The sequence below is a fragment of the Mobula birostris genome, chromosome 6, assembly GCF_030028105.1.
Source record: "Mobula birostris isolate sMobBir1 chromosome 6, sMobBir1.hap1, whole genome shotgun sequence".
Taxonomy (NCBI): domain Eukaryota; kingdom Metazoa; phylum Chordata; class Chondrichthyes; order Myliobatiformes; family Myliobatidae; genus Mobula; species Mobula birostris.
The window spans coordinates 169,080,573-169,310,743 of record NC_092375.1 but is presented as its reverse complement, the minus strand read 5'-3'; the positions used below and the strand labels follow the sequence as shown (position 1 = coordinate 169,310,743).

The 230,171-nt window shown below is 40.2% G+C and overlaps 3 protein-coding genes across 3 annotated transcripts; 1 reads left to right on the top strand and 2 right to left on the bottom strand.

The window, feature by feature from the left end:
* Positions 1-31,401: 31,401 nt before the first annotated feature.
* cdca7a (cell division cycle associated 7a) lies at positions 31,402-53,441 on the top strand. The gene is made up of 10 exons (XM_072261871.1): positions 31,402-31,507; positions 41,775-41,897; positions 41,997-42,122; positions 42,615-42,878; positions 45,139-45,216; positions 45,762-45,947; positions 48,758-48,898; positions 51,534-51,683; positions 52,098-52,234; positions 52,316-53,441. Exons 1-10 carry the CDS (start codon positions 31,487-31,489, stop codon positions 52,344-52,346), a joined length of 1,257 nt encoding a protein of 418 aa, XP_072117972.1. The 5' UTR covers positions 31,402-31,486; the 3' UTR covers positions 52,347-53,441.
* Positions 52,029-99,290, bottom strand: LOC140199572 (dynein axonemal heavy chain 11-like). Its single transcript, XM_072261870.1, is given in 18 exon segments — positions 52,029-54,028; positions 54,103-54,243; positions 56,010-56,122; positions 67,139-67,254; positions 69,664-69,846; positions 70,353-70,595; positions 71,571-71,610; positions 71,612-71,688; positions 74,933-75,124; positions 76,736-76,963; positions 80,988-81,115; positions 89,501-89,649; positions 94,909-95,102; positions 97,902-98,024; positions 98,252-98,315; positions 98,317-98,420; positions 98,499-98,639; positions 99,243-99,290. Coding segments are annotated over 17 exon segments (2,391 nt in total). The 5' UTR covers positions 98,547-98,639; positions 99,243-99,290; the 3' UTR covers positions 52,029-53,780.
* A 3,819-nt stretch (positions 99,291-103,109) lies between these two features.
* Positions 103,110-132,937, bottom strand: LOC140198762 (dynein axonemal heavy chain 17-like). Its single transcript, XM_072259773.1, has 7 exons — positions 132,860-132,937; positions 129,695-129,829; positions 129,208-129,381; positions 118,386-118,621; positions 106,461-106,583; positions 106,163-106,232; positions 103,110-103,292 (listed from the first exon to the last, which is right to left on the bottom strand). The coding sequence occupies exons 1-7, from the start codon at positions 132,908-132,910 to the stop codon at positions 103,110-103,112; spliced, it is 972 nt and encodes a 323-aa protein (XP_072115874.1). The 5' UTR covers positions 132,911-132,937.
* Positions 132,938-230,171: the final 97,234 nt, after the last annotated feature.

Below are 230,171 nucleotides of genomic sequence, written 5' to 3'. Positions count from 1 at the left end.
TCCCAATCCTCCGGCTTCCCACTCGTCTTTGCTATGTTATACTTCTTCTTTTTTATTTTTATACTGCCCATTACTTCCCTTGTCAGCCACGGCCTCCCCTTACTCCCCTTAGGATCTTTCTTCCTCTTTGGAATGAACTGATCCTGCACCTTCCGCATTATTCCCAGAAACACTTGCCATTGCTGTTCCACTGTCACCCCTGCTAGGGTATTGTTCCATTGAACTTTGGCCAGCTCCTCCCTCATAGCACCATATTTCCCTTTGTTCAACTGTAATACTGACACTTCCGAGTTTCCCTTCTCCCTCTCAAATTGTAGATTAAAACTTATAATATTATGGTCACTACCTCCTAATGGCTCCTTTACCTCGAGATCCCTGATCAAATCAGTTCATTGCACAACACTAAATCTAGAATTGCATTCTCTCTGGTAGGCTCTAGTACAAGATGTTCTAAGAATCCATCTCGGAGGTACTCTACAAACTCCCTTTCTTGGGGTCCAGTACCAACATGATTCCTCCAGTCTATCTGCATGTTGAAATCCCCCATAACAACTGTAGCATTACCTTTGCGACATGCCAATTTTAACTCTTGATTCAACTTACACCCTACATCCAGACTACTGTTTGGGGGCCTGTAGATAACTCCCATTAGGGTCTTTCTATCCTTAGAATTTCTCAGTTCTATCCATACTGACTCTACGTCTCCTGATTCTATGTCCCCCCTCGCAAGGGACTGAATATCATTCCTCACCAGCAGAGCCACCCCACCCCCTCTGCCCAACAGTCTGTCCTTTTGATAGGACGTATGCCTTGAATATTCATTTCCCAGGCCCTGTCCACTTGAAGCCATGCCTCTGTTATTCCCACAACATCATAATTACCAATTTCCAACTGTGCCTCAAGCTCATCCACTTTATTTCTTATACTCCGTGCATCCATATACAATACTTTTAATTCATTACTCCCCTCACCTCCCATATCAATTCCTATTTCACCTGGTCATACTGTACGATCCCTTCTTGAGCTTTCTGCTCTGTTGATTCTGCTGTCTTTCTTAACTTTTCTTATTCTCACTTTCCCTTTATCTCCATCCTTATGTTTCCAGTTCATCCCCCCCCCCCCACTACTTAGTTTAAACACACCCGTGATATTGCTTTGGAACCGCTAGCTATTGCCATTCGTGACTCCCCTAATATATTTGGCATTACCCGTGGAAATGAAACTCATAAATTATCACTACTGTATATGTAGATGATCTACTGAATTATATTTCTAACCCAGGAAAATCTATTCCGGCAGCATTAACTTTGCTTGCTCAGTTTAGTAGTTTTTCTGGTTATAAATTGAAACTAGGTAAGAGTGAAATTTTTCCATTAAATATGCAGGTTCCCACTTATAGAAATTCTCCATTTAGAGTGACTACTGACTATCTTACTTATCTAGGAGTTAAAATTACTAAGAGACATAAGGATCTATTCAATTTTAACCTTTTACCATTAATTAATCAGGTTAAACAACTGATTACTATGTGGTCCCCATTGTCTCTATCATTGATTGGCCGAATCAATGCTATTAAAATGATTATTTTACCTAAATTTTTATATTTATTTCAAACGATACCAATGTTTATTCCTAAATCCTTTTTTTGATACTATTGATTCTAAAATTTCCTCTTATATATGGCAAAATAAAAATCCCAGATTAAGTAAAAAATACTTTAGGAATCTAAGAAGGAGGGTGGTTTGGCATTGCCTTGTTGTAGTGTGGATGAAATTACCGGAGAGACAGAGTCACTGGTAGATACAAAGCAGCTTCTTTATTCGACACAAGGTACAGCAGGCATCTTACGGACAGAGATGCTTTCCGCAGAAAGGTCTGCTAGCTAAAATGTGGGCTCGATATTTATATGCTAAACACAAGGGCAATCGCTACTGTAAAAGTTACAGACAATGCTTCCTTTTGAAGTTACATACAAACATCACACCTTCAGATTTCATCCTTTCCTTCTGATGCCAACATGTCTGTGTTGGTATCCACAGCCTTTAGTTCAATCCACAATACATTTATTTGGCATTTTACGTGCTAACGTAGAAGACAATTAATATTTATAATGTATAGATAAGACTGTCTTCAAAACTACAGCATCAGGCACCAGAAGCATCTGGTATTTACACCTTTTAGGAAGCCCATTGTGGTGGACTCAATCCACAGTCCTTTGTTAAACAGTTAAAATAGAAGTCTGGTGGCCAAAGTCATTTAAGTGTTAACAAATCATCTACCCAAAAGGAAATCCACTCTAACAACCTAACCTAAGATTTTATTATTAGGCAATTAATATTCGATATTTAATATTTTGGACGCAAGATTGGAATATAACTCCAAGCCCATATTGGGTAAACCTTGAAGGCCACTCTGTACAAGCGTTTTCCTTAGCTTCCATTTTAGGAACTTCACTTCCTTTTGTACTATCTAAATTGAATAAACAAACGTTTAACCCTACAGTTAAACATACATTGCGAATATGGTTTCAATTTCATAAATTTTTTAGCCTGAATGAATTTATGTTATCAAGTCCTATTATATCTAATTTCTTTTTTCAACCCTTGGTAATGGACCAAGCCTTTTTGATATGGAAAACGAAAGGTATAATATCCATCAAAGTTACTGGTGAACGCAGCAGGCCAGGCAGCATCTCTAGGAAGAGGTACAGTTGATGTTTCGGGCCGAGACCCTTCATCAGGACAGCCCGAAACATCTACTGTACATCTTCCTAGAGATGCTGCCTGGCCTGCTGCATTCACCAGCAACTTTGATGTGTGTTGCTTGAATTTCCAGCATCTGCAGAATTCCTCGTGTTTGCAAAAGGTATAATATGTTTTTGTGATTTATTTCTGGATAACTGTTTTATGTCTTTTGAGCAGTTACCTAAGAAATTTGATTTGCCTAGATCCCATTTTTTTAGATACTTACAAATAAGAATTTTTTAAAATACTACGTTGCCTACCTTTCTGACTCACCTACCTTTCCTACTGGCATTATTGATAAAATTTTAGGTTTAAATCCTTTTCAGAAGGGATTAATAGCAATTATTTATGATATAATTATGAAATTAGAGCTGGGTATATCTGATAAAATTAAAAACGAATGGGAAAGGGAACTTCAACTTTGTCTACCTATAGAGAAATGGGATAAAATTTTCAATTAGTTAGTACTTCTTCTATATGTGCTAAACATACATTAATACAATTTAAAGTAGTACACAGAGCCCATATATCCAAAGATAAACTAGCTCGTTTTTATTCCCATATAAACCCTACTTGTGATAGATGTCATTCTGAGGTGGCTTCTTTAACTCATATGTTTTGGTCCTGTCCTCTTTTGGAAAAATATTGGTAAGATATTTTTGATATTATTTCAACAGTTCTGTGTTTTGATTTAAAACCCCATCCTATTACGGCAATTTTTGGATTGCCAATGGTAGAAAATAGATCTTTGTCTTCTTCAGCCTGTCAGATGATAGCATTTGTTACTTTAATGGCTAGAAGATCTATTTTGTTGAATCGGAAGGAAATCAATCCTCCTACTACATTCCAATGGTTTTCTCAAACTATATTAAGTTTAAATTTAGAAAAAATTAGAAGTGATATTTTTGACCCTTCGGTTAAATTTGAAGGAACTTGGAAACCTTTTATGCAACGTTTTCATATGATGTAATCTGACCTTTCCGAATCTTTTTTTTAACTTAAATTATATGAATAGAGGAGCGGAGTTGACGACATTACTGAACGTGTCTGATTCAAGATATTGGTCTAGCCCTGAGGAAATATATATTTTTTTCTCTTTATTTGTTTATGACTAATTTCATTTTGAGTTTGGAAGCCTATTATACCTATGTTACTTAAAATCCTTTTTGTATATGCTGATTATTATTCCAATCTCTTTGTACCAACTTTGTTATTGAGTTTATAATTTTGAAAATTAATAAAAAGATTTAAAAAGGAAAAGAAAGGAACTCAGCAGGTCAGGCAACATCTATGGAAAAAAGTAGAGTCGACGTTTCGGGCCGAGACGTTTTGTTTCGTTTCCATCCTGCCGAAGGGCCTCGGCTCTACTTTTTTCCATGGATGCTGCATGGTCTGCTGAATTCCTCCAGCATTTTGTGTGTGTTGCTAAAAATAAATGAATGTTACTGAAAGTGCCTCATAACCAAAAGCTATTAAAGTAATTAAAACAGGCCAAATTAATTGAAATATTTTAAAAGTTGCAGAAATATCTTTAAAAGTTACAAAATATTTTAATTTTAATTTTTAATGTTTAGAAGAAAAAAAAATCCCAAAATTGTAAATTACTTTTGGTTGTCATTTTTTCTCTTCATTCATTTGAATGAACTCGCTCTGTTGTTTCAGCAGACTTAACAGCATAACTGCTGGCCAATTGCTGAAATTTGTGTTCTGCAGAATCTGTGAGGAGTCCAAAATCCAGAGTTTAAGAAAACGCCATCCGACTGTGACCAGCGAAAACTTCACTTCCACCTTTGCATAGGAATTCCATTCTTGGTGGTAGTTATGCGAAGAGTTCCAACAATTAGTCATGCAAGTGCCAGTAATACCCAGCAAGTTACAACAGGTTACACTGCCAGCGTGCAATTCTGCTCTCTCAGCTAGACCTCCAGTCAGTAAACTGAACCAACACAAATAAAGTCTTTTTTTCAGTATATCTGTGAGTCTGTTTTACAAATGGAAAATCAAACACAAAGTGGAAAATAAGGATACTACTCTTAGGGAAAAAAATCAAGGCTTTGAGGAAGACTTTTAATATTGAATACATCATATTAAACTTTCTTGTAAAATTATCTTTGAGTGGCCCAGTGTTTATGTTGAATTGGGTTACTTTTAGTGGTAGTAATGATTGCCAAGCTAATGTTGTTGATGCTGTGGTGGTTCTCAGAACAATCCCACACCTCCCAGCTCATCGGCTCTCCACCTACCCATAAACTCCATCCAGATCCTTCTGTCATCCACCTGCACCCACCACCAACACGCAGGAGTTACGGAAGCCTTGGGTCACCACGCTACCAGGTTCACAATTATTAACCGACAACCATCAGGCCCCTGAACCAGCATGGATAACTTCAATCACCGCTATTCGGAACTGATTCTACGACTCATTGCAGACTCACTTTCAAAGACTCCTTACAACTCATGTTCTCATTTTTACACAATTTGTATTCTTTTGCACATTATTTGTTTGTTAATCTTTGTCTGTTTATGTATACTTTTCATAAATGTCAAAATCAGAATCAGATTTATTATCACCGGCATGTGACGTGAGATTTGTTAACTTAGCAGCAGCAGTTCAATGCAATACATAATCTAGCCGAGAGAGAGAGAGAAAAAAGTAATAAATAAAATAAAACATAATAAATAAACAAATAAATCAGTTATGTATATTGAATGATTATTGAAAAATGTGCAAAAACAGAAAAACTATATTTAAAAAAGTAAGGTAGTGTCCAAAGCTTCAAAGTCCATTTAGGAATCGGAGGACAGAGGGGAAGAAGCTGTTCCTGAATCACTGAGTGTGTGCCTTCAGGCTTCTGTATCTCCTACCTGATGCTAACAGTGAGAAAAGGGCATGCCCTGGGTGCTGGAGGTCCTTAATAATGGATGCTGCCTTTCTGAGACATCGCTTCCTAAAGATGTCCTGGATACTTTGTAGGCTAGTACCCAAGATGGAGCTGACTAGATTTACAACCTTCTGCAGCTTCTTTGGGTCCTGTGCAGTAGCCCCTCCATACCAGACAGTGATGCAGCCTGTCAGAATGCTCTCCACGATGCAACTATAGAGGTTTTTGTTGACATGCCAAATTTCTTCAAGCTCCTAATAAAGTATAGCCATTATATTTTTCCCATAAATGCCAGCAAGAAAATAAATCTCAAGGTGGTATATGGTAACATTCTACCTCCTGTACCTAATAAAGTGCCCGTGAGTGTATGTACGTGGTATTCTGCTGCTGTAGCCTATACAAGATTCAGCATGTTGTAACACATGGTTATCTGAGTTACTGTTACCTTCCTGCCACATGATTGGCTGTTTCAATATTTGTATTAATGAGCAGGTGTATCTATAAAGTGGCCACTGAGTGTTTACATACTTTGATAATACATTCACTTTGAACTTTGAAGGGGTAAATTGCAATAACCATTTTACCTATCATCTTTGGGTTGTGAGAGGAAAGCAGAGCACCCCAGCAATGCTCCACATAATAAGGGGAAGAACGTGCAAACTCCACATAGCCAGAACTGCTGGAATTGTGTGGCATCAACACCACCTGCTGCACTATTGTGCCAATGAGGTCCAACTGAACTTTGAACCAAAATTAATAGTTATGAAACAAACTGGTCCTAAATCAAACTAATTTGCAATTACTTCACATGAAGATTTCAAAATATACTGGATACTAAAAAGAAATATTGATAATACTAAATGCAAGAGATTCTGCAGACTGATACACACAAAATGCTGGTGGTACTCGGCAGGTCAGGCAGCATCTATGGAAACGAATAACATTACGGTCTGAGACCTTCATCGGAACTCATGAAGGAGAGGGGAACCTCAACTCAGACCATGAGAGGCCTGTGTTGGGCACTTTCATGCCTTACAAGGCGCAGATTGGAAGTCTGTGTGGGGCGCCACTCCTCGCACAGACACTACAGCAATGTGTGGTTAAGTGCCTTGCTCAAGGACACAAACACGCTGCCACAACTGGGGCTCGAGCTAGCGACCTTCAGATCGCTAGACGAACGCCTTAACCACTTGGCCACGTGCCCAACACAAAAGACTCATGAAGGGTCTCATGAAATTCCATAAGTGCTGCCTGACCTGTTGAGTTTCTCCAACATTTTGTGTGTCAATAAAATATTTATTTATGATATTAAAACTTCTTCCTTAATAACATATGTTCCAGTCTTTATTTGACCATGTTTAATGAGTTAATTATGGTTTTCATGAGGTGAAAGTTTTTGATTGGCTTTAAAGCCTGTTTAATTAAATCACATCTGCTGGACACTAGGGATTCCTGTCAAGGTGTCTCTTAACATCAGAAGGTGTTGGAAAGGGAAACCTTCAGGTTACTCTTCTTAAGGGACCCACCGTACTCCCAGCTGAATGAAGTTACCAATAAGACCAATACCTGCAAATCCTGGGAAACTGCAGACAAAGCACTTGAGGTGTGGATAATCTCCAAAGATGCAGTGGTATGATTCTGAACAATGAGGTTTCGTCTGCAAATCATTTGAACACAGGTTGGATCACGGACTTCATAATGTTTTTGGAAATTTGGAGAAGCAGCTGGGAGTGACAGGCAATATGTGATGTGAGTACCTTTTATTTTGAACTTTATGTAAAGAAATGATAATCACTTGCAAAATTATTTACTTGGTTCAGTGTAAAAGAAGCCATCATGGTACAAAATCATTTTGCTTACATGCTTTGTAAATAGTTACAGGTGATTAAATTCATGTGATAAATTTGAGCATGGTTATAAATATATAAAGCAAAATTCTTGGGACAGAAAGGGGGGAAAGTGAAAGGAAATTTTAAGAGGCAGTACTGCTGAGGGATGATATTGTTGGAAAGAGAGAACATCCTTGGGGGGTGGAATACAACATTGTGTTCAAATTGACAAAAAGAAAATGATCACACTACTGAAGTTACTCTTTTCTCTTCCAAATAACAAAAGGGAAACAATTCTTCAGTTTAATAAAGGGTATGTGCATGAGGGATGATTTGGAGACAGTGTTAGATTAGAGATCATTCTGAGAGTTAAAGGAATAAGTAGTGTTGCATTAACACAGATCAGTCTCCAGGGCCTGATGGGATGTACCCCAGGTTACTGAGAGAGGCAAGAGAAAAGATTGTGGGCTCTTGACCAATATCTTTGTGTCCTCTCTAAGGACCTGGAGGACTGGTGAGTAGCTAATATTCCATTATTCAAAAGGGAACCAGGGATAATCCTGGAAACCATAGAATATTCAGTCCCATGTCAGTGGTATGGAAGTTACTAGAGAGAATTCTTTGGGATAGATTTATGAGCATTTGGAAGAGGATGGCCGAATTGGGGAGAGCCACCGTGGCTTTGAGGCTTTAAGTGGGGCAAGTCTTGTCTTACTTACTTGATTGAGTTTTTTGACAAGGTGATAAGGGTGATTGATGAAAGTAGAACTGTGGATGTTGTCTACATGGGTTTTAGCAAGGCATTTGACAAGGACACTCAAAGGAGACTCACCTAGAAGATGAAGGTGCATGGGATCTATGGTGAAGAAATGAATCTCAGGTTGTGTACTTTGATAATAAATTTACTTTGAATTGGCCATTGAAGATAGCGGTTGAAGGGGCTCATTCTAGATGCGGGTCTGTGATTAGCGGTGTTCTGCAGGGATCTGTACTGGGACCTCTGCTGTTTGTGATGTACTGTATATGTGACCTGGATGAAAATGTAGATGGGTATATTGGCAATTTTGCAAATGATATGAAGACTGGTGGAGTTGTGGATAATGTAGAAGACTGGCAAAGAATACAGAAGGATATACAAAGTTGCAGAAGTGGGTGGAGGAATGGGTTGGAGTTTCTTTTGCTCCTTCCCGCGCCTTGTGGCACCCCGGGTGGCAACCTTGTTGTTTCTTTCGTATTTTTGTCCATTTTATTTTACGAGGCTAAGTTGCTAGCTTAACCCAGCACGGAAGGACAGCATGCAGGGAGCCAGCCAGATTCAAACCGGAGACTACTTGCCCCAAAGCCCAGTACAGATGCCACTACACTACTGGCCGGCTAAGATGGAGTTTAACGCAGCCAAATGTGAAGTGTTGCACTTTGGTAGGTCAAATGTAAAGAGACAGTACACTGTAAAGGGCAAGGCTTACCAGTGTTGATGAGCAGAGGGATCTTGGGGTCTAAGTTCATTACTGCCTGTGAGTGGCTACACAGATTGATAGGGTGATTAAGAGGGCTATAGCATGCTTGCCTTTGTTAGTCGAGGCATTGAGTTCAAAAATGAGGAAGTTATGCAGCTTGGCAACATAAACAAAATGCTGGAGAAACTCAGCAGGCCAGGCAGCATTTATGGGAAAAAAAAGTACAGTCGACATTTTGGGCCAAAACCCTTCAGCAGGACACTTTTTTGTGGTTGGACAAACTTGGGTTGTTTTCTCTGGAGCAGTGGACACTGAGGGGAGATTGGATGGATGTTCATAAGATAATGAGAGACATAGATAGAGTAGACCATAGGACCATAGAAACTACAGCACAGAAACAGGCCCTTTGGCCCTTCTTGGCTGTGCTGAACCATTTTCTGCCTAGTCCCACTGACCTGCACATGGACCATATCCCTCCATACACCTCCCATCCATGTATCTGTCCAATTTATTCTTAAATGTTAAAAAAGAACCCGCATTTACCACCTCGTCTGGCAGCTCATTCCATACTCCCACCACTCTCTGTGTGAAGAAGCCCTCCCTAATGTTCCCTTTAAACTTTTCCCCCCTCACCCTTAACCCATGTCCTCTGGTTTTTTTCTCCCCTTGCCTCAGTGGAAAAAGCCTGCTTGCCTACACTCTATCTATACCCATCATAATTTTATATACCTCTATCAAATCTCCCCTCATTCTTCTACGCTCCAGGGAATAAAGTCCCAACCTATTCAACCTTTCTCTGTAACTGAGTTTCTCAAGTCCCGGCAACATCCTTGTAAACCTTCTCTGCACTCTTTCAACCTTATTTATATCCTTCCTGTAATTTGGTGACCAAAACTGAACACAATACTCCAGGTTCGGTCTCACCAATGCCTTATACAACCTCATACAACCTCATCATAACATTCCAGCTCTTATACTCAATACTTCGATTTATAAAGGCCAATGTACCAAAAGCTCTCTTTACGACCCTGTCTACCTGTGACAACACTTTTAGGGAATTTTGTATCTGTATTCCCAGATCCCTCTGTTCCACTGCACTCCTCAGTGCCTTATCATTAACCCTGTATGTTCTACCTTGGTTTGTCCTTCCAATGTGCAATACCTCACACTTGTCAGTATTAAACTCTATCTGCCATTTTTCAGCCCAGTTTTCCAGCTGGTCCAAGTCCCTCTGCAGGCTCTGAAAACCTTCCTCACTGTCTACTACACCTCCAATCTTTGTATCATCAGCAAACTTGCTGATCCAATTTACCACATTATCATCCAGATCATTGATATAGATGACAAATAACAATGGACCCAGCACTGATTCCTGTGGCACACCACTAGTCACAGGCCTCCACTCAGAGAAGCAATTCTCTACCACCACTCTCTGGCTTCTTCCTTCGAGCCAATGTCTAATCCAATTTACCACCTCTCCATGTATACCTAGCGACTGAATTTTCCTAACTAACCTCCCATGCGGGACCTTGTCAAAGGCCTTACTGAAGCCCATGTAGACAATATCCACTGCTTTCCCTTCATCCACTTTCCTGGTAACCTCCTCGAAAAACTCCAACAGATTGGTCAAACATGACCTACCACGCACAAAGCCATGTTGACTCTCCCTAATAAGCCCCTGTCTATCCAAATGCTTGTAGATTCTGTCTCTTAGTACTCCCTCCAATAACTTACCTACTACTGACGTTAAACTCACCGGCCTATAATTTCCCGGATTACTTTTCGATCCTTTTTTAAACAACAGAACAACATGAGCCACTCTCCAATCCTCCGGCACTTCACCCGTAGACAGCGACATTTTAAATATTTCTGCCAGGGCCCCCGCAATTTCAACACTAGTCTCCTTCAAGGTCCGAGGGAACACTCTGTCAGGTCCCGGGGATTTATCCACTTTAATTTTCCTCAAGACAGCAAGCACCTCCTCCTTTTCAATCTGTACAGTTTCCATGGTCTCACTACTTGATTCCCTCAATTCCATAGATTTAATGCCAGCTTCCTTAGTAAATACAAACGCAAAAAACCTATTTAAGATCTCCCCCATTTCCTTTGGTTCCGCACAAAGCCGACCACTCTGATCTTCAAGAGGACCAATTTTATCCCTTACAATCCTTTTGCTCTTAATATACTTGTAAAAGCTCTTTGGATTATCCTTCACTTTGACTGCCAAGGCAACTTCATGTCTTCTTTTAGCCCTCCTGATTTCTTTCTTAAGTATTTTCTTGCACTTCTTATACTCCTCAAGCACCTGATTTACCCCCTGTTTCCTATACATTTCATACAACTCCCTCTTCTTCTTTATCAGAGTTGCAATATCCCTTGAGAACCAACAGAGAGTATCCTTTTCCTGGGGTTGAAATATCTGATACCAAAGGACGTGCATTTAATGTTAGAGGTGGTCATTTCAAAGAAGATGTGAGGGGCATGATTTTTCAACACAGGAAGCCTGGATGTATTTCCTGGCAGGGTGGTAGAGGCAGGTACACTAGAAACTTTTAAGAGACATTTAGATAGAAATATGAATGGAGGATATTGACATTGTGCAGGCAGAAGAGGTTCGTTTAGTTAGCCATTTGATTACTAATTTAATAGGTTTGGCACAAAATTGTGGGCCGAAGGGCCTGTTCCTGTATTGTACTGTTCTATGTTCTATAAAATTATGGATAGCATTATTATGGATTAACTAAAATGACAACCAGTCTTCAGGAAATAAAACCCGCACAAAATTTAACTTCCAACAGATGCTTTGTGGCTAGTGAATCCAATCATTGGGTGTGGAACATTCTGTCCCTTTGGAACGACATAAGAGATGATAATAGATTAATGTTATTGCTTTTATCACATTGTTAAAGGTGATGCACAGTTCAGGACAGATCTGTTTTGTTGGGTAGCCTCCTTAGTTAAAGATTCATAGAGCTGTCCTTCAACACTGTAACAAAATGGTGTATCTTGGATGTCTGGAGTCTTTTCCCCATCAGGGTTTTGGAACAGACACCAGTATTGAATATTCAAAGCAACTGCTTGTTGGGATGTGTTACTGTTGTAAGTAAAGTCATTCAGCAAATTTACCTGACTATATTCAAAATGTTAAAGTAGGTGATTATAGCAATTAAAACTGTAGTTAATTGTTTATTGTTATCTTTGTGTGAAGAAGTATAAACTATCATGTCAGGAGAATGAGAATCTCTTGGCTTCTCCTGGATACACTCTCCTGGAGGTTTGCTGTGAGAATAAACATTTTTATAGTGCCCAGTTACAGCCTCCGTGTGCAAACAAGAGAAAATCTGCAGATGCTGGAAATCCACGCAACACACACAAAATGCTGGAGGAACTCAGCAGGCCAGGCAGCATCTGTGGAAAAGAGTAAACAGTCTATGTTTCGGGCCGAGACCCTTCTTCGTGAGACCTCCTTCCCGCTGAAGGGTCTCGGCCCAAAACATCGAATGTTTACTTCTTTCCATAGATGCTGCCTGGCCTGCTGAGTTCCTCCAGCATTTTGTGTGTGTTGTTCTGAAGGATTGTGTTACTTCTGGTCCCAGCCCACGCTTTGTTGCCGTTCACTACTGCAAGGTAATACAATTCCCAAACTCTCACCACACAGTGACTCACCAGAATTCTTGCTTGTGCAGGACACCACTGTGGAGATATTACTTTCTTGAAAAAAGCTGTACCTAATGTATTTACCATTCACTGTGTAATTCATAGACAACATGTTTTCACAAAAAACCTAAGTGATCAGCTGCACAAGTCATTAAATGCTGTTATCACAATGGTAAATAAAATCAAGTCCCAAGCTCTCAATCCTTGACTATCTCGAGAGCTTTGTTTGAACACTTGCTGTTGCACACAGAAGTCAAATGACTCTCAAAAGGAAACTGCCTGAGATGCTTTTATGTGCTTTTTGAAACTGTGATAAAATTCTTTGAAGACTGGAATGCTTCATTCAGTAATCAACTCAAGAATATTATACTTTATACTTTATTGTCGCCAAACAATTGATACTGGAACGTACACTCATCACAGCGATATTTGACTCTGCGCTTCCCACTCCCTGGATTACAAATATTAAATATTAAAAATAGTAAAAATTAGTAAATATTAAAAATTTAAATTATAAATCATAAATAGAAAATAGCAAAATGGAAAGTAAGGTAGTGCAAAAAAAACCGAGAGGCAGGTCCGGATATTTGGAGGGTACGGCCCAGATCCGGGTCAGGATCTGTTCAGCATTCTTATCACAGTTGGAAAGAAGCTGTTCCCAAATCTGGCCGTACGAGTCTTTAAGCTCCCGGAGGAAAGAGGGACGAAAAATGTGTTGGTCGGGTGGGTGGTGTCCTTGATTATTAGGCATGACATTACTTATTTGCCAGAATTATTCACAAAGTTTAATGAAATCAATCTTCAATTGCAAGGAAATTATGTGAATCTTATCAAAGTCAAGTCAATCATCTCCACATTTCTGTCCAGGTTAACCTTGTTTAAGTGCAACATTGGTTGTCGTGACCTTTTCCAATTTCCGAGCCTCTCTAAATTGAAAGTAAGAATGCCAGATGATGATCTTCAAGTATACTGTGCCCACCTGGGTGAGCTACATAAAGAAACGTCAAAGAGATTTCAGGATCTTCTCTCGATCGAAATTCCAGATTGGGTTATAAACCCATTCCGGATCAGGTAGGATGGAGGAAGAACTGATCCCGTTACAAAATGACTTTGAGTTGAAGCTGAAGTTTAAAAAATCATAGCAAGACTTTTGGTTGCAGAAAGAAATCTCTGATCGCTATCCTGCATTGTGGAAAGGGTCAAAACGTTTTTAATTGCCTTTCCAACATCATATTTATGGAGTGCAGTTTCAGTGGAGTCGCCCAACTTCTTTCAAGGCAATGAAACAGAGTGCAAATTACTGAACATGGGGATCAGAGACTCCTGAGTAACATTCAGCCTGATGTTGAAAAGCTGATATCACTGCACCGAGCCCATCCATTTCCTTGAAAGGTGAAAAAGCAATGAACTAATGAATAGTTGTACTACTAATGTACACTCTAAAATTGTTGGAGAAAATTGTTTTTACTATAATTAAAGAAACAATTTTATTTGTAGCTTTAAAAGATTTAATTAATTTTCACAACTATTTGTCATTGCTTTGAATTTGCAGTTCCTATATTTCGCTGTGCATTGTAAATCAAAATTCTTTATAGTTTTTATGTAATGACCAGAAAGGGAGAGGAGGATGCTGGGTATGCGGTCTGGGAGCCAAGGGGGCAGGAGTCCTAAAACATTTGGGACCTCTGGCCAAGATAGAGTGGATGTGAAGAGGAGGTTTCCTATAATGTGGGAGTCTAGAAAGAGAGGGCACAGGCTCAGAGTAGAAGGAAGCCGCTTTAGAACAGAGATGAGGAATTCCTTTAGCCAGTGGGTGGCAAAGATGTGGAATTCATTGCCATAGACGGCTGTGGAGGCCAAATCATTGGGTATTTTTAAAGTGGAGGTTGACTGGTTCTTGATTAGTCTTCAAACGGTTTGGAATGAAGGCAGGAGAATGGAGTTCAGAGGAAAAATAAATCAGCCATAATAGAATGGTGGAGTAGACTCGATTGGCCAAATGGCCTTATTCTGTTCCTCAGCCTTCTGGTCTCATGGTTGAAGTTCAATCACGGGTGGACGGGGTTGGCATGCTGGCCTTAATAAGTCAGGGCATCGAGTACAAAGGGTGGGAGGTGGTAAAGGACACAGTAGGGCCACACATTGAATATTATGTTCAGTTTTGGTCACTCTGCTATATGAAAGATATTATTAAACTGGAAAGCGTGCAGAAAAGATTTACAATGAAGCTGTCAGAACTTGAAGATCTAAGCTATATGGAGAGCTCGGACAGACTAGAACTTCATTCCTTAGAGCATAGGAGACTGAAAGGTGATCTTACAGAGGTGTGTTAAATCTTGAGGAGTATAGATAGGGTGAATGTCCTGTCATATTCCCATAGTTGGGGCACAAGTTTAAGGTGAACGATTTGAGAGGAACATGAGGGGCAACTTTTTTTTAAAACATGAAGGCTGATAACTGTGTGGAATTAACTGCCAGAGGAAGTGGTTAAGACAGGTGCAAAAATAACTTTTAAGGCAGTTGGAGAGATACATGAATTGGAAAGGTTTAGGAGGTCATGGACCAAGTGCATGCAAGTGGGACGAGCTTTAATAGGGCATCATGGTTGGCATGAGCTGAGGGCCTGTTCCGTGCTGTATGACTCCAATTCTACAATGAGGGCTTTTCACGTTAAACTTAGGTTACAGAAGTTATGATTGCTCCTCTTGGAGCAACAGAGGTTGAAGGGGTATAGCAAGTTCACAAAAGGTAGAAAAAAGAAAGGAAAATTGTCAGGTTGAACTGTCACCGACCTGAAACATTATCTGGTTTTTTTTTGCCTCAGATTTTTTGTCTCTGAGTATCACTGAGTATCTCCAACATTCTCTGATCTTATCTGAAAGAGACCTTGCCTATTCCGGAGGCCTGAAGTAATTTACAAATAGGCAGGATGTTCTCTGGCTACCGTGGCTAGTAATTAGCAGCAAACAAGATGGTGAAGGAATTCAGTGTGTCAGGCAGCATCTGTGGAGAGAAATGGACAGTTGCTGTTTCAGGTCAAGACCCTTCGTGTACAGTTTCTTCTTTGTAGCTCCAATTTACAGCCTCAGTAGGCCCCTGTGTCCCCTGTAATTAACTCAGTTATCAGCAGAAAAGCAGATAAAATGGTCACTTCTCTCTCATATTTGTTGGGGATTTACAAACTGACCCTTACATTCATCTGCATAACAATTTTGAACATACTTCAAACATAACTTCATTAATGGTGAAGTCCCTTAGAGGGAGCTAAATATATGAATGTCTTGTATTTACTCATTCTGTCTGCTTTCTCATGCAAAGCCAGAGCAAATAAGAATATTTTCAATGTTAACTGCTTTTTGTAAAATACATGTGCTCATTTCAAACTTTTGATCCTGTCTCCAGCTCTAATTCTACATAACTGGCAAAGACCCTCTGCATGCACATTTCTCAATGAGTATGCCTATGTGTTTGTCTCTCAGTATGCCTGTGCTTTTCTTATATAAAAGGAAACTGGTGAGCTGCAGGTGACAGAAATGTGCTCTTTTCAGCCTACTGGCTGTAGGAAGACAGGAAATGGCAAGATCCTCACATTACCCTGACTGGCTGAGATTGGTGAGATGGTGGTAGGGGGTGGCAGTGGTATGGAGAGTCGGTGGAGGCAGTTGGGTTGGGAAGAGAGGTTGGCTGGGTAGAGTGGAAGATGGTCCTGAAAGTTTGTGTGGTAGTTGTTACATTTTTGAGGAAATTTGCTCTACACCCTGGATAAATAGTGTGTAATGCAACTTGTAGTCCAATCAGCACATGATCATAACTGACGTGACTAACACTGGTGTTTCCTTGATGTTGCCAGTACAGTTTAAAAGAGATTCCTGTAACTTTATAGATTTATAAAGGAGCAATATTCTTTTATTAATGCACCCAATTTGAATTGTTCTTTGTTTTATCCCTCATGGAAAAGGACACTGCCAACTATTGAAAACTCAGCCATTTTGTTATCCAGTGTCCAGCAAGAGTTGCTGGAATCTGATTCGGTGTAGTAGCACAACATCTCACATCACCTTCTCTCATCCTTCCCTTTTCCCACTCTCATACTTTCCTTCAGTACCCTCATTTATGTAAATTAGCTCAGATAATTGACAGAACACATCAAAAAAGGAAAAGGTTCTTTTTCCTTATAGGACTGGACTTGAAAACAAAATACTTATTGCAACAATGTGAAACATTTGCCTTTTGAGCCTGCTGTGCCATTCAATAAAACTGTGGGTGAGCCGGTCGTGGCTTCGGTCTGATTTTCCTGTGCACTCCCATGCTCTTTGAGTCTCCTGTAGCTTAATGTACCTCAAGTTTTTCCCTGAAATACATTTAATGGCTCTACCCCTACATCCAACTCCAGTCAGGTGGACGTATTTGCCTGATTGAGGTCTGCTGGTGAGGAAGCCAGGGTCCGTTTGCAGAGAGAGGTGCAAAGGCCCAGGTCTTGGAGCTTGGTAACAATATTGGATAAAATGATCGTGCTGTCAGTGTACAGCAGCCTGGTATGTGTGTAACTATTGTCCAGGTGGTCCAAGGGAGAATAGATAACCAATGAAGACACATGTTGTTGACCTGTTGTAGCTAAAGGGGATCCAAGTCACTTCTGAGGCAGGAGTTGACTCCTCCTTAGCATCTTATATACTTCAATAAGGTCAGCTTTCTTTCTTCTAAGCCCCTATCAAGCCACATAAACACAAGTTCTCTGTTTTACATATGTCATGGACTGTGTAAACACAAACTTGAAGATTACATGTAAAAGTTCTATTACTCCTGACCTCCTTTTCATACCCAAGACTAACGACTGTTTACATTCCATCACTGCCTGAGAAGTATGAGATGAGGTATCTCATCATTTCTGAACCCCTAAACCATGATGTTGTTTCTCTCAAATCCTTCAATAACACTGTATTTTGGTACATTTAGCAATAATTTACCAATACAAAAACACTATTTATGTCAGTCACCTGAGCCACATAAATTCCATTGCTCTAAAACAATTCTAAATAATCTTCACTCTCCCTTCCCTTTTGTGCTTGTTTGTCCCAATTGGCTCTCTTTCTTTATGTGCACAAGCTGAATTCCTGCTGTTTATTTGTAAATCTTTAGACTCCTCCCAACCGGTGTTTCAGTGCCCTTTATTCTACCTCCGTTTTTTCTAATTCCCTGTTATTATCCCACCTTACCGCAGAGTCTCAATCTATCCGACACAAAATGCTGGAGGAACTCAGCAGGCCAGGCAGCATCTATGGAAAAGAGTTAAACAGTTAATGTTTCAGGCTGCGACTCTTCATCGGGACTGGACAGGAAGAGGAGAAGTCAAGAGTAAGAAGGTTGGGGGAGGGAAGGAAGAAATACAAGGTTGCAGGAAATAGTGCGGTCTCATCCTGGCAGTAGAGGAGGCCATGGACTGATAGGTCAGAATGGGAATGTGAAGTAGAATTAAAATGGGTGGCCACTGGGGGATCCCGTGCTTTCTGGCGGACAGAGTGTAGGTGCTTGGCGAAGCAGACTCCCAATCTACATCGGGTCTCACCGATATACAGGAGGCCACATTGGGAGCACCGGATACAGTGGATGACCCCAACAAACTCACAGGTGAAGTGTCACCTCACCTGAAAGGTCTGTTTGGGACTGTTTTCCAGCTTCTGCAGATTTCTACATGTCTGCTCTGTCTCTTCTATTCCTCTTTTTGTTCATACATGATTTTGAATTTCCCAAGTAGTGAAGAATCTTTAAACTGAAAGAGTCCTGGGCTGTATGTTAAAGAAATCCAGGAATATCCTATTGTATACGGACACTATACACCATTTCAAAATTGAATCATGAAATCTAAAAAAAATGTTAAAAAGCTGAAGTAGAGCTATGTCTCAGATGTGCAGCTTGGGTCTTTGCATTTGTGTTTTCTAACACCACTGAAATCAAATGCGAACATAGCAGCATAAAAATAGAGATGCTGCAGAATGCAATTTTACTGCCTTCTCACGCTGTCATTTGTCAATGGGAGCACGTGCAGTAACATATTTTAATTAGCATTTTTGAATGCACACCTGCTGATGTTAATTTCAAGCTTCTTGTAATGAGAAGACTGGTGATTTGTCATGTAAAGTCCAGAAATGACACAAATTACTTACTGAAGCATTGTCAGGTAATCTCCTGAAAGGTACAACATGTCCTTCTGGAAAACTGACTTGACGAGGCTATATTATTTACAACTGAAATTGTTGGTGATGCAACATATTTTAAAGAATAATATTGCAATGAAAGACTGTTCCAAAAATATACGTTGAGAGACGGAACTACTTTGGCACAGCTGCACTGGATCTTCATTATGCAACCTTGTGCAATGGTGATTTGGCACTTAAATATATTTTTCAGCCACATTAGCATCAGAAAATAACAAACATTAACTGTCAAAATAAGCATTTCCCTAGGCTATTTACTAAAGCCTGCTTTGAAACCGGAAAAGGCCTAAAACAGATCATGCATTGTTGCCTTGAGAGGTCGTATCACACAGGAGTTCCTCCGGGAAGAAAAGCATCACCTTTCAAACCTTTAACACTCAGGAAACTCTCCAAAATGTTATTGTGTAAGTAGATAATGTGACATGCAACTTACGTTAACTCCTTTGTCACTATGAAAACTGTCTGTACCATAGTACAAAAAAAAACAAAAAGGAAGCCTGGAATAAAAAAGTTCATGACACAATCAACCACTCAACTATGATCCAACCCAAAATAATTTAATCTCATGTGGGGACATCTTCCCTGATTCCTCTCTTAAGAGTTTACAGATTCAAGGCCATAGAATACAAGATTTTACGTTGAAAATACATTGAAATTATAAAATGTGTGTACAGGTCTTTAAGTTAATTTACTAGATTGAAACTAAAAGCAACAGAAATGCTAGAATGGTTGAGCAGTTTTTTTTGTGTGTTAAAAGAGCACAAGTGTGCACCTATGCTCATCAGCTTTCAGTTTATGCAATTATTTGATTATTTGGTGATCATTTATTTACTGAGATACAGCATGGAATAGGCCCTTCCGCCCCTTCGAGCGTCACTACCCTGCAATCCCCTAATTAAATCCTAGCCTAATCACTGGACAATTTACAATGACCGATTAACCCACCAACCGGTACTGTCTTTGGACTGTGGGAGGAAACAGGGAGCATCTGGAGGAAACTCACGCAGTCATGGGGAGAACGTACATGGCAAACCTATCCTGCCAAAACAGTGACTGCTTTAAATAGTGAATGAATTTTGTTATATTGATGAATTGGCTTACAATCACATTCTATTATTTCAACATGAAAAATAATTTCACAGCTTGTTCATTTCTTTTCCTTTGCTGGAATAATGTTTTATGATTAGCAGTACAGTGTGTATATATATATATCGATCTGCTTGCTTTTACTAAGCAAAGGCTGGCATTTTTAAGCACATTTTTTGCAAACTAACTCTTAATATTTTGGCAGCACACATCAAAGTTGCTGGTGAACGCAGCAGGTCAGGCAGCATCTCTAGGAAGAGGTACAGTCGACGTTTCAGGCCGGGACCCTTGGTCAGATGCTGCCTGACCTGCTGCGTTCACCAGCAACTTTGATGTGTGTTGGGTGAATTTCCAGCATCTGCAGAATTCCTCGTGTTTGCGTCTTAATATTTTGTCTTTTTTTAAAATCATCTCCCAAACTCCTACTCTTACTCTCTTTCCACTCATACATTCTAGTGTACCTGTTGCTTGCTCTTGTGTTCAATAGACAATAGGTGCAGGAGTAGGCCATTCAGCCCTTCGAGCCAGCACTGCCATTCACTGTGATCATGGCTGATCATCCACTGTCAGTATCCAGTTCCTGCCTTATCCCCATAACCTTTGATTCCGCTATCTTTAAGAGATCTATCCATCTCTTTTTTGAAAGCATCCAGAGACTTGGCCTCCACTGCCTTCTGGGGCAGAGCATTCCATATATCCACCACTCTCTGGGTGAAAAAGTTTTTCCTCAACTCCGTTCTAAATGGCCTACCCCTAATTCTTAAACTGTGGCTTCTGGTTCTGGACTCACCCATCAGCAGGAACATGTTTCCTGCCTGCAGCGTGTCCAATCCCTTAATAATCTTATATGTTTCAATAAGATCCCCTCTCAGCCTTCTAAATTCCAGAGTATACAAGCCCAGTCGCTCCAATCTTTCGACATATGACAGTCCCTCCATCCCAGGAATTAACCTTGTGAACCTACGCTGCACTCCCTCAATGGCAAGAATGTCCTTCCTCAAATTTGGAGACCAAAACTGCACACAGTACTCCAGGTGTGGTCTCACCAGGGCCCTGTACAGCTGCAGAAGGACCACTTTGCTCTTATACTCAATTCCCCTTGTTATGAAGGCCAGCATGCCATTAGCTTTTTTCACTGCCTGCTGTCCTTGCATACTTGCTTTCAGTGACTGATTATTCAGTGACTTCATTAGTGTGGCTGACCATAAATATATTCCCCTATGCCGCATTGGGTGGTGAGATGGAGATATGTCTCTACCAAAGGAGATATAAGGCACTCCTTCCCTCTGCTAGCCTGCAAAAGTCACTTTTGAGCAATGCTTAGCACCCCCAGTCAGGGTCTTGTGAAGCCATGGGAGCAGGTGGTGGATGGTTGTATGAGCAGTTGGTGAATATCACAAGTCCTGGTTACGTGACCACTGATACCAGGCCAAATCTGAAGAGTATTGGTGACAGCTGGTATCACCCATCTTGTAAAGGCACTGCCCAGAAGTAGGCAATGGCAAACCACTTCTGTAGAAAATATTTGCCAAGAACGATCATGGTCGAAGACCATGTCATACGACACAGTAGGTGAGATACAGTACCTTCATTTGGTGATATTTTCAAGGCAAGGGTTCTAAAAATGCACACGTTACAACAGTAGTTATATAACAAACCTTGAATGGAATTTAATTTGACCAATTAAATTCATGGAGTAAGTGCAAGGCCTTTCGAGCAGTAATCCCAGAATGTCTCCTGATTAGAGCAATAGCAAAGGATTTTGGATTCAGATCAAGTAAAAATAGTAATTAAGCATGTTACGTCAGCAATATAGAGGGAGATAATGAACTTGTCTTTGACATGTTTAGAACTACGCTAAATCTTTTAATTCAAGTTTCTAAATTAGGCACATTGGAAGTGCTAAAAGCAGTTCAAAGGTTGACAGGGAAAATGACGATATATTAATCAGGAAAGCCTGAAAATACTGTGTGAAGCTGAGAGGCAACCTGATTATTTTAGGTTAAGGACAGTTTAACAGATCATAAACTGGAAAAAAATACTTTTGTTGTCTAAAACTAGAAATTATTAACATAATATAACCATACATAAATCTAATATTGAATTCAGGAGGAAGTTCTTTATACAAATCCTGAAAAGAATGTGGATAAGTAATTGAAACAGAAGTATTTAAGTGCATTTAATGAAGCTTTAATAGATTTAAGATACGAGTAACGATTGACTAGAAATAAAATGGAATGAAGAGGACTCTACTTCCAACTGAGGCCACACAGAAACTGTAACTGGGAACTATAAAAGATTTTTTATTCTCACAGCAAACCAGCAGGGGAGACAGGAGAGGAATCTCACTCTCCCAACACAATGTTTTATACTTCTTAAAAGTTGTTCACCAGCAACCGTTATGTGTGTTGCTTGAAATGCCAGCATCTGCAGATTTCCTCGTGTTTGTGTTTTATGCTTCTTCAACAAAGATAACAATAAATGATTAACCACAGTTTCAATTGCCATAATCACCTACTTAACCCTAACATTTAACACATAATCAGGAAAATTTACAGAATTACTTATTTACAATGGTAGCAAATCCCAACTAGCAGAATCCTTTCCCTATCATTGTGGGAGATTTCAACCAGACCAGCTTGAAGAAGTCCTAAACAACTACCACCAATTTATCACCTGTGGAACAAGAGGAGCCAACATACTTGACCATTGTTATACCACCATCAAGGATGCTTACTGTGCCTTCCCACGGCCACGCTTTGGAAATTCAAAACACAAAATACTCTGCAGATGCTGGGGTCAAAGCAACACTCACAACACGCTGGAGGAACTCAGCAGGTCGGGCAGCATCCGTGGAAACGATGAGTCGACGTTTTGGGCTGGAACCCTTTGTCAGGACTGAAGAGGGAAGGGGCAGAGGCCCTATAAAGAAGGTGGGGGGAGGGTGGGAAGGAGAAGGCTGGTAGGTTCCAGGTGAAAAACCAGTAAGGGGAAAGATAAAGGGGTGGGGGAGGGGAAGCAGGGAGGTGATAGGCAGGAAAGGTGAAGAAGGAATAGGGGAAAACACAATAGGTAGTAGAAGGAGGTGGAACCATGAGGGAGGTGATAGGCAGCTGGGGGAGGGGGCAGAGTGACATAGGGATAGGGGAAGGGAGGGGGAGGGAATTACCGGAAGTTGGAGAATTCTATGTTCATACCCTTCCTTCCACCTTCTTTATAGGGCCTCTGCCCCTTCCCTCTTCAGTCCTGACGAAGGGTTCCAGCCCGAAACGTTGACTGATCCTTTGGAAATTCAAATTACCTAGCTGTATTTCAATGTCCCCTCTAATTTGTAATGGCCAGTGTACACAAAAATCTTGCACTGTGCAGTTTTTTTGCCCAGTGACAGCAACGTGTAGGCACTGAATATTTTTATTCAATAAAGATACTATAAATAAGGCAGTTCTAAAATCTGCAGACAAATCATTGCTACCTGCACGTTGTCAACACCGTCTGCAGCAGAAACTGGAAAAGGAAAAGTGATTGTGTATGATCGTGAAATATACTTAACATGCCAATGAGGTAGAAGGTGACAACCTTTTGTGCGCAGTTTAAATTCCTTTGTATGCTGGTAGCAAAAGGTGTGTGTGTGCACGCGTCTTAGAGGGATCGTTGCTGTACTTCTACTCCCAGCATTTAGGCAGAGATTGAAGACTGCAACACCAGTGGTGAGGACGAAGAAGATATGGACGAAGGAGGCTGAGGAGCACTTACAGGACTCCTTTGAGTCAGTGGACTAGACAATATTCAGGGATTCAGCTTTGACTCTGAAAGCATACCCCACAGTTGTCATTGACTTCTTCAACACCTGTGAGTGCCTTTGAGATCATACTGGATGGATAAAACCCAAACCAAAAGTCAAGAGTGAGCCAGGAGCTTGGTGGTCTGCTGAGGACTATTTCTGTGGCATCCAAGACCTGTGATCCAGAACTATACAAGACATCCAGCTAAGACCAATAGAAAGCTACTCTAAGGGCGAAACAACAATTCTTATTGAGGTTAGAGACGGAATCGGATGCACATCAGCTCTGGCAGGGTGTGCAGGCCATTACTTCCTTCAAAGCAAAGCCTAACATCACAAATGCCTGTGATGCTTCACTCCCAGATTAGTTCAAAGCCTCTTATGCATGCTTTGAAAGGGAATCCCTGCAGCATGTGGTGACCTTTTGACCTCTGTGTCAGAGGCCAACGTCAGAACATCTCTCAAGAGAGTGAGTCTTCGCAAGGCATCAGGCCCTGATGGTGTGCATGGTCGGGCTCTGAAAACCATGGTGGAAAAGTTCAAGGGACACCTTCAGCCTCTCACTGTTGCAGTCAGAAGGCAACAATCATATAAGTGCCCAAGAAGAGCTGTCTCAATGACTACAACCCAGTGACACTCAAATCTACTGTGATGAAATGCTTTGAGAGGTTGGTCATGGCTAAAATCAACTCCTGCCTAGGCAAGGACTTGGACCTGCTGCAATTGCCACAATAGGTCTATAGCGGATCAATCTGTCTGGTTCTCCAGTTGGCTTTAGATCATCTGGACTACAATAATACCCACGTCAGCCTGCTATTTTTTTTATTACAGTTCAGTGTTTAAACAATTATACCCTCGGTTCTAATTAACAAGCTCCAAAACCCGAACCTCTGTACCTCCCTCTGCAACTGGATCCTTGACTTCCTCACTGGGAGATCACAGTCTGTGTGGATTGGAAATAACATCTCCTCCTCACTGACAATAAACACTGGCACACCTCAGGGATACGTGCTTAGCCCACTTTTCTGCTCTCTCTACACCCATGATTGTGTGGCTAGGCACAGCTCAAACACCATCTAAAGATCTGTTGATGACACAACTATTGTTGGCAGAATTTGAGATGGTGATGAGGTGGCTTACAGGAGCATTCTGACTGGCTGCATCACCACCTGGTTTGGAGAGGCCACTGCAAAGGATCGGAAAAGGCTGCAGCAAGTTGTAAAGGTGGTCTGCTCTATCATGGGCACTAGCCTCCCCAGCATCAAGGATGTTCCCAAAAGGCAATGCCGCAAAAAGGCAGCATCCGTCATTTAGGACTCCTATCACTTTGAACATGCCATCTTCTCATTGCTGCCATCGAGGAGGAGATACAAACACGAGGAATTCTGCAGATGCTGGAAATTCAAGCAACACACATCAAAGTTGATGGTGAACGAAGTAGCGGAACAAGTGCTACACATGCCCTTACACTTCCTCCCTTACCACCATTCAGGGCCCCAGACAGTCCTTCCAGGTGAGGCGACACTTCACCTGTGAGTCGACTGGGGTGATATACTGCGTCCAGTGCTCCCGATGTGGCTCTCTATATATTGGCGAGACCTGACGCAGACTGGGAGATCGTTTCGCTGAACACCTACTCTCTGTCCGCCAGAGAAAGCAGGATCTCCCAGTAGCCACACACTTTAGTTCCATGTCCCATTCCCATTCTGACATGTCTATCCACGGCCTCCTCTACTGTAAAGATGAAACCACTTTCAGGTTGGAGGAACAACACCTTATATTCCGTCTGAGTAGCCTCCAACCTGATGGCATGAACATTGACTTCTCAAACTTCCGCTAATGCCCCACCTCCCCCTCGTACCGCATCCGTTATTTATTTACATATACACACATTCTTTCTCTCTCTCTCCTTTTTCTCCCTCTGTCCCTCTGACTATACCCCTTGCCCATCCTCTGGGTTCCCCCCCACCCTTTTCCTTCTCCCTGGGCCTCCTGTCCCATGATCCTCTGGTATCCCCTTTTGCCAATCAACTGTCCAGCTCTTGGCTCCATCCCTCCCCCTCCTGTCTTCTCCTATCATTTCGGATCTCCCCCTCCCTCTCCCACTTTCAAATCTCTTACTATCTCTTCTTTCAGTTAGTCCTGACGAAGGGTCTCAGCCGGAAACGTCGACTGTACCTCTTCCTAGAGATGCTGCCTGGCCTGCTGCGTTCACCAGCAACTTTGATGTGTGTTGCTTGAGGAGGAGATACAGGAGCCTAAAGACACACACTCAACATTTCAGGAACAGTTTCTTCCCTCCGCTATCAGATTTCAGAATGGACAATGAATCTGTAAACTCTACCTCACTATTTTCCCCTCTCTTTCTGCACTATTAATTTAATTTTCCTTTCATATTACTACTTATTGTGATTTTGTTATTAATTTTGTTATTCTTACTGTTTTTATTATTTTGCATTGCAATGTACTACTACTACAAAACAGCTTTCATGACATATCCCAGTGATGCTCTGAATGCTCAACACAAGAAATTTTGCAGATGTCAGAAATCCAAAGCAACACACACAGAATACTGGAGGAACTCAGCGGGACCAGCAGAATCTGTGAAACTGAACAAGCAGTCAAAGTTTCAGGCTGAGACCCTTCTTCAGGACTGGAAAGGAGGGGGAAGAGGTTTAGCTAGAAGTGATAGGTGAAGCCCAGGTGGGTGGGAAAGGTCAAGGGCTGGAGATTAAGGAATCTGATAAGAGAGGAGTGAACCATGTGAAAAAGGGAAGGAGGAGGGGCACCAGGAGGAGGTGATAGGCAGATGAGAAGAGGTAAGAGTCCAAACTGGAGAATAGAAGAAGGGAGAGAAGAAATTGATATTCACACCATGAGGCTGTAGGCTACCCAGACGGGCTATAAGGTGTTGCTCCTCCACCCTGAGGGTGGCCTGCTGATGGCACAAAAGAAGGCCGTCGACCAACATATTGGAACAGGAATGTGAATTGGAATTAAAATGTTGGGCCATCCTGGGAAATTCCAAATTTGGCTGATGGAACATAGTTTGAGTGTCAGCAATTTGTACTCGGAGGCTTTTCCAGAAGCCTCAGAGTACAAACTGCAGACATCCAAAATATATCCCTTTTGTTACAGTGTTGAAGGGTGGCTCCTTGAATATACAACTAACCAGAAGGCTGAGTGATAACTGTCTTGTCCTAACTGTGCATTAATTTGCAAGAATGCGCCTTTAACAAAGTGCTAAAAGCAGGAAAATTCATCTGTTGTCACCCCCTATGTAGTTTCAATGGGACAGAATCAGAATATTCCACACCCATTAATTGGTTTGACTAACCACAAAGTATCAGTTGCAAGTTAAATTGTGTGCAGTTTTTATTTCCTGAAGACTGGTTCTTATTTCATAACCCCATAATGATCTCTAACAAAGATGTAATCGGGGTTGTTTCAGATATGTATATAGTCTTCTAAACCTTTTTGGCAAGGTAGTATGAATGGAGGTATATCTCAAATTGCTGTTAAAATACTGTGTTGCTTAAAATTTCATAAGTTTGCAAAGTTCCATACTAAAACCCTAGTTACAACAATAGGCATTCTATATCAAGTTTAGAAGACACTTTGATTGATTTGAAAAAGGCAGGTTGACAAGAAGTAGTCAAGCAGAGTAAATTTATTGAATGTTAGTTACTAAGGAATTAATTGTTGCTTTTGATGTACAATAAATTTACGAAGAAACAGAGAGTGGAAGAAGAACAGAGGAGAGGGGACATCAAAGAAGTAGAAAGAATACCAAATCTTGATTTTGTAGAAAACTTAACCAAATTATTATTGATCTTCAGCAAAGTCTAGATTATGTTTGGCAATTTAAACAACATCAGTACTCTACTACGTTGTCCGTTGCTGCTATAATTGTGATAGATAGATAGATAGATAGATATACTTTATTAATCCCGAGGGAAATTTATTAACTTTACGGTAGCAGTACAATGAAATACATGATAAAATAAATATAGAAAAAAAACTGTGTTGCATTAAGAATATACATGTCTATTAAATAGTTAAGTTAAAATAAGTAGCAAAAAAAAACAGAAATAAAAAAAAGTAGTGAGGTAGTGTTTATGTGTTCAACGCCCATTTAGGAATTGTATAGTAGAGGGGGAGAAGCTGTTCATGAATCACTGAGTGTCTGCCTTCAGGCTCCCGACTCTCCTTCCTGACAGTAACAGAGGTGAAGAGGGCATGTCCTGGGTGGCGGGGATCCTTAATGATGGATGCTGCTTTCCTAAGGCTCCGCTCCTTGAAGATATCTTGGATAGTACAGAGGTTAGTACCCATGATAGAGTTGACTAATTTTACAAGTTTCTGCAACTTATTTTGATCTTGTGCAGTAGCCCCAGCACCACATACCAGACGATGATGCAGTCAGTACATTTGTAGAGGTTTTCCAGTGTTTTAGCTGACAAAACCAAATCTCCTCAAACTCCTAATGAAATATAGCCACTATCTTGCCTTCTTTATAGCTGCATCAATATATTGCCCAGGTTAGGTCCTCGGAGATATTGACACCCAGGAATTTGAAATTGCTCACTCTCTCCAATTCTGATCCCCCTTTGTGGATTGGTTTGTGTTCCCTGGTCTTAAACTTCCTGAAGTTCAGGATCACATTGAGTACAAAGTTGTTGCTGCGACACCACTCAACTAGCTGGTAAATATCACTCCTGGACGCCCTTTTGTCACCATCTTAAGCTCTCCCAACAATGGTTGTATCATCAGCAAATTTATAGATGCTGTTTGAGCTATGCTTAGCCACATAGTCATGGGTGTAGAGAGACTAGAGCAGTTGGCTATGCACACAGCCCTGTGGAGTGCCAGTGTTAATTGTCAGCAAGGTGGAGATGTTATTGTCAATCCGTACAGATTGTGGTCTTCTGGTTAGGAATTTGAGGAGCCAGTTGCAGAGGGAGGTACAGAGGCCTAGCTTCAATCAGGACTGTAAGAATGATGATGTTACATGCTAAGCTATATTCAATAAATAGCATTGTGACATAAGTATTGCATAAAGTGATGAACAATCGTGTATAATCAGATATGCACATATATTGAGAGAGAATGGCATCAGAGTTGGTTTTATGTTGTGTGTTTTAGGGATATTTATTGTTGCACACTGGGTTGCAGTGATGAACACTGTTATGTTAGATTTTTGAATGCAGATTGCTAGTTACATTTAATATTGGGACTATTATTTCATCTGGTGCCAGTGCCTACTAGAAATTGCAACACATAGAATGCTGGAGGAGCTCAGTACGTCAGGCAGCATCTTTAAAAAAACTTACTTCATAATAAAAAAAATTTACAAGAGTAAACCGTTCAATGCCTTTTCATCGTTCGCATTCATAGTCAATGTCTTCTGTACTGTTCTATTGCATTCCTACATATCAATACCACTACTGCCACTCGTGGTGCTCTGAGGTAGTAGACTGCTACAAGAATAATTGAATGGCTTCCTCCTCCAGCCCAGTTCCTCCTCCTCCAGTAGGAGAAGAGCCCTGCACTGTTGTCATTCCCCACTGAGCTCTTGCACTGGATGCACCAAAATTCAGCACATACCCCCGCAACCCTTCTTCAGCCCTAAAAGGGCAGAAGTTAGGATGAAAGGGTAGGGGTGAGGGGGAGAAGACAAGCTAGTAAGTGATTAGTGAATCCAGGTGAGGGGTTGGTAGGTCGGGAAGTGCGGGGGGGGGGAAGGAATGATGAAGCTGGGATGGGGTTAGTTAGGACAGACAAGAGGTTGAAGTAGAAGGAATCTGACAGGAGAGCACAGTAGACCATGGAAAAGAAGGGAAGAAGGTGAGGAATCTGAAGATGGAAGTTGTGAGTGATCGTGAGGGCAGGGAAGGGGAACAAGGAGGAGCAAAAGGGACCAAAGGATAAGGGAAAACAGGGGAGTTGGGAACAGAGATCACTAGGTACTGGAAGCTGGAGAAATTGATGTTGGTGCCATCAATTTGGAGACCATCCAGACAGAAAATGAAGTGTTGCCGAAGGGTCTCGGCCCAAAATATTGACTATACTTTTTTTTTTCCCTAGATGCTGCCTGGCCTGCTGAGTTCCTCCAGCATTTTGAGTGTGTTGCTTGGATTTCCAGCATCTGCAGATTCTCGTTTGTTGCCCCTCCAACCTGGCTGTTGCCTGAACATGGCACTAGAGGAGGCCATGCCAGTGTGGGAATGGGAATTGGAGTTAAGATGGTTGCCAACAGGAGATCCTGGCTGTTATGGTGGACGGAGCAAAGATGCTCAGTGAAACAATTCCTCCCACCTGTGTCAGGTCTCACCAGTGTAGAGGAAACTGGGCTGGAAGCACCAGATGCAGTAAACAACCCAGAAACTACTTTGAGGCTAGACATTTATTCTGGCTTCTGCCCTCTTTCTTTTCAGTCCTGATGAAGTAGACTTTTTTTATTGACAGTGTAATAAGGAACTTGAGTATTTGGAAATGTCAAAGGTGTTCACAAGCATTCCCAAGCACTGGATTTCAGTGGGGTGGGGCAAGAGCAAAGTACTCACGACTATCAGAAACCTAAGGGTTACACATGTAGTCTGCATTCAGACGGAGTTATATTTATGGGGGAAAATTCTGCCAAGGACCACACTGGGAACATGGGAAATGTTTGGTCACTTACCTTTAGTTATGCAGATATTTTAACATTTTATGTTTTAACGAAAAATATCTAATACATAGGCTACACTAAAATGACCTGGTTATAAGTACATGAGGGGGAAAGGCTAGTTTAATATTTTTAATTTACAACCAGATCTCTATTTGATTGTTTTTCCATTTATTAAGTCATTTGTTATACGAATTGTGATTTTCCCAGGTAAAATGATCATGTGTTCAGATCCTGTACCACCACGGCTTATCTTTCCCCGTTCTCATCTCTGCTTGTTTCGAAGTCTCTGAGCTCTTCCACACTTCGCTAAATCTTATCTGGGAAGTTTTGTAGTGAGTAAAAGGTTTAGATCCTTTCCAACCGCAGGCAAAACCACAGATTGGCATTTCACGTGTGATTCAATGAAAGGCAATCATTCTTTTTACATTGACACAGAATTTACTTCAAAGCCCCTGAATATTAGGACTGCTGGAAGCCGGGGTCAAATCTCAAAGTGCGTTTTCTTTTTGAAGACGCTTCATCATTGTTTTCTGGCATAAAGTATGGCCCTTAAATCCCTGGAATTCACTCCGCAAAATCTCAGCCTATTTCTTCCTTTCACGCTACATAAGACCAAAGTTTATGTTTATGTTAACTGTCTGAACCAAGCTCTTCGATGACTGGGAATGGAAATTCTTTGCGTGAAACACTTTAAGATGTTTTACTGCAGCAGTATATAAATATAAGCTGTCATTAGATTCATTTGTGGTGCAGAAAGAAAAAGGACTCAATGGCGGTGAGTTATTATTTGCGTGTATAAAAATGTGGAGAAGTAATTTCAATCAACGCCAAATATGATAAGGGTGGTGGAATTCGTTTATTAATACTTGTGAAGAGAAAAGAGCGTGGTCTTTTAATGCAAAATAACCATTTGTTAAATAAGAAGTAAATTCGAAAGGCTTTGTCAGTTTTGAGCAAGTTTTCCCAGCACCGTTGCTGCCGGACGTCTCATTTGGCTCATTGTACGAGCTGCTGCGGGAAGGAGTCGGTAGCGCGCGAAACTGGCACGGGCTCCGCCTCCAGACTGGGGGATTTGCAGCCGGCGTGCCTCTCGTTCGCATCGCCGTGAGTCTGCGGCAAACAAGTTAGCATTGTTTTAAACAACTTTCTGGAAATTACGCATAAAATGAAGAAACTGCGGGGCAAGGTAAGCGCACAAGTTACATTTCTACGTATCGGTACTGGGTTCGGTGAAGAGAACTTTCTCTACGCTCCATAGCGGAATCATTCATTCTGTCGTACTAATGCTCGCTTTAAGAACATAAAAATGTCGCCCTTAAAATCATGTGCCTGTTGGTTTTTGATGGAAAAGGTTTTCAAAAGGCCAGGGTTAGAATTATTTTACTGTGAAATTTTAATATTTTATAAATGTCAAAATGAACGCTAAATGCTGAGCTTTAGGTCCTGTTAGTCGCACCTTCCTGTCAGTTTTTAAATTGTAAGTCGTGTATTTTAGATGTCCCATTTTGAGGTGAAATCTCTGCATTGAACTTCGGTTTTGGGATTTAAACCGGGCGCCCGGTCATGTGACAGGACTTGACGCGGGAAAAGATTCAGATGATTGACGGTGTCGCGGGGGCGCGCTGCGCGCCGCGCGGCGGAGTGGGTTGATGCTGTGGCCTGCTTTGTTTCACCGTTTTATGTCGTCAAGGACAACTTTTGTAGTCTACTTGACGTGAGCTCGTTAAGTAGTTAACGGTGCACTTCGACTGAATTGTGGATGGCTTTAGTTAACCATACCCTCCTAATTGCCCACGAAATCTGAGCCCGTCTAATACCAAGCTGACCCGGAGAGAATGAATTGATCTGGCGATCCAATAATTACATAGTGTACGTGGTCTGCTGGTGGTAGGGGTGATGGTCATACCGCTTTAGATTGCTGAATTCAAGGCAATTTTGGAAACTGGATACAGTGATTTGTCTTTCACTAAAGCTATGACATTCCACCTAGCTGAAAACAGTATCCGACGATAGAAAGTGAAGATGAAATTTTGCGCTTCAACTTGATTTTTTAGCCATCTTTTTGCCAGTGTTTTTTAAAATTTGAACCTTATTTTTCGAGAACTTGGGCCTCCTCGAATATGAGGATTATAGTTTTTGAATAGGAGCTCAAGGTTCTTTACAATTTACTTTGGACGTATTTTCTTTCGTACAAGCTTAATGCGTCCGCCTTTTGCACCGATGCATACTTAAACTGCTTTAAAATCAGGAATCAATATTTTAAAAATGGTCATCCTCCTCTATTCTCCTCTATAACTTGATTGCGTTCTTTAGTTATCACTACTTTCCCGTATTAAAAATGGAAATTTGATTAGCCCAAAATAAATTGGTAAGAGATGGCCTATTTCCATGTTTTACTTTCTTCCCCTTTCTTTCCACCGTCCGTCCTTCTAATAAGCCATTGCAGATTTGTCTGGGAAGCTGCTTGAGTGCAACTATGCACAAAACAATAACACCCATAATGCGAACAATTTCATTTCTTGCTCATGTTCCACAGGCTTCTCGTTCATATTCCACAGGCTTCACATTACACCTCCCCTTTTGCCTCACCAGTTGCACTGTGAAGGGTCTGATTGACAGTTGCCACCTCATTTCGAAGTTCAAAGTAAATTGATTATCAAAGTGCATATACGAAACCATATACAACCCTGAGATTCATTTTCCTCTGGACATGCTCAGCAAATCTGTAGAACAATAACAATGAAAGATCAACCAGAGTGCACAACACAGCAAACTGCAAATGCAAACATAAATAACTGGAGCACATAAAGTGCCCTTTAAAGTGAGATCATTGGTTGTGGGAACATCTCAATGGTGGGACAAGTGAAGTTGATGGTTGAAGGATAGTAACTCTTACTGAACCTGGTGGTGGGACTATTTCTAATGATATTGGTACTTTTTGACAAAAGAGCCTTTTACCCTCAAATCTCTTCCTCCTCCCGATCCCTACTCTGAATTTTCATTTAAGTCTGTGGTGCCAGTCTATGACTATCTACCTTCTGGAAATGGATTCATCCTTTCATGATCATCATGAAACTCTCCTAAAATTCAAACAAGTACTTTGCTCCTTGAAACACAGCCCTGCCTAACATTTTAGCTAAGATCCAGTAAAATCTTTGCAGCACTAGATCTTTTGGATGTTTCCAAGAGTATTGTCTTCGTCAGTTCTAGTCATTTACCATTGTAGGGTCACATCGTTTATCCAGTGTATTTATTTGTGTAGCTGAGGGTTCAATGTGATAATTTTAACATGTTCTCTCAACATGACTGCCATTTTCTTGGGTATGTGCACGTGGACACCCAGGTCCCTGTTCTGGTACACATTTTAAAATATACAGTGTGGAAGCCTCTTCTCTTCTTCTCTCCCCCCCCCCCCCCCCCATTTACTCCGACCTCTTTCTTTCCAGTCATGCTGAAGAGTCTCGGCTGGAAACATTAACTGTTTACTCTTTTCTCTAGGTGCTGTCTGGCCTGCTGAATTTCTCCAGCATTTTGTGTGGGTTGCTTTAGGGTGGAGTTGTGTTGGATCTGGCCTGTTGCCCAGAATTTCAGAGTGCAGTTTACTGCATGCTCCTTGCTTGGCCTTCCTTGCCCTTAAATCCAGTGTGGGTTTGCCACGTGCAAGTGCTTGGAAGGCTGTTGGCAAGGTTTGCAGGAAGCTTTAACTTGGAGCCATTTTAGTTTTGAAAAGGTTCTGACCTTCAGAGACAATTCAAATTATGTAAAATCTCAGTAGAAATATATTATTTAACGAAACGTTTTGTTTAACTTGCGTTGCTTTACGTTTTTGCCTCTGAATTCCAGGCCTAGAATCACCATTGAAGTAGAAGTAGGTTGGTCTAGCTTCTAGAATTGAACCCATCTGGCACGGGATCTGGATTGGTGGAACTACTGGTCTCATTCAGAAGTGAACCGGAAATAAGATTTCACTGCTCTTGTTGATAAGGCAGACCAAATTATCTCCATGAAAGTTAATCCTTAACGTTCCACAATAGTCAAGTTAAAATGATCCTGACAGTTTTGCTTTTATGAAACTTAATGCCAGGGGTACAGTGATGAATTCGTCATGAGCATTGCCTTGGGCATTTCTAGTTATTATGCGGTAGAGGAGGACAAGAGATACTACAGGTGCTGGAAGTCTTGAGCAACACACAAAATGCTTGAGGAACTCAGTAGGTCAAGCAGCACCTATGAAGAGAAATAAACAGCCGACTGCAGACATGATGAAGTTTCAGAAGTTTGTCTTTGCATTGCTATAATTCTGCTATCTTGCACATAGGTAAAATACTTTATTATTGTGTTATCAGTTGAGGTACATTGGAAAAACCTTGTCATGGCATCCATACAGATCATTTCACCACATTAGTACATCCAGGTGGTACAAGGAAAAGCAAGATAATGTAGAATATAGCATTACTGTTAAAAAGAGCGCTCCATAGGTATAGAATAAGGTGCAGGACCATGAAGAAGTAGATTGTGAGATAACCCATTTTAATTGTTCCACCACAGAAGCTATGCCTCAACTAACCAGTCCTTTTTCTTCTGGAGTTTTTTCCCTAAACTTGTTTGCCCTCTATATGCTTCTTATAAAGTTTACTTCCTAAGAGATCATCCAGTATTCTTATGTGGAATAGCATCATTTGTCTTTTGTTTCATAACATTCATTGTCTGTTGTCTTTGGACGTTTTTAGAGGAAGTTTTATGGCTTCAAGTTCTACCCAAAGTAGCAGCTGAGAGAGATTTATAACAGGTTGGGTTGAGTTGATCTCTGATCTCTGCAACCCATTTGCAAACGTTTCGCCTCCGTACGAGGAGACATCATCAGAGACGATGCCAAGATTGGAGAACAGCGCAACCCAAACATCGACCACCCGAGCTACACATTTTCCAAGTTATTTTCAGATTATTACCTAATCATTGCAGTTTGACCTCTTTGCACTAAAATGGTCTTTTTAATGTTTCTATTAAAAAATAATGTTTAAATTATGTTTTACTTGTGAATGTGCTCTTATTGATAATATGTGCCTGCACAGTTGCTGGCTGCTGCAGATAAGCTTTACATTATACCTGTGTATGTACTTGTGCACATGACAAAATTTTTGACTTTTTACTTTAAAATTTTGACTTAATTTTTTCTATTTGAAAGGTGAAGTTGACGTGAGATATTTCTTCTGTTGAGGTGTTGCAATTTTACTTAATTTGTGTTCTGTTGCTTGTTTTACTTTGACGTGCTCAGTTGATAAGAGTTGTTGAAACATTTAAGTTTTGTTACTGGTGAGAGCTGTGTTTAGGTTCAGATGATTTGAATGTTGTGTAAATGTGATTTTAAAAAAAGGTCTGGGAAAAGCTGATTACAGCTGAAGTTATGCTTGGGGTTTAAAAACGTCAATAGGTGTAGTGTACAGTGCTAGAGAAGAGATGTGCAAACATTTGAATATTCAGAAAATTTCTACAGCAGGAAATGTATCAAACTTAATAGTTAAACTAAATACTCTACAAGTTGGAGAAGAATTTTTTAAAAGATTGTAATAAAATACTTGTATATAGTAAGATTCCATGATAAGGCTGACAATGTCTAAACGTAAAGTGGTGTAAGTGGATATCTGGAGCTGGGCATGTTTGAGGCAGGGTTCAGAAGTGATAAAGGCTCTGAATGGCCTTCTGTCAATTTAATATCAGTTGGCCTTGAAAGTAATTAGCATTGAGCCAAAAGAAAAGTGTTGCCCACAGTTTGAAAAGGGCTTTCATGAGCTTCTTTATTGGCACACCTCTGTCTAAGAAATCAAAGATGTACTTTTAGAAAATAATCTGTAATTGCAGTTTTTAATATTGATCTTTTTAGTGTCAGAGTCACAAAATATGTCTAGGACTGCATTTGTGCACTTTTTACCATGCTTTTCAGAGATACTAGAGCAGTGGGAGAAAATCAGTGACGTAAGATTTGGATTTCTTGCAAAGGGGAAAAAATTAAAGTCTCATTAGCAGAAGCAACGAAAACCCTGGATTATTGTTTAAAGCTCTTGCTGACGAGTCCAAGCTTGTTGCTGCTACTCAACTGGCTTGTATATTGCACTCCTGTATGCCCTATTGCCATGCCACCATCTGAAATTCTGCCAACAATGGTTGTATCATCAGCAAATTTATAGATGGTATTGAGCTGTGTCTAGCCACACAGTTACGGGTGTAGAGAGAGTAGAGCAGTGGGCTAAGCACACACCCCTGAGATGCACCAGTGTTGATTGTCAGTGAAGTGGAGATGTTGTTTCCAATTGTGCCCATCACAACCTATATAGTTGGGAATTAAATACTTGCACTGCCAGAATTGTCCATACTGTATGTACAAAAAGGAGAAGATAAAATTTTATGTTGTCACAATTGCAACAGTGTATATTTGTTCAAATTCAAAAGGACAGAATGGACAATTGCAGATGTGAATGGTTTTTTGGATTTTTTTAAGTAGATGTGATTGATCTCATTAGCCAAGTGATAAATGTTGAATTACACATTTGTTCTTCCCACTCCAGCATGTGTGCGAAGTGGCTTTTATTCTGTCAGTGCAAAATGTTAGCAAATGAATTGAGATAGATCAGTTCCAGTTAAAACCTACAGATATAAAGTGTAAAGTTTTCTCTTAATATGTATATTTGGTTGTAAACCAATTCTTTTAAATGTTTCAGCTCATCATACTTTCAATATTAGGAACTTACTGAAGTTGTGGCAGCTAGTGGCTGTCACTTATTTACTATCTTAAACGTAGTTTCATTTTATGGTCTGATGGAAAATGTCTTTAATTGGTGTATAGTGAAAGTGTGTTTGTAAGCCAACCACACAGTTAATTTCAAATGTACAGAACACGTGATCCGCCTTGAGCTCCCTTTCAAACCCCACTTTTGATAACTTTCCACCTCTTTCATCTTCTGACTTTCGAGACAGAGGGCTGCTTTAACATGCTTCTGAAATGTTCTGTTCAATTCTAGCAGATTTGTTCTAATGTTAATATGAAAACAGAAACAAAGTGTTGAGTAGCTGGCTGCTGTTTAAATTCCTATACTGACTTTTCTATCTGTGGTCTACACAAGGGCTTGTGCCAGTCCAAGGACCTCATCTTCTATCAGGGCGCAAGTTAGTGGAGGATCATGGTGCTGAATTTAAAGATCAGCCAAGACTTTTATTGAATGAAGGAGAAGGCTTGAGGGCTGATTACTACCTCCACCAGGTGGTCTTGATTTAATTCAGTGCTGACAAATGCTTTGAAATTTCTTTCTGAGACTGGGATGATTAAAGAAGTCCCCGCCCCACCTCCACCCCTGAGTAATACTACTTTCTGAATTGACAAAGCCTACTATTAAAATAAAAGCAATACACACAAAATGCTGGAGGAGCTCAGCAGATCAGGCAGCATCTATGAAAATTAACAAACAGTCAACGTTTCAGGAAGAGCGAGACCCTTCTTCGGGACTAAAATAAAATGAGTTTTAGTTAATGAAAGTCATTGTTTTGTAATCTTATTAGACAACCTTCTTAACTGGGTGTTTATTGCATTATATTTCAGTGCAGAAAGTAAATATACTAAAATGTTTTCAAAACTTGAATTCCACGTAATAGTTTCTAGTAAAATCCTGTTAGTGCTTAAAAAGGATTAACAGTGTTGGGAATAAGAGACCATCATTTCTCAGGTGTCAACATCTTAAATGCTAATATCCTTTAGTGAAATTAGACCCCTGTACCTTTTGTTGCTTGTCCCTCATCAGGCTATCTATGTTTCATTTTCAAATGTCAGACAAGAGCAAATGATCTAAAAATGGATAATGCTGGGAACACTCAGCAGGTCAGGTAACATTCGTGGAAAAAGCAAGAACTGACATTTCACCTCGAAGACCATTTGTCAGAAAAAAATCCCGATTGTGCTTGAATTCTACTGAAAGTCCATGAGTGAAATGTTAGAACTACTTCTCTTTTTATACAAACACTGCCCGAGTATTTGCAGCATTTTGTGTTTTTATTTTAGATTTCCAGTAAGAGCAAACAAGGACAATAAATATGGGCTAAATTATGGGTTTTTGGGCCGTGATGAGGAGAAGTTGGATCTTGGAGGTGCTTAACAATACGACAGGTGGCAGAGGTGGTTTAGAAGGCACACCATACACTTACTTGCCTCTGCTCCTATCTTAAGTATATGTGTAAGGAGCTCCTGCTGAAGCTGCATAAGACACAAGTTCACAGCTGGAATAATTTCAATCAAGAGAGAATTTTACTTTAGAGTTGCTTTTATTGTGGTAAAGAAGCTTAACCATTGGGTTGTACAAAATTATTGTAGCCCTGGACAGTGGAGGAGGTTAGTGGCCATGTTAATATATAATTGTGCCTCATGTGGGAATTGTTAATAAAATGGGGTGGGATGGGATTCATCTCCTTTCACAGAGCATTTGGGGTTGGTGAGAGTTGGATGTTTGTTTTCAGCCCCACCTTACCCCATGAATGAGGTCTGATGTCCAGATTGCCCATCCAGAGGTAAGCCAGGTGTGGGTCTCTGGTTTCAGTGTGGGAGGGAGTCTGCACCTTAGTCTGCAGTGCACAAGTGCAACCGAAAGTGCAACTAACGCAGATTTTGGGGTGGGTGGTGTGTTTTCTCAAAATGCACCTTTTGAAAGGCAGTTGCAAATTTTTGGCTGGAAGGGTGTGCTTGCATGTCTGGGATTAATTCAATCAATAGCAAGGGGATACAGACAGCAGGAGAGTGGATGAGGAATGTTAAGAAGAGTTCTGGGGATCTGAAACACACTGCTTTGGGGGGGGGGGGCGTGTGCGGTGGAGAGGAGACCTCCAAAATGTCACTTGTATTCAGTAACCCACCAGGCTGAGGATGAGTGCTGGGATTTGGGAATGGCCGAAACAGCTGTTTGTTTTTGCACAGCATGGAAGAATGAATTAAATGGTCTTTTCCTATGCTCCAGATTTTAATTTTGTATTTTAATTTATTTTTTGAAAAGTTGTTGGAATACTTATTTTTAAACTGGGTACTGCTAAGTTCAGTGTGGGGAACTGCCTGGAGGAATTAATGATCTTGACATTATTAGGAATTGAACTGTCAGAGTCGATTACCCAGGGCGCTTAAACCATTTCCCCTCATTTTAACTGCACGTTAATTCAGTTTCCTCACATTATCAGGTTTATTAATATCTCATCAGTGCTTGCTGTTAAAAAGAAATAATCAACAGAAGAACAGGAGATTGATGGTCAGTTTTTAATACTGTCAGTAAAAGTCAAGTCTATTTCATAGGGACTTACAGTTTGCACTATTGTTTTTGTTCTAATGCACCATAAATGTTGGTAACAAAAGGTACACTTTCACACTCCGTGTGGGTGTCCTGAAATTACCCAATTCATTTCAGTAGATGAGTTGTGTTAACACAGATTGTATTCCCTTGTGGTCAGCTCCATTCCTTTCAATGCCAAGTGTCTGAAATTCTATCAGACTGTTTGAAAAGCAATGAAATGTAAATTCAGGAAATACTCAGCATGTCGTGCAGATCTGTGAAGAGAAAAGCATAATTAACTTTTTGGTCACTGACCTTTTATCGGAAATGAGAAATATAGTCTGTAACTTGAAGCATGTTTGATTTCTGTTTGAAACCTTGACATTATATATGACTGCACAAGTTAAGTTTTGGGTAATTTCTTCTTAATGAGATTAAGATGACTGATTTCCATCTTTGCAACATGATTCTGCCCTGCTTCTGCGCCTCCATTGCTGAAACTTGCCCATCTGCTTGTTAATCAAGACTTCAAACACACCACCGTTGACAGGACATTTCTTGGCCCCCTTCCCTCCCTGCTTTATTCGCCCATCACCGTTTGTGCTCAATTGATTTACGCTGCCTCCTGGTTAAGAATCTGATTTTTTGTTTTCAGCTCCTTTGCAGTCTTGCCCTTCTGTAATCTCTTCTGGCATACAGCCACCTGTGGCTAATTGTGACCTCATCAGTTTTCCCCAAATTAAAATATCCAATCAATGGAATTGGCTCACATAGCCTTGAAGTTCTGGAATCCCGTCCAAAAGCCTTCTGCCACTTCGTCTTTAAAACACACCTTATACTGATTCGTCTACGTTGATCTTCGTGTGACTCTGTATCAACTTGTTTAACATTTTTGTGAAGCACCTTTGAGAATGTCCTTTATCATGTAGACTACTGTGGTTAGAGGCTTTTGGATTTATTATTCTGCAAGAAAATGTGCAGAGTGAACACTTCCTAGTTAGTGTTTGGATTTTGCGATTTTTAACATGCATCAGGCTACAAGTAACCCAGGAACGCCTTGCACCATTTTCATGGTGTTACCTTTTAATAAAAACCTAAGTTGTATCTTAAAATCTGAGCTTGAGGCTTGGTGTTGGAAAGGAAAGGTTTCCTGTGTGGTAAAAGGAAGAGTGGTTCCATGCTCTTGTGTTTTTCTGATGTCTTTTGCTGATGAAAACCCTGTAATGATCTAAGAGGCCTAGCAGTATTACCATTTCAAATGTGAAAGCCCAGTGGGGCACCAGGCATGTTTTTTTTGTGTTGCTTGTAGAGATCCTTGAAAAGACTTGCAGGCTGTCATGTCTGTCGGAAGCAGTGAAACCACCTTTGGGTCAGGGTATAAATACAGGCTGTCCGTGACCTGTTTTCTTTAGTTTGTTCAATTCTCACCATGGTGCAGCTGTCAGTTACACTGATATAAAGTGAAAGTTGGGTGATTTGCAGCCTTGACATTTAAGATTTTATTTAATTGCATATCTTGGATATTGTGCCTGAAACTGGTAACTTTATTCTGTAAAATTTCACATCTTTCCAGTATTACAATGAAAATAGTTTAAAATATATATATATATACATATATATATATATATATATATATATATCTTTCGAAAAATCTCTCTGCAATCCACTGGGTGCTGTATGTAACAATGAGTTTTAATAAACAATGTTATTTCTGTGTGAAATTTGCAATCAGGGAGAAATACACTTTGAAGTTGTATTGATTTGCATGCAGGTCATGTTACTATTATAGATTAGCTGCTTCTCTTACCACCCCCCCCCCCCCACCAGTTGTCAGTGTTCCAGCTGGTATAGCAGATTTCTGTATGGAACAATAAAACTTTTATCTGTCTACTTTGGTTTCTCAAACTAACCAAAACATGCTGTTTGAATATTGAATAAGCACAACTGATGATAAATATCTACAAATCTCAAAGCCAGCCTGCAAAGCTCAAATAAATTGGCTCAGCATTCCATTTACATAGCACAAAGCAGATTCAGAGTAGAACTGTGTGTTATGCTAAGTGAATTCCTTGCAATTCGTATCATTAAAACCTGACACTAAATGAAATTATTTAAAAGGTATTCAAGATTGTATTTTTTTTCTCTCTTCTCTTGCAGCAGATAGACCTTTCTGGAAAGGAGGAATTTAAAGACTTCAGAAATGTAGCATTGGTTCCCATGGAAACATCATCATCAGATGATAGCTGTGATAGTTTTGCTTCAGACAATTTTACGAACAGAGTAAGTGTAATTTAAGATTGTGAATGCAAAAGAAGTCGACTACAATTACCTGTAATATGATAGTTGCTATATTATAACAAGTTTTCTATTTCTTCTCAGAAAGCTAAATTCAGAACAGAGATCCTGACAGATGAACTGGCTCGGATTTTTAATGAGGACTCTGACGATAATGAATCATTTGATGGCTTTTCTGAAAGCGACCTCAAAGATGTAATGGAAGCCATGGTATTACTGAGCATTGAAACTTTTTAGATAAACTATGAACTTTATGTTTAATCTATATGAAGTATGGAACTGGCTTGCATTAATGCTTGTTTCCAGTTTATTAATAGTTTGTCTGAAAGTTATTATTTAGACTCTTGAATCAGTGATTTTGCCGAAATTGGATTTCTTTGCTGCTTTTGGAACCAGTCTGTCACAATGTGTGTTGTAAACAGTGACGTGTGTGATTTTTTTTTTACAATTTCTGTTTGCATTTTGTTGGGATTGGGATAAATTAAGAGAAGAGGGATTATATAATGTCTTGCTTTTGAGCACTATAGATTCCTTTTCACGGGTTTTCTTTGTTCAAGGTTTTTCAAATATTCAAAGAAAACTGCTGAATTGAAATTTGTCCCATTATATTTTGGCTTTCAGTTTTTGGATGCGTTCCTAGTTAAAAATATGAATACTGCATTTTGTTAAGGAAATCTGATAAATCTATTATTTGTTTTGTAGAGTGTTCAATCTGAATCTGAGGAGGAAATAAGTGATGAAGATATTGAAGAGAATTCTAGAATGCAGCACAAACGTTCTTTTCCATTACGCGTGGCTTTTAGGTTTCCATCTCGAAAAAACAAAAATGGGTCAGTGCCAGATTCTACTGTTGACTTGAGTAATCAATCAGCCTCTGAATCCGAATCTGACTCTGACCTCAACGAACCCAGAGGATCAAGCTTTCTAGAAAAGAGAGCTCTAAACATTAAAGAAAACAAAGCCATGGTAAATACTGCACACTTTTCTGTAATTTATTTGTTCACTGACTCGAATAGATTGCACAGCACTAAAATCTCCCTGAGGCTTCTGGTTTGCTGGGCCAGAACAAGAATAGTTGAGGCTTTGCTACATTGCTGTAGATCTGTAATTGCATATTGCCTAAAGAGAGAAGGTGGAACTGAAAGGGATATTGACCACAATCCGGCAGTTCAGCAGGCATAGTTGCTTACCTCACCCACTGTAGATCATTTTACTGATAGAAATTTCAGCACAGAGAAGGATAATCCTGCAACAACAGTGTGTCATCTTGTCTGAATGCTGTTTGTATTGTAGATTAAATTGCTGGGACTGACCCTTAAAAGATGGGGGGGGGGGGAATAGATGATGGTAATTGCCTTTAACTCTGACATATATGAATATTGTGAATGAGTTGGGGATTTTAGCAATTTGGAAATAATGTTACATGAAAATCGAATTTCCCCTTCTGACTATTTGCCTGGGGCAGAAGTTTGACCTGGTTATTTAAATTTGATGTGAGGTGTGCTCAGGTTGAGGTATGAAATACTAAATGGCAAGGAAGGTAGAGAGAGTCCATCTTGTAAACCAGATTTGATCTGTAGGCAAACAGGTAACCCATGTTCTGGTACATTTGTAGTAAACAGCCGGAAGTGATGGTTTTCTATAAATACAAGGCTGTGTCATCTGCAGATGACAAAAAAGATGAGTTGAACCCATTCTGTGAGGGTGAATTTTATTTTCTACCTCGGGTTATTGGGGAGGTTGTGAATTCTGTAAGGGTGAATTTCTGTAATGCTGGGGTTACCTGTGTGGTATTGCAGAATTGAATGATTTGTTCCATCGAGTTTTCTTTCTGCACTGGAGCGCAAAGCATGGTTTCTGAATTTGAGATTATTCAAGACTTGAATATTATGAACTGTGAAGGAGTGAGTGATTGCAGTGATATATAGCCGAGCTAGTGGAATGGGCAAAAGTGTGTTAGATAAAGTTTAATGTGAAATTAAGTTTTAATGAGGGTGGATGTGGAATAATATTCTAACAGGGGCGAGGGATCGGGGGAGCATACATGTGCAAATCTCTGAAAATGGTGGGGCGGATTTAAACTGGTTAAGACACAGACTATCCTGGCCTTTACCATTAGAGGCATAAAATCTAAAAGTAAAGAGGTCACACTGAGTCTTTATATTGGTTTGGCCTCGCCCAGGGTATTCTGTTCAGTTCTAGTTACCATATTGAAGGAAGGATGTGAAGGCATTAGCATCCAGAAAAGACTTAAAAGACAACTACAAGGGTGGAATACAGAGGTAGTATGGTTTTTGGAGACAAGACTGAAGAGGGATGCTTTGCTGGAAGTATATAGAAACAACGAGCAGTCTGGACAGAGTGAACAATAGAGGCTATTCCTGTTGGAATAGTCAAGGATTAGATGTTGGGTGTAAAACAGTGGTCCCCAACCTCCGGGCCGCGAAGCATGCAGGGGCACAGCGGTAGCCGGAACGCACCGGCACCTAATTAATTAGATTGTTTATTTCAGCTTTTTTCTTAAAGATGTGTTGGGTGCATTCCGGCTACTGCTGCATGCTTTGCGGCCCTGTATCGGTCCACGGCCCGGAGGTTGGGGACCACTGGTGTAAAAGAAAGGGGAAATGAATCAAGAATGATGTGAAAAAACTTTTATATAGTACATGTTTGGAATCTGGAAAGTGTAGACCTCGGATTTAGTGGCCTTTGAGGGAATTGGTTGAATATTTTGTGGGGAAAATTAACTAAGAAGGTAGTGGGTGGTGAAACTGGAGTTGCTCTGATAACAAAACAGCACAAAGGTGATAGCTTCATGTACGTTTATGTTTGTTATAATTCTAAAATATTTGTAAGGTATACCGGAATAAGCATACCAAAGGAAGACCGGATCAGGAGCAAATATTTGGAAAAAGCTAAAATTCAGCAAGGTGTTTGTGAGAAATTGCTGCCCATGGTATAATGAGGATGTGGAAAATGCTACCACATGGAGTGGTTGAAGTGAATAGCACTGATACATTTTTAGAGAAAATTAGTAAGTACATGAAAGCATAATTGATAAATGGTTGGGTGCCTTTGTGGAATATAAAAATCAAAGTGGTCTAGTTAGCCTGAACGATGTGTATCTGTGCTGTAAATTCTGTCAATTTAAAAGGCTATTGCAGAATCTTCTAGCGGTAGTAAATGTCTTAATGTAAATTTTTATTTATATTTTTTGTATTTACTATAGCTGGCTAAGCTGATAGCAGAGTTGGAAACTGTGCCGGGGCTCATTCCACGGAGAGTTTCTATTCAAAGGACGCCATCGGTAAGTGGTGATAGGATATGCTTGCTATTTGCTCAAAAACTCTTCAACAGTGACATGGAAGTTCTTGCAAGCATTAGACACTTAATCATTTTCTGAACTGTGATATCTTAACAATGAGCATATTGAACTGAAATTGTTAGGATTACACTTAAGATTAATAGACTTACTTTACTAAAGTAGCCACATTTTATTTACTTAAATAGAAACTTTACTATATGAATATGTGATTTTAATATTGTGAGTGTGTGGTGCGTCTCATAGTCTAGCTTTACAAATTGTCTTAATTGTTTCTAGATCATCACCTACAGCAAAGCAGACGTCCTTAAATCTGCAAAATATATTTTTAAAGATTTTTATTAAAATAAGGGTAGGATGTATTAAAGGTTAAAATTTGGTTTTCTTTGAAATCATTTGACAATGTTTTTAAATTACAGAAAATATAGGGTTTACTAAAACTTTCTGTATTTTTAAGTACATTATCTCAATAATGTTTATAACATGGATATAGAGGTAGAAAATTAACTGTGGTTTGTTGTTTTCTTTAGAAACTAAAACGTCCACCAAGGAATTCTTTCATAGAAAATGTTTCTAGACAGAATCCCGAGCGCAGTGCGCGACCTCACACTCGGTCAAGATCCTTGGTTGATGGTCCTCCTTCTCCATCATTTGAGCAAGAAGATAATGTCAGCTTTATGAGGAAAAGGAAGTTTCTAGATAATGACTTCTCTGAGGTAGAGCCATTAAGTCATTTGTGCTGCTATTAACAACACCTTTCATGGTGCACTGACTTTGCCAGCTTAATCTGCATTTCTGGTGGTCACTTGTAAAGTCTAATAACCTTTGCAGTTAAAGACTTCATGTTCATAAAAATTATAAGAGATCTATTCCAGTGGTGTCTGCAGTGACTGCAATTAAACACTTGGGAATAAATGCCTCATTAAGAAATATTGAAATATTGAAAGTCAATATATTTTGTTTTGAAGCTTTCTGCAGCACTTGATGTTGCAGGTTGGCAGGCAGTTTGAAAACTAGCATGTTGAAACAATTGGCCTTGAGTATTAGTTTATCCAAAAGAGGCATGATATGGTAGCTTTCACAATTTAAACAACAGCTTTGCAAGGAAATATTTCAGTTCATCCTTAAATTTCACATTTGTCAAATCCTGGCAAGGATAATTAAATTAATATATTGCCTTTTCACAGACTGCTCGTGTAAGCAATTTCTGTGCCCTGTTCAACTGTGTGCTGACCTTGCAGCCCCTAGCCGCTCCATCAGAAAGACCACCTGCTTCTAACTCTGTCATGCGGTTTGTCCCTCAGCCCATCTGCTGCTAAATTTGGCATCTGTGGCTTTGTTGTCTACATGCTTTATTATTCCCATGCCAGCTTCACATCTTCCAGAAGCTTCAGCACATCCAAAGCTGCAGCATCCTTTTTCTGCAAGCTGGTCCTTGCAGTATCCTTTTTGACATCATGGAGCTACAATGACATTTAGTATAATAAATATAGGCCCAAGAGATCAAAAAGAGGACATTTCATCTCTGCTGAGTTCTGTTAGCTTCCATTGTTCAGCCTTGTAGACCCAATACTGTAGGAATTCCTGATATACCTCTTTCTATCCAGTGCACTCCTTTTAAAATCTTACTGACCATCTTTAGACAATTTCCCATTTTCCTGCTTTGGCCCACGTACTGTGTTTTATTCTTGTTATGTTTTGGTGGAAAAGTTTGTCCACATCACAGGTGCCACATATACTCAGTTGACTCTTTACTCGTAAATGCACAGATTAGGTGCGGGTGTAGGCCGCTTGGCTTCTCAAGCCTGCTCCACCATTTGTTACGGTCATGACTGATGTGATTGAAATTTGAATTCTGCATTTCTGCACACCACTGAGGTAGTCTGTCACTTATCAAGAATCTTATCAATACCTACCTTAAGTCACTTAGACTCTGCTCCCATGACCCTTTGAGGAAGAGAATTGCAAAGGCTCATTGGCTTATGAGAAGAAAACATTTATCTCCCTCTCATTGTTTCCCCTTATTTTAACTGAACCTTTAGTATTAGTTCTCCACAAAAAAAATACACCTCCACATACATCACGTCAAGACCATCAGTGTTTTGTGTATTTTGATTAAGTCTCCTTTTACGTTTCTGAAATTTTCTAAAGATAGAAACCTGGCGTAACCATCTCCTCATAAGACACACGATCTGTTCCAGGTATTACTCCATTAAACTTGCTTCCAGTGCATTTTTATCTTCCCTCATAAGGAGACCAGTGAAGTACACAGTAACTGAATGTGGTCCCACTAATACCTTCCATATCAAAAACATAATTTACTACTTTTGCATTAATTTCTCTTAACTGTAAACAATAATATTCTGATACCCAGATTCCTCGTCATGTCAAGTTTTTCAATGTATATACTAAAATGGACAACTTCACCTTTTTCCCCACAATATACCCCTTTTGCCAGAACTTTGGCTATTTATCTAATTTACCTATACTCCTTTATACATCCTTAAGCCCTCTTCACAGTTAGCTTTCCTTATCTTTAAGTCATCAGTAACATTAACAATCATCCAAGTCATTTACAAATTGTATCAAGTTGAAACTGGCTTGATAAATCTTGTCAACTGGAGAGAAGCCACTAATGCTGCTCCTAATTGTTAGCCTGCTCACTTCTGTCCACACCAGTATGATGCCAACAGCGTCAAGTGCAATGCATCAAATATGGTTTTTATCAAATGTATCTGGCACTTAAATTCTAGCAGTGCTGTTTTTTTTTAAAGCTTTCTGGTTTTGTGAGAATATGTTTTGCCTTACATCCATTAATGCTCCCAAGTAAGACAAATCAAAGGGCAACTACCAAGGAACATTTCCTTGGGATTATGGCAAACATGGAATGTTCTTTTGTTAACTGAGAACAAGGGTGCACCATTTGTTTTCCCTGCGATCAGGTGAGTTTCTGCTTGGTGCTTCACTATTCTTCCAGTTGTCTAAGTTAATTGGCTACTGTATATTACCCCTTAAATGTAGGTAAATGGCAAAGAACCAAAGGGGCGTTGATGGTATATGAGGGAGAATAATTGGCTGGAAATTAGGAGATTGGGAATGGGGTTGCTCTGCTGAGAACTACCTTGAACCTGACAGGCTGAATAATCTTTCTGCATCACATTTTTTAATAATGTAATCCTCCCAATGTATAGCTTCTGTTTTTTTTTCCTGATCGATAGAGCAGATTTTTGTGGCCGCTGCATTTCTGAATTGGGCTGACAGGATACTGCAAGTCCGTCCCTCATTTATTGTTGCCTTGTGTGTTTATTGAATGCTGAGGTGTATAACCTTAAGCTGCCTACGGCTGAATGCCAACCACATCAGTGTATTTGCATATCTGGAATGCTGTGTGCAGACAAAAGTAAACTTCTGTTCATTTAATTAAATGTTGAGATATCAGATTAGGAACGTGAATAATTTGTCATGTAGTTTGGAGAAGTTTGTGTACTGATGCTGACTTTACCCTTGCTGCTCTGTCGACCCTCAGGTGGATGTACCCCTGCGCAGGCGAAGCCGCTCCAGTGTACTTGCCATCCCACATGTGGTGCGGCCAGTTGAAGACATCACTCAGGAAGAGTTGGAAAACATTTCCCTTTCAGCAAAGGAGAAAGTTTATAATCGAGCTATAGTAGGTTTTTCTGTTCCAGCTTCTAGAAATGGGGAGAAAAATTGGTTTGCACTGTATGCTAGAATTGGATTGGTTTTTGTGACATTTGAGGTGGAGAAAGATTTATTTCCCTCATGGATACGCAATAAGTGCTCGTTACTGGATGTCATGTGCCATTGTCAGAAGTCTGACTATTTGAGTGGAGCAAGGTTAGGTTCAATCTGAGATGTGTAGCTTGGGGAAAAAGTCAGTAAGAATCTTAACACTGACTCTTGCTCAAGTGACTAACTTTAATTACAGTTTGTCAACCAACTAAAATAACTTTGAAAAGGGATTGTGAACTTTTTTTCTAATCATAGCAAGAACATTGAAAATGATGTATTAATGCTTGTCAACAAATAAGTAAAAAGCAAGTGGTAAGTTGTGTAACTGATCTAGTTAATCCAGGTATTTTCTCCAAAAGGGATGCTTGCTTTTTAAATACATTGACACCATTTAAGTGCAAGGTTGTACTGAAGAACATGCAGTGGAGATTGATCAGGATGTTGCCTGCACTGGAGGACTTCAATTATGGGGAGTCATTGCATTAGCTGTGCTCCTCCCCCTGAAGTGTAAGGGGCTGAATGGTGATCTGAGTTAGGTATATGAAACTGTAAGAGGCACAGATACTCTCCCCCGCCCCCCCCCCCCCCCCCCCCGGCAAGAGGGCATAGGTTCAGATCAGAAGATTTGAGAGAGGGTTTTGTTTTACATAAAGTAACACACACAAAATGCTGGAGGAACGCAGGAGGTCAGGAAATGAGTATAAACAGCTGATGTTTTGGGCTGAGACCTTCCTCAGGACTGAGAAGGATGGGGTAGATGCCAAGGTGGGTGAGGAAGGTCAGGGGCTGGAGGAAGAAGAATCTGGTAGGAGAGGAGATTGGACCATAGGTGAAAGGAAAGGAGGAGGGGATCCAGGGGGACGTGATGGGCAGGTGAGAAGAGGTAAAAAGGTCAGAGCTGGGAAGGGGGGGTGGGGGCTGAATTTTTTTTTAACCAGAAGGATAAATCGATATTCATGTGATTAGGTTGGAGGGTACTGAGGCAGAATATAATGTGTTGCTCCTCCACCGTGAGGGTAGCCCCCTCCTGGCACAAGAGGAGCCCATGGACTGACATGTCAGAACTGGAATGGAAATCAGAATTAATTGTTTTATGCAGTGTTTGGTATCTGATGCTTTGATAGCTGATGGTGGATCAGATATGTTTAAGGGTATTTAGGCATGCACTTGGATAGGCAAGCTGCAGGGGGATGCAAGCATAATGGGGTAAATGGCAGTGGGTCAGCATGGGCATAGTGGGCCAAAAGGCCAGGTTCTTCGGTACTGCTCACGCTACAACCTTTCTGAGTGTTAGGACTGAAGCTTTGGTGGATCGTGTGTTTATGGGAAGTAACCAATTGATGAGAAATCTGATAAATTACATCATTTTATCCATATGGAATCGTACAGTCTTTGTCTAAGCATAGCAATGGCACCTGTTTAATAAACTTAGACATTCTCACTATCATCCTTTCAGTTCCACTCTGGGATGCTCTGTGTTTGCTCACCAACCATTGTAGGTTGCTAAATAGAAGCTGTTTTGGTGGTACAGATCTGCAAAGTGCTTTTTCAATATTTTCAGTGTAGGTTTTAAGGTGTGGGCAGTGTGACCACAGGTAATTGCTACAGTGTCTTGTGGTTTTAGATCCAAGTAGGATTTGTGGGTAACATCAAGGTAAAACTAGAATTTCTAACCCAGTGCCCTTTATTCTGTGCATTTATAACCATGTGTCCTTATTTGAAATAACAGGATTATTCAGTCTAACGTGTTTTCACTTACTACAATGACATAATTTGCATTGAATACATTATTAATTTTAAAGCATGAATGCATTTGCGTGTTAAAAGTTGCAGACTCTTAATTCACGCAGGATGCTGACCATGCAAAAACCCAGTCTCTACTGTTTTTAAATATGGAAAAAATGCTTTTGTCCCCCTCCCAAAGGCATGCACACATTTTTGTCATCTTAGTACAGCTTTTTAGAAAGCAATTTCACTTACTTGGGGAAAAAATGCTGTGGGAAAAAAAAATGGTAAGCATTAACATATGACCAAGCAGTACTGAAATAAGCTGCAGATAAAAAGTGCAGAGGAGAGAGAAGCTGGGAGGTTTCCCTCAGTATGTACATCATTCTTATTTCTCCAAGCATTGTCTCACTAATGTAAAATTATTAGAATCAGATATTAATAAGTTAACAAATAAACACAACAAAGAACTATTTAAACAAATAAAATCCATCTAAGTGAAGTAAAATACTTCCAACAATTGATCTTTTTGCACTATTAGTGCGTGGGTTTCACAGCCTGAGCTGGCCTTCGGTTGTATTCTGCTACATAGCCTTTGCTTGGCAATAGCTCATTGTCAGTATTGGCTGGTAACTAGGTAGAGGATATTTCCCATCAGTAATTTATCTGTGATTTCAACCCAAAATTTGTGATATCTTTTAAGCAATTCTTCAGTGTGAATGTACTGAAGGTAATGTCTTATGATCACTTTACCATAATATGTGTGCTTTTGTTTATAATCTTGGTGTTTTTCATTGTGAACAGAAACATCTTTTTTTGCCCCGCAGGGTACAACTTGCCATCAATGCCGTCAGAAAACAATTGATACGAAAACATGCTGTCGCAACCCAGAATGTGTAGGTGTCCGTGGACAGTTCTGTGGACCATGTCTTCGTAATCGATACGGCGAGCTCGTTAAGAATGCTTTATTAGATCCGGTGAGTGATAACGTTGATTTTTCACTACAGCAAAATGAAACTAACAATTTACAAAAACACAATTTCTTATTATTAAACCAGTTACTTTTAAAGCTCTCACATACTTAAAGCCATCCTGTTCTTTTCAAGTTTATAACTGCTTGATTGACAAGCTAGTCTGCCTTGTTATTTTAACGTGTTAGCAAGAAAAGACTTAGTTAATTTGTGGAGTTTAGTTACCTTTGCTTGGATATATTGAACCCCTTGTTAAAGAAGAGATTTCTTGAAAATAATCAGCATTCTTGTTACTAATTAGATAAATTATTTTATTGCCATGTCATTCTAAAATAACTTAAGCACTGGGCTGCAGAATCAAGAACACCTAGTAGGAGAAGCTGTTGTGTGCTTATGTTTTGTGCTTTGCTCCCCCTCCAGAACTGGCATTGTCCTCCTTGCAGAGGAATCTGTAATTGCAGCTTCTGCCGGCAGCGTCAAGGTCGCTGTGCTACAGGTGTTCTTGTTTACCTGGCCAAGTATCATGGATATGATAACGTTCATGCTTATTTGAAAAGGTAAGTTTAATTGATAGCTTTTGTTCATTTCACACAATCTTGATGTACAGCATTTTAATTCATGAAAACTTCTTTTTTCAGCCTGCAAAAGGAACTTCAAGTGGAAGACTGAAGATGTATCGATGCACAGTACAACATGTGGAATGGTTTACATTTAAGTTTCACAATATACCATTTTAATTTTTGCTAAATGATATGAGCAATGATTACACAAAACTATAGTAAAATACTTGCATCGTTTTCTTTGCTATCCTAATCACTTAGATTTCGGAGGAGAGGGTATTAACAATTTTGCATATGATTTTAAAGGTTTGTTGGCAGCTTAGTCTGTAATGCCATTGATGTTTCATAGATAGTAACGTCAAAATTATTTGCACAATGACCTGCTGCGTGTTGCAGCAAGTAAATCCCTCATTCTGCGCATTAATAGAGTTAGTCTGTTTTTAAACATCCAGTTGCTCAATTTCTAAGTTTCAGATAATTTGTATTTCCATCTTAGACTAATTGCTTCATATTCTTAACCTGCAGCTGGCTAAAATAACAGATGACTTTCATCTTTTTTTAAAATCATTTTTGAAATAAAGCCATAAGTAGTTCATTTAAAATGTTATCAATTATTAGTCTAGCAATTAACAATATTCACATACTTAGCTTTGTAGCTTCTATTAAATCGTGTGTTTTGGGGGTTGGGAAGGAAAGAGAAGGGGAAGGGGACCACCACTTCCCTACACAGGCCAGAAGTGGCAAGTGAAAAAACATTTTTTTTTTTTTTGCAATTCTGTTTTTTTTTTGCAATTCTGCCTTCTGCCTCCCCCATTATGCTTGCATTGTGCGTGAAGGATTAACATCACAAAATGCACTCTTGTTGAAGCCATACAAAATTTGAGATAATTTGCATCTAAAAGGTACTTGAATGTCTGGGAAGGAGGGAGAAATACTGGTCTTTTGCATTTTAATGCTATGTTTTCCTACTTGCACCATGGTATTACATGGTCGCCTAATGTTGGCTATTTGCACTCGGAGAGATGAATTTAAGCAGGAAGCATACATCGGATCTTAAACACACGTTACCAGGTTTTTTTTTAATTATTTGCTAGTGTACAAGCATGGTGACATTGTAAAAATATTTTTATTAAAACGTACCTTGACCATCTCAGATACTGCAACATGTTATAGTTGATTGCCAAAATAAAGTTTTTTTACTTGTATGCCATAACAGGTAGAAAAAGAGGTGGTTGAATTATTTCTTCATACTTTGAACAGGTTACAAGAACAGATTGTTTTAATCTGCAAAGAAATTTGCCTCTAAGTAGATTCATTAATGACTGATCAAAAGAGAGGGTGTTATATGGGTTGATATTAAGAGTCCTGAAAACTTTAACTGTATTTTTGGTCAGTACTACTGCACGGTTTGCTAATGAATGCAGGAAGATTTGGGGTGACTTATCCCATTCCAAGTCCTCTCAATAATTGTCATTCTCAAATTTGTGCCACACAGGCTGATACTGCAAGCCTGAAACCAAGGCACCACTGCACTACAGTACATCTACACCCTTAACAGTAAAGCAACGCCAGCAAGAATCCATTTTCCAGGCTTCTCTTTGGTCTTCAAATTGAAAGTCCAGACATAGGTGTGTCCCCTCAATTTAGTCTTATAAACAGGACATTCATAAATATTTCTCATTTCCTGTTTATCAATGGGAATCGCCTTAACAAATATAACAGGCATCATCGGTGTAAGTTCTTTCAACCGTGCTTCTGCTATATGACCGCTCTGTGTGTCCCATCGTGCTCCTACGATGTGACAGGATAGGATTAAAGCAAGCAACTCATACTAAAAATTTAAACTTCAGTGATACTGAGTTTACCTTCCATATAAAATCCAGAAATATATGCTCCTTCTCTGGCAGGCTGTGTAAAGTCTTCCTTTAATTCTTTGGTGACATCTACTGTTAGATGCATCTTATCGAGGGGCCATGCATTTTTTCTGGCCATACTTTGCATTACAGCTGAAAAAATGGGAATATTATTTTAACTGGTGTACTGGTGGCATTCAGCTAGGTGCAAGACAAAAATAATCAATTACCCCATAATTCACATCTGCAGAGAATTGTCGAGTTTCATTTCGAATTATTCAACTGCATGTAGACACTAGAACAGAAAGAGTGGAGTTGGTCATTCAAGCCATTTTAATGCCACCAAGGGATTTGGAGTAAAACTCTAATCCACCAGGCTTAGCACTTAGATGAACTCCAACATAATTACGATACAAACACAGTAGCTGCAAGTTTGTGCCCTCTGGTCCTAGACACCCCTACTGTAAGATATATCCACCCTATTTAGGCTTTTCAATAGTTGAGTAAACTCCAGTGAGTACAGGCCCAGAGCCCAGAGCACTCCTCATATATTAACCTTTTCATTCCCATGAACCTCCCGTGGACCTAATCCAATGCCAGCACATCCCTCCTTAGAAAAGGGACTCCAAAACTGTTCATAACACAATCTGACTAATGCCTCATAGAGCCTCAGCATTCCATTGTTGCTTTTATATTCTATTCCTCTCAAAATGAATGCTAACATTGATTGTATTTGCCTTCATTACCACCAACTCAACCTTTAGGGAATCCTGCCCAAGAGAATCCTGTCCCTTTGCACCTTTCAATTTTCTCCATGTTTAGAAAATAGTGTATGTGCATTTATTCCTTCTATCAAAGCACATGTCCTTAGACTTGCCAACACTGTATTTCATCTGCCATTCCTTTGCCCATTCTCCTAACTCATTCCAGTCCTTCTGCAGACTTGCTGCTTCCTCAACACTACTGGTCCCGCCACCTTTCTTCATTATGTCTGCAAACCTTCCCACAAAACCATTAACATGAAAAGAAGCAGTCCCAACAGACCCCCTGTGAAACACCACTGGCCAATAGAAAAAGCCCCCTTTATTCCCACTCTTTGCCTCCTGTCAGCCAGTCTATCCGTGCCAGTATTTTTGCTGTACTATCAATGGCTCTTAAGCAGCCTTGGGTAGCACCTTCTGAAAATCCAAATATACAACATCTACTGACTCCTTTGTCTATCCTGCCTTTTATTTCCTCAAAAAATCCTCTCAGATTTGTCAGGCAAGATTTTCCCTTAAGGAAACCATGCTGACTTTGGCCTGTTAAATCACATCCTTAAGAATAAACTCCCCCCAACCACTGAAGTCAGGCTAACTGCCACATTTTGCCTTTTGCCTCCACCCCTTCTTGAAGAGTGTATTAAAGTTTGCAGTTTAGTTTGTATACCAGAGCTGTTAAACTTTACCAAAAATTGATAGAATTTTTTTCACATCTGGGCTTAATTAAATCATGGATATTGTTTACATCAATTACTTAAGTAATGAAGTTTACTCTGACTATATTTTAAAGGTATGCAGCTAAGTACATCAGCACCATATGGCATGCAAATTAGAATCTAGGATTGGTTTGAGCTGCTTGAATGACCACCCATCAGGAAGAGAAGATTTAATAGAAAAATAAAGGAAAGTAATTTTTTAAAAATACGTTAATCAAAGCAGCCATTAAGTCTCAAAGTTTTTCAAAGTAATTATACCACACAGCAGTAAATTAGCAAGATGGAATTTTTAAGAAGATCTTAAAGGATTACACTAACCTTTTAGGATTTTTGTTTGATACATTGGTCATCTGTTATCCATGACTAAACAAACTGCAAAGTTATAATATGCATAGAGTTAAGATTTCTTGTATGATAGATTGTATTTCCAAATAGAAAATACCTGTAAGGAAAGACTGTGGGTTGAAAAAACCTGAGATCCAGATTACACTAGGAAGAGACAGATCCTGTGTCCAAATGTCAAGTTCATGGCAGCGCATTAGAAGATCACTGTACCTGCAGAGAATACAAAAGTTCAATAATAGTTTGGGTACCTTTAGCTGTATATTGCATACATGGGGGATATATTAAGTAATAGATTGTGGCAGACCCTGATGGATGACAGTCTTAGAAAGTTTAAGATACTTTAATACCAGAGCCTCTCAAAACAGAATGATGAAATGCAAACTATAATGGCTTGGATTTAATTGTCTTGTTTTTGCAAAGAGACCTTCAACACAAAACCTGGACCCTTTTGCCCACTGAGTTCACACGAGTTAAACAGCCATTTGCATTAATCCTTTATTCTAGCCAGATTCTTAATTTCCACCCTGTGATTTTACTACTCACTTATACAGTAGAGGCAAGTTATTAGCCAATAAACCTACCAAACTATACATGACTGGAATGTGGAAGGAGACAGAATCACTCAAGCCCACAGTCACAGCAAACATGCACCAGATCAGGACTAAATTTATGCAAATTTAGTTTCACTTCCTTTTTATCAATTTAGTTTTGCCTTGCAGGGTCACTGAAAATACATGCAAATTATTTGTGCACAACTTTGTTTCCTAAACGAAGTGCACTTAAGTAATAAAAGCTTAATTTATTCATAATGTATTGCTCCTAAATATATATCCTCACCTGTATCCCAACAACCTATGTAACTGTCTTTCTAGAAGGGAAGCCTGATATATGTAAGATAGCTCAAACCAGTGAAAGTGCAAAGTTACCAGCAGAAACCATTTTACTCATTAAATCTTGCATTGTTGTGGCAAATTATTAGCAAAAGGCTTGATAGTCATTTCCTTGTACCTTCATGATTTAATTCTGAGAGCAAACTAATTAAACAAACCCCAAGCGGTATCCTCATGTTAACTTAAAACTTCAAGTAAGCAATAAGTTGCTATTTCCAATTGTAAATTTTATATTTTTTGAGAAGTACAATATCTGCTCTTTCAAACAATTCAATTATGTTTCGGCTGAACAGGACAGATGCTTCAGCTTATGAAGTCTGCGCAAATTACGATGCCAATCTAATCACATCTTGCACAAGATCCATCTCGCTCTATTCCCTGCCTCTTCATTGTTCAGCTAAATGCTTCTTAAATGTCACTATCATATCTGCATCTACCATTGTCCCTCAGTGGAAAACTGAAGCTTGCCTCAAATCACCTTTAAGCTTTGCCTTTCTCTCTGGATCCCCACACCCTTTAGTATTTGATACTTTTAATCTGGGACAAAGGTTATAATCATCTATGCTCCCTTTTTACATACTTCCTGGAGGTCACTCCTCACCTTCTTACACTGCAGTGAAAACAATCTAAGTTTGTCCAACCTGTCCTTATAGCAAATACTGTTAAATCCAGGCGACATTAAATCCTTCCTTTAATGTGGTGACCAGAACGGAACACAACACTTCAAATGTTTGACTGACCATTTCTACAGATGCTGCCCGATCTGCTGAGTTCCTCCAGCGTGTTGCTTTGACCCCAGCATCTGCAGAGTATTTTGTGTTTACCCTCCAAGTATAATCTAACCTGAGATTTATACAATTGTAACATGACTTGCCAAATGTTTATGAAGGCAAGGATGCTGTACACCTTCTGCACCACCCCATCCACAAAACCAAAGAGCTAATTGTTGGCTACAGCAGGAAGGAGGTAGTCCATCAGCCAGTCCTCATTAGGGGAATGGAGGTAGGGAGGGTCAGAAGCTCTAAATTCCTTGCTATTAACATATCAGAGGATCTATCCTGGGGCCAGCATGTAGGTGTCAGCACAACAGCACCTCTATTAGAAGTTTGTGTAGATTCAGTATGTCACCATAAACTGACACTAGATGGCCAGGAACAGAAAGTCGTGGACACAGCCCAGTCCATCACTGGGAAAGCCCTCCCACTACTGAATATATTTGCCACGAGAAAGCAGCACCCTCACCATCCAGGCCGTACCATCGCCTTGCTATTACCATTGGGCAGGAGGTACAAAAGCCTTTGGTCCCACATCCCTATGCTCAGGAACAGTTACTACCTTACAACCATCAGGCTCCTGAACTGGTGTGAACAACTTCAATCACGACTACTCTGAGCTGAACATGCTCACTTTCAAGGCTCTACAATTCATGTTCTCAGCATTTTTAAAATTTGCACATTTTGTCGTCTTTGGCACCTTGGTTGTTTCTCAATAACAGTTTATTGTTTTAAATAAATTCTGTTTTCCTGTAAATACAAGAAAATGAATCTGAAAGTATATAGTAGCATATGTGTACAGTACTTCGATGATAGATTTACTTTGAATTATGTTGCCATTTTCAGAGAACTATAGCCTTATACCTCCCTCTACATCAACATGTAAGGGACCTGCCATATACTGTGTATTTTAGCCTTGCATTGTGTGAAATGGTGCCTCCCAAAATGCACCACTTCACAATTGTCCACATAAAATTCCACCTGACATCTCTCCACCTTGAGTTTCAACTTTCATATTTATTTTACTTCATAGGTGAAGATGGAGTTACCTCGTCAATGGGTACTACAGCACAGAAAGAGTCCTTTTGGTCCATCCATTCTGTGCCAAACTGTTCTTCTGCCGAGTGCCATCGGCATGCACCTGGACGGCAGCCCTCCATAACCTCCCAACCATGCACTTACCCAAATTTCTGTTAAATAATGAAATTCAACCCACACCCTTCTACTCGTTCCACACTATCATCACCCACTGAGGGAAGAAGTTACCCATCAGGGGTCCATTAAATAGTTCACCTTTCACCCTTAATCTATAACCCCTGGTTTGAGTCTCACCCAACCTCTGTAAAAAGTTTTCCTGAATTTACCCTATATATACCCCTCAATTTTGTATAATCCAACTAAATCTCCCCTCATTCTCAGAGGAATAAAATCCTAACCTATTTAACCTTTCCCTTCACTCAGAATTTTAAGTCGCAGCAACATCCTTTTAATTTTTCTCTACTCTCAATCTTATTGATAACTTTCTTTTAGGTAGGTGACCAGAACCAAATTGGGCTTCACCAACATCTTAGGCAAATTCTAACTAAAATCCCAACTCCTGTACTCAATATTTTATGAATGCCAATGTGCCAGAAGCTTTCTTTGTGTCCCCATCTATGTGGGACACTACCTTTAAGGAATTATGGAGCTGTATTCCCAGACCCCTTTGACCTACCACACTCCTCAGTACCCTACTGTTCATTGTGTAAGTCCTACCCTGGTTTGTCCTCTCTCACACTTGTCTCCATTAAATTCCGTCTGCCGTTTTCCCCTGGTCCAGATCCCGCTGCAAGCTTTGTTAGCTTTCCTTGCTGTCCACTACACCCTCAGTCTTGGTGGGTCCTCTGCAAATTTGTTGATCCCATTTACCGCGTTATTCAGATCATTTATATAGATGACAAACAAGACTCCGCATCAACCCCTGCGGCACACCACTAGTCACAAGCATCCAGTCAGAGAGGCAACTATCATCTACCATTTTTTCTGGCTTCTATGAAGCAAATGTCAAATCCAATTTACTACCTCACGCCAAATGCCAAGTAACTGTATCTTGACCAGCCTCCCATGCGGGACTTTGTCAAAGGCCTTGCTAAAGTCGATGTGGCAACATCCAATCAAGAGAAAATCTGCAGATGCTGGAAATCCGAACAATACACACAAAATGCTGGAGGAACTCAGCAGGCCAGGCAGCATCTATATAAAAAAAAGTACGGTTGACATTTCAGGCCAAAACCCTTCGGCAGGACCGGAGAAAAAAAAAGCTGAGGAGTAGATTTAAAAGGTGGGGGGAGGGGAGAGAGAACCACCAGGTGATAAGTGAAACCTGGAGGGGGAGAGATGAAGTAAACAGCTGGGAAGTTGATTGGTGAAAGAGACTGAAGGCCATGGATGGACATATGGGAATGGGGAGTGGAATTAAATTGCTTTTCCTTCATTAACCTCAAAAAACTCTAAAATTGATGATCCATTCTGTTGTATACATGATAGGTATTGGCATATAGCAAACTAACAGCTCAACAGATGAAATAAAAATTGCTAGTGAATAGTACTACGGTGTGGGAGAAGACCATATTGTGCATGTGGTGAAGCCTCTCACAGTGACTACAGTTGTACATGTTGGATGAAGATAACTAAACATTCTGCTTTATGACTGTTGCTGGGCTTACCACAGTGATTGCAGCAGTTTCTCCACAAGCAAAGGCTAAAGGCAGGTTTCTTCACAGTTATTTTGCCAAGGCAGAATTGCACCTGGTCTTGCTCAAACTTGCTGCATTGAATCTTTGGCCTCTCCCTTTCACAAGCTGCTGAAATAGACAATGTTGTAGAACAGCAGTTTGATCTGCACACTGCACAGTTCCAGTGATGGGGTTTCATATATATTCCTAAATGAATGTGCTGTCTGTGGAGCTTTGTATGTTTTCCCTGAAACTGTATGGGCTTCTGCTGGGTACATCAGTTTCTTCCACTCCAGTAGGTTAAGCAACTCCTGGAAACTATCTCTTAATAGACACTCAGTGGCCACTTTATTAGGTACTTCATGCACCTACTAAAATGGCCACTGATGTATGTTCATGGTCATCTTCTACTGTTGTCCATCCGCTTCAAAATTCAATGTGTTGTGCATTCAGAGATGCTGTTCACAGCACTGTTGTAATGCTTGGTTATTTGAGTGACTGTCACCTTCCTGCTATCTTGAACCAGTCTGGCCAGTCTCTTCTGTCCTCTCTCAATAACAAGGCGTTATGCCCACAGAACTGCTGTTCGCTGCATGTTTTTTGTTTTCACACCACTCTCTAAATGCTGGAGACCGTTGTGCATGAAAATCCCAGAAATCAAGAGTTTCTGAGATCATCAAACTACCCCGCCTGGCACCAACAATCATTCCATAGTTTGCAGATGACACGAAGATACTGTAGGTGGAGGGTAGGTAGTTTTGAAGAATTAGGAGGCTACAGAAGGACTTGAACAGATTGGGAGAATGGGCAAAGAAATAGATTGAATACAGTGTCGGGAAGTGTATGATCATGCACCTTGGTAGAAGAAATGAAAGGGTTGTCTATTTTCTAAGTGGAGTGAAAATACAAAAAAAAAGAGGTGTAAAGGGATTTAGGAGTCCTTGTGCTGGATTCCCTAAAGATTAATTTGAGTCGGTGTTGAGGAAGGCAAACACAATGTTAGCATTCATTTCAAGAGGAGTAGAATATAAAAGCTAGAATGTAATGTTGAGACTTTATAAAGCACCAGTGAGGCCCCACTTGGAGAATTGTGAGCAGTTTTGGGTCCCTTACCTTAGAAAGGATATGGCTGAAATTAGGGAGGGTTCAAAGGAGGTTCACAAAAATGATTCCAGGATTGAATGGCTTGTAATATGAAGAGCACTTGATGGCTCTGGGCCTGTATTCACTGGAATTTAGAAGAATGAGGGCTGACCTCATATGAAATATTTCCTCATAGCAGAGGGTATAGGTTTAATGGGGATCCAAGTATTCATCATTATCTGCATCTTAACATTAACAGCTGTTAAGTGATCTCAGTGACAGGTTGATCTTGACAAGTTACACATTCTGAAACCAAATAGTTTAACAGATTAATTCATACTTCCTTTTTGTTTGGGCCACCTATTTCCATGTTCTCCACTGACATGTGCTCAATGCTTCTAGTTCTGTGCACACGGGGACAGTAAGGACAAGGAACATTCTTGATTTATCTCAGCTGAGAGTATGTCTCACCACTTTGATGTTGAGTGGTTTCAAGCAATGAGTGCACAGATGGAATTGACTCACTGTTCCGGAGCTGTTGCTTTAAAAACAATACTTTTAAATGTACAGTTGACAAGCTGACTCATACTAGTTCTCATTAGGAATTTCATATGCATTATGTAGTTAAGTGTGCATGCATGAGCTCTGCCTTTCCCTTTCAATAACATATATAGCAAAGGAGCAGCTGGCACTCAGCTGCTGTGAAAAGATTCAATGCTCACTGTAGTGCAACACAGAATCAACACTCAAGATGGGAGGTGGTTTTGTGTGGGGTTTTGCAGATATAACGCAGACTTACTGATTCTAATTGAGTACTTGAGAATTTCTAAGTTAAGCAATTAGCACGGGCTGAACTTGCCTCAGGTACAAGTCCACCTCACGTCATCAGTCAGCAAAAATCAAGCACACTAACTGATTTGAGAAAGCTGGTCTGGTTATCAGCGCCTGCTGTGAATGTTGTTGCCTGATGTTCGGCAACAACAGTCTGTAAGATCTAGCTTCCGTTCATATTCTGCTGCCGTTACTGAAGGAAACCATTTTGCTCCTCTCAGAATGATGGGGGGGGGGGTGGGGGGAAGAGTATCAGGTATGATTCAGTGATAACAGTCTCAGATGGTGCAAGTCACATTCCAGGCACATGAACATAAAATATAGATTGATACTCCATTGTATCAACTGTGTTCCTGAAGCCACTGTTTATCAGATTTGGCATAAAACTAAACTTAATTGTGTGCTAATGGATGGTGTTGTGAGGAATTGTCCCAGTTAGACGTCAATCTCTCACCAACTGTCAACATCAGCTACTCCTAATAGTGTCACTTTATGCTACTGCATTCAAACTGACCTACATTTCCTACATTCTAAAACCAGTATTTTGGGTTATAAAGAAAACTAAAGTTATTGTTTGCCCAAAACATCGACTGTTTATTCATTTCCAAGCATGCTGCCTGACCTGAGTTTCTCCAGCATTCTGTGTGTGTTGCTAAGATCATTAAAATCTTTATTTCTCATTTGTCTGACCCAGTAAAACGAATTTTATTCCTTATCTTTCCTCAAGTGCAACCATATATTTTGATACTTACTTTAAAAAAAATTGGTATCAATCCCCATCCACTGTACCAGCTCTTTCTTGCCAACCCAAACCCCCAAATCCCCAGCCCTAGCGTGCAAGACCAGAGCATCTTGGAGCTGAAGGTTCAGAGTAGAGACTCTTTTTAACATGGTGTCATTTTTAAAATGAGAATTATGCCAACATAAATATCTGAATTATTTCTTCAAATATCATTGCTTACCACAGGTGTACCACTAAACTTCCCATCCATTTAATTACTTTCTTTTCCAATCAAACCCTTTTCTCTTGTTTATCATCGCTGGTGCAGTACTGTGGTTTCAAGCTGAATTACGTCTGATTTGCAACAATTTATCTGTCAGATCTTCAATGGCTTAACTATGTGTCCATTAGAAACTCATTGTTCACTCTTTAAATTAAGCACCTATACAGACTTTATGGTGTGTGCTCCAAAAACAGAGGGATAAATTTTATTCTTAGCATGTGCATCAATTGTACCTCATCTCCATATAATGTGACAGATCCACATCAACAATTAAATATTTATGTCAGCATATAAGGTTTACTTAAAGCTAAATGCAATTTTTCAGGTATGAAATGCTGAAGGATTAAAAGACTATTGACACTGGTTATAACACAATAAAAAATCTCAAATTGAGAAAAATATTAAAGGCTTACAGGATACCAGAGGAACATTCTGTTCTCTGTTCCTTTCTGAATAGTGATATTTATTACAGTATCAAGGATGTGTTATTTAAATATGGAGGAGGAGGACAGGCCAGGCGAAAGTATGATGCTGTTCACACATGCTGCACTTTGTTTTTGGATAACGAGATTTTGGTCATTGGATTCCAGACCAGGAGATGTATTTTTCAGCACAGCTATATAAGATAAACTGATTTCACACAAAGAAAAACACGGAATGATTTTTGCAAACTCCCAGCGATGAACTCCAGGAAACCAGGACTGAAAATTGCATTTGATTTTTAATTTGAAGCAACATACAGGACTTGACCTGAAACATTGACTGTTTATTCATTTCTATGGATACTGCCTGACCTGCTGAGTTCCTCCAGCATTCTGTGTGTGTTGCTCTGGCTTTCCAGCATCTGCAGAATCTCGTGTTTTTAATTTGAAGGCTGCTTTTGGGTGTATTGATTTTCTCAAGGCAACCAATCTTGCATTGACATTATAAAAACAGGATTAGTGTTGAGACTGCTGGGAGCATTGGGAAATCAGGTGCTGCAGTCCACTCAGCCCCATGTTCACCAGGTATTGCTGAAGCCCTGTCTACTTCTCACTACTGATTTCCCAGCTCTTTATTATAATGTTGGTAGAGGTTATTGTGGCTTTACCCTCCGATTAATAAAGATACCTTAAAATAATTTCAAAGTAAGCGGTATGCCAATAGATTGATGCAGCTCCACATAGCAATGTGTGGAAACACAGAACTTTGAAAAGTAGGAGTAAGACTTAGCCACTTGAGTCTGCTCCACCATTCAAATCAAACATACTTGATCCTACATCTCAATGCTGTGCCCCCACTTTTCTCATACCCCTCGATGCAATTATGTTTTTGGGAAATAAAGCAAAAAGCAATTGTTCTTCAATTTTACACACTTAGATGGGACTTTATTAAATGCCTTCTAAACACCATCCATTGTTTTTCATTTGTTCCACCAACTAAATCCATAATTGTCCCAAAATTCCTCAGCGATTCACAAATCTCTATGACAACTCAAGTAGGCAATATTGTGTGAATAACGCACCTCATAACAAACATCCTGCTTTGAATGTTCACGGCAGTTCCTTTGTTGCTACTGGACCACGTTTGGACCTGGCTGCCCAGCATCATCACAGGAGCACAATGAACTCTGAGAGTACAATGGTTCAATGAAATGGTCTACCTTCTTCTCAAGGCAGTAAGGGATAGATATCTTCAGCTTTGCCTTTGTTCCCCGGGGAAAAAAGAAACTCAAAGAGATTCAAATCAATCCCCAAAGCTTGTCCAGTAGTTGTTTTTTTTTTTTTGGGTCCCCTTTATTTTAGAGAATTTTTTTTGGGAAACTATGACCTCTACCAGCTGGAAGGACCTAGAAATTGCCTTCCAAGCCACACACCACCCTAACCTAGAAATATTACCACAGTGCCTTCATTGCTGCTGGGTCACAATCCTAGAGTTCTCGCCCTAACCACTGTGGAGGTACCCACTCCTCAGTGCAAAGGTTCAAGAAGGCAGCTCATCACCTCCTTCTCAAGGGCAGTTAAATGCTGACTGAGCCTGTGAGGTCGACATCCCTTGAGTGAATATGAAAAGATACCCTAACGTAGTTACACAGAATTTATCTGTAACAAAATGCACAAGACTAAATTGCAACTTAAAAATTGAAAACAATATTTGCCTTATTGCCACAATAAAATATGGGTCGAAAAATACAATTCAATTACATTCACATAACAGTCAAGTTTTCTCTTATTCACACTAACAATGTCACCAGAAGACTGGATGGTGTCATTACCACAATAATGTAGAATGACTTGAGGATATAGCAAGTAATTTCACAAGGCAGTTTTCAATCTGCCATCAGTGCATGAAATGTGATTTGTAGAAGGTAGCCAGTTTCAGGGAAAGCTGAAGTATGCCTCATAATGTTTAGACAAGATTGTTTTTCGATTTCACACTCCAATCTCTGGGTTGTACAGCATTCACTAAACAGCTTCATGTACTGATGTTTTTAAAAGAATAATTATATTTGTAAATTATTTTGTCTTCTAAAGGTTATATACTGCAAGTACAGACTATTTGCAGTATCAGTTCTGTCTTACAGAAGAAATAGTGTTAATGATAAGTGGGTCTATTTATAGTGTGAAATCTCAGCCTGTGCTTAAAATGATTGAGCCCTGGCAGATCGCATGCTTGATATAATTGGCATACAACAGTGGCTAGTCTAAATTGTACTTGATTATTAATCAAAGTATCCTGAGAGAACCAGATTTTATTATTGCATTGCTGATCTCTCAAACTGTTGCCTTTCCTCGTCTACAGTCATTTCTGACAATGGAGACAATGTAAGTGAAAACATCTTTAGAAATGTAAAACTGATGGTCAGGGCTGAGTATATTTGTGTACAGAATCTGCCATCAGTTTTCAACTTCTGCATCAGTCAACAGCTTAGCCACATTTGTATTCAGAATCTGCAAACCATCTTGAAAACATAATTTATCATACCCATTATTTTATTCTATATCTGTAGTCATAGGAGAGTACAGTACAGAAACAGGCCTTTTGGCCCATCCAGTCTGTGACAGAATCCAGCTATCATTTGGTGAAGGTTCACAAGTAAGAACTCCAGAAATTGACATTCATACTAGTGGTTTCACCATTAACAGATTGTGCAAAATTACTTTATCCATCTCAAATTCAAAGGCAACTAAACTATTTTTTTTTGGATAGAATCTCTTTTGTTTGCAAAAGAAATAAAAATGTACAATTGATATTTATCATAAATTCACCCATAAAGGATTTATTTATCGTATCTCCTTATCATGTTGCGCAGCCTCCAAAGAAAAAAACACTTGATTGAACTGAATGTCTTTTTTTCCCTATAGTGCACAATCACTTGTTTTCTATAAATTTCAATCTCTCCCCTTTTTCCATACGTGCCCAACATCAGCATTGGCATGTCAAGATAGTACAAAAAAAACACAGGCAAATGGATTATTTTGCAAGGAAAATGATAAAATATTGGTACAGAAATTAACCAAAGGCTGCACAGTATAATTTTCGTAGTTATTATTTAGTGGAGTAAATGCTGCCGTATTGCATGCTGTCATGCACATGAGCACACAAAGTCTTCATTTAGAGTGGATAAGACATTTTCTATTATGACTACTATTAAACATGATTCCTTGCTTGCATTTCTCATACCATAGTGATCCCTGGAGACTCGTTATACATTATGCAAGTAGATACCGAATGGTTTGTGACTAACAGATCACTGTGATGCATAATAGCTACATCAAAACACTGTCGTACTTTGTGGGGGTGGGGGGGGTGTTGGAAATATCGTTGCAAATATCCCAATAAAAATACCAAGCAACACTAATTTCCATACAAGAAATACTAGTAATTCGAGTGGAACCTTGACAGACAGAATGCCATGTACAAACTATTTGTGTCTTGACATGTTACTTACCACTGTGCAAGACTGTACACTGATGGATATGCCAGCTTGGTCCAGGTGTCAGGAACATTATCAAAGAAAAGTGCTGTTTGCAGTAGCTCCATCTCGGACGAAATTGCTAACTCACCCTAACAAAAGCAAGGAGGAATGAAGTTTGCACGTGATAAATAACCTAGCCCTTACAAAAGGGCTTTTGCAAAAACTACAAAAAGTAGAAAATTATATACTTTATGTACAAGAATTTTTAAAACCTGCAGTTTGTGCAAAATATATTGTGCTACCATATTGAACTCAGATGACCGATGTCAAGAGACCTTTGGAATTAAGACAGCAATTTGCTTTGCTAGTTTTGACAAAGAATGGGATTAGATGCACAGATTAATGAGGATGTGATTTAAACTTTGATTTAATCAGAAAAATAATAAATTTATGTACAATGGAAACAACCAAAGCATCAGTGGATTATATCATCCTGGGTTGCGTCATTCTGTTCAGTCCTCATCTTTCTTTAGATCATTTTATGAACATTAGCAAGCAATTAAAAAAACTTTTAATTTTTACTAATTACAGTGAAACAGCTGTAATGCTCTGGAATTGCACAATAAACTTAGAAAGCAAATATTTTGTTCCTGGCTAGAATTACCAAGGAAGTTTTTGGACTAGTGTTCAGTCTGTTTCATAGGTCAAAGTGAAGGCTTAAATTGTGCATTTGACTGATGCTCTCACTTCACCTGAAAGTGCATTGACAATCTTGAAATAACTAGGCAAACAACAGGAATTCTGCAGATGCTGGAAATTCAAGCAACACACACCAAAGTTGCTGGTGAACGCAGCAGGCCAGGCAGCATCTCTAGGAAGAGGTACAGTTGACTTTTCAGGCCGAAACCCTTCGCCAGGACTAACTGAAGGAACAGTGAGTAAGGGATTTGAAAGTTGGAGGGGGAGGGGGAGATCAAAAATGATAGGAGAAGACAGGAGGGGGAGGGATGGAGCCAAGAGCTGGACAGGTGATTGGCAAAAGGGATACGAGAGGATCATGGGACAGGAGGTCTGGGAAGAAAGACGGGGGGGGGGGACCCAGAGGATGGGCAAGGGGTATATTCAGAGGGACAGAGGGAGAAAAAGGAGAGTGAGAGAAAGAATGTGTGTATAAAAATAAATAACAGATGGGGTACGAGGGGGAGGTGGGGCATTAGCGGAAGTGAGAGAAGTCGATGTTCATGTTATCAGGTTGGAGGCTACCCAGACGGAATATAAGATGTTGTTCCTCCAACCTGAGTGTGGCTTCATCTTTACAGTAGAGGAGGCCATGGATAGACATGTCAGAATGGGAATGGGATGTGGAATTAAAATGTGTGGCCACTGGGAGATCCTGCTTTCTCTGGCGGACAGAGTGTAGGTGTTCAGCAAAGCGGTCTCCCAGTCTGCGTCGGGTCTCGCCAATATATAAAAGGCCATATAGGGAGCACCGGATGCAGTATATCACCCAGTCGACTCACAGGTGAAGTGTTGCCTCACCTGGAAGGACTGTTTGGGCCCCGAATGGTGGTAAGGGAGGAAGTGTAAGGGCATGTGTAGCACTTGTTCCGCTTACACGGATAAGTGTTTTCCTAGAGATGCTGCCTTGAAATAACTAGCACTGCCACTGGAGCCCCTTTGAATGCACTAATCTGGGCACTATGAAACTGCAGTGAGTCCATTTGCAAAATCAACAGAAAATGCATGTAAACTAGCTATGAAACATTTGTTGCCTAATCAGTGTTTAAGAGTTTGTTGACTCTCCAGAGAAAGGTAGGTGATCTGTATTTAAACTTATGCCTATTTGAAGCCAGAAGTGCAAGTGTACCTCCTGGTTGTGCAACCATCCTGTCGGTGAGCACAGACTGATTGCCAGATTTTGGTAAGGTTCACACAAGCTGGCCATATTCAATTACCGACTTAGCAGGTAGCAGGTAGGGAAGGCAACAGGCAAACAAAAAGGGAAAGCCCATCCCATGTCTCAGCCATGACTGGATCAGCCATGTCAAAATGGCAGAGCAGACTCGATGGGCCAAATGGCCTAATTCTGTTGCTATAACTTATGGACTCAGAAAACGGGCTACAGATAATGCAATTTAGGGCCCAACTCCTGAAAATGAATTCAGAAAGTATATTTTATTGTATACAGCATCATTGAGGATGTCCTTTAGAGCAAATTTTCTTCCACTTTATTTCATGAATCTGTGCAAGATCAGCCTGTGCTTTATTTTGGGAGAGTATCAGATAAACTAGCGAACCACAACTGAACAGAACACAACTGCAGTATTATTGAAGAAAAATGTTGCAACTTAACATTAGCATTTGTAGAAAGAGTGTTTTTATAATGCTTCAATATTGTATTAATTGTTGATAAGGTACAAAAATGTACTTTTCATAACTTTGTAAAGTGCCATGGATTAGCCGGGGGTGGGAGAGGAAGTGAAATACAGTAAAGTGTTTTGACTGAGAATGTCTTTGTATTGTACACCACCATGGGCACAGTTTTACTCAATTCTTACTTTCAATCCCAGATCAAGTTCCTTTAATGAATGTCTCATTTCTTGAATTAGAATATTCATTCTTTCACACTCTTGGAAACAGAACAGAATGTACGGGGAACGCTCAGCTGGTTTAGAGGTTATATCAACCATATTATATTCCTCTGGTAGCTTTTCTACTATATCATCCAAGATAGCTTTTACCTTTAAAAGTAGTATATTAAGATTTCATTATAAATAAAATTACGTTTCTTAATATGCACTGATTTCTTTAGTTTCATTTTTTTCTGCTAAAAAATATCAACAGATTTCATAGTCAGCTTCATTTCATGTATTAAAACTGTTGACAATGGAAGAAACTGAATATGAGGACAAGGAAGGAAAATGGTGTTGAAGCAGAGGATTATTCAAGGTCTTTTTGAATGAACCCCAGCTTGCATTGGGTACCTTTACAGGCAATATCCATGTCGATTGTTTAAGCATTCACCAAAGCTAAACCTACCAAAGTTAGCTGCATTATTGTCAACACGAAGTAATTGTATATATTGCTAATGCAACACCATAGTACAGACAAATGACAATAAACTTGAACTTAACCATCAGAAATACCTTGTCACATGTTCTCAGGTTAAATACAACCAGCTAGCAATGCCATATTTTGTTTCTCCAAATATTAAAAGTGCACAGTTTAACAGTTTTATATTGCTGACCTTTTCTTCAACAGTTTGTGTTACCCCTTCAGCAGTCACTGAGTCTCCAGGCTGCATTTCCAGTAAGGTATGTAGAAGATTGTCTGAAGTTACAGTCAGGAATTCAATCTCTGCATTCAAGTGGAGACCATAATGTGCTGGACTTTCAGGTGGTAACATTTCATCTATGTATCTGTGATAACCATCATAATCAAGATTTGACGGTGCCACAAAACCAGGAGCTAAAGCTAGCTTACTTTCAAACTGGAATAAAGCAAGGAACGAGAGAGAGAAAGAAATCAGTATGAACACCCAGATTTATTAAAATATGTTTCATATATTAATCACTTTAAACTTATTTTTCCAATGATCCAGTTAAAATGAGGCACACCATTAACAAATAATGTAAGTGCAACAGAATAAATGTGAGGAATTTGGTGTGTGGAGGCTCAGTCATCACTTGAATCCAATAGATCAATGGATTCTGAATTTTAAAGGATATGGAATACAAGGACAGAGTGAGAAAATGGTGTTAAGGATCATTCATGATCTTCTCAAATGCTGAGCAGGATCGAGCAGTATAACCTTTTGTTATTGATGAAGAATTAAATATACAATGAAATCATTAAATGTTTACTCTTAGTTTGACAGATTTTCTATGACTGTGGGCACCCACAAATCTACAAATGGACAAAGAATAGGAGCAAAAGTAACAAATTTACTACTTTCTTTCAAAATTTAATTTGGTTTTTCATTGTTCAAACATTCCCCTGCTCTGTCATCCCAGTATTACTGTACCACTAACTGCCTTACTGAAAGATTCTAAAGAATCGGTGCTGATGACAGTAAAGATATCCTTTTATGCCAGGAAAGTACAGGACATACCAAGATAAAAATAAAAGATGAGTGAAGAAGGCAGAAAGAGCAGTAGAAACCACAAGTGACAAGTGGGTAAATGAAAAACAATTGATAGAGTATGATTTGCTGATGTTTTACCACTGACGTACCAGTGCGCACAGCTATTCAGTTGCAAACGATAGCCCACCAAAAAAACTCAAAATTAAAAACCTAGCATTGTGAAAATATGGAATTTATTTCATTAATTGCTTTAAAATGGAATTATTTATGTTTGCCCAGAGAAAATTTAATATTTATTTTCCAGTAGGGGGAGCCCTAGCTCCAGTAACCTTAAAAGTAGCACCTTGTGCAATTCAGAATCATCTTCACCATACAGAATACCTGATGAGGCTGCATGTACTCTTCCAGATAAGGATGACAGTCTTCTATCCCAGTCATCTGTAATATGGCCACCATACATAATTTCACCAAAGAGGTAACGCAGATCTTCCCAGGGTACCTATAACAAGCAAGGATTTTGCAGCAAGGAAAATAGCAAATATCTAAATATTTTAAAAATTACCAACAATAAATTAATTATGAAGGAATAATACTTCAAAGCCATTAAATAATATAGACAAGTATTTTATTAATATGGTCTAAGATAAATTTATCTTGGTCTTTCATTGTACAGAAAGACAATTATAGAACAAGCAAAATTGCCCACTGAAAGCAACCTTGCAACTTTCTTATAAAGCATGTCCAGGTTTAAGTACAATGAATCATTACTGATGATGCATTCTCAATCTTCATTCATTCATGAAAAACTTCCCAACTGGATTTTTGGCCTTTTGCAGTCCCAATAATGTTTTTAACATCATGGCATCACTGACACCAAATCTCATAATTTTACACCAAATTGATAATAGCATGATCAAGCTTCTCCAATAAATACAAAATAAATTCATCTATGTAATTAATAACACCCTCACAGGTCTCCTACTGCCTTGGTACAATCAGTGCAGAAACCATTTCTGTTTAAAGTTTATTTGTGCCTGCTGTACATAAAATATTCATCTCAAATGGACAGAAATCCAACTCCAATACCCATTTTGGATTCTCAGAACCTTGTCTGAAGACATACTGACCCAACTAAACAGATAGGTACTTTATTGGCAATATATGTCTCCTCTTTCAATCGCTTAAGTTGTTACTTTTAACATCAAGCCAAAATTCAGCATCATTACAGAATAATTAAAATTGCTTTACAATAAATAAAGGTCTCCAATGTTTTCTTCTAACACCGAGGTAAATGGCTTCCAAAATGCCAAACTGCTCTGTATTCATTATTCCAGGTTACAATTGTCAGGCTGACTGGAGAGAATAAAAATATCACCTAGCACAACAGAGTGAAATCCATCAGCCGAGACATAACTACTGCAATCGAGAAATCAGGGAGGGCTGGCACTTCAATAATAGTCTTGGATCACTGTTGGAGAATAATGGTGACATGTCTGCACGGAGTATCATAGCCCTGCTTGCTCTTCCATCCATATCTTAATGGTTTAATCATAATATTTGAGCCCTAGCCATTAGGTATAATGCACTATCAATGAAGTAAAGTTAATTCATATACTGATACATAGAGTTTATAAGGAATTTAACAAAAATTGCTAATGGGGGAGGGGTAATAGAGCACTGACCATCCCTTGCTAGCCAGTAACATGAAGAAGAAAACAGTTACATCACTCTTAATAACTTGATGTGACCCTTTTCTGACCAAGAGGTAGAAGTACGAGGAATTTGAAACACAAATGTACTTTGGGAATGTGCAAGGGATCAAACATACAAACAATAACGACCTTTTACTGTCACCCGGCAAGATCAACTGTTCACCACCAACTACTGAGATACTTGTTTTAAAAATTAGAAACCTGAACAACATTCTCAATGCCTCTTGTAGTACGGAACTGATAATCAGAAACAGAGAGAATTTCTGACATGTGAATATGAGCATCATCACTTCACGAGGTTATCAAAGTGGCCAGCAATCACTCAACCACAGTGTGAAGATCGGCCAAAAGAAGACTCAAATTGTAAGTTCAAGTCGGGAGTAACATGGAAAAGACAAAGATAAGAAAAATAAATGAGAGGAGGCAATGTGAGAGAGGGGGTAAGATGGGATATGCACTGAGAGAGAGGGAGATGGGGGAATGAGAGAGAGGGAGATAGGGGAGTGACAGAGAGAGAGGGAGATGGGGAGTGACAGAGAGAGAGGGAGATAGGGGAGTGACAGAGAGAGAGGGAGATGAGGGAGTGACAGAGAGAGAGGGAGATGAGGGAGTGACAGAGAGAGAGGGAGATGGGGAAGTGACAGAGAGAGAGGGAGATGGGGGAGTGACAGAGAGAGGGAGATGGGGGAGTGACAGAGAGAGAGGGAGATGGGGAGTGACAGAGAGAGAGGGAGATGGGGAGTGACAGAGAGACAGGGAGATGGGGGAGTGACAAAGAGGGAGGGAGATGGGGGAGTGACAGAGAGAGAGGGAGATGGGGGAGTGACAGAGAGGGGGAGATGGGGAATGACAGAGGGGGGGAGTGAGAGAGGGAGGGAGATGGGGAGTGACAGAGAGAGAGGGAAATGGGGGAGTGACGGAGAGGGAGGAAGATGGGGGAGTGACAGAGAGGGAGGGAGATGGGGAGTGACAGAGAGAGAGGGAGATGGGGAGTGACAGAGAGAGAGGGAAATGGGGGAGTGACGGAGAGGGAGGAAGATGGGGGAGTGACAGAGAGGGAGGGAGATGGGGAGTGACAGAGAGAGAGGGAGATGGGGAGTGACAGAGAGGGAGGGAGATGGGGAGTGAAAGAGAGAGAGAGGGGGAGATGGGGGAGTTACAGAGAGAGAGGGAGATGGGGGAGTTACAAAGAGAGAGGGAGATGGGGGAGTGACAGAGAGAGAGGGAGATGGGGGAGTGACAGAGAGAGAGGGAGATGGGGAGAGAGGGAGATGGAGGAGTGACAGAGAGAGAGAGGGAGATGGGGGAGTGACAGAGAGAGGGGGAGATGGGGAGTGACAGAGAGACAGGGAGATGGGGAGTGACAGAGAGAGAGGGAGATGGGAAGTGACAGAGAGGGAGGGGGATGGGGAGTGACAGAGAGAGAGGGAGATGGGGGAGTGACAGAGAGAGAGGGGGATGGGGAGTGACAGCGAGAGAGGGAGATGGGGGAGTGACAGAGAGAGAGGGAGATGGGGGAGTGACAGAAAGAGAGGGAGATGGGGAGTCTCAGAGAGAGAGGGAGATGGGGAGTGACAGAGAGAGAGGGAGTTGGGACGTGCACAAGATGGAGGGACACAGGTATTTCGCACATGGGCAGACAGTGGTGCATGACACTTTAAGTGTGCATCAGAGAAATGAGAGGGAATGTGAATGAGAGATGTAGAAGTGGAACAGGGTCAATGGATCTGTGGAGGGTCGGGGCACTGTTTATGAGTGAGCACACAAATGAGGGTGTGGCAAGCATGAACAAGTCTGCCGTGGGAGAAAGGCAATGTGAACCAGACACAGAGATACCTGCTAAGCTTTCCACGCTCTTTCAGCCCATGATCTAGGCAAATTTAAATTCTGTTCTCAGTTCTGAGAATAGTTAGCGCAATACACATAGTTTTACAGTTTATTTCCCACCTACTCTCTCCATGTACAGTATATAATTTAAATTACCACGCTCTGATTTCTACTCAATTGTATTTTTGCGCATCTCTGATGTACCTGCGTGTTCGTTTCCAAATAGCTGTATAAAACATTCACTGAAATTGTCAGGTCTCCTGTGTTGAAAGGGTACTTTCGATTCCAGCCCTGTGGTCCAAATTTCCGTCGTTCAGCCACACAGGCATGGAAGTAGCACAGTGAAAACAGTATTGTTTTAAACTCATGTTCACGGGAACACTGATCGAGAATATCCTGCGATGAAGGGACATGAATTTGTGAAGAAGGTACACGATTTTGCTGAGAGTAGAAATAAAAATAAGTAAAACTCATCTAACAATGTACAATATATACAATTTTTCTCCATTACATTGGATGAGCATATCTGAGCTAACCCAGTCAGTCTGCCAGACTGAATCTTAAATATATTATTCTATTCTACAAAGAGCTGGACATATATGCAACTATATGGGTTTTGGTGACAAAATGTAAATGCACCATTTATCCTATGTTAACAATGTGCGTTTTGCAGGTTTTTTAATATAACACATAATGTAATGGAGGAACTCAATTAGGCAGCATCTGAAGAGGGAAATAGAGAGTTGATATTTTGGATTGATACTCTTCCACCTGAGCTCAGTTTTTTAATGTAGTTCCCAATGGGCTCAGCAGTTTTACTGTTCTATTGCCGATGAGTGAAAGGAGATGTGTGTGCACGTTACAGCGTGGACCACATTTGAGCCACCTTCTGTGAAGCTAAGTTATGGAGCTAGATTATCTCACATGACATAGCCATTTTTCAAATCATCTACAAATGGAAAGTAGGTCAGGAAACAAAATTACAAACAAGTGATTTTGCAAGATTTCTTTTGTGCTACCAAAGGTCTACACTTCATTTGAGGTTAATGTTTCTCTGTGCATTCTTGAGTACAGAAGTCCCAGCTGCTTTCTAACTGCAAAGATGGACTGATAACCTTCACCAACATTATTGGAAGTTTGCCATAAGGAAGCAAGGCCAGTTACCTACCTTGATTCTTTTTCCCCTATTCAATGTTGGAAAGATTCTGGTTCCAACTCTGGGTTGACCCACAAGGCATGTGTGAGATCAGTGCTGTGCAGTTAGTTCAAACACAATTCCCATCTTATCCTTGTACAGGTCAAACAGGGTGGGAATCCAGAACATGCTGGTACTAGCTCTGTGAAACATCTGTACAACTGCAAATGTGCACCTGTTCGAAAGGAGCAAATGGGCAACGCAATCGCACAGGTAGTGGAGTTCCTGACTCATAGTTCCAACAAACTAAGTTGAAACCTGACCTCCGATACTAACTCTAAAAAAATTTACACGTTCTCCTGATGTGGATTTCCTCTAAGTATTCCTGTTTCCTCCAAGGCCCCAAAATCCTGTGGATTCTTAGGCTGATTGGCCACTGTTGATTATCCCTGATGTGTAGGTGAATCTTGGGCAGCGTTGTTCTTTAATAAGAATGTGGAGAGAATTACATGGATTAAAGTAGGAATAGTATAAAAATAATGGTTGGTGTCAACTTGATGCAATGATGGGTCTTCTTCTGTGCTGTATTTCACACTCACACTTACATTGCAATGATAATGGATTTCACATAAAAGGCAAAAATGATTATAAAAAGCAAATGTATCTTTCTCCTCCACAAGCAAAACCGAATATCCTGAATTCTGAAATTTTGAATTTAGGCTTGCAATTCAAAGTCAAAAATGTTAACACAAATTTGCGAAACAAGTCACTGTTCACAGTTCACCATTCCCATTCATGCCCCATGCCCAGACATTTCAGCTGCAAATCAATCTTTACTGTCTGTCAAAATATTGAAATGATGTTATCCATACCTGATCAAAATTATCCAAAGCTGCATGGAGATTAGCTAACATACCAGTTGGTGGTTCATTGGTAATTTTGATCGAGTCCTCAAGGATTCCTTGTGGAATAATATGCTCCTCGGGAGCTGGGGCAGGCTCAGCACTCATGAATACACGATAGTCCGGATGAGATCCTTCAGTGAACTTCTCAAGAAGTTGTTCTAAAATACTGAGCCACTTCGCCATTAAGTGAATATTCTGCAGGCAAAACATGCACACATATTTTTGATTTTATATACAGCATTATATTGCCAAACATATATTTTAAAATGTGAAACATATGCAATAAAGAAGAGCAAACTGCTCTAATGATCTGAGGCACTCCCTCAGGACCAGACTTGCTTGCATCCACTCTGCATTTAGAGGTTCTGAGGTGGCTAATAGAAACCAGACTTTTCTACAGATGGGACAGGCAGTGGCCACCAGGGCAAGTGGATGGTAAGCTTGTGAAATGGTGCGCTCCTTCCAGCACCAACACAGGGTCTCTCTGTGCTCCCACTGCAATGCTCGAGGTTCTCAATACCACCCTAAATGTTTCTCCCTCACTTTGATCAAGGTATGGAGATGAAAAGCAAGGTGTAAAAGGATACCGGCCTAATGAGGTTTTGAGAACATCCTTAAATTATCTCCACAGTTCACTGACAATATGGAGTATTCCAGATGACAGCTCACGACTGTCCTACACATCTGAAGGAAAACCTCCCTCGTATTGTCTAACCCAAGACTCCAGAACCAATCAATCTGTACCTAACTTTCACAGGGACAATTTACTCAGTGAACAGAGGAAAGGATTCAAGGACATGCTCATCGTCTCCAACTCTTGGGAATCAATGGTTCCATGATTAATCAGTCTGGAGAAAGCTGCATTTGGGTGGTTTGAGAACATAGAAACATAGAAAATAGGTGCAGGAGTAGGCCATTCGGCCCTTCGAACCTGCACCGCCATTTATTATGATCATGGCTGATCATCCAACTCAGAACCCCGCCCCAGCCTTCCCTCCATACCCCCTGACCCCCGTAGCCACAAGGGCCATATCTAACTCCCTCTTAAATATAGCCAATGAACTGGTCTCAACTGTTTCCTGTGGCAGAGAATTCCACAGATTCACCACTCTCTGTGTGAAGAAGTTTTTCCTAATCTTGGTCCTAAAAGGCTTCCCCTCTATCCTCAAACTGTGGCCCCTCGTTCTGGACTTCCCCAACATCGGGAACAATCTTCCTGCATCTAGCCTGTCCAATCCCTTTAGGATCTTATACGTTTCAATCAGATCCCCCCTCAATCTTCTAAATTCCAACGAGTACAAGCCCAGTTCATCCAGTCTTTCTTCATATGAAAGTCCTGCCATCCCAGGAATCAATCTGGTGAACCTTCTTTGTACTCCCTCTATGGCAAGGATGTCTTTCCTCAGATTAGGGGACCAAAACTGCACACAATACTCCAGGTGTGGTCTCACCAAGGCCTTGTACAACTGCAGTAGTACCTCCCTGCTCCTGTACTCGAACCCTCTCGCTATAAATGCCAGCATACCATTCGCCTTTTTCACCGCCTGCTGTACCTGCATGCCCACTTTCAATGACTGGTGTATAATGACACCCAGGTCTCGTTGCACCTCCCCTTTTCATATATCAGAAGCACAAAGCAGACTCAATGTAAACTGTGGAAGGAAGATACCATCTTACAAACCATCCACACACCAGCCATGTCAGGTACCTCCTACCCCATTTACAGAAGAGTTGGCAATCCTACATTGACCTTGTCAGTCACTTCAGAACCTACAGCACTGGAATAGAAATTAATTATTCTCAAGATCAAGCAACTGCGAAAAAAAATCTCTACATCTCTAAATAAATAAGTATTACTGAAATGTAATTTTCTACTTTATATACATTTCACCTAACAATAATTCATGACATCTGATTAGCTTTCTTAATAATTTGTCATTCCTATATTCCGATGCCGGCCCCCGAGGCCTGAGTTGACGTAGTATATACTAACCTTCTGTGAATCTCGAACTAGGATACCAAGACCCCTCTGCATCCCAATGTTATTACCAAAGAGGCAGCAGGATGGTGAAGCGAGTGGAGGAGCAGCCCCAGAGTGCCAGATATTCCCAGTTCGATGCTGACTGCGGGTACTGTCAGTGTGAGGTTTGAGTGTGCTCTCTTTGACTGCATGGCTTCCTTCAGGTGCTCAGATTTCCTCCCACATACCAAAGATATTCGGCTGTATCTGCCAATTCCACTGCAAATTGCCCCAGGACATATGTGAGTGGTAGAATACAGGGGAGAGCTCATAGGAATGTGACAAAAATGGAATTAATGTTGGGTTAGTGTAAATGGGTGGCTGATGGTCAGGGTGGACTTGATGGGCTGAGAGAGTCAGAGAAGTACAGCACAGAAACAGGTCCTTGAGCCCATCGAGAACATGCTGAAACCACATAAACTGCCAATTCCCAACCACCTGCATTGGGGTCATAGCATTCCATGTCCTTATTATCCATGTACGTATCTAAACTTCTCTTAAAAGTTGAAATCGAGCTCCCATGCACCAGTTGTACAGGCAGCTAACTCTCACGACCCTCTGAGTGAAGAAATATCCCCTCATGTTCTCATTAAACTTCTCACCTTTCACCCTTAAACTATGCCCTCTGGTTGTAGTCCCTCCCAACCTCCATGGAAAATGCCTGCTTGCAGTTATCCTACCTGCAACCCTCATAATTTTGTATACCTCTGTCAAATCTCCTCTCAATCTTCTACATTCTGAAGAATACAATCCTAACCTATTCCATCTTTCCTTATTACTTGTGAATTTTCTCGGTACTCTTTCAAACTTGTTTACACCTTTTCTGTAGGTGGGTAACCAAAACTGCTCACAATACTCCAAATTAGGCCTCACCAATGTCTTGTATAACTTTGGTATAACATCCCATCTTCCAGACTCAATTCATTGATTAATGAAGGCCAATGTACCGAAAGATTTCTTTACTTCCCTATCTACCCGTGACACCAGTTTCAATGAATTATGTACCTGCATTTCCAGATCCCTCTGTTCTACCACACTCCTCAGTGCCCTACCGTTCGGTGTCAGACCCACCCTGAAGTGCAAAACCTCACACTTGTCCGCATTAAATTCCACCTGCCTTTCTTCAGCCCATTTTTCCATCTGATGGAGATCCCTCTGCAAGCCATGATAGCTTCCTCATTGCCCACTAACAGCCCCATACTTGGTGCCATCCACAAATTTGCTGATTCAGTTCACCACATTATCATCCAGATCATTGATATAGATGACAAACAACAAAGAACCCAGCACTGATCCCTAGGGCACACTACCAGTCACAGGCCTCCAGTCAGAGAGGCAACCCTCTACTACCACCCTCTAGCTTCTCCCACAAAGCCAATGTGAATCCAATTTATTATCTCATTCTGAATGCCAAGCCACTGAACCTTGAAGACTAACCTCCCATGCGGGACCTTGTCAAGTGCCTTACTGAAGTCCACGCAGACAACATCCACTGCCTTGCTATCATCCACTTTCCTGGTAACTTGCTCGAAAAACTATGAAATTGGTTAGACATGACCTACCATGCTGACTATCCTTAATCAGTTCATGTCTATCCGAATGTTTATATATCCAGTCCTGTATTTTTTTTAAACCTCATGTTTCCACCTTATTTTCCTCCTGAAGTGGAAAGTCTCTTATTTTTCTACATTACACTCCAGTTTACAGGTTTTCTCTGCACTCATTTAATCTATTCATATACATTTCATAATTCATTTTCTAATCTTTGTGTCATCAGCAAATTTAGCATCCATGCTTTCGTCCAAGTCACTTACACTGCCTACCGAAGTTGAAGCCCCTGCATTGAATCCCTATAACACATCACTCATGACATCTTATCAATCAGAAAAAAGATCTACTTATGTCTACTTTCCATTTCCTGTTAGCCAGCCAATCTTCTATTCATGCCAATGTATCAGATACAACATCAACACATCCTGATATATTGGATTATTATTGTCCATAATAATTATTGATGTGGCACCTTCTCAAACATCTTCTAGAACTCCAATGATAGCACCTTCTTCAGATCTACTTTATCCATGTGCTGCGTCGTCAATGAATTCCAATCAATTGGTCGTGTATGACTTCCTTTTCACAGAACAATGTTTACTTCAAGTTGTGAAAAGAAATACATATCAGCAGTGCAGCTTAACTTGCCTGCAGGATAACCCAGTGTCCTTCTTCAGAAGCTTTTACCAAAGCTTGTTCAGCAATTGCCTCTTGTCCTTGCCCAAGGGAAACATTGTGAAGTTTTCCGGAATCAATAGTGAAACCAAGCTTTTTTCCTGAATTGGATGATATATTACAAAATATTTAAGCAATAGTTTATTTTGACTGAATAAATATTTTCTAAAAGACATATACATTGTCCCCATCTAGTAAGATAGACAATATTATTCAGTATAATAAGAGTCCAGAAAAATAACATTAGTTTCACTCAGCTGACACAATATTGTCAAGAATCCTTAAAGCCATCATTTAACTTTGACCCAACATCATCTTGTAGCGTAGCTAATCAGTAAAAACTAAAGAAAAGCTAAATCCTCTTGCTCTGTCATCACAATTGCATATCCACCAGATAATATTCTTGATGACATCATGAATGTAATAGATAATTATTAATATATATATATATAATATTAATAATATATAATTAATAGATAATTCTCTTCTGCCACCAGTCCCCTCCATCTGATGGAACTAGCCCTCACCCTCAATAATTTCTCCTTTGGCTCCTTCCACTTCCTTCAAATCGAAGGTGTAGCCATGGGTCCCAGCAATGTCTTCCTTTTCATCAGCTACATGGAACAATTCATGTTCCAAGACTACATCAGCATCGTTCCCCAACTCTTCCTATGCTACATTGACGACTGCATTAGTGCTGTTTCCTGCATCCATGCTGAGCACATCGATTTCATCAACTTTGCCTCCAACTTCCTCCCTGCCCTCAAATTTACTTAGTCCATTTTTGACACTTCCCTTCCCTTTCTTGATCTCTCTGTTTCCATCTCTGGAGACAGTCTATCTACTGATATCTTTTACAAATCCACTGATTCTCACAGCTACCTAGACTATACCTCTTCCCACCCTGTCACTTGTAAAAGTGCCATCCCCTTCTCTCAGTTCATTCGTCTCCGCTGCGTCTGGTCTCACGATGAGGCTTTTCATTCCAGAACAACTAAGACATCCTCCTTCTTCAAGAAAGGGACTTCCCTTCCTCTACTATCAGTGCTACCCTCCCCCACATCTCTAACATTTCTCGCACATCTGCACTCACTCTATCCTTCCGCCGCCACACCAGGAATAGGGAGTTAGATATGGCCCTTGTGGCTACGGGGATCAGGGGGTATGGAGGGAAGGCTGGTGCGGGGTTCTGAGTTGGATGATCAGCCATGATCATAATAAATGGCGGTGCAGGCTCGAAGGGCCGAATGGCCTACTCCTGCACCTATTTTCTATGTTTTTTTTCTATAATGCTTCGCGGTACCAGTTTTGAGTGCCAGAGACAGCCACTTCCCATTTAGCTTTGCTCCATTCTTGTCACAGGAAGCAAAAAGAAACCAAGAGCTACAAAAATGGCATTATTCAATATGTCATAAATACAGAGTTTGTAACAGTTATGTACACATGTTAGGTATACTGTATACTCTATACTCAGGCCACTGCAAGTACCAAAACTTAAGCATTCTTTGCAGCTTCATACGTAAGCTTTCAAAACATTTTAACCAAAATTATATGCCATCAAATTTCTAATAAACCTTAAGCAGTGCTTCACATAGTGTGCCATTTTATTTTTGTCTGAGGGTTTTTATCATTTCATTCTGAAAATTCCCCTATGTTCCTTCACTAACAGTGGAAATGATTGATTGTTGCTGAAGGTAGACTGAAGATATTTGGTGTGTTCTGACATTTCATGGCTCTCTGATCGCATTGAACACAAAGTACAAGTTGATGCAAGATTGTCCATCAGTGAATCAGATTTTCTTAAGGTAACAAAATACAACAGAAGGTGATGATGTTCAATGTCTATACAGCAAATGTTGTGAATAAAGGAACATGGAGAGAGAAGACACACATTAGAAAAGACATGCTTACTTTTATTGTTTGCATCATTTTTTGTAGAAAAGATCTAGTTGTGTCTACTTTCCATTTCCTATTAGCCAGCCAATCTTCTACTCATGCCAATATATTAGTGAGAACACCAGTACATCCTAATATATTGGATCATAATCATTAATGCGGAACCTTCTCAATTTCTTTTAGATCCAAGTATATTTTTAACTGTATATTGGGTTTTTTTGTTTTGTGGCTGCCTGTAAGGAGACGAATCTCAAGGTTGTATATAGTATACATACTTTGATAATAAATGTACTTAAAACTTTTGAACTTTGAACACGGTTGGGATGATCACAACAGAAATAAGAATGGCGATGAAAAGACGGTACAAGTTTTGTTCTCCCTCTGATTTTATACTGAATGAAATCATGACATTGTTTTAAATTTTGAGATCTAAGTTTCTGAATCTAAAACGCGTCTAGTGCTTTTCCGGTGTAAATGACAAATAAACTCTTCTCAGGCTTCCAGCCGGGTTCAGGTTTTGATTTTCAACTTCGATGGCACATAACTACAGTATCGCACCATTGGCTTTTGGGACCGCCTAGTGAAGAAAACCATTGAAATAAAACTAGAAGAAAAGGATTTTTAACAAAGATGAAGGTCTCGCTCTAAGTAAGAGCTGGCGTTCAATTGTAAACAAGGTGGGACAGTGGAAGCCTGATTGGATGAGGACTAACCAATCAGGAGGAACAGATGACCGGGGTATAAATACCTCTGGACTAGACATGCCCAGGCATCATTCTTGATTAAGACAGCAGAGTTTGTCATTGAAATGTCAATTAAAATCCATACCTGTACTTGGCTGGAAGCCCAAAAGTTTCTGAATCTAATTAAAAATCAACTGCTTCATATTTGCTGTTATAATGAATGAAAGGTTTGATAAAAACAAATTAGAGCTTTAAGGTTACACTGTTTGGTATAACCTTTTATTCTCCATGTGATAGGATTCTGTCAAAATTTGATTTTATGCTTTTCAGTTGGAAGTGTGTTCATTTGGTGTAGGAGTCCACTGGATGTATACAGCCTCGCCAAATAGACTGCAATGCATATTTTGGACAAATTGCAATAAAAGCAGGCCTGAACCAAATGGTTTGGGGCTGCTGCCAATTAAAAGCAAATTTCTTGTTGGGTCCAACATCTAACTTCCAGAGTGGTCCTCTGTATTTCATTCACAACCAGGTGATGTCCTCAAGGCCTTCTCACACTTATTCTACCTACCTAATTCCTATCCCCTAATCCCCTGCCTTTACCCTCCCAGCCCTTACCCTCTAATCACCACTCTGCCAGAATGAAACCACTGACTGCCCCACTGCCCATAAACCATCACAAAAGAGCAGTAATGCAATTAATCATCACCAACTCTTCTTGCAATCAGCAAGAAGCTGGAAGGTGTTAACAGTCCATTCAAGTGGCATTAATCCAACATTTGCCTGCTTATTGATGCTCAGTTTGGGTTCTGCCATTGCCAGGGTCACTTGACTAAAAAAGCACTTTGTACCTCATGTGTGACCAAACTTTGCTGCAAGGGTCATGCATGAAAGCAGAAATAGCCACCAAGCAGAACTGCATTCACATGCCTTTCCTGACACCAAATTTCTAACCTGAACCAAGTCAAAATTTAAAAAGGGGATGCAGAAGATTTTAAATCTATGTGGTGGAAGGGTTATGGTGAAGTAAGGGGCCAGATTGTACGAGTTTACTTTCATTTCCATACAATAATGCCAGCAAAGTGGTGCTCACTCTTCAGTGCTTCACCGATGTCAGTGCCAGATGTGAAATATATCTGTTCCTCAACTATCTGCCAGGGACCGCAGGTGTACAGAGTGCCACCCCAATTGTTAAAATGGTATTGCCGATCCTTAATAATAAAGACATGTGCAGTTAACCGCATAATTTTTTTTGGCTTAAAGTTTCAGGTTCATTTCTAAGACTGTAAAGTATTAATATTTTAATGTTTTAATAAATAATTTACAAAATAGACATGAAGTGTACTTGCAAACATGAAGAAATCTGCAAATGCTGGAATTTCAAGCAACACACATAAACAGACATCCCACCCTGCAAAAACTCATTTCAGGGAGGTAGCACCATCAATTTGCGGGAGACATCCGGGAGAGGTGGGATGTCTGCAATAGAGTAGCTCCTTAGCAGCTGGCCAGCTAGTTTAAATAACGTTAGCTATGCTAATGAGTGAATGACACCTGTTAAACTCACCTCAACATGTCCTTCACAGTCTTAACCCACCATGGGCAATAGAAAAATCATTGTTGCAAACAATGCAGCGAGCAACCTGTCATTATTTTGACCCCTATTAGGCAGGGGTACACTTTAGGGTAGTCTGGGGTGACGTACATTTTATTTTTTTTGGAACACTCTGCAATGGCGTGCTCTCTCTCTCTCGGTCGCTCGCGCGCTCTCAAGTACTCTCACTTGCTCTCTCTCTCGTGCTTTCTCTTGCTTTTCTCTCACTCGTTCTCAAAAAAATTGATTTCCGTGATATTGTATATAATTTGCGGGCATCAGGGAGCCACTATTAATATGCGGTAGACTCCTGGAAGTTCCGGGAGAGGTGGGATGTCTGCATAGAAGTTGCTGGTGACTTTTCGGACTGTACCTCTTCCTAGAGATGCTGTCTGGCCTGCTGCATTCACCAGCAACTTTTATGAAGTGTACTTGAGCCAGTTTTAAATATTTTTGTCAAGAATATTTAAAAACTGTTCAAAGGCCTTTTGCAGGACACCTGATCAAAATGCAGTCACATGAGTTTTTTCTTTTTAATGATATAGGGGGCACGTCCAAATTAATTATATGGGATACATTTAAAGCGTTTTTATGTAGTCAGATCATTTCTTATTCAGCTAAGCTTAAAAAACAGACTAAAGCAGAATTAGATAAGATTTCAAAACAAATTAAAGATTTAGATAATATTTATGCAAGTTCCTCTAATATTGATTTATTCAAACAAAGGGTGGAACTTCAATCACAATATAACCTATTACTAACTCATCCCATTGAAGGCTACTTGTTTAAGTTAAAGAGCCAATTTTATATGTTTGGAGATAAAAATAAACTGCTCGCATCTGAATTAAAAACGGCTGGAGCCAAAAGGTAAATTTTGAAAATTCGTAGGAAAGATGGTACCTTGGCTTGGAAATATGAAGAAATTAATAAGATTTTTCAAGATTTTTATACTGAACTTTATAAATCTCAATGTCCAGTAGATTCTTCTGAAATGAATGCTTTCTTACGAAAGATTGCTTTTCCTAAAATTTCCGTTGAGGATCAAAAAATGCTTGATGCCCAAATTAATGAAGCTGAAACTCATAAAGCTATTTTTTCAATGCAATCTGGTAAGGCCCCTGGACTTGATGGCTATCCTGTAGAATTTTATAAAACATTTGGAAAATTGCTTTCTCCATATATGTTGGAAATGTCTTAGGATTCTTTTGTGAAAGGTGATTTACCCTCTATTTTCTATGAGGCTTCTATTTCTTTGATTCTTAAAAGGCATAAAGGTCCTACTGACTGTGCCTCATATAGACCTATTTCATTATTGAATGTCAATGCTAAGATTCTGTCAAAGATATTGGCCAATCGGTTGGAGAATATTTTAGGTAAAATTATTTTTAAAGATCAGACAGGCTTTATAAGGGGTCATTATTCTTTTTCAAATGTTCAGAGACTATTTAACGTTATATATTCGTCCTCTTTTAAAACTCTACAATGCGTCGTTTCTTTGGATGCTAAAAAAGCGTTTGACTGCGTTGAATGGAAATATTTATTTAATGTGTTAGAGAAATTTGGCTTTGGTGTTAATTTTAATGATTGGATTAGAATGATATATAAAGCTCCTATTGCTACTGTTATTACTAACAACTGTAGGTCTCCTTTTATTCAGCTTTCACGGAGGACAAGACAAGGTTGTCCATTAAGTCCTTTGTTATTTAATTTAATATTAGAACCCCTTACTATTGCTCTTCATGAAGCTAAAAATATTCATGGGATTTTTGTGAATGAGACCATTCATAAGATTTTTCTTTACGCTGACGATTTATTGGTTTATATATCTAATCCCAAAGAATCTATTCCTGCCTTGCTAAGATTATTCAGTGAATTTGGAGATTTTTCAGGATATAAAATAAATTTGTAGTAAAAGTGAATTGTTTCCTTTAAATGAATCTGTCTCTAATAGTATGATAATACTCCTTTTAAAGTCACGGATTCTTTTAGATGTTTAGGTGTTATTACTAAAAAATATAAGGATCTCTATAAAGCCAATTTCGTTCCCTTGGTAGACTTTATGAAGTATTTATTAGTAGATGGAGTCCACTTACATTTTCACTTGTCGGTCATATCCATATGCCGTAGTTAAAATGATGATTTAACCAAAATTTTTACATTTATTTCAGAATATCCCTTTTTTTGACTAAGAAGTTTTTTTGATCAGATTGATTCTATTATTTTATCTTTTATTTGGAATAATAAAAGACCAAGAATTAGTAAATATCACTTACAAAAGTTGAAAAAGGATGGAGGTCTTGCTTTGCCTAATTTAAGAATATATTACTGGGCTGTTAATGTGCGAGACACGTCCTTTTGGTTATATTGGGTAACGATCGGCCAATTTGGGTAGACCTGGAATTGAAAGCTGTGAAACAGTTTTACTTAACCTCGTTATTGGGAGTTGCTTTACCTATACAATTAGCTAAAGTTGCCAATTTAAACTTATACCCTGTAATTAAGCATTCTTTACAATTTTGCTCCAGTTCTGCAATTTTTTAATCTTAAAAAATTTAAACTTTGTAGTTTAATTTATCGAAATTACTTTTTTAAGCCTTCTTTGAGTGATCCAATTTTTTTACTTTGGAAAAATAAAGGTATTAATTCTTTTTTGGATTTATTTAAGAAGATAGATTGATGTCTTTTGAACAATTAGTTGATAAATATTCTCTTTCATACTCACACTTTTTACAATACCAAGTTAGACATTTCTTACAAAAATATTTAAGTAATTTTCCTTACATATTGGAGGCTGACCTGTTAGATATTATAATGAGTATGAACCCTGCGATGAAGGGTTCTATTGGAAGAATTTATAATTTATTATTACAATGGGATAAGCATCCTTTAAGATTAAACAAGATTGGGAAAAGGAACTCAATTTGACTTTTATGACGGAGGATTGGACGCGGATTCTGAAGCTGGTTAACTCTTCTTCGATCTGTGCTAGTCATTCACTGATTCAATTTTAAATTGTACATCGTTACCATTTGACGAAGGAGAGACTGTCTAAAATATTTCCTAATGTTGATAGTTATTGTGATAGATGTAAAACTAAGACAGCTACACTGACACATATGCTTTGATCTTGTTCTATCCTGGAACAGTTCTGGAAGTCAGTTTTTTCAACAATTTCTAAAGCACTTAAAACTAATTTACAACCTAGCAAATTAACTGTGCTTTTTGGAATAATTTCTCAAAATATCCGTGGTATCTCTGTGTCTGACCAACATATTGTTGCATTTGTTACATTGATAGCCAGGAGGGCCATTTTGTTGAAGTGGAAGGATACATCAGCTCCTACTTTGTCACAATGGTTCTCTCAAATGATGCTACGTCTTAGTTTGGAGAAAATTAGAGGTCGAACCTTTGAACCTTTATTCAATTTTGAGAAAAGATGGGGTTCATTTGCTCGTTATTATCATTTGAGTTAATTGTTAGATTTTCTCCACGATCTAATTGTAAATTTCTGGTATTTTTTTTCTTGCTAGCGGTTTGATGTTTATCTTTAGAAGCTTTTTGTTCGACACATGGCTCCGGGGTTGTACACCAAATGGGGATTTTATTCTCACTTTTCTGCTTAGTAGAGTTTTTTATTATTATCACAAACATTTTTCAATCTTTAATATGCTTTTTTCCTTGCGACATTGTAAGTGTTGCTTATTTCGATGTACTCGTGTTATTTTTTGAATAATAATAATAATAAAAAGATTTGAAAAGAACAAAAAGAAAAAGAAAAAGAAAACGCAGTCAGAATTCAAGTCCAGTTCATTACGTTTGGCTAATGACAAATCTTAAGCACAGGATGTCACCTTGCTGACCCTCTTTCCTTCGTTATTCAGACAGAGAGGGTAAGCAAGTAGAAACCACAGCAGCAAGTTAGAACAGTGGGTTTTATTCAACCCACTGTGACTAAATCATCAGCTAGCTAAAACAATAAGATTGTTGATTATCCCATAAATATTAGAATAAATTTTTAACAAGTTACAAAGGCCCATTGAAATTTATGCTTTTTAAAAAATCATCAACAGCTATCAGGGCAAAGGCAAATACCATAAATAGTCTGATATGGAATTGAGCAATTAATTGAAATGAATACAGAAGAACAATCGGATGCAAAAGGAAAAGCTAAAGATAATCTAACAGTTTACCACAACATCCTTAGAGTCACAGAAGGTCTCTTGGACTTGCAATTCCCATAGTGACCACTGAATATACATGCACATTAATTTGAAATGAATATATTTCTGTGCCTGTTCTAGTAGCATACGCACCCAAGGCCTCGACATCTTTCAGTGGATCAACACCAGGAGACAGAATGAAGAAGACTGGAGATGCAGGATTACTTTCTCTGAATGATTTAATGAATTCTGTCTGACGGCCCTCAACGTATTTTGTTCCAAGCTTCTCCTCCACAAATTTTCTGTAAAAGCATTCATCATTAGTTTATTGCAAATGTTAACAGTCACAAAGTTCAAAGTAGATTTAACATCAAGGTACATATATCAAAGTTCAAAGTAGATTTATTATCAAAGTACCACGTACAAACCTGCGATTCATTTTCGTACAGGCATTCACAGTAAGTACAAGAAACACAGTCCAATCAATGAAAGACTGCAGCCAACAGGACAGTCAAACAATCAATGTACAAAAGACAACAAACTGTGCAAATACAAAAAGAAAGTAAAAACTAATAATATTAATTAATAAATAAGCAACAAGTATAGAGAACATGAGATGAAGAGTCCTCGAAGGTGAGTCCATAGGTCATGGGAACAGTTCAGTGATGGGACAAGTGATGTTGAGTTAAGTCATTTTCTTTGGTTCAAGAGCCTCATTGAGGGGTAATAACTGTTCCTGAACCTGGTGGTGTGAGTCCTGAGGTTCCTGTACCTTCTTCCTGATGGCAGCAGTGAGAAGAGAGCATGGCCTGGTTTGTACGGGTTGTTAGTGATGGATGCTGCTTTCCTGTGACAGTTCTCCATATAGATGTGCTCAACAGTGGGGAGGGCTTTATCCATGATGGCCTGGGCCATATCCACCACTTTAGTAGGTTTTTCCATTCAAGGGCACTGCTATTTCTATGCCAGACTGTGACCATACGTGTCAATATACTCTCCACCATGCATCTATTGAAGTTTGTCAACGGTTTAGATGACATCCAGATCTTTGCAAACTAGACGCGATGCTGTGCTTTCTTTGTAATGGCACTTACATGCTGGACCCAGGACAGACCCTCTGAAATGACAACATGGACCTCCTCCTGAAGTCAAGCAACACATATCAAAGTTGCTGGTGAACGCAGCAGGCCAGGCAGCATCTCTAGGAAGAGGTACAGTTGATGTTTCGGGCTGAGACCCTTCGTCAGGACTAACTGAAAGAAGAGCTACTAAGAGATTTGAAAGTGGGAGGGTGAGGGGGAGATCTGAAATGATAGGAGAAGACAGGAGGGGGAGGGATGGAGCCAAGAGCTGGACAGTTGATTGGCAAAAGGGATAAGAGAGGATCATGGGACGTCCGGTTCACCCGATGTGGCCTTCTATATATTGGCGAGACCCGACGCAGACCGGGAGATCGTTTTGCTGAACACCTACGCTCTGTCCGCCAGAGAAAGCAGGATCTCCCAGTGGCCACACATTTTAATTCTACATCCCATTCCCATTCTGATATGTCTATCCACTGCCTCCTCTACTGTAAAGATGAAGCCACACTCAGGTTGGAGGAACAACACCTTATATTCCGTCTGGGTAGCCTCCAACCTGATGGCATGAACATTGACTTTTCAAACTTCTGCTAATGCCCCACCTCCCCCTTTGTACCCCATCCGTTATTTATTTATATACACACATTCTTTCTCTCTCTCTCTCCTTTTTCTCCCTCTGTCCCTCTGACTATATCCCTTGCCCATCTTCTGGGATTTCCCTCTCTTCCCCCTTTTCCTTCTCCCTGGGCCTCCTGTCCCATGATCCTCTCATATCCCTTTTGCCAATCACCTGTCCAGCTCTTGGCTCCATCCTTCCCCCTCCTGTCTTCTCCTATCATTTTGGATCTCCCCCTCCCACTCCCACTTTCAAATCTCTTACTAGCTCTTCTTTCAGTTAGTCCTGACGAAGGGTTTCGGCCCGAAACGTTGACTGTACCTCTTCCTGGAGATGCTGCCTGGCCTGCTGCATCCACCAGCAACTTTGATGTGTGTTGCTTGAATTTCCAGCATCTGCAGATTTCCTCGTGTTTGCGTCCTGAAGTCAATAATCAGTTTCTTGGTCTTACTGACATTGAATGAGAGGTTGTTGTTGTGGCCCCTTAATTTGTATTCATCGCTCTCTGATTCATCACCACCTTTGATTCGGCCAAAAACAGTGGTGTCATTAGCAAATTTAAATAAGGCATTGGAGCTGTGCTTAGCTTATAGACACAAGTGTAAAGCGAGTAGAGTGGGGACTAAGCACACAATTTTGTGGTGCTTCTGTGGAGGAGATGCTGTCGCCAATCTGAACTGACTGGAGCCTGCAAGTGAGGAAAACGGAAAGTCAGTTGCATAAAAAGGTATTGAAGACTAGGTCTGGAAGCTTATTGATTAATCTTGAGGGTTTGAATGTTGAGCTGTAGCCGATAAAGAGCATCCTGATATATGCACCTTTGCTATCCAGATGTTCCTGGGTTGAGTGAAGAGACAAGGAAATGGCATCTGCTGTAGATCTGTTGTGACAGTCGGAAAACTGGAGCATTTCCAAGGCAGGAGTTGATATGCTTCATCTCCAACCTCTCAAAGCACTTCATCACAGTGGATGAAAGTGCTACTGGAATGATAGGCATTGAGGCAGGTTACCACGCTCTCTTGGGCACTGGTATAATTGAAGCCTGCTTGAAGAAAATGGGTACCTAAGACTGCCAAAGTGAGATGTCAAAGATATCGGTGAGCACTCCAGCTAGTTGATCAGCACAGCTGTTTAGTATTCAGCCAGGTAACCCTTCATGGGTTCACCCTCCTGAAGGATGGTCTCACTTCGGCCTCAGAGAGTGAAATCAAAGGGTCTTCAGAAGCTGCATGGTAGCTCATGAAAGTGCCTCCATATTTTGATGGTCAAAGTGAGCTAAAAAGGCATTGAGCTCATCTGGGAGTGAACCCTTGCTGTCACCTATGTCACTTGGTTTCACTTTGTAGGAGATGAGAGCATTCAAGCCCTGTCACAGTTGTTGACCATTCTTCAGTGATTCAAGATGGTCCAGAACTGTCACTGCACAAGTGAAATGGCTACCTGGAGATCATACCTGGACTTCTTGTATTTTACCGGTACTTGATCACCAGACCTGACTGCCACTGACCTGGCTCTCAGCAGACTGCGGATCTCATGGTTCATCCAGGGCTTCCGCTTGGGGAAGACTGAATGCTTTTGTGAGGACACACTCATCTACAACTCTTTTTATCCTAAAAATTCTTTAACATTACTTATGATAAAAGAAACTGGAGGAACGCTACAAAGTTTAATCATTACAAGTGAAAAAAGATGTTAAAAACTTTGCTTCAGCTTGCAATAATGTTGTATGATTATTGCCCTGAGATGTGAAACTAGCTGTTACTTTCCCAACAGTGGCTATTGCTTTTGCTTATGTTTTCTTTTTTCTGCATTCATTTACCTTACTTTCAGTCTATCACTGGCTTCCATAATTATCCAAACTAGGTCACTTCTTGATCAAATTCATCTTGGCTCAGCACAGCTTTGATTGCCTGAGCTTACCAACACACATGGAGTGCAGGCCTAGTTTAAATTTCACTGGCCATATTTGCTCATCATCATTTGATCATATTTGGCAATGTGACCGTTCAATTTTTAAAAATTAATCCTTGGTCCTCTTCCCCGACTGATCTCAGGCATACCCGTCCATCAAATTATCGTCGAAGCCTTTAAACTCAAGTCACTCATTTCTTCCTAGATCTCAGGGCCCAGAACCTTCTCTGTTGAGAGCTCCTTCCACAATGACAGAGGGAAAACTGTGTTGCAGAACATTGCGGGAGCACCAGAGTGTAAGTGCCCATTAGTGGAACAAGTGTGAGAGAGATGATGAAACTGGGAAGAAGAAACAGCATCCTTGCAGACGGCAGATGAGAGGATGCATAGTCAAGGCAGCTGTGGGAGACTATGGACTTGTAAGAGATATTAGTGACTTTTCTGTCTCCTGAGATGGAGGTTGAGAGATCTAGAAAGGCAAACTTGGGAGATGGACAACATGAACAACAGAACAGGATGGAAACTAGCAGGAAAAATGGAGAAATTGTCAAGTTTTACATGGGTACAGGATATGGCACCAATGCGGTCATTATAGCTTTGGAGAAAGAACTGAGGGAATGATCCCTAACAGTCTGGAACAAGGATAGTTCCACTCATCCACCAAAAAAAAGGTATGGATTGGGTGTGTGGACACATAGCTACACTTTTTATTAGAGAAAAAGGAATGGAATGAAAGGAGAAGTTGTGAGCATAAGTACCTTTGTCGACAAGCCCAACAGCAGTGGATGTGAATATTGCTATGCTATCGTACCTCGGGTAATTCAGAAGCTTTGACCTTGACATTGCCACACTGGGTGAGGCAGGTCAGGCATCATCTTCAGAACAAGCACTGAAGCAAGAGTGTGTCTCGTGGATACCACAAAAGCATTTCTTCTCAAAATTCTGTCAACTCCCAGATTCCAGGAGCCATAGTTTCTACAGTTTTGGGGCAGCTGTGAGGTCCATAATGTCTTGTATCTGTGCAGAGATTCTTTACTTGTCTACCAAAGAAAATTGGGACTGACGATAAGGAGATCAAAGAACTAATCAACTGCAAATGTGAAGCAATTCTAGATTTTCGTGTCCTCACAACAAAAGAAATAGCTTTATAAGTATCTGTTTTACCAATATTGCAGAGTCTAAAGTACTTCATTAGGTAATGAGTACTTTGGATCACAATAAGTGTCATTGATCAGGGTCGACCATGGACGTTGACTGCCGGCTGTCTATCTGATCTGCAAGGCAGTACGATATGAAAAGCAGGATGTTGTCCATGAAGCAAACTCCTTCTCTCCAAGCAGCTGATGAATCCAAAGGAGCAGTAGAGATTGATAGTTTGGCACCAACCAGCGGCGTCACGGGAGCTGCCAGTCATAGTTGAACTCCAGCTCTGGATTTTTCCTTTGGGGTTTACTCCTGAAGCTTTCCCTGTGAGTGGGTATAATCCCAAGGCAGTGGAGGTTTGAGATCAGAGTTTCCTTCTCCTAGATGAGCTGCCAAGCACAGCTGATGAACCCTAACTGGCTGAAGTGACTGGTTCAGCTTGAAGGCGCCAATGACCCACCTTTGCCCTTTCTCCTTTCGGTGGAAACAGTCCCACCAGACTTATGGATGAGCCACACGTGAAGGCCAGGAATTGGACTTGGTTGTCAGAGGCTACTTGAGGTGCTCGCAATTGGGAACATTTAATAAATAGTAGGAGCTTATCTCCACTACTTCCCCCGGCTATGACAACCTTAAGGAACTGGATCATAATAAATACTACCTAATTTTTATTTCAAGCAAGATTGCACAGACTGCAACAGTATGTCACCTTCAAAATTAAATAATTAGCTGTTAAGTACTTTAAGATACCAAGGTTCTAAAGATTCTGTAGAATAAGTAATTATAACAGTGCATAATGATCAGATTACCTTATTGCATACGTCATGCGATCGGGACGCAAAGCACGCATCATAATAAGTTTCTGAAGAGAGCTGTTGTTTTTCCATTCTTGAGGAAACTCTTCTTTTTCTGGGCATTCGGATTCAACAAATTTTTTCCAACGTTTGACTGAACCTTCAATATCCCTGTCCAAACCACGAAACTCATCCATGAAGCTCATTGTCTGTGGGCACAAATACGCATGAAGATTACATTTCTATTTCATTAATAGTATTGCAAAAAAAAAAAAATCAAAGTCCAATACCAAGATAAAACAAAAAGTGCTGGTAATTCTCAACAGTTAAATAGTGAGAAGACAGCGTTAGGCCAATAACCTTTCATCAGAACATCCCATATATGATCAAATTGACTTTTTAGAATCTTACGTCCTTTCCTAATTTGTTTATTAAAGGTAATAAGTATTTGACATCAAAGGAGATTTATCAGGATTAATTGTGTATTCCTGTGTTTGCAAATGGGAGCCAAAACGTGTTTAAGAAATGGAAAATAATGTTGCTGCTCCATCTTGAATCTGAACACCTACACCCAGGTGTAGTGTTAGTATAAGGTTGTTCCTTTCTTGTATTTTGAATGCAAACCCATTGCCTGCTGGAATCAGTTAGCAGGTTAGGGATTATTACAGTCAGATATGTAAGTGAAGTTAAGAACTAAAAGTTCAGAAGTTCAGAGTTCAAAGTAAAATTTATTATCAGAGTACATACATGTCACTCCATACAATACTGTGATTCTTTTTCTGCGAGCATACTTAGCTAATCTATAGAACAGTAACTGTAAATTGCAAGCATCAGGAACTGTTAACTGTACACAAACTGTGCAAATACAGCTATAAATAAATAGCAATAAATAATGAGCATGAAATAATATAACAGAGACCTTAAATGAGTGTAGCTATCCCCTTTTGCTTAAGAGCCTGATGGTTAAGGGGAAGTAACTGTTCTTGAACTTGGTGGTTCAAGTCCTGAGGTACCTGTACCTTCTGCCTGATGGCAGCAGCAAGAAAAGAGCATGGAAAAGAGAAAGTCTGCAGATGCTGGAAATTCAAGCAACATGCACAAAATACTGGAGGAACTCAGCAGACCAGGCAGCATCTACGGTAAAAAGTATAGTCGACGTTTTGGGCCGAGACCTTTCAGCTGGACTGGAGAAAAAAAAGATGAGGAGTAGATTTAAAAGGTGGGGGAGGAGAGAGAAACACAAGGTGATAGGTGAAACAGGGAGGGGAAGGGATGAAGTAAAGAGCTAGGAAGCTGGCTAATGAAAGAGATACAGGGCTGGAGAAGGGGGAATCTAATAGGAGAGGACAGAAGGCCATGGAAGTAAGAAAAGGGAGGAGCAGCATCGGAGGGAGGTGATGGATAGGCAAAGAGATAAGGTGAGAGAGGGAAAAGGGGATGGGGAATGGTGAAGGAGAGCAGTGGGGGAAGCATGACCGGACGTTTGAGAAACTGGGTGGTGAGGTTCTTTGATGATTGATGCTGCTTTTCCATGGCAATGTTTCATGTAGATGTGCTATGGTTGGGAGGATTTTACCCATGATGTACTGGGCTGAATCCACTACCTTTTGTAGGATTTTCCGCTCAAAGGCATTGGTGTTCCTGTACCAGGCCATAATGCAGCCAGTCAGCACATTTTTCACCACACATCAGTAGAAGTTTGCCAAGGTTTTCAATGACATGCTGAACCTCTGTAGACTCCTGAGGAAGAAGAGGTACTGTCGTGCTTTCTTTACAATAATATTTATATGATGGATCCAGGGCAGGTCCTCTGAGATAGTGACACCTAGGAATTTAAAGCTACTGACCCTCTGATCCTCCAATGATTACTGGATCATGCACCTTTGATTTCCTTCTCCTCAAGACTACAATCAGTTCCTTGGTCTTATTGACTTTGAATAGGAGGTTATTATTATGACACCACTCAGCCAAATTTTCAATCTCCCTCCTGTATGCTGATTCATCACCACCTTTGATACAGCCCCCAACAGTAGTGTCGTCAGTAAACTTGTATATGGTGTTGGCGCTGTACTTAGCCACACAGTCATAGGTGTAAAGCGAGTAGAGCAGGGGGCTAATCACACATTCCTGCGGTGCTCCTGTGCTGACTGAGATTGTGGAGGAGATGCTTTTGCCAATCCGAACCGACTGAGGAAATCCAGGATCCAGTTGCACTAGGGGGTAACTGAGGCCCAGGTCTTGGTGATTATTGATTAGTTTTGAGGGGATGATGGTGTTAAATGCTGAGCTGTAATCAATAAAGAGCATCCTGATATATGCATCTTTGCTGTCCAGATGTTCCAGGGTTGTGTGAGAACTGAGGGGATTTCCTGGTTCTGTTCATAAATTTATTGTTGAAACTATTAGAAATTCCTTATGGTTACTTTTTCAGGATGTAATGAACAGATTCCTCACATGACTAAAGCAGGAGAATCTAAGGCCTTCCTGTATGAACTGCATGAATCCCTCAGCACTTATCACATGCAAAGAGGAAGCTCAGCGTTTATCTATCCAAAATAACCTTGCTGACTTGTCTGACAGCCAGGTCCCAATGCAATCAAGGTTCTGGAAAGTATAGAAGAACAAACATTTAGCCCTGATTAACTCACACAAGTTTCTAATAGCTGTTTTGCGTGCCTAAATGCATTACCTCATCAACATGATTAGGCATATTTATGGAATTATTGCATTCAGGATAGGGTCCCATGAAAATGGCCCTCTTTGTTCCCTTCTACCTTGATAATGAGCATAATTCATAACAAGATCAACAATAATGAAAGTACAGTTTTATTACCAAGTCCAACCGAGTTATGGAATTTTGAATTGCTGATTATATTTTGACAAAAATATACAGGATCTAAAGAACAACTGCATAGCTGCCAGTGAGTAACTCTCTTTAAAAATTTTATGTTATTTACTTCTGCTATTCTTTCTGCAAATAAACAAGATTGCAAGATACAAGCATATACCTTTATTGCACTCCATGCTGCATTTGACAGGAAGTCCACAGGACTGTTGTAATTATGGTCAATATTAAATCTGAGCAAGAAGTCAAGTTCATGAGCATCTATTTCCTTTTTCAAAAGTAAAAACTAGACAAGGAAAATTGGAATCAATGTTATTATTTTGACATGAATGATTATTTAATATCTAATTTTACAACTAATCCTTCCACATTGTCAACATTTTACTTTCCTAATCCTGGTATACCTAATATAAGAATATCAAAACTCTACATAGTTCAAATTAAGTTGTTAACATTTCTGAGACAAAAATATAAGTGCCACGCAATGTTTGGTTAGACGTTTCAAATGCACACCTGAAATGCCAGTTGAGCTGTAAAGGTAAGTTTGTCCCTTTCAAATAACCCACGGCTCACAGAGGAAGGTTGAGTATGTGATTGCATCAATTAGATTAGTCACCCGCACATGAACATTACCAGACTCTTCAGTCTGTTGTATAGCTTTGTGAAACACAGCAGCAAATGCCTAAAAGATAATCACATTGTTAGCTGTTTATTTTGAGTGTGAAAAGGTTATGTACAAACAGTGCGCAAAAATATTAACCTTGAGTGAGAACCTGTACATAGGATTGATCATACTTAGATCACTCATGATGAAATAGAGCAGTGAAGCTCTGACAGCTGCAGGAGGATAATGTTCACGAGCTTCATTGATTGTTACTTCATTACATTTAGCTTCAAGAGCCTACGCAAAGAAAAAAAGTAACAATTAAGGTGCGGCATCAAACATTTTTAAGCAACTGTCAATCTCCCGGTCTTTTCAGAATGATCAGATGTGTACCCTTGCATACTGACACCTGGCTCAAAAGGCCAATATTCGCATGTAATCTTTGCTTGACAGCCCACACCACATCCCAGTCACCTCAGACTCTGCCCTTGGCCTAAACCCAACCACATTCATTTCAAAGGAATTTGTGGACTGAGATTCAGGAGTGAGAACTTGCTCTTTAACTCAAGGTTGCTGAAGTCAGTCATGGTGACAATTAAGTACAGAATAGATTTGAGATGTGCATCTTTCTGATGTGTGAAAATATCCTGAAAATATCATTAAAGCAATTGCCTGATGACTTTCTATTTTCGAACTGATTTTGCTCCAAAATTATTTTTAGTTTAAGTGAAGCAATGGGTCACAAAAATGTTACTTTAAATATGGCTCTACAACACTTTTTGCCACAACACTCCTGAAGTACTTTAGTTCTCATCATTAGACTTCCATTAAATTAAAAGAATATATTGGGATGGTTGATGAAAATGTTTGGCTGTAAGAGGAGAATTCAGAGGAACTCACCAAGGAGTAGGCTGAAAGGTGAAAATTCAGAGATGAATCCAGGCATTCCCAGCAATGAGATAAGGAGAAGAAAAACATGATGCAGCAGATGTCAAAGTCAGAGGTTCAAAGGAGAAGACTGGGATGGAGACATCTGCAGAGAGGGAAGGACAAAGAACTTGATGGAATTTAACAACATGGATCTGAATTTTAAATTTGACGCACTGGAACAACTGGCCATGCAGAATAACAAGGACATGAGCTCACTTAGCGTGGAAATGATATGGATAGTTGGTTTTAAGATGAACTAATGTTCATAGAAGACATAGAAATTTGTCCAAGATCATATAGAAAACGTCAAGTCTGGAAGTGACAAGGTATGAATGGGGTTTTAGCGGTAAATGAGCTGAGGCAGCATGGGGACAAGTATTGCTAGAGATGGATGGACAGAATATAGCATTAGAACATAGGGTAGGATCCCACGAAGTTCAACTTCTAGACTGTATGATTTGGCCTGACACTGGGAAACAAGAATTCACTGTTTGATTGTCTGTGTATACTGAACATATACAAGGTTACACACATAAAAGTTGCTGGTGAACGCAGCAGGCCAGGCAGCATCTCTAGGAAGAGGTGCAGTCGACGTTTCAGGCCGAGACCCTTCGCCAGGACTAACTGGTTAATTTTTTTTTAAAGAAAGGAAATTGTAACTGCCACTCAAATTTCATAAAATGATGGGTAGATGATTAGTAATGATTATTGGTAGACCAACCTTTTTACAAGGTCCCCTACCTCGACCTCAGTGAAAGGCAAGATCTACCTACTAAATCGTTTAGAGAAAAAACAGCTCAGATTGTACTTCCAATTTGAGGCCTTTTATTTGGGCGAATTGTATTTGAATTACACAAAATACTTTTGTCAAACTTTCAGATCAATTCAAACAAGAAAACACCGTAACTAGCATATCAAACAGGCCATAGTTGTCTTTATTTAAGAATATTACAATACTTCACACCTTTAATTCTAAGTTTCATTATTTAATTTTATTTCAACATGAAAAATAAATGGATAAAAATTGACTTTTGCACTCAGTGTGATAACTGGGACTGAATACTTTCTGCTAGTTCCCTGAAATTTGGCTCATAACTACAGACAGCCAGTCTGAGACAGTCTGTGAGGTGTAGGGTTGCCAACTGTCCTGTATTCCCTCCCCGCTAAGGTAGAACGTTCCTATGAAACCTTTTGTGTCGAAATGCTTTACGCTGAAGAAGCAATTACCATTAATTTATATGGGAAAAAATTTTGAGCGTTCCCAGACCCAAAAAAAAACCTACCAAATGATGCCAAATAACACATAAAACCTAAAATAACACTAACATATAGTAAAAGCAGGAATGATATGATAAATACACAGCCTATATAAAGTAGAAATAATGAAAATTAAGCCAAAACCAGTTCGTGGGGTAAAAAAAAATCGGCACGTACGTGCAGCCGCACACAGGTGCCCGCGCAAGACTTCATGGTCATGGTAGTCTTTCTCGGGGTAAACACAAATGTCCCGGGATTTGACTGCTACTTTTGTCCGTTATTTGGGAGTGAGAAAGTTGCCAGCCCTAGTGAGGAGTCTGTCAGTAAATCAACTCCTGTATTTAGATTTAATATTTTCATCTGTGAAAATGCAATTTCACATAGATAATACATAATAAATGGGCAGACTATTATTTAAATGGGGAAAGAATTCAAAGTTCGGAGATGCAACGGGACTTGGGAGTCCTCGTACAGGATACCCTTAAGGTTAACCTCCAGGTTGAGTCAATAGTGAAGAAAGCGAATGCAATGTTGGCATTCATTTCTAGAGGAATAGCGTATAGGAGCAGGGATGTGATGTTGAGGCTCTATAAGGCACTGGTAGAAAGGATGTGCTGACGTTGGAGAGGGTTCAGAGAAGATTCACTAGAATGACTCTGGGAATGAGAGGGTTAACATATGAGGAACGTTTGTCCGCTCTTGGACTGTATTCCTTGGAGTTTAGAAGAATGAGGGGAGACCTCATAGAAACATTTCAAATGTTGAAAGGCATGGACAGAGTGGATGTGGCAAAGTTGTTTCCCATGATGGGGGAGTCTAGTACGAGAGGGCATGACTTAAGGATTGAAGGGCGCCCATTCAGAACAGAAATATGAAGAAATTTTTTTAGTCAGAGGGTGGTGAATCTATGGAATTTGTTGCCACGGGCAGAGGTGGAGGCCAAGTCATTGGGTGTATTTAAGGCAGAGATTGATAGGTATCTGAGTAGCCAGGGCATCAAAGGTTATGGTGAGAAGGCGGGGGAGTGGGACTAAATGGGAGAATGGATCAGCTCATGATAAAATGGTGGAGCAGACTCGATGGGCCGAATGGCTGGCTTCTGTTCCTTTGTCTTATGGTCTTATAAGTTGACCCGAAGTAGGCACTGACTTTTAGTGGTATAAAACCAACGCGCACACCGCGCATTGCTTGGCCCCATCAGTAGTAATTGCCACCAGTTTATGAATGAGGATGTCATTTTCACGGACATATTTTTTAAAACTCATTTATCCTCACCTCTCATTCTTTCCTTTAATTGCAAAAGATTGAGGAAGTCCTCCCTTGTTGTAAAATCCTGGAAAGCCATTCTGACAAATACAATAAGCTGAGCTGTTTGCATTACATCCAGGGATTCATTGAACTGTAGTGAAAAATATTCACATCCTCTGACAGTGACTTTACCCTCCTTGTCACTGTTGCAGGGCCAAGCAGTATATTACGTATTGTGGTTGTGATGCTGTTTTTGTTTTTAAAGTCATTAAAAACAGTCTCTGCGGTAATGACCATTGCTTCCTTGAATAAATCGCCATCTGTAAAAGGCTTCTTGTGTTCGGGCAAAAGGTGACTTACACAACATGATGCTTCAATAGCAGTCTTATTTTGAGCAGTATGTTTTGTGGAAAACGATTGCTGGGCCTTCAACCCCAATTTCAGCTCAACTTTCCAGGCACGAATTGTGCTCTTTGGGGGGTAGGTGTCTTTAAATTCCTGGTGGTTGGTGTTGCAGTGCCGCTCCAGGTTCCCTCTTTTAATCAGTGCTTGTGTTTGGTTGCACAACACACATATACACTTGTCTTTCACCAAGGTAAATAGAAATTCCTCTTCCCATTCTGGATGGAATTTGTATGTTTTCACCTTCTTTCATGGAGCCTCCGCTATGCTATCAGGATATCACGAGCGATTGCCAATTGCATCACCTCTGATCTGGGCTGGCATTTACGTGCCGGGTGGCACCTAATTAATTAGCTTGTTTATTTCGGCTTTTTTTCTTAAAGGTGTGCTGTGTGCATCCCGACTACCGCTGCACCACTGCATGCTTCGCGGCCTGGAGGCTGGGGACACTGCCATGTATTGATGTTTGCGACAGTCTGTACTTTTATCTAATCTGATTGGTCACTTTGATGCAGCACAGGCTACGCTGAAAACGCAGTGCATGGCGGGGGAACTACACACATGCGCACTGGGCAGAAAGAACGGAACTAAACCCCTGCAACCCGGAAACAATCTCTCTTTACAAATAGCTTTTTACCCAATTTCCCTCGGGATCAATAAAGTATATCTATCTATCTTAGTGAAAATATTGCTATATTACCATTATCCTAATTAGTATTACTTACTTTTATAATGCTCACATTACAACAGTATTTGTGTATTTATTTTTGATTTTTCTTCGGGATCTACTGGGAAAGTCTCAAAGATCGACCGGTCGATCGCGATGGACGGGTTGGCGACCCCTACCTTACACCATTATGAAACATTTAAGCAATGGATTTGCAAGTGAAAATGGAACAAGCTTCCAGTAACAAACCTTTAATATTGTATTCATTGGCTTTTCCGTACCTTTGTTTCTATTTCAGCTGCTGTATCTTGAGTGGTTTCAAGATTTTTTACCAGTAATGTATCTCCAAGGAAATTCCAGTCTGCAGCTGAAAGCCATGTTAATAATTCATCCTCAAGTAACTTCAGCTCAATTTTGAAATGATTCTGTTGCTTGGTGAGGTCAGACTAAGAAAACAAAAGATTTCTCTGATGCTATTTCTAATAAACTGAGTAGCAACATAATTTTCATTTCATCAGTAGCTTTACAAGTAATAGGAATGGTGGTCCAGCAGTTTTAGATTTATAGCACTGTCAGTTATGACTTCTTGAGTGCTGAATCACTTTTATGGTGATAGTAATTTAACACCATGTAGAATACTTACAGAAAATTTTTTTCATTGAGATAGCAAGGAGTCTAAAGGTACTGCAACATTTAAAATGTGAAACATCAGTTCCTATTATATTCAATTGATAGTAATTCAATATGCTATTACACAATTTATAACACTAGACCAGAAAATAATATCTTCTTTGTCTTAGATAGTCCTTCAGCATCAAGGGTAACTTCTCTTCATTCTGGTTTGTGGGTTCTGAGATGACTGATAAGTCCAGATGGAGATTCTGCAGCATATCATAGACATAACAGAAAAGTGGCCGAGGGAATAGCTGGACTAGTAGATACCAGCTCTAACAAAGGTGCAGGTAAGAGTGGAAAGGGAGGGTTGCCTTCCTGGTGAAAGAGGACATAACAATGGTCATTACAAATGATATTCTTGGGCATCAGCCAATGAGGCCATACGAGTTAAACTTGGAAAAGAAGAGGATGGTCTGATGGCATTGTATTATAAGCCCCCATCCTACCAGTGAGTGGGAAACGGAGGAGCAGATACACAACATAAACTCAGCTAGTTGCAAACAGAATAGGATGGTATTAGTGAGAGAACTTAACTTCCATGGACCAACCGTCGTGTAAAAGCCTTGGACAGAGTAGAATTTGTGAAGTATGCCCAAGAAAGCTTCCTTTATCAATACATAAAGGAACCTGCAAGAGAGGATGCAGCACTCCTCCTGGGGTATGAAATAGGTCAAATGGCAGAAATGCCTGTTGGTGAGTACTTTGGGTCCAGTGACCATAATTCTATTTGTTTTAAAATAGTCATGGAGAATGATGTGGCCAGTACACAGGGTAAGGTATTGAATGGGGGCAGAATAAATTTTGAGTCATTTAGTGGGATCTTGCAGAGGTTGATCAGGTAAGATTGTTTGCTGGAACATAGTGTCTGCCAATTGGAAGGCCTTCGAAAGTGTGATATCCAGTGTTCAGTGCCCGCACGTTCCTGTTAGGGTGGAGGGCAAGGCTGGCAGGTTTCAACAACCCTGGCTGATAAGATATACTGAGGCTCTAGTTAGGGTAAAGAGTGAGGCATATGCTGCTCTACACTAGTTGGGAACTAGTTAATTTCTTGATGAGTACAAGAAATGTTAGGGTGCACTTAAGAGTGCAGTTTGGTGGGCAAAAAGGAGATAATAGAGAGATCTGACAGGCAAGTTGAGATTCTACTGGTACATGAACAGTAAAAGGTAGCTAGGAAAAGAATAAGAACCCTTAAAGATCAGCATGACCATTTGTATGTGGAATAAAAGGATATGGGTGAGATTTATTATGAACATTTCTCTTCAGTTTTTTTGTCTGTGAGAAATCAGTGGAAATGGGGGGAAATGAGTGGTATTGCCTCGGCCAGATAGGAATTAGCAGAGATGAGATAATGAATCCCCAAGGCCTGACCCAGTGCATACTTGGAGCTTGTGGGAAGCTAGAGAAGGAATTATGGAGGCCCTTCCCGATATTTTGCTTCCTTCCAAGTATGGAACAAGCCACACTCTACTTGAGTAGCAAAATCCCTGGAATCATTGTGAGGTGCTGAATCTCCGAGCATCTTCTCAAGATCTTCGGAATCAGAATCAGGTTTATTATCACTGGTATGTGTCGTGAAATTTGTTAACAGCAGTGCAATGTAATGCATAATATAGAAGAGGAAGAAAAAATAATAGTAAATAAATTACAGTATATGTATATTTAGATTAAAAATCATGCAAAAACAGAAATAATATACATTAAAAAGTGAGGTAGATCTTGGTGGATTGCAGATTCTGTCCTCACCCTTTCATAAAAAATGGCACATTTTCCGATCCTACCTCTTCCTTCCTCTCCTTCCAATAGTTCCAAGGAGTGTTTGAACACAAATGCTTTTTTTTGTACTGCTTTCATTCATTAAATCTCAAATTTCCACATTTCTTCCCAAACAATAAAATAGAGATACTCTCCCAGTGCTCACCTTACTTAGTGATACAACACAGTATCAGGCCCTTCCGGCCCATGAGCCTGCGGTGCCCAGTTACACCTGTGACCAATTAACTTACTACCCCAGATACCTTTGAATGGTGGGAGGAAACCAGGGCACTCAGAGGATACACACACATCCATGAGGAGACCATTCAAACTCCTGACAGATGGTGGCGAGAATTGAACCAAGGTTACTAGCACTGCAATAGCATTACACTTCCGTCCTGACCCAAAATTAGCAATTTCACTACAAAATTCTATCTTTAAATTAATGTTGGATCCATTCTGACATCTTACATTCCACAAAAACGGCCACAGCAAAATAGAACCAAACTTCTCCGAATGCACACACTCTCAATATAACCTTGAGACGACAGTAATCTCAATAATTACACCCATCATGTGATGTATTATGATGCTTGATCTGGTTGTAGGATACTTCTCTTTTACATATTTGCATTGACAGCAATTTCTTTTCTTGGATACAACAGAAAGGTGAAGAATGAAGAATAAAGCTTTTTTTTGTATTGACTGTGAATTTGAAAATTAAATCTATCCACTCTTATTCTGTAACTGTTACCTTTTATACAAAAGAAGAATATTCTCAAATTAATGGCTCCCTCTCATAGAAGCTGCCTTACCCTCTAAACCTCTCGAGCATTTTGTATAGTTCTGTGGATGCTGTTCAAAAAGGAATCAACAAGCAGATTACCTTCAGTTGTTCCAGGTCAGGCCTTTCAAAGTTCACAACCTCTGCAAGTATCTGGTCTTCTAAGCCATCCCTGAAAACGGTGAGGTTAATTAGAGTAGTTTGTGCTTGTATTTCAGGTTTATAATGAGGATTAGCCAGTTTGGTGTGTAGAATCAAATGGAAATTGGGATGAAATGGACATTCTTTATCTCCAATTCTAATGAACCTTTAAAAATAATAATTAGCTTAATTATTTTTTAGTACTTGTGCTTTATATAAACATAAATTGCAGACAGTGTTGATTAAAATCTAATGTTACCTTCCTTTCTTAATTGTGTTCCTTCCAAGTAAAGGGTCTAACACTGGATCAATCATCTCTTCCATGTTTTCTATTAAAACAGTGTCTCCCACACCAAGTGCTTGTTCTAAGACATCCATGTACCTATTAAATGGAACACAACATTGTCAGTGAAAGATTTCCAATATCTACAGTATGTTTAATGATGCAAACAGGGTATTAACTACATAAATAAACCAACAGCATTGCTTGTTATTAAACAAATCGACAATAGGAAGTCAGATTAGTGCCCATCAGACAAAGTACAAGATTATAATCATTCACAGTTCCCTTCTCTTCTGAAAGTACAAATTGTTTTTGATGCACAACCTTCGCATAAATTGAATTCCAGATTGCAATTACTCTGAATAAAATTCTTTCTATTGCATGTCCCTCATATCCTTTGCCCAAAAGTTTTAATTTGTGTTCCTGATCCTTGTATTATTGGCAAATAGGAAGAGCTCTCTATCTCACCTACCTAAGCCAGTCATAACCTTGTGCATCTTGATGAAATCTCCAGTCATTTTTTCTTTCTTCCAAACAGAATCACTCCAGCATGTCCATTCTCAACACATAGGTGAAACCCCCCCATTTATAGAATCAATCTGGTAATTTTTTTCTACATGTTATAGGTCCTTCACTTCTTCCTGTAGATTGGTGAACAGAACTGGATATAAATCTCCCTTTGTAGAACAAATAGTTCTATATACATCCCTGCTTGCTAGTCCAGACCTCTATTTATAAATGGGTGATCCCATTCACATTATCGATGTGTGCTCCCTTTTTCTGGGACTTATGTGCCGATCGCCTGTCTGTGCACATGCTTTAAAACTGTGCCGTTTGGTTTACGTTGCTATCCATTTTCATTCTGCCACAATGCATCATTTCACCTATTATTGTATTAAGCATCATCTGCCTCTCATCTTTCTACGCAGTCTACTGTCTATTTTTTTTAAACTGAAACTTTCAATAAGACCATAAGGCATAGGAACAGAATTAGGCCATTTGGCCCATCAAGTCTGTTCCACCATTCCATCATGACTGATTTATTACCTATCTCAACCACATTCTCCTCCTTTCTCCAGCTAACTTTTGTCGACCTTACTAATCAAGAACCTTATCAACCTCCACTTTAAATATACCTGATGACTTGGCCTTCACAGTCATCTGGGGCAATGAATCCCGCAGATTCATTGCCTGCTGGTGAAAGAAATTTCTCCTCATCTCTGTTCTGAAGGGGAGCCTCTCTGGTTCTAGACTCCACCATTAGTGAAAACAACTTCTCCACATCCACTCTATCTAGGCATTTCAATACTTAATAGCTTTTAATAAGATCACTCCCCCCCCCCCAATTCATCTAAACTCCAGTGAGTACAGGCCCAGAGCTATCAAGCGCTCCTCATACATTAATCTTTTCATTCCCAGAATCACTCTCCTGAACCTTCTATGAACCTTCTCCGATGTCAGCACATCTTTTCCTTGATAAGAGGTCCAAATCTACTTGCAATACTCCAAGTACAATCTAACCAATGCCATAACGTTATATCCTTGCTTTTATATTCTAGTCCTTTCAAAATGAATGAAAACATTGTATTTGCCTTCCCTACCACTTCCCAACCTGCAGGTTAACCTTCAGGGAATCCTGCACAAGGACTCCCATGTCCCTTTACACCTCTGATTTCCCAATGTTCTCACTATTTAGGAAAAAAGTCTACACTTTTATTCCTTCTACTAAAGTGTATGACCATATGCTTCCCTACACTATATCCAACCTGCCACTTCTTTATCCATTCTCCTAACCTATCTCCTCTGCAGACACCTTGCTTCCTCAAAGCTACCTTCCCCTCCACCTCTCTTTGTATGGTCAGCAAACCTGGTGACAAGGCCATCGATTCTATCACTTAAATCAGTGATGTGTAAAGTGAAAAGAACACTGGCCCCTGTGGAATAACACTAGTTACTGGCAGCATCCAGAAAAGGCTCCATCAGCCAATCTTCTATCCATGCTGGCATCTTTCCTGTAATACCATGGGCTCTCATCTTGTTTTGCAGCCTCATGTGCAGAACTTTGTCAAAGGCCTTCTGAAAATCCAAGTAAACAACATCCACTGACTCTCCTTTGTCTATCCTGCCTGTTTCATCCTCAAAGAATTCTAATAGATTTGTCAGGCAAGATCTCCCCTTCAGAAAACCATGCTGACTTTGGCCTATTTTATCACATGACTCCAAGTACCCTGAGACCTGATCCTTAATAATCGACTCCAACATCTTCCCAATACTGGTCAAGCTAAATAGCCTGCAGATTTGCTTCCTTTGCCTCCCTCCCTTGTTAAAGAGTGGAATGATATTTGCAATTTTCCAGTCTTCCAGAACCTAGTGATTCTTGAAAGATCACTAATCCCTCCACAATCTCTTCAGCTGTTTCCTTCAGAACCCTGGGGTGGGGTCCATCTGGTCTGGGTGATTTATCTACCTTCAGACCTTTCAGCTTCCCAAGCACCTTCTCCTTTGTAATAGCAACAATACTCACTTCTGTCCCCTGACAATCCCGAGTTTCTGGCATACTGCGAGTGTCTTCCAGAGTGAAGGCTGATGCAAAAATACTTATTAAGTATTTCTCTGTCTCCCACTACAATCTCTCCAATGTCTTTTTCTCAGGGTCCAATATCCACTCTTGCCTCTTTTACTTTTTATATATCTGTAAAAACCTCTGGTATCCTCTTTTATTAATTATTTAGTGATAGAACAAAATATCACCCTTGAAGATCATGGAATTGAAAAACTTACTGATTTAATCAATGACATTTATGAGACTGGAGTAATATCAGAAGAGATGAAAAAAATCAGTATTTATCACTCTTCCTAAGAAACCTGGAGCAATAGAATGTGAATTACATAGGACCATAAGTTTAATGAGTCATATTACTAAGATACTTCTAAGAATTTTTATGACAAGAGCTAAAAGTAAGATAAAAGCTGAAACAGGTAAAGAACAATGTGGTTTTGTGAAAGACAAAGGTACAAGAAACGCGATATTGATGTTAAGGATACTATCAGAATGAGCTATTCAAGTGCAAAAAGATTTGTTTGTTTTATCGACTACACAAAAGCATTTGATAAAGTGAAGCACAATAAGTTATTTGAAATATTACAGGAAACTCTAGATCTAGATTCAAAAGACCTCCACCTAATCAGAAATCTGTATTGGGAACAAACTGCCGCTGTAAGAATAGACGGAGAAGTGAGTCAGTTTACGAAAATCAAGAGAGGCGTTAGACAAGGGTGTGTTTTCTCCCTTGATTTGTTTCATGTGTACAGTGAAACAATATTACAAAAAATGAGAGACATCTTGGGAATCAAAGTTGGCGGTGAAAACATCAATAATTTCACTGTGTTAATAGCAAGTATGGAGGAAGAACTACAAAACTTAATTGATATAGTTATTGAAGAAAGTACAAAAATGGGTCTATCTATCAATAGCAAAAAGACAGAATGTATGGTGATATCCAAAAAGAAGGAGATTCCTATCTGTAGGCTGAAAATAAACCGGGAAGACATAAAACAAATACAGAACTTTAGCTACTTAGGATGCTGGGTGACATCAGATGGCAGGTGCGACACCTTTACGAGAATGAAGAGTATACTGACCAACACTAAACTAGGCATGAAAACCCGCCTCGGAGTACTGAAATGTTATGTTTATCCAGTTATGTTATATGGATCAGAATGTTGGACAATATCTAGTAACATGAGGAAACAAATTGAAGCAGCAGAGATGTGGTTTTTGAGGAGGATGCAAAGAATATCATGGATGAAACGAATATCTAACAAGGATGTCACAAACAGAGCAAGCACGAAAAGGGAAATAATGTAATGGATCATGAAAGGGCAATGTAACTTCGTTGGACATGTGATTAGGAAAGAGGAGTTAGAATGCACGGTAATTATGGGAAAGATTGAAGGGAAGAAAGCAAGAGGAAGACGAAGATAAATGATGATGGAGACAGCAGCCAGAGAACTGGAAATGAATACCAATCAATTGATCCACTTGACCCGAAACAGGAGTGTGTGGGCCATGGCAGTCAAAGCTCAATCTGGGGATGGCACCTGATGATGATGATGATGATGATCCTCTTTTATATTATGGGCTACTTACCTTCATATTTTATCTTTCTTTATTGCTTTTTAGTTGCCTATGGTTTTTAAAAACTTCCCAATCTCCCCCAATCAAAAAAAGCATCAGCCATGATTGAACGGTGGAGCAGACTCAATGGGCCAAATGGCCTAATTTGACTTCTGTCTATATGGTCTCTAACTTTCTACTAATTTTTGTTATATTATATACCCTTTCCTTTGCTTTTATGCTGTCTTTGACGTTGTCGGCCATGCTTACCTCAACCTCTCTTTAGAATACAACTATTTCTTTGAGATGTATCTACCCTGCGCTTTCTGAATTGTTCCCAGGAACTCCAGCCACTGCTGTTCCACTGTCATTCTATCATAGGATCATCATTGTCTCCTAAGGGTTTAAGCTCCCTAATCAAATCTGGTTCGATACACAACACCCAGTCCAGAATTGCCTTTTCCCCAATGATTTCAACCACAAGCTGCTCTAAAAGGCCATCTCATAAGCATTCTACAGATTCACTCTCTTGAGATCCGGCACCAACCAGATTTTCCCAAACTATCCGTACATTGAGATCCCCCATGACTATCATAACACTTTCTCTTTCACATGCTTTTTCTATCTCCCATTGTAATTTATAATCCACATTCTGGCTACTGTTCAGAGGCTTGTATCTAACTCCCATCTGGGTCTTTTTACCCTTGCAGTTTCTTAACTCAACCCACAAGGATCCTACATCTTGCGAGTGAGGGCAGCACCAATGGTGGAGGAAGGGAAGTACCATTCTTCGAAGAAGGATGCCATCTCTAATGTCCTGGAAAGGAAAGCCTCGTGCTAGGAACAGATGGTGGGTGGAGATGAAGGAAATGAGAAAAGGGAATAGCATTTTTACAGGAGGCAGGCTGGGAAGAGGTATAGTCAAAGTAGCCATGGGAATCAGTTAGTTTATAAAAGATGGATCCTCAACTGGATCCTCGACTTCTGAACCAGAAGACCACAATCTGTGGATTGGTGATAATATCTCCTCCTCGCTGACAATCAACACTGGTGCACTTCAGGGGTGTGTGCTTAGCCCACTGCTCTACTCTCTCTATATACCCATGACTGTGTGGCTGAGCATAGCTCAAATACCATCTATAAATTTGCTGATGATAAACCATTGTTGGTAGAATTACAGATGGTGTCAAGGGGGCATACAGGAGTAAGATATGCCAACTAGTGGAGTGGTGTCGCAGTAACAACCTGGCACTCAACGTCAGTAAGATGAAAGAGCTGATTGCGGACTTCAGGAAGGGTAAGACAAAGGAACACATACCAATCCTCATAGATGGATCAGAAGTGGAGAGAGTGAGCAGTTTTAAGCTCCTGGGTGTAAAGGTCTCTGAGGATCTAACCTGGTCCCAACATATCAATGCAGTTATAAAGAAGGCAAGACAGCGGCTGTACTTCATTAGGAGTTTGTGGACCTCAGGAAGGGTAAGACGAAGGAACACATACCAGTCCTCATAGATGGATCAGAAGTGGAGAAGTGGAGATTTGGTATGTCAACAAATACACTCAAAAACTTCTGTAGTTGTACTGTGGGGAGCATTCTGACAGGTTGCATCACTGTCTGGTATGGGGGACGGGGAGCTACTGCACAGGACCAAAAAAGAAGCTGCAGAGGGTTGTAAATTTAGTTGATTCCATCTTGGGCACCAGCCTACAAAGTAACCAGGACATCTTCAGGGAGCGGTGTCTCAGAAAGGCAACACCCGTTATTAAGGGCCTTCAGCACTCAGGGCATGCCCTTTTCTCACTGTTACCATCAGGTAGGAGGTACAGAAGCCTGAAGGCACACACTCAGTGATTCACGAACAGCTTCTTGCCCTCTGCCATCCGATTCTTAAACAGACATGGAACCCGTGGACACTACCTCACTTTTTTAACATACATTATTTTCTGTTTTTTGTATGATTTTTAATCTATTCAATATACATATACTGTAATTAATGTACTTATTTATTATTATTATTTTATTTTGTTTTTTTCTTCTATATTATGTATTGCAATGAACTGCTGCTGCTAAATTAACAAATTTCACAGCACACGCCAGTGGTAATAAACGTAAACAGGAGGAAATATGCAGATGCTGGAAATTCAAGCAACACACATAAAACATGCTGGTGAATACAGCAGGCCAGGCAGCATCTCTAGGAAGAGGTACAGTCGACGTTTTGGGCCGAGACCCTGCGTCAGGGCTAACTGAAAGAAGAGCTAGTAAGAGATTTGAAATTGGGAAGGGGAGGGGGAGATCCGAAATGATAGGAGAAGGCAGGAGGGGGAGGGATGGAGCCAAGAGCTGGACAGGTGATTGGCAAAAGGGATATGAGGCTGGAGAAGGGAGAGGATCATGGGACGGGAGGCCTAGGGAGAAAGAAAGGGAGGGGAGCCCAGAGGATGGGCAAGGAGTTATAGTGAGAGGGGCAGAGGGAGAAAAAAAGAGAAAGAGAAAAAAATAATAATAAATATTAAATAAGGGATGGGGTATGAAGGGGAGGTGGGGCATTAACGGGAGTTCACCAGCATTTTTTAATGTGTGTCCAGCGATAATAAACCTGATTCTGATTCTGATGTTGGCAGACAGTTTGCCTCCAGCAATGGAGACAGAGATCAAGAAAGGAGAGGGAAGTGTCAGATATAGAGCAAATGAATTTAAGGGCCGGGTGAAAGTTGGAGGCAAATTTGAAAAAATTGACAAGCTCAGCATGGATGCATGAAGCAGCACCAATACAGTTGTCCATGTCGCACAGGAAGAGTTAGGAAGCATTACCAGAGAAGGCTTAGAACAGGGACTGTTCTATATAGCCAAAATATCATTAATGTATTCCATATATTGCATGCTTTCATATGTAACACCTTCATTCTTGTATTCATCACTCTCTTTGATTTTGCTCTCATGTTACACTTCAGCTCATCCCACTGACTGAGATTTTGCCCTGTCATCTACCTGTGCTTCCTCACAGTTTCACTACACACTGGAACTACTTGTATACCAAATGCCCAATCTTCAGCCCCATCACTCCGGTTCCCATTACTGCTGCCGAATCAATCACTGCTCACTGCTGGCTATTGACAATCGCTGCTTGGAGGCCAAATGCATCCTCATCTACCATCATCAACAGGCTACTCCTTTGATTTGATCAGCACGTAACCCTAACCTTCCCAATTCATCAGGGCCATACTATTTGCTACACTCAGTTCCTCGTCCATGACCTGGACAACACGCTGACATCGTGTGGAGGGTTGCGTGCTTCAAGGACTCCATCGGGCGATGCCACCTCAGGGCCACCCACGTTGGAACAGCTGTGGACAAGATGCCGGATGAAGACTGATCCAACCCCGGCTCCCGAACAGACAGATTCATGTCTGCCCCTCCTGGGCCACACTTCATTATGAATCAAGCCAACGTATACGGTCGTGAACTAGAGGAGTGGCTTGCCAAAAAACCAATTAGAAGTGTGAAGAGAAAAAAACCTGCCATATGAAACAAAAGTAACTCAGTTCTTGAAAATGCAGTCTATACTGCTCCACGTTAAAGAAATGAGCCTAAGCAAAACTATTCATCAACATAAAATTATACTAGTTATTTACAGACAGTAAATTATGAATTTAACATAAGCATATATGTAGTCATGATCTCACCCAGGCAAGAGAAAGCTCAGGACGATTGGATCTCTGCCACTGGTCACTCCAACGAGCATCAAATCTCAGACCCAAGCTGCTCTCAATTCTTGTCTTTGGTGTTATTGGATGATCACCTGGACACAATGCACAAGATCACAAGAGGCTGCAAAGGATTGAGGACACAACCCTCCTCGGCATCAGAGACATCTTCAAGAGGCCTCCAAGAGGCACATTCATATGAAGGACCCACACCATCCTGGACATGCCCTCTCCTCGTAACTACCGTCAGGGAGGTGGTACCAGGAGCCTGAAGACCTACACGCAGTACTTTAGGAAAAGCTTCAACACTTCTGCTATCAGATTTCTGAAGGCACCACAAACCTATAAGCACTGTCTCGTCTTTACCTTATTCTCACCGTTTATTTTGTAATCTGTAGTAATTCTTAACACTTTGCAAAACAACAAATTTCACATCGTACAAGTCAGTGATAACAAACACGATTCTGATTCTTGACAAGATGTAACAGAACAGACCACTGAAGGCAACAATTTTCAAATTAAACTGCAGTCACTGATGCAGCAATGCATCAAATTCATATCATGCGTTACTGCTAGTTCTTTAAAAAAGGGTCCTCCCAAGTAGATCACAACTACTCTCTGCTTTCTGCCTTTAAGCCAATTTCTCTTCCGTGATACTAGTGATCTTTTAATTCCACAAGCCTCTATTTTTCTTATCACTGCTGAATGCCACTTTCCAAATCTTGTGTGGGACTTCAGCAAACGTCTTCTGAAAATCACTATGTTACATCACTCTGGAGGTGATAAACCTTTCAAATTCTCTTTGCTGAAGGGTTGTGGAGACTCAGTCATAACTCAAATTTTTTTTTGGTGTGTGTGCGTCTGCGTCTGCGTGTGCACGATGATTTTTTTTCAAGTCTTTACAAGGCGCGGAGCGAGAGAGAGAGAGACTGTGTGGCGTGCCACTCCTCACACAGACATTTCGCAGTATTTTTCCCTTTATTTTACGAGGTCGAGTTGCGATCTCGACACTCAACCCGGCACGGATGGAGAGCGTACTCGGGAGCGGCCCCGACTGGATTCGAACCTGGGAACCTCCGTTCCAGGGTCTGGTGTTGATGTCATTGCGCCACCAGCCGGCCCAGTCATAACTCAAATTAATAAATTGCTGGATATCAAAAGAATCAAGGGTAGTGCTGGGAAGTAGCTCTGAGCTGCAAGATGAGCCATGATCTCAGAGGATGCAGAGCAGACTCAAGGGCCAGAGATCTTAGTCCTGCTCCAATTTCTCAATCCACATGGGTGACATCCACAGTAAGCCTTTCATTAAACTTCTCTTTCACATAAATAAAAATGATTAGATCAATCAAACATTCATTTATCTATTTTTCAAAAAGATGAAATGGCAGAAACCTCATTCAGATACAAGCAGCAACATTTTCTACAGATCACTAACACTGGAAAACTGCTTTGAGTGGTGATAGACTGGAGCAGATCTGGGTATTGCCTCCACCTGGCCTAGCTAATTTTTTTTAAAAAACCAGAGGTGAAGTGCTTAGAATTAGGTGGCGAAGGTTAAAGCACATGGAGGGATTGAAAGGCCTGGGTCAATAGATCACTGGGTCAATCACTGCCCTATCTATTTTACTCCTTGTTCTTCCTCTCTTCTCAGTGCATTCTCATTGTTGCCACCATTGCATCTCTTACCTCACATCTTTTACTTCTCTACCACAACAGTTGGTGAGGCCACACTTGTGTGCGCACAGATTTGCTGGAGACGGTGCAGAAGAGGTTTACGAGGACGCTGCCTGGGCTAGAGGACTTGAGTTACTCTCAGAGGCTGGCCATGCTGGATCTTTATTCCCTGTGCGCAGAAAAATGAGGGGTGACCTCACAGAATTTTATAAATTGGATGGGTTGTAAGGTGAACAGTTACAGACTTTTCCCCGGGCTTGGGAAGTCTAAAACTGGAGAGCACAGATGCAAGATTCAAAGATTGAAAGTAGATTTATTATCAAAGTATGATGCAGAATGCAACCCTGAGATTTGTCTTCCTGCAGAGAGCCACAAAACAAAGAAACACCATGTTTCAAAGAAAACATCAAACAGCCAACACACAAAAAAAAAACAAATCATGCAAATTGCAAAAAAACGAGAGAATAACGCACAGAATATAAAACATCAAACGACAGAGTCCTTGAAACAGTCTAGGAATGTTCAGTTCAGTTCAGTTCAGTGCTCCAGGCAGCACTCTCCATTCCAAACCTCACCGAACCCCCTCGCAGACAGCAAAGTGCCAGATCGCTCAACTGGCCCAAAAACACACCATCAAAATGTCAATCACAGGTTCCAATTGCACACAGCTTAGTAGTAGAATCATATTTCAAAGAAGGAGTAAAAGTAGTTTTGTGAACCGTCTGAAGGATGTCGCTGTTGGTCATGTGGTTTACTGGCACCATTTTGACAAGAAGAGAAGGAGACCCAAGAGGCAACCTGGTTACATGGAGGGTAGAGAGTACCGGGAATGAGCTGCTAGAGGGAGTGGTCAAGGAGAATACAATGGCAACATTCACGAGGTATTTAGGTAGGTGCAAGGAGAGGGTTATGGGCAACAGGGATAAGCAGGGAGGATGTTGTGGTCAGCATGGACTAGTTGGATCAAATGGCCTGTCCCTGTGCTGCATTACTTTATGAATCTAACGGTCTTAGTTTTCAAAGTAATATTTCCCCTAATCCATGACAGAAGAAATTCTTATGTATCATGAAATCAGATGTCATGTATATATCTTTTCCTGCCAGAGGAGAATTTATAGACATTTTAAGCAGTGGGAGGGATATCAAAGTGAATGACAGTGAGAAATGGTCCAACACAGAGCATCTGTTCATATTTTATCATGTTTTTGTAATTTCTTTTTAACGTGACACCATGAGTGTCAAAAATCACATCCGATGGCTGCCTGGGGAGCACTTCAAGAACCCCATACTAGCGGGTATCACCATAGTTGTGAACAGCATCATGCAAACATCTTGCTTGAAAACGAAACACGATTTACAGGTTGGAAGAATTTGCCGTCAGCTCTCCTGTGTACAAACTTGCACATAAGCACTGCTCCGTAAACACAGTAACATCAAACAATGTTTGGCGTTATATGTACCAAGTCCTGCAGCAAATCAGAGGACTAAGAAAACATGAAGCCAGTTTTAACCTGAGGATTGAGGTACTGTGGAGGATCAAGCTGCTTCCATCTCTACTCACTCTCCAAGCATCCGACCTCGACCACTCTTCCCCACATTAACTGTCTCAGCAGACTACCTCCCCCAGAATCTCCTCCAAGATATCTGCTAGGCACCAGCCCACTCAAAAATAGTTATGTGCCCAATCATCATCTGTTTCTTATCCTCTCTGGCACACCAGCCCTACCAACTTCTCCAAAATTCATTTCCAGCAATTACTGATGATAACAGAGGAAAGAACTATTCTACTGCATAATAATTAGAGTTTCTTGCTAGTAGAATATTAAAGCCTCCCCGATGAATGCATTGTTTCAATGGAGCAAGCACTTTCAATTCATCTGAAAGTAAGATGTCTTCTCTCCTCTCCTGAACGTATCCCATTAGCTTTCACAACAATATACAGTATTCGAAAGCCCTTGGGAATGACCGAAGCACTTCTTGCTCTGAGTCTTTGCCTACACCTACAGTGACGCAAAGTTTTGCTTTCCGCACAAAATTGAACGCTCTTTAAGTTACACGAGATCCTTAAGAGCTTGCAAGATTTCAAAATTTCAATCTTTAAATTGGCAAAATGCACATCAGGGGCAGGTCTTCAAGCTGTTGTCTATCACGTACAAAAGGTAACCTGCAAATCAAGATGGTCTTTCACCCCTAGTGTTCTCCAGGCAGAAATAATCTCTACCCATCCCACTAAGCCACTCTCCTCTTGGAAAACTAAAATCATCTCCAGCATCGTTGCAAAGGCAGTAAAGTATCCTTTTGTCTATTCAAGTGCAATAAAGACAGTTCAAATGCAAGTGATTATTCCTTTCTATAATTGCTGCTTGTCATCTTGTTTGCAGATTTAGCTGCTGTCAGCTCACCCTTTTTGACCCAAGTTGACAACTTTCAAATTGCTGTTATATCTGTTTTTGATCCATTTCATTCCCTGGAGCTGAGGATCAATTAGGAGTGGCCAACGTTCACAATTAGAAACAATAGTGGCATTCTCTGTGGACATCTTATCACTCGGCAAGCCTTCGTTGTTCCAGGTTGCAATTGTTGCATCATCTGTTAGTAACGCAACGACTTCTAAATCTTCGGTCATTGGAACTGGAACCTGGCAAAGGAAGCAAGTTCATTAAGAATATTTAAAATTGATTCTTGTTCAAATTTGTGCTGTAGTAAAACCTAATAGAATTATTTTGTATTTTGTTAACTGTTAAACAAACAAAACTTAAACAAGAATATTTCCAAAAATTAATCATAGAATTTTCCATGTTAGCGAAGTTAACAGTATCTTTTGTTTTCTTCTTCACAAAAGCAAAGTACTTAAACAATGAATATTTTAGTCCAACTTAAAATAAAACTATCTTGTTCTGATCTAAAATATATCCATCTGAACTACATTCTTCTCTCATTATTGAGGTAATTATAACATTTGCCAGTTTTAACAATCTCTGCACCAGAGCTTTCCAAGTCAAAACTACAATTTCTACATGTAGCCATGTACAACAGTGATTAAGATATTAATTTAGTGAGATGATTTACTTTAAGTCCTTAATATAAAAAAGTGGTGACTTTATGATAGCTGAAAACTCCTTTGCTGTGAAAATGTCTCTGTTGTCCTCCAAATTGAACTAATCTAGCACGTTCAGGACTTTGATAAGCTTGACTATTTTTCAGACAATTGAGGGTGTTATTTCATGAACGTTCCAACATTTTAAATTCACATTTAAAAAAAAGGTTTTTAAATTCCAATTAAGTTAATTGGTTCAAAGAAAGCATAGAAACCAAGGCCTCAGCAAGAGTGCAGAGAGTTGGGGTAACTGGGACTCCAGTGATTGGCTGGGGAACAAGGGAGCTGGAGCCTCAATGAGTGAATGAGGAGAGTGCAGACCAGAGCCCAAGCAAACAGACAGGATGACGAGGAATTGATACCTCAGTGAGAGACTAATGAGTGCAGGAACTAAAGCCCCAGCTTAGGAATTGGGGTTTCAGCAAACAGTCACTGAGTGCAGGAACCAAGCGGACAGGGAGCAGGGTAACTGGAGTCCGAGACAGTAGACGGGGTGAGGAGGAAGCTGGGGCCTTGGAGAATGCGGGACACTGATAGGATGCAAAACTGGGCTGAGAAGTGGCAGATGGAGTTCAACCCAGATAAGTGTGAAGAGGTTCATTTTGGTAGGTCAAATATGATGGCAGAATATAGTATAAGACTCTTGGCAGTGTGGAGGATCAGAGGGATCTTGGGGTCCAAATCCATAGGACGCTCAAAGCAGATGTGCAGGTTGACTCTGTGGTTAAGAAGGCATACGGTGTATTGGTCTTCATCAATCGTGGAATTGAATTTAGGAGCCGAGAGGTAATGTTGCAGCTATATAGTACCCTGGTCAGACCCCACTTGGAGTACTGTGCTCAGTTCTGGTCGCCTCACTACAGGAAGGATGTGGAAGCCATAGAAATGGTGCAGAGATTTACAGGGATGTTGCCTGGATTGGAGAGCATGCCTTATGAAAACAGGTTGAGTGAACTCGGCCTTTTCTCCTTGGAGCGACGGAGGATGAGAAGTGACCCGATAGAGGCGTATAAGATTATGAGAGGCGTTGATCATGTGGATAGTCAGAGGCTTTTTCCCAGGGCTGAAATAGTTGTCACAAGAGGACATAGGTTTAAGATGCTGGGGAGTATGTACAGAGGAGATGTCAGGGGTAAGATGTTTACTCAGAGAGTGGTGAGTGCGTGGAATGGGCTGCCGGCAATGGTGGTGGAGGCAGATATGATGGGGTCTTTTAAGAGACCTTTGGATAGGTACATGGAGCTTAGAAAAATAGAGGGCTATGGGTAAGCCTAGTAACTTCTAAGGTAGGGACATGTTCGGCACAATTTTGTGGGCCGAAGGGCCTGTATTATGCTGTAGGTTTTCTACGTTTCTATGATTCTAATGGTCTGGAGGGTGTTAGCTCAGGAACTGATGTGCCAGCAGGTAGATGACAAATGCAGCAAACATCACTTGTTAATTCAGGTATCTAATCATCAGGATTTCCCAATAATCAGATGGCAAATTGTTGGGGCTCTACTGAATTTGTAATCATTTTTTAAGAGGTTGGAATGCAATAGACATGGAATGAAAACAAGTTCTGTTTAAACCAAGATTCTCTACATTATGAAAGAAATTCCCACTTATATTAATCCAACATTCAATGTCACCCAGCCACTACTCACAATGGCCTTGCCAAAGTAATAGTTATGAAGAATTTGAAATGATGAACAATTTCAAGCCTAATTTGGGGAGGTGTCAAGTAAAGACAATGCAGGGATTCTGAGATGCAGATCTTAGTCTTCAAGTATATGTTTCTCATTAGTTCTTATACAGTGAAATTAGTGTTAGCAACCAGCCTAACTGCATCATTAATGAATTCAAAAATATTAGCCGTCACACACAGATAGAATTTAAAGTGTCAGGCAAAGGCCTGCATCTTTCCATGGGCAGACGGAGGAGGCAAAGTTATAATTATCGTCACACGGTGAATACAAAACAAGGGTTTATTTCACTTCATCATCCTGAGCCACTGCTTCAAAACCACAGCAGCCAAACGCTGAACATCCCTCAATCAGTTCTTGTGTCTTCTGTTCCCTGGGCTTCAATTCATGTAACCCGTAGGTAGTGCCTAAGGTAATAGCTACAGACTTCTCTTGTTTCCTCTCCTCCAATTGTGGCTCCAGCAGATACCTGCTCAGGACCTTAATCACTGGACAGTGATTGTTTATTATGACTCCCTTGATACCACAGGACCTTTGTTCTGGGTTCCTACTTGCTGGCAGAAATCTTATCAGGTACCACCATAAATACTTTAGATGTATAACCAAGGAAATTGGAGCAATGTCATGGCTGTGTTGGAGATAGAGGTCCCAATTCTATTTCCCAAGGATGAAAGTGTTTAAGCACGAAATCCCAATTTACAGACCAGCGTTGAGCTCTCTGGCTTCTATGTCAATTAACACACATAAAAGTTGCTGGTGAACGCAGCAGGCCAGGCAGTATCTCTAGGAAGAGGAGCAGTCGACGTTTCAGGCCGAGACCCTTCATCCTGACGAAGGGTCTCGGCCTGAAACGTCGACTGCACCTCTTCCTAGAGATGCTGCCTGGCCTGCTGCGTTCACCAGCAACTTTTATGTGTGTTGCTTGAATTTCCAGCATCTGCAGAATTCCTGTTGTCTATATCAATTAAAATGGGTTAAAGGATGTTCCTGAAAATGAGAATGTAAGAAAACATTCAAATTTATTTCACATTTTCTTTCACTGATTTTATGGAAATTGAATAACTGCAGATGAGGGATCTGAAATAAAAACAATTAATGCTGGAAATACTCAGCAGATACTACAAAAAGGGGTGCCTACCATTCCATGCCCAGACAGCACTTCTGTAAATCTGAACACCTATCTGTCCTTTCTCTACCTGCATACAGTCAGAGGCTAAAGAGCAAGGACAACAATGTGGTGGTCGCGGGAGGCAGAGGACCGACTGTAGGATTGCTTCGAGTTGCTGGACTGGGCCATATTCAGGGACTCATCAGTAGGTCTGGATGAATACACCACGGTTGTTAAGGACTTTACTGAAACAGTCGTAGAGGAGTGTGTCCCCACAAAAACGTTTAGAGTCTTCCCCAACCAGTAGACCTGGATGACCCATGAGATCCACAATCCGCTGAGGGCCAGATCAGAGGCAGTCAGATCTGGTGACCAAGTAAGACCTCCAGAAAGCCACCTCATGGGCAAAGTGGCAACTCCACAACTAAACTTGAATCAATGAAGGATGCTCAACAGTTGTGGCAGGGCTTGAATGCTGTCACCTCTTATAAAGTGAAATCAAGCGATATAGGTGACAATAGGGCTTCACTTCCTAATGCTGAATGCTTTCTATGCTCGCTTTGACCTAAACACGAAGGAACCTTCACAAACTCATACAGCTCCCATTGATCCTGTGATTTCAGTCTCTGATGGCAATGTGAGAACAACCTTCGGGAGGGTGAACCCACAGGAAGCATCCAGCATAGATAGTGTATTTGCCCAAGTACTAAAGACCTGTGCTAATCAACTGGCTGGAGTGTTCACCAATATCTTTAACCTCTCGCTTCAGCAGTCTGAGGTACCCACCTGCTTCAAGCAGGCTTCAACTATACCGGTGTCCAGGAAGATCATGGTAATCTGCCTCAATGACTATCGACCAGTAGCACTTTGAATTGAATTGACTTCATTACTTGCATACTTAATATACACGAGGAGTAAAAATCTTTATGCTATGTCTCCGTCTAAATGCGCAACTTACAGTAATTTGTAATAAATATTATGTACAACAGGATAGTCAATATAACATAGAAATACAGTTGTGTCCGCATGAGTTAAGCAGTCTGATGGCCCTTACATCCACTGTGATGAAGTGGTTTGAGAGGTTGGTTTTGAAACACGTCAACTCCTGCCAGAGGAGCAAATTGGATCCGCTCCAATTTGCCTACCAGTATGACAAATCCACAGCAGATGCCATTTCATTAACTCTTCACTCAATCCTGGAACATCTGAACAGCAAAGATGCATACATCAGGATGCTCTTTATCAACTGCACCTCCACATTCAATACTATCATCCCTACAAAAATAATCAATAAACTTCCAGTGCTAGGCCTCAATACCTCCTTGTGCAATTGGATTAATTTCCTCACTTGCAGAGCCCAGTCGGTTTGGATTGGCAACAACATCTCCTCCGCAATCCATCAGCACAGGTGCACCACAAGGCTATGTGCTTAGCCCCCTGCTCTACTCCCTTTACAATTATGACTGTGTGGCTAAGCATCTCCAATGCCATATTTAAATTTGCTGATGACACCACTGTCGTAGGCCAGATCAAAGATGGTGACAAATCAGCATATTGAAGGGAGATTGAAAATCTGGCTGAGTGGTGCCACAAAAACAACCTCTGACTTGACATCAGCAAGACCAAAGAGCTGATTATTGACTTCAGGAGGAGGAAACCGGATGTCCATGACTCAGTCTTCACTGGGGCATCAGAGGTGGAGAGAGAAGGCAACTTTAAATTCCTCGGTGTTCTCATTTCAGAGGACCTGGCCTGGGCCCAGCACGCAAGTGCAATTATGAAGAAAGATCAGCAGCACATCTACTTCCTTAGAAGTTTATGAAGATACGGCATGACATCTAAAACTTTGGAAAACTTCTGTAGATATGGTGTGGAGAGTATATTGACTTGTTGCATCACACCCTGATATGGAAACACCAATGTCTTTGAACAGAAAGTCATGGATACGCCCAAATCCATCATGGGGAAACCTCTCCTGACCATTGAGCATATATACACGGAGTGCTATCACAGAAAAGCAGCATCCATCATCAGGGATGCCCACCAGCCAGGCCTTGCTTTCTTCTCACTGCTGCCATCAGGAAGAAGGTAGAGGAGCCTCAGGACTCACAGCATTACACTTAGGAACAGATATTACTCCTCGACCATCAGGCTCTTGAACCAGTGGGGATAATACCCTTGCCCCATCACTGAAATGTTCCCACAATCTATGGACTCACTTTCAAGGACCCTTCATCTCATGTTCTCAATATTTATTGCTTACTTATTTATTTATTATTTCCTTTTCTTTCTTTTTTATTTCCATAGTTAGCTGTGTGTTGCACTTTGGTCATTTGTCTGCCCTGTTGGGTGCTGTCTTTCATTAACTCTGTTATGGTTCTTGGATTTACTGAGTATGCCCACAAGAAAACCAATCTCTCAGGTCGTACATGGTGAGATATATGTACTTCCATAATTAATTTACTTTGAACTTTGAGATTCTGCAGATGTGGAAAGAGAGAATGCCTTGCAGTTTTAGATCAAAGATCCTTCATCAGAAATGAGAAAGGAAGTAAAAAGATTACTTTACTGGAAGAGAGAGAGAGAGAGAGAGAGAGAGAGAGAGAGAGAAACAGTAAGTTTTTCTTTTCACCTGCAACTTGAGTTGAATGATTTCAGCATTGTTAGTTTCAAGTTTGAGTCAACAGATCCTAGTTGGGGCACCAAAAGGGGACGAGGGGAGGAGAAGATGGCGGTGCGGCCGCTCCGGAATGATATCTGTATTTGTCAAGTAGGGGACTGTGCACAATCCTGATTTGATGGAGACAGATGTGAGAAGCACGGAGGAACATCTGGAGAGACTTTTGAAATGCCCGTTTCGCTGCTGCTGCTACTGTGCGATCCAGAATCTCCAGAGGGGAAGGCCCTAAATCCTCAGCTTTGCCTATTGCTTGGTGGCTGGGGCCGCGGTTGAAAAGCTCAGCAGAGATGGTGCTCGGTGTCGGAGGGCTGGTCAGAGGCTCGAAGTTTTCGGGTGGACTCAAGAGTTGGCTGTGGTCGGGTGCTTTCAGGGTGCTGCATCGGCAAGTTTGCAGTGCTGGAGGTTCATGGCAGGGAGAGTTTTTCTTCCTTCTACCGTCTGCGTGAAATGATGGGACCTTCCCGAGACTTTGAATTTTTTTTTTTACCATGCCCTTGGTCTAACATAGAAACATAGAAAATAGGTACAGGAGTAGGCCATTCGGCCCTTTGAGCCTGCACCGCCATTTATTATGATCATGGCTGATCATCCAACTCAGAACCCTGCACCAGCCTTCCCTCCATACCCCCTGATCCCCGTAGCCACAAGGGCCATATCTAACTCCCTCTTAAATATAGCCAATGGACTGGCCTCAACTGTTTCCTGTGGCAGAGAATTCCACAGATTCACCACTCTCTGTGTGAAGAAGTTTTTCCTAATCTCGGTCCTAAAAGGCTTCCCCTTTATCCTCAAACTGACCCCTCGTTCTGGACTTCCCCAACATCGGGAACAATATTCCTGCATCTAGCCTGTCCAATCCCTTTAGGATTTTATACATTTCAATCAGATCCCCCCTCAATCTTCTAAATTCCAACGAGTCCAAGCCCAGTTCATCCAGTCTTTCTTCATATGAAAGTCCTGCCATCCCAGGAATCAATCTGGTGAACCTTCTTTGTACTCCCTCTATGGCAAGGATGTCTTTCCTCAGATTAGGGGACCAAAACTGCACACAATACTCCAGGTGTGGTCTCACCAAGGCCTTGTCTTTATCAAATTACGGTATTGCTTTGCACTGTTGTAACTATATGTTAAAATTATGTGGTTTTTGTTAGTTTTTCAGTCTTGGTCTGTGTTGTGTTTCTGTGATATCATACTGGAGGAGCATTGTATCATTTCTTAATGCATGCATTACTAAATGACAATAAAAGGACTGCGTATCCTCATAATCTAAAATAAAGCTTCATAGTTTGAATTCATTACCTTTTGGCCCTCAGTGAGGAACTGCAAGTGCATCAGTGTCTATGATATTGGTCCCTACAAGATGGATAGGAAAGAACTTATAAGAAAGAGAGGAAAACAAGAAATCTTAATATTAGTCTGTGCACATAGATTTAGTGGTGAAACAATCTTTTCCACTATCTGTGACACTGGAAAAGCTGAAACAACTTGTATATGGCAGCCAGGAACTTTTTTCACTATGGCTTCATCATCTGTGCTCACCTACAATGGAAGGCTGCAATTTTTAGGGTGCATCAGATAGTGCTAGATCCACAGAGTACCTCAAAAGGCCACGGTTGCGTAGTGGTTCGCATAATGCTATTACAACGCCAGCAACCTGGGTTCAATTCTAATGTAGTCTGTAAGGAGTCTGTACATTCTCCCCATGGCTACGTGAGTTTCCTCCAGGTGCTTTAGCTTCCTCCCACATTAGAAAGTTAATTAGTCACAATTAATACTTACAATTAATTTATATACAATGGATTCCGGTTAATTGGGCCATTCGTTAATCAGGGCACCACTTATTTGGAATAACACTTAAAGAACAAAAACTGATTAAGAAAATAGCTGGGATCCCCTTCATTTATTTGGGACACTGTGCTGCTTAACTGGACCAGGAGACTGCTGCCAAACTGTTCCTAACTAGTGCAGTTGCACACACTTGCGGCCGTTAGATACTACATCGTGCTTGGAGTGATCATATTTTGAATAACATCAATTGCACGTGTTTGTGTTCAAAAAGAAGTGATTTTTCTCACTGATAGATGGCGGGAATTAGAAGCTAGACAATTCAGAATCGTTTTGCTCACTGAGGTTTCAAGTATTCAGGCTTGGAGATGCCAGAAAATGCCGGGAGTGAAAATGAAATGATTGTACTACTTCAATAAGTTAGAAAGAATGATGAATTTGAAGGTATCATCAATCAACTTCAACGTTACAATGAAAATGAAGATTTGGAGGATGCATTGCATGAAACCAGTCTGTTATCTACACTAGGTGTCTGCGCTGTTTTTGTTCATTTACAGTCAATCAAAAGAACACGGCAGCATATACTGGATGAATTCCTCCTTTGATAACTATTAGGGACTAATACATTGTTTTATAGTACTGTAGTAGTATTGGTATTTCTAATTAGTTTTGTATTTAATTTTAAAACATAATTTGTTACTCAGTTAAAATGTAGTTTATTTTTTTAATACTTTTTTAACAATTTCTCTGAAACTTCAGCTAATTGGGGAACCGCTTAATTGGACCAAAATGTACTGGTCCTAAAGTGTCCCATTTGACTGGAATACTCTGTATTTTGTCCCTATTTATACCGCATACATCCTTATTTTAATAGTTAGGTCTTCAATAATTCCCATTTTCATTTAAAATATATTTTCATTGCTCATAAACGTGTTTGATCAGATGTTAAAGATAATAGGCCATCTGAAAGCACAACTTGTTAGAAAGCCATCGGGGTGGTCTGTGGGTGGGGCCTGAGTATGAACCACCTGAAGGCTGCTTGTAGTGCATTGCCTGCTCTGCCCAGCAGAACAATCAGTCTTGGTGCTGAGAGTGCCCGAGGAACCCTGTGGTTCTAAAATCTGCAGGAAGCTCATGGAAACGTGTGAAGAATGGGCAAAGCTGTCAGGGATTTAGTAGAAAATGATCTTCCCGATAAAAGGAGTGTCCAAAGCTCGAGGACCTAAGTTTCAGATAAGAGATGCAAGTTTTCCAGAGGATCAGAGGAGGATTTCTCCAGCCAGAAGATGGTTGGAACCTGGTACACACAGTCAGGAAGTCCGGTGAAAGTAGATAATCTCATAACGTTTAAGTATCTGGATGAACATCTGAATTTCCAAGGATAATTTGAAATGCCGTTGACTAAGCATTGATAAATAGTTTAGATACATTAGGTACGTGATGTTCAGCATGGAAATGGTGGGCCAAAGATTTAGGTGATTGGTCAACAAACCCCACGCATTCTGCCATCAGCAAGAAAAATGTGCAAATTTCAAATACAACAGTTTTGGAAGAATCTTGTAAAAGGCATAGTCCAATTATTGTACCATCACAAAAGGAACACAAATATACTTGGCTTGATTAAACAGGTGAGACCAGGTGAGGGGGATGGTTGGTGGGTGGGAGAGGGGAAACCAGGTGAGATCCATCACCTGCCAGCTTGCACCCTTCTTCCTTCCCCTCCTCCCCAGCTTCTTATTCTGGTTTCTACTCTTCCTTTCCAGTCCTGATGAAGGTTCTCAGCCCAACATGGCATCTGTTTATTCCCCTCTCCTCCTTCAGAACTTGTGTGTGTTGCTTAACATTTACAGCACCTGTAGAATCTCTCATGATTTTTAAGTGGACTCTATATCGTAGACATTATCTTATGTAATTTTTTTTGTCTTTTCTTTTCAATATTCTAACCAAATCCTGAGGAAAGTGAGAATTATTACAAAACACTTTATCCGTCAAAGAAAGAAAACTACCATAAATTGCACACTAAAGATTATAAATGCCTGATATTTCCAAGTTAAGCTTCAGCTTCAGAAATACATTCATATTCCAAATCATCAAACAGGTATAATGGTACTATGTGGGGTAAACAAAATAAATAAAATACTCACTTAGAAAATTTATTTATTTCCCAAACTGACTCAGTGAAGTCAAATCAGTGAATGCAGGGGGATCTCACTGAAAGCTACCGAATGTTGAAAGGACTAGATAAGGAGGATGCTTCCTATGGTTGGGGTGTCCAGAAACAGTGTGCACAGCCGCAAAATTGAGGGACGACCCTTTCAAACAGAGGTAAAGGAGGAATTCTTTTAGCCAGAGAGTAGTGGATCTGTGGAATGCTCAGCCTCAGACATCTGTGGAGGCCGAGACCATGAGTCTATTTAAAGCGAGAAATGATAGTTTCCAAAGGTTATGGTGAGAAGGCAGGTGTGAGGGGTTGAGTGGAATCAGGGATCAGCCATGATGAAATGGCGGTGCTGACTCAACTGGTTAAATGCCTAATTCTGCTCCAATATCTAATGTTCTTATGGTCTAAATTACATTATAATGCACAGTAATAAATATTGGTTTGCATTGTGATATTTCACTACCAAAGGAATATAACTTTTTAAATTCTTATGCAAAAATTATTTCCCATCAGTTAATTATGCTTCAATTTCCTGAGACAATACTTCCACCAGTTTGATAGTTTTAAAAATAACTTATATGTATGAACCTTATATTTATAGTGCAGTAAACATTATGAAGATCACCTCAGCATGCAATTATGTTATGATAAATATTTGTTCCAGGAAATGTCACAGGAAAATATATTTCTGGTTAGTTAAATGTTTACCTTTTGGTTTCTCAGGTAAGGCATCCACATGCTTCGAACAAGTTCACGGCGATATCTCTTTGAGAAAGAGCCAGCATAAGAAATAAAAGCTGCCATTAAAAGGACATCTCCACAGAGAGTTTCTTCTTGTTCACGATACTGTGCAATAGACTGAGCCCAGCGCAAGTTCTCTGACTACCACATGAAATGAAAAGACAAAAATTTAACGATAACGAATATCCATATAGCAAACTAGTACAGCCTTGCTAATTATACTTTGTCCCAAATAAAGCAGATTTGTAAACATCTTCTAAATAAAAACTATTCCATCTCACTACATAATATTTAAAATAAGAACTGTAGTAACATTCACTAGAAAGCTGGTGTTTACTACATCTAAAACATGAGAAAATTTGCAGAGGCTGGAAATCCAAGGCAACACACACAAAATGCTGGAGAAAAAATAAAATATTAGTGCTCTGCACTAGGTGGTTCTGTAAGTTCTTACCTCCAGTCCTCTCACTAATCTGTTAGCCAGTTCAATCGTCTTATTGGTTCTGTTCACTTCATCTTGACAACGGACTTTCTCAAAACTCGCTTTTTCAAAGGCTGCTGTTAACTCAGCCAAGTTTGCATCTAATTCCTTAAAAATATAAAGTAGCTGTAGTTTAAAAAAATATCTTGAGCAGTGTCAACGCACTAAAGTCATTTAGCTTCGGCACCAACAATTTTCTCATTTTCTTCAAATGGGTGGGGGAAAAAATCACAGTAGTGAGAAATTATGTATCACAACATAAAAACTGATTTGATAAATAATTTTCCGAAAAAAGTTTGGAATCGAAATGATAAATCACCAAGTCAAAATAAATAGCGATGAGCGGTTCCAATTTATGTTGAGTTGTCATAGCATCTGGCTGTTGATTCACATTCAATTCCTCTACAGCTTAAATTTAGTCAAAGACATATTACTATGCATAATTAAAAATACTTTACAGATAACAAATATTATAAAGATATTTTATGTTTTAAAATATGTATTTCATAAAGATAATGGGATTAAAGCATCTTACTATTTTAAATATTTTGCATAAAATAGGTATGTTATGTCTATGATCAATATTAAAATAGTTTTAAATTTGTAAAAGCATAAATACTTTTTAATCCATTATCATGCATACAGTGAGAATAAATGATGCATATTGCGATGTTTGCAGATAATTTCAAAATAGCTACATTTTCTCTCTAAATCTCTTTGTATTTGAAGTGCTGCCCTTTTCAAAACAAGTGAAAGTTCAATCAAGTTTTGGTGCCATGATGATCAAACAGTGTCACATCACTATGGCAATGTCTGCCAGGGCCACAAATGCAGATCAGCTTTAATTGTACTAGGCCTTATTGCTGGTGCATGTCAATCAGAACCTATGAATTGAAGAAAATTTGCTCTGTTCATTCTGTTAAATGATGTATCCAATTAAACCTGTTAGAATTCATGATCTTCAGTCAAGGTTAAATGAAAGTAGTTACTCCTGTCAGCTATGTGATTAAATGCTGCCTACAGCAGGCACATTTATGTGCGAAATTAAAATTTTGTCTAAAACATGAATCTTTATGCATGCCAGTTAATTATCTTTCAGTCCTTCTACACATTAAATGCCCAGTACATTTGTTCTTAATCATCAGGTGCAATTTAAAACACACTTCATATCCAGCATTTAACTAGATTCCTCCATTTTAATGTATTCGGTTATAGCTGAAAATGCTACCCTTTTCACAGGTTTGGCTGTTGCGACATTATTACAGATTATCAACATTCAAGGGTATGGTAACGATCCACCCTGCAAAACTAAAATGCTTGATTGCAGAGAAGTATTTAAAAGGAACGTTGTTTTATGCAACTTGGGTAATGATCCAGTATTTATTATTCAGTGGCATTACACCTTGTATTTTCGGTATCCACATTCAAGTCACCATGAATTTTCACTGTATAAAATGTAGTGCCATCCTCAAATTTTCCAGCTTCAAGATTTTTGTAAAATGCAGGTTGTATTCTTGTTAACTCTCAAAATTCTGCTCCTCAGTAGCTAAGCAGTCAATAAATTGTGACAGGGTTATAAAATTAGGAAACGTCACCAATAAAAATCTGGTTAAATATCTCAAAGAGCATCAGCGTTTAATGGGGCTACTAAATATTTGCTTTCCTTTCCATGGTTCCCACCTGACAGGAATAGATAATTCCATCAGTATTCCCCTGGTACTCATTTACCCCTTAAAATTTCCAAACATAGTCCTCCAAGTAAAGAGTTGCAGGATATCACCAATGCCAACTCACAACAATGGGTGCCAATGGAAAACTTCAGAGACCAAGATCTCTGCCTGCCAGATTCATCCTCGGTATTGAGAATGAGGACTACCCATTTCCTGGATCTGACTGCAAAGCATTTTTTGAGGCATCCAGAAGGTGGTGCAATGACCTTCTTAACACTGTAGAAACTGAGGAGAATTTTCTGCTAGATTGAGGGTCCTCTCCTAAGTAATAGCTGACGAAGGAGTTAAATGCAGGTGGAGGCAGTGGAGGGTACTTTGAAACTTTTGAAATTTTACGGGCCACTAAAGTCCTCTGGGTTAATCTCCACATGACAGAGACCAGCTGAAAGTATTTCAGTTTCACTTCCCCCATCTCTATGGAGTACAGTGCAAGCTGGGCATGATTATCGGAATGCTGCTGGGTCAGGTGGAATGGCCACTCTCCCTAATCTTCTACTATGTTAACATGGATTAACCTCCCACTGTTTATTCTATGTAAATTTCAGACATTTCAATTTGGAATTTTTTTTCATCTTCACCTTTAAATGTAGTGGTAATAACCAAATAACGTAGTGTGAACGTAAGTCAGAAGTAGTTTCCTTGCTATGTTATAAACAAAATTATAAAGTTAAAATACAACTTCAGTTTAAATTTTAAAAATACTCACTTCCTTTTTTCTACGCCTTTACTATTTTACCATTTACAATTTTAATCTTTCCTTCATGCTTTTGCTAACTTGTGAAACCTTCTTTAATTTTTCTTAACTTCAACATTTTGTTTGTGCCACCTTGCTCTATTTTGAAATTAGGAAGGTCCTCAGATGTTGGTGTTAAGAAAGAGTTGAAGAATTTAATAAAAAAATAATCTTCTCTCCATACCGGGTGTAGATCCATTCCCAAATGAAATGGGTACACTGCGCGCAAACATATTAAGTTTAACAGGCACAAGAAAATCTGCAGATGCTGGAATTCCAAGCAACACACACACAAAATGCTGGAGGAACTCAGCAGGCCAGGCAACATCAATGGAAAAGAGTAAACAGTCAACATTTTGGGCTGAGAAAAGTCTCAGCCCGAAATATCGACTGTTTACTCTGTTCTACAGATGCTGCCTGGCCTGCAGAGTATCTCCAACATTTTGTGTGTGTTGCTTAAATTTAACAGGCTTATTTTTTAAAGGAACAGTAAGAGACAATATATTAATATTATAATTTTGTTAAAAATCCAGGGCAATTTTTGCAACATATACTTTGCAAAACAGATTTCTTAGTTCAAGTGTTTTGCAATACCAAATTTAAATAGTCAGTCAGGCAAAGCTCACATGGTAGTAAGAGTAATCACAGTCACAATGCATCAAGTGATTGCCGTACTTCTATATCCTGGTCTTGTACATTCAATTCTCCATGTGCCAATCTATCCATGATTGAGAAATTGTAAGGCTATAGTTGACTGGAAAAAAAATGAACCAAATCATCACAGAATCCTTTTGTGCACTTGTGGAACGGTTTATAAAGCATCCTTAAAGAGCAAGCTGACCACTATAGCTTCATGCAATTTAAAAGGGTGAGGGAAGAGACAAAAATGAATTTAAAAAGGTTGAAAAGAAAGTTGTTTTGATAAGGTACTTTTGAATGATAGTACTTCCATACTAGTTCAGGCTTAACTTGGCATCCTTATGTGACTTCTGTTTGTCATTTCAGATCACAAAAAATCTTTGGAACATATAAAGATTTGCAGTGGATGGCTTATGGAAAGTGCCATCATGTCACTCCATAATTATTAGAATCACTGAATTTAATTTTGATAGATTTTTAGTTATTGAGAAAATACAACTTCTACTGATTTATTAAATGATTGTGTAACTTCATTCAGTGGATTTCATGATATCTAATAATACAAATTTAAATTAAGATTTACTATTGCTAATACAGTTTGCCCTTTATTTTATTAAGATAGTTGATCTTGGCTTCAGGCTGCAGCTTTTTGAAGCATCTACAAGTACAACATTTTAAATAAAATGTTCATGTTAAATACATTTGTAGATAAGCAATGTGCACTTCAGAATAAATGGTCATAAAGAATATCATACAAAATCGAACATGCTTCCAGCAAATATATTTTTAATATCTGTGTTAAATTCAGAAACAATTTTAACATAGGATTGATTTAACATGGGATTGATTGGCTACTCTCACATTTTGGGGAATTATCAAGGGCAAATTCAGTAGATTTTGTAATTGGTTTATGGTTTACCCTCAGCAATGTCAAAATTGCTACTTTAGAACGGCTTGGAAATTAAATTAACCCTGGCCTTGTGGCACTGATGGCATTTATCAGTTTTCAAGGAACATGAGAATAAAGGAACAAACATTATCAAAGCTATTTAACATTTGTTAGTTTGATGAATTTGCCTCATTATAGCAATTGTTCTAACAAATTTACACTTGGATTATAATCAATTGCATCATGTACAATCCTGTAAGAAGTTAGTTGTTAATGAATCATTGAAGTTACAACTAATGAGTTCTCTTTGATAAAAACAAGATATTTTACAGGTGAAGGTCAAGTTTTAGTACTTACAGTGAGCTTTTTCCTGATGACCTGAAGTTTCTCTGCTGCAGCAGCTAAGTCAGAGTTGGCTTGCACAAGGGCTTTACATTTGAATTCTACATCACGGTGAACCTATTAATGTACAAATAAGAATGACATTAAAGTTACAGCAAAGGTATGTTCAGAATATTTGAAATTTGCAATATTAAAACTAATGTGTCATCAGCTCTGTGTATTGTTTATATACAGCAATTCCTGTTTTCCTGATCTCTCTGGTCTCCCCACTGCACTGTGTGGTCCTATTTTATTCAAGCATGAAGCACTCCAGTATACAGATAACATTCTGGATACTCTCAATATTGGTGCTTGATTAAGCTTGACAGTTAACTATTTCTCACCCTCCACGGTTCCTGTATGCTTTATTTGAAACATAATTCATCTTCATCTGGATGCAAAAGCCATAATTCCATTTTGGGAACATAGTTCTCCCTGATTAGCAGCCTATGCTGGTACATTGATGCCACTTTGTGGTTACCATAAAAAAAACTATGAGAATTTTAATATATTCACACAAATACATACAGTCATATTGTAGTGAGTTAACATTCAAATAAAAGTAGTTCCCTGATTCAAGGAGTTGCCGACATAGACATCATTATTAAATTACAGTATACATTAGAAAATTAAAATGGTTAAGAGCACTGCAGGGTCCATGGGAACTGCATGTTAATAATTAATCTTTTTGCCCCCAGCTGTGTTTTTAAAAATGTGCATATATCAAGAAATTATGGTACATGGTTGATCAAATATTGAGTGTCTTGAAATGCTATCCGGGCTTCTAAAGGAACACACAAACTGCAAGCAAATATTAAACTAGGTTAATACTTACATATATCTTTTGAAAATGACACCGTGACAGGCATGCAGATAGAGAAAAGGTAACGGAAAATGTTGAAAATGCATCACAACAAACAATGAAAAATTATTCTGTGCAAAAAACATTAATTACACCAAGAAAAGATGAATTAGCCACTCATCATTAATGAGAACGTACATTTTGTGTAGGTTTAAAGTCCATGTATGATAGATGTGCTATTACTGGCAAAATACATCATGATAACACTCAAGTCAGCAGTGAAAATGTTCACTTGACATATGTTCTCTTGCAAAGCATTCAATCATGCCAAAACAAGCACTTTTGATTGGTTAAAAATATTGCTGTAATGCACCTGTGGACTGGAAGTGAAAATGTTTACAAATGACTACAACTCATTATTTTATTTCTGTACTTTGAGATTCATTGGCAACTAGCTTAATTAAGACTGTCAAAGGGAAAAATGTATGACAAAAATTGTCCTATTAACAGTATTATAAAATTACTTGCAAATGCTTAGAAGCAAGTTTTGATGACTTGCATTGTTTAACTTGACATCTGCACTGATTCCAAAATTGCATAGCTTGGTGTTTGATCAGATAGGAAGTGACACTTGGCACATGGTTGCTTCAGAGTAAAATGGACTGTTCAAGGTGATAGATACTCAGTATCGGGACCAAAGCATGTTTTTGTCATCCTATCAAGCACTTTCATTACATCTACAAACTTTTCCTTTAACTTTAGTTAGCAATCATTAAAAACTAGTAAGAATAACAACAGGAATTCTGCAGGTGCTGGAAATTCAAGCAACACACATGAAAGTTGCTGGTGAACGCAGCAGGCCAGGCAGCATCTCTAGGAAGAGGAGAAGTCGACGTTTCAGGCCGAGACCCTTCGTCAGGACTAACTGAAGGAAGAGTGAGTAAGGGATTTGAAAGTTGGAGGGGGAGGGGGAGATCCAAAATGATAGGAGAAGACGGGAGGGGGAGGGATGGAGCCAAGAGCTGGACAGGTGATAGGCAAAAGGGATACGAGAGGATCATGGGACAGGAGGTCCGAGAGGAAAGACAAGGGGGGGGGGGAACCCAGAGGATGGGCAAGGGGTATATTCAGAGGGACAGAGGGAGAAAAAGGAGAGTGAGAGAAAGAATGTGTGCATAAAAATAAGTAACAGATGGGGTACGAGGGGGAGGTGGGGCATCAGCGGAAGTTAGAGAAGTCGATGTTCATGCCATCAGGTTGGAGGCTACCCAGACGGAATATAAGGTGTTGTTCCTCCAACCTGAGTGCGGCTTCATCTTTACAGTAGAGGAGGCCGTGGATAGACATGTCAGAATGAGAATGGGATGTGGAATTAAAATGTGTGGCCACTGGGAGATCCTGCTTTCTCTGGCGGACAGAGCGTAGATGTTCAGCAAAGCAGTCTCCCAGTCTGCGTCGGGTCTTGCCAATATAAAAAAGGCCACATTGGGAGCACCGGACGCAGTATATCACCCCAGTCGACTCACAGGTGAAGTGTTGCCTCACCTGGAAGGACTGTTTGGGGCCCTGAATGGTGGTAAGGGAGGAAGTGTAAGGGCATGTGTAGCACTTGTTCCGCTTACATGGATAAGTGCCAGGAAGGAGATCAGTGGGGAGGGATGGGGGGGACGAATGGACAAGGGAGTTGCGTAGGGAGCGATCCCTGCGGAATGCAGAGAGGGCGGGGAGGGAAAGATGTGCTTAGTGGTGGGATCCCGTTGGAGGTGGCGGAAGTTATGGAGAATAATATGTTGGGCCCAGAGGCTGGTGGGGTGGTAGCTGAGGACCAGGGGAACCCTATTCCTAGTGGGGTGGCGGGAGGATGGAGTGAGAGCAGATGTACGTGAAATGGGGGAGATGCGTTTAAGAGCAGAGTTGATAGTGGAGGAAGGAAAGTCCCTTTCTTTAAAAAAGGAAGACATCTCCCTCATCCTAGAATGAAAAGCCTCATCCTGAGAGCAGATGCAGCGGAGACGGAGGAATTGCGAGAAGGGGATGGCGTTTTTGCAAGAGACAGGGTGAGAAGAGGAATAGTCCAGATAGCTGTAAGAGTCAGTAAGAATAACTGATTTCCAACATCCTTTGAATTCTTTTCCACCAATATTGTCTTCAATTATTGTTCCTCAGTTTAATTTACCTGCCTTTAATCTATACCAGAGATCTTATGTGATGGACTTTTGGATAAAAAAATGTTACCCTTGCATAATTCACAAAATTACACAAAAATCTGAAACACGAAATAAAGTTTGCTCTCACAGAAACTATGTGGGGGGGAGAAAAGGTGAGTACCTCAATGCAAAAATAACTTACTTTTCAACCTGTGTTTGTCAATTGCAAGCAGATTACTTGGCTTCAGGTTAAGAAAAATGGTTATGTGGCCTACTTTCGAGGAACTCAACCCGTAACACAATGGTTGCCTGTATCCTTAACATTAGCCAAAAAGAAAACGCAGATGGAACCAGGTGGGATGAGGGGTGAGAGAAGGTGGAGATGGAAGTGTAATAAGCAGGAATACAAAGGTTAGCAAGTGCTGATGAAAAGTGATCATGGGAACCATTATGGGAGAGATGAAGTGTAGATGGAACCAGATGGAAAAGGGGTCAAAAAATGTAAGGACCAGAGGTAGATCAGAAGGATGGTGGTGGGACACACAGAGGAGGTAAAGATTCAAAGAAATGGGAAAAGTCGATGTACCTAACATTTGGCTATTGATTACCCAGTCGAAAAAAGGAGACACTGCTCTTCTAGTTGTATGCTGCCTCATCCTGACAGTGAAGATCGAGGACAAGCAGGTTGGTGCGGGAATGGGAAGGGAAATTCAAATGATGGGAGCTCATGATGGATACTGCAGACAGAGTGCAGGTGCTCTGCACACGGGTTGCCTAGTCTGCATTTGGTCTCACTTTTGCAAAGGAGAGCTCATTGGGAGCACTGAATGCAGGAGGCGAGGTTGGAGGAGGTGCACATGGAACATTGCCTCAGCTGGAAGGACTGGCTTGGTGCCTTGATGGTAGTAAGGAAGAGTGAGTGGAGAGAGATGAGAGGATGAGGGAGGGATAAGTGCACCAGGGACTCATGGAGAAGTGGTCCTGGCAGCATGCAGAATAAGATGAGGCTAGTAGAGGGATTTTGTTGCAGTTGACAGAAAGGAAACTCTCCCAGCCCATATAAAGTCTTAAAACCCTCAGTTTTTTTTCTCTGCAAACAAGATCCAGCCAGTTCACTTCCACCAGCACTCTCCTCTGCCTGGCTGAATGGTTCTTGCTCTGAACAACTTTCCTTTTGACTCACCTCACTTCCTACAAATCCAAGGCCTAGCCATGGATATTCATATGGGCCATTGCTGTGGCAGCTTTGTCAATGACTACACGAGCAGTCTTTGCTCTAAATCTACTCTGACAGTCCTCCACTGATATTGTTTCCTCCACCCATGCAGAACTCATCACCTATACTATTGGTTACCACCCTCCCTCAAATCCACTAACATATTTCTGACATTTCTCTTCCTCTTCAGGATCTCTCTTTTCTGGAGACAAACTTATCTGCTGATATTTACTGTAAGCTCACTGACTCCCACGTATCTGATAAGGATGTCATCTCCTTTTCTCAGTTTGTCCTTTTTCATGAAACTGGCTTCCCTTCTTCCTGTGGTTGATAAAACCATCATATCATTCAGGGACTCTGGATCTGCCAGTCGCAGTCATACTCTTTATATTAACATGTTTACCCTGAGTTTCCTCCTCCAATACCTCCCATTTATCTGAGACTGATTTAACTTTCAAAAGCTGTTTCCAATCCACTTTTCCGGAACTATTTGGCCGTATTCCAGTTTAAAATGTTAGCTCTTATTTTTCCTTTTCCATAACTACTTTACTTAATTATGATTACCACCACAGATTGTTGTCCCATTAATAATCCTTTCACCTGCCCAACTTCATTCACAAGATCCAAATCCAGAGTTGTTCACCATTTGTCCCCCTCTTGCTGGGCTACATGCCAACTAAATAAAATTGTTCTGGAAGCAATTTAAAAGCGCCTTTTATGGTGAATGCATCTCATTTAATATTCAGGTAATTGGAATCTTCCACCATTACTGCCTTAGTGTTTTCACATATTCCAGAAATTTGCTCTTCTGTTGCCCTTCGACTCTCTACAATGCGATCAACTATCTGATTGTCCCTTTGTTTTCAAATTCATATCACCATATTTTGATGTTTACTTGAACACATTATCCTTTCCTAGAGCTGTGATTGTTTTCACTTAAACTAATATTGCAGTTCCCTACTCTCCTTTTCTCCGCATCTGGGAATATTAAACTACTCTAATTAAAGACAGGGCAACATGTAGAATGCAATAGAGCCAGCTTGTGAAATGCAGAGACCTACAGGGGAGGTATCATTAGGGTATAAAGATTAGGGTACAACCTCAGCATGATGAACACCCTTCACGTGGTGAACAGTTGAGGACTTAAGTTAGGGGAAAGGGGAGGAAGCAGAAAACCTCCAGAGATGCAGTGCAAAGCTAACATCTTGCAAAATAAATATTTCAAAATAATCTGCAGGGATCATCGAATAACCCACGTATTTGTTCAACATCTGTGTTCCATGTTGTTTTGTTTGTCCTGGTGTTAGCCCAAAGGCTGCAAGTTGGACATAGTTACCGACTTGCAGAAGAGAAAAATACAGATAGCCTTGGAAATTGAGGCTGAACATCCTGAACATGGAACGTTTATCTTTGGATAGCGCCAACATGCCAGATCCATTGCTCGATGATGACAAGATAATAGTGGAGCAGAGTGGGCAAAGAGGAGAACATAACTCTGTGCCTGGTTTTTGTTGGACCAGTATTTCTGTTGTATATTTCACTGTGCACACAAGACTACTTCTGTGGACTGTCTCATTGAGGTCTGCCATAGTAGAGCAAGTGAGATCTCATTCTATCAGGGATAGACAAATGTGTTTCTTTTTGCCTCTTGGCCTTTGTGTCAGTGTCTCCAAAAGAGCAGATTCAGCCTCTAAGCTATTCTCTGGTATATACATAGATGACACATAGGGTGGATTCCAGCTAATTGGGCCATCGGTTAATCAGGGCAGACACTTATTTAGGACAACCCTTAAATAAAAAAACTAACAGAGAAAATTGTGAGAATTGCCTTAATTTAGTTGGGACACTATACTGCTTAATTGGGGTAGGAGATCGTTGCTGAATAGTTTCTAACTAGCTTCAGATAATTGTGCAGCCATAGGACACTACACCATGCTTAGAGAGAACAGCTTTTATACAGCATCAGTTGCAAGCACGTGTACAAAAAACAATGATTTTTGTCACTGACAGTTGGTGAGAAATAGGCAGTAAGACAATACAGAACTGTTTTACTCCTGCATCTTCAAGGATTCAGGCTTGGAGATGCCAGGAATGGCTGGAAGTAAAAATGAAATGATTTCACTACTTCAATTTCGGGGCTATAGAGGATTTCAAGGTAGGTATCGACAATCATCTTCAATGTTACAATGAAAATGAATATTTGTAGGATGTAAACACGAGGAAATCTGCAGATGCTGGAAATTCAAACAACACGCATAAAAAGTGCTGGTGAACGCAGCAGGCCAGGCAGCATCTATAGGAAGAGGTACAGTCAACGTTTCGGGCCGAGACCCTTCGCCAGGACTAACTGAAAGAAGAGATAGTACGAGATTTGAAAGTGGGAGAAAGAGGGGGAGAGCTCCATCCCTCCCCCTCCTGTCTTCTCCTATCATTTCGGATCTCCCCCTCCCACTCATACAGTGTGTCCACACCCCTTGGTTTCACACACTCTAATTATTGCACAACTTCCATCCCCTAAATCAGCGTGCAGCCTTTGATATACAACATACAGATGCTGAAAATCTAAAACTTCATTATGGATTCCTGAAGAACATGCCTTATGTCTTATCAAGCAGAATATGTTTAAAGGTTCAAAATTCCAATTTAATGTCAGAGAAATGTATACAATATACATCCTGAAACGCTTTTCCTTTGCAAACATCCACGAAAACAGAGAAGTGCCCCAAAGAATGAATGACAGTTAAATGTGAGAACTCCAAAGTCCTTCCCCCGCTCCCCCCTCCTACACGTAAGTAGCAGCGAGCAACAATCCCCCCTCCCCTCACCGGCAAAAAAAAAGCAAGCATCAGCACCTCCACCGAGCACAAGTGTGAGCTCGGTGATAGCAAAGACGCAGACTTGCAGTTACCCCAAAGACTTCGCATTTCATTCAGCATTCAATAAACCACAGGTTCTCTCTCTCCCTAGTAAGGGAGAGGGAGGTATCCCTCATTTTCACAGTGAGTGGGGAGATACAACAACAACCCGCTGTTTTACGATGTTAAAAGTCCACTTCGTTGCTTTTTTCGAGCTCCGTGCCTGAAGATCGCAAAGATCTCGGGTCTTCGGGCCCACAACGAAAGATTTTACACCCCCCCCCCCCGACGACACACGACTCACCTGCAGTGACACCGACACCCGATCTGCCCGTCTCCACAGCCCAGAGATCTTAGGCTTCCAAGTCCAAGCAGGACTCTCAGGCCGAACCCTTCGCATATATGTTCTGTCTATTTCTATTCTAAGCCTTCTTCCAATGAACTTAACATCAACACATCCATCCGAATCCATTTATTTTGACTTTTGTCAATAATCACATCAAAGGTCCCTGGAGATTTAATAGCTAACAAGAAACAAACGGCAACATACCTGTCAAAGCAACTTCCATGGACACTTCTCTGTCCACCTCATTAGCAATCTCATTTAAAGGTCAACCAGATTGGTTAGATAAGACTCAATAAATTCTAGCTGGTTTTCCCTTTGCCCTTCAGTTCATTCTTGTTATTTACTTCCCTATGATACAGTGTATCGCAGCCTAGAAGTGGCTTTAAAAAGGCAAGTTTGAGCTTCAATTGTCACTCCTTTTCAATGCTGGAATGATTACCAAATTTTCAGTTGAAACTATTCTAAAGCCTAAAGATTTATTTTTGATAAATTATAACTAATATAAATGCCACTTCACCAACTACATTTTTTAATGTCCTACAATGGAAACCATATCTTAATTGGTATTGCTTTCTCCAATTGTGTAAACACGTGGGGAAAATCCTTGCTGGTTGGAGTCAATGGTTGCTGAAGCTTCGTTAAGTGTCAGAACTCCACACGTGCATCACCAGAGACTTATGGCTAACAAAGAGTCTATGTGGAGTCCACCAGCAAAGACGGGAACATTGTCAGTCAGATCACACCTGGGAAAGGATCAGAGAACCCAGTGATTTCGCCTGAAGAGTTTTTCAATGATCTTATTGAAGGGCTTCTGAAGTACCTGGTGTCAAAGTATCAGAAAGTGTGCACCATATTTGTGTGGACTTCAAGTCAGGAAATTGTACAAAATAATAACTCTAAACAGTCTTACCTTGACAGTTCTAATTCATATCTTTAATCACTTAAGGCTTTACAATGCTTTAAAAAAAATCATCAACCTGAAACATTTAATTCTCTGTCATCTCCATAGATGTTGCATGACCTGCTGGAAACTTCCAGCATTTCGTGTTTTAATCTCAGATTTCCAGCATACGCAGTAATTTTCTTTTAGACTACTGTTTAATATACTGTCACTTCTTTTTCATTCATTTTATCTGGTCTCTGGCACAATTTACAATTTTCTTTTTTATCTTGTTCAACTTTACTGCTTTCTGATTCTTTAAAGTCTTCCACAGATTAATTATGACATTTTCACAGTGGAGAATATTCATTCCAAATGTATACTCATGCAGACAATGTGCCAATTTAAGGCACTCAAGACCCTCCTTCCCCAAAACTCCATTGTGTCTCAGACTGAAAATCCTTACTGACTAAATAAAAAGAGACGCTGTTATTTTTCCACTTGAGGTTTCAGATTCCCTCCCCAGTATACAGAATAGTCTACAACATATTCTGAAAACATTTGTAAACAAAATAAATGTTGAATTATGTTTCATTGTCATTTCATAAAATCTTGGTCATCAGAATTGGGGAAGGAAGGAGAAAGGAATTGAGGAAGGAGATCACTCATTTCATACTTCCGTAGAATCTATCACAATTTATTTGTATATTTCAACCCAAAAGTTAAAAGAAAAATGAAAAACTAAGATTTAAATGGCAACTGAAAATAAGTAAAACTATTAAAAAATTAAGATGTTTACCTCATGGAATTTAACAATATTTATAACCCAAGCACAGAGTCCAGCGGCAACTGATGACTTTGTTCGCACAAACTCAGGATTGAATTCAGGATCCTTAAGGTATTCTTCTTTTATAGTTTTGATAGTGGCTTCTGGGATATGCTCCTTATCAAAGTTAACAATAGCTTGAAGAAATTCATCTACCTGGGGAAAAAAATGAAACCTGATTCAGGCAAAGCTGTCATAACTACTTACTCCATCCTTTGCCCCTAGATACATGTACAAAGAGAAATAAGTGAATATTAATGTAAAATATATTAGCATGAAGGATTTCAGAGGCTGCCCTCATTTTGTCATCTTTGTTAACTGCCATGCAGTTAGGCTCACGTTAAACAAGTCAGGATTGCACTGGCATCTGTAAGTGCAAAGAACTCATTTAAAAAAATGCAGAATTAGTCAAATCTGATATTTGTGTTCAGAGCACACTGTAAAATCATATCCTACATATTTGTGGTGAAAGGCCAAATTTTACACAGTTCGTATTCCTATCAAGAAATTTAAAACCTATTTGGATATTTTAGTTAGATAAGCAAAACTCTTCTCATCGTGCTCTACAGACCTTTTGTGTTTAAAAAGAAATGGCTATCTCATGAATGAAACTTGTTGTACGTGCATCAAGTCGGAACAGCAAGGGCTCTTTTGTCATTGAGTTCAGTGTAATCTATGGTGAAGTGCATGCCTGGGTTATGACTTGGTTTTCGATTGCAATTCCAACTCTTGAGATATCTGCAGCACAATTGTCGTTTCAGTTTACTAGACAAAACCAATAAATTTTCCCTACTGAAATTTCTATTTTGATTTTATGATGTCTGTTTTTGTTTTGGCTTCTTTTAATTGTGGGGACATGAAACAAAGTCATGCTGTGTATTTCATTTTTTCAGGGCTTTAGTACTGATGTTTACTCTGCCTAATAAGGTTGGATCAAAAATAATTATTGTTAATGATGGGAATGAGTAATTACAGTAAAAAGTGATTGCAGATGTGTTTCAAAACCTTGCTCTGGGATAAGTATACAGAACTACATTGTTAGATAGAAATGTAAATCAAATTGATTAAATGAAAATGCATTGAGGCTGCTAGATCAGCATTTTGGTAATAACCCTCACAGATTTTACTTGCAAATGATCTTAAATATTCTTCATTGTAAACTGAAAGAATGATGGTAAGACAATAACCCTCCATACTAAAAACATAGGTGATGACAAAAATCTACCACCTTTTTAATTAATTGAAATAAATATAATTGCCATGAAGTTCTTGTAATCAAATTAGTTCTGAACAAAACATTGTAAGTAAACTGGATTGCCAAGCCTGAAATTCAATGTGATGCAAATACAAAGATAAATGTATAAAGCAAATAATGGACAAAGTGCACAGTAATTAACTGTATCGTCTCCGGTTACTTTCTGAAAAGGAGGGCTTAGTAACATGATATTAAGGCATGGTTTGGGATATCTTTGAATTAAACATACAATTTGTGAACTCAGTTGATCTAAACAGCCAAAACAAATTCCAAACCGTGAAATGTTCAGAATTTATTTTGTAAATGAGGAATTACAGTAACTCATCTTCAAGAATGCATAAATCAACATGCTAGTCATCAGTTATTAATATCCCTCTGGGGTGAAGGAAATCAATTACAAAAATCTGTGATTATCACTGTACAGAATAATTTGTGTTAATTATTTAATTTCCAAACCAAAGATTTTATGTGATATTTGGTAAATTTTCTTCAAGTTACCAGTGCTGGACTTGCCTGTAGAAATAAAAATATGATGTAATTTTTAGATATGAAGTGCAATGGGCAATTTCATTAAATTTCTGATTCACATAAGATAAAAAGAAACCCATTTTTATTTCTATGAAAATTGCAGAGTAAAAGAAACTGCGGGCAAAAATTTCATACATGGCATTTTATTTGCAATGTCTCTCTGAAAATTTGATTATAATTGTACTAAGACTGAAAAAATATTAAAATGCTAAAATGCTAATAAGTGCTAAAAATGGTAAAATGCTAATAAGTGCTAAAAATGCTTACACTACCCACCTGATAAAGTCTTGCTTACTGGCAACAAGGAGGCTTACAGGAGTGAAACAGATCAGCTGGCTGAGTGGTGTCACAGCAATAATCACACACTCAACATCAGCGAGACCAAGGAAGGGGAAGCGGGGAGAACAACACCAGTCTTCATTGTGGGGTCAGTGTGAAAAAGGTGAACAGCTTTAAGCTTCTGGGTGTCAACATCTCTGAGGATCTGTCCCGGGCCCAACATATCGATGCAATTACAAGGCACACCGGTGACTCTACTTCATTAGGAATTTGAGGAGATTTGATTTGTCACCAAAGACTCTTGAAAATTTCAACAGACGTGCAATAGAGAGCATGCTGCCTGGTTGCATAAAAGCTCCAATGCACAGGACTGAAAGAGGCTGTAGAGGGGTTTCGACTCAGCCGGCTCCAACACTGCCATCACCCTCCCCACTATCAAGGACATCTTCAACGTGTGGTGCCTCCAGGACCCTCACCATCCAAGGATGTGCGGTCTTCATGTTACTGTTAGCAGGAGTATTGATGCCATGATCACCCAGCGTCAGCTGCAGTGGCTGGGGAACGTGATAAAGATGCCCCCATGTCGGCTACCCTGCAGAGTGTTATACGGCCAGCTACATCATGGTCGACACTCAGCCGGAGGGCCGAAGAAGTGCTGTAAGGATCAGATGAAGAATGCTTTAAGGAAGTGCAAGATCAGACCCAAGGACCTGGAGGATGTTGCTGCTGACCGTACCGCTTGGCGACAGCTGTGTAGGGACGGGGTTCATATTCTGGAGATGGAAAGAACAATCAGAAGACAGCAGAAGAGCCAGGAGAAATGCAGCCATGGTTGCCACCACTACCACATATACATGTCCCACCTGCAATAGAGCTTGTGGGTCCAGGATAGGGCTGTATAGTCATCAAAGATCTCACCGTTAAAGGAGTGGATGTCGTCATGGGATTTTGATGGATAACCAAAGTTATCAGGAAAGAGGTACAGAAGCCTGAAGGTCCACATAATAATTCAGAAATAGCTCCTTCCTCTCTGCCAACAGATTTCCAAGAGATCCACAAACACTAACTCATTATTCCTTTTATGCTCTATTTATTTACTTTGTAATTTATAGGAATTTATGTCTTTGTACTGTCCTGCTGTCACAACATGTTTCATGGCATTTAAGACAGCGACAATAAACCTGATTCTGACAGATTTAACGGCATGGATCTTAATATAATGTTACCTTGCTCATAGATACTTTAACAGACTTCCAGCTTCTATCTTTCGGGACTTTTCCACTCGGAGCTAAAAGCACCTGCACTGCCGCGGTAACATTGGTAACAATTGCAGGCGGATTTGGAAAGGTGCGTAATTCCGTCAAGTTTGACTAAAACACAAAAAGGGAAAAAAAAGGTAACAGTTTTATAAATTTGCGCACGGTAATGGATCATCATTTGCAGATATTGTAGCCGTATCTTCATACCCTGTTTAATGTGTTTAACGCAGCATTTGCAGCACTCAGTACAGGCTCAGCCTTGGCCAGATCCTCTGCAGATTCCTGTTGTCGCTTTGAAACTTCAGTCCGCATGGCAGTTACCTGCAACAATTATTTCATCAGTGAAGCCTTTAGGGAGGATTTGCTGTTGCCATTCAGGTACTTGTTCAGAGTTTGCAAATGTTAAGATATTTGTAGTCTCTGAAATCATGTAATCATCGATAATCTTCATTTAAATAGTCTGAAGTTAACATTGCTAATCTGCCAACTAAGCGTTAAAAATTTTGCATCACTATCATCTCTGTTGGTAAGTATTAGTCCAATATAAACAAACTGGAAATGTCAGAAAAAAAAATAAGAAATGGTTAATCAAGGTGACTATACATAAGACCATAAAACCATAAGATATAGGAGCAGAATTAGGCCATTTGGCCCATCGAGTCTGCTCCACCATTTCATCATGACTGATCCATTCCCCTCTCAGCTCCATTCTCCTGTCTTCTCCCCATATCCCTTCATGCTCTGACTAATCAAGAATCTATCGGCCTCTGCCATATATGTGAACACTTGGCCTTCACAGTTGGCGAATTCCATAGATTCACCACCCTCTGGCTAAAGAAATTCCTTCTCATCTCAGTTCTAAATGGCCATCCCCCTATTCTGAGGCTGTGTCCTCTGGTCCTAGACTCTCCCATCAAAGGAAACATCCTCTCCACATCCAGTCTATTGAGGGCGTTCAACTTTCGATAGGTTTCAATGAGACACTCCCCCCCCAGTGAGTATAGGCCCAAAACCATCAAACGCTCCTAATGTGATAAGCTTTCAGTTCCAGAATCATTTCTGTGAACCTCCTCTGAACCCTCTCCAATGTCATCACACCCTTTCTTAGATAAGAGGCTCAAAGCTGCTCTCAATACTCTAAGTGAGGTCTCATCAGTGCTTTATAGAGCCTGAACATTACATCCTTGCTTTTATATTCTAGTCTTCTCGCAATGATTCATAAAAACTAATTAGCATAGTATTTTTCCTGCTTCTCACTTCAATGCCACTTTTTCCTGTCCTATCTAGTACTATGAAACAAAAAAAAATACATGGAATAATGTTTTAAATCGTCATTTATGCTCTGAAGTTTCATTTATTTATTGTGAACATGTAATCAGCACTGTGAACATCTGACAAAACATACCCTTGCACCCTTCTCTGAACACTAGATCATCTGTCGTACACATACCCTTTGCTCTTCACCATCTGCAATCGCTCTCTCTTGATTCAGTTTCTCAGTCTGTTGCCCTATTTTAACAATCAGTGCTTCAGTGTCTTTGTTCCTGTGCTCAAGTTCCATTTCTTGAGCGGCTAGTTTTGTTTTCAGATCTTCTACCTAGATAATTAAAGCAGAAACATGCGCTGTTTAAATTATAAAAGCAGACTGAGGCAACTACTGTATGTTTTTAATTTTATTATATAATAACACAATCCATTATCTTTGTGGTCAGAAAGTTAAAAGCAGTTGGTGTCTGGGGAACTGTAAAGCGTTCCTTTGAGCCTTGGTTGAAGCAGTTTAATTATTTTCAGTCCTCCATGGATACATTCAAAGTTATAAATTTTCTCCACAAGGCCAAATGAGACAAATACACATGAGGAAAACTGCCAGCGATGAGCCTTAACAGATACTTGATTGAAAATTTACTTTTGGCATGATTACCTAAGTCACTATATTCAAATTATATAATCCATGCATTGGTTCATTCTGTAGTAATTACCCTTTGAATACTCACTTGTGAAGCTGTGGTTTGTAGTTTTTGCAGCCCATTTTCTAGACATTCTTTCTTTTGCATTAGTTCTTTCCTTTTCTTATGCAGGAGATTTTGATACAATTTAATTTGCTCGAGGAAGCTTTTTGGAGTGGTGTAGTTATAGTGTTTCTCGTTCTGTTGATACTTCACACTAATTTCATTCACACTGATATGTGCGTATGCAATAAAATGACTTATAGAAGATTTCACTTCCGGCTGCAAGAAAGATGTTTAATGCAGTACATAAAGCCATAACATGCAATAGATTACAGTGAAGTTTTTTTTTAAAAAAAGCATCGGACTTCCCCAAAGCTTTAAATTAACAGTTTTTTCCCCCAATTTCATTGTAAAAAATACTTCTACATTATGTTTGGGTGGATAAGGTGGACATTACTTTGCCCACATACTTTACAACACCGTTAAAATTAACCTCACTTTATTCCATATATTGAAAGTGATTTTTACAAAACGGGTCAAAATGTTTTAACATTTACCTGTCCACTACTGAGTGTCCAGGAATGAGTTTGCAGTCTGGCAAATTTATGATCCAAAAGCACATCAAGTTTCTACCTTTCCACAGAAATTCATGATAAACTGATATTTATTGCAAAAGTACAGAACTTCATCATACAATGAATTTCTGAAAGAAAACCGAAATTGGGGAGATTTACGTAGCTAACTGTAGCACACAAAGCAAACATGAAAATTACCTTGGCTACCCAACATTTATCTCCTAACAGGGAATTCATTTACTTTAAGGAAAAAGAAATGCAAAAGGTTTAACTTTGCTGCATTTCTACAAACGCATGCCGTTACTTAGAGAGCTATACTTGTGGGATAATAAAGCTTCATTTCAAAAGATTTATTTGAAAAAAAATCAAACTCTTTGACGCATCATGCTGTTATACAAATACTTTCTACCCTATTCCTCCTTTGCATGGAAAATGTATTTTCACAGTTGTCAGTATGATGGACGGGAGAAGAATGATCAGACAGTGGCTGTTTGCTTGTACCTACGCACAATAGCTCAGCAGGAGTCATGGTGTGTTGGTGAGACTAACTGTGTCCCGTTTTTTAACATATTAAGTTTGTCTCCAGGACACACATGGCTTCACTAGGTTGCCTAACCTCATTCATAATAGATGCTAATCTTTTCAGGGCTGACTGATGACAGCACTTCCTGCCCTTCACGGATTTAGAGCTGGGTTTTATCAAAGGACTTGAACTGCCTGCTAATTAGAGTAATTTCCTTCATCATGAATTATTTATTTCCATTGGTAACTGATCAGTGCGTCATTAATGGGATATTCTAAACTCAGTTTTCACACTAATGCACACTGTATCAGAAGTGTTTAAAAAACTCTTTTAATACATGCCTCTCGGTCCAATATGTTCTGGAAAAAATGCTCCAGTTTTAGATAAATTAACTGCCACTCTTCTTGACTTATTAAAAAATATGGGGTCAATTTAAGCTTGACAAGCCATAAATTTAAATTACCTTATCTGAATACAAATAAAGTTAACAAACATGGAACTTCACTCAAGAAAAATAGCTGAAGTTCTTTTAGGGGAAAAATATAAAATGCATTACTGCATGAAAGGCTCTGTATGGTGCATAATTAACCCAAGAGAACATAAAGAATTAACTTTCACTGCAAACATGTGTTTAACCATTTGATATAAAGACCATGATTTGGGATTTATTGCAAAGTACTCAAGAAAAAAAGATGCACTTTGAGGAAAAAAAATCAATAAATTCCAAGTCTGGTAAGTTGCATTTCTAAACCAGATTCTGAGATTATGAAACATACAATCATTTTTATGCAAGTGAAAGGCAGAGTTGATCAAGAAGTTAAAAACTGCCAAAGATTTGGTTGGTATATTTAGTCATGGGTACAAATTCTTAACTTCCAATTAAATTATCATGTTATTATTGCTTGTGCAATATACAAAGTAAACTCAACTGTTAATTCTACTACAACAGAAAAAAGTCATAATTATAAATAAAATTTCAATACCCTTAAAAATTAATTCAACAGAAGGATTCCATTTCTAATCAGGAAGTGTGCTTCTGGTGAGATTATGGGTTACAAAGATTTGAAGGGTCATATGTTAATCTTTAGTTTGCATTGTGTTGGCTTTATGGACTTTGGCCACTGAAACAGGCCTCCAGTCTGAGAAACAACCCTGTTTTCTCTGTGCTTCCTTCCACGGAGGACTGGAGAGTGGCACCATGGTTTAAAAAGGGTAGCAAAAACAAACCAGGAAACTACAGGCCAGTGAGTCAGTTATCAGCTGTGGGTAAATTGCTGGAGGAGACACTGAAGGACAGAATCTATAAACACTTGGAGAGATGTGGTCTAATTAGGGACAGTCAGCATAGATTTGTGCGTGGGAAGCAATGCCTGACAAATTTCTTGGGAGTTCTTTGAGGATGTAACCAAGAGGGCAGATAATAGTAGGCAGTATGTGATGTCTATATGGACCTTAGGAAGACCTTCAACAAAATCCCTCATGGTAGGCTAGTCTGAAAGTTTAGATCGCATGAGACCTAGGGGGAAATTGCAGATCAGATTCATGATTGACTCAGTGGCAGGATGCAGAGGGCAAAGGTCAAGGGTTCTTCCTCAGACTGGAGGCATCTGTCAAGTATTGTGTCACAGGGGTTGCTGCTAGGATCTCTGCTGTTGGCAATTCATCTAACAGAATTGGATGTGAAATTACAGGAGAGCTTGATCAACTACTGTAGGTATGTGGGCTGAGGAATGGGAAATGGATTTTAATCCAGATAAACGAGGTTTTGTATTTTGAGAGATCAAACCACAGTAGGACTTACAGAATGAATGGTAGGGCTCAGGGAGTATTATGGAACAGAGGGATTTAGGGGAAGAAGTGCATAATTCACTAAAAGCAACTTCAAAGGTAGATAATGTGGTGAAGAACTCATTTGATATCCTGGCCTTCCTCAGACAGAGCACTGAGTACAGAAGTTGGGAAGTTGTGTTGCTTTTGTACAAGGTGTTGGTAAGGCTGCACCTGGAGTGTCATGTACAGTTTTGGGCACCCTCTTATTGGAAAAGATGTCACTAAGTTAGGAGGAGGACAGAAAACATTTACCAGGATTTTGCCTGGACTTGGGGGACCGAGTTACAAGGAGAAGTTGCAGCGACTGGGAATTTATTACCTGGAAAATGTAGGAGATTGAGGGTGACCTGATAGAGGCACACAAGATCATTAGTGACATGGGCAGGGGTGAAAACACATAGCTTTGTTCCCAGGAAGAGGAACAAGAGGAAATTCAGATCCAAAGTGACATGGGAGGGCAATTTCTTCAAGCAAAGAATGGTATATATTTGGAATAAGCTGCCCCAAATAGAAGTTGAGGCAAGCACATTAGCAAAATTTAAAAGGTATGATACTATGATGCTATGAATAATTACAGCATTCATAATGAGATGCATGAATCAATAGTCCAAATAGAAATAATGTCAGATAATATGTTTGCAAAGTGCTCAAGGTGGGAGAAAGTATTTCAGGATACTTTTTTTGCTAATCTCTTCTAAAAGCAAGCAAAAGAAGCCCTTTATAATAAAGAACCAGTTAAAGCCAAGAATAGAGAATGGGTCATAGTTCAGAAAAATCAAATAACAGAACCAGTTTGAGTGAAGCAGAGAAACTGCAAACCACTGGTGGAAGTTGTCTGAAGACCCCCAGGAGATAATATGAATCAGAAAATCAGAAGCACAGGTAAGGAAGTATTGCAACACATATGAGGGATTCTGAATACAAGTTTGGACAGGATAAAACATATTAAAGTAATACTATGGGAGATTCATTAATGAAATAAATACAAGATATTGTCCTAGGTCAGCATGTTGAGGAATCAATGCGTAAACAAGCAAATTTAGATCCAGCATTGTGCAATGAGAAAGAATCAATTAATTAATTATGTTTTAGTTAAGAAGCCTAGGGAATAGCGATTGTAATATGAAAGGGCCTAATTTAAAGCTTAAAAATAATTCAATACAAATCCAGCTATGAAGCATGAGGTGTCAATTGACTATGGTGAATTATAAACTACATTAGAGTCCATGAAGCAAATGAGCAATGGCAGTTTAGAGAAGTACAGCAAGTATGTCGTGCCTTGAGGCATTGAAGTGGAAGTAATCTAGTCACAGCAAATAAGAAAGGTTAGCTGAGGAAAAGAGAGTTCTACCAGTCAACAATATAAGCAAGCGTGCAGATTTCAGACTGTAACAGAAGAACATGAAATAGACAAGGAAAGAAAGGCAGAACACAAGAGCAATCTTCCAAAAAACACAAAATATATAAGCTTCAATAGAAATACAAAAAGATTACAAAAAATTTACAGCAGTTCTCTTACACACACTGAGACAAGAGAAATTATATTGATGAATAAAGTAACGGCAGAGAAATTAACAAATATTTTGTAAACATCTTTATGAAACTAGCAGACAATAGGTCTGGAGAGAATGAGGAGCTGAAAGAAATTAACTCTAGTTTTTAAAAAAAAGGACTTTAAAGTGATAAATATCAAGACCAAGGGCCACTGATAGAAGTTTGTGTAGTTGAACACTTTGCACCCAGTGATCATAATGTCATTAGTTTCAAGTAATTATGGAAAAGGATAGGTCTGGTGTTCGGGGTGAGATTCTAAATTGGAGAAAGGCCAGTTTTATTGGTATCAGAAGGATCCGACAAGTGTGGACTGGGACAGGTGTTTTGGCAAAGGTGTACTTAGTAATTTGGAAGCCTTAAAAGTGAAATTTTGTGAGTACAGAGGTGTATGTTCCTGTCAAAATAAAAAGCAAGGATGAGAGGTTTAAGGGAACCTCAGTTTTTGCGAAATGTTGAGGCCCTGGTAAGGGAAAGAAGGAGGTGCATCGAAGGCATAGGCAGATAGGAACAAACAAGGTACTTATCGAGTACAAGAAATGCAAGAGAGCACAAGGAGGAAATCAGAAAGACTAAAAGACAAGAGGTTGCTCTAGCAGACAGGGAGGAGGAGAATCCTAAGGGTTTCTACAAATGTATTAAAAGCAAAATGGTAACAAGGGACAGAATTGGTCCTCTGGATTATCAGAGTGGTAATCTATGAGTGGAGCCAAAAAAGGTGGGGAGATCTTAAATAGATTTTTTTGCATCTGTATTTACTCAGGAGATGGACTCGGAGCCTATAAATGTGAGGCAATCCAGCAGTGAGGACATGAACTCTATACAAAATACAGAGGAGGTGGTGTTTGCTGTCTTGGGGCAAATTAGGGTGAGTAAATCCCCAGGGCCTGACAAGGTGTTCCCTCGACCCCATGGGAGGCTAGTGCAGAAATTGCAGGCGCCCTAACAAAGATATTTAAAACATCCTTCGCCACGGATGACACGCTGGAGGAATGGAGGAAAGATAATGTTGCTCCATTGTTTAAGATAGGTTCCAAGAATGAGACAGGAAATTATAGGGTGGTGAGCCTGACATCAATAAGAACGTTATTGGAAGGTATTCTAAGGAACTGGATATTAGATAGTAAGTATTTGGATAGATGTGGACAAATTAAGGATAGTCAGTATGGATTTGTGCATGGTAGGTCATGTCTAACGAATCATAGAGTTTTTCGAGGAAGTTACCAGGAAAGTGGATAAAGGCAGGGTAATGGATGTTGTCTACCTGGACTTTAGTAAGGCATTTGACAAGGTCCGCTTGGGAGGCTAGTTAAGAGGGTTCAGTCGCTCGGCATTCAGGATGAGGTAGTAAATTTGATTAGACATTGGTATTGTGGGAGAAGCTAGAGAGTGGTTGTACGTGGGTGCCTGGAAGCTTGTAACTAATGGTGTGCTGCAGGGATCGGTGCTGGGTCTGATGTTATCTGTCATCTATATCAAAGATCTAGTTGATAATGTAGTAAACTGGATAAGAAAATTTGCAGATGACACCAAGAATGGGTGTGTAGTAGACAGCGAAGAAACTATCAAAGCTTGTAGTGGGATCTGGATCAGCTGGTAAAATGGGCTGAAAAATGGCAGATGGAATTTAATGCAGACAGGTGCAAAGTGTTGCACTTCAGCAGGACCAACCAGCTGAGGAATGCTGTAGACCAAAGGGATCTGGGAATATGGATCCATAATTCCTTACAAGTGGGATCACTGATAGATAGGGTTGTAAAGAAAGCTTTTGGCACATTGACCTTCATAAATAAATATATTAACTACAAGAGGTGGGGATGTCATGTCAAGTTGTATTAGGCATTGATGAGGCCTAATTTGGAGTATTGTGCACAGTTTTGGTCACCGACCTACAGAAAAGATGTAAACAAGGTTGAAAGAGTACAGAGAAAATTTACAGGGATGTTGTTGGGACTTAAGGACCTGAGTTATAGGGGAAGGTTGAATTGGTTAGGACTTTCTTCCCTAGAACACAGAAGATTAAGGGGAGATTTGATAGACATACACAAAATTATGAGGGGTATAGATAGGGCAAACGTAAGCAGGCAGCTTTCTCTAAGTCTGGGTGAGACTACAACTAGAGATCATGGGTCAAGTATGAAAGGCGAGATGTTTGAGGGGAACTTCTTAACTCAGAGAGTGGTGAGAGTGCACAATGAGCTGCCAGCACAAGTGGTGCATGCAGGTTTGATTCCAACAGTTAAGAGAAATTTGGATGGGTACATGGATGGGAAGGGCATGGAGGACTATAGTCTGGGTGCAGGTCGATGGGACCAGGCAAATTAATGGTTTGGCATGGACTAGATGGGCTGAAGGGCTGTTTGTGTTGTAGTGTTCTATGATTCGTGCATCCCAAAATTTAGAAAATTCTGATTTCAAGGGACCTTAAATGCATTTGTTAAACTCTTCCCGAATTCCATACCTTTCAGTGCATTTTCACAAATTGGAGGGAAGGAAATCTAAACCCCTTATTTAACAAAACGAAAAAGAGTAAACAGTGAGCCTGGCATCAATAGCAGGGAAAATGCTCAAAGCTAATATCGGCGAATTGGTAGCAAGGCAGTATGGATCTATGAAGGGGAAATCAGATTTGACAGATCTGAGGCCCTTCAGTTATAATAATCAGAATAAATTAGTGAAACCAGTAGATGTTATATATTTGTACTTCCGGAAGGTCTCCAGTGAGGTGACATACAGCAGGCTATTCAGCAAAATTAAAGATGGCATGTAATATACCAGTGTATATTAAATATTGGGTGATGGGCAGAAAACAGTATGGTAGTGAGCATCTCTTTCCACTGGGAGGCTGTGACAAGCTGGTTGCTACAGGGATAAGTGGCTGCTATTGGCCTACAGTGCCTACATTTGGGTGAAGGGATCGTGAGTCATATATTCAGGATTCATCGATTCTGGCCTTTGTTGAGGGGCGGCTTCTCAGATATGAGAAATGGTCTTGCTGTGAACTTTTATTGCCAGAGAGTGAAACTGTCCAATAAATGGTTAATAATAAAGCACTCCTGCTCTGTAGGTGTTGGGTGTAAGGCCTGTCCTCTTCTGCACAACGTCTAAGCAAAGGCAGATACGGATGAAATTCTCACAACTCTGATTGAGGAAGAGTTCTCAAACAGAGTACGAAATTCTGAAGTTTGCCAGGAAGTTTAAAGTGTATTGTGTCCTTCTGAATATGTTCAAAGAAGGCACTGGAGAATGATCATGAACCCAGCCCTCAAAATCTTCCAAATCCAGTGGAGAGAGAAGCAAACTAACGTCAATGCCCTTACCTAGGTCACTAACACTCCCATTACACTCAGTCAACTTTGCTGGCCAGACTCTGACACCATATACTCTAAAAGCAGGACCTATTTAAAGCTCTTTCACTGGAAAAGACCACACACCCACCCCAGGTTATGGATGCCTGACTTATGGTCAGCTTGTACGCAAGAATGAGCTTTTGGTAGACGAATGGGATGGATGGGAGTGAATTTGTTTGCTTCTACATGCTAAAAGCAGCTGCAACATGCCCAGCCATTTCTTATTCCACCCCCACCCCTGAGCTGCAAGAATCAGGGGCTGGGTTCAACTGAGCAGAGCTGGAAGTGCCTGGTAGACTCACTCACTCACTGAATAAGACCATAAGATATTGGAGCAGAATTAGGCCATTCAGCCCATCGTCTGCTCTGCCGTTCAATCATGGCTAATCCCAGATTCCACTCAACCCCATACACCTGCCTTCTCGCCATATCCTTTTGATGCCTTGACTGATCAGGAAATGATCCACTTCTGCCTTAAATATACCCGTGGACTTGGCCTGCACCACAGTCTGTGGCGGAGTATTTCACAGATTTACTGCTCTCTGGCTAAAAAAATTCCTCCTTACCTCTGTTCTAAAGGGTTAGCCCTCAATATTGAGGCTGTGCCCTCTAGTTCTGGATACCCTCACCACCGAAAACATCATCTCTATATCCACCCTATCTAGTCCTTTCAACATTTGGTGGGTTTCAATGAGATCCTAAGTCAAGTCAAGTCAAGTCACTTTTTATTGTCATTTCGACCATAACTGCTGGTACAGTACACAGTAAAAACAAGACGTTTTCCAGGACCATGGTGCTACATGAAACAATACAAAAACTACACTGAACTACGTAAAACAACACAAACACTATACTAGACTACAGACCTATCCAGGACTGCATAAGGTGCACAAAACAGTGCAGGCATTACAATAAATAATAAACAAGACAATAGGCACAGCAGAGGGCAGTAGGTTGGTGTCAGTCCAGGCTCTGGGTATTGAGGAGTCTGATGGCTTGGGGGAAGAAAATATTACATAGTCTGGTCGTGAGAACCCGAATGCTTCGGTGCCTTTTGCCAGATGGCAGGAGGGAGAAGAGTTCGTATGAGGGGTGCGTGGGGTTCTTCATAATGCTGTTTGCTTTACGGATGCAGCGTGTGGTGTAAATGTCTGTAATGGCGGGAAGAGAGACCCCGATGATCTTCTCAGCTGACCTCACTATCCGCTGCAGGGTCTTGTGATCCGAGATGGCACAATTTCCGAACCAGGCAGTGATGCAGCTGCTCAGGATGCTCTCAATACAACCTCTGTAGAATGTGGTGAGGATGGGGAGTGGGAGATGGACTTTTCTCAGCCTTTGCAGAAAGTAGAGACGCTGCTGGGCTTTCTTTGCTGTGGAGCTGGTGTTGAGGGACCAGGTGAGATTCTCCGCCAGATGAACACCAAGAAATTTGGTGCTCTTAACGATCTCTATGGAGGAGTCGTCGATGTTCAGCAGAAAATGGTCTTTCCGTGTCCTCCTGAAGTCAACAACCATCTCTTTTGTTTTGTTTACATTCAGAGACAGGTTATTGGCTCTGCACTAGTCCGTTAGCTGCTGCATCTCCTCTCTGTATGCTGACTCGTTGTTCTTGCTGATGAGATCCACCACGGTCATGTCATCGGCGAACTGGATGATGTGGTTCGAGCTGTGTGTTGCAGCACAGTCGTAGGTCAGCAGAGTGAACAGCAGTGGACTGAGCACACAGCCCTGGGGGGCCCCCATGCTCAGTGTGTTAGTGTTGGAGATGCTGCTCCCGATCCGGACTGACTGAGGTCTCCCAGTCAGGAAGTCTAGGATCCAGTTGCAGAGGGAGGTGTTCAGGCCCAGTAGGCTCAGCTTTCCAATCAGTTTCTGAGGAATTATTGTGCTGAATGCTGAACTGAAGTCTATGAACAGCATTCGAACGTACATGTCTTTTTTGTCTAGGTGGAGGGTGATGGCAATTTTGAACGGTTGGGATGATACGCGAACAGCAGGGGGTCCAGTGAGGGGGGCAGCAGGGTCTTGATGTGACTCTTGAAACACTTCTTGATGATGGATGTGAGTGCGACGGGATGGTAGTCGTTGAGGCAGGACACTGAAGACTTCCTTGGCATGGGGATGATGGTGGTGGCCTTGAAGCACATAAGAACAACGGTACTGCTCAGCGAGATTTTTAAGATGTCAGTGAGAATCACTGCTAGCTGGTCTGCACATCCTCTAAGCACTCTGCCAGGAATATTGTCTGGTCCAGCAGCCTTTCGTGGGTTGATCCTGCACAGGGTTCTCCTCACATCGGCCACAGTAAGGCACAGCACCTGGTCATTTGGAGGAGGGGTGGTCTTCCTCGCCGCCACGCCATTTTCCACCTCAAAACGAGCGTACAAGTCATTCAACGCATCTGGGAGGGAGGCATCACCAGCACAGGCAGGTGGTGTTGTCTTGTAATTGGTGATGTCCTGAATGCCCTTCCACATGTGCCTCATGTCGCCGCTGTCCTGGAAGTGACTGTGGATTCGCTACCTGTGTGCACGCTTTGTCTCTCTGATAGCCCGGGACAGTTGGCCCTCGCTGTTGTTAGGGCTGCCTTGTCGCCTGCTCTGAAGGCAGAGTCATGGGTCCTCAGCAGTACACGCACCTCCGTGGTCATCCATGGCTTCTGGTTAGCGCGTGTAGTGATGGTCTTGGCCACAGTGACATCATCAATGCACTTGCTGATGTAGCTAGTCACTGATGCCGTGTACTCCTCTAAGTTGGTTGTGTCCCCACACATTCTTCTAAATTCCAGGGAGTACAGGGCCAAAGATGCCAAACGGTCCTCATATGTTAACCCTTTCATTGCTGGAGTCATCCTCGTGAACCGTGAACCTCTCCAATGACAACACACCCTTTCTGAGATATTCTCACAATACTCTAAGTGCGGCCTGACTAGTATCTTATAAAGGCTCAGCATTATCTCCTTGTGTTTATATTCTATTCCCCCTGAAATGAATGTCTTCTTTACCATAGACTCAACCTGTAAATTAACCTTCTGGGAGTCTTGCACGAGGACTCCCAAGTCCCCCTGCACCTCTGATGTCTGAACCTTCTCCCCTTTTAGATAATAGTCTGCACTATTGTTCCTTTTACCAAAATGCATTACCATACACTTCCCAACACTGTATTCCATCTGCCACTTCTTTGCCCATTCTTTCAATTTGTCTAAGTCCTGCTGCAATCGCATTGCTTCCTCAGCACTACCTACCCCTCTTCGTATCATCCACAAACTTTGTCACAACCAGTGAGGCTGGTTGGCAGCCTACGCCTGCTTACTCTCCCATCACTCCTGTTTCTGTGATTCTCTCCAACACACTGCTTTTGTTCATTTCAAACGTAATCAGTTACAAGTTGTTCTCAGTTGTAATGTGGGGACTGGCTGCACAGAGGAAAGAAGACATTTTTACATCTACTTGAGAAAACTACAGCATCCAACTGAGACCTCAAGGCAGAGAAGGAATATTCACAGTGGTACTGAGGATCCTGAGTCCATTCATCAGTGCAAAGTGTGGAAGGTACTCGTCATCTCCTGTCTTCAAGTCCCATATTGACCTCATCAGCTAACCTGGAGTTTGGAATGGAAGTAGGTAACACTTCAAACTGCGGGAATACGTAAAGCAGAAGGTCTAAGGATGGTGAAGATACCAAGCACAGGGGCACATGGGTTGTGAGGGGGATGTAGAGAGGATTCAGGGGGTATGAATGAATGAGTGAGGGCAGGATAGATGGAACATAAACTGTAAAGAAAGGAGATGATCTGCTTAGAAAGGAATAAAGACCAGCACACTGTGTCTTAAAATGGTACGACTGCAAGATGTGGATGCTCAAAGGGACTAAGCACCCTTACACAGGCTTCACTAAAAGTTACCATGTATATATCGACAACAAGCAATTGTAAAGGCAAATTTTTATTGCAAGTGAATTTGAGTCCACCAGATGTCTTACTCAAATTGCATATTGATATTGCTAATTGCATACTTATATAACCACACAGGTTCTAACAGGGCTTCTGAGCAAATATACAGAAAACAATCAACAATAAATGTGTGTGTCTCTCTCTCTCACACACACACACACACACACAATGGGCAGAGATCAGAGTAAGACTAAAATAAATGAATTGTTATTTAATCCCTTTACATTCAACAATTGAGCTGGCACCAGAGTCATAGAAAAGAACATATATTGAAGATATATACTCCAATAAAAATAATTCAGTCATTCAGTACTTAAATTTTCTCTTGCTTCTCCACATTGTAAAAATCACAAACTTATTTGATTTTTATATATTTTGGCAAATGTTTTGATTAATATTGTACAAACTCAAAGTGATGTTTGAATTGACTGGCAATCGCATATGGTCCACATATTGCAACAATGCAAAGTCTTAACTCAATTAGAATTAAATAATCTTACAAGCAGCATGAAATTTACCTGCAATCCATCAATTTTTTCAATGAAACTATAGTTGACAGATTCCAGAACAGCTTGGGACCATGGGTGAAACCAGTCAATGGCTGTACAGTTCACTACAGCTGGGAACTTCTTCGCTCTTGTCCGAAGAGCAAACCCCACTGGGGAGAAGCACAGTACAACCTGAAAGATTAATGCTGTTTTACTTATTGCAGGCAGGGGAAGTTATCAAGTTTATGTAACAGTTGTCAGACATCAATGATCATCTGTTTAATTTCTGGAAGACTTTTATATATGTTTTATTTATGGCACGTGAATAAGCATTTACTGTTCATCCCTAGTTGAGCTCAAACTAAGCAGGTAGGTCAGTTAAAGAGAGCACTACTAAAGAACAGCAGTAATCCAAGAGTTTCCTGTTTACCATTGCTGAAATTATATATTTTTTTAAATTCCAGATTTACTTAATGGCTTCAAGTTCCCCAGCTGTCACAACAAGATTCAAACACCTGCCTCTGGATCAATGGCCCAGAACTCTGGCTGCTAGCCCAGCAATTTAATCATCATGCTATCTTGTACAGTGAAGCAATTTGAAGGGTACATGCAATGCGGAGAGATAATCGGCCAACATCAATGGTTGGAGTCGAATGTTAAGGATGTGGTTTCGGGGCTTTTGGAGGGTTGTGATAAAATTGGCTGCAGTCAGCATGGTTTCCTGACAAATTTGTTAAAGTCAGAGTAAAATTTATTATCAGAGTATATAAATATCACCACATGCAACCTTGAGATTCTTTTTCTGCGGGCAAACTGAGCAAATCTATAGAACAGTAACTGTAAACAGGATCATTGGACAACAATCTGCAAATACAGATATAAATATACAGCAATAAATAATGAGCATGAAATAACAAGATGAAACGGTCCTTAAATGAGTGCAGTTATCCCTTTTGTTCAAGAGCCTGATGGTTGAGGGGTAGTAGCTGTTCTTGAACCCAATGGTGGGAGTCCTCAAGCACTTGCATCTTCTGCCTGATGGCAGCAGCAAGAAAAGAGCATGGCCTGGGTGGTGAGGACCTTTGATAATGGATACTGCTTTCTTGCAGCAACTTCTCATGTAGATGTGCTCAATGGTTGGGAGGGTTTTGTTGAAGAAATAACAAGCAGGATAGACAAAGGAGAATCAGCTGATGTTGCGTAATTGGATTTTCAGAAGGCCTTTGACAACGTGCCACATGTGAGGCTGCTTAACATGTGAGCCCATGGTATTACAAGAAAGTTACAAGCATGGATAAAGCAGTGGTTAATTGGCAGAAGGCAAAGAGTGGAAATAAAGGAAGCCTTTTCTGGTTGGCTGCCGGTGACTAGTGGTGATCCACAGGGGTCTGTGTTAGGACTGATTCTATTTATATGTCAATGACTTGAATAATGAAATTGATGGCTTTGTTGCAAAGTTTGCAGATGATATGAAGGTAAGTGGAGAGGCAGGTAGTGTTGAGGAAGTAGAGAGGCTACAGAAGGACTTAGACAGATGAGGAGAATAGGCAAAAAAGTGGCAGATGGAATACATTGTCAGTAAGTGTATGGTCATGCACCTTGGTAGAAGAAACGAAAGGGTTGACTATTTTCTAAATGGAGAAAAAATATGAAAATCAGAGGTGCAAAGAGACTTGGGAGTCCTTGTGCAGGATTCCCTAAAGAAATTGCAGCTTGAGTCTGTGGTGAGGAAGGCAAATGTGATGTTAGCATTCATTTCAAGAGAACTTCAACATAAAAGCAAGGATGTAATGTTGAGACTTTATAAAGCACCGATAAGGCCTGACTTGGATATTGTGAGCAGTTTTGGGCCTCTCATCTTGGAAAGGATGTGCTGAAACTGGAGAGGATTCAAAGGAGGTTCACGAAAATGATTCCAGGATTGAATGGCTTGTCATAGGAAGAGCATTTGATGGCTCTGGGCCTGTATTCACTGGATTTCAGAAGAATGAGGGGTGACCTCATGAAACCTACCAAATGGTGAAAGAGTGGATGTGGAGAGGATGTTTCCCGTGGTGGGAGAGTCTAAGACCAGAGGATTCAGCCTCAGAATAGAGGGGCGTCCTTTTAGAACAGCATTGAGGAGGAATTTCTTTAGCCAGAGAGTGGTGAGTCTGTGGAATTCTTTAGCACAGGCAGCAGTGGAGGCCAAGTCTTTATGTATATATTGGGCAGAGGTTGACAGATTCTTGATTGGTCAGGGCATGAAGGGATATCTTCAATATTACCCTGCAAAAATATTTCACTAAAACCCCTAAAACCTTCACTAATTTTTATAGATGCACCGTAGAAAGCATTCTTCTAGGGTGCATCACAACCTGGTATGGAAGTTGTCCTGTCTAAGACCAAAAGAAGCTGCAGAAGCTCGTGAACAGGGCGCAGCACATCACACAAACCAATCTTCCATCCTTGGACTCACTTTACACCGCACGCTGTCGGAACAGTGCTGCCAGGATAATCAAGGACACGACCCACCCAGCCAACACACTTTTCATCCCTCTTCCCTCAGGAGCTTGAAGACTCGTACAGCCAGATTTGGGAACAGCTTCTTTCCAACTGTGATAAGACTGCTGAACAGATCCTGACCCAGATCTGGGCCATACCCTCCAAATATCTGGACCTGCCTCTCGGTTTTTTTGCACTACCTTATCTTCCATTTTCTATTTTCTATTTATGATTTATAATTTAAATTTTTAACATTTACTATCGATTTGTACTCCAGGGAGTGGGAAGCGCAGAATCAAATATCGCTGTGATGATTTTACGTTCTATTATCAATTGTTTGGCAACAATAAAGCATAAAGTACTGTTATAGAGTATGCAACCAGAATGCCAACCAAAATCTTACTGAAATGTTAGAAATAAAAGATTGAAGGTTCCTTTATAACTAAAATAGGAAAATTCCCATTTTATCCTGTAATTAAAATTTAGGGGTGGAACATGCAAATATAAAAGAGTACAGAATCTTTGGTTAAATATTTTTTTTAAAGTTTTGTTAAAACAGCAACTGAGCCACAGTTATTTTGGTGACATATATTGATCTCTAAAATTTTGACAAATAATACCACTTATTTCAGGCTTATTTACATATTTAAGATGAATATTGAACAGAAGAAAGCAAAATGTACTAAAAATTAAGTGATAGGCACAATGCATTTGACCTTTAATTGTTGTCTAATCCTGGCAATAAAGAATTGCCAGCAGTTCTCTCTGGTATCTAGCAATCCTAGGCCACGTAATTCCATTCTTATGGTTGAAATAATATTGTCCACTTCTTCTTCACTGAACAAATCTGGAATATCCCCTGAAACACAGTTGTATACATCTACATTAATAGCTACCACAACATTCACTTGCATAAATATCAAAGCTACTAAAAGTCAAGTGTGCATCAATACTGTAGCACTGTCAAAGAAAGGTCTATATTTTGCGAAGTATTTTGCCATGGAAAAGCCACCAAATTTAGGATTTCCTTATACTTGGAATCATGGGAGGAAAACTTCTATTTATTTGATTAGTGAGGAATGGTTGTTGGAGAAAATGAATAGGACACTTACGATTTCTTTTTGAGTTGCTTAATTGTTCACAACTTCTTAAAGTATTAGGTGATTTCATATGTTTTAGTTTTCTTATGTTAGAAAATTATTTGTATTTTTGGAGTGTTATTTAAAAGAGCTATAGAGCTGCTTAACCAAATATTTTGCTGTGAGTTACTATCATGGAATTTTTGTGTCACAACAGGAAGTTAGAGCTTCAGATTAATATCTCATTCTAAATATGGCACACCTGTTTAATACTCCAGCTAGATTTTTAAGCAATGGTTTCTAGAATGGAGATTGAGCCCAAAACATTCTGACTCAGACGTAGAAAGAAACTGCCTAAGCATTTCTCTCAGTAGATAATCTTAAATGTTCTTGCCGATTAATAATTTCTTGACTCTCCCTTCCACAACCATCTTTTCATTTAAAGTTGTTCCAGAACTGAAACAGTAACAGTTCAGCCCTGTTCTGGATCCAGCTGCATTCACTGTTGTGATAATGGTGTCTTGATTTCATCCATTTCAAATGCTCACTCCTTTCCTTGCTGTAAATTTTATATGTAAGGGTTTAATATGTTGTAGTTCAGCAATGTAGAGAATAATTATCTGCATATAAGTAACTTGAAATGGTAAATTTATTTTTGAAAAATTTTTTTGGAGTGTGCGTGCGTGTGCGTCTGCGTGCAATGTTGGCGGGACGATGTCTTTTTCAAGCCTTTACAAGGCGCAGATCGAGAGAGAGACTGTGTGGCGCGCCACTCCTCACACAGACATATCGCAGTATTTTTCCCTTAATTTTACGAGGTCGAGTTGCGATCTCGACACTCAACCCCGCACGGATGGAAAGCATACTCGGGAGCGGCCCCGACTGGATTCGAACCCGGGAACCTCTGCTCCAGAGTCCGGCGCTGATGTCATTGCGCCACCAGCCGGCCCAATATTTTTGAAATTTAAGTATATCAACTAGTTATACATGTTATATGTTTTCTGCTGAATTCACTTCACATACTTAGAGTTGGGCCTGTACCTCGATGTGACCCGTCAGCCACAATTATAGATCATTTACAGCAGAACAAATTATCTTGTATTCTATCTTGGCATTAATAGAGGAGACAAATTCTCAAATATTGTAGCTGAAAGGCATCTTTACATCCAAGTTGTCTCACCACCATTGGCAAGATTAGCCTGCATTTTGCCCTATTATCGCAACACACATGGAATCCTCTGAATTTCATATACTTTCATGATATTTGAATGGATACAGTCGACAAGGTACATTGTGAAATGTCACAGTGCCTCTGCCCCACCTATACAGCTGATAGGTTGAGTACTGATCAATACCTTCTAAGTACTTAACTAGTCTCTCAGCTTGTTTTAATAAATTCGCAAGTTTTAATTGCCCTTCTGAAAATTCTTTAGAAACCAATTTGACATTACACTGGAATTCTACGTTATGCAGTGGTAAATTCATGTGGTTATGAATGAATCATTCATCAGATTTCATATGATGTACATTCTATAGGTTGCTTGAGAGCTCAGCTATGGATTAATGCAGCTTCTTAAAACACTATAAAATGAAGCAAAAATAGTGATTAACAAAGAGGCATAACTATAACAGCACTGTTTTGAAACAGGAATGGCGCAAGAACCGAGTAACAAGTGCTGTAAGGAAGGTGAAAGCAGTTGCCTGCAATATGAAGACATTATCAGGTATACTTAAAACAAAATTGTTGCTGTATCCTTGAAACCAAAGGACAGCCTATGGAGAAGAGGAAGGATTGCCAGTATTGTTTAAATAGTATAAAATGTGCTTAAAATATGCACTTGAAATAGATTTAAAGGTTCAATGTATTGAAGACAACTGTAACTTTCTTGCATCTCAGTGAATGTCACTGCACTGTGATAGTCAGTTTCAAATCAACGGCAAACTGACACCCAGAGACGACAAAGCATATGAATTAAATAATGAGGTAACAACAAAGAAAATTCTTTTACATAGGTAAAGATCTCAATGATTCAGTTCATATATAGAGTAGTTATGTAAACATAGGCATGGTTTTTATTTATAGGAAAGCTGTACTTGCAATTATGTAGACTCAAAATTCGATAGAGAAAATAAACTTGCAAAATGAACTCTCTAAAGGTTTAAAATAAGGTTTACACATTAGCCATGCTAAATATTGTAAAGGTCTTTCCTAAATGCATTCAGCATTTATTGATTGCAGCAAATTATGTTTGGCTTGCATATTTTACAAAAGGTGAGGTAATGGATGTTGTATAACTAATCTTTATGGCTGACCCCTCACCTCCACTGATGAGGCCTATTCAGTAATTCAGTGACCTCTGCTCATTTTAAATATCATATGTCTGAAATGTTCCAAGAATGAATATTCCTGTCAAACTCTTTGTGCAGAAATTTGTGGTGCTATTACCAGAAAGTATCAAACTGAATTACTTACATTTGAATTAAAATGATTTATTACCTGAAGCCAACATGTCATTAATTAGAACTAGGAATCGTTCATCTGGTATTTGAGCATCTGTATGAAGGAATACTGTGCCAATATTCTTCACTCCAACTTTAATATACAAAGCAGCAATATCAGCCTGAATGATCATTAAGATAAAAAAAATTGTAAGGAGCTGGAAGTGAAAAAGTCATTGTCTTGTTTAATAATTAGCAACCTTACCCTGAGGTCAGGAATTCCATAGTTTTTGCGTAAGGTTATCTGAAACACCTCCAGTGAGCTGAGAAATGCTGCCAAACGACACAGGCTTTGTTTGCCACTCCCTCCGACACCAACCAAAAGAGCATTGCCTCGTGGAGCCTCCAAAATACGACTTATATGACAGCTGCATCAATTAAATAATTGGCATCTTAATGTCATGCAAGTTCTTCTAAAGTACTAAAATATAAAGTGCTTCTACACCAAATTCACAGCAAAAAAAATCTGATAAAGTGTATTTCATTAAATACCATAGTTAATTCACCTCATAGGTGTGAAAAGAGTTTTTAAAAATGCTGCGCCTGTATAATATGTATTGATAATTAGGGAAAAGATTGTTTCCACTTTCGGAGACAATTACCACCTTTTCTAAAAAAGAGGTGGTGGATGAACCTTTTACTTGAACACATGTATTTGGTGCGATGAAGATACTCCAACTATGAGTTTAAGAATGAAATTCAGATGTTTGTTTTATTATTGAAGGCTATGCAATGGACTTCCAGTCTAGATGATGCATAATTTGGAGATGAGCACGCAGGCAATTTTATCCTTATGCACCTGTTCCCTTAAAAATTTTAAGCATTAAGGTTGTATATTTGGAAGGCCTTAAAGAAACAGCTATAGTGCCAGAAATATTTGGAAAGTATGCCAATTTATTTTTGTTGAACGTGAAAGTCAAAAGGAGATAAATACCAAAGGTTCAAAGATTCATTTTATTATCAAGGTATACAACTCTGAAATTCTTCTTCTCCAGATAGCCATGAAATTAAAAAGGAAGGCATCATGATCTTCAACCCCCAAATCCCTCCTCCCTGAACAAAAATGGAACAGTCACATCAACCCCCCCATCCTCTCTCCCCCCACCCACAAAAACACTGAATAGATGCCCTGAAAATAATATTTATAACATTTAACTTAATGCATCTAGGGATGATTGATATAAGCAACATGTTACCTATCCCTACAGACCCATTATGAACCATAGTTTGATAGATTTTTTGGCACAGATAAACAGAGTCCGACACATTTCGGACATGGAGAAGTGTAAACAGTTGATCAATCAGGATTTTAAGGAAGTCCGAGAATAGTGGCCTCACTTTAATATGAATCAAATCAAGGCTATTTTAGAGAGAGCATGAATTCAAAATTTTAAGTTATTGTGATGTTAATGTTGTAAACTCCAGTTACTGGTCCATTGTTTTAAAAATCATTATATCCATGATTTTGAATTGGCAGTTACTGGGAAATATTGATATACAGATCCTTCCTTACACAAGTTGCAGAAAGTAAACACAAGTTCATGTCTTTCCTTAAAGTAAGAGGAGCTGAGAAAGCCTGTATTCCCTTGAATGAAGCAGGAAACATCCAATAAGTCAGACACCATATGGGGAGAGATAAATAACTAATGTTTCAAGTCAGTGACCCTTCATCAGCTGCAGTCCATCTTACAGAGTATCCCAAGCATTTCTCTATTTATTTCAGATTTCTAGCGTTTGCTTTTCAATGTGTTCCCTTGGGTTTAGATGGTGATTTAATTGACTCTTATACAATTCTCCAGAGTCCTTCAAGCTAGTTGTGAGAAGAATGGCCTTCTCTGGCTGGCTGTGGAATAATTAGAGTTAAAATCTCAAAATAAGTATAACATTTGTTACCAGGTGACTGATGAATATCATTTTTTTTATTGTTAAAGTGCACTTATGTATTCACCTAAAATAGCTGCCTGTGCCTTTAAGAGAAAACAGTGTTGTCATTTTGCACGGATGGAGTAAAACGAAGAGTTGCCTTGTTCAGGAAAGGACGATATTCAAATGTTTTTTCCAGGTTTGGTGAGGAAAAGTGAATAATATTTGATAATATCCATATAAATTTGTTTATACTTGTTTGTAAATCTCGAATATCAGTAATTTGACGTGCTTTACATAGTCATAGTCATACTTTATTGATTCCGGGGGAAATTGGTTTTCGTTACAGTTGCACCATAAATAATAAATAGTAATAGAACCATAAATAGTTAAATAGTAATATGTAAATTATGCCAGTAAATTATGAAATAAGTCCAGGACCAGCCTATTGGCTCAGGGTGTCTGACCCTCCAAGGGAGGAGTTGTAAAGATTGATGGCCACAGGCAGGAATGACTTCCTATAACGCTCTGTGCTGCATCTCGGTGGAATGAGTCTCTGGCTGAATGTACTCCTGTGCCCACCCAGTACATTATGTAGTGGATGGGAGACATTGACCAAGATGGCATGCAACTTAGACAGCATCCTCTTTTCAGACACCACCGTCAGAGAGTCCAGTTCCATCCCCACAACATCACTGGCCTTACGAATGAGTTTGTTGATTCTGTTGGTGTCTGCTACCCTCAGCCTGCTGCCCCAGCACACAACAGCAAACATGATAGCACTGGCCACCACAGACTCGTAGAACATCCTCAGCATTGTCCGGCAGATGTTAAAGGACCTCAGTCTCCTCAGGAAATAGAGATGGCTCTGACCCTTCTTGTAGACAGCTTCAGTGTTCTTTGACCAGTCCAGTTTATTGTCAATTCGTATCCCCAGGTATTTGTAATCCTCCACCATGTCCACACTGACCCCCCTGGATGGAAACAGGGGTCACCGGTACCTTAGCTCTCCTCAGGCCTACCACCAGCTCCTTAGTCTTTTTCACATTAAGCTGCAGATAATTTTGCTCACACCATGTGACAAAGTTTCCTACCGTAGCCCTGTACTCAGCCTCATCTCCCTTGCTGATGCATCCAAATATGGCTGAGTCATCTGAAAACTTCTGAAGATGACAAGACTCTGTGCAGTAGTTGAAGTCCGAGGTGTAAATGGTGAAGAGAAAGGGAGACAAGACAGTTCCCTGTGGAGCCCCAGTGCTGCTGATCACTCTGTCGGACACACAGTGTTGCAAGCACACGTACTGTGGTCTGCCAGTCAGGTAATCAAGAATCCATGACACCAGGGAAGCATCCACCTGCATCGCTGTCAGCTTCTCCCCCAGCAGAGCAGGGCGGATGGTGTTGAACGCACTGGAGAAATCAAGAAACATGACCCTCACAGTGCTCGCTGGCTTGTCCAGGTGGGCGTAGAGACAGTTCAGCAGGTAGACGATGGCATCCTCAACTCCTAGTCAGGGCTGGTAGGTGAACTGGAGGGGATCTACGTGTGGCCTGACCATAGGCCAGAGCAGCTCCAGAACAAGTCTCATGTGGATGCGTTCAGGTTTTCACGAGTAAATTGATCACTGCTGAATAGCCTGATTGTGAAGTTCCTTAATTGGCCTACTAGGTTAGGCTTTTTAGTCATTCAACTACAAGGCAATATATCGTAAAGGTTTATTTGTCTTTCTTTATTGTTTCATGACCAAATATGAATTTAACAGAGTAATGTGAATGTGTTAATCTCTGTTCACGCAGTGTGAGCGAGGAGAACTCATTTCAAGGTCTAGACTATATGTGTTTGGAAGTTAAGCATGGGTGTGCCAAATGTGAGTATATCTCTTAGTAAAATGAGATGTATTCATATTTTCAATGTCATGTATAAGGTGCAGGGTTAGTGGGATTCTAGCATTATTTGTATTTTTTTTAAAGAATTGCCACTACCGTAATGGTTTTGTATATTTTGTTTTAGTTATTTTCATATTGCATACGTAACAAGGATGTGGTCTGAAGTTAAACTGAGATTGTAATAGCGACAACTTCTTAAAAAATTTATTTTGATACCCTCTTTCTGCAAAAAAAATCTAAAAGAGATAAAGGAATTTAAGACCTGAAAAAGTATTTGTTGCCCTGTGATTGTATTTTTCCTCAGTCTACAAGACATTGAAGTCAGTTGTGTGCAAATCTCTTCATTAAAGCATTGTGAATTTCTGGCATTCTCTGCCCAACAGGCTGCAGATCCATGAAATGAAAATATTCAAAACAGTGATCAAAATATTTCATATGGGAATGATGTAGGAAATGAGTTACATAAGAACGAAAAAGCATGAAAAAAAACAAGAAGTCGGCCATAAAGAATCATGCGCCAGGTCCATCATTAAATGAGATTAACACCATTTTTCTGCACTAATCTCATATCATTTGATTCCCTTTAACAGTCATGATCTCTCAGAATGGCAAATTTTGCTCAAGAGCTGAATGTCCCCACCCACACTTGTGTATTTTTATCCTAGATTTTAAATGATGACAGACATTTATGTCTGAACATCCAACTAAATACATATTCACTGTAGCTGCCCTCAAGTAGTTAAGGCCTCAAAACTGGATGGATGTACGGATCATCCTGGTAGAATGTCCACAACATGCTGAATGAGTTCTGCTGAGGAGTAAAGTAAAACAGAAGCTGATATCTGCATTGGTTCAGTACCAATGAGCTATGTGATCAGTAGATGTCCTGGATGAAACCCGAGGCAGGACAGAACATAGACACACTACTACTAGGATATTGACCACAAACCTGGGTTGCATCTGAGGAGGAAACAACTAATGGCTGGCAATGATGTGTCATTTTCTTTGGCAGCAAGGGGGCTTAAAGATAGTTTTTGTTATGGTAGGATGTAGTAGGCCTTTAATGACTACTGGCTCAATTTAGCGTAAACCAATTAGCTACAAAACAGCTGGCTACTTGGTGGTTGTACTTAGGACAAACCAATATCTAATACAGGACCTTAATATAACATTCGAAGAGATTAATGAATGTTTTATGGTTTTATGATATCCAAACTCGGCATGCATCTGTTGCTGTTTAGATAAGAGAAACTTGGCATCTGAAATAGGCCTCACTGGACAAATTCTCCAGTCAAACAGGCGCAAGTTATCCAGAATTTCCCAATGGAAATATACTTGTCACAGCAACATAATAGAAATTTCCATTATAGTATTTTAAGCAACATGCAAACTGATGGATTAATGTTATTTTTAAAATCTGGTTTGAGAATGTACTTAATTAAACCAGTCAGTATCTGAACACATTTTCTCTTTAAATGAAACACCGAATTTCAATTATTCCATTTTACTTCATCAGTCCAAAACAAAACACAGTTTTTAGTTTTGTTTTTACATTTCTACAACCTGACAGGTGGAAAATGTTGTTCAGAGAATGTCAGTATGGCTTACATTTCTAATATTCAATTGTGAATTTTTTGAAACGAGAGCTGATCGGAAAATAACACTCTATTCAGAATGATTTAGTCTAAATTAAAATTTAGGTTCCATATTGGACGAAAAACTGTCCTATACAGGAAGAACAGGGCAATTTACAATAAGAACCCAGGGAAAAGATTTTTTTAAAAAAGTTTGTAATATAAATACAAGGGTAGATTTTTACCATATTGCACATTAGTAGTTTTAATCTGTCAGATAATCTGTTGTTACAATCCATAAAAAATGTCATTGCTAGATGACCTCAAAAAACTGCCAATACCATTGATTACAAAGTCTAAAATTCCCTCATGCAAAAACAGCAGGCCACTATGAAGGAATTAATTAGCCACTGCTTAAGGAGGACCCTTTTGGAAAGGATATTTGCATTTGTTTTTGTGTTTTGTTGTTTTTCAACCCGATCTCCCATTATAATCATCTGGATAGAAGTGAGTCATCTTAAATAGCAATAAGTCACTTGAATATTCTGACACCTTAGGTTCTTTGGAAATTAGAGAGGATCAAGGTATATTCTGCATAAGTCCAGTTATGTGTGCTGCAGTGTTTAGAATATTTAAGGAAATTGAAGCAGATCAGATTTATGCAATTGCAAATATTGCGTTTCAACAGCTGTCATGGGACCTAATATATTTTTATATTGGGTCACTTAAAATATTTTTACTAATCTACTTTTACCAGTATTGCACTAAAGAAGCTTCATGTTATATAATACATACATATGCTGCATAGCCTCAGTGAATAGAACAAGGTTCATCACTGCATGTAGTTCATTGTAATGTTCAAGTGCATCTGTAAGAATTCTATGTAGCTTCTTCAAATCAGTTACAGGCGAATATCGAGGCTCTCCGACACCTTGGGCGAAGTGGCAGTAAATCAACGGCTTTTGGGTGAAAATATGCTCACCAATGACCTAAAACCAAAATAACAGTGAATTTGTCACAATAACACAAAGTTATATTCAAATATTTGAAACATAGCTTCATAGTCTGATGCGGAGTTCTTTAGTCAAATTGGATTGATTATCAAAATGTTTAAGTGGATAAATGGATTTATTACTTCAAAATTAGTCGTTTCAGTTAATCATTTACTAATGGAAATATTTTCAAGTCAGGAACACGAAGTTCTATTTGGAAGTTGATTGTGATTGTGGCTGCCTCTGGGCTTGAGACTGGTTATGAAACAAAGAGCACTTGATGCCCTCTCATGAGACAATACCTCAAAGTATCTCTTTGCAGTATCAAAAAGGAATTTGTAAAATAGTTCAATATCTTTTTCTTCCATTAGTTTGTCAGCATATACTCTGGACGATTCATGAAGCCATAAAGAAATTAAATCTGTTGGCAGCTGTACACAATCTGGAGTAACAAAAAGAATTCCCTGGAAACAGGAACATTTGGCAAACATCAGAATCAGTCCATCAGTTATTTATTTCAAAAATTGTACATTTATTCGGTTTATGGTGCTGCTCAAGTCACATTGTATTTGCTTCACACAGAATTTTTTCATCATTAAATGTTCATATCTGCAGCTACAGTAGAACTATTCATGAATTTGATTGAGCACTTTAGGGCATTTTATCTACGTGCTATTAATATATCAGGAATGAGGTGCAGTCTAATTTGAGTGATGATTCTGTGTAATGGCTATTCAAAGTTGAACCAGACTATTTCCAAATATTATGTCCCTATTTGACTTGGTAATGAATATCTGACCCCCTAAAAATCCAGCATCAGGGTCACTGAATACCTTAATAAAATCACTCAATACTACGCCCATTTCATTTGTCGTTGAAACCCTTATTTTGTGCTTTGGACATCTCCTGACTACCTTTCTCAACCCCTCTCCATCACCTTGAACTTATCTAAAACTCCACTGTTGTACTTCAAATAGGGTTAAAATTAATTTACCATCAGACATAATTTAGTCCTAATCTTGCAATGACTTAATTTAAATACTAATCTTGTGTTCCTCTTTCCATGAACTTAACCTGTCTCTATCAAAGCCATCCCCATAAAGCCTAGAGATCTCTTATTCTGGTTGCTTGCATTCGAAGGCCACACGCTTTGGAGTTATCTTCCCAACTTTCTCCACATCTCTTCTCCATTATGTTAATGAGAAAGTATAAACACCTAGATCTGGCCATGGTGACATTTTGATTACTCACACCCATATCTCTGCTCACCCTCCCTCTGCATTGTTATTACTTTAACTTATTCTGGCTCAATGTAGTGTGTAATGATTTAATCTGTACTATAAACAGTGTACAAAACAAGCTTTTCAGTTTGTATATTTAACAATAATAAACCAATAGCCTTGATACCCTGAAACAGTTGAGGCCAGTTCATTGACTATATTTAAGAGGGAGTTAGATATGGCCCTTGTGGCTAAAGGGATCAGGGGGTATGGAGAGAAGGCTGGTACAGGGTTCTGAGTTGGATGATCAGCCATGATCATACTGAATGGCAGTGCAGGCTTGAAGGGCCAAATGGCCTACTCCTGCACCTATTTTCTATGTTTCTATGCTACACCCTCCTGTTTCAAAAAGTACTTCACAAGCAATAAATCATATTGTGAAGTCAGCAGCCACAGTAGGTGTCATTTTAATAAAGGGATTGCTCTTTCTCCTTCCCCCCTCAGTTTAAAGACAAAGTAAAAAGAATTATTGAAGAGAAATCAGGGACAGAAAATGAAAGATCATGTAAGAAACTGGAACAGGGTATACCCAGCATGGCTGAAAAGTGGCACCAGCGAGAAATCTCCAGTACAGTTCCCACTGCCTTTCTGTGACTGAAGTACACGCAACAGGGAGAGGGAAGTTCACTTGTTGAAGAGGCAGGAGTGCATAGCAAAAGATTGGATTGCTAACTCTCACCAGCTCTCCCACATACAATATCTGATCAATCATACTACCTTCTCTTTGCACTCCAGCGCCCACACTTTCCAAACCAAAGAAACTGTTAAAGCCACACCACACCTCATTTATTTGTTACTTTGGGTATTTATTTACAGAGCATTTTTAACGGTTCAGTACCATAATCAAAACCATCGCATTTTGGAAAATCACCATTTTCATTGAATTTTAACAAGTTGTGGTTGTAAACTGGAAACTTATGGGTAGAGATACTGCTTTGGAAACAAATGGTAATCTGGTGGCAAAAATATCCAAAGGTGAAAGGTCCTCCTGCCCCAAACACCAACATCCCCCACCACCATCATCAAATTTCCATTCAAACCCAAATGCACGTCGCTAAATAGTGATTCACATGTGCGTCCAATCAAACATTGTCTAAGGAGATTTTTTTTCCAAAATACATTTTGCATGTAAAAACGAAATATCTTGATATATTTAAGCACTGCAATTACAGTCAGATTAATTCAGCTAAAATTGCATAGTATCAAATGTTTGAATGAGTACTCAATCCACCATCTGTAAATAACCAAAATTTAATTCTGAAAGTTTCCTTAAAACACACGCAGCCAGAATCATTTGTGACTTAAGCAGATGCACACATGATATCAATCTTTAAAATTATGCTCAAAAGTTCATAAAACATGTCATCTCACACTCTACCACTTGAAAAAGTTTAGTTTTTAGATGCTGTTCAAATTAATGAACATCTTTCTTTAAATAAGGAAACCAATACTGAAAACACCAGTCCAGCCTCACCAGTACCTTTTAGATGCTGAGTCATAGCAATACAGCACTGATACAGACTATTCACCCGTACAAGTTCGTGCTAATCATGTCATCCACCTAATTTCCTGCATTCAGCCTCTCCCCTCCATCTACCTATCCAAGAGCTTCTTAGCTGAAACAATTGTACCTATTACCACCAGCATATAACTTGTTCTACCAGAGGTCCCAACACACAAAACCACTGTTACACCACGATAAGGAATGCCTATCATCCCTTTCCTAGACTGCATTTTGGCAAGTCAGGTCATTTGGCCGTACTCCTACATACAGACAGAGCCAAAAGAGCGAGGCTCCAGAGATCAAGGCAACTAAGGAGTGGTCGCTGAGGCAGAAGAATGGGAGTGGAGATGCTAAGCAACCACTACACCTTGCCCAAGGGTGACCAGCAGGCTAGCGGAGGGAAGGTTGTAAATTTAGTTGGCTCCGTCTGGGGCACTAGCCTACAAAGTACCCAGGAGATCTTTAGGGAGCGGTGTCTCAGAAAGGCAGAGTTCATTATTAAAGACCTCCAGCATCCGGGGCATGCCCTTTTCTCACTGTTGCCATCAGGTAGGAGATACAGAAGCCTGGAGGCACACAGTCAGCGATTCAGGAACAGCTTCTTCCCCTCAGCCATCTGATTCCTAAATGGATATTGAAGCTTTGGACACCACCTCATTTTCTTTTAATATACAATATTTCTATTTTTACATATTTTAAAATAATCTATTAAATATACATAATTGATTTACTTGTTTATGATGTTTTATTTTATTTATTATTTTTTTCGTAGTATTTTTTCTCTCTCTGCTAGATTATGTACAGTATTGCTGCTAAGTTAACAAATTTCACGTCACATGCCAGTGATAATAAACCTGATTCTGATTCTGACATCTCCTTTGGTAGAGACGTATCTCCACCCCACCACCCAAACCTGACATAAGCACATAAAATTATGAGGCATGGATAGGATAGAGTGCAAGAGTCTTTTGCCCTCTAGGGTGAAAATCTTAAATACTAGGTTTTAGATGAGATGGGAAATGTTTAAAGGAAAATTTGTACGATTATGTTTTTTTTACACACCGAATAGTTGGAGCCTGGAACATGCTGCCAGGGAAGATAGAGAAGCAGATACAATGGTGGTACTTAAGACAAATCAGGCTGAGGACAGAGGAATACAGGTCATGTACAGGCAGATGGGATGAATTGACAATGGCATCAGGGTTAGCACAAACATGGGGGGGCAGAAGGGCCTGTACCCACACTTTGCTGTTCTGTCATTCTTTATTTCTGCCAAAATGGACAACTTTACATTTTCCCACAATATGCTCCATTTGATATATCTCTGCCACCTCACACAATCTGTCTGTCTGCCTTTGCAAACTCCTTATGTCCTCCTTGGAACTTTTTTTTCTCTTGGACAAATTCAAACTGGTGCACCTGTGGATGAAATTATCTTCCTGTACAATCTATTTTAAATGTGTACAAAACATAATAGCAATTCTACTTGCACAGAACATAATATGCAGTTAAAATTCAATTATCTTTATCAGATTTGGATAATGGGGTGGTAAATTGGATTAGTAAGTATGCAGATGATACTAAGATAGGAGGTGTTGTGGATAATGAAGTAGATTTTCAAAGCTTGCAGAGAGATTTAGGCCAGTTAGAAGAGTGGGCTGAAAGATGGCAGATGGAGTTTAATGCTGACAAATGTGAGGTGCTACATTTTGGTAGGACTAATCAAAATAGGACATACATAGTAAATGGTGGGGCATTGAAGAATGCAGTAGAACAGAGGGATCTAGGAATAATGGTGCATAGTTCCCTGAAAGTGGAATCTCATGTGGATAGGGTGGTGAAGGAAGCTTTTGGTGTGCTGGCCTTTGTAAATCAGAGCATTGAGTATAGGAGTTGGGATGTAATGTTGAAATTGTACAAGGCATTGGTAATGTCAAATTTGGAGTATTGTGTACAGTTCTGGTCACTGAATTTTAGGAAAGATGTCAACAAAATTGAGAGAGTACAGAGAAGATTTACTAGAATGTTACCTGGGTTTTATCTCCTAAGTTACAGAGAAAGGTTGAACAGGTTGGGTCTTTATTCTTTGGAGCGTAGAGGTTGAGGGGAGACTTGATAGAGGTATTTAAAATTATGAGGGGGATAGATAGAGTTGACGTGGATAGGCTTTTTCCATTGAGAGTGGGGGAGATTCAAACAAGAGGACGTGAGTTGAGAGTTAAAGGGCAAAAGTTTAGGGGTAATATGAGGGGGAACTTCTTTACTCAGAGAGTGGTAGCTTCCAGCAGAAGTGGTTGAGGCAGGTTCGATATTGTCATTTAAAGTTAAATTGGATAGCTATATGGACAGGAAAGGAATGGAGGGTTATGGGCTGAGTGCAGGTCGGTGGGACGAGGTGAGAGTAAGAGTTCGGCATGGACTGGAAGGGCTGAGATGGCCTGTTTCCGTGCTGTAATTGTTATATGGCTATATGGTTATAGTTTTGCTGATTTAAACAAAGTAAACCTCCACCCCTGCCCCCCAAAGCTAGCAGAAATCCTTGATGCACATATTCCAATTCTGTGGAATTCCTTGCCACAAGCAGCTGCAGAGGCCAAGTCTTTATGTATATTTAAGGCAGAGGTTGATAGATTCTTGACTGGTCAAGGCACGAAGGGATACGGGAGAAGGCAGGAGACTGGGGCTTAGTGGGCCAAATGGCCTAATTCTGCTCCTATATCTTATATCCTCTTCTTGGGCTGGCTCTTGAAATCAACGACTTGCTTCTACTTCAGTTTTGTATGTTTCGAGGTGGCTGATGGAGTCAGAGAGGAAGCCTCAAGCTCTTACATTGAGGGGGGCAAGTGGAGGCTGCTGGGATGGGTAGATGGATAGTTTGTGAAGTGCTCCTTTCCAGATGTCACCCACATGGAGACTCTATATACCGTTGAGGTTCTACACACTACTGAGTGCCTCCTTTACACAACGACTGGCCATGATTTGCCAGGAGTCAGTGAGGATACTGCGTTTCTACAAGGTTTTAAACACAAGCTTAAACTATTTTCTTTGCCCACTTGGTGATATCTTTTTGCATGGAGTTTGATACGGGGTGTCAGTTTTAGAGCGTTGGGTACTCAAGTGACATGGTGAGTGCAGTTAAGTTCTCTGTGCAAGGGATGTTGCCCTGAGAATCAAAGTGTATGTCAGTTCACCTACCTTTTCAATGAATGGGGGTGGGGGGGTGGTTTGGATCACTTGCGGACAGCATTAGTGTTATCCTTCCATTGCCTTGAGAAGGGCAAGGCGGTCTGGTACACACACAGTTGCCCATTCACGTAATACGCATTTGCAAAAACACAAAGAAAATATCAAAGGACTAAGAACATAATTCAAAGCAATTGAATGAATTTAAAGTAATTATTCTCTCCCAATGAAATCATTAGACTGCTATATTCTCACCACGCAGGCCTCCCAATCCAGCTAAGGTCAAGATAGGGAAGCTTATGATTCTGATGAAAAGCCAAATAACAGAGCTTGTGTATTGGGATCATTGTAATGGTAGAGTAGAAGGTCAAACTTCGGCAGTCAAATGCCCAGTTATGTTGGTTAAAAATCAGCAGTTCCAGTAAAAAAAATACTTTTTAAGCAAAAAGCCCAATCTGAAAGCATTGTCTGACTGAGATAATCCATTAAATTGACTCCAGTAAGGTCTTCTGAAACACAGGAATGAGCTCTATCCCAGAAATGCCTCGGGTATCTGGTAACTGGGACAGTGTTTTGCTAGCTATAAATCAAAGGTACTTAAAAGGTAGCTTTATATATTTCTGACTTTTAAAGGTATTTGAAACCTATTGATGATGTAATTTTTTAAAGTTGATTTTTAAAATCAGTTCATCAAAGCCATCAAATAATGCAAATAATTAACACTCTGGAGGAACTCAGCGGGTCGGGCAGCATCTGTGGAAACGGTGAGTCGACATTTCGGGCCGGAACCATTCGTCAGGACTGAGGAGGGAAGGGGCAGAAGCCCTATAAAGAAGGTGGGAAGGAGAAGGCTGGTAGGTCCAGTTGAAAAACCAGTAATTTGAAAGACAAGGGGGTGGGGGAGAGGAAGCAGGGAGGTGATAGGCAGGAAAGGTGAAGAAGGAATAGGGGAAAACACAATGGGTAGTAAAAGGAGGCGGAACCATGAGGGAGGTGATAGGCAGCTGGGGGAGGGGGCAGAGTGAAACAGGGATAGGGGAAGGCAGGGGGAGGGAATTACCGGAAGTTGGAGAATTCTATGTTCATACCACAGGGCTGGAGACTACCTAGACGGTATATGAGGTGTTGCTCCTCCAACCTGAGTTTAGCCTCATCATGGTAGTAGAGGAGGCCATGTATGGACATATCTGAATGGGAATGTAAAGCAGAGTTGAAGTGGGTGGCTACTGGGAGATCCTGTCTGTTGTGGCGGCTGGAGCGGAGGTGCTCGACGAAGCAGTCCCCCAATCTGCGTCGGGTTTCACCGATATAGAGGAGGCCGCACCGGGAGCACCGGATGCAATAGATGACCCCAACAGACTCACAAGTGAAATGTTGCCTCACCTGAAAGGACTGTTTGGGGCCCTGAATGGTGGCAAGAAAGGAGGTGTAGGGACAGGTGTAGCACTTACGCTTACAGGGATAAGTGCCGGGTGGGAGATCCGTGGGGAGGGACATGTGGATAAGGAAGTCACAGAGGGACCGATCCCTGTGGAAAGCGGAGAGGGGTGGAGGGGGAAAGATGTGCTTAGTGGTGGGGTCCTGTTGAAGGTGGCGGAAGTTGCGGAGATCCCAGCATCTGCAGATTATTTTGTGTGTATGCAAGTAATTAAGAATGCTCATCTTCTGAATCTTTGCCCCAAGTGGCTCATTATAATGAATAGGTTCTTGGAACCAATGCCAGATCTAACCTGGGACAGAATCAGCAGGACAACTCTCCAGAGTAATTGGGCTCTGCCACTGTACCCAAGGCAAAGAATGGAAAAATGCAGCTTTATTTTTCCACAGTCTGGGATGAGCCAAGTTGGACAGAGCATGAACAATCTCTGAACTTACTGCTTCATACACAATTGAACACTTGCCATTCTGGTGCAGTTTTAGTGTTCTCACACTCACAACTAACTTTTGTTGAAGGAATCCATTCTGTATACTACAAGCTCTATATTATGATCCAAATGTTAACTCAAGAGCTACAAACTCATCCTGGAAGCACAAAATCAGAATTAGAATCAGGTTTATTATCATCGGCATGTAACGTGAAATTTGTTAACTTAGCAGCAGCAGCTCAATGCAATACATAATCTTGCAGAGAAATAAATAATAAATGAAATAATAATAAACAAGTAAATCAATTATGTATATTGAATAGATTAAAAAACATGCAAAAACTGAAATACTGTATATTTTAAAAAAAAGTGAGGTAGTGTCCAAAGATTCAATGTCCATTTAGGAATCAGATGGCAGAGAGGAAGAAGCTATTCCTGAATCGCTGAGTGTGTGCCTTCAGGCTTCTGTATCTCCTACCTGATGGTAACAGTGAGAAAAAGGCATGCGCTGGGTCTTGGAAGTCCTTAATAATGGACACTGCCTTTCAGAGACACCACTCCCTAAAGACGTCCTGGGTATTTTGTAGGCTAGTAACCAAGATGGAGCTGACTAGATTTACAACCTAAATGATAACTGTGTTTATCATCATTAAAACTCACAGGAAATATAAAAAGTATTAAGAATATCACACTCAAACTTGTAAGCAAATGTACTGATTTTAAAAGGAAGGTACTTTAGAAATGTTATTTCTAGAAGATACTATTCTGGTAGCTAAACACACCCAGTTTCATGAATTCACACAGAACATGTAAACGTACCTGGAAGATGTTGGATAGATCTCGTAAGTTAAAAACATAATGGAACCTGATTGCTGTCGGTAAGAAAATCTGGCTCATTTTTTGATGAAGACAGATAGAAGCCCGAACAACAGTATTAATCATTTTCATAACATTGTAACTGAAATTGTTTTCTTTAAAGTATGCATTAAGAATGCTGCTGTATATTGTAGTCAAAGACTCCATTCCTGGTAAATTTACTGCAAAAACGGAGAAGTGTCTCTGCAAAATAAGAGAGCATTAAGTCAAAATTATCGAACTTTTTCAACACCAAATGAAAGTAGAAATCTAGAGGAAAGTAAGTTTTTTGTTAATTGCAAGTTCTCATAAAATACACGGCTGGCTTGCATTGCATGAGAATTTCAAAATTGTTCTTGTAATTCAATTAATTTTAGAATTGTCTACAATGGTTATAGATCTAGTTCTGTGTGCTTTATTTAATGGGTTCTCTCCAATTAGTAATCTTCCATTTAGAGAAGCTTCATCTAGAGAGGGTTAACGATAAAGTGCAAGATCGTAACAAGATAGACTGCGGATTCTGTTTATCAGGAGACTACCTTATACCATGACCCAGCGGGATAGAAGCTCCCCTTCAGCCTGGTCATACATGCCTTCAGGCTTTCCTGTCTTCTGCTCGATGGAAGAGAGGAGCAGGGAGAATGCTCAGAGTGAGTGCAAGCTTTGATTATGCAGTCCGCTTTACTGAAGCAGCAAAAAAATACAGAGAGTCCATGGAGGAGAGGCTGGTTTTCATGACGAACTGAGCTGTTTCCTCAGTTCATTATTTAACCTATGGCTCATCGATAAAAACTGGTAACAAAGTTCAATATAAATTTATTATCAAAGTACATACAGTATATGTTACCATATATAACCCTGACATTTGCTTTCTTGCAGGCATATGCAGTAAATCCAAGAAACACAATAGAATCAACAAGGGATCACACCCAACAGGACGGACAAACAACCAAGAAACTGTGCAAGTACAAAAGAAAAATTAATCATCAAAAGTAAGCAATAAATATCAAGAACATGAGATGAGTCCTTGAAAGTGAATCCATAGGATGTGGGAACAATTCAGTGATGGGGTGAGTGAAGTTATCCCCTCTGGTTCAAGAGCCTGATGGTTGAAGAATAATAATTTTCCCTGAACTTGATGTGAGGCTCCTGTACCTCCTTCCTGATAGCAGCAGCGAGAAGAGAGCATGGCCTGGGTGTTGGGGTACCTGATAATGGATGCTACTTTCCTGTGACAATACTCCATATAGATGTGCTCAATGGTGTGGAGGATTTTATCCATGATGGACTGGGCCGTGTCCACAACATTTTGTAGGTTTTTTTGTTCATGGGCATTGGTGTTTCCATACTACAGCATGATACAACCAGTCAGTCTACTCTCCACCGCATATCTATAGAAGTTTGTCAAAGTTCTAGATGTCATGATGAGTCCTTGCAAACTTCTAAGGAAGTAGAGCCACTGTGGTGCTTTCTTTGTCATTGCACTTATGCACCGGACACAGGACAGATCCTCCAAAATGATAACACTGAGAAATTTAAAGTTGCTGACCCTCTCAGCCTCTGATCCTCCAATGAGGATTGGCTCATGCACCTCCAGTTTCCTCCTCCTGAAGTCGAGAATCAGCTCCTTGGTCTTGCTGACATTCCATGGGAGGTTGTTGTTGTGGCATCACTCAGCTAGTTTTTCAATCTCCTTCCCACATACTGATTCGTCACCAAGTTGGATTCAGCCAATGGCAGTGGTGATGTCAGCAAACTTAAATATGGCACTGGAGCTGTGCTGAGCTTCACAGTCATTAGTATAAAGTGAGTAGAGCAGGGGGCTAAGCACACAGTCTTATGGTGCACCAGTGCTGATGGTGACCGTGGAGGAGATGTTGTTGCCAATCCAAACTGACTGTGGTCTGCAAGTGAAGAAACTGAGGATTTAATTGCATGAGGAGGTATTGACACCAAGGTTTTGAAGCTTATTGATTAATTTTGAGGGAATGACAACATTGAATGTCGACAGCAACAAGCTAAAGTGCATTAGCTTCCTGAGGAAGTCGAGGCTTTGGTGAGCTTTGTGGACCATGACATCTACATGGTTAGGCCAGGATGGGCTTTGGTTATATTCAGTCCTAGAAACTTGAAGCTATCAGCCCTCTCAACTTCAACACTGTTGATGTAGAAAGGGGCCTGTGCACCACACCCACTTCCTGGAGTTAGTGACCAGCTCTTTTGTTTTGGCGGATATTGAGGGAAGGATTTTTGACAAATATTTTTTCTTTAATATACTATTATCATTTTATTATTATAAGGTGATTATAGTACAATTCAGTTGTTTCTGTGGGTTTTCATTGTATTGATGTAAACACAAGCAATTCAACAGATTGAACTATAAACAGGACATTCTTTAAGACAGTGAACTTACAACTAAACAAGTGTCAATCATATATGAGTCAAACATTTCTTAAAAGTGCTGTGCACATAAATGCACCTATACTTATATAGAAATGCAATGTTCCTTTAAACTATCCATAGAATGAACCTATTTACGCACAATTTACAATAGATTAACTATTTATATTCATAACCATTTCTAAATTCAAGTCGATTCAATTGCTCAGTCCCCTCCTTCACTCCAAATTGAAACGATCATCTCTGAAAATGTTAAGCTGTCTATAATCATAGAATATAATAAAGCTAAATAAAGCCTACAACAGAACAATGTTACAATATGTTGTTTGCAACCTATCGCGTACAATAAACTCAGAAAACGTTGGTCTCTACTATGATTTTGCCTTTGATTTGATGCCACATTGACCCTCCTCCTCTGCCGATTCTTAAAACTATTCTTCCCTTTTATTTCCCTTCTGAAATTTTGCTGTGGACCCTCTCACTGCCTCTGTGCGAAAACTCTAGCTGCAATCACATTGTGATGAGGCTACAATATACTGGGAGGGGAAGCAAAATTAACTGGTTGCACAAGGCTTAATCTTCCATTGCCCAGATCACAAAGTAAGCTGCTGGATTTTTTTGTTTACCATTTCATTCATAGTCAAATTATTTTCAATCTGCATTACCACAGCCACATGTATCAGTCATGTGGAACTAATAACCTGAATGATGGGAGCCATAGTCCATTTTCTCTTTGAAACCTTCCACTTCCTACTTTGCATCCAAGCTTTGGAGTGGAGACACCTTTCTGGTTTTGAATATACCATCCCTTTCCCCTCTCCGGAAGTTTTAGTTGATTTAACCCATTCTGCATTACAGCGAGCGGTCAACTTCATTTTTATCCCCTCCTTTTCCCACTGCTTTTCCTCTTCTGTCTGAGGTGTAATAAGTGGTCTTAAATTTTGCCATTTGCTTCAATCCTTTCGAATATATAATGCACATTGCAGATTGAGTATCAACCTCTAAACCTTGGCTGCATTCTCGTGCTGCTTCCACAGTCACTTCATTCTCATATTCAACAAATTCAGCACCTTCAGACCTTAAAATCCAACTTGACATCCAAAAATTTCATTGCCTTTATCAACTGAGGTTGAGTGAGGAAGTGAGGAACTAAAGCCAGGCAGAATCAATATACTGTACTCACAGAAAACATTGTATTTTTCCAGATGATTTTTCTCAGAGACAACATAGATAGGAATAAGACAAGAATACATCCATGGGGAAAGCAGGGGTTAATGATTCAAGTACTGCTGTAAATAATTCCCTGGCTCTGATGGGATAGGTAACAATGGGACAAGGTGAGTGTTTTGACCAACTGGAAGGGTAGGAGAGGCATCAGAGGGACACATGCTGTGATCGTTCACATCAAAGACTACAGGCAGGTCAGGAAATATGATAGCTACAAATATACACCACTTACTACTTTGAAATGACAATGATGCCAGAGCAAAATCATAATCCAAATTTGACATTGTTGAAAAAATAGATGCAGATTTGCAAGAATCAAACTCATTATTTTTCATGCATGTTGCAATGGATTACATTGTACCATCTTGCACTTTGTTTCAAACGAGCACAATTTGATATTCGATGTTCCAACATTCTATTTTGGAAAGATATGCATCAATGGCTACATCATTTATATTAATGATAGACAAAGTAGAAACATTCATGGAACTTTGGAATTCAGTTTCAAAGATGAAGTCATGGTCAGTTAAATTTATTTAGGAAAATTGTTACTGCCTGTGATAATGATGCTCCAAAATGCTAATAGGTATCTTAAGATTTATCTGCCATTATACCGGCATGAACATCTAGCAGTCAACTCAAAAGTCTGAAGTCAAAGACTGTACTAAAGAACCACCAAAATCCAACAACGAAGCTTTCAGAATTTCAATAGTTGTTATAAATAAACAGTCTTGTATCATAGGGTGAAAATCTCCCATTCACTATTTCTAGCTATCTAAGTTCATGGTAGTTCACTGAATATGTTGGACTTTTTCAGTTCATAGCTAATTTAGTGGCTTCAAGCAGTTGTACACCTTATTAACTGTGTTAGTATATAAATTTTAAATAGGTGCATAGCAATTTCCCATCTCGGTATCCCTTTGAATAAAGTGCTCACGCTAAGTGCCACGACCCATGGAAACCTCTTGAACTGTAAGGGAAACGTCATGAGAGATGAAGGTACAGACTGGAGACTTTGGATGCAAGCTCAGAGAGTCGCAGCTAACAGCACTGCTGGAGAAGCATTTAGACACTGGGTTCATTTTCAATCACACAAAGATTCACTGCATATGAGAGACATTCATTATAAGTCATACACCATTAGGATGGTTCAGATTAATGAAATTAAGTTATTACCATTAATAGTCCTTTTATTGAGAACATCAAGCATTAACTGTAAAAGATACTCAAACAAAAGATCACAAATATTCAACAATTCTGTGATATGAAATGTATACATTGGAATAAAGCAATTTTGTCTGATGTCAGAATATTGGAATTGCAAAAGAGATTGAATGTTCACTGAGACTTTATAGCACAATTAAACTGCACCTAAGTACAATTTTAATATCATACCAAAAAAAAAGGAAAATGCACAACTTGGAGATGGTACAAAGACTTAAACCATTGACCCAAATAATTAAAATGTGATTTGTGAAAAAAGATCATACCAAAGAACAAAAATCTGAATTGTGAACGTACAACTATTTCAGAGATTAAAAGTAAATGCTCTTCCATATTTAAAACAATCCGATAAACATGGCACATACATTGCTGGAATGGTGGCTGAAATTTTTAGAATGCAAGAAGAAGCCGCCATGAGAACATGTGACTTTTATTTCACCTTTAGTTTCCTTTTGTTCTAATACAAACAGAATTGTCCTTAACCCTACTACCTTCAGCAGAGGATAGTCTTACCTGAAGACGCATATTTATAGAGAAACTGCCAGCTGCAGGATTCATGCAAGTGATGTATTGGCAATTATGAATTTCTTTCAGAACTAACTTTTGTCTGTCATACCTAATGACAAAAAGAAACAGCAGTCAGTCAAGTTCTTGGCATTTTAGACAGTTCCATGTCCTTTTTTAAATTGTTTAGTACTGTAAAATAGTGTTTTTCTGGGTTCATCTAATTTTCTGATGATAGTATTTAGTAGAAATCTTTTCTCCACAGTCACCAGAAGTGAGTAAAATGTTCTGCATCTATTAAGATCCACACCTTAACACGACTAGATTGTTAATTCAATTGCTGAAAGCCTTAAGGAGTCAGAAATTTCCCAACTTTACTGTAAACTCACTTTACATACTGAAGCTTCTCAACTTGGATGGCAAAAGATTGAGGAAAGCTAATTCTAATTCAATTATTAGAATCCTGTAAGTCTGAGTCTCTGAGGCCTCCGCCAGTCAGAACTGGCAATGGATATTGTGTCCTAGCTGTCTACTCAAGCCTGGGCAGTACAATACGGAGATTAAACTGTTGCCCATGCGGCAAGCTCCCCCCTCCATGCAGCTGATGAACCCAAAGGAACGGCAGAGGCTGTCATAGTTTGGTACCAGAAGTGTCGCAGGAGTTACCAGTCAGCATTGAACTCAGTGTAGGACTGGCTTATGGGCTCCAGCTCCGGATTTTTCGCTCAGGGCTTACCCTCGAAGCCTACCACATGAGTAGGTATACCCGCAAGGCCCCAGAGATTTGAGGTCACAGCTTTCCTTCTCCTGATTGAGTTGCCAACCGAAGCGAATGGTTTTAAGGTGCCAGTAACTCGCCTTTGCGCCTTCTCCTGTCAGTAGAAACAATTTTGCCGGGCTTAGTAGCTAAGCCACATGTGAAGGCCAGGAACTGGACCTGGTTGTCAAAACCTATTTGAGGTGCACGCCACTGGGAGCATTTAATAGGTAGTAGGAGCTTGTCCCCAATAACACTACCCCGGCTATAACAACCTTAAGGAACTCTGAAAGTACCCCCTGTTGAATTTTGAAGAAACTGTTCTTCCTATGTAGTTCAACGTCGAAGGTCATTTGTTTCCATTTCAGTTCAGTGGATTCTGAAGTGCTTGATGAGGTGAACACTCTCACAAGTGGGGAAGGCAGGAGATAAAGTTTCAACGGGTAGTAAGGTGGGTATTGTGGGAGGTGGGAAGTTCCTTCTGTCATTTACTCTAGGTCTCTGTGTACTTACTATGACAAATGCACTCAAAATTCTCTACACCGTACTGAATGTTCCTTTTCCAATTTAAAGGTAGGGATTTTCAAAAGTGAGGCAAGATGATACACTTTTAAGGAAGCCTTGAGTATATATGAATCATTTTATGGAGAAGGCTTCGGGAGTAAACCCCGAGGGGAAAATCTGGAGCTGGAGTCCCTAAGATAGTCCTATGCTGAGCTCAGTGCTGGTTGTAGAGACAGATACATTAGGGACATTTGAAAGACTCTTAAATAGGCACATTGATGAAAGAAAAATGGCAGGCTACATGAGAGGGAAGGGTTAGATTGATCTTGAAATAGGTTAAAAGGTCAACACAATTATCATGGGCCAAAGGGCGTGTACTGTACTACACAGTTCTATGTTAATTTCCTTTGCTCTCCTGGTAATCTCTTCCTGTGACAGAACTCATGTCTGTTTTGGGATCTACATACAGAGCACTGGAATTAAGTGGCCACCCCTTTGGAGGCAACTGACGACTGTTAAGATCGCACAGTTAGGAGAATTTGACTGAGTGAGGATGCTTTATTTGTTTAGACCGACCAACACAATTATCAATGGGAATTTTTGCTTCATGTGTCCTTTAACTAACAAGAGCAGTTAAAAACACACAATTGATGCTGCATATCTGGGTTAAGAACAGAAAGAGTAGGAAATGCTCAGCACAGTCCGGCAGCAGCTATTGAGAACAAAATTAACATTCCGATCCTTGGACTGAAATGAGTCAGTGATAAGCAGATGTTAAGGTTTAGAGGAACAGGACAGCAGTGGAGAAGATCTGTGAAAGAGTAGGTTACAGGAGTGATTAAATGACAAGAAGAGTTGATAATAAATGGTGAATCATCACAAAACAAAAGATCAGTCTGAAAATAGCCTGCTGGAAGCAGCAAAATAATTACTGGAGATTAGAAAAGAAACTGCAAAGACTGGGAATGCTCATCACAGAAAATGTGGAGTCCAGAACAATACACACGTCATGTAAGAAAATGGGGAGCAGTTGTCCAAGCTAATGCTCAGGTTCTCTGGATCACTGTCTAGGTAAGGAGAGAGCAAAGCAAGAAAGGGATGAAGGATTAAAGTGAGAAGTAACAGGGAAACTGGAGATGCTCAGTGAACAGAAGCTGGTAAGGAAATGGAAGAATGGAATTTTACAGGAAGCAAGATGGACAAATCATAATCATGATAGCTACAGCAATTTGAGGCCCTTCAAATATTAGCAAATCCCCTTCAATAAAGATTTTAAAAGTTAAGCCAGGAAAGAGAAGAGCCCAAGATGGGCCACGTAAATAGGGTGAGGGAATTTGAAGAGTTGAAGAAATTGTATACAGCAGAGATATGGATCCTGATGTAAAACAAAAAGAGTTGATAGAAAGGACCCAAACAGGGTGGAAAAAATATTCTACAAACCCCACAAAGAATCAGGCATTGCTAGGACGTAGTTTACAAAGCAACATCTTTTATCTGAGGAAAGAACATGCAATTAAAGGAAAGGGCAGGCAGGCCAAGAAGGGCAAATGGACCTTTGTTCATGGAAGAACATTTAACTTAAATACTCTATATGCTGCTCTTCAAGCACCAACATTTCAAGATTCAGCCCATAATTGTTTCTTCTTTATGCAGTTATCAGTAACACCATAAAAACATTCTAATAGATGAAACATACCAGTGATGATAATCCAGATGTTGTCTGATTAGAGTATGTGGTTGAACAGTACCATAGGCATCCACTTCAGGCATATTAAGATCATCAATGAAATAAATCAGCTTTTTTGTGCCTTCAGGAGCATAATTTCTTCCAGCCTTTTTTTCTAAAGGTTTCTCAAGTACCCCTGTGTTAATAAAAAAAACGGCATGACAATGATTTCTTTAGAGTGATTAAACTTTTCAATATATACAACATAATTAATGTTATTATATTAAAAAGTAAATGCAATTATGGGCATTTTTAATATTATGAAACAAATCATTTTCTGACATCAAGTTAAATCATTAAAAAACACAATAGGCCTTTGAAGATCATCTACCCAGCTGATGCATTCTGCTGTGAATGAGCTTAGAGGACAAATCCCATTTCTGCAGGGACTTGTATGAAGGCTTCTTCCAGAAAGTGATCTGTTGATGTCACAATAGCTCTTAATTACAGCCATATTTCAGCACATTGGAACTGAACAAAACCGAAAGGAACAAAGGGTGGCTTGCATGCACAATTATGTATTCCAGAAGTTAAAACCGTTCCTGGGAATCAGACCCTGGCACCTGATCCACTGCATTGTAAAAATTATTTTGCCAAAAGTATGCATTGACAGTCATGCGTTGCCCATCCCAGTCTGGAGTTGTAAGATTGGGAATGGCAGGGCAGACATCACAAATACTTTTCAAACAATTTATAATACATGGATAACATTAATCAAATTAAATGACCATTCAAGAGACAGGACTGTGACAACAGTGTGTTCATGAATTGGAATTTCTTATTGATACATAGATAAAAACACACAAGATCAAGATTAGTGATTACAAGTTACACAATCTGATGACACTTTCCCTGTGTTCAGACATCAATTGGTGCTACACATCACTGACATGGATCATTGAAATGTGGCAACGAGGCAGGTCAATTAAAGCATTGGGTAACTGGCTACTCAACTTTTAAAGATCCTTGTGCATGCAGGGGTAAAAACACTTGATTGATAGCAGGGTCAGACCTATATGCAAAAATGGACATATGCCAATTTATAAAACCTCATCTACAATACAGTAATTAATTTTGCATTTTTTGAAGTTGAAAGTCAACTTATTGTAAATAGTACAAGTCCAAGATTCATAGATGGTGTTTCTAAAGACACACTGCAACCTAGTCATCTATTGACTCTTGGCATTTGGTTGGCAAGCTAAATGAGCTATCTGTCTGGGACTTACAGTATTGTAAATGAACAAGTGGTTTATTTCCAATGGACACTACAGATTTACAATCTATCCTTCATCATATTTACATCAAAAATTGCTAAATCTAATTGCTTTGAACTATTATTGAAAACTGAAATCTTGTATATGGTTCATTAGCTGTTATCCGTCCAACATATAGATCCAAACTCTTCTCTGCTTGGACTGACAGAGGCAGACAGGTAAACAGACCACTATGACACCATACTTAGGGGGGGAAAAAACCCTGACTACAAATGTCCACCCAGAGAACCATAAAGTAGCTTACAAATCTGACCTACTTTTCATTCAAATATAGCTGCCAATCAAAAATTGCTGTCCGACAAATTTTCCAAATAAAACACGAAGACCATTGATCTGTCCCAAGTACACTGCAAGCCACATCCTCACACACATTGGCTGCAATCAATCACACATATCAAAACTTCCAAAACTGTAAATGCCTCCATACGTTATGCGGGAATGCAAAGTTTAGCCAGAAATTAACAGTTTCATTTTGGGATTTCAGAGAGAGCAGATATCATTCGAACGTAACACTATGTGCTTTGTTACAACTAAGTAACTCAAATCAATAGTCTTAAAGAGCCAAAAAGGCTTTGTAACTACAAGTGACTTGTAGAATTAACATTAAAACAAGCCAGAAAATACTTACGCTGAAGCATGGCTGATGTTGTATAATAGTTAAAAGGAACTTTAGTTACAATATAATTTTCTGTTAACTTTGAAAGTTCCTCCGATATAAGGATAGTCTTTCCTACCCCTGCGTAGCCAACCAACATCACTGGTTTTCCCTTTTCCACAAGTAAATCAATGAAATATTTCAGGCTAACAGTTTCTTGAGTATGAACAAGTACGTCCTATTTACAGAAAAAGAAAAACACATAAAAAAAAATCTGAAACTTCGTAGTGATTCTACCGCAAAGCATTAATGATTAAAAATAGTTCATACAACTGCATTTTTCCCGCCTATTAGAAAATAATTTACAGTTATAATGTATGTTTCTCATTTTCACGTTGCCAAATTGCAAAAAATGTTTCATGTAGAGCAAATCAAATAAAGAGCCAGATATCTTAATTGATCAGTGTTGATTGTGGATCCTGAGAAAATACTCTAAATTTTATATAAATAGGAGGTATTAGGTCTTATGTTCACCTGGAACAAGTTGACAAGGTCTTAATTTAACATCCTTCACAACAGACAGTTGGAGTATTGAAGAAAGACTGCACAAAGCAGCCTTTCTTCAATACTCCAGTAAAGTATCAGCCTAGACTCTGTGCAAGCCTTCAATGTACCTTGAGCACACAAACTTATGGGCACATGTTGCCAAATGCATTTATCATTTGATAAACTTTAGGAAAAAAGCACCAGTTTTAAAATGTATTTAGATACATTATAAATGCACTACAGGAAGCATGGATAGCAATTTGCAACAAAGTTTTTTAAATGAGTATTTTAATCCAAAAACATTAAGAGCCAAAGAGATTAAATGTATCAAATGCCTTTAAGGATTGCTGCAGTTGATTTCAGTGAATTGAGAAACACATTTTAAATGTGCAGGACAGGTTAGTTGCAATGCTTTTGTTAAAAATCAGAAGTGTAGTGAATTACAATTAGCAGCTCTGTATCTGAACACTTTCTATATAAAGGAGGTGGAAAGCATTAAAACTTAACATTGATAATATATCATTTGAAAATTCTTTGCAAAATACATTTTAAGAGACTTCTATGTAGTAAATTTGAAAATAAGTGGAATTACAAAATAAAAGACAAACTTGCAAAATTGTGTTTACTGATATGCTTCAGTCAATATATCAGGGCTGATTAGGCAGAAAATATATAGCTTTCAGCAAAGTTTATCTATAATTTACATATATAACCTATTTCAAAACTGCTGCAAATTACATTATTTATCTTTGTTCAGTTATGGTGTGATCAAAGTTGTTGGGCAGATCTTGAAACACCAACAAAGGGCCTGGACCTTGCTATTCCTACATTTCTTTTCACCCACTGTAATAATAATTGTGAAGGTTAGTTGATACAACAGGAATTTCTATAATATTCATTAAAAAATAAATTTAATCATTAGTGCAGTGCAGATGGACATTCTAAAGGCAGTCATCAAGACAGCAAATCCTCCAAAGCAAAATCTGCTATCTTACGTTATATGTTTCAAAGTTTCTTTTTAAATTACCATCTTTTATTTATTCTAATGAAGAGCATTAGCAATGAAGTCTTGCACAGAGGTAAGCATTGATCACATCATTAATCACACATCATGGACAGTCACAAATCAAGTTCTAACAGCAAGCAGTGAATCAGAGGCAATGAAGCATAAACTCCTTCACAATTTATGATCTCTCAAATTGCATCTTTTCAACCATTAAATTGCAAGATACCATAAATTTTTATCTTCTTCACTTCAGTCACATTATTGATTCTGCCTGGTGGAATATAGAAAAGCACTAAATCTACAGTGTTGAATTAAATTCGAGTCCTTTCTCAGAAAAGTAACTAAAGAGAAAGATCAAGGCTGTTAATTCACACTTACGAACAAATGATGGAAACATTAAAATTTAAATATACAACAGGGATTTGAAAGAGCCATATCAATGCCAGTTCTAGTCACCATCAACCTTGAATTTTTAAACTATCTGTACTTTGTTCGACTGAATTTTGAGTCCAACCACATAAAAGCAACATCCAATTTGGTGACATTCAGTTGTCTGAAAGCTGGTTAAAAATCATTTAATTCCTGTTTGAAACAATAATTAATTCTGTTCTGTATGAATCGCTTCTGAGTTGCAAGCATGCTCCTCATATATCCTACCTGTAGAGGGGCATCTAGGTCCGTTTCAAAGGTTGGGACTTTTTCTGTCCATGGAGCAAACTTTTTAGTATCAGGGTCAATATAATAATCAAAGACTGTTCCTTGGGATGGGAACTTAATCGTCCTCATCTCTCTTGTCCACCATCTACTAAACTCAACTCGATAGTCAATTAGCTGGTTTAAAAAAAAGGCACAATCAACTTGTATATTACATTATTGGGAGGTCATTAAGTACAAAAGCTTACGTTGTGTTAAGAACTGCGCAGACAAAATAGAAAAAGGATTACACCGCTTTCGAAAATGCCCTGCCTTTCCAATAAGAATCTGTCTAATCATGTAGCTTGAATTACACATACAAAATGCTGGAGGAACTCAGCAGATCAAGCAGCATCAATGGAAGGAAATGAGCAGTCCACATTTTGAGCTAGGACCTTTCACCAAGACCGTACTGTGTCCACTTTTTCACCCAGTCACCAAATCTCATGACTCTTAACCCTTCAGTCCATGGTCTCACAAGTTTCTACAGATGTGCTGTGGAGCGCATTTTAACTGGCTGCATCATTGTCTGGTATGGGATGGGGGCACTGCACATGGGATTGAAATAAGCTGCAGAAAGTGGTAAACTCTATCAGCTCCATCTTGGGCACTAACCTCCTCAGCATCCAGGACACCTTCAAGGAGCGATGCCTCAAAAAGGCAGTGATCATCATTAAGGATCCCCCATCACCCAGGACATGCCCTCTTCTCATTGCTGCTATCAGGGATGAGGTACAGGAGCTTGAAGGCACATACTCAGTAATGCAGGAACAGCTTCTTTCCCTCTGCAATCAGATTTCTGAATGGATAATTATCCCATGAACACTCCTTTTGCACTAATTATTAAATTTAACTTTTAAAAATATACGTATACTTCTTACTGCAATTTGCAGTTTTTTATTATATATTGCAATGTACTGCTGCCACATAACAACTAATTTTTTGACGTATGTCAGTGCTATTAAACCAGAGTCTGATTCTCATTCCCATTTTGATTCAAAATCCAAAACCCTCTTTGATAGAACTTCAAATATTCACAATCTCCAAAGGAATTATTTTATGATTTCAGTCCTTAAGGAATACCTGCTCACCAACTATCCCATAATCCTCTCAGAATGTTTTGTTTCAATTAAATTACCTTTCATTCCTCTAAGCTCCAGTGAGAATGGAACCATCCTATTTGAACATCCCTCATAGGATAGCCCAAAGTATCAATAAGCATTTTTATAAACATATTTATCTCTTATAAAATTTCTAGATCAAAGATGACTTCCCTCCATTCCATTTCTGTGGGTTTTGAGCTGACAAATGAGACAAGAATGGGGACTGCAAATGCTTCCACACACACAGAAAGAGATGGCTGATGAGGAAGGCAGATGGAGAGTTTGGAAGCAGTGTGCTAATTATATCATTTCACACCAATTTCCCACATGCTCCTGACACATTCCTAGCGACATCCCAAAAGTTCCTTGTCCAGCTTGAAAGTCATAAGCCAGTTGTGACTTGATCGAGTTGTATAACATGATAGGGGGCATAGAAAGAGTGGACAGCCAAAGACTTTTTCGATGAGTGGAAATGGCTAATAAGGGGGAGCATAACTTTAAAGTGATCAGAGGAATAAAGAGAGGGCATATCAGATATAGAATTTTTTACAACATAGAAAGTGGTGAGTGTGTGGAACAAGCTGCCGGGAGTGGTAGTAGAGGCAGAAACACTCAGGACTTTTTAGATAGGCAGTATATGGATAAAAGAAAAAAATGGGGCACTGTGTGGGAGTGAAGGGTTAAATTGATCGTACAGAAGGGTAAAAGGTCAGCACAACATGTGGGCTGAAGGGCCTGTACTGTGCCCTATGCTCAGTGTGGATGTTGCATTTTTTCAATGAGACTTTGGGGATATCTTTGAATTGCTTTTCTCTGTTGACCTTGTAACCTCTTCTCATAACAAAGATTGTTAATAATGTGTGTATTTTGAGAGTCTGATGTTGAGCCTGCCCAAAGAGCTGCAATGTGGGGATGTCAGCCTGGAAGAGAATACTGATGATGGTTTACTTATCACACCAGTGATTTGGAAGATTTAGGGGAGCTAGTCTTGGTGGCATCTCTCCAGTCAGTTCAACTGCAGGAAGTCAAATTTTCCGAAGTATGTGGGAGGACAACAATCACTCCTGCCTGGTAGATCAAAAGAATCATGCCAGACTTGAGACGTCATACTTTATACAGACATTGCTTCAGTAACCAAAGGCTGAGCTCTCGCATTGAAGGCAAAGGTAAACTTCACTGATGAAAGTTGGCTTCCGAGATTGGGAAACTGGATCTCATTTTGACTCTTACTGATGTGAGTGGGGGCTTGTGGTAAAATGATGGTAAGTTGGTAGATTTGTTTTACAGATAGTAAATACAAAAGTGTATGTTTCAATAAGACATAGGAACAGAATCAGGCCATTCAGCCCATCGAATGTTCTGTCATTTGATCCCTCTCAACCCCATTCTTCTGCCTTCACTCCATAACCTTTGCTGCCCTTACTGTTTAGGACCCTATGCTTTAAATATCCCAAATAAATTGACCACCATAGCCATCTGTAGCAATGAATTCCACAGAATTACAATTCCCAGCTAAAAAAATTCCTCCTTATCTCTGTTCTAAGGAGTCATCCTCCTATTTTGAGACTGTGCTCTCTGCTCCTAGACTCTCCCACTATAGAAAGCATCTATTATGTGTCCATTTTATTTTAGCTTTTCAATATTAGATAGGTTTCAATAAGATCCCTCTTATTCTTCCAAACTCCAGCAAGTACAGGCATAGAGTCATCAAACCTTCCTCATACTTTAACCTTTTTTTTCTTGGTATCATTCTTCTGAACGCTCTCTAGACTCCCTCAGGTATGTGGCCCAAAAATGCTCACAATATTCCAAATGAGGTTGACCAATGTCTTATGTAGCCTCAGCAATACATCCTTACTTTAAAGTTATATTCTAGTCCTCTTGAAATGAATCCAAAAATTGCATTTGCCTTCCTTACCACTGACTGAATCAGTTAAGTTAACCTTTCAGGAATCCTGCACTAGGAATTCCAAGACCCCTTGCACTTCCAATTTCTGAATTCACTCCCTATTCAGAAAAAGAGCTTATACCTTTGTTCCTTCCACTAAAGTGAATGACCAGACACTTCCATACACTGTATTCCATCTGCCACTTCTTTGCCCACTCTCCTAAATCCTTTTGGATAGGTGGATAAGTGCAAGTCCTTTTGCAGACTCTTTAAATCATCAACATTATCTGCCCAACTACCTATCTTTGTATCATCTGCAAACTTGGCTATAAAGCCATCAATTTTGTTATCCAGATCAGAAAAATAGGTACTCCAACACCACTAGTCATTAGCAGTTAACCAGAAATAGTCCCCTGCATTTTCATTCTTTGCCTTCTGCTAGCCAAGCTTCTATTCATGCTAATATCTTTCCAGCAATACCATTCGCTCTTATGTTCTTTGCTAGCCTCCTGTGTGGAACCCTGTCAAATACCTTCTGAAAATGTAAGTAAACAACATCCATTGACTTTCCTTTGTCTTTGCTGCCTGTTTTTCCTTAAAGAATTCCAACAGTTTGGTCAAGCAAGGTTTTCCTTTCAGGAAATCATGTTAGCTTTGGTCTACTTCCTTATGTACCTCCAAGTACCCCAAAACCTCATCCCTATTAATGGACCCCACCATCTTACATCAGGCTAACTGGCATGTAATTTCCTGTCTTTTGCCTCCCTCCCTTCTTAAAAAGTGGAGTGAGATTTGCAATTTTCAATCCTCTGGAACCATTCTGGAATCTAGTGATTCCTGAGAGATCACTACTAATGCCTCCACTCTGGGGTTCAGTTCATCTCTTCTATCTGACTTACCTACCTTCAGACTTTTCACGTTCCAAAGCACCTTCTCCTCAGTAATTGAAACTACACTCACATCTGACCCCTGACCTTCTCGAATTTTTGGCATATGGCTGTCAACTTTCACAGCAAAATCTGGCATAAAATACTTACTCAGTTCATACTTGAGTTCTTTGTCCCCATTACTACCTCTCCAGTGACATCTTCTAGTGATCCAGTGTCCATCCTTGCTTCTCTTTTACCCTTTATACATCTGAACAATCTTTTGGTATTTGCTTTTATATTATTGGCCAGCTTATCTTCATTTTTTGTCCTTTCTTTCTTTATGGCTTTTTAGTTGCTTTCTGTTGGTTTTAGAAGCTTCCCAATCTTCTAGCTTCCCACTAATTAACGCTTTATTATTACCTTCTCTTCTAGTTTTATGGTGTGTTTGACTTCCCTTGTCAATCAGGGTTGCCTCATCCTCCCTTTAGAATGCTTCTTCTTCTTTGATATGAACCAATCCTGTGTCTTCCAATTTACTCCAAGAAATTCCAGCCATTGCTACTCTACCGTCATCACTGCTTGTGTCCCCTTCTAATCAATTATGGCCTGTTTATCTTTCTCATGCTTCAGTAATTCCCTTTACTCCAATGTAATACCGACTTTAGCTTCTCCCTCTCAAAATGCAGTGTGAATTCTAGCACATTATCATCACTGCCTCCTAAGGGTTCCTTTACCTGAGCTCCCTAATCAAATCTGGTTTAACACCCAATTCAGAATTACCTTTTCCCTGGTGGGCTCGACCACAAGCTGCTTTATAAAGCTATAGAAACATAGAAAATAGGTGCAGGAGTAGGCCGTTCGGCCCTTCGAGCCTGCATCGCCATTCAGTATGATCATGGCTGATCATCCAACTCAGAACCCTGTACCAGCCTTCCCTCCATACCCCCTGATCCCTTTAGCCACAAGGGCCATATCTAACTCCCTCTTAAATACAGCCAATGAACTGGCCTCAACTGTTTCCTGTGGCAGAGAATTCCACAGATTCACCACTCTCTGTGTGAAGAAGTTTTTCCTCATCTTGGTCCTAAAAGGCTTCCCCTTTATCCTTAAACTGTGACCCCTCGTTCTGGACTTCCCCAACATCGGGAACAATCTTCCTGCATCTAGCCTGTCCAATCCCTTTAGAATTTTACACGTTTCAATAAGATCCCCCCTCAATCTTCTAAATTCCAGCGAGTATAACCCTAGTCGATCCAGTCTTTCATCATATGAAAGTCCTGCCATTCCAGGAATCAATTTGGTGAACCTTCTTTGTACTCCCTCCATGGCAAGAACGTCTTTCCTCAGATTAGGGGACCAAAACTGCACACAATACTCCAGGTGTGGTCTCACCTTATACAACTGCAGTAGTACCTCCTGCTCCTGTACTCGAATCCTCTTGCTATGAATGCCAGCATACCATTCGCCTTTTTCACCACCTGCTGTACCTGCATGCTCACTTTCAATGACTGGCGTACAATGACACCCAGGTCTCGTTGCACCTCCCCTTTTCCTAATCGGCCACCATTCAGATAGTAATCTGTTTTCCTGTTCTTGCAATGAAAGTGGATAACCTCACATTTATCCACATTAAATTGCATCTGCCATGAATTTGCCCACTCACCTAACCTATCCAAGTCACCCTGCATCCTCTTAGCATCCTCCTCACAGCTAACACTGCCGCCCAGCTTCGTGTCATCTGCAAACTTGGAGATGCTGCATTTAATTCCCTCGCCTAAGTCATTAATATATAATTGTAAACAACTGGGGTCCCAGCACTGAGCCTTGTGGTACCCCACTAGTCACTGCCTGCCATTCTGAAAAGGTCCCGTTTATTCCCACTCTTTGCTTCCTGTCTGCCAACCAATTCTCTATCCACATCAATACCATACCCCCAATATCGTGTGCTTTAAGTTTGCACACTAATCTCCAGTGTGGGACCTTGTCAAAAGCCTTTTGAAAATCCAAATATACCACATCCACTGGTTCTCCCCTATCCACTTTACTAGTTACATCCTCAAAAAATTCTATGAGATTCGTCAGACATGATTTTCCTTTCACAAATCCATGCTGACTTTGTCCGATGATTGCACCGCTTTCCAAATGTGCTGTTATAACATCTTTGATAACTGACTCTAGCATTTTCCCCACCACCGATGTCAGGCTTACCGGTCTATAATTCCCCAGTTTCTCTCTCCCTCCTTTTTTAAAAAGCGGGGTTACATTAGCCACCCTCCAATCCTCAGGAACTAATCCAGAATCTAAAGAGTTTTGAAAAATTATCACTAATGCATCCACTATTTCTAGGGCTACTTCCTTTAGCACTCTGAGATGCAGACCATCTGGCTCTGAGGATTTATCTGCCTTTAATCTCTTCAATTTACCTAACACCACTTCACTACTAACATGTATTTCCCTCAGTTCCTCCATCTCACTGGACCCTCTGTCCCCTACTATTTCCGGAAGATTATTTATGTCCTCCTTCGTGAAGACAGAACCAAAGTAGTTATTCAATTGGTCTGTCATGTCCTTGTTCCCCATGATCATTTCACCTGTTTCTGATTGTAAGGGACCTACATTTGTCTTAACCAATCATTTTCTTTTCACATATCTATAAAAGCTTTTACAGTCAGTTTTTATGTTCCCTACCAGCTTTCTCTCATAACCTTTTTTCCCTTTCCTAATTAATCCCCTTGTCCTCCTCTGCTGGACTCTGAATTTCTCCCAGTCCTCAGGTGTGCCGCTTTTTCTGGCTAATTTGTATATTTCTTCTTTGGAATTGATACTATCCCTAATTTCCCTTGACAGCCACGGGTGCACTACCTTCCCGGGTTTATTCTTTTGCCAAACTGGGATGAACAATTGTTGTAGTTCATCCATGTGATCTTTAAATGCTTGCCATTGCATATTCACCGTCAACCCTTTAAGTATCATTTGCCAGTCTATCTTAGCTAATTCAAGTCTCATACCTTCAAAGTTACCCTTCTTTAAGTTCAGAACCTTTGTTTCTGAATTAACTATGTCATTCTCCATCTTAATGAAGAATTCCACCATATTATGGTCACTCTTACCCAAGGGGCCTTGCACGACAAGATTGCTAACTAACCCTTCCTCATTGCTCAATACCCAGTCTAGAATGGCCTGCTCTCTAGTTGGTTCCTTGACATGTTGGTTCAGAAAACCATCCCGCATACATTCCAAGAAATCCTCTTCCTCAGCACCTTTACCAATTTGGTTCACCCAATCTACATGTAGATTGAAGTCACCCATTATAACTGCTGTTCCTTTATTGCATGCATTTCTAATTTCTTGTTTAATGCCATCCCCAACCTCACTGCTACTGTTAGGTGGCCTGTACACAACTTCCACCAGCGTTTTCTGCCCCTTAGTGTTATGCAGCTCTACCCATATCGATTCCACATCCTCCTGGCTAATGTCCTTCCTTTCTATGCGTTAATCTCCTCTCTAATCAGCAATGCTACCCCACCTCCTTTTCTTTCATGTCTATCCCTCCTGAATATTGAATATCCCTGAATGTTGAGCTCCCATCCTTGGTCACCCTGGAGCCATGTCTCTGTGATCCCAACTATATCATATTCATTAATAACTATCTGCACATTCAATTCATCCACCTTGTTACGAATGCTCCTTGCATTGACACACAAAGCCATCAGGCTTGCTTTTACAACACTCTTAGCCCTTATACATTTATGTTGAAAAGTGGTCCTTTTTGATTTTTGCCCTGGATTTGACTGCCTGCCACTTTTACGTTTCACCTTACTACTTTTTGCTTCTACCCTCATTTTACACCCCTCTGTCTCTCTGCATTTGTTCCCATCTCCCTGCCACATTAGTTTAAATCCTCCTGAACAACAGTAGCAAACGCTCCCCCTAGGACATTGGTTCCAGTCCAGCCCAGGTGCAGACCGTCCTGTTTGTACCAGTCCCACCTCCTCCAGAACTGGTTCCAATGCCCCAAAATTTGAATCCCTCCCCCTTGCACCATTTTTCAAGCCACGTATTCATCTGATATATCCTCCTATTTCTGACTAGCACGTGGCACTGGTAGCACCGGGCCCCTATGCTGAACACTCCATGGTGACTATTAACCCCGTATCCACCGATATATATACCCACGAGACACCGCGCACTCCAAGCCCTACACAGCCACCATGCTACACTCCCATACCGGGCGCGACGCACACGCACGAGGGATTACCGACGCCTAACGTGCTGGCACCTCAAGTCAGGCCGGAGCCAGCACAACCGCCGTCGCTGGTGCAATTACCACCAGTGCTACGTAGATCGCAACGACGGACTCGACCGCCTCGACCGCCTGATAGACTTGACCTGTAAATATACTTGTTTTAAATATTGCCAGTCACTTCACCCCACGGGACTCTTTTAAAAAATAGAGGGGTGAATGTGGTAAACCATATATATATGTTGTAACTGGGTTACCTGTCTGGACATGCCCCTCTGCTGACTGCCCCTGTGGCTCCTCCCACAGACCCCTGAATAAAGGCGATTGGGCCATGGCTCCTCCCCTCAGTCCAGGGGCAGACACATAGTTATCTTTGTTAATAATCCTAGCTTGTCAGATTTCTTAGTTAGCTTAAAAGTATGATCTGTAAACCTCAATATTTAAATATCCAGTTTAATTCAAATCACTGATCAATGTTTTAAACATATTTTTTCCTACAGTTTTTATTTGCTATGACTTGTGAACATTTTACTGAACTGTTCCAATTGAAAAAAAGACAAATTTCAAATACAAAGAAGAAAATTGTTTGAAACGTACTTGATCTTGTAACAGTGCTCCACCAAAAGCCCAGACACAAGCAAACACAAAGTACATCTCATAGATCTCACGCGGAGTGTCTGGGGGTGTATTTTTGGGCGTTAATAAGCAGTCTAGGAAAGAACATAAGGTCTGAAAGAGAAGAAAATGTTTAGTGAAACAAAGAAAAATATTAAAACATAAATTTAGACTGGCATGAGCTAAGTAGGCTCCTTCAATTACATAACTTCAACAAAATTTTTAACAATTGGAAGTGGTGATAGTAACTCAAATGCTTCAATATTCACATCTAATTAAAAACTTAGGAGCAAAAACATAAAAGCAGAAATGCTTTGTACCTGTACGATACTGTTTTCAGGAGTTTGAGTAACAGTTTTAAGATTACCACGCATTTGTTCCAGACAGATAGGAACATACTTCTCAAACAGTATGGTGAGATTTGCCCGTTCTGACTGGGCTTCATGTGTGTCAATCCAGCTAGTGACATACCTACAAGAGAATGAAAAGTGACTGCATATCTGACTAAAAATACAGGTGACCTCTCTTTACACAGTGGGGGGGGGGGGGGAGGAGAGAATCATGTTCCTAGAAAATGGGCCATATCATGATCTTCTGCAATGCAGAGCCACGTTATCTGAGTATGTGTCAAAAAATTAGAGTTAAAAAAGAGTGATTTGTTTATGTTTTTTTCACACAAATTCTGTGACAGCAAACTTTATTCCATCTCTCAAACTTCTGGGCCATGATTTGTGAATTTTGTAACAGAGTATTTTTGTAACCCGAAAAGTAAAACAACTCAAGTATTATAGTGAACAAAAAGTTAAGAGTACTCAAGATGGTGTAATTCTGAAACAAAAACAGAAAATGATGAAGACGTTAGACAGCATCTGTGGAAAAAGCAGAGAATGTTTGAGGTTGAAACTTTGACAAAGGGTCTATAACTTAAACATTAATTCTGACCTTTTTTGGAGATACTGTTTGACCTACTGAATGCTTCGAGTACTTTGTATTAATTCAGAGTACAGTTCAAATCCACAAGCTACTTACGGACTCCACCCTAAGTCCTGTGGATTGACGTATATTATGCCAGCCCTGGACACTGTAGCTGGAGTCGCTGTGTGTAGATGACTGATCTCAAATAATAACCTCATGGATGGAGTCAAGGATACTCGTTCATTGCTAGCTAAAGTCAGTACCTAGGAACAGAAAAAATATATTGGATAATGTTAGATTGGCAGTTCAATATCAAGGTACCAATAACAACTTCTTATTTAGAATTTAATTTTGTAAAAATATTCCAAGATATTTGACAGCAGCGTTACCACAAAAACAGATGAAATAGAGTCACTCATGGAGTATCAGAGCAAATGTCCCAAAGCTTAAAAGCATTAAGATTTACATTAAAGAGCAACGTTATAAGCAAGCAAGAGAGCAACATGGAAAGGATTAGGGAGGGAATCTTGCAGTCCATTACTTTGATAGCTGAAGGCACAATTATTATATCTGAGTGACAAACACACAATGCTGGAGGAACTCAGATCAGGCAGCATTATGACCGCACGTGCCTTTTGTTTCACAGGAGCTTGGTTAACCCCCTCTGTTCACAGTGATTCAGACTGAAGGGTTCATGATACACCACCCAGATAGGACTGCTGAGTCTTTTATGCTTCATGATCATGGTGTGCAAATGCAGAGGTGCTGAAACAGTCCTGTTCACCTGGAACATCTCACGACCAAGTACCACCTGTTTTACCTGCTGCGGGATGTTTCAGCAATTACTTTTATAGCGGTGTACATTTCACCTCAGGCCTAGACAAACTTTGTGAGGTGATCAACAGGCATAAAACAGCACATCCTGATATCTTCCCCATCATTTTGGGAGATTTTAACCAGGCCGGCTAGATAAAGTCACTAAATAATTTTTATCAACAAATTACCTGTAGCACTTGAGGAACCAACATGTTGGACCACTGTCACACCACCATCAAACATGTTTACTGTGATATTCCATGCCCACACTCTGTAAAGTCTGATCACCTGGCTGTAGTTGCACTCCCTGAGTATTGGCAGAGACTGAAGACTGCGGCACCAGTAGTGAGGGCCAAGAAGGTACGGACAACGGAGAAACAGGAGAGTTACAAGACTGCTTTGAATCAGTGGAGTGGACTGTATTCAGGGATTCATTTTTGAGTTTGAATGAGTATGCTACAGCTGTCACTGATTTCATTAAAATCAACATGGATGAGTGTGTGCCTCTGGGAATTTACTAGAAAATATCCAGATCAAAAGCCATAGATGAACCAGGAGGCTTGCAGTCTGCTGAGGGCTAGATCTGTGGCATTCAAATCTGGCAACCCAAGTCTGCACAAGAAAGCCAGGTATGACTTGCGGAGGGCTATTTCAAGAGCGAAGAAACAACTCTGAGCAAGGTTGGAGGTGACATCAGATGCACATTAACTCTGGCAGTGTTTGCAGGCCATTATTTCCGACTAAGTGAAACCCAACTTCATGAATGGCAGTGATGCTTCACTAGCAGATGAGCTCAAAGCCTCTTACACTCGCTTTGAAAGGGGAAATAAAACTACAGCAATGAGGATCCTTGCAGCATCTGGTGACCCTGTGATCTCTGTCTCGGAGACCGACATCAAGCTGTCTTTCAGGAGAGTGAACCCTCGCGAGATGGCAGGCCCCGATGGCATACCTGGTAAGGTTCTGAAACCTTGTGCCAACCAACTGGCAGGGGTGTTCAAACATTTAAAATCTCTCACTACTACAATCAGAAGTTCCCATCTGCTTCAAAAGAGCAACAATTATACCAGTGCCCAAGAAGAGCAGTGTGAGCTGCCTTAACGACTATTGTCCAGAAGCACTCACATCTACGGTGACGAAGTGCTTTGAGAAGTTGGTCATGGCTAAGATCAACTCCTGCCTCAGCAAGGACCTGGACCCACTGCAATTTGCCTATCGCCACAATAGGTCTATAGCAGACACGATCTCAACAGCTTTCCATGGGCCTTGGATCACCTGGACAATACAAATGCTTATGTCAGGATGCTGTTTATTGACTATAACTCTGCGTTTAATACCATTATTCCTACAGTCCAGGTTGAAGAGCTACTGGACCTGGGCTTCTGTACCTCCCTCTGCAACTGGATCCTTGACTTCCCAACGGTAAGACCACAATCTGTGCAGAGTGGCAATAACATTTCCATCTCGCTGACAATCAATACTGGTGCACCTCAGGGATGTGTTCTTAGCCCACTGCTCTACTCTCTCTATAAACATGACTGTGTGGCTAGGCAGAGATCAAATACCATCTACAAAACTTGCTGATGATACAATCATTGTTGGCAGGGCTTAAGAGGGTGAGCGATATACCAGCCAGCTGATGGTGTTGCAGCAGCAACCTTGCCAGTAAGACAAAAGATCCTGGTGAACGCAGCAGGCCAGGCAGCATCTCTAGGAAGAGGTACAGTCAACGTACAGTTGACGTTTCAGGCCGAGACCCTTCGTCAGGGCTAACTGAAAGAAGAGCTAGTAAGAGATTTGAAAGTGAGAGTGGGCGATCCAAAATGATAGGAGAGGACAGGAGGGGGAGGGATGGAGCCAAGAGCTGGACAGTTGATTGGCAAAAGGGCTATGAGAAGATCATGGGACAGGAGGCCCAGGGAGAAAGAAAAGGGGGGTGGGGGAATCCCAGAAGATGGGCAAGGGGTACAGTGAGAGGGACAGAGGGAGAAAAAGGAGAGAGAGAGAAAGAATGTGTGTATATAAATAAATTAATAACGGATGGGGTACGAGGGGGAGGTGGGGCATTAGCGGAAGTTTGAGAAGTCAAAGTTCATGCCATCAGGTTGGAGGCTACCCAGTCGGAATATAAGGTGTTGTTCCTCCAACCTGAGTGTGGCTTCATCTTGACAGTAGAGGAGGCCGTAGATAGATATATCAGAATGGAAATGGGACATGGAATTAAAATGTGTGGTCACTGGGAGATCCTGCTTTCTCTGGCAGACAGAGCGTAGGTGTTCAGCAAAAAGATCTCCCAGTCTGCGTCGGGTCTCGCCAATATATAGAATGCCACATCGGGAGCACCGGACGCAGTATATCACCCCAGTCGACTCACAGGTGAAGTGTCGCCTCACCTGGAAAGACTGTCTGGGGCCCTGAATGGTGGTAAGGGAGGAAGTGTAAGGGCATGTGTAGCACTTGTTCTGCTTACAAGGATAAGTGCCAGGAGGGAGATCGGTGGGGAGGGATGAGGGGGACGAATGGACAAGGGAGTCATGTAGGGAGCGATCCCTGCGGAAAGCCGGGGTGGGGGTGGGGGAGGTAAAGATGTGCTTAGTTGTGGGATCCCGTTGGAGGTGGCGGAAGTTACGGAGAAAAACATGTTGGACCCGGAGGCTGGTGGGGTGGTAGGTGAGGGCAAGGGGAAACCTACTCCTGGTGAGGTGGTGGGAGGATGGAGTGAGAGCAGATGTGTGTGAAATGGGAGAGATGTGTTTGAGAGCAGAGTTGATGGTGGAGGAAGGGAAGCCCCTTTCTTTAAAAAAGGAGGACATCTCCCTCGTCCTGGAATGAAAAGCCTCATCCTGAGAGCAGAGGCGGCGGAGACGGAGGAATTGCGAGAAGGGGATGGCATTCTTGCAAGAGACAGGGTGAGAAGAGGAATAGTCCAGATAGCTGTGAGAGTCAGTAGGCTTATAGTAGACATCAGTAGATAAGCTATCTCCAGAGATAGAGACAGAAAGATCTAGAAAGGGGAGGGAGGTGTCAGAAATGAACCAGGTAAACTTGAGGGCAGGGTGAAAGTTGGAGGCAAAGTTAATGAAGTCAATGATCTCAGCATGCGCGCAGGAAGCAGCGCCAATGCAGTCGTCGATGTAGTGAAGGAAAAGTGGGGGACAGATACCAGAATAGGTTTGGAACATAGATTGTTCCACAAAGCCAACAAAAAGGCAGGCATAGCTAGGACCCATATGGGTGCCCATGGCTACACCTTTAGTTTGAAGGAAGTGGGAAGAACCAAAGGAGAAACTATTAAGAGTAAGGACTAATTCCGCTAGACGGAGCAGAGTGGTGGTAGAGGGGAACTGGTTAGGCTGGAATCCAAAAAGAAGTGGTGTGTGTTTACATGTATATTGAATAGACTTTTTAAAATATGCAAAAACAGAAATACTGTATATTTTTTTTAAAAGTGAGGTAGTGTCCAAAGCTTCATTGTCCATTTAGGAATTTGATGGCAGAGGGGAAGAAGCTGTTCCTGAATCACTGAGTGTGTGCCTTCAGGCTTCTGTATCTCCTACCTGATGGTAACAGTGAGAAAAGGGCATGCCCTGGGTGCTGGAGGTCCTTAATAATGACCGCTGTCTTTCTGAGACACCGCTACCTGAAGATGTCCTGGGTACTTTGTAGACTAGTACCCAAGATGGAGCTGACTAAATTTACAACCTTCTGCAGTTTCTTTCGGTCCTGTACAGTAGCCCCTCCATACCAGACAGTGATGCAGCCTGTCAGAATGCTCTCCACGGTACAACTAGAGAAGCACAGAGGAGCGGGGTTGTGACGGGATTCAAAAAGTAAGAATTTTAATTGAAAACAAAGGTGAGAATTTAAAATTCAATAACTAGGTGCAGTTAGTAGGTCAGCAGGCTTGATGGGTGAATGGGATGATATAAGACTGGACACGAGCAGGGAAATATCAGACCACCTCAAATTAATGCAGCGTAGAATACTAATTGGGGTTGCATTGAACTACTGGCTAAAATTTGAACATAAAATAAAACGCTCATTCCTTCTGAAAATCACTTGTGCAATATCATATAAATGATACGGTGGTATATTCCTTATCTTGAGAATCTGGAATTCAATTTTGAATACTTTACTGAAGCTTAATATGCTGGCTTAGATTTGGTTGATTGTTATTTTTCTGCCTTCAGTGTATCCAAGACCTTCACACCCCATCCCACGTGTACAAGTTGATCTTGATTGTTTTTATTTTCCTGCTCATCACAATTGCAATCCTCCAGTTTCCAAAACCCAGTTCAATTGCCACTGCCATTAACCAAAACCATGTGAATGCCCGTCAAAAAAACCTCTGCAACTTCTGCTCGCAAACCATCCCACTCTAACCAATAACCAAGTTCCAGACTTCAATTTACCTAAATTATGCAACTGGCACAATTGGGATACAATAGGGTCTTTTAAGAGACTCTTGGATAGGTACATGGAGCTTAGATAAATAGAGGGCTATGGGTAACCCTAGGTAATTTCTAAAGTAAGCACATGTTCAGCACAGCATTGTGGGCCAAAGGGCCTGTATTGTGCTGTAGGTTTTCTATGTTTCTATGGCAGTGATGAGAACAGAGAGTTCAATAAATCTCAAACACAAGGAAATCTGCAGATGCTGGAATTTCAAGCAACACATAAAAATTGCTGGTGAACACAGCAGGCCAAGCGCATCTATAGGAAGAGGTACTGATGAAGGGTCTCGGCCCGAAACGTCAACTGTACCTCTTCTTATGGATGCTGCCTGGCCTGCTGCGTTCACCAGCAATTTTTATGTGTGTTAGTTCAATAAATCTGGTAAGTTCCAAATCCTCATTAAATAACCAACTAACTCACTGTGACTCAGGAAGAGGAGAATTAATGTCACCAGGTTGTCTTGGTGCAGAGCAAATATTGGAATATATGATGCCAAAATAATATCCCCTCAGATTTTTTTTCCACAATCACATCTGGTTTTCCCTTATCCCAGCCCTCCAAGAACTCAGAGCTCATGAAAATCCAGACCTCTAATCATCCTGGCAGAAGCTCTAATTGTCCCGAGCCAGTCTTGCCTGATTATTAACGATACCTTGAAAACTCTGATCATCTCTCTCACCTTAACTCCTACCCAAAACATCACTATTAAATATATCAAATCTTGTTGGTTTCTTTGAAACTGGGTTACTTGCATCAGCCTTTGACACCCCCAACAATTATACCAAGGATAACCTCTCTGAAGGACAATAATTAATACGGTAATATATACTTATTTCTAACAGAAACTTGGCTGAAATGACAAAAATGCCATGATCAATAACAAAAAGTTAAACCAGAATAAATATATATAATTAGATTATGATCAAAGTTTTCAAAATTGCTGTCCTTCAATCATGATTATGGACATTTTTGTGCCATTTTGTCAGGAATTCAGGTATTTTCTGTACTTTCTAACTTACAACAGGTATCTTAGAATTATAGAAATGTACTGAAGCCCAATGTGTCCATATCAGCCAAGGTTGGAATGACACGCGCTACTCACTTCTCAGCTTTTGACCTGTAGTCTAGTAGGTGCCCAGAATGTGACCACCGGAAGTACAGTACAGTATATAATCACAGGGACTTCAAACTTCTTTCTTCTTATTTTCACAATCTTCATCATGGTTTTTGAATAACTCTTGCATTTTATTCACAAGGGAACAACAGAAACCAGCAAATTTAACCCTGGTACAGACAGTGGTTTCCCATGAGAGGAAATCTCATTGACATCACTCAGCTTTTTGTTTTTGGTGTTCAAGGTGTCAGTAAAACAGCAAGAACACAACACACAAAAGTAGGAACATTAAGTTCAACTTTGCAGACAGTGGACATTTGAATAATACAGACTGCCAGCTGCAAGATACTCTTCAGCATATTAATTTCATCTTGTTACAAAGATATCTCTAAAATTGTCAAAGGGGCAAGATGGACGAACAAGTTAGGGGAGGGGAAGTGGAAGGGAAGTTCATGATACCATCCACCCTGTTTATGGACACAATGGGAGGAAAGTAACTAGACCTAATTCTCAGAAAATGTACCAAATATATCTTGAGGGAACACTCTGTTTTTGAATATATCTTGATTGTGACTTCAATATTTAAAGTTAATTAATTTTAAAAAATTAAATACCATTCAACTGTTTCAAAACGTCTTTGAGCTTGTTATTTGAAGAGTTAACAGCTGAAATGAGGAGCACAGAATGAGCAGTCAGTGGGACTGGGCCTAAGAGAATGCACAGGGTGCACGTTAGTCAGTCTTAAATGCACCATGAGAAAACATATCAGTGCTGGGGATCCTGACAGGCAACCATCAAGCAAATTAAAGAGAGATGGAGCCTGAGATATTCTAGAAGTGACACTGCTCTGCTAGCATTCTGTGGGCACATTTGCAGCTTTCACTTTCAATGAAAATACAAGCACTTTCCACCTTTTGACCATTATCTGAAGAACACTCTCCTCTCCTTTCATGAGAGGTGCACTAAGAAAAGAGCATTCATACCACTCCAAGCCATTTTTAAAATACAAAGGGGTTACTTGGTGTGTTTTTGTCAGCATCAGTAATTACGTATCTTTGAAAGGTTTAAATTCATTTGGCCCATGATTTAAATCATATAGACTTGGAGAATGATTTAATGTCAACCATTCTCCTTCAAAAACATCTCTTCTAAGTTCATACCACCAACAATGGTGGTTCAAACAAACCGAGCAAAACTGGCCCACGAACACTACACCTTACTTTGTTTAAACTCTCCTTATGCACAACTTATTTATTTTTGCATATACTTGTAATTTTTATTTTTTGAATTATGTATTGCAATGAACTGCTGTTGCAAAACAAATAATTTTCATGACATATGCCAGCGATATTAAACCTGATTTGGGGGATATTGAAAGGTCATAATACAGAAAACAAGAAAGAAAATACTCTGGATACAAAATCAAATACAGTTCTTTTAATTCGAAGTTCTTTCCAGGAATTAAAAACCTTTATCAATGTTCGCAATAAGCTAACAAATATCACTTCCAAAATTAATGTTTTTATTCATTAAGGGTAAAACCAGACTTAAGTTTCTAGGGGTTAAATTGGGAATTTAAGGCACCGAAGCACCAGACAGGAATTGTACACTACCCTCCATATCAGGCTGTTTTTGCTTAAAAGAGGTGTACAGCCAATGTCTAAAGCCTGTTTCTGAACTCTGCTGCAACGGTAGTTTACTGGGATAAGCAAGCACTGTATAAATTTAAATGATCAATACTAATGCAATCAGATCCATTCCTTTTTGACTGTTTCCAAAGTATAATCATTGACACACTTGCCTGCGCCTCCCTGTCCCCACTGACATACACCCAGTGGTTATGTCTTCCTCTCTATTCACAGGGGCAACCTCAAGGTGTATATTTAACTTGCCCCGTCAACGGTCCAGGTACTGACCGCTTCTTGATGCATCTTCTCCTACACTGCCAAATTCAGTACATTGAGGTTTGAGGCTTGCACTTGGATTCCATGAAGGAATAAGGGAATACTGGAGTTGAAAGATTGGAAGGGATGGGGAATATAAACTGTCTAAAGATTCCTTGAGATTGCTATAAACAAACCATAAAAGCAACTAAACCACATACTGTGTAATCTACTAACCTTGTTGTCATCCATTACAGTATTAAGTGATTCTATCCACATGGGGTCAATATCTCCATCTAAAACAATCCACTTTGGACCTCTATGAGCAACACTGGAAAGTTCTCTCATGGTCATTGAAAACAAACCTATTGGGAAAAGAAATAAAGGTTTTAAATCACCAGTATTAACTACACTTATTTATATGTTGGAAACCAAAGTCAGGGAGAAAAATATAAGCCTCTTCAGAATGAATTATTCTTCCATAATACAGGACTATTAATTTGGGGCATTTTCACTCCAAAGTCCGATATTCACGACAAAACACTTAATGGGACTAAGCACTCTTACGATCAAAGCTGAATTTACCACACTTCTGGATTATCTGTTCTGAATCGACTGGAGGAGCTTTATAGGCCAGATGGAAACACAGCATTGAAATTGGCTCCAGTGAAAAGTGAGTTAATGAGATCTCAGAGGTGAAATACACACAATTGACAGCAACAACGAGAAAAAGTGCTATGACTATCAATACGAAATGCAAAAAGGTAGGATGAAACATAATCATTTTAGCTTTGCAAACAGGCCTCACACACATACTCCTCTTATCTGTTCGATCATCAATTGCCTCTTAGCAACATTTAGAGCATTTCCTTATCAGACACGGTAGGAACGATGGGAAATCAGAAGTTTGGTTGGGTTGGGAGGGTGGCAGGATCCAAGAACTGTGGCATGCTAACCATCAGTGGGGTTTAGCTCGGTTCCTGCCATCAAGCAGTTACTGAGCAAAGAATATTTCCTTGAGAAAGCCAAAGTTAAAGTTTGTTGTCACATGCACGAGTACAAGTATATGCAGGAACAATGAAAAACTTCCCACAGCAGCACCACAGGCACATAGCATGAAATAAGACATGTTCACAAGAAAAACATGATTTTACACCTTTAGGAAATGCAAATGATGAGAATTTCCTGCCTATACCGCAGCTGTCACAAGCTGTAGTACATCTAAGTTGCCTTCATGCATTTCAGAACCTCCCTTTGGGAGTATGGCGGTGGTCTGCAAAATAGAGATCTCTGCCTCTATTTAATCTCCTGTAGTAGCCCTTCTGGTCTGCCTAAAATTTATTGGTCTTCCAGTGGAAGGAGACTTCAGCTAGTGAATGCTGTTGAATGGTACGTTCCAAGAGATAGAGTGTGTGCTAAGCAACATGATGACGCTTCAAGTAGCCACCTCAGACTCTCTGTAGGGAAGCACCACAATCTGGGGTCGTACTGCTATTACAGACTGAAAGACTGCACCCTGAAGAACAGACTTTCGGACGCTTCATGGATGCTACAGTTAAGGATGAGAAAATATTTTGGACACATTGTAATTGATTGTATAATGAACATAGATCAAGACAGGTTCTGACCGTATTTACCGTACATATTATGAATAATGTTTATATTTGAAAAAAAAGTTTTCAAAACTATCTTGACAAGACATGCAAAGCAAATATAGTTCTTACAAATTATTTTGACTGGAGCTGAAATTGAACCAAATTTAACATCAAATACACCAAGGTCTAACTTTTAAAATAATTTCTCCACTGAAGGATTTTAGAAGATGAAGCATCAAAGGAACAATAGCAGCAGAATGAAAAATAAATGAACAAAGTGGAACAAAAGTATTTATTGGAACATTAGGGAAAATCAGAAATTGAGACTAAGTTTAGAATTTGCCCAGTGAGCTTCTCAAGTGCAATAGGCAAGCGTTTTGTGTAATGTTGTTAACTTCTAAAAGATCTAACAAAATTTATGTTTTCTTTTACTAAGAGAACTAATTAAAAATCAAAATGCAGAACAACTATTTGCAGACATAAGCACAAGAAGCCCAAAGATTGTGTGAGGTAACGTACTATAGCAGATAAAGCAGGTGGCACATTACCCATTACAGACAACTTGTGATGGGCAACACACGTTTTGCTAGCAGCTATTTTTTTTATTACAAACATTCCTCTTTTAAGTTTGAAGAAAATTACTGATTATAAAGTATCCATATAAATTGGAAAGAAAATCACCACTTTAATCGTACACCCAAGATACAGTATTTACTAATCTTTGTAACTCTAGACTCTGATACAAAAAGGGTCAGACAAGGCAGAGTTCACACCAGCGAACATTCACCTTATCTCAGAAAAGCAGCTGCAATTAGTCATTAAGAGAATTAGCCTCTTTGTAAGACAACAGCAGTGCGTGCTCAAAAAGTTCATTGGCAGCCTAAAAAAATTAATCCATACTGTGAACTTTTAGCAGTTCTTGTGAAGTGGTTCTTTAAAATTGCATTGAATTTCAGAAACTATGTTTATCTTAAAAAAACACAAATTTGCACACAACTGTTGCCCGAAACAAAACACGCTGAGACCCTCACTCTCAATGTACTCTCCCTTTCCATCTCATACTATCATCTCTTGCTGGGGGAAGGAGGTCCCACTTCACTCAGCAATAAACTTTTGCCTGAATCCTTGACAAGTTATGCCTCCACAGGTATGGACTTGAGCATAAATGAAATCTTTCTCTCTAACTACCCTTTCATGGCTCCAAGGACCTCTCTCAGATTATCTCACTGCCTGGCTGGTCTATCCTGTTTTCTCCAGTTTAGTTGCTCTAAATCTCATCTCCAGAATTCAACTCCTGTTCACTTTTAACTTCCTTCGACATTTCCACTTGCAGTCATGTTGCTCTTGAATATCAAGGGTAAGTGACGAGACTGTCTCTTGTTGAATATGGTCATTATCTGACTGCTTCATGGCAGAAGTGAGATTGCCACTTATGCCTGAATGTTGTCGAGGTCAGGGGTGAACTAATGACACATGCAAACATTTTGTTGGCACATGGCATGCAGTGACTCCCCTTGATTATATAAACCCCACCCATAATAAAAAGGTACATAATGATTATCTTTACTGCCAAATGGAGCATCGATTTTTTTCAACCCAAGAGTGGTGAGATGTTTTCAAAGGAAACTGGCTTTTATTTTTTTAATTTTATTTAGACACACAGCATGGAACAGGCCCTTCTGGGCCAATGAGCTGCGCCACCCAGCAACCCATCTATTTAACCACAGCCTAATCATGGGGCAATTTACAATGACCAATCAGCCTACTAACCACTGTGTCTTTGGACTGTGGGATGAAACCAGAGTACCCGGAGGAAACCCACGCTGCCACAAGGAGAACATACAAACTCCTTACAGACGACACCAGATCTGAACTCTGAACTCCAGCACCCCAAGCTATAATAGCGCCACGCTAACAGCCCTGCTACGGAGGTTAGCACCAATAGACGGCTGCGAGAGCTTGTGATGTTGGAAGATACGCTTTGAAATCCTTCTGGTGTGCACATCAATACTTGGATAGTAAACAGTTACAGTATCAGTACTATTCAGAAACTATGTTGTTTTAAATTGTCTTTTAAAAAGCTTAATATTAATAATTTTTGGACATAGTCTCCAAAATGCCTCACTTATTTCAATCTGTCTCCTTTATGCTTTTATTAATAGTAAAACAATGAAAACAAGTAAATAAGCAACAAGACTCAACCTTTTAACTCAAAATAAAAGTGTCTATCATTATTATTTCTAATGTGTTAATCAATGGTAGTCCCTGCTCAAAATTACTATAATGCGAGAGATTTTTTTTGAAGAAGGTTATTGTCAATTTGGGCGCACACTCTCAAAAATGTTAACCAGCAATGGTCTAAGTGCTGCTGAAGGTACGCAAGGATTGCTTCATTTATTTAACCAGTTGTGAATAGAACTGAACATCGTGCAATAATCTGCACCAATTGATCACTGTAAAGGTCATTGAAAAAGTAGCTGAAGGTTGTTAGACCCAGGATACTAGTTTCAGGAACTCCTACAGTGTCGTCCAGGCAGCTGCGATTGACCCCCAGCATCCACAGTCATACCCATCTGAGAACCTACCTCACTTGACACAGTCAAACAGTGCCTTTATATCAGGAGTTGTCACTTTCACTTACCACCTCACTTCTGGAAAACGTCTCTTTCTCATGTTTCAGAAAGGCTCGACGACATTTAAATAAGTGGCTTTCATTAATACAAAAGGGCATCCATAAGCAGATGACTGGAAGTGGTGACATTTCACAGGACTATCAATGTCACCTTCCATAACTTGGCTGATAACCAGCATACATTGTCAGGCTGTATTAGCCGGATTAAGTTGATTCACCTGTTCTAGCTGTGTCTAGATGGCCCTGACACACCTAGAATGAGTCAGAATGCTGTTTTTGGATTTCTGTTCGGTACTGAACACTACTGTCCCAGAGACCTTAGAGAACAGACTCCTACTCCTCTGTCTAAATACACTGCTGTGCAACGGTGGTGAACGTCCTAACCAACAGAGCTCGGAAAGTCAGGAAGGACAACCACACTTGCCTCTCCATCATCCTCAACATGGGTAACCCTCCCTCCCCCCCCCCCGGGCTGTGTGCTGAGCACACTCCTATACTCTCTGCCCACACACGATTACATGATCAAACATCACGGAAGGCGGAGCTTAGTGACGATGGCGCTGAACGGCGGCTCCTTCGTTTGCATCTTCGGGAACAGCTCTATTTCTATCTTTTTCCCTTTTGAGGTTCTTTTGAAGACCCTGACCTGGAGTTACGCTCTGACTTTGGTTCGTTGCAGGAATGGGACCTGCACTCAGGGCCTCACGCTAAGCTGCTTTTTGATATCCCAAGGAGGTGGACTGGTAGACCAGTGTGCCTTCAGGGTGCCAGATTTTCTGGAGGCGGGCGGATTCATGTCTCCTGCCATCGACTGATGCACCACAGGAGAACACAGGAGATCAGAACCAGCGGGCTGACTGCCGTGGGCTGGGTGTCCAGAGACCCGAGCTCTTTGGGTGAAGAGCTCGGAAAAAGCAACAAAACAGACTTTTAACATCATAGATCAGCGAGTTGTTTTGTTATGTCTCCCCTCTCGCTGTGAAACAGGGACACTCTTTTTCCCTTATTGTGGGGGGGAAGAGGGGAAAGAGGGGAAAGAGGGGACAGAGGGGACAGAGGGGACAGAGGGGACAGAGGGGACAGAGGGGACAGAGAGACAGAGAGACAGAGAGACAGAGAGACAGAGAGACAGAGAGACAGAGAGACAGAGATATGGATGGTATGTCAAATTACCAGGTGAACAAGTAGTCTTTGGGGTACTGCAAGTCTATGCCTTTATTGATGCTTTGCTGCACACTTGAGTGCTTGGTGCAGGGTGCCGATGCTTTTTTTGCTGGTGGGGGAGGGGGAGTCGTTGCCTTGCTGCTGCTTGTGCGTGGGAGGGGGGAGCTGGGGGGGCTTTGGGGTTCTAACGTTTAACTGTCGTTCATTCTTTGGGGCACTCCTCTGTTTTCGTGGATGTTTGTGAAGAAAAAGAATTTCAGGATGTGCATTGTATACATTTCTCTGACATTAAATATACCTTTGAAACCTGTTGTTAAGTTCGCCAATGACACGACAGTGGTGGGGCTCATCACCAACAACAATGAGATGGCCTACAGAGAGGAGGTGGAAGAGCTTAAGGCCAGGTAAATAATCTCTGAAGTTGAGAACCTCTTCCTCAATGCCAACAAGCCAAAGGAGATGATTAACTTCAACTTCAAGAGAACTCGCTCCACTCACACCCCTCTTTATACCGGCAGTACGGCAGTGGAAACTACAAGCAGTTTCAAACTCCTGGGAGTGCACATCACACACAACCTCTAATGGGCCCGGAACACATCCCCCACAATCAAGAAAGCTCACCGATGCCTCTGCTTTCTGAGGAGGCCAAGGCAAGCTGGACTCACATCCTTCTAAAGATGCGCAGTACACAGCATTCTAACATGCTGCATCACTGCACATACAGAAACTGCACTGTGGCGAACAGGAGGCTCTACAACTGCTCGTCAAAACTGCCCAGTGCAGCAGCGACACCAGCCTATCCGTCATCAGAAAAATGCCAATTATATCATGAAGGATCCCACACATCCTCCTCATGGACTGTTTGCTCCACTCCCATCAGGGAGGAGGCTATGTCATAACCACGCCAGGACCACCAGACCCAAAAGCAGTTACTTTCCTCGAGCAGTAAGGCTGATCAACACCTCCACCCACTAACCCACCCCTCCACAACCAGTACTTTATCACTTCCCGTCAGACATTCCTGTGTTTAGCATCACTATGGCCAATTATACAATCAATTAATGATACAATCAATCTTCGTACTGTACATAAGCTATCTTATGTATTTATATTTATTGCATTTTTTATTATGTTCTTGATTTTATTGTGTGTGTTTTTTTTGTGCTGCATTGGATCTGGAGTAACAATTATTTTGTTCCCCTTTTCACCTGTGTACCAGAAATGACATTAAACAATCTTGAAAGGAACATGCAAGGGCAAATTTCCAAATTATTGGGTAAATGCCAGTGGTACCATTCTGTTAATGTATAAATTCTTAAGTGTCTTCCAGCTGGGCATAGTCACTTTTCTAATTCTGCTGTAAGGGGAGTTGGGACAAACTTGCTAGACACGTGGTAGGATATCCATAGGAAACGGCTCCTGGCAAATAAAAATTATTTAAATAAACTTAAACAAAAAGTCACTATTAAGTTTTAGTATTTTAATCTATAATCTAAATTGTAAAACCTCCATATTTACAATTATTTTTGCTGGTATTGAAATGTTTCTGAACATCTCAAACATTCAATGTATTGCCTTAGCTCTGTGTAGTGAGTTTGGGCCAAGATTGTGATGAGATGAAGAATAGTCTCGACGACCCTTGCCTTGGGCATGAGCCCGGTAAGGCTGAATTTGTCGGTGTGCTCATTGCTGGACTCCACATGCACTGTCTTCTGCAACTTCTTTCCTGGATTCTACGTCACAACTGTTTGCAGTGCAAAGATTCAGAAGGTAATGGGGAAGCCAAGTTACTTATTTATTGTTTAATTATGTTCCAAATAACTTTTAATGTTACTGGATGTCAGGCATTTAAAAAATCTTTAAAATCTACAACTGGCAAAACTCTTTCAACACATTTCAGGTCAAAGCATCATCATTGTGCCACTAGAGGCCTATCTGCTTCCAGCACTGAGATCTGACTGCTGAACACTGGGGGACAGATCCATAAACATGAGCCAAGGCTGTGGTTGGCAGGATCAGACTCACAGATATGTTCCTAAAGCAAGATATTACTTCCTACAAAACGAAACCCAACAGCATGAATGGCAGCGATGCTTCACTACCAGATGACCACAACGCCTTCTATGCCTGCTTTGAAAGGGTGAACACAACTACAGTTGTGAAGATCCCTACTGCACCTGATGACCCTGAGATCTCTGTCTCAGAGGCCAATGTAAGGCTGTCTTTAAAGAGAGTGAACCCTCGCAAGGCAGAAGGTCCCGATGGAGTACCTGGTAAGGCTCTGAAAACCTGTGCCAATCAACTAGCAGGAGTATTCAAGGACAATTTCAACCTCTCATTGGTAGGGGTGGAAGTTCCTACTTGCTTCAAAAAGGCAACAATTATACCAGTGCTTAAGAGGAATAATGTGGGCTGCCTTAATGACTATCTCCTGGTAGCACTCACATCGACAGTGATGAAATGCTTTGAGAGGTTGGTCATGACTAGACTGAACTCCTGCCTCAGCAAGGACCTGGACCCATTGCAATTTGCCTATCGTCACAACAGGTCAATGGCAAATGCAATCTCAATGGCTCTCCACGTGGCTTTAGACCACCTGGACAACACAAACACCTGTGTCAGGATGCTGTTCATCGACTCTAGCTCAGCAGTTAATACCATCATTCCCACAATCCTGATTGAGAAGTTGCAGAACCTGAGCCTCTGTACCTCCATCTGCAATTGGATACTCGACTTCCTAACCAGAAGACCACAGTCTGTGCAGATTGGTGATAACATCTCCTCCTCGCTGACGATCAACACTGGTGCACCTCAGGGGTGTGTGCTTAGCCCACTGCTCTACTCTCTATACCCATGACTGTGTGGCTAGGCATAGCTCAAATACCATCTATAAATTTGATGATGATACAACCATTGTTGGTGGAATCTCAGGTGGTGACAAGAGGGCGTACAGGAGTGACATATGCCAACTGGTGGAGTGGTGCTGCAGCAACAACCTGGCACTCAATGTCAGTAAGACGAAAGAGCTGATTGTGGACTTCAGGAAGGGTAAGATGAAGGAACACATACCAATCCTCATAGGGGGATCAGAAGTAGAGAGAGTGAGCAGCTTCAAGTTCCTGGGTGTCAAGATCTCTGAGGTTCTAACCTGGTCCCAATATAGTGATGTAGTTATAAAGAAAGCAAGACAGCGGCTATACTTTATTAGGAGTTTGAAGAGATTTGGCATGTCAACAAATACACTCAAAAACTTCTACAGTTGTATCGTGGAGAGCATTCTGACAGGCTGCATCACTATCTGGTATGGAGGGGCTACTGCACAGGACCGAAAGAAACTGCAGAAGGTTGTAAATCTAGTCAGTTCCATCTTGGGTACTAGCCTACAAAGTACCCAGGACATCCTTAGGGAGCGATGTCTCAGAAAGGCAGCGTCTATTATTAAGAACCTCCAGCACCCAGGGCATGCCCTTTTCTCACTGTTACCATCAGGTAGGAGATACAGAAGCCTGAAGGCACACACTCAGCGATTCACGAACAGCTTCTTTCCCTCTGCCATCCGATTCCTAAATGGACATTGAACCTCACTTTTTCTTAATATACAGTATTTCTGTTTTTGCACATTGAAAAAGATCTATTTAATATACGTAATTGATTTACTTGTTTATTATTATTTTTATTTTATTTATTATTTATTTTTTTCCTCTGCTAAATTATGTATTGCATTGAGCTGATGCTGCTGAGTTAACAAATTTCACCTCACATGCCGGTGATAATAAACCTGATTCTGATCCTAAATTGGAAGGAAATGACTGGTGATGTTCCACAGGATTGTTACTCAACTAGTCACAACTTTCATTCATGAGTTTGCATGCTAGAATTCATCCATTCAAACTTGAAAAGATTGCATATCAGTGTGGACTAGAGAATGTAATTAGAAAGTAATATTGATTTGTAAAATATATGGCCCTGTCTTTGACGTTAGTAAGACTGAAGAGCTGATTGTGGACTTTAGAAAGGGTAATTCAAGAAAACACAAACCAATCGTCATAGAGGGATCAGAAGTGGAGAGAGTAAGTAATTTCAAGCTGCTGCACAGGATCAAAGTAAGTTGCAGAAAGTGGTAAAATTAGTTAGCTTCTTCAGGGTACTAGCCTCCATTGTATCCAAGGTGCCTTCAAGAAAGGATGCCTCCAGAAGCTGGAGTCCATCATTAAGGGCCCTCACCACCCAGGACTCTTCATTGTTACTGTCTGGGAGGTGGTACAGGAGCCTGAAAGTACACACTCAGTAATTCAGGAAAAGCTTCTTTCCTTGCTATCCGATCTCAAAATGGACATTGAACCCATGAACACTACCTCACTATTTTATTTTAATTCCTGGTTTTGCACTACTTATTTCTGTAATTCAGCTTTTTTCTATATTTATCATGTATTGCATTACTGCTGTTGCAAAGTTAACAAAATCCACAGTATATGCCGGTGATATTAAACCTGATTCTGATTCTGAATCAGAAAAAGGAAGAGCTGTCCACTTAATCTCTCCATGCAACATCTTTCTGATATCCACTGTTTGAATTTGGTAAACCTTTTGGAATTTTGACATTCCCTTCCCACACCATACCATACCCCGCCCCCCCCCCAAAATTACGATGCTCACAAATATACACAACAGACCATGCAAGGCATAAACAGAGATATGCAGTGGATGAATACAACTTTCTTGCTTTTCTATTCACTGCCTTCTGTCTGAATTAATTTGCCCTGACACCTCCAACAAACTTCCAGTATGTACCACCGATTTCCTGTGTTCTTACAAACCCCTTCAAAACAGCAATAAGTTAGTTACATGATAAGCCCTGTAATTCTTCGAACTTAACTTCAACCTTTCTTGTACTAAATTTTATATGCTATGTGCCTGTAATTTCACTGGTTTGCCTACCTCCTCCTGTAGCCTAATTCCGTTGTATTAAATAAGCAAGTTTCATATTGTTTGCCAGCCCAAAATGACCTAGCTACTCCTAAATGGTGATTGAGTTAGAAGATCGACTATGATCTTGCTGAATGGTGGAACAGATGCTGAATGGTCCACCCCTACTCCTATTTTGCTCTTTTGTAAGTCCCACTATTTATCCTCTATAAAAATTTTCCCTTGCCATCTCTGAAATTATCAAGTTGCATTGGTCCAATATTTTATTCAATTATGACAAAGGGAAACGTTTGACATGAATTGCGTTATGTTGAAAACTGCTTGACCAAGTTCTAATGATACCTTACTTCTCTAAGGAAACCAGTTCCCAGGAATTCATGAAACTTATCTCATTTCTTCAATGCTCAATAATCTGTCAAATCAGTATTGACTTACAAGTGGTTGAAACTACATTTATCATATAGATGGAATTATTCATTTCAAAGTTATTCAGACTTGGATTAACTGTTATTAATTAACTTCTACTAATTAAGTTATTACAAACTCCATGTAATTTCTTGTCATTCTGAGTGCTACTGCTTTGCTACCCTATCCTGTGCTGTAAGCACTGGCTGATATCAGTGCTTAGACTTGGAAATTAGTTCCTTTGGAGAAGTATAGTATTGTAGCAACTTTCAACATGCTGAAATTCTGCCTTTCACCAGAAGTTCTCTCTGGACTAGCCATAGGCAAGTTCAGATCCTACCATAGCAGGTGTGGAATTTTAGATTAGTTTATTTAAAATTAATAAGCTTTTATCAGTAATGGGGTCCAGGAAACTGCAAACAAATATCACAAAAAAACCCTAGTTTACCATGTCCTTGAAAAGATTCATTATTAATCACTTTATTGATGTTACTAAATATGAGCACATGGTTTAAGTGACCACTGATGAATTTTCTCTCCAATATCTACTTACATAAACCCAAAGCAAAGTTCTTAAATCAACAATGAAATGGTCGAGCAATCCAATCAAGTAACACTAAATACTATTTGGGAATAAAAACCCAAAATTAAAACTAGGGCTAATCTTGGCCTTGGTATTGGACAAGTCAAAGTTAAACAGAGTCTACTGCAACCAACAAACCAGGCACGAGAGCTCCCTTTATTTTTGTACATACTGTAAGGTCAATTGAATTGAAGTTCAGAACGAGACATGGCCTCTGTTATATTGAAAATTTAACTGTTCCCAATACCAAATTTATTGTTTAGTCATAATGCTCAATAGCAAAGTTCAACTGAATTCATCCATTATGAGATTCTAATTATTGACCAACTCATGAAAACCCAACAATGATACTGCTCCAGAATGCTTTGATTAGAGAAGAGAGACCCTTCTGGTCTGATCAGCTGTTAATTCTACAACACAATCTTCTTGTTTAGACAGGGCCAAAACATCTTAAATCCGATTTCGGTCACAGAACCAGACATGCTTTGATGGATTCATTTTCATTACTGTCCATCCAACGCAGAAAGATAAAAATTGACCAAAAACTTTATTAAAACCCAAACCTCAAATGGTCAGTCGCATTTACTAACCATCCTTCCATTCACGTGTAGCAGGGTGCAGAAATCCAAACAGCTCATCCGTAGTCACGGCTTTGGGATTTATATCACACCATACTGGCTTTAACTTCATGTTGGCATAAGTCCTGTGTAGTGTTCTTAATATCTGTTGGCAGCAGAGATATGCAGTTATACTGTTTATATTTCAGGGAGCTAATAGAGCACATTACTGTTCACTTTGAGATTCATTGCCGCACTTCCATCTCAGTCAATTTTCTATAAACCCACCTACGCCCAAAGCCACCTTCACCGACCCACCCTACTCCTTGTAAGGATGCTATTCTTCTCTGTCTTCCTTGTTTCTGTACTTAAAGCTCAAAGTACATTTATTATCTAAGTATGTGCAACCTTGAGATTCGTCTCTGAACAGGCAGGAACAAAACAAAGAAACCCAAAAGAACTCATTAAAAAAATAGAAGACTATCATATATCCAATGTGCAGAGAAAAAAACACATCATGCAAACAATAACCACAAGCAAATGGCATTGTGAACTGAAGTCCACAGAGGGCCTGCTCCCAGAACCTTAGCTCAGCGCAGAGTGGAGCAGTGAGCTGAACCAGCCCATCCCTCACCTCGGGCCCTGACACCCACCAAATGAGGCCTTCTGCTTTTAAGCTTCTGAAAAGTCCTCCTCCTTTGAGAAATGTGGCTTCTCTCTGCCACAGTTGAAGCCTTTGCACTCATTTCCTGCACGTCTGCTCTCACTTCCTCCTCTCCCCAGACAGAAAGAGATACAATTCCCTTGATCCTCACCTTTCATCCCACAACCTCTAGCATGCAATTCCTCTCTCTCTCTGTCATTTCCTCCAACTGCAACAGAATTTCATCAGTCACGCATTACTCATCCCACTTTTTCTGCAGGGAAAATTCCCTGTGGCTCCCTGATCCACGTCCTTCCCCAGCCATCCTTCTCCATCCCTTGGGACTTTCCTCTGCAAGAGGAGGTGTTACACCTGTCCCTCACTACCACCATCCAGGGACCTAAACAACTCTTCTGAGGCTTCGAAGTATAAAGTATGCATTATCCCTGAGATTCATCATCTCCACAGATAGCTATTAAACAGAGAAAACTATGGGACCCATTCAAAGTAAAACATCAACACACGCCACACGGAAATGGCAACCCAAAAAAATCAAAAAATACAGAATATAAAACACAAAAAATCGAAAGAGTTAAGGCATATTCAGTTCAGCTCTGTGTTCATTATCTGCAGGTGGCCCTGATTCAAAAATGCCCAAAAGAGCAACAGAGAAAGGAGCAACCAGAAACACATCATTCTATGAACTACAGTCCAATCCACAACCACTGACACAGAACTTCAGCACCATCCTCCAACAGAGAGAAACCATTCACACACAGGGACTTCCCTTCAGGAGCAGTGGTGGCGGGAGGGTGGGGGGGGAGGGAGGGAGAGAGAGAGACAGAGGGAGAGAGGAGAGAGGGGGAGACAGAGGGGGGGGAGAGGGGGAGACGGAGACGGAGAGGGGGAGGGAGGGGGAGAGAGAGGGGGAGAGAGAGGGGGGAGAGGAGAGGGGGAGAGAGAGGGGGAGGGAGAGGGGGAGGGAGAGGGGGAGGAGAGGGGGAGGGGGAGGGGGAGGGGGAGGGGGAGGGGGGAGGGGGAGAGGGGGAGGGAGAGGGGGAGGGAGAGGGGGAGGGAGAGGGGAGGGAGAGGGGGAGGGAGGGGGGAGGGAGAGGGGGAGGAGAGGGGGAGGGAGGGGGGAGGGAGAGGGGGAGGGAGGGGGGGAGGGAGGGGGGGAGGGAGGGGGGGAGGGAGGGGGGGGAGGGAGAGGGGGAGGGAGGGGGAGAGGGAGGGGGAGAGGGAGGGGGAGAGGGAGGGAGTGAGGAGGGGGGAGGGAGGGAGGGAGGGGGGGGAGGATCTAACCTGGTCCCAACATATTGAAGCAGTTATAAAGAAGGCAAGACCATGCCTATACTTTATTAGGAGTTTGAAGAGATTTGGCATGTCAACAAATACACTCAAATCTTCTATAGATGTACCATGGAGAGCATTCCGAAAGCTGCACACTGTCTGGTATAGCGGTGGGGGGGGGGGGCGTTCTACTGCACAGGACCGAAAGAAGCTGCAGAGGGTTGTAAATTTAGTTGGCTCCATCTTGGGCACTAGCCTACAAAGTACCCAGGACATCTTCAAGGAGTGGTGTCTCAGAAAGGCAGCGTGCCATTATTAAGGACCTCCAGCTCCCAGGGCATGCCCTTTTCTCACTGTTACCATCAAGTAGGAGATACAGAAGCCTGAAGGCACACACTCAGTGATTCAGGAACAGCTTCTTCCCCTCTGTCATCAATTCCTAAATGGACATTGAAGCCTTGGACACTACCTCACTTTTTAAAAAATATATAGTATTTCTGGTTTTTTGCAGATTTTTAATTTATTTAATATACGTATACTGTATACAGTATACTGAATTAGATTTATTTTATTTATTATTATTTTATTTTTTCTTCTATATTATGTATTGCATTGAATTGCTGCTACTAAGTTAACAAATTTCACATCAACCTGATTCTGATTGTGATTCTGAGACTATCACAGGCAGAGAAATCTCCCCCAGCATCTCTCTACAAGTATAATACCGTACTCGTCATGCCAAATACAATGCTGGTCTTAATCCTGCACATTATGATAGCTCATGTTCCACTCCGTCACCTCAGACTGCTGGCCTTTACCCTCGACCATCTCTGCACTGCCCCAATAAATGCAGATTGCAGATGGTCACCGTATCCTGCATGTGAGCAGAGCAGAAAGCCAAGCCTGGAACTTGGGAAAGGAGGAAGACACCATTGCTGGGCCTACAGTGCTCAAAGCATTAAGTGTAACCAAACTCTAAAAGAAGATGCAGAGTGGAAATCTGAAACAAGCATTGAGATATTCAGTAGGTTAGGCAGTATCTCTGGAAAAAAGAATTACAAGTTAACATTCCGGAGCAGAATGTCTCATATTTTCTGCTGTTTTGTCAGATTTCTTGTCACCTATCTACAGAGAAGATATCAATAAGCTTGAAAGAGTGCAGAGAAAATTTACAAGGATCTCTCTGGCAATTGAGGACTTGGGCTACGGGGATAGATTGAATAGGTTAGGACTTTATTCATTGGAATACAGGAGGATGTGAGGAGATCTAATAGAGGTGTACAAAATTACGACAGGCATAGACAGGGTGAATGCATGCAGGCTTTCTCCCCCTCAAGTTGGGTGAGAACAGAACTAAAGGTCGAAGGCTTAGAGTGATAAGTGAAATATTTAAGGGGACTGTGAGAGGGAAGTACTTCATTCAGAGGGAAGTGGAAGTGGGGAATAAGCTGCTGGTGGAAGAGTAGATGCAGGTTCAATTGCAACATTTAAGAGAAGTTTGGATAAGTACTGGTATGAGGGAAATATGGAGGTCTATGGGACGAGGGAGAAAGCCAGGTTGGCAGAGACTCGATGAGCCGAAAAGCCTGTTTCTGTGCTATAGTGCTCTATGGCTGTTACTCTATTTTGAACATCAGTGATTTTTGATTTCTACGTTTAATAAACCATAGTTTTCTGATGATACAAAGCTTCGTGCCAGTTTGGGGAAAAAAGAAACAGGCTTCATGAACGAGCAAAATGCACGATACTGCTTCAATACACAAGGTCAATCACTATGGTAGGAAAAATAAAAATGACGTATATCTATTAAATAGTGGGAAATTGAAGGTGTTGATATTTAAACAACACCCAGATGACTTTAAACCGGAAACACTGAAAGTTAATACGCAGGTACAGCAAGTACTTAGTGAAACAACCACTATTATCATCGTGTCAGGCAGCATCTATGGAAACGAGAAAACAGTTGACATTTTGAGCCGAGACCCTTCTTGAAGACTGAAAAGGAAACGGGAAGACAGCGGAATATGAAGATGGGGGAGGGTAAGGAGACTAGCTGGAGGCCTTTCCCTCCCCGCACTTTTTTATTCCAGTGTCTTCCCCCTTCCTTTCCAGTCCTGATGAAAGGTCTCAGCCCAAAACATACTCCTTTCCATTGATGCTGCCTGACCTGCTGAGCTCCCTCAGCATCTTGTTTGTGTTGCTCTGGGTTTCCAGTATCTGCAGACTTTCTCGTGTTTACTACTTTCACCTTCACTACAAGAAACCTCAAAGAAAGTCAATATTTATAAAAGGTCAATACCAATTTTGACCCTAGTCCTGACTTGTTTCCACATCTGGCTCAGATTCATTCTTTGATTAAATTATGGATACAGAACCCAAGCTTGAGATTTCCCTTGCACAATGATGAAAGACCTTCAGATCTAATAAATGCAGCCCAACACCACAAACACACAACTTGCTCACTTCCATCGGACTGGGAAGTAGGCAGTGACTTTGATACATTTTGAACCAATAGTTTGACAGGGTGAAAACTAACCTCCTGAGTTCCACAGCACAGGACTGAGCCCTTTGGCCCCCACCTCCATGACAATCATTTTGCTCATCCACACTGATCCCATTTGCCTGCATTAGATCTATCTTTTTCTGTTCCTTACATATTCAAGTGCCTGTATAAATGTCTCTTACATGTACTAATATTTAATGATTCCACCACCTCCTCCAATTCTGATTTCCAATTGTGATTTCTGCGATGCCTGTGATTTCCAATTTCCAGACCAATGTGTTAAACTTTCTCCTCAAATCCTCTTTAAATCTCCTCCTCCTCTCATTGGACATACCTTCTGTTTTTGATATCCCAACCATGGGGAAAAGATTCCTACCAACTATCCTATGTTTTTTGATAATTATATGTACAATATCTCACTCTAGACACCCCACGCCCCCTTAGCAAGCCCAGCCTCTCCAAGTCGTCCAATCCAGGCATTATTCTGATGAGTCCCTCCTGCACACTCTCCCGTACAAACACATCCTTCCTACACTGTGCAGACAGAACTCCACACAACTCTCCAAGTGCAGCTTGAACTGTGGTTTGTCAAGTTGCAACATAATACCTAACTTTGATAATCTATGCCGGCTGGTGGCGTAGTGGCATCAGCGCCAGACTTTGGAGCGAAGGCTCTGGAGTTCAAATCCAGCCGGCTCCCCAGGCATGCTTTCCATCCGTGCTGGGTTGAGCGTCGAGCTAGCAACTTCGACTCGTAAAAATAAGAAAGCCCGCTTAAAAAAAAAACAGCGTCCTGATGATGATTCTTCTTTCTTCTTCTTCATCATAATCTATACCTTGCCCTGTGAAGGCAAGTATGCCTTCTTCACCATCCTATCTACCTGTGCTGCCACTTTCAGGGAACTGTGGACTTAAATCCCCAAGGTCTCTGTTCATTAATGTTCCTTAGCACCCTATAATTGACAGTACATGTCCCATTCCATCTGGCAATGACCAACCAAACTTTCAGTTAGATCCATATCCTACTGTAGCATTGGTGTGAGAATGGGAAGTTGAAATGGTATTCATCTGGGAATTCAGGATAGGTGTTGTAGACAGTAAACTAGCCAGCTTGCACTTGGTCTCACCAGTTCAGAGAAGGCCACACTGGGAACACCAAATGCAGTACGCAAGTTTGGAAGTGAAAATGAATATTCGCCACACTTTAAGGACTGTTTGGGCTCCTGGATGGTTCTGAGGGATGAGATGTACACAAGTTTTGTACTGGCAAAAATGACAAAGGATGATGTGCTGGATGCAGAGGCTGATAGCGCAGTGAGGACCAGGGAACTCTATCTTTGTTCCATGTGAGAGGTGATAGGTTAGAGCAGGTCCAAGAAACACAGGTTTCTGTCAACCACAATAAAATGGAAGTCACATTTCCTGAAAAAGGAGGGTATTTCAGATATACTGGAATGGACAGGCTCATCTTGAGAATAGATGCTGTAGAGACAAAGTAACTGGGAGAATGGGATAGCATTCTTCCAAGAGATAGGATGGCTAGAATTGGGGAGATGAGGGAGCCAATGGAAATAAGCAAATGCCAGTGGATAGTTTTCTCTTGAGATGGAGACAGAAAAATCTAGAAAACAGAAGTGTCAGAAACTATCAAAGTGAATTTGAGAATGGGGTGGAAGTTAGTCGCAAAGGTGATAAAGTTGATGAGTTCAATATGGGTGCAGGAAGCAGCACGAATACAATAATC

Coding starts and splice junctions, on each gene's coding strand:
- cdca7a (XM_072261871.1), top strand. CDS start 31,487: ATGAAGAAACTGCGGGGCAAG. Junction 48,899..51,533: donor AAGTTTATAATCGAGCTATA/GTAGGTTTTTCT, acceptor TTTGCCCCGCAG/GGTACAACTTGCCATCAATG. Junction 51,684..52,097: donor AGAATGCTTTATTAGATCCG/GTGAGTGATAAC, acceptor CTCCCCCTCCAG/AACTGGCATTGTCCTCCTTG.
- LOC140198762 (XM_072259773.1), bottom strand. CDS start 132,910: ATGGATAGATTGGCACATGGAGAATTGAATGTACAAGACCAGGATATA. Junction 106,233..106,460: donor AACACAATTAAGAAAGGAAG/GTAACATTAGAT, acceptor CACCGTTTTCAG/GGATGGCTTAGAAGACCAGA. Junction 103,293..106,162: donor CTGACCTGGAACAACTGAAG/GTAATCTGCTTG, acceptor TTGTTTTCTTAG/TCTGACCTCACCAAGCAACA.